We start from the raw sequence: 287,021 nt of genomic DNA, 5'->3' as shown, positions 1-287,021 counted from the left end.
CGGGGCCGCAGGGTTGCGGGGCTCCGGCCGCGGGAGTGGGGCCGCAGGGTTGCGGGGCTCCGGCCAGGGGAGCGGTGCTGCGGGACTTGCCGTGCTCCAGCCGGGGGAGTGGGGCCTCAGGACTTGCCATGCTCCTGGCCAGGGGAGTGGGGCCGCGGGGTTGCGGGGCTCCGGCCGGGGGAGCGGGGCTGTGGGACTTGCAGCGCTCCAGCCAGGGGAGCGGGGCCGCGGGACTTGCTGCGCTCCGGCCGGGGGAGAGGGGCCGCGGGACTTGCCGCGCTCGGGTCAGGGGAGCGGGGCTGCGGGACTTGCCGCGCTCCGGCCGGGTGAATGGGGCCGCGGGGTTGTAGGGCTCCCGCGGGGGAGCGGGGCCGCGGGACTTGTCGCACTCCGGATGGGGTAGCAGGGCCGCGGGACTTGCAGCCTTCATTTATTGAGTTAGGAAATAGTGTCCTGAGCAAATCTTTTTATTAAACCTTACATTATCCATGCCAGCAGTTCTGCAGAAAAAGACCTAGGGGTTGCGGTGGACGAAAAGCTGAATATGAGTCAACAGTGTGCCCTTGATGCCAAGAAGGCTAATGGCATTTTGGGTTGTATAAGCAGGGGCATTTCCAGCAGATCGAGGGATGTGATCATTCCCCTCTACTCAGCACTGGTGAGGCCTCATTTGGAGTACTGTGTCCAGTTTTGGGCCCCACACTACAAAAAGGATGTGGATAAATTGGAGAGAGTCCAGCGGAGGGCAACAAAAATGATTAGGGGGCTGGAGCACATGACTTATGAGGAGAGGCTGAGGGAACTGGGATTGTTTAGTCTGCAGAAGAGAAGAATGAGGGGGGATTTGATAGCTGCTTTCAACTACCTGAAAGGGGGTTCCAAAGAGGATGGATCTAGACTGTTCTCAGTGGTAGAAGATGACAGAACAAGGAGTAATGGTCTCAAGTTGCAGAGGGAGAGGTTTAGGTTGGACATTAGGAAAAACTTTTTCACTAGTAGGGTGGTGAAGAACTGGAATGGGTTACCTAGGGAGGTGGTGGAATCTCCTTCCTTAGAGGTTTTTAAGGTCAGGCTTGACAAAGCCCTGGCTGGGATGGTTTAGTTGGGTTTGGTCCTGCTTTGAGCAGGGGGTTGGACTAGATGACCTCCTGAGGTCCCTTCCAACCCTGAGATTCTATGATTCTGTAGACACGTTATCTATCCTGTCCTACTGCTATATATGGATTTAGGCACCTAAGTTTAGGCATCTCAGTTTGGCCCTTCACCTCCCTGTCCAGAATTCTCGGACTCAGTGATGTTGCATCTCTGCTTCCTCTGAAGTCAATGACAAAACTCCCAGTGAGCAGATGGCATAGGCAGTAGGGGCGGCTCTAGGTGTTTTGCCGCCCCAAGCATGGCAGGCAGGCTGCGTTCGGTGGCTTGCCGGCTGGAGGTCCTCCATCCCCCAGATTCGGTGGCACGCCTGTGGGAGGTCTGTCGCTGCAGGACCAGCAGACCCTCCCCAGGAATGCCACCGAAGGCAACCTGCCTGCCGCCCTCTCCGTGAGGCAGAGCGCCCCCTGTGGCTTGCCGCCCCAGGCACGCGCTTGGCTGCTGATGCCTGGAGCTGCCCCTGCCTGTCTGCTCAGGGCTGGTGCTGAGTGAGTCGGCCTGCAAGGAGGTTTCGCGCCCTAGGCAAAACTTACACCTTGCGCCCTCCCCCGTCCCTGAGCCCCTAGCCTGAGGCACCCCCCGTGGCATCTCCCCACCCTCCGCCCTGAGGCACCCCCGCCCCGGCTTACCCCTGCTCCGCCTCCACCCTGAGCACACTGTCACCGCTTCACTTCTCTTGCCTCCCAGGCTTGCGGCGCCAATCAGCTTAGGGCCGCAAGCCTGGGAGGCGGGAGAAGTGAAGCAGCCACAGCGTGCTCGGGGAGGAGGTGGGGCAGGGGTGAGCTGAGGCGAGGAGTTCCCCTGCGTGTCACCCCCTCCTTACTTGCCACAGGCGGCCCTCCCCTGCCCCAGCTCCCTCTGCCTAAATGCTGGCGGCAACTGGGGCGGCTGAAGATCCGGCCGCCACGGTTGCTGCTGAAGAAAATGCCGCCCCCCCAAATCCTAGCGCGGTTGCCTAAATGGTTGCGCCGGCCCTGGGGCTGTACGTGGTGAGCGCGGCCCGTCCCATCATACACTCTGTGTCCTGCTGCCCTGGGCTCAGCTGCAGCTGGAGCCACCATCAAACCCAACCCAAGGGCCATGATTGTACTTCATCTGGGACAGCTACCCAGAGCCTGCCCTGCAGAGATGCTGGGGAGCTGCTCAACCACAGGACCTCCTGCAGGCCATGGGACAGGAGCATGGGCTCCCAGCCTGGGAAAGACAGAGGCTAGGCAGGGTGGGCCCCACAGCCAGGGCCGGCTTTAGCAGGTGCAGGGCCCGATTCCTGAGAGGCCGGGCTTGTAGTCACCTGGCAGCGCTCCCAGTCTTCGCCAGCACTTCAGATTGCTGGCTGGGATAGCGGGGCCGCGGGGCTTTCTGCGCTCCGGGGCGGGAGATTGGGGCCGCGGGACTTGCCGCGCTCTGGCCGGGGGAGCGCGGCTGCGGGGCTGCTGCGCTCCGGCCAGGGCCGTGTGGCTGCCACGCTCAGGCCAGAGCTCTTGGCTCTGGGCAATGGCATTCAGCACTGGCCAGTGTAAGGATAAACCCACCAGGAAGAGGCTGTAGCATGGCTACACAGGGTCTTTCTATGCTGCAATTAGACACAAACAGTTGGCCCCTGCCAGCTGACCCGGGCTAGGAGGCTGTCTTGTTGCTGTGTATATGTTCAGGCTCGGGCTGGAGCCTGGGCTCTAGGAGGACCATGCAAGGTGGGAGGGTCCCAGAGCAGCTTGAGCCTGAACGTTTACACAGCAATTATACAGCCCCTTAGCCAGTGCCCTGGTGAGCCCCAGTCAGCTGGCAAGGGCCAGCCTGTAGTATAGACATAGGCCCTGTGAGCCAAGGCAGAGAAGCTGGGCAGGACTGTTGAGAGCATGGCCCCAGGATGGGAGGGAGGTGCTGAGGAGCTGCTGAAGGGCCATGAGGCAGGAGAGAGGGAATCAGGAACTGGGTGGGCATCAGCAATCCTTCCTTTCCAGGTAGTTTTGCCCCGCTCCAGCCCGTCCCCTGCCCCTCTGGGTTGGTCTGTCCTGCTCCAGCCCCTCCCAATAGCACTGGGCAGCTCTGAGCCAGTCAGGGATTCAGGTCTGCCACTGATGCAGAAATTCTGTCCTGTAAGAAATCCCACTATTTCACAATTTGTTTTCAATCCAAATCACAAACCCCCAAAATGCCAAAATTTCCTGGGCAACAAAACTTTTGGAAAATAAATCCTGTGGAGTGAAAAGCTCTGTCCTGATCAAATCCAAACGTTTTCCTCTGGTACAGGCTTTTCAAAATGGGATGTTCTCTTGCAATGCATAAAAGGGTGTCAAATAAATAAAGTTCAAAACCAGAAGCTGAAACGGTTTGTTCCAGTTTGTTTTCAAAATGACGCTATCGAGCTGCCAGCTGTACGGGAAGCTTTGAGTTCAGAGAAATGGCCTTCTGTGACAGAAAAATGTTCTGCTGGGAAATTTGTGCCAGCTCTGGTGGTGCCAGTCCATGGGAGATAAGGAGAGTGTGTCCCATTGCCTCAGATGGGTGTGGGCTGCTGCCTGGGGCTGCCCATCAGCCTAGGATGACCAGACAACAAATGTGAAAAATCAGGAGGGGGATGGGGGGATAATAGGAGCCTATATAAGAAAAAGACCCCAAAATCAGGACTGTCCCTATAAAATTGGGACATCTGGTCACCCTACGTCAGCTCCCCAGCACAGCTTTGTGGGGTGCTGTGTGTCAGTGCCCTGCGCGGCCCAGTTAGCACCTGGCAGCACAAGGCCCCAAGCCCTGGACCCAAGGGACCCCCCCCCTTCTATCAGTTGCACGAAGGGGCTCCAGGGAGGGGGAGGGAAGCCTCTGTACCCCTAGCAGAATGTGTAGTGCCATGGTGTATGGGAAGGGACAAGGCCCGTGTGCCAGTCCCACTGGCCCATGGGGCTCCAGCATGCAGATGGTGCCAGGGACCAGGGCCGGCTTTAGCCAGTGCGGGGCCCAATTCCTGGGCATGTACTCTCTGGCGGCACTTTGGATTTCCGCGCTTCGGCGGTGGTAGCGGGGCCCGGGGTTGAGGGGCTCCGGCCGCGGGAGGGGGGCAGCTGCATTTATCACTCTCGTGCTGGGGGACTGGGGCCGCAGGGTTGCAGGGCTCTGGCCGAAGGAGCGGGAACGTGGGGTTGCGGGGTTCTGGCCGGGGTAGTGGGGTGGTGGGGCTTGCCACGCTTGGCCGGGAGAGCGGGGTTGCGGAGCTCTGGCCTGGAGAGGGGGGCTGCGGGGTTGCGGGGCTCTGGCTGGGGTAGCGGGACCGCGGGATTGCGGGGCTCCCACCGGGAGAGCGAGGCTGCGGGGTTGCAGGGCTCCGGCCGAAGGAGCAGGGACGTGGGGTTTCGGGGCTCCCGCTGGGGTAGCAAGGCCGCGGGGTTGCGGGGTTCTGGCCGGGGTAGTGGGGTGGCGGGGCTTGCCGCGCTTGGCCAGGAGAGCGGGGTTGCGGAGCTCTGGCCGGGAGAGGGGGGGCTGCGGGGTTGCGGGGCTCTGGCTGGGGTAGCGGGACCGCGGGGTTGCGGGGCTCCCACCGGGAGAGCGAGGCTGTGGGGTTGCGGGGCTCCAGCCAGGAGAGCGGGGTCGCGAGGTTCCGGGGCTCCAGCCGTGGGAGCGGGACCGCGGGATTGCGGGTCTCTGGCCAAGGTAGCGGGACCGCGGGAGTTGCCGCGCTCGGCCGGGGGAGCGCAACCGCGGGTTTCCGGTGCTCCGGCTGGGAGAGGGGGGGCCCCGGGGCTGCGGAGCTCTAGCCGAGGGAGCGGGGCTGCGGGAGTAGCCGCGCGTGGCCGAGAGAGCGCAACCGCAGGGTTGTGCGGCTCCCGCCAGGAGAGCGGGGCTCTGGGGTTGCGGGGTTCTGGCCGGGAGAGCGGAGCTGCGGGGCTCCGGCCAGGGGAGTGTGACCGCAAGAGTTGCTGCGCTCGGCCGGGGGAGCGTGACCGCGGCGATGCGGGGCTCTGGCCGGGGTAGCGGGGCCACGCGGTTGCGGGGCTTCGGCCAGGAGAGCGGGGCTGCAGGGTTGCGGGGCACCAGCCAGGAGAGTGGGACCGCAGGGTTGCGGGGCTCCGGCCAGGAGAACGGGCCTGCGGGATTGCGGAGCTCTGGCCAGGAGAGCAGGGCTATGGATTTGCGGGGCTCCGGCTGAGAGAGCGGGGTTGCGGGGCTCCGGCCAGGGGAGCGCGACCGCGGGTTTGCGGAGCTGTGGCTGGGAGAGGGGGGCTCCGAGGCTGCGGAGCTCTAGCCGAGGTAGCGGGGCCGCGGGAGTAGCCGCACTCGGCCGAGAGAGCGTGACCACGGGGTTGCGTGGCTCCCGCCAGGAGAGTGGGGCTCCGGGGTTGCGGGGTTCCGGCCGGGAGAGCGGGGCTGCGGGGTTGCGGGGCTCTGGCCGCGGTAGCAGGGCCATGAGACTTGCCACGCTCGGCCGGGGGAGTGCGACCACGGGATTGCGGGGCTCCGGCTGAGAGAGCGGGGCTGCGGGATTGCAGGGCTCCCGCCGGGGGAGCAGGACCGCGGGGATGCGGGGCTTCGGCCGGGGGAGCGGGACCGCGGGGATGCGGGGCTCCAGCCGGGAGAGCGGGGCCGCGGAGTTGTGGAGCTCTGGCCGGGAGAGCAGGGCTACGGACTTGCGAGGCTCCGACCGAGAGAGCGGGGCTGCGGGGTTGCGGGGCTCCGGCCGGGGAAGCGTGGTTGCGGGGCTCCAGCCAGGAGAGCAGGGCTGCAGGGTTGCGGGGCTCCAGCCGGGAGAGCGGGCCCGCGGGGTTGCAGGGCTCCGGCCAGGAGAGCAGGCCTGCAGGATTGCGGAGCTCTGGCCAGGAGAGCAGGGCTACGGACTTGCGGGGCTCCGGCCGAGAGAGCGGGGCTGTGGGGTTGCGGGGCTCCAGCCGGGGAAGCGTGACCGCGGGGTTGCGGGGCTCCGGCTGGGAGAGCGGGGCTACGGACTTGCGGGGCTGCGGGGTTGCGGGGTTCCAGCCGGTATAGCGGGACCGCGGGATTGCGGGGCTCCGGCCGGGAGAGTGGAGCTGTGGGGTTGCAGGGCTCTGGCCGGTGTAGCGGGGCCGCTGGACTTGCTGCCCTCCAACCTGGGGAGCGAGACCGTGGGGTTGCAGGGCTCTGGTCCCGGGAGCGGGTCCATGGAGAAGCAAGGCCAAAGGGCAAAATATGACATTAACATTGTTTCAGTCTGTGTGTTACTTGACATGGTGTATTCATTGTCACCATAGAAGGAAAGGGCTCTGCATAGACGGAAATTTGCCTGGGCGTCAGTAGAAAATGTTAAGTAAAATTTGCTTTAAAAATTAAACCTGACGCTTTGTCATCTTGTGTCATCATTTTTATTTCTTAGCTTTCAGCTATTTAAGCGAACTCTAAAACTTTCATACTGACTGTTTACTATCTGACATTGTGTCTCTCTAATCCCCTTCATAACCATCATTGACTTTTTTCCATTTTAATACTATCCCATAGTATCAGAGACAGTGAGAAAAATAGCAAATAAAGGTACATGATTATCTTTCTATCTCTATAGAGAATGATAGATATACATGCATCTGTCTCACATAGAGAGATGTGATGTATTCCCTGTAGCCAGGGCCAGCTTTAGGCAGTGCGGGGCCCAATTCGAACAGTTTTGAGGGACCCGGCAGGGATGACTAAAAAAAAAAACAAAAAAAACCCACATGTATAAAACATGTCGGGCTTGTACTCACTGGACAGTGCTCTAAGTCTTCGGCAGCACTTCGGCGACGGGTCCTTCACTCGCTCCAGGTCTTTGGCGGCACTGAAGGACCCGCCGCTGAAGACCCAGACCGAGCGAAGGACCCGCCACCGAAGTGCCACCAAAGACCCGGAGCGCCTCCAGGTGAGTAAAAATTAAAAAGGCGCCTGTAGCCAGGGAAGGGATTCTCACTGGGCGCGGGGCCCTCTTAGGCGCGGGGCTCGATTCGGGGGAATTGGTGGAATAGGCCTAAAGCCGTCCCTGCCAGGGACACCATTATTTGCAGTGTCTAGCTTAACTAGCAAGCCCCATTCACCCCGTCTGTCTGACCTGCACAGCTGGGTGGGCACTTATGGCTAATCCATCTACTGAACATGTTACAGGCCATTAGCTTTAACTAGGGGGAGTTGGAGGGGGAATCATTAAAGGGAAAGTTCACAGCACAATTAATAAAGCACGTTGGTAGGTCTCCTTCTGATCCCAAGCATTCAGCTGCTGTTCCAGGCTCCAACACTGCCCGAAATGTCATGGCAAAGCTCTCGACAACCCTGGGCTCTAGTGGAGCCACTCTTAGGGCCCAGATTCAATGTACATGGGCTGCGTGACACAGAAGTATACACCTCATCTGCCTGCACAGTTATCACGGTGCAGGGGACCTGCACTCCCAGTGACTAGAACGAGCCCTCATGTGTCATTCCCTGCTCTGCACACGTAGCCCTGGGAATTGCATGAACCAATGATGCACAGTTCGACTGGCACTTTGCTCAGCATCCGTGCCACTAAGGGCCTGTCTACACTGCAACCCTGAACCTCTGTCTGGCAAGAGCCAGGGGCAGCTTAACCTTGCACAGTCAGCACAGCTCGGTTTGCACCCATGCAGCTGCACACTGCACTGTACACACCTGCCATGCTGCTCGCCTACGTCAGCATCTGCATTCTGGGGCAGTGCAGGTAGCTCTCCCAGCAGTGCCCTGGCAGAGGCAGAGTGCCCCTCAGAGTGGCACCATGGCACATGGGATGAATCCCTCTGGGACACAGTGCAGCCCAGAGTGCTGGGAGGAAGGGGGCAGTCTAGAGTGACCAGACAGCAAGTGTGAAAAATTGGGACGGGGGGGGGGGGAAATAGGAACCTATATAAGAAAAAGACCCAAAACTGGGGACTGTCTCTATAAAATCGGGACATCTGGTCACCCTAGGGCAGTCTCACCAAGCCGCAGAGCTGCCAAGTCAGACATCAGCTCCCAGGGCCAGGGGCTGCAGTGGTAAGTCACGGGAATTGGTCTGTGTCCTGGTCTTTCAGCAGGGGGGAGCCCCAGCTCCAGGTCGTGTTGGGCCATTTCTGATTGGAGATTCAACCTTCAGTGCACACACCAATGGGCAGGGCACCGAGTGCTGATCCCATCCCTTGGGGGATGGGGGAGCACTGCCATCCCATCGCTATCCTTACCCCCTCCTTTCACTGTCCCTCCTCCACCCCCAGCACCTGAGACTCCTGCCCTTTGGATTCTCTCTCCTCCAGCTCTAGTAAAGGGCTTTTCACAGAGACGTGCTGGGGCTGCAGGAAGCACTGTCATCTGAGACACAGTGAGATCCCAGGCATTTCTGCATTGTGTCTCCCTGAGGCTCTGCAGCTCCAGTCACACACCAGGATTCTCCTTCCTTCCCTGCCCTCAGCACTGTGCTGAGCCTTCCCCCAGAAATCTGCCTTCTGGGGAGAGGCATGATCCCTGCCGGTGGCTGGGCTGGGAGCACTAGGGAGAGGGGCTGTCCTCTCCGTCCCTCTTCCTGACAGCTCCTGGGGTTGGCCCTGCTGCTTCCCAGCCCCTGGGAATTGTTGGCTTCACTACACTCCGCTCGCCTTCGGATTCCCTGCTGCTCATGCACCTGGCTCTGCGAGCCCTCTGCCAACCAGGCAGCACGACAGCAAGGAGGCTGGCCCTGGTCTGGGCCCACACCTTCGCCTCCAGCAGCAGAGGGGCCTCCCACATCTCATGCAGAACTGTCGGGACCCCTGAGCTCTCAGCACCCTTTCCAGACCATCTCAATACCAATAGAGAAGGGAAGTCAGTGGTGTGTCCTTCCCGGCTTCGGAGTTGGCTGCCGTTGAAGCCATGGGAAGTCCCACTGGGGCCGACTGGGGCCCCAGGTAGGAAGCTGTGTATGGGGATCGAAGGCTGTGTCCCCTGCTGTCTCAGGCAGCCAGTGCTGGCCCAGCCTGTGTGCTGCTCCTGGGCAAATGGCTTCTGGATGATGAATGGAGAGGTAATGACTCAAGCAAGTTACAGACACTCCCTTAAACTGTCCAGGCCTACGCGCATGCAAGGCCCCTACTATTTATGGAGACAGCAGGGTAATAGCTCCATGTGTAAATTACAGGGCTGGTGAACCAGGCACCAGCCAGGGCTGACAGCCATGGTCAGAGCCAAGCCCAGCCTGGGCATGTGCGGGGGGCTTCCCAGTGCCTGGAGCAAAGATTGTCTGCATCAGATCAACCCACCTACAGAGGGTCAGAGCAGCGATTCCTCAGCAGCAGGCCCCGCTCCTCCCACAGCATCATGCCAGGCATCTGTCACAGAGTGTGGGGGAGTCCGGCTCTGCACCCCTCTTCCTGGGACTCACAGTGACTCTCAGCCAGCCAGTAAAACAGAAGGTTTATTGGACAACAGGAATGCAGGATACAGCAGAGCTTGGAAATACGGCCAGGACCCCTCAAACTGGTCCTTCTGGGGGTGCAGGGAGCTTAGTTCCTGGCTTGGGATTCCCTGCACTGCACCCCCCAGCCCCAAACCGAAACTGACCCAACCCTCTCCAGCCGGCTCTCTGCCTTTGTCTAGCTTCCTGGGCAAAGGTGTTGACCTCCCCTCCCCCCTGCCTAGCTCAGGTTACAGGCTCAGGTATTGTCCATCACCTAAAGTCCTCCCCGGCTCTCCCATCCCCCACACAGACAGTCCCTACTCCATCACATCATCACCAGGGTGACAGCCCATGCCCATTCTGAGGGGACCATGCCCCACTCACATCCCAGACACCAGTAGCTGGGGTGGCAGTGGAATCTGGCCCCTTGGGGGCTGTCCCACCTTTGATGCTGGGGCTTTTGCAAACCAAAGCATCATCCAGCTTTCCACCAGCAGGGACTGAGAAGGGTCTTCCGAGCCATGCACCCCCGGGTCCCGTTGTGCTGCTCTTGGGGGAGGGCTTAGGAAGCAAACTCCACATACGGGGTAGGCTGTAAATGCACAGGAGGAAGCTCACAGGCCCAGGCTGGGACATGGAGAGGCAGTGCTAGCCCATTGGGGGCCCTAAGCAGCAATATTTTTCCCCCTTTCCCACACACAACACATACTAAAAAGCGAATTGAGGACCCCCTGGAACTGCTCGGGGCCCGAAGCAATTGCTTAGTCTGCTTCTGTCTTGTGCTGGCTCTGGGGCCATGCATGCCAGGTCTCTGCGGAGCACGGCACCCTGTCTGGCACCCCACACTGCTGGCCAGATTGGGCACTGCCAGAGTGAGGATCGGGACCAGAGCGAGCAGGGAAAGCCCGATACTGAAAGCAAGACCCACTGACTCTTCCTGTGTGTGAGGAGCCCAAGCCAGAGAGCGACTGCAGTGCCCCTTCTGGGCCAGCATGGCTCGGAGGGGGCAGGGGAATGAGGAGAAAGGAGCATGGGGGACAGAAGAGCGAGGGGGCAGATGAGAAAGACAGGTGTCCCTTCTCCTTTTCTGTCCAGGCCCCTCCCCCACCCTGTTGCCCATGGGATGGGGCTGGCCCTCCTTTCTGCCTTTAAACCTCTCTGGCCAAGCCCAGGTGCCAAGAGAACCAAGGGGAGGAGGTGGCAGCAGATTTTACATCTAAATCCAATTCCTTCTCTGCCTAATCTCAGCTAGTACAAGTGGCTTAACGCTTCGGACCAGCTCCAGAGCCTCCTCTTCTCCTCCTAATCCCAAGTTCCCCCCTTGCTAAGCTCCGAGTCAGCTGGATCATGGAATTGCTCTGCTTGCTGCACAAAGCCAGACGCTTAGCTTCTGTGCGGGCCCAAATGGGGTGGATTCCAATGGTGAATCTTAAAGAGCCCCCAGTCCCCTGTCCTTCCAGCCTTCCCTCTGCCTCCCTCCCCCGCCCTCTGTCCCAGCCCCTCTACTTGGCTGGCTCATTCCTCACACCCAGCTGCAGCCCCCCAGTCTGTGCTATAGGGCTGAGAAGGCCTGCGTGCTTTAGCTTGGAGCACAGAGTGGAGAGGGGTGTCCTGTCTCTTAATAATCCGAGAGGGCAGGCTCTGCAGTGCCGCTAGTGCCAGGAGAGGTAGATCCCTGTGGAGGACCGGCCTCTTCCTCCCCGGCCTGCCCTGGAGGCCCTGCCCCTCACTGCTGCCCAAAGCTGTGTTGAACAGGGGGCAGCAAAAAGGAAGGACAGCAAACAGAGTGTGGGATCAGGCCCCATGGGCCAGGTGCAGAGACTCAGCCTATGGCACATGGAGCAAAGTGCAGCTTTGAGAGGTGGGCGACACTCTGCTTTCTGCCCCCTGTCCCTTTCAACAGCTGCTATTCTGAGCCAGGCTCATTGCACGTGGGTGCAGGCACCACACAGAGACAGTGGGAGGCAGTTACCCTGGCCAGGGCTGCTCTAACTTGCACCCCTACTTCAGTGGCTCTTCTGGGACTTTGCAGGGACACAGGATCACTGGCATGTGTCTGCCCTGACCTGACCATGCCAGCACTCATCTCTGATGTGCCCACCCTGCCTAGCCTCATTGGTCTCTATGCTGCTCTGCCGCTCCCCTGTTCTGGGCTGTGTGCTCAGGGAGGATGGGTTCCCTCTGCCAGCACGTGGGTGATGTGGCGAGTGACACTGGATGGTTGTTGGCCTGAAAACGTCATGCTTTTTCCCTCCAGTGTGAGAGCTGATGGTATGGACAGTATAAACAAGAGCCAAAATCCCATAGCTCTGACAGCATAGGAACCCCAACAGCTCCAGTTCTTTAGACCATCAGAGTGGTCACCATGTGCTGGGGGCAACATGTTGTGTCCACTGATGTGTGGCTGAGGCATGGTGCGTTGGTGGGATGGTGCCTGGCTGCTAGGACATTGCTGTTGGGGCGGTGCCTGGCTGCCAGGGCACGGCTGGCAGTCAGGCATATGGGGGCATTCAAATGAGGTCACAGTTTGCATGTAGAACACTTACTATGAAGTTCCAAATTTGCAAACACCTATTTATTTTTTTATTACAACCTAATTGAATTCCCAGGCTGTCAGGTATCTGTCACATTATAACCACAACAACCTCAGAGAATTCCTAATGTAATGGGTGTCTATTTACAGCCTTACATTCAGGGTGCTGTTTGGGCATTTCAGTACTTGATTTGCTGGCCTTGCCCACTCTAAGTCCTTCCCTCACTGGGACCATGGACAGGTGAATGCGAGTGTCTGGCATTTGTCCTGCAATGTCAAATGTGAGGAGAGAGACATGAATGAGCAATTCCCATTTTAATCTAACGTGCAGTTTTATAATCTTCTGTAGGAGTTTTGCTTAGTCTAGCTTCATACCTAGCTTTGTAGCTAACGAGATTTGTCTAATTAGAGGCACACACAATTATTTTGCTCAGTAGGAAAAGATGTGTGATTCGGCTGTGCTTATGTACTGTGCTGATGGGTGCTATGGAGATCCCTACCACAGATTGGATTTAGATGAGAGAGGGAGATTATAGTCAGGGGCTGCTGAGCTGTCAGCGTGTCTTTGATGCTGTGGATTGTGTCAGTAGCATGAAAGGCCAGACTTGTTCCAGCCTTCGTGTGACTAAGAGGAAGATATTTGAAGCACTGTTCTGGGGAAGCTGCACGATGGGTGGAGAACACTTGGTGAGATGTTGTCAGCACCATGTGATAGGCCTGTAGGCTGTTTGGGGATAGTCATTGCACATTATTCTGTCTAATGGACTATGTGTGAGTGGAGCACTAAGGTCGGTGTGAGGATGGGTTGTGTGACCTGGCAAGGGACATCCATCCTTGGAAGGTTAGGATCTGGTCAGGGGATGTCTCTCCCTGAATGGCAGGCAGGGATAGGTAGGCTATTTGTCCAGTTTTAGGACAGACAGAATTAATAATAATAGGAGATATACCAATCTTCTAGAACTGGAAGGGACCTTGAAAGGTCATTGAGTCCAGCCCCCTGCCTTCACTAGCAGGACCAAGTACTGATTTTGCCCCAGATCCCTAAGTGGCCCCCTCAAGGATTGAACTCACAACCCTGGGTTTAGCAGGCCAATGCTCAAACCACTGAGCTATCCCTCCCCCCCCAAATATTAGTCCATGTCCGGTACTGGACATGGCTTTGTCTGGTATCAGAGCATGCTGCTCGCCCCTGCTGGTATGACCTCACACACACTGTGCGTGTGACATCATGCCGGTGGAGATAGGGTCACGCAGGTGAGGGCGAGCCATACACATCAGAAGTTCCTGGCTGGCTGGTATTCTAGGGCTGCATCAGTGGCCACCCTATGTCGCGGTGTTAACTGCCAGTTAACAATGTCTCAACGTATTTCATTCCCTACATTTTAAACATGATTGGTAATGTTGTATTTGAATGCCTCCTTTGCATGTCCCTTGTCTACATAGGCCCTGATCCTGCACCTGCATGCACTGCACTTTCCACATGGGAGCAGCCGCATTGATTTCAATGGGAGCAGCATTAGGCAAGTGCTGGGTGCAGTTGAAAATCCTGCCTGTAAACCACAACCCTTTGGGAAGGGACTGTTTTGTTACAAATTTGTACAGCCTGCAGCAGGGCAGGGCAGGGCCCCGACCCCAAGGGGGGCTGCTGGATCTGACTGTAATTCTCATTAATTAATCATAAATAATGCTAATGAATAATAAAAGATTTTTAATGTACAAACACTTTCTGGCTCTGAATAATGCCAATATTTCAAACTGTTAGAAACCAATGAGATAATGAATACACCATTGTCCAGGGTGTGGGATAATGTATGTGATTGCAGGTGTGATAATGTACATGAGTGCAGGTTTTCAGCCTTCTGCTACAAACCTGAGTTCTGCTCCCAGTGACCAACAAATCAGTATGTCATTTTCACAGTGAGCCCTGGGGCTTTGGTTCTTGGCCATCTATCCAGTTCCAACCCTATGCCGCTGGAATGCTCACCACATTCCTTCCCATGCTTCTTAGCCCACGAGTGAGGCTGAGTTATAGGTTCCCTGTTGGGCCCAGCCCACAGAGGATGTGAGCCTGTTACCTGCCGGTGTCCTTAGTTCAAGCTGTAGCAGCTCCTGTTGTTAGCTCTGGATGGACTTAGTTCAGTTCCTGCTGTTGGCCAAGATGGCAACCGTCACTCTGACCTGAATCACCTTAGCTTCAGATTCCAAGGGCAGAAGGGACCTGTGATGGGGTGCACTCACCCGACACTGGAAATGTAGGGATTAAACCTGAACTCCTGGCAGCAGAAGCCGTGCCCCCTCACCTCCACTGGGCATGCTCCAACTGGAGTACTGGTATAAAGGGGAGCAGATTAGCTCAGTTGGGGCTGACTGTCAAGGAGGGAGGCCACACATTGCCGATTCCAGCCCGGGCACTGCTGAAGCCCCAAACCGTGGAAGCCAGAGGTGCTGAGATCCAAGTGGATAGCCAGGTCCCTGCAGACACCTCAGAAAGGATGGAGCCGCTGGGAGCAGCACAAGCCAAAGAACCTAGAGACCTCAGAGACATCCATACAATGGTAGAAAGTGGCCCAGGGGAACTAGACAGTGGACCGGTTATAGAACCGAACATTAAGTCAGAGTGTTTTAGTTGGATCCCTGCTGACTCAGTGACGAGCACACTCACCACTGCCAGTGTCCTGGGCTGGGACCCGATGGGGTAGGGAGGGTCCGGGTCCCCCTACCTCAGCCACCACTTCCCTAACTGGCCACTAGGCTGCACACTGGCTGTGTTCACGCCTGGCTCTGCTCGCTTTCCCCCAGGCAGCCACCTGCCAGCTCCTTGCCAATGAGGGTTTGGGAAAAAGCTTTTAGCTGCACCAAGCAGGGGCGATGAGTTATATGGGCCAGTGGTGCCCGGGCTCCAGCAATATTCAGGGCTCAGGGGCCCGGCACCACCAATGTTTGGGGCCGGGTCTCTCCCCCCGGCCCTGCCTGCCATCCCTGTGCGCCTCCCTCGAGTGTCCCCCGGCCCCCACTTTCTCCCCCATGTGCCTCCTCCGGGTCCTGGAGTGTCCCTGCCTCTCCCCTGCAGCTCTGCACCTCTGGCTCTGGGCATCAACTGCCGCCGCAGGGTCCTAATGCCCCCCATCCACTAATGCCAGGGTAGGCTGACCCCTTCCACCTCAGACCCTTCCCTTTTCCAGCGGGACCCACCACCAGCACAGGGGCTCCCCTAACAGTAATCACCACTCCTGCCCCATGCTGGGCAAGTGGCAGCCCCATCCCCCACCCACTGTGAGACTACAGTGAGGAACAGCAGTAGGGGAGGAGGCACACATGTGATGGCAGCCTCCCCCCAGCACCCACCGCAGGGGAGGCGAGGGGGCTTCCTGGACCTGAGAGGGGCCCTAGGAGCACATGCAGTGACAGTGGTGTGTGGTGAGTGCTGCCTGGGCGGAGAGGGAGGCCCCTCCCCCGGAGCTCGCTGCTGCCGGCGGGGAGAGGGCTGGGGGGAGTCCTCCTCTCTGGCTCCATCCCCGGGGCAGCCTGACTCACCCCAAACCCTTCACCCCAGTCCCACCCCACCCCAGAGCCTGCACCCCTGCCCCACAGCCCTCACCTCACACCCCAACCCTCTGTCCTAGCCCTGAGCCCCCTCCCACACCCCAAACCCCTCATCCCCAGCCCCACCCCAGAGCCCTCACCCCTACACCCCAACCTCTGCCTGAACCCCTCTCACACCCCAAACCCCTCATCCCCAGCCCCACCCCAGAGCCCTCACCCCTGCACCCCAACCTCTGCCAGTACCACTCTCACACCCCAAAACCCTCATCCCCAGCCCCACCCCAGAGCCCTCACCCCTGCACCCCAACCTCTGCCTGAACCCCTCTCACACCCCAAACCCCTCATCACCAGCCCCACCCCAGAGCCCTCACATTTTTACATTATTTTAAAAAATATATATCGGCTTACAAGGCAGGTGTATGGGTGGGGGGCAGGGGCATCACCAAAACGTATACAAACCTGCTGCCCCAAGAGTGCTGGAGGGTTCGTCTGGCCCACACTGGCTGGGGCGACTGAGTGATGAGACAGGGAGAGAGCAGGAGGGGCAAAAGCTGGTGCTTTGCAAACAGACAGTGCCAGGGGTCAGCCTGAGAAGCAGGGAAAGGGGCCGGGCAGGGCTGTTTGAGGCGCAGAACCCGTGGAGCAAGGTGCCTGCAGGGAGGCTAGAAGCTGAGGCAGCCCCCAGACCATCCCAGCACTGGAGCCACCTCTCCACATGGCACAAGGATGCGTACATGGCCCCGCAGCCACAGGGGCTGCCCAGTGGGATCAGCGGGATTTGTCCATTGAGCCTCAGACAGGCTCTGTGCAAGAGCGGCTTGGCTGGCCTGTACTAGCATTTGAGTCAGTCTCAACACTATTCTGTGGGAGCCGGGGCCCAAATCCACTTTCAGCAGTGGTTCCATTTCTTGGTGTACAGTCAGCTGGAGGGACTCGGCACCAGCAATTATCTCAGGCCTTGCTCCCTGCCCAGCCAGTTTCCGCTGGGACTGAGATGAGACAGGCACGCTCTGCTTGTGGACTTCCCACGGGGAGGAAAATAGGTCACGCCAGGCAAGGAGTGGTGCAGGCTGGCATCGAACAGACCCACTAGTTCTAGTGACCCTGGAACGTCCTGGGCATGGGTTTCTCTGCATCTTCTGCTAGTGTCTCTGCATCAGCACTTGATGCAGCTCTTCGAGTGGGGTGCAAAGGGCTCTCTTGCATCCTGTGTGAGTCCTGCACAGAGCCTCAACCTGCTGCAGTGGGCAGTCAACATGTGCCCTGAAACCAGGGGCAGCTCTAGCCATTTCATCGCCCCAAGAACGGCAGCACGCAGCGGGGGGGCGCTCTGCCAGTCGCCGGTCCCGCGGCTCCAGTGGACCTCCTGCAGACGTGCCTGCGGAGGGTCCGCGGGTCCCGCGGCTCTGGTGGACCTCCCGCAGGCTTGCCTGCGGATGCTCCACCGAAGCTGTGGGACCCGCGGACCCTCCGCAGGCACGTCTGCGGGAGGTCCACCGGAGCCACCTGCCACCCTCCCAGCAACCAGCAGAGCGCCCCCCCACGGCATGCTGCCCCAAGCATGAGCTTGGTGTGCTGGGGCCTGGAGCCTCCCCTGCCCTGAAACTCACCCTGCCAAAGTCCTGCAGCAGCTATTGCACAGCCTGCTGCCTGCCAGCTGGAAGGAGACGTTCCTAGGGTGTGACATCAGCAAGGGGATGGGAAGAGGAATGGATCAGTCCTGAACATGGTACAGTCATGACATTCTTTGGTGCTGAGGCTTACATTGTTGCATTAACCTTTCCTGGTGACTTGTGTGCCCATGTTGACCGATGCTCTGCCTGCAGTATGACAGTGATTTGTTTAAAAAGCCCACACTTGGCCTTGTTAGCGCTCGCTCCATGCTGTGACAGTCTTGTCAAAAGCTTCTGTGCATTTCCCACTTCTCTCCCTCATTTGCTGTTGTCAGCGCCAGGAAGCAGCCAGGTCACAATGGCACTGGTGAGATTGTCAGAAGATCTTGGGCCCTGGCTCAGTGCGAGAGCGCCAGGGCTGATGCCACCCACCCAACACCAGAAGTGAGCACTTGGTGTCTGAATCCTCCCAGCTCCACATGGCAGGTGGGAAGGGCCACCAGCAGTTCAGTGAGTGGTGCCTTCTGCCCTGTACGGTGCTCCGGGGGTGTGGCTACAGGTTGCCCTGGGGGTGTGGCTACAGGAGGTCAGAACACATGATTACAGGGGTCCTGTCTATCTTAGATAGGGTGACCAGATGTCCCTATTTTATAGGGACAGTCCTGATTTGGGGGTCTTTTTCTTATATAGGCTCCTATTATCCCCCACCCCCGTCCCAATTTTTCACATTTGCTGTTTGGTCACCCTAGTCTTAGAATCAGTGACCAGAGTGAACTGGCCTCCGGCCAGTATTATTATGGGCTGTCCAGCACAGTGCACCATCCACCCTGCATTCTTCCTACCCATGGCTATGGCCTCTCACATCCAACAGAGGCCTCTGGGTGCTGCAGTTCTCCCAGCTCAGGGCACATGGCACAAGGAGCAGCAGCCATGCAGCCCTGCCCAGCAGAGCATCACGTGGACAGGTGACACTGCCGCACTGTATGGCCATGCAGCATACACATTTCTATGGAGCCCTGTCCTCGATCACCCTCAGTCCCTTCCAGACAATGCGGGACCTTCTTTGCCCACAGAGCTGGGATATGCATGGCTGCCCCAACCTGCCCACTTGGTGACAATGTTCCCAGCAGTGCCAGGATGAGGTCAGGGGAGAGGTCAGGTAGTTGCCATAGAGGAACCCATCACCTCTGCAGGATCTGACCCTCCGCCCTGTGTTGTAATGAACTCTGGACACATGCAGTCGCTGCCAGTGTGTCTAATGCAGGAGACGTCCCTTTCTTGTTTCCCTGGCTCTCCCACGTCCTATGAAGAGGCCCCTGCTTCTTTAAAGCCAGGCTCACTCATACTATGGCTCAAACAAGCTGGAGCTGCCTTTCTTGTGCCTTCTGGCGAGCGTATGTGGTAAGCAGGTCCTTGGAGCGCCCAGCAAACTCTCCAGTGTCTGCACATTGAAGTGACCTTGGGCTGCAGCCCAATGCAGGCACAAAGAAATGAGGGTGCAGTGGATAGGCCAGGCACAGGGCCAGCGCAACCCATTAGGTGACCTAGGTAGCTAACATTTGGGGGTTGGCGACCGTGGCAATCTTCTGCCGCCTCGGTCATCGGCGGTATTTCGGGGGCGAGACCTTCCGCCGCCTTTGTCGGGGGCACCATTTCGGGGGCGGGACCTTCTGCCGCCTAGGGCACTAAAAAAGCTGGTGGCGCTCCTGGCCAGGCATGAGATGTCCCTGACACTCTGACTCTGGCTTGCTGTACATGCTGCCGTAACTCTCGTAGCTGCCTGTGTTGATGCTTCAAACCCAGCCACAGGCATTGAGGTTAGATGTGCTCCTGTTAAGCACAGCCGGGTGTGTCTCCTTGTGCATCTCACCTACTGGGGTGGGAGTGGTTTGCTGTCTCCATTAGTGATCAGTTGACTGTAATTCCTCTTGGTCAGGACCCCTGGCACCCACACTCTGCTCCAACGGCTAGCTGCTGGCCATCCCTCATGGGACCTTCCCCATATCATCTGCAGGGTTCATCTGCCAAGTAACAGCTGGTGCAGGTACCCCCTCCTGATTTCCCACAGTGTGCCAGTCATACCTTCCCAGTCCCCCACCGTGTGCCTGCACAGTCGCAGAGAAGCTGCAAACAAGCCATGAGGAGGAAAGCATCAAGCCAGCCCTATATTATTGCTGTAGTCCAAAGCCTGGGAACTCCAGCCAAAGCACTGCATCACTGTGTAGTGGGCAGCTCCCCTGAGGCCTCCCACAGTGCCCATCAAAGGTTACCCAGAATGCATTGTGCAGGCACGCTGCATTCCTTCCCTGAGCTGTAGCCAGTGCTCTTGTGGCATGGCAAACCAGAAGGGCCTTGAGCCCGTGCAGCATGATTGGTGTAAGGGGACTGTTATCCCCATACTAACATTCAGTGGCGGTGTTTTGGTTGCTAGCTCCCAGCACTAAGAGGGGAGGGATTGATGGCAAATCAGGACCCTGAGACTGACAGTCCCCAGGAACAATGGCGAGAGGCCAATGCTCCAGGTCAGCCTGATTGACAGGGCGGGCAGGCTAATGAAGGAGACAGAAAGCCAGGGTGGGTCCCATCCTCCGTGTGAGCTGCAATTTGCCTAGGTCAGACAGAGTGGGGCCGAGCTAAGGAGAAAGGAGGGGCCTAAGCTGAGCTGGAGAGCAGAGCCGGGCCAGATCCAAAGGGGCCAGAGCTGCACCCAGAGAGCCAGAGGCACAGCCCAGGGAGAGCAGATCCTGTGCTGGGAGCAGAACTGCAGCCACAGAGCCAGAGGCACAGCCCAGGGAGAGCAGATCCTGTGTTGGGAGCAGAACTGCAGTCAGAGAGCCAGAGGCACAGCCCAGGGGGAGCAGATCCTGTGCTGGGAGCAGAACTGCAGCCACAGAGCCAGAGGCACAGCCCAGGGAGAGCAGATCCTGTGTTGGGAGCAGAACTGCAGTCAGAGAGCCAGAGGCACAGCCCAGGGGGAGCAGATCCTGTGCTGGGAGCAGAGCTGCAATCATAGAGCCAGAGACATGGCCCAGGGGGAGCAGATCCTGTGCTAGAAGCAAAGCTGCAGCCAGAGAGCCAGGTGTGGTGAGCAACTGGGGCCAGCCAAGGTGGGGACCTTGGGCAAAGGGCCCAGCACAGAAAGATACCCCCAGCCAAGGGTCCATGCTGGCCAGGCTGGGAGGGGGATCTTAACCTGACGGGGGGCTGGCACTGGGAAGAAGGGTCCCACCACCCAAAGCCCGGAGGTGTGTGGTCACCACCATTGCAAGTGTCCCACCTGCAGCATCCCTGCAGCACAGCCAGGGCCTGAGAAGGAGGCCTGGGACCTATAAGGAATAGACTGTGAAGTGCCTTGATGTCAAGAGATACTGTTTGTAATATTACCTGCTACAGAGCAGGGTGATGTGTTTTCCTGTAACCTTTCCCATTTTTTCTTATTCTTTTATTTAAATTAATTGTTAAGTAAACAACTTGTATTTGCTTTAAATTATATGGAATAATCAGTGGGTCAGGGAGGTGCCCAGTGCATAGAAGGTATCCCGGAGTGGGGACACCCTAGCCCCTGTCCTAGGTGACCACAGCAGGGTTGGGGGTCGAGCCCCCCAGGAATCCTGGGCCCAGCCTTGTTGGGGTTACGAGGACTCTGCCAGACAGGAGAGTCCTCAAGGGCAGGGAGGCCTCTGGGTAAAGGAAGTGGGAGCGAGGACTCAGATCTTTTCGCTAGCCCACTTCACCAGGGTAGCACAGAAGCCAGGAAAGTTCCCCACAATAGTGGAGGATCAGTTGATCACTGTCCCCTCAACGGCTGCCCGAGTCATACTGGCAGCGCTCTGCTGCTCTCCTGCCTCCGCCGTGATCCCTTTGCTCCTGCTGTCAACTGTGGAGGTGCTGAGCTGCCTCATTACAATTGATTTCCCAGCACCTGGGAGATCTGGGCATGGGAATTATCATTGTGGTTAAGTGAAGCAATCAGGCTACACAGCACATTACAGGGTCTGGCCCATCACGCTCGCCAGAGCCACCACTTCCTATAATATCATTTGCTATAAAATCAGCTTGCACTCTCTCCAGAGGATGGAGCATACGTGCACAAAGCACTGCCAGTTGTGGGCCCACTGCACAGTTCCAGGGAGACCTTTCCCTGAGTTGCTGGGGTTGGGAGGGAGCTGTGCCCCCCTGGCATGCTGTACTGAGCTACCATGGCATGGCCAGTGCTCCACAGGGGTGAGCTGGCTTCCTGAGCAGCACAGAATGGAATTGCTCTGAAAACACCTGAGACTCCCACCCTAAGCCCATCGGCCAGGGGCTTGTGCCTGCTGGAGTTGGACAGGAAGCAGCAGCCTGGAAATTCATGTAGTTCAATGGCTTCATCTGGGTGGGTACAGTTCAGCCCTGCCTACTGGGCCATGCAGCTTATTCAGATCCTTGCATCCTTCATGGGGCTGACCAGCAAGGAAGCCACTGCTCAAAACCATGCTCCGGCCAAGGGGCCCCACCTGCCAAACTGCAGCAAATAAAAGGTAATAAACATTGGAGATATACTAATCTCCTAGAACTGGAAGGGACCTTGAATCCTGCCCCCTGCCTTCACTAGCAGGACCAATTTTTTTTGCCCCAGATCCCTAAGTGGTCTCCTCAAGGATTGAATTCACAACCCTGGGTTTAGCAGGCCAATGCTCAAACCACTGAGCTATCCCTCCCCCCAAATGGGAGAGGATGTGCAAGAACTTTGCATAAGGGAGGGCTGGGAACATATTCACCATTCCCTGAGTTCCAGGAACAGCCATGAATCACATTGCCAGGGCCTGAAAACGCTGGAGGAAAGCAAATCTGGTACTGAGCTTCAAAGGCCCGGCACAGAGGACCTGGCAACGGCCATCCCATATATCTACTAGTTGGGGGGCAGTAGCAAAGCAAACATCACTGGAGCTCCAGGGCCAAACCCTGCTATCTCACTGAGTTTTCCTCAGTCCTGGCAGCTGTGGGAGTTTGCTCGGCTGGGTTGAGCAGGAATTGAGCAAGGGCCGTGGGGTTTGTCCCTGATGGAGCCAGTGGAATCGCAGGTTTATACAAAAGAGCACTTGCCAGGCAGCCTGGACTGCTGCATGGAGAGAACTGCAGAACTGGTGGCTGAAGGACCGGAGGGAGGGGCTAGAGCCAGATTTGTGCCAAGTCTTTGCTACGGTGGCAAACAAAAGCTTGTTCACAATATTAATTCAAATCGGCTTGGCTCCAGCACTGTCATATCAACCTGAAACTGGCTGCAGGAATGAGAGCAAAGGGCAACACAGGGCAGTGGATGGAGCTGCTGGAGCCTCGCTCAGAACTGGCCAATTTCCATATTTATTTGGATGTATTCCTACTAGAAGTCCCCAGATCGGTGCGGCTAGGGCCTTGCCAGAACAGTGTGGCAGGGAGTGACTCCGGCACCACGCAGCTGCTGCCATGGCTTTCAACATAAGCCAGAGCCCGCAGGCCAGGCTGTGGCAAGTTAACCTCTGCCCACACTGGCAGGCCAAGCACTGGCAAGCTAGCCTCTGCCCACATCAGCAGACACTTGGGAAGAGATGAGCTCTGCATCATGCTGACAGCTCATCAGACTGGGGGTAGACCTGAGTCCAGCTCGGGGAAGGGGGAGCAAATTCCCGATTGGAGCCCTCCTCCTTTACCCTACTGGGCTGTTGCTGGAGCCCCTCTCCAGGTGACAGCTGTGGAAGTATGGCACAGGGGAGGAGCAGCATCTGAACTAGGCAGGGCCCAGGCTGATGTGGCTTGACAGGTCAAAATCAACACCCTTAGCTCCAGTCAGAAGCCTCCAGGCAGCCAGCACAGGCCCCTGGGGTCTGGTCTCATATGCTCACGGCAAGTTCCTCCACTGACCGCCGCATTGTGCCCCAACCTGCGGATAGTTTGTGCAGTGCATTGCAATAGTCTAGCCTCAGTGGTCAGGGCCACATCTAACAAGAACAGACGCAACCGCCTGGCTGGTGCTGATAGCTGATCTTCTAGCACAGCTGGGAGTCTTGCTGGATCCTGACCAGCCTGGCCTGCCAGGATCGCACACCCTCCATCAAAGGGGTGGGCAGGGCTTGTGTCATTTCCAGCAGAAGCTTTCCCCAGACAGCTAACATCCTCAGTGTGGTCTGGGCTCTCAGTCAGCCGGCTCTCAGCCACGCCCCATCTCCCCCACTCCCCACGCCCTGAGATGCCCGAGGGCTTTGGCTGGGTCGGACACAACAGGGACCTTTGGCCACATGTTACAAGCACACAGGTGACCCCGGAGGGCCTCCCCTAGCCTCCCTGCAGCCCCCTCCCTAGGTCAAACAGGGGCTATGGTGAAGCCCTGCATGGCCCCACGTCACAGGTTTCCCACTAGCGTGCTCAGAGTGGACAGAGGAATGGCACCTGAGCATGAGCGCCAAACAAGAGACACCGTGACCCCACCCCGGAGCCCCTGTGTGGGGAGGTTTTTGGCAGCCAAGGGCTCTCCTGTCCAGCAGACCCAGGCAGGCCAAGGGCAGAGGGCTGGGAGCTGAAATTGGACTGGAACCAAGACACAGCTTTACCGGTGAGGGCAACTGACCCTGGGATAATGGGCTGGCCAGGACAGTGCCTGGGAGCGCGAGGTTCATCACCTGGAGCCTGGGAAACGAGTAGGGTTGCCAGGTGTCCAGTTTTTGACTGGAACACCTGATCAAAAAGGGACCCTGGTGGCTTCAGTCAGCACCACTGACTGTCCTGTTAAAAGTCCAGTTGTCATGGGGCTGGCAGGCTCCCTACCTGGCTCCCCGCAGCTCCAGGAAGCAGCCGGCATGTCCCTCCAGCTCCTAGGCATAGGGGTCCCCCTGCCTGAGCGCTGGCTCCACACCTTCCATTGGCCAATGGGAGCCGTGGAGGCGGCACCTCGGGGCAGGGGCAGCGCGTGGAGTCCCCTGGATGCAACTCCACCTAGAAGCCAGAGGGACATGTTGCCATTTCTTGGGAGCTGCCTGAGCTTGGGAGCTTGATGAGCACCACATCCCAAACTCCCTCCCACACCCCAACCTCCTGCCCCAGCCCTGAACCCCCTCCCACACTCTGAACTCCTTGGCCCCTATCTGGAGCCCCATCCTGCATACTAACCCCGCCATCCCCAGCCCCACTCCAGAGCCTGCACACCCAGCTGGAGCCCTCACCCCCACTCCCGCTCTCTCACCCCCTGTCCCAGCCCTGTGAAAATGAGTGAGTGAGGGTCGGGGAGAGCGAGCAACAGAGGGAAGGGGGATGGAGTGAGTGGGTGGCAGGGCCTGGGAGAAGGGGTGGGGTAAGGGGTGTTCGGTTAACTGCGATTAGAAAGTTGGCAACCCTAGAGGTGAGCTGCGGCGTCTCTTTCGAAAAGCCCCGCTCCAGCTAGGCCCGAAGTTCAGGGCTAGACGCAGAGGCCATGGGGCAGTGCAGTGCAGAGGGCCAGAGGGGCATCAGAGTGGGCTCTCCTGGCCTCACAGTCTGGGGACCCCCCAGGAAATGGAGGTCTCTACAACTGCTATAAAACTGGGAAGAGCTGCTAAAATCAGTGTCCTCCCCCCTGCTGAGCCCCCCCATCTCCAGCATAGCCCTTCTCCCCCTTCCTCCACTGAGCACCCCCATCTCCAATGGGGCCCCTTGCCCCTTCTCCCCCTGCTGACCACCCCCTTCTCCAGTGGGCCCCTCCCCATTGAGCACACCCTTCTGCAGCGGGGCCCTTCCCACCCAGCCCCCATGGAAGGCCCCCTTCCAGAAGGGCTGTTATCCTTCCTCTGCCACTGGAAGCCCTCTGCAGCAGAGGGTCCCCTGTGCTGGAGCCCCCACATGTAGGAGCCATGCAGAACCTAAGCCCCATGGCTGGGGCAGAGGGGTTTGGAGTGTGGGAGGGGGCTCCAGGATGAGCCTAGAGCAGAGGGTTGGGGTGCAGGAGGGGGTGTGGGGTACAAGCTCTGGGAGGGAGTTTGGGTGAAGGAGGGGGCTCAGGGCTGGGAGAGGGAGTTTGGGTGCAGGAGGGGGCTCAGGGCTGGGGCAGGGTGTTGCAGTACTAGAAGGGGTCTGGGGGGTGGGCTCTGGAAGGCAGTTTGCGTATAGGAGGGGTTCCAGGCTGGGGTAGGGGGTTGGGGTGCAGGAGGGGTTTCGGGGTGCAGGCTCAGGCCAGGCGGAGCTTACCTCAGGCGGTTCCCAGTCGGCAGCGCAGCAGGGCTAAGACAGGCTTCCTGCCTGCCCTGGCCCCATGCCACTTCCAGAAGCAGCCGGCATGTCCGGACCCTGCAGGAGATCAGGGGTCTCTGCTCACTGCCAGTGCCCTGAGTGCCAACTCCACAGCTTCCATTGGCCAAGAACTGCAGTCAATGGGAGCTGCGGTGGTGGAGCCTGCCTTAGCCTTGCTGAGCTGCTGACTGTCAGGGGGCTCTGCGCGCTGCCCGCTCCGCACACCACTCCTGGAAGCAGCCAGCACGTCCTTGTGGACCCTGGAGGGGAGGCCCTGGGGGCTCCGTGCACTGCCCCTGCCTGCAGGCACTGCCTCCGCAGCTCCCATTGGCCGCAGTTTCTGGCCATTGGGAGCTGAGTAGTTGGTGCTCAGGGCGCGGGCAGCACGAGGAGACCCCCAACTCTCCCCAGGGGCCATATGGATGCTCCTGCCGCTTCCGGGAGCGGCACAGGGCCAAGACAGGCAGGGAGCTGCCTTAGCCCCGCTGTGCCGCCGGACTTCTAGTGGCCTAAAATGTCCTGGATTGGCTTTAGTAGCCTCCAGGAGATTGAGCCCAATTATGGGACACTCCCGGCAAAACCGAGAGGTCTGGCAACCCTTAGCCTGGACAAATCCACCCTAGCAGCCCCCAGCCTATGCAGCCCCTCCAACTCCTCCCTGTTCCTCCCAGCCTCTGCCCTCCAATCTGCCCATACCTCTGCCCCCAGATCCAGCCCCTCGTGTATATACAAGCCCCTAGGCTGCAGAGCTCCCCTGGAACACTCCCTGACACCCAGGCCTAGACAAGCCCCTCTCCACATAACCTCTTCTCTTCAGGCTGCTGTACCCCGACCTCCCATATACGCACCATCCTCCCGGTGCACTCCCCGCCCTGTCCTGTTGAGCTCGGCCTTCCCTCCTGGTTCTGCCTTTGCTTCTATGAACCCATCTCTGAGCCATTCCATACAGACACCCACCCCCCGCCCCAGGGCAGACCTCCCCAGCCCACCCCAAGATGCTCTGGAATGGCCCCAGGCTCCCTCGCACTGGGCCAGTAACTGCCCCCCACACCCATTGGCCCCAGCACAGTAGAGGGGCCTTCCCTTCTGAGCCACAGGGCAGCGCCAGGCCGAGCAGAACCCATTTCCCAGAGATAACAGCATGTTTTCTGAGTGAGCATATAGACAAATAAGGCCAAATGGTCCACTCCCTGAAGCCATCAAAGCGCCAATGACTCCGTAATATTTAATGGCTTGTTTTGCTCCCTAAATGATACAATGAAAAGGATTATTAATGTTAATAGCGTTCTTATCATATTTTAATGGCATCATGTATAACCGAAATGTCATCTCAGCACATATTTCTCTCGCTCTCACCCAGGGCGCGGCGAAATTGCGCTTCAGAGAGACGCAGCGAGGGGGAGAGGCAGGGGGGGCCGGAACAGATGCTGGGCTGAGCGCTGCCGGCTGGGGCAAGGGGGATGCGGCACTGTAAAGCAAACAACCCCTTCCACTGGAGACTGGGGGAGGGAGGGTGCAGGCAGAAAGCGGAAGGGGCCTCAGGGAGGATGGGCACAGAGAGGGGGCAATGAGGGAGAGTGCTGCAGAGAACCCTGGCAGCTTCTAGGGCAGGTGTGTCAGGGCACATGGGTCACGTATATTTGAGGATTGAAATGCCAAGTGTTGCTCCCTGAGGCACAGCAGAGGGGCCTAGGCCCCAGTGCAGATTGTGGGGTGCTGGCCCTGCTGCCGCACAGGGCCAGCCCCCAGTGATACTGGTACATCCGGCAGTCTGGGAGCAGCACGCTCTGGCCGGGAGAGCAGGCCGCGGCCTTGCTGCGCTCCAGTCCAGGGAGCGGGGCCACGTGCTTAGAGCTGTCTGCCTGCTCTCTGGCCAGGGGAAGGGGGCGGCGGGGCTTGCCACGCTCCAGACTGGGGAGCGGAGCCGTGGGACTTGCAGCGCTCTGGCTCGGCGTGGGGCCCTCTTAGGCACGGGGCCCGATTCGGGGGAATCGGCCTAAAGCCAGCCCTGTACGTGCACACAGTGACACCTCATGAACGCACAAATGTGCACACACAAACACCTCCCACCCTGTCTCCCTGTCCTGACACCATGTGCATACATGCACACACAAAGCATATTGCTGAGCCAAACAGCAGCAGATTTGGGGCTCGGCAGGTTAATTTCCCATTTGGAGCAGAAGCCACATGGAGTCAGGTGTTTTCTTGGAGTGTTTATATCCAAGCTGGACACAAGTCCTGGTTCCTGGTAATAAACCCAGGCAACTCCCTCTTGCAGAAATCTCAGGGCAGGCACCTCAGCCCTGCTCCAGGAGCAGCTGCCTTGGACCCCACCCCCTGACTCCAGGACCCCCACAAAACCCAAAGCAAACCCAACTGCTCACCCACTCTGCCCCTTTTCCTCTCAATCCACTTTCCACTTGGGATGACCCTAGTCCATGAATGGCATGATCTGGAAAATGTGGTCTGGCCATTCCCCCTCTGTGGCCCAAAGTGCTAGAGGTGCTTGAAATATTGGAGCTGAAACATTTTCCCTTTGCCAAAGGGATTTAATCAATAATGGGTTTTAATGGGAAAATGTCATTTAAATAGTTTGAGTTTTCAACAGGAAATTTCAAACTAAATGATCATTTTCATTTAGTTTTGTTTCAAACTGAAGTTTCCCTGTCATTTATTTTTTCAAAAGCCAAATTTTCTTTAAAATGATTGGATTTGTGTTCCCTGCCCCCTTGTCCCTCCGTTCCTTTTTCACCTCCAAACACAGTAGAATGACAGATGGCCCAGATAGGTTTGCACTTGGTCTTTTTGCCACTCTTTAACTTTAAGGGGGAAAGCCCTGAGACCAGTGAGAAAGGGGCAGGATGGGCAGGGGGAAGGGGAACCCCAAATTCCCATGCCAAAAATCAAACCCAGAGTGGTCAGTTTTCAAAAATCCACTTGAAATAAATGCACAGACCCTGCTGTTGGAACTGAAACAAAATTAAACTAGCGCTTCCTTGTGAATCTTCCCTGCTACCAGATTCAGAACATTTTGAACGAAAATGTTTTGTGTGAAGTTTTTCAAGGGACCTCTCTCCTCCCAGCTTCCCATTCCAACCCCCTCCGTGTACCAGCCCAGCCAAAGCCCAGTGCTGTGACCTTGCGATATACTTTGGGGAGCAGGTTCTGCATGGCAGCTTGAGCTCTTTATATGGGTGTGTCTTCACGGCCAAGTTAATGCAGTCTCTTTCCTAGGTGCTGCCCCAATCCCCACCCATCACACACAGACCCTCTCACCCAAATTCAGTGGTGCTTTACACCCAGATTACCTGGCTCAGCTTGGGGTATGGATTAGAGCCCAGGTTCTGCTTTCTCCTGGGCTGGTAACCTATCCACTTGTCAGTGAGGATGCAGGCTACATCACTCCAGTGCCTTCCCACAATTCTCCTGTGCACCCAGAAGAAAAGATGTGTTCTCCCACAACTTCAGTAGGCCAATCTCAAGAGAGCAAGAGACAGACCCCATGGGGAGTTTCACCCCGGGTGCTGATACATCAGTTCCACCCCCTCCAAACCTAGGCCTTGTCTACACTACAGAGTTTTGTTAAACCGACAATCAAAAACTGGTGTAATTACATCTCTTGTGCATGTTCACACATCACTCTTTCTGTCAGCAGAGCATGTCCACAGTTGGTGCTCTAGCATCGAAGTGGGTAGCTATCCCACTGTGCTACTCATCACATTCTGCAGCTAGGAGTTGTGGAAAGGTGGAGTGGATTGCAGTGCATCATGGGTGCAGGCTCAACATCCCATGATGCAGTTCTTTCCATCCCAGCATTCCATGGGATTCTGGTTACATTTTGCAGCATTTTTCAACAGCACCTGTTTACTGTGCATCTGCCATCTCTGTCTGAAAGGATGGATCCCACACTGTTCTCTACTGTTGTGGTCACTGTTATGAACACCTTGCGGATGGTCATGCAGTATATCATGAGCTCCCAATCTGAACAGGAATCAGAGGTGCCTGCCCTGCTGTGTGCCCTGGAAAGAAACAACACCAGATTACTTTTGGCATTCACAGAGCAGCTGAACACAGTGGACTGTCACTTTTGGGCTCAGGAAACTAGCACTGAGTGGTGGCATCACATCATTATGCAGGTCTGGGATGATGAGCAGTGGCTGCTGAATTTTTGGATGTGGAAAGTCACATTCCTGGAACTGTGTGCAGAGCTCCTCCCAGCCCTGCAGCACAAGGACACTAAAATGAGAGCTGCCCTCTCGGAGGGGGAAGCACATGGTGATCGCTGTGTGGAAGCTTGTGATTCCAGACTGCTACCTGTTGGTCGCAAATCAGTTTGGAGTTGGGAAGTTGACCGTTGGGGCTGTGGTAATGCAAGTGTGCATGGTCATTAATCACATCCTGCAACGAAGGACTCTGACTTTTGGCAATGTGTGTGAAATAGTGGATGGCTTTGCGGCAATGAGATTCCCTAACTGCAGCAGGGCAACTGATGGCACTCATTTTCCAATTTTGGCTCCAGACCATCTTGCAACAGAGTACATGAATAGAAAAGGGTACTTTTCTATGGTATTGCAGGTGCTTGTGGATCATCGTGGGCGTTTCACTGACATCAACACGGAGTGGTCCAGGAAGGTGCATGATGCACACATCTTCAGGAACACTGGCCTGTACAGAAAGTTCCAAGCAGGGGCTTTCTTTCCAGACCAGAAGATTCCAATGGGGAATGTTGAAATGCCCATAGTGATCCTGGGAGACCCAGCCTACCCCTTACTTCCATGGCTCATGAAGCCTTACATGGGACAGCAGCAAAGAGCACTTCAACAATAGGCTGAGCAGGTGCAGAATGACCGCTGAACGTGCATTTGGCATATTAAAAGCTTGCTGGTGCTGCCTTTATGGCAGGTTAGATCTAAATGAAGAAAATATTCCCATAATCATAGCAGCCAGCTGTGCACTGCATAATATTTGTGAGGCTAAGGGTGAAAAGTTTCCCCTGGGATGGAGTGCAGAGGCAGATTGCCTGGTTGCTGAATTTGAGCAGCCAGATTAGGGCTATTACAGGGGCACAACGGGGGTCTATTTGAATAAGAGTGGCTTTGAGGCAACATTTTGACAATGAGCACCAGTAATGTTTTTCTGAACAGCAATCTGCCATGCTTTGTTTTCATGCTTCCACCTGGCATGTAAATTGTGATAATTCCTGACCAGGATTTGTAGTCAGCAAACGATTAAACTGACACTATGTATTACTACCAGCAGCAAACACCATGTGTAGGAGACAAATAAAGCTGGCTTATGTTTCAGAGAGTTTGTTTTTATTAAATACCAATTAACAGCACACACAAAAGGCTTAGTGGGAAGGGAGATAAGAGTGCAGGACAGTGTAGGCTCTCATAGCTAAGGCCTGGTCTACACTACGCGTTTATACCGAATTTAGCAGCGTTAAACCGATTTAACCCTGCACCCATCCACACAACGAAGCCCTTTATATCGATATCAAGGGCTCTTAAAACCGATTTCTGTACTCCTCCCCGACGAGGGGAGTAGTGCTCAAATCAGTATTGCCATGTCGGATTAGGGTTAGTGTGGCCGCAATTCGACGGTATTGGCCTCCGGGCGGTATCCCACAGTGCACCATTGTGACCGCTCTGAAAAGCCATCTGAACTCGGATGCACTGGCCAGGTAGACAGGAAAAGCCCTACGAACTTTTGAATTTCATTTCCTGTTTGGCCGGCGTGGAGAACTCACCAGCACAGGTGACCACGCAGAGCTCATCAGCACAGGTAACAATGCAGTCTCTGGAGAATCTAAAAAGAGCTCCAGCATGGACTGCATGGGATGTACTGGATCTGATCGCTGTATGGGGAGAGGATTCCATGCTAACAGAACTCCGTTCCAAAAGACAAAATGAAAAAACATTTGAAAAAATCTCCAAGGCAATGATGCAGAGAGGCCACACCAGGGACTCAGTACAGTGCCATGTGAAAGTTAAGGAGCTCAGACAAGCCTACCAGAAAACCAAAGAAGCAAACGGAAGGTCCGGGACACGGCCAAAAACATGCCGCTTCTACGCTCAGCTGCATGCAATTCTAGGGGGGTCCGCCACCACTATCCCACCCCTGTCCGTGGATTCCGAGGTGGGGGTAATCTTAGCCATGCCTGAGGATTCTGCAGACGGGGAAGATGAGGAGGAGGAAGAGGAGGACGAGCTTGCAGAAAGCACATAGCACTCCGTTCTCCCCAACAGCCAGGAGCTTTTTCTCACCCTGACGGAATTACCCTCCCAGCCCTCCCAAGCCACTATCCCAAACAGTGAAGCCATGGAAGGGACCTCTGGTGAGTGTACCTTTGTAAATATAAAACATGGTTTAAAAGAAAGCATTTTTTAATGATTAATTTGGCCTGAGGACTTGGGATGCATTCGCGGCCAGTACAGTTACTGGAAAAGTCTGTTAACATGTCTGGGGATGGAGAGGAAATCCTCCAGGGACATCTCCATGAAGCTCTCCTGGAGGTACTCCAAAAGCCTTTGCAGAAGGTTTCTGGGCAGGGCAGCCTTATTCCGTCCTCCATGGTAGGACACTTGACCATGCTATGCATGTAGCAAGTAATCTGGTATCATTGCATGACAAAGCCTAGCTGCGTACGGTCCCGGTGTTTGCTGGCATTCAAGCAACATCCGTTCTTTATCTCGCTGTGTTATCCTCAAGAGAGTGATATCGTTCACGGTAACCTAGTTGAAATTCAGGAATTTAATTAAGGGGACAGAGATGGCCATTCCTACTGGGCTGTTTGCCTGTGGCTTAAAAGAAATCCTTCCCTGCAGGTAGCCAAGCGGGGCGGGGGGATTGGCGCTGAGCTTTTTCGCGTTTGGCTAGCAGGGAACTTCCCTGCTACCAGCCATGTGGTGGTGGTGGTGGGGGGGGGGAGGCGGTGTTTACCTGTGATCTTCCATGATACCAGCCATGCGGTGGGGGGAGGGGTAAAGCGATCATCCCAGAGAATTGGATGGGGGGTTGGTTTCTGCTGCTGCACATTAACAGGAAAGAAGCAGCACTCAACGGGCTTTGCTTGCTATTTGGGAAAGGAGGGCGCTGGATATATGAAGGCTGCAGAAGACGAAAGACAATGGCTTACCATGGCCGCATGCAAGCTAAATTCTGCTGCCCGGACCTGCATCTGTGAGATCTCTAACACCAGAGCCGCAGGCACTCAATATTAAGATGCAAAATGTGACCTTGTAGTGAAATCACATGTGCTATGTAAGGTGAATAGTGTTGTTCACCGTGAAAGAGTATAAGCATTGTTCTGTAAAATGTATCTTTTTAAATACTTCTCTCCCTTTTTTCCCTCCCTTATGTAGCTGCAAATTTTTCAAGCCTCCCTACTCCGTCCCGAAGGCTATCTCAGATAAGGCGGCGGAAAAAAAAGACGCGAGATGAAATGTTCTTGGAAATCATGGAAGTGACCCGCAATGAAAGAGCTCATCTGAATGAGTGGAAGGACGTGGTATCAAAGTACAGAAAAGATGCCAGTGACCGTGAGGACAGGAGGGACAAACGCGAGGAGAGGAGAGATGCTCGAGATGAGAGGAGAGATGCTCGAGATGAGAGGTGGCAGCAAGAAGATCAGCGGTGGCGGGATGCAATGCTGGGGCTGCTGTGTGATCAGACTGACGTGCTCCGGCGTATGGTGGAGCTTCAGGAACGGCAGCAGGATCTTAGAGTGCTGCTGCAGCCCCTGTATAACCACCCTCCCCCCTCACCATGTTCCTTAGCTTCCTCACCCACCAGACGAGTAAGAACGCGGGGGTGGGGGGGGAGGCTCTGTGCACCCTCCCACTCCACCCCAGTGGACGGCCCAACCAAAAAGCTGTCATTATTATGAAATTTTTTTAGTGGCCTTTTCCTTCCCTCCTATCCTCCTCCCAAACCTCACCCAGGCTACCTTGTCAGTTCTCTCCCTCTTTTTATAATTCATTAATAAAGAATACATGATTTTTAAATGAGAGTGACTTTATTTCCTTAGAAAGCAAGCTGTGTTCAAAGGGGGGGGGTGGCTTACAGGGAATAAGTCAATCAAGGGGTGGTGGGTTTCATCAAGGAGAAACAAACACAACAGTCACACTGCTCCCTGGCCAGTGATGAAACTGGTTTTCAAAGCTTCTCTAATGCGCTCTTCTAATCGCTCTGGTGTCTGGCTGCAAGTAATCAGCAGCCAGGTGTTTTGCCTCAGCCTCCCACCCCGACATAAAGGTCTCCCCCTTTCTCTCACAGAGATTGTGGAGCACACAGCAAGCAGCTATAACAATGGGAACATTGGTTTGGCTGAGGTCTGAGCGAGTCAGTAATGTGCACCAGCGCGCCTTTAAACGGCCAAATGCACATTCTACCACCATTCTGCACTTGCTCAGCCTGTAGTTGAACAGCTCCTGACTACTGTCCAGGCTGCCTGTGTATGGCTTCATGAGCCAGGGCATCAAGGGGTAGGCTGGGTCCCCCAGGATAACTACAGGCATTTCAACATCCCCAACTGTTATTTTCTGATCTGGGAAGTAATTCCCTTGCTGCAGCCATTTAAACAGAGTAGTGTTACTGAAGACGCGAGCGTCATGAACCCTTCCCGGCCATGAACCCTTCCTGGTGAAACGTCCCTTGTGATCCACCAGTGCTTGCAGCACCATTGAAAAGTACCCCTTGCGGTTTATGTAGTGGGTGCCCTGGTGCTCCGGAGCCAAGATAGGGATATGGGTTCCATCTATCGCCCCACCACAGTTAGGGAATCCCATTGCAGCAAAGCCATCCACTATGACCTGCACATTTCCCAGAGTCACAACCTTTCGTAGCAGCAGCTTAATGATTGCTTTGGCTACACAGCAGCCCCCACAGTAGATTTGCCCACTCCAAATTGATTCCTGACTGACCGGTAGCTGTCTGGTGTTGCAAGCTTCCACAGGGCTATTGCCACTTGCTTCTCAACTGTGAGGGCTGCTCTCATCTTTATATTCTGGCATTTCAGGGCAGGGGAAAGCAAGTCACAAAGTTCCATGAAAGTGCCCTTACGCATGCGAAAGTTTCACAGCCACTGGGAATCTTCCCACACCTGCAACACTATGCGGTCCCACCAGTCTGTGCTTGTTTCCCAGGCCCAAAATCGACGTTCCATGGCTAGAACCTGCCCCATTACCAGCAGGATCTCCAACGCGCCGGGGCCCGCAGTTTGACAGAATTCTGTGTCCATGTCCTCATCACTCTCGTCGCCGCTCTGCCGTAGCTGCCTCTTCCTTGCCTGGCTTTGCAGGTCCCGGTTCAGCATAGACTGCACGAGAATGCGCGAGGTCTTTAAAACGTCCATGATTGCTGTCTTGAGCTCAACAGGGTCCATGCTTGCCATGGCGTCTGCACAGTTCACCCAGGAAAAAAAGGCGTGAAACGGTTGTCTGCTGCTGCTTTCACGGAGGGAGGGGTGAGGCTGTACCAAGAAGCACCAGCAACAATGTTTTTTGCCCCATCAGGCACTGGGATCTCAACCCAGAATTCCAATGGGCAGGGGAGACTGCGGGAACTATGGGATAGCTATGGGATAGCTACCCACAGTGCAATGCTCCGGAAATCGACGCTAGCCTCGGTACATGGATGCACACCGCCGAATTACTGTGCTTAGTGTGGCCGCGTGCACTCAACTTTATACAATCTGTTTTAAAAAACTGGTTTATGTAAAATCGGAATAATCCCGTAGTGTAGACATACCCTAAGTCTAAGTCCACCTATCATTATGGAAGATGTTCGAAGGGATGGAGTGAATGGGGTACAGAGATGTTCCGGGAAATTGCAAGGAATGTGTGGGAGGAGTTTGGGGAGGGCATGGACAGCAGTTCTGTAATGGCTGCTGGGGCGGCGGGGGGGAGCATGCATGTGTTCTGCCTGGAGCATGATTAGGGACTTCTCTGTTTCCTCCTCCATGACTTATCATCCACTCCTGCCCCTTTACAATGAGCTCCTCACTCTTCTTTCTATCTGGCCTGTCTATTTTAAAATTTTTCGTCAAGTTCTCTCTCCACTCCCTGCATTCTTCTTTTTTGGTCTCTGAGGATTGGAGCACCTCTCAGAACAGAATCATAGAATATCAGGGTTGGAAGGGACCTCAGGAGGTCATCTAGTCCAACCCCCTGCTCAAAGCAGGACCAATTCCCAACTAAATCATCCCAGACAGGGCTTTGTCAAGCCTGATCTTAAAAACCTCTAAGGCAGGACATTCCACCACCTCCCTAGGTAACCCATTCCAGTGCTTTACCACCCTCTGAGTGAAAAAGTTTTTCCTAATATCCAACCTAAACCTCCCCCACTGCAACGTGAGACCATTACTCCTTGTTCTGTCATCTGGTACCACTGAGAATAGTCTAGATCCATCCTCTTTGGAACCCCCTTTCAGGTAGTTGAAAGCAACTATCAAATTCCGCCTCATTCTTCTGCAGACTAAACAATCCCAGTTCCCTCAGCCTCTCCTCATAAGTCATGTATTCCAGCCCCCTAACCATTTTTGTTGCTTCCGCTGGACTCTTTCCAATTTTTCCACATCCTTCTTGTAGTGTGGGGCCCAACACTGGACACAGTACTCCAGATAACACCTCACCAATGTCGAATAGAGGGGAATGATCACGTCCCTCTATCTGCTGGCAATGCCCCTACTTATACAGCCCAAAATGCCGTTGGCCTTCTTGCTCTGCCTTGGACAGTTCCTTATCTGGTGGAGATGCTCCACAGGTGTGTAGGGGGTTCCCCTGAAGGCCACATCTGCAGAAGCACAAGATACAATAAACAGAAGCATGATTGTTAGTTCACGCACAGCATTGAATCATTATAATAAAATACACCTCTTTTAATATACAAATCACTTTCTCTCTGTACCTTGGCAAACACACATCTTGGTGAACACCCTAAACATAGTGAGGTCAGCCCAGGTGGGGGTTGGCCATTCAAGATGGGGTAAAGGGTCTAGGTATTTTTTTAAGGCGATCACTGCAGGCGACTATGGACAATATGGTAAATTCTGCCACCATTTTCCACAGGTGAGAGTCACTGAAGCCAATATCTCACTCCCGAGGGTGCATCTGGATGCATGCGGCTTCGGACTTGGTCCCTATGCTGCTCACCTGTGTGCCGTTTTGGTCCCTGCACAAGTGATTACCGATTGGGACGGGAAAGTTTCCTACAACGGGGGAAGAAATGAAGCAGCTCTGCAAAGGAACCTTCAGCAGAGAATTGGCGAGTATCTTCAGGAAAGTTTCCTAGAGATCTCTCCAGAAGATTCCCGTGGAATCTCAGTGTGCATTAACACACTGTTCCATCACACTGCTCAGCTGCACAAGGGAATGTGGAGCATATGCGAACACAGCTAGTCTTATACATTTCTATCCCTTCACCCACTTCTACCAGCTCTATCTCATTTAACCGAGCAGCATCAACTCCAAAAGATCACTTACCAGGGCTCTCCTCTCCTGCATCATATGCGCTAGAGACGGGACTGCTGCGACTATCTAGACCCCTCAGGAGTAGAAAAGAAGTCCTGACTTGCTGTGTCACCAGATGACCCTTCCATATGCTCCACATCACCCTCCAACTCAACCTCCTTGTCCCCGACTTAATCCTCAGGGTTGAGTTCACTGTCCATCGCCTCCAGCCCTGCCGAAGTATCCACGGGCTCTTGACGGTGTAGGTGGGGTCGCTGCCAAGGATGTGTCCAGCTCCTTCTAGAAGTGGCAGGTTTTGGCACAGCACCAGAGCAATGATTTGCCTTCCTTACCTTCTGGTACGCCTGCCTCAACTCCTTTATCTTTGCATGGCACTGAAGTGTGTCCCATTCATATCCCTTAACCAACAAGCCATGAGAAATCTGACCATAAGTATCAAAGTTCCTATGGCTGGAGCAGAGCTGGAACTGCACAGCCTCCTCTCCCCACACTGCCAGCAGATCCAATAGCTCAGGTATGCTCCAAGCAGGATTGCTGCCATGATCAGCCGGGAAGATGTGATGTGATGTGAGCTGTCCTTGCTGAGCAAACAGGAAGTGGAATTTCAAAAATTCCTGGGCCTTTAAAGGGAGAGGGGTAGATGCCTGTGTACCTGGGTGCACTGCAGTGGGGTTTGAACTGCTGACCAGAGTGGTCAGGATGGGCATTGTGGGATACCTCCTGGAGACCATTTAAAGTGACATAAACAAGCACGGTGTCTACACTGACACTCTGTCAATATAACTTTGCTGCAAAAAGTTCTATGCCTCTCATCGAGGTTGTTTTATTTTGTCAGCAAAACAGGAGAGTTTTGTTGGTAGAAGGAGCGTTGCAGTGTGTTCACCTCCACTGTTTTGTCGACGAAACTGTGTAGTGTAGACAAGGCCCTACAGTACGCGGTGTGGTTTGGAGATCTGCATAAATAGCCACATAAACCCTCTACACAGAGCCACAAACTCATCCAGACACCACTCACTCACAAGCATGCATGCGCTCCCCCTCTCTGGCTGGCGGGCTTTTTCCCTCACACAGATCCACACGTGCACACACACACGGCTAGATCCCTTTCCATGGGAGGTGAGCTTGCCTTTTGTGTTATGAGATGAAAGGGGGCAGCACTTCTCTGACCTGCTCATATTTCATTCAAATGTTATTTTAACACTTAAAAGGGCAGCAAATACCACGGCAGGCTCCTAATTTCTCAGATCAATATGGGGATGGTACACACCTCACCTGCGCCAGGAGGATGCAGCTTCTCTCTAATGAGCTCCGGAGCTGGCAGACCCAGCTGCCTGGTGCTCAGTGCTGCAGAGAGAGGGAGGCGGAGGCCAGGCACAGTGGGAATAAGCAGAAGCAGTGAATGAAGCCCGGAGATGGGCTGATGTTCTGGCTCTTGGCCAGGGTTAAGCCATCTGTGACTATGATGTCTTCTGAGGCCATTGCAATTGCAGCGGTTCTGTGCCCCACCTTAGAACCAACAGGCCCTGCTTTCTTCATGCTTTGTGCCTCCACCTAGTGGCTGGGTGCATAAATTATTAGACAGCCCCCTCTTATCGCTAGGCTGTTACTGTTTATACAGACAGGAAATCAAGCACCCGTAGATTATAAAGATAAGCAATAGTTTATTCCCAGAGAGAATGGCATCTCTCCCCCTGCTGCAGAGAGCAGCTCCAGGGCTGCTGCCCTCTGGCTGCTGTAACCCAGCACCCTGACGTAAGCCCTCCCTGAGCACACAGCTCTGTGCATATGTTGGAGCAGTCTCAGCTCTGGCAGGGTCTCTGGGGCCTGCAGCTGGGTGCCCTGCCCATCCCACGGGTCCTGGTCTGGCCCCCACAGTCCATGCATGTCCCTTAGGGCTGGTCTACACTGGGGGGGGGGGGGGGAGGGATCGCTCTAAGATACACAACTTCAGCTACGTGAATAGCGTAGCTGAAGTCAAAGTATCTTAGATCGATTTACCTCTCGTCCTCACAGCGCGGGATCGACGTCCGCGGCTCCCCCGTCAACTCCGCTACCGCCGTTCGCGCTGGTGGAGTTCCGGAGTCAACGGGAGCGCGTTCAGGGATCGATATATCGCATCTAGATGAGACGTGATATATTGATCCCCGAGAAATCGATCGCTACCCGCCGATATGACGGGTAGTCTAGACGTACCCTTAGTGCTGGCTCGGCAGGCTCATTCGAAGCCTAGGCAGCTCTGGAGAGAGTTTGCGGGTGCAGCTACGCCAGCTAACCACCCCAGTGAAGATGCGGCTTCCCCCACCAGATGGGTCCTTGTGCTGGTGTAGTTTATACCCGTTTTCTGCATGAAATTACCTATCCCAGCAAAAGCCCTTTTTTACCATATATCTGCATCAACATGAGGGCTCGCTGGCTCTGTTGGTATAAAAATATATAAGAAATCTCCTCAACTGATGTTACTATGCCACCAAACAATTCCAGTGCAGGGATGGTCCCGGTCTCTGTCTCTGTTCTCTGCCTGCTGGAGCCACTCCCTGAAGATGGACACTAACAGCTCCTCCCTTCCCTTCCCTTCCCTCTCCCCCCCCCCCCCGTTGGCCCGTTTAACCACTGCTAGGAGCTCTCTGTGCATCCCAGCCAGGGGCTCAGTGAGGGCCATGGGTCACACTGTGCTTATGTTCCCTCCCCCAGCACTCTGCCTACCTGCTCTGCAAGGCCACGTGCCTGAGGCCACCTCCACCTGCACGAGGGAATGAGGCCTCAAGTCAGAGTGAGACACCAGAGATGGGAGGAGCCCATGATGGGAAACAACAAAACCTTTGGGTGAGCCATGGCAGCCTTCACTCCAGCTGCAGGGAATAGGGATTGCCAGGATCTCGCCTCTTCAAAGATCACTACCACATTAACTTCTTCCTGCATTAGGCTCTCCAGAGTAGGGGCTGGACCTGTTTCAGTGCTAGTCTGGGACACCAGGATTCTCCCCTCATTAACACGTGCCTGGCAAGGTTCCCTTTAAATGTTCCATTTCCTTCTGCTAGTCTGTGAGAGAACAAGGGGGTGGGGAGACGAGGATGCAGGGGTCTGGCCTGGGGCTCAGCTTTGTCTCTGCTCCACTCCACTGACACTGGGACAGGCTGCCTGAGTGTTGCTGATACTCCAAGTAACTTGGAGGCATTAAGAAAAACAATCTGTTTGTAGCCAAATCCTGAAGGCCCATTAAAGTCCAAGGGATTCGCCTGAGTAAGGAGCTCAGGACTCAGCCCATTGTCAGTGGCTGGGTGAGTTCATTTGCTGCTTCCTGCAGCACTCGGGATGAAGAGTCTCTGGCCCCAATATCAGAGCCAATATTAAGAGGCAGAATCTCACTAGAGCTTTCTAAGTGACTGGGATCCCGAGCAAGGGCAGAAACGGGGCTGTGGGTGAGTTACAAACTGGCCAGACACACCAAAGACTTTTCTTACCACAGCCAGGAGTGGGTGAAGGTAACAGAGCAGATCTACTGGGCCCTTCTGCTCTCAGCTGACAGTCTGAAACCGTGGGCTTCATCCCCACACACCAGCATACCTGATTCTCTCACTGCTCCACGCAGGGGAGTTTGTTGCAGTGATGGGGTAGCTCCAGTTAAATCAGGGGACTGGAGTAACAGAGCAGAGCCTTCCTTGAAAAGTTCCCTCCAGCTGGGCTTGCTACAAACAGTGTCCTATGGGAAGAAGTCTGTCTGAAGGGCTGCAAACAAAGGAGGGGGTAAAGAACAATGTCCAGGACATCTGGTTTAGCACCTTTGTTAATGATCTCGCTGGCCAAGCAGTGACAGGGAAGGGTTCACAAATTCTCTCTGTGGTACCTTATAGACTAACAGACGTTTGGGAGCATGAGCTTTCGTGGGTGAATACCCACTTTGTCGGATGCATGTAGTGGAAATTTCCAGGGGCAGGTATATATATGAGCAAGCAAGAAGCAGGCTAGAGATAATGAGGTTAGTTCAATCAGGGAGGATGAGGCCCTCTTCTAGCAGCTGAGGTATGAAAACCAAGAGAGGAGAAACTGGTTCTGTAGTTGGCAAGCCATTCACAGTCTTTGTTTAATCCTGAGCTGATGGTGTCAAATTTGCAGGTGAACTGAAGCTCAGCAGTTTCTCTTTGAAGTCTGGTCCTGAAGTTTTTTTGCTGCAGGATGGCCACCTTAAGTTCTGCTATTGTGTGGCCAGGGAGGTTGAAGTGTTCTCCTAAAGGTTTTTGTATATTGCCATTCCTAATATCTGATTTATGTCCATTTATCCTTTTCCGTAGTCTCCTTCCCATGGGTCCAGATGACATCTTCATCATCTGGACCCATGGGAAGGAGACTCTGGAAAAATTCCACCACGATTTCAACAGCTTCCACCCCACCATCAACCTCAGCCTGGACCAATCTACACGGGAGGTCCACTTCCTAGACACCACGGTGCAAATAAGTGATGGTCACATTAACACCACCTTATACCGAAAACCTACCGACCGCTATGCCTACCTTCATGCCTCCAGCTTCCATCCCGGGCACACCACAAGATCCATTGTCTACAGCCAAGCACTGAGGTACAACCGTATCTGCTCTAACCCCGCAGACAGAGACCAACACTTACAAAATCTCCATCAAGCATTCTCAAAACTACAATACCCGCACGAGGAAATAAGGAAACAGATCAACAGAGCCAGACGTGTACCCAGAAGCCTCCTACTGCAAGACAAACCCAAGAAAGAAACCAGCAGGACTCCACTGGCCATCACATACAGTCCCCAGCTAAAACCCCTCCAACGCATCATCAGGGATCTACATCCTGGACAATGATCCCACACTTTCACAGGCCTTGGGTGGCAGGCCAGTCCTCGCCCACAGACAACCTGCCAACCTGAAACATATTCTCACCAGTAACTGCACACTGCACCATAGTAACTCTAGCTCAGGAACCAATCCATGGAACAAACCTCGATGCCAACTCTGCCCACATATCTACACCAGTGACACCATCACAGGACCTAACCAGATCAGCCATACCATCACCGGTTCATTCACCTGCACGTCCACCAATGTAATATATGCCATCATATGCCAGAAATGCCCCTCTGCTATGTACATCTTGTCACGGAGTGTGGGGGAGTCCGGCCCTGCACCCCTCTTCCTGGGACTCACAGGGACTCTCAGCTAGCCAGCAAAACAGAAGGTTTATTGGACAACAGGAATACAGGCTACAGCACAACCAGGACCCCTCAATCGAGTCCTTCTGGGGTTCAGGGTGCTTGGATCCCAGCATAGGATTCCCTGAACTCTCACCCCCAAGCCCCAAACCGAAAACTGACTCAACCCCCTCCAGCCGGCTCCCTGCCTTTGTCTAGTTTCCCGGGCAAAGGTGTTGACCTCCCCTCCCCCCTGCCTAGCTCAGGTTACAGGCTCAGGTCCTGTCCCTCACCTAAAGTCCTCCCCGGCTCTCCCAACCCCCACACAGACAGCCCCTACTCCATCACACATCTGCCAAACTGGACAGTCTCTATGGAAAAGGATAAATGGACATAAATCAGATATTAGGAATGGCAATATACAATGACACTTCAACCTCCCTGGCCACACAATAGCAGATCTTAAGGTGGCCATCCTGCAGCAAAAAAACTTCAGGACCAGACTTCAAAGAGAAACTGCTGAGCTTCAGTTCATCTGCAAATTTGACACCATCAGCTCAGGATTAAACAAAGACTGTGAATGGCTTGCCAACTACAAAACCAGTTTCTCCTCTCTTGGTTTTCATACCTCAGCTGCTAGAAGAGGGCCTCATCCTCCCTGATTGAACTAACCTCGTTATCTCTAGCCTGCTTCTTGCTTGCTCATATATATACCTGCCCCTGGAAATTTCCACTACATGCATCCAACGAAGTGGGTATTCACCCATGAAAGCTCATGCTCCCAAACGTCTGTTAGTCTATAAGGTGCCACAAGACTCTTTGCTGCTTTTACAGATCCAGACTAACACGGCTACCCCTCTGATACTCTCTGTGGTAGGAGCAGTGGATTTTGCTTCGTTCATTGCATTATTCACCAGTCCTTGGATATTTTGGAAAGGGACTGGGAATCCCAGGTTTCACCAGTCTTAGCACAAATGATGATTTGTCCAAAAATCTGTACCGGAAAGCATGTTTGTTCTTCTCCTGTTTATGATGTGTCCAACATCCAGTCACAAAGCAGAAACAATGTCATGTGTGGGAGATGACCAATCACACAGCAGACATGAAGAACCGTCAATAGCAGAAGAAGAGAGTTCACACTGGAGTTTGTACATGTGGGTTAACTGGTAAATAATTAGAAACAACAAGGAACTCTGCAGAAAGCAGTAGAAAATGATTGCAAACAGAAACAAGAGCTATTATTCACAATGAATAAGACAAGCAGCTCCAGTAAACAGCATGGGCCTGAAATTCACAGATAAAACTAAATTGGAAAGAGATCAAAACCCAAGGAGGATGGAGAAATAACCGAGAGGGTCCTGCAGAGATCACAAGCAGCAAAATGAGATTCCACTTACTGTGACCGGGGTCCCAATGGGGAGCCAGCTGTGGTCACTCAATTAGGGTGAACTGCAAAGAATGGGGCAGACAATCCCCATAAAGCTGGTGGATATTCCAATACTTAGATTCACCAAGCCAGCATAAAACAGCTTCTTTATTACCTTACTGGTTACTCAGATGTCCAAACAACACAGTTCCCTTAAAGTGATTCACCTTCAGGCCTCCATCCAGGTACCCATGTCAAATACGATGAAAATTTCTGTAAATCTTATTTCATCACATAAAAGAACATGTTCTACCAATCCCAAATGATCGGACACATTACCTCCCAGGTTAATGAATGTTTCAGCTCTTACCCAAATACACACTGCAGCCAATTCTTATTAACTAAACTAAAATTTATTAAAAAACAAAAGAGAGAGAGTATGGTTAAAAGATCATTATACATACAGACATGAGTTCAATTCATTGAAGTTCAAATTCCTAGCAGAGATGGTGAGCTTTGTAGTTGCAAAGAGTTCCTTTAGAATTCAATTCATAGGTCATAGTCCAATGTCCAAATCTCATATTCAGGGCATACCAGCATAACTGGGACCTCAGTGTTTGCAACTCAAACTTCCCCTGACAAAGTCTAAGCAGATCTGAGATGACAGAATCAGGGCCCAAAGATCTTTAATACAATTTCATGTCCTCTTTGACAAGTTGGGATTTCCTCATGGAACAAAAGGTAATTAGGATGAGTTCAAAGGAGGTCCATGACCAGTACTTAGCTATACGAATTAACATAAGGCCATTTGCTTTTTCCTCCACCATTCACAGTACATTTCAAAGAGAGATGAATACCGAGATATCACATATTTACAATTCATTTAAATGACATCAGAATACAGCATAGACAGGGATTGTTGGTTTTATTGTCATACCCATACATATGTAAATACACAAAAACACAAACATTATCTCCCCACATGTCTTTTGAGGGTTATTTATTTTTCCGGCTGTTTAACCCTTTCTAACCATGCATCGCAGCTTGGGAAAAGGCAGCCCATCCATTTGGGGGAGATGACCTGAAACTCAGATAGGCTGTGTGAGGATGAGATCTGGGGCACAACGGTGCTGAGAGCAGGCTGCACATTAAAGAGGAGTTTGCAATGTGATAGAGAAATAAAAGGAGGCCTCTGGGCCTGGAGCAAGGAGGAGCCATTCCCCATGCAGACTAGGTGTGATGGCACCCAGGGCAGAGCTACAGTCAGTACTGTGTTTCTCCAGTGGCTGGGGCAAGGCTGCACAGTTCTATGGGGTGAGTGCCCAGTGGCTGGGGGAGGGGAGTAATGCCAAGGGGGGTGAGCTGTCCTGGGCAGGGCTGCATGTTGCCAGGGTGAGTTTGCAGGGGGTGGGGTGGGGACAGGATGATAAGGTAGGGTGCGTGGTCAGGGACACACCGCATATTGTTGGGGTGATCTAGGCATGCAGGGGTGGCTGAACAGGGGATGTAGTTGCAGGGTTGAGGGTTGCCTGAGGCATGGCGGTGGTGGGGTTGTGTTGCCAGGTGAGGCTACCCTGCACAGGGGACCATATGCCATGCTATTAAAGTACCTCAATACCTCAGTACCTCAGGGGTCTCACTCTTCCTCGACGGTCAGCCACGTGGCTTCACCATCTCCTCAGATTGGACCTCTGGGCCTGCAGTCCCCCTGCTGCACCCCATGAGCTCTGCTCAGTGAGTCCAACTGAGATACACACCCCAATGGAGACCTGTCCAAACTGCAGGGATCAATACACCTCACCCAGCATTCAGGTTGATTCATTAATTGGACACAGCACAGGGAGTCCTTTGGGTAGTACAGAGAACTGAAGGTTAAAACCTAGTCCATCCTGGTCAGCCCAGAGCCCAGCTAAACTGTAGTGAACCCCTTGGTTCAAGGTCTGTCTGTCCTTCCTTCATCAGATGCCAGGTGAGAGCTGCAACTCCTTCCAGCAGCCAGCTCTTATGGCCCACCTCACACCTCTCCAGTCCTTTGCTCTCCTGCTAGGGAAATGCTGCGTGGCTGCCTGCAGAGAGGTGGGCAATCCATGCTTGTTGGTTACTAGGTGTCAATGGTACAGTGATTGGATTTTCCATTATCCTCATGGATTCTCCATTGATAACGGATCTGGCTCAGCTAGTCCTTTTCCAATGACCCACTTAGTCCCACACAGCTAGGCACCATTTACACCGGTGTCTTAGCCTGCCCCCAGAACAAACAGTCCCTTTCCACCCACTAGGTATCAATGCAGCACTACGGGGGAAACTAAGGCACACATCAGCATCATCTATGAGGAGAGATTAATAACACTGGGACTTTTCAGCTTGGAAAAGAGATGACTAAGGGGAATATGATAGAGGTCTATAAAATCAAGACTGGTGTGGAGAAAGTAGATAAGGAAGTGTTATTTACTCCTTCTCATAACACAATAACTTGTGGTCACCAAATGAAATTAATAGGCAGCAGATTTAAAACAAACAATGGGAAGTATTTTTTCACACAACGCACAGTCAACCTGTGGAACTCTTTGCCAGAGGATGTTGTTAAGGCCAAGACCAGAACAGGGTTCAAAAAAGAACTAGATAAGTCCATGGAGGATAGGTCCATCAATGGCTATTAGCCAGGATGGGCAGGGGTGGTGTCTCTAGCCTCTGTTTGCTAGAAGCTGGGAATGGGCAACAGGGATGGATCACTTAATGATATCTGTTCTGTTCAATCCCTCTGGGGCACCTGGCATTGGTCACTGTCAGAAGACAGGATACTGAGCTAGGTGGACCTTTGGTCTGACCCAGTATGGCCATTCTTATGTAAAATATTTCCACTTCATCACAGTACCATGGCCAGTAGCTGGCACCATCAGGTAATGTAACTGATCTTCACTCTCAGGGTATGTCAACCCTTGGAGCCAGAGGTGTAATTCTCAACTCAAGAAGACATACCCACACTAGCCCTGATCAAGTTAGTGTGCTAAAAATAGCAGGTAGCTAATAGTGGGAGGGGCTAGCTGTCCCAAGTGCATGCCTAGCATCATCTTTTGTACTCCTTTTGAGCGTGACATGGATTTTATCATCCCAACAGGATTTTAATTTGTCTGATCACCCTCACTCTGAAAGCACTCTGTCACCTGGGGAGAGGGCTGCTCCATGCACTTTCTGATCAGTCATTCCTTCCACTACCAGCATGAGTTCACGAGCTTCTTTCAGCTGCTGTTTCCATATTTCAGCATAACTGTTATGGTTCCCAGTGCAGATAAAGAGTTTATCAGTAAACCAAACACGATGTCAATGGACAAATGTGGTGATCTTCCATAGTAAGTAGAAGGGTAAGACTCCTGTACTCTTCTAGGTATATGTTATGTTGTTAAGAGAGTCCTTCCAGTTTGACTTTTGCCCTTATGGCAAGGTTCTCAATATAGCCAGAAGAATTCAGTTCAGCCTTTCTACTTGCCCATTGCCCTATGGGTGGTATGGAGTTGTCCAGGATGTTTCATTTTGATAGTAGTGCGGTAAATACATTATTTTCAAACTCTGGCCCTTGGTCATGGTGGATCCTTTTGGGGAAACCAAATTTTAAAATAGAGTCCTTGAAGATCTTGTTTGCCACAGCCTTTCCTGACTTCTTAGTGGCAGGGTCATCTTGGACAAACCTACTTATCTACTAAGACTAAGATGTATTCATATCCTCCTTTGCACCTTTCTAGGTGCAAGAAGTCTATTGATACAAGCTCAAATGATTCTGTCATAACAAAGTTAGGGGATCTCTGGTAGGCGAGTGAGATTTATTTTGTTTGATGACATAATGGTCGTGTTCCTTCTTCATCTGTGAGCACAAAACTGATCTCTTGTGAAACTGATTACTTGCGCTGCTTCTAGATGTCCCATCTCTTCAGGTACTTCTCGATATATTTACTTTGTGTATTTTTCAGGTAATACCAGCTGATTTTGTAACTTGGTTTTCTGATAAAATCTTCCATCTCTATCCAAATACAGCCAATACCAGTTTCACATCAGGCTGGGGATTTTACTGTTTCCTTGTGTTCTCTTGGTTATTCAGCTTCTGCCACAAAGATTTACAATGAAGAATGTTAGCAATAGTTGGATTTTCCTTCTGAGCTAGCAAAATGTCTTCTCATGGAACAGGCTTTATGGTGGATTTAATGCCCATGAAGAGGTCAACTACTGCCCAAGGGTTGATAGCAATAGTGCTACCAGGATACCTCACCATCTGTGTACATGCAAATATTGTAAGATAGCATTAACAACATCTTTGCTCGTCACTTTTGTGCATTCTGTCATCTATTTTTCCATATCAAGGGCCATTTTGGATAAAGCATCTGCCTCCATATTTGATTTCCCGGTTAAAGCCAGCTAATTCTGCAACCCACCCGTGTGCTGTGGCATTCAGCCTGGCAGAGGTGAAGACATAGGTTAGTGGGTTCTTATCGCAGTAAACTGTGCACGGTAAAGGTAGTCATGATATCTGTCAGTGGCAGCCCCCTTTAAAGCTAGACATTCCAGCTCTCCCAAGTGAAAATGCTCATTCTTCTCTGTTGCAGTTAGTGTTCTTGACCCATAACCAATGGCTCTTGGTTTGCCTTCCTGACACTGGTACAAGACTGCATCTAGTCCATTATTTGAAGCATCTACATGAAGGATAAGGAAAACTCAGGATAGGCTGTTATTGGTAACTTTACCGGGAAGTCAGTCAGCTGGCTTAGAACACTTTGATGTTGCTCAGTCCTGGTAACTGGCTCTCCTCTGGCTTTCTTCTTTTTCATACTCTACTTGTGACAGGGTTGCATGTTTTATTCCAATGGAACACTCAACAAGTTATACAATGGCTTTGCTAGTCAAGAGAAGTCATGAATGCACCTTCAGTAGCAGGTGAGGAAGCCTAGTACCTTGCTAAGTTCCCCCGTGTGCTTGCAAAAGTCTGAACAGCCAAGGTGATAGCTGGATCCATCTTGTAACCTTCAGCAGAAGCCACCATTCCCACATAAGATCACATTTAGAAGCTTTCAGGTTAATTCTCTGTTTCTATAACTGTTGCAATTAGGACACTGTCCAGGTATGGAACATACAGCTCGTCCCTAAGCTTCGCAAGGCACTCTTCCATACACCACAGACGGGCAGCAAGTGTAGTTTTTAACCCAAATGGGATTCTGGCCCATTCATATAAACTCCAAGGAGTAATGAAGGCTTTGGGATGATGCTTTGTTCAGCTGTGAACCCCCAATCTAAGATGGAGAACCAAGATTTTCCTCCTTGTCTGTTCAGAACATCCTGAGTTTGAGGGGTGGGTCAGTTGTCTGGGGTGTTTTTCTGTTCAGTTTCTGATAGTCTGCAGAGTCAGAGGCAGCCATCCCATTTCCAAACACCAGTGGTGATGATTTGTTTGACTTTGGTTTTGCAATCTTGCAGATATTCTGTCACCGCTTTACATAGCTGGTGTGGCACTGAAGGCTTGTGTACACTTGGCAATGTATTCTCTTGTAGACTGAGCCAAATCAGATGAAAGGCATACTGAGAATTAGAGTGGGGACTTACACCCAAATAGCTATTTCAGTCCATTTCCAGGTGTAGCCAAGCCCTTACCTGTCAGTCTTCATGTAACTTGATCAGCATCTGCAGAGTAGGGATCTGTCCAATGTCTCCATCATCTCTGGAGAAAGCTTTGGGATCTTCTTTCAGCATCTGCTGGGCCATTTTCTTTTGCAAATCTGACAAATGGCTCAGGTTCAATGCTGATTCAAACTGATTTTGATCATTGCTGTCTCTGGTGAAGTTCACAAGAGCTTCGGCTCTTGCCAAGCCCACATGAGGAAATACACATTTCATATTGTCAATGAGGCCAGGGGCTGGTGCCTCATCACACGAATTGCAGCAGTGGTATTTGACTATCTCCTCAATAATGTGGTTGTAATTCTGCCTGCAGTGACCCAAGAACATGGGTACCAACATTCACAGCAGATGGTTAAGCAGCAGTACACAAGCCCCAGATTGGCTGTGAGTTCTAAACTTAGATTTCACCAACCAGTTATGAAGTGTGCACTCCTTAGGCACTATAACAGTCTTAACAGGGGTCACAGACAGTCCCCTTGGGGACTCTGACCTATCTTGCCACCCAGGTGAGCCTGCCTTTGTGATAGCTGGCCCCTTACACCAAGGATCACAGCAATGTTCAAGTTGCTCCCAGTCCCAAAGGACCAGTCACTTACCCCAGGTCAGTTGCACCTTAGATCATAGAATCATAGAATCTCAGGGTTGGAAGGGACCTCAGGAGGTCATCTAGTCCAACCCCCTGCTCAAAGCAGGACCAAACCCAACTCAATCATCCCAGCCAGGGCTTTGTCAAGCCTGACCTTAAAAACCTCTAAGGAAGGAGATTCCACTACCTCCCTAGGTAACCCATTCCAGTTCTTCACCACCCTACTAGTGAAAAAGTTTTTCCTAATATCCAACCTAAACCTCCCCCTCTGCAACTTGAGACCATTACTCCTTGTTCTGTCATCTTCTACCACTGAGAACAGTCTAGATCCATCCTCTTTGGAACCCCCTTTCAGGTAGTTGAAAGCAGCTATCAAATCCCCCCTCATCTCACACCAAAGACAACGCTTGTACCCAATCCTATAATAAACTATCTAAAGAGGTATTAATTAGGAGAAGGAAACCAGTGAGTTATTGACAAGGTTAAAGTACGTAAACACAGATATGCACAAATGAGTTACAATCTTAAGTTTCAGAAGGTAATAAACCAGTGATACTCAGACGGAGGCTCGCGAGTCACAAGTGGCTCTTTAACATGTCTCCTGCATCTCTTTGCAGCAGATGATATTAAAACACTGTTATGTTATTAACAATTGTAGTTGATAAAATAATAATACTTGGTCAGTCTTTGGCTGTGAGAATAATATAGATATATACACTAAATATTTCTCCTGCCCTCTTTTTAAATATCATAGAATCATAGAATATCAGGGTTGGAAGGGACCTCAGGAGGTCATCTAGTCCAACCCCCTGCTCAAAGCAGGACCAACCCCAACTAAATCATCCCAGCCAGGGCTTTGTCAATATATAGGACTATATAGTAAATGAATTCACACCACCGGGGCTCTTTTGAGTAATGCTGATGGTTAATTTGGCTCCTGACCCACAGAGGGCTGAGTAGCACTGTAAGAAAAGTTGCTATAATCAACAAGCTCAATATGTCCTTTAGGGATAACCCAGGCTAAGCACTGGGGATCTCTTGCTTCTGCCTAGAACCACTTTGCCCCCCAGACTCCAAGCAGCACAGAAATCCCTAGTTCTTTTTCTTTGGGGTTCTTATCCCCCTGCTGCCGGGTGCTCTGAGCTGCAAACTCAGCTGTTGCGAGGAGTCCACTTGCATGACACATCTTCAGAGGGAGAAGAGCAGAACAGCAAATGTGTTTTGTCCTCTTGTTGAGGGTAGGTAGGGAGATTCCAGTTGCAATGTCTCACAATAGTTGGTCAGGTAGAAATAGCCCTTTCCTCTAGGGCAGGACGTAACATCTATTGAAGCCCAGCCCTTCCCACTGATTGGTGTCTCTCTGCTGTCTGGTGATTTACACAATCACAGGGACTCACAATACAACCACTCAAATATTACCTTACACCATGGGATACAGATATTACCGGTGAGATTAACACAGGCAGCAACTCTAAAGACTAAACGCTAATCAGATTCTCATAGTCCTAACACCTGTTTTAACAGCGCTGCCACACAGGGAAGCCAGACTGACTCCAGCTGTGTATTTGTCAGCGTTCAGCTGAGACCTGGGGACCTTGGCATGAGCTAGTGCCTGGCCTGCCAGTGTCACATTGGAAGCCAGTGATCAAGTTCTTTAATTTGTGTGGCCCAGCCAGCAAAGGAACAATCAAGATGTCACCACCTTTGTTTAATTGGAAATAGACTTAACTCCCCTACAAAGCCAGCCATGAGAGGCTTGGGCACTTCAGGCAGTTCTTGGCACCACTGTGGCTCTGGAAGATGAGATGGAGTCTCCTCATTCAACCCCTTCTCCTCAGCCCAGTCCCCTCCACACCTGCAGAAGGGTGGTGGGCTTTGTCTCTTCCCTGTCCCCATCAGGGCAGTTTCACTCAGGGCCGCCCAGAGGATTCCGGGGGCCTGGGGTCTTCGGCAGCGGGGGGCCCTTCCGTTCCGGGACCCGCCGCCGAAGTGCCCCGAAGACCCGCGGTGAGGCCCCCCCGCAGCCGAATTACTGCCGAAGCGGGACCCGCTGCCGAAGTGCAGCCCGGTCTTCGGCGGTAATTCGGCGGAGGGGGGCCCCCGCTGCGGGTCTTCGGGGCACTTCGGCGGCGGGTCCCAGAAAGGAAGGGCCCCCCGCCGCCGAATTACCGCCGAAGACCGAGCTGAACTTCGGCGGCGGGTCCCGCTCCGTCTTCGGCGGTAATTCGCCAGCGGGGGGTCCTTCCGCCCCGGAGCGGAAGGACCCCCCGCCGCCGAAGACCGGGAGCAGAAGAAGCTCCTGTGCCCGGGCCCCGCAAGAGTTTTCCGGGCCTCCCGGAGCGAGTGAGGGACCCCGCTCCAGGGGCCCCGAAAAACTCTGGTGGGGGCCCCTGTGGGATTCGGGGCCTGGGGCAAATTGCCCCTCTTGCCCCCCCCACCCCCCGGGCGGCCCTGGTTACACTTTGACTGACCACCCTGAAGCCAAAGACTAAGAGGTTTCCCCTCCGTATGTCCCCAAAGCAGTCACTTCACAGCCATCCAGGGCTTCTCCCACCCTCTGGTGGGTACCAGGAGCTTGGCCGGACTCCTGACCATGCTCAGGTTCCCTGCTTCCAGCGCAGTTGTGACACACAGTGCCTCCAGGCAGCGTTCAGAGCAAGCCCAGCTCCTGCTTCCAGTAACTCGTCCAGCTCCCAAAGGTGTGTCCCTGGGAGATTGTCTCCCAGCTACTGGCTTCAGACCATGCCCACTTGTGCCCCACCATCCCACTAGGGTTGCCAGATGTCTGGTTTTTGACTAGAACGTCCAATCGAAAAGGGACCCTGGCGGCTCCGGTCAGTAGTCTTTAAAAGTCTGGTTGATGGTGCAGCAGGGCTCAGGCAGGCTCCCTGGCTGCCGTGGCTCCGTGCAGCGCCTGGAAGAGGCCAGCATGTCCCTGTGGACCCTAGGCACAGGTGCGATCAGGGAGACCCTGCACAGTGTCCCCGCCCCGAGTGCTGGGTCCACAGCTCCCATTGGCCAGGAACAGCAACCAATGGGAGCTGTAGGGGTGCCACCTGTGGGTGCGGGCAGTGTGCACCATGCAATGCTGCCTGACCACCCCTGTGCCTAAGATCCGGACATGCTGGCCACTTCCTGGAGCTGTGCGGAGCCAGGGCAGGCAGGGAGCCTGCCTTAACCTTGCTGTGTCACCGACTGGGGTAAGCACCGCCCGGCTGGAGCCTGAACCCCCAACCCACATCCCAACGCCCGGCCCCAGGTCAGAACCCCCTCCCACAACCTAACTCGATCCCAGAACCCGCACCCCAATCCCTTGCCCCACACCTGAGCCCCTTCCTGCATCCCAAACCCGTCATCCCTGGCCCCACCCCAGAGTTCACACCCCTAGGCAGAGCCCTCACCCCTCCCGCATTGCAACTCTCTGCCCAGCCCAGAGCCCCCTCCCTCTCCCTGAACCCCTCATTTCTGGTCCCACCCCCAGAGCCCGCTCCCCCAGCCAGAGCCTTCACCCTTCCTGCATCCTCTGCCCCAGCCCAGTGAAAGGGAGTGAGGGTGGGGGAGAGTGAGGGATGGAGGGAGGGAGAATGGAGTGAGTGGGGGCAGGTCATCAGAGAAGGGGAGGGGCAGGGGCGGGGCAGGGCAAGGGTGTTCAGTTTTGTGCCTGAAGTGTCTCTCTTGGATCTAGTTCTGCTCTTGAGAGCTGCAGGGCTGTTGCAGCTTCTTCTTGGTAGCAGCTTGTTCCTCCATTCCGGCAGGCTCAGAGCAGCTTTCCCCTCCAAGCAGCCCCTGAGGCTCAGTGTGGGGTAAAGTGCCCTGATCACAGCTTCCATGTACCCTTTCAAATCCCCATTTCAGCTTGGTGAGCCACAATGCTCAGGCTCATCCTGGCCTTTTGCAGGGCCTTGCCAATCGGCCCGGTTATTGTAAAGGCTTTTTAAAAACTCGGCTCTCTTTTCTTGGGTGCGGATGACAAATTTTCCATTGGGGGGGGGCCTTTAATTTCCATCCTGATTTCCTGAAACCGTATTTCAAGCAACTTTATTTTTTCAGCACTGTCTCTGGATGATCTCTCCTTAGTTGGTTCCCTTGGCGCCTCTTGCTCTAGCTCTGAGGTGTAAAATCTGATCTTTCAGCCCCAGCGATGTAGGCAATCTCTGACCCTTCCAGATCTTTCTTCTACACACCATTTAACTGCATCTCACCACTGAAGATGCCATCACTAGGCTAGACAACTATGCACACACTAAATAAATTAAAGCAAAATGGCGTTTTGCTGAAATCTTACTGCAGTTTGTCCCTGAAATGCCCAGAGACTCACATACGTCTCCTAAAAGCCCTTCCTATAGCTGGTATAAGAGTCCCTCAGCCTCCATGTGAAGGTTCTGTAACTTCCAGCCACAGTGCTTGCAACAATCCAATCTTTGCTGACTAATTGCTGCTGTGGCAGGTTATTTCACATTTGCTAGGACAGTAGCACCCAAAGACCCTGGCCAGGAAGCAATGTGTGACAGGAGTAGTAGGTACAGCAGAATGCACAGTCCCAGCGCCAAACATTTATAAAGAGCAGAAACAGCACATCCCTGCATGGATCAAAGCACTGTCCGTTCGGTTACACAACGAATAGACTAGCAAGTTGTGCCACAGAGCTGCTTTGACAAGGTTATTAAACTGAGTTAGGGGGCATTGCAGCTGTAACTATCTAGCAGATTTCTCACGGTATTAGAGGTAGAATTTTTAGCAAATGCTCTGAAGAGTAGGAGGTATCTCTGCTTAAGGGGAGACTGAGAAGGCAGAGGATCAGCTGGCAGACACCCCAGCATCTCACCCCCAGAAGTGAACTAATCACTTCCTATGACAGTTATTTGCATGAGGGCCAGGAGTTTACCAGTAGCAGGGGAAGGGGGCCAACGTGTTACAGGAATTACGGGGGTCACGAACCCTCTCACCCCAAGGCAGGGAGCAGTTCACCCAGCTCTGTTCCAGCCAGTGATTTCCCTACACCCCCCCTCAATTTCCCCAACACCCCCCCCCCCCCAGTTTTGTGAACTAGTTACATGCCAATTTAGTGACTGTTTGGAAATTTGAATTGAAATTGAAACATTAATACACACTTTAAAAGCATATACAGTGTATGATAAAATACGTGTATCTGAAAAAGGATAATAGATTTGAAAAGTATGAACATAGACTAGTTTCCTTATACAGCTGTTGTTTTTTTATGACTATGTCAGTGCATTCATTTCGGTGATGTTGGCCAACCTAATCATTTCAAATGATAATTTGTAAGCAAAGTCTAAATGAGCTCTCCCTGACAGCTAGTGATGAGCTGGGGCTTGGGGGATAAGCAGGTGGTAGCAGAAGGTGACTGCGCAGGGACATTGGCAATAGAGTGGTGGAGTGAACAGTGGCACAACAAACAGCAGTGGCCAAAGCGAACAGTGAGCAGCTGGTGGAACGAGCAAGGTGCCTTCTTGCCCCCCACCTGGGAGATGAACTCACATGAAAGCACCTCTGAACTCTGAGTCTTCACTGACCAAGGACAACTCCGGTGAGTGGAGTGCGGTGGAGGGAAAAGTGAGGGGCATGTTAAATAAACATTTGCTTGTTGGACTATATTTTAGTGACTTTGCTCCAGAATGCTAGATTTGTGACTGGGAATGGAAACTTATATAAATATGTTTCTGAGTAGGCCAAGATTTTTAAAATGCATTATTTGCCAAGGTTGTTATCTCACATCGTTGCTATCGTGACAGGTCATTATGCCGGGGATTTTCTGTACTAAACATTTTTATTATTATAATTAATTTTTACATAAGAATGGTCATACTGGGTCAGACCAATGGTCTATATATCCCAGTATCCTGTCTTCCGACAGTGGCCAATGGCAAGTGCTTCAGAGGGAATGAACAGAACAGGTAATCAAGTGATCCATCCCGTTGCCCATTCCCAGCTTCTGGCAAACAGGCTAGGGACACTCAGAGCATGGTGTTGCATCCCCCCCATCCTGGCTAATAGCCACTGATGGACCTATTCTCCAGGAATTTATCTAGTTCTTTTTTTTACTCTGTTATAGTTTTGGTCTTCACAGCATCCCCTGGCAAAGAGTTCCACGGGTTGACTTTATGTTGTGTGAAGAAGTATTTCCTTTTGTTTTTTTAAAACCTGCTGCCTATTAATTTCATTGGGTGACTGCTAGTTCTTGTGTTATGTGAAGGATTAAATAACATTTCCTTATTCACTTTCTTCACACCAGTCAAGATTTTATAGACCTCTATCATATCATAAGTAGTCGTCTCTTTTCTAAGCTGAAAATTCCCAGTCATTTTAATTTCTCCTCCTGTTTCATACCCCTAATCATTTTAGTTGCCCATCTCTGTACCTTTTCCAATTCCAATATATCTTTTTTGGGATGGGGTGACCAGATCTGCACACAGTATTCAAGGTGTGCACGTACCATGGATTTATATAGAGGCAAGATGATAATTTCTGTCTTATTATCTATCCCTTTCTTAATGATTCCCAACATTCTGTTTGCTTTTTTGACTGCCGCTGCACATTGAGTGGATGTTTTCAGAGAACTATCCACAATGACTCCAAGATCTCTTTCTTGAGTGTTAACAGCTAATTCAGACTCCATCATTTTGCATGTATAGTTGAGATTGTTTTCCAATATGCATTACTTTGCATTTATCAACATTGAATTTCATCTGCCATTTTGTTGCCCAGTCACCCAGTTTTGTGATATCCCTTTGTAACTCTTCACAGTCTGCCTGGGACTTAACTATCTTGAATAGTTTTGTATCATCTGCAAATTTTGCCACCTCACTGTTTACCCATTTTTCCAGATGAATATGTTGAATAGGACTGGTCCCAGTACCGACCCCTCAAGGATACCACTATTTATCTCTCTCCATTCTGAAAACTGATAATTTATTCCTACCCTTTGTTTCCCATCTTTTAACCAGTTACTGATTTATGAGGACTTCCCTCTTATCCCATGATGGCTTACTTTTCAAAAGTCAATTTAAATTAAATATTTTTTAAATGTATATTTTTTTAGAAATCTAGACCTGTTATGTGTTTTGCTGTAACTTGCATTATCCTTATGTTAAATTTGCATTATCCTAACAAAACATTTACTTTATTCATATCTCTTTTATATATCTCATCAGCCCTGACACACATACCCGTAAATTCAAAACATCCCACCCCTGCAATTTCAGTTCCTGGGGAAACCACTGGTTCCAGCACCATGCTGAGCCTCTGCAGGATGTGACCCAGAGGAGGCTCTTGGGGAAGCCTGCACTGACAGACGGGTGGCTGACCAGCAGAGGAGTGCAGAGCACTGGTTTAAACTGTGGCACTCCCTGCCTTTAGGCCTCTGCACCACGTTGAGGGCTAAGAGCTTATGGCCTGGTGGGGGAAGTAGCACCAAGAGCAATAAGTGCCCCACCCACTGGCCCTCTCTCCCAGATGGGGCTGTGTGTAGGGTTGCCAACTTTCTTATTGCACAGAACTAAACACCCTTGCCCCACCCCTTCCCCAAGGCCCTGCCCCTTCGCTGAGGCCCTGCCACCCTGTCATTCCATCCCCCTCTCTCTGTCGCTCACTCTCCCCCACCCTCACTCACTCGCTCGTTTTTACTGGGCTGGGGCAGAGGGTTGGGCTGCAGGAGGGGGTGAAGGTTCTGGCTGGGGGTGAGGGCTCTGGGGTGGGGCTGGGGATGAGGCGTTTGGGGTGCAGGAGGGGGCTCCAGACTGGGGGATGAGGCCAAGGTGTTCAGATTGTGGGAGGGGGCTCTGGGTTGGGGGTGCGGGCTCCAGGTTGGGGCCAGAAATTAGGAGTTCAGGGTGTGGTAGGGGGCTCTGGTCTGGGGCAGGGATTGTGGTATGTGGAGGGGTGAAGGCAGGACTGAGGGGTTTGTAGTGTGGGAGGGGATGTGGGCTTCCATCGGCACTGACCTTAGGCGGCTCCTGGGAAGCGGAGTCATGTCCCTCCAGCTCCTAGGCAGTGGTGTGGCCAGGCAGCCCTGTGTGCTGCCCCTGCCCGCAGGCACCTCCCCCACAGTTATCATGGGTCACGATTCCTGGCCAATGGGAGCCACGGAGCCGGTGCTCGGGGCAACGTGCAGAGCCCCCCTGGCTGTCCCTATGTCTAGGAGCTGGAGGGCCATGTCATCGCTTGCGGGGAGCCACGTGGAGCCTGGTAGAGAGCCCTGCTGACCAGAGCCACCAGAGTCACTTTTTTGACCAGCTGTTCTGGTCGAAAACCAGACACCTGGAAACCTTACCTGTGGGAGGAGATGGATTTTCTGAGCAGGGGCTATGCCCCGGGTTGAGGGGCCCCTGGAAGAAAGAGAAAGCAGAGCACAGATGAGCCAGCCGGCCAGAGAGGACAGCAGGGATTCCCACCGAGCCAGGAGGACTTCCCAGCCATGGCCACTGCCCATGAGCACACAGCTGGGTACAGCAGGCATAGCCCTTGCCCTTCCCTGCCAGCCAGGTCACTCTCAGTGGAAGGAGATGTGTGCTCAGAGCCTTGGAGAGAAGCCACCATGACAGAGCACTGAGGTCTCCTACTCAAACCCTGAGCCCCACAACTGGCGGGACATGAGGACTGGCCCTGCCTGGCTCTGAGCTCTTGCAGACTTGGCAATGGGAGGCAGGGGACCCAGTCTCATCACACAATGCCACAGCTGCAGTGGGCCTGCCCTGAGTCTGCAGGGACCCAACAGCAGTCATCTTCCTGGCTCCTCTGATGGGGCCATTTCACTAACAAGCCCAACTCTCGGCCTTCCCCTCCTCCTCCCTGGTGACTGGGAAGAGAGACCCCATCATCCCCACTGAGCCACTGACTCAGGAACCCACTCCACCTGCCGCCCCACAGCACAGCCTGCCCCCTGCTGGCTGTCAACAGACTTTCACCTCCCCTATGGAGGAGTGTCTCCCTGGTAATGCCTTGGGCGGGGCAGCCACCCCAGGCAGCCATGGCCTGCTTTTCCAGTGCAGAGCTGCTGGAGCCTACAGGAGGAAGCATGAGCAAAGAAGGGGATGGTTTGCTCCTTGCACGTGCAGAGAAATGCTGAGGCAGTTGCAGGCGGGAGAGGTGGTGTGGTGTCCATCATGCTTCATTCTCCCTGTCAGTGGGCCAAAGAGAGTGAAAGGTGTGACTGACTCGCTAGCTGGTGGCTAGGGCACTCAGCTGGGATATGGGCCCTCAAGCTCTGCTCCACTGGCTACGTATACACAGTGAGCAGCTTCAATGGGGAGTTCAGCGTTTTCCTCTTCCCTTCTGCTGTAAGTCAGTGTACCATTTCCTCTGCAGGCGGGAGTGTTTACCATCACTCCCTTTCATCAGCAGGGCTAACGGCAGTGGGTAAGTCCATTAGCTGATGTTTCTGCTAATGTTCATAATATTTAAATAGCTGACTACATTTGCAATTAGATTTCCATCATTAAGTTTCAGAATGAACACTTCCTGCAGAGGTCAATGGAGCAGGCCATGTCTCTCAGAGTTCTGCGTTAGGCTTTCTGCACACTCAGGCAGACATCGCCACATCAGTGACCTGTGGGTTGAGTTTGCCTTCTAGCTAATAAGAATCTGGCTTAGGCAGCCACACTATATTTTGCAGTGCCTGTGACCAAAGACACAGCTCAAAGCGATGCCCTAAACAGCCTGACACTGGTCCAAGTTTGCCAGGTCTCAGGGCAGCTGATCAGACCACGTGCTGGGCCTGTGTTGTCCCAGCAGCAAAGTTGCGAGTGAAAGTCAACACTAGAGCCAGAAACTGCATTTTCTGTGTTACTGTTCTCGTCTCTCCCCTTCGGTGTGTTCGGCTTGATTTGTTTGCAGGATCAGACTTTAACAACAGTGACGACAGCCCCAGCCCCAGCCCCGCTCCAGCTCCAGCTCCAGCTCCAGCTCCAGCCCCAGCCCCTCCCAGTTCCAGCTCAGCTCCAGCCCAGCTAACTTCTCTTTTCCCCAAAAGGCCAGTTATTACCGTCTCTGATACCACCTAAGAGACTCCAGCAAGGGGCTTTTCCTTCTAAAGACTCTCCAGTTAAGGCAAAGGGACCCAGGGATGTGGTTACACTGACAGCCTGACTTAATACTTCACATTTCAAACACTTGAACTGTTTTTCCTCCTTTGCTGACTCTCCAATAACAGGCTGTTTAAAGGGGTGTTGCCAGGATATGAAGCAGGCTGGGGTCTCTGGGTAGCAAACCCCGACCCCTGTGTAACCCTGGTTAGTGCTGCACAGTGACTGGGTCACGTTAACAGCTCTGACTCTTTGGGCTCTAACAGCCTGAACAGGAACCATGAGAGGGAGAGAAGGAGGGGGATAGGGACAGGAGTTTGGAGGAGAGCTGGGGGTGGGGGGAGGGACAGGAGCCGTGCATGTGTATATTATCTGTAACTCTATATCTCTGTCTGTGCATCAGCTGCGCCAAGGACTCCTCCTGCCCACGTGTCTCCCAGGGGCCCCACCTGCCACTCAGCCTGTGGCAGAATGGCTCACTTGCAGGTCATGGTACGTGGCTTGCGCTCTTGTCTTGGAGAGCCAGGCCTCGGTGGGCAGACTGCACGCTGGAACGTCGGGTAATCTGGCAGTGTCTCAGAGTGATTGCTGCAAGCGACGTGGGAATGTGGGCGACGGGGTGTCTTGGCTGTGAAGCTGTTGCTCTGCCTCAAGGTCAGCACAGGCAGGTTGGCCCAGGGCAGCTGGCGTGAGATGAGGCCGTGCCAGACATGCGGAACCTGGGTTTGTGCTTCTGCTTCTTGCTGGTTATTTGCACCACTGAGCCTTTTGGCTGGGAGCACGGAATGAAGTGTTTGTGAAATTAATTAAGACAACAGAGGCCTGAAGAAAGCTAAAGTTAATTAGTCACGGCAATCAGTTAGATTTGATCCAAAGGAACAAACAAAGAGTTAGAAGCGTGTCACTGGCGGGCTGCTTCTCTGGCAAAGGGATTACGCGGAGATTTCCACCAAAGGGAAATGGCTCCTTATGTAATTGGGGATTTAGATGCGGCACAAAGAGTCATTACCACAACATTTCTTTGTAAGAGAAAAAAGTTGACAGTTATGAAGCACAGGAGGGAGCAGCAAAACAAGACAAATCAATAGGCATGCACGTCGGAAATGGGCCTTTTTGTACAGAGCATGCTGGCGTGGAGATCGGGGGCTGGGAAAGCAGTGGGAGAGAGAGGCTGTTGGGAGGGACCCCGCCAGCACTCAAACACGCCACACACAAAGGGAAGGCATGATGCTCTCGGCATGGAAGGACAGCCAAGGGGCCAGGAGGGACACCAGGTAAAACCAAACACACAGAGCAAAGTACTCACAGAGGGACCCTGCTTGCCTGCCTTTCACTGCATCTAAGTGGCACTGGAGAGCTGCTGCAGGTGGCACATGGTGCCAGCCCCATGGGTAGCACAGCCCCATGGCAGGGAGTCTGCTGAGCACAAGGACAGAGAGGTGTGAGTCTTCCCAAAGTGCTTCCTCAGTGCTTGATAAGCACCAAAACTGAAGGGAAACTGCTTGCTAGGTGTGCAAACAGGGTGTGTGTGTGTGCTCACTAACAGTGAGAACCATAGGGGTGTGAATGCACACTGGTGGGGAGCAGAGGGGTGTGAATGCATGCTGGTGTGGGAAGCAGTGGGAAAACGAATGATGTTGGACAGTGAAAATGAGACCTACGTAAGCATGGCTGCGAGGAGAATGGTGTCTGCCATGTGAAGCCCCAGAGGGCTGAGATTGTAGCAATGGAAGCAGCTTGCCACTGGCAGGCAATAGTAACACACAAGTCTTTGGGGCTACTGAAGCCAAATTAACATGACAATGTCTCCTGCAAGCTCAGAGAAGAGAACCCGTCTGAGGGGACTGGGTGTTCTCTGAATGCAGACACTGCAATGAAGCAGCCTTGTCCATGTGGTAAAGAAGCAGAACCCAGCTGGTGCTATGGCACTGGGTCACACCAGCCCTCTCCCTAGGGTGACCAGATGTCCCGATTTTATAGGGACACTCCTGATTTTGGGGTCTTTTTCTTGTATAGGCTCCTATGCCCCCCCCCGGTCCTGATTTTTCACACTTGCTGTCTGGTCACCCTACCTATCCCTGTTCTGCAGAAATCACAGAGCTTGCACAGCCAGGGCTCCCTCCTGGCCACGCTGGGTAAGCCACGGCCATGGAGCTGAGCTAGGAATGCTGCAGGCAGCTAATCCCGAGTTTTCTGCTTGAGCTCTCTCTGTTATCTCTGCCTTTTCTCCGCAGTTAGCAACTTCAATTATTTACTGTTATTCCGGCAGCTCCATTTCCTCTGAACAGGCGCAGTGCTCCTAGCCCCCGCCTGAATCCACGACAGCCAGTCAGTAAGAGCTCCAGAGCCCAGGGATCTGGATACCAGGAGAGGAACACCAGGAGTCACACTTGTCCAGGGAGGTGTTGGGCAGGTTCAGTGCACCTCATGCCTCCCACACAAAAAGTCCTGATAGCATACCCACACCCAGCCACCCTCCCATACATAGCCACGCTCCCATGCTCAGTAACAGTCCCGCACCCGGCCACGCTCCCGCACCCGGCCACGCTCCTGCACCCAGCCACAGTCCCACATCAAGTCACGCTCCCTCACCCAGCCACGATTCCACACCCAGCCACCCCACACACACAGACACAGTCACACACCCAGCCACCCTCCCACACCCAACCATAGTCTCACATCCAGCCACACTACTATACCGAGCCACCAACCCACACCCAGCCACCCTTCCAAAACAAGCCATGCTCCCACATCCAGCCATGCTCCCACATCCAGCCACCCTCCCACACCAAGCCACATTCCCACACAAAGCCATGCTCTCACAATCAGCCACAGTCCCACACCCAGCCAGCCTCTTGCACCCAGCCATAGAATCATAGAATCTCAGGGTTGGAAGGGACCTCAGGAGGTCATCTAGTCCAACCCCCTGCTCAAAGCAGGACCAAACCCAACTAAATCATCCCACACCCAGCCACGGTACCACACTCATCCATGCTCCTGCACCCAGCCACAGTCCCACACCCAGCCACGCTTCTGCACCGAGTCACATCCCAAACCCAGCCAGTCCCACATCAAGTCACACTCCCTCACCCAGCCACGATTCCACACCCAGCCACCCCACACACACAGACACAGTCACACACCCAGCCACCCTCCCACACCCAACCATAGTCCCACATCCAGCCACACTACTATACCGAGCCACCAACCCACACCCAGCCACCCTTCCAAAACAAGCCATGCTCCCACATCCAGCCATGCTCCCACATCCAGCCACCCTCCCACACCAAGCCACATTCCCACACAAAGCCATGCTCTCACAATCAGCCACAGTCCCACACCCAGCCAGCCTCTTGCACCCAGCCATAGAATCATAGAATCTCAGGGTTGGAAGGGACCTCAGGAGGTCATGTAGTCCAACCCCCTGCTCAAAGCAGGACCAAACCCAACTAAATCATCCCACACCCAGCCACGGTACCACACTCATCCATGCTCCTGCACCCAGCCACAGTCCCACACCCAGCCACGCTTCTGCACCGAGTCACATCCCAAACCCAGCCAGTCCCACATCAAGTCACACTCCCTCACCCAGCCACGCTTCCACATCCAGCCACCACACACACACAGAGACACAGTCACACACTCAGCCACCCAACCATAGTCCCACATCCAGCCATGATACCACACCGAGCCATTCTCCCACACCCAGCCACCCTTCCACAACAAGTCATGCTCCCAGAGGCAGCCACCCTCCCACAAACAGCCACAGTTCCACACCAACCACATTCTCACAAAAACCCACACTCCCAGAAACAGTGACAGTCCAACACCCAGCCATGCTCCCACACACAGCCACTCTCCTGCACCCACTCACATTCCCACACCCAGCCAAGCTGCTGCACCCGGCCACCCTCCCACATCCACTGGGGGAGGGATAGCTCAGTGGTTTGAGCATTGGCCTGCTAAACCCAGGGTTGTGAGTTCAATCCTTGAGGAGGCCACTTAGGGATCTGGGGCAAAAATTGGTCCTGCTAGTGAAGGCAGGGGGCTGGACTCAATGACCTTTCAAGGTCCCTTCCAGTTCTAGGAGATTGGTATATCTCCAATTATTACCTTTACCTATCCAGCCACCCTCCCACATCCAGATGCAGTCCCACACCCAGCCACACTCACTCACCCAGCTACACTCATGCACCCAATCTGCTCCTGCGCCCAGCCATGCTCCCACATCCAGACTCAGTCCCACACCCAGCCACGGTACCACACTCACCCATGCTCCCACAACCAGCCATGCTGCTGCACCCAGCCACGCTCCTTCACTCAGCCAGATCCCACACTCAGCCACGCTCCGGCATCCAGCCCCAGTCCAACACCCAGCTACTCTCCTGCAACCAGCCATGCTGCCGGACTAAGCCACAGTCCCACATCCAGCCACAGTCCCACACCCAGCCATGCTCTCGCACCAAGCCACAGTCCAACACCCAACCACTCTCTCGCACCAAGCCACACTGCTACACCCAGTCATGCTCCTGCAACCATCCACGCTCCCCCCACCCAGGCACAGTCCCACCTCCAGCCATGCTCCCACACCCAGATATGCTCCCTCACTCAGCCACAGTCCCGCACCAAGCCACGCTACTGCACGCAGCCACACTCCCATGCCTAGCTATGCTCCCACGACCAGCCATGCTCCCACACGGAGCCATGCTCCTACACCCAGCCTCTCTCTTGCTCCCAGCTACTCTCCGTACCAGCACAGTCCCACACCCAGACACAGTACCGCACTCATCCACAGTCCCACACCAAACCTCAGTCCAACACCCAGCCACGCTCCCACACCCAGCCACAGTCCCGCACCAAGCAATGCTCCCGCACCCAGCCACACTTATGCAGCTAGCCACGCTCCCACACCCAGGAACGCTGTCACATCCAGCCACATCCCACACTCAACCACTCTCCCACACCCAGCCATGCTCCCACACCAAGCCCTAGTTCCACACCCAGCATCTCTCCTGCAACCAGCCACGCTCCCGCACCCAGCCACACTGCCACACTCAACCATGCTCGCACACCCAACCACAGACCCACATCCAGGCAGGCTCCTGCACCCAGCACAGTCCCACACCCAGACACAGTCCCACACTACCGCAACCAGCCACGCTCCCACACAGAGCCATGCTCCCACACCCAGCCTCTCTCCTGCTCCCAGCCACAGTCCTGCACCCAGCCACAGTCATAGAATCATTGAAGATTAGGGTTGGAAGAGACCTCAGGAGGTCATCTAGTCCAACCCCCTGCTCAGAGCAGGACCAACCCCAACTAAATCATCCCAGACTGGGTTTTGTCAAGCCGCATCTTAAAAACCTCTAAGGATGGAGATTCCACCACCTCTCTAGGTAACCCATTCCAGTGCTTCACCACCCTCCTAGTGAAACAGGTTTTCCCACACCCAATCACAGTCCCACACCCAGCCATGCTCCTGCAGCCAGCCACATTCTCATACCCAGCCATGCTCCAGAACCCAGCCATGCTCCCACACCCCACCACAGTCCCAGACCCAGCACAATCCCACACCCAGCCCTGCTCGCACGACAAGCCACAGTCCCACACCCAGCCATGTTCCTGCACCCAGCCACTCTCCTGAACCCAGCCACACTCCAGCACCAGCCATGCTCCCACACCCAAGCACAGTCCCACACCCAGCCACATTCCCAGTCTCTAAACATGTCTGCTTCCCCTGCAGAGTGTAGGGTCGAGTTCAGAGTCCCAGGCAACCCAGGATGTGAGTGGGGGCAGACTGGGCTGCACACACCACAGGCTGGCTCGCTAGAAACACTCAACAAGGAGAGTGAGATTGCACTTGGCTCTAGAGCCACCAGCGAAGAGCCAGAGAATGAGAGCCTAGGTGCCAGAGTGATGGGCACTGCAGCAAAGAAGGGGAGCACGAGTGCTAGAGTGGGGAGTTCTGCGAGGCCTGGCTCTGAGGGTAACCCCATTCCCTTGTTTCCTCACTTGCCTCTCTGCCATTAAGGACTGCATGCCATGTTCCCATGATGTACGAGGGGAAGAGATCCTGGGGCTGGCCCGGTGCTGGCGATGGATGAGGCGTCGCTGACGGGAGCTGGCAGGGCTCTCCCCACCAGGCTCTCAGGATTAAAATATTAGTCCATAGCTTGTTCACAATAAAGCAATGAAATGATGCCGTGTGAGGGGGCCATGGCAGGTGCTATCCAGGTCTCTGTGGGGCACAGAGCCCTCACCCTCCAAGGCTGGCTGCTGTCATTTGTAATGTGATCAGTAATAAAATATCTTACTTCTCTCCTGAGCCTTCCTCACTGGTGGCTTCCAAAGCAGGGCTGCACCCTGGAGGCCCCAGTGTCTCCATTGTTAGGCTCATGTTGAGCCTTGCACCTAAAGCAGAAGTTGTGCCTCTCCTCTGTAGGAATAACACAGCATCCCTGCCCCAAACTCCCAGCACTGTGCTTTAAACCCAGAGTGCATTTCCTGAAGGCACTAGAAAATCTGTCATGCCTTTAGGAGTCAGGAGCTTTTCAAAAACCTTATTTCAGATCCCGCTAGCAAATTCTTGATTCTTGAGGTTTGAAAACACTCACGTCTAGACAGCAGCAAATCAAAGGCATGAAAGTCTATGAACGTGTTAACTGTGTCTTTATTAACACTATTTGTTATAGCTGTTCTATCTACCACAGGATGTGTGTCTACAAATATTGTCATCCTGGAATGTGTTTGCTGGTGAATTAATGTTCCAGCACCTCAGATCCTCACATGGTGTAAATACGTGAAGCTCCGGTGACTTCCCTGTTATGCCCTCACCTCACTGGGATTTCCAGGAACTCCAGCAGAGGACCTGGCCCTATGTATGCAGCCCTCGTGAGTGTGAAGGCAACTGTAATATAAACCAGTGGAGTGTTGGCATCTTGAGTCTGCAGCCATAGCTATAACTGGAGGACAGGCATGTGCAGATATGGGATTTACAACACTCAGCACGGGAGTTGGAAAGTTTGACCCTTCTACTAACAGAAGAAGACCAATAAAAGAAATTCCCTCACCTACCTTGTCTCTCTAACACACTGAGACCAATACCAACAACACTGCAACATACAATTTTGGTCAGTTAATTTGTCATCAAATGTATTTTACAATGACTATCCGGGCATAACAGTGATTTTGATTCAATGGCTGTCAGGGGAGGATGGGTTGTACCATGAACTGCTGGTTCAATGGCTGTCAGTGGAAGATGGGCGGTACCACGTACTGTTGGTTCAATGGCTGACAGGGGACGATGGGTTGTGCCATGTACTGTTGGTTCAATGGCTGTCAATGGAGAATGGGTAACATTATGTATTGTAGCAGGATAAGTTACCCCTGAGAAGTCAACAGAGAAACCACTTGTCACCTCCACAGCTCTGCCATTTGGTGCTTCACTGGGTAAGCTATACGTAACAATAGCTTAGGATGCACATTTTTAACAATGACAGTGTGACAAAGTGGGAATTTATTTTTTATAATATTTTTATGAGTTTTATGTGTGTCTCTGGTTCCCCCTATATTTTGCACGGCTACCCAGTGGTGGGGGGTGGGGAGAGGGAGGATTAAGTTTGCTCTCAGGGAGACTGAGACATGGGTGCGTCACCTCCCTGTCTGGGTGGAATGAAGAGTCATTGAAAGTAACCCAGCTGAGCAAGGAGTTCAGAGAGATAATGCAGGTGCCAATGACTGCTGGATTTCCCTGCCTCTCAGCAGGGAAGCTGAGCAAAGACTCCAGCTGGAGAACACAGGATGGAGAGTTGTGAGGTGGGGGATAAGCATAAGCCCTGGAAGAAGCTTGGGAACTGACTAAGGCCAGGTCTACACTAGGAAGTTAGTCAACCAGATATGTTGCTCAGTGGTGAAAAATCCACATACCTGAGCTACTGAGTGTAGCCTTTCCTTTCCCCCAGCATCACTACACCCATATCTTCCTCCCTCCTCCCTCTCTCTTGCTGGACCCTGAGCACTGCTCAGGCACAGCATTTTTTTGCTCCTGATTTTGTTCTCTGCTAATAGCACCTGAGGTTCAGCGCCCCAGTCCCCTTCTGACCCCGTCCCAGCAGCAGCCCTGTCTGCTCATAGTGCAACCCTCTGAGGGGCTGTTTCAGTACCAAGGGGGTGGCTGTTGCCTTTGTGGAGGCCTCATGATTTCCCATGGGCAAAAGGAATGGGCATGTGCGGGTGCATGAGCTTGTGCACATGTGTGAATGAGTTTGATGGGGCGTGGGCGTGTGCCTGGGGCTAGGTGTGAGTGATGGCCATTTAGGATTGCCAAATTTCTAATCATACAAAACCAAACACCTTAGCCCTGCCCCACCCCTTTCCCGAGGCCCCGCCCTGTCTCCAAGGCCCCGCTGCCCAATCCCTCCATTCCCCCTCCCTCTGTCATTCGCTCTCCCACACCCTCATTTACTCACTCATTTTTGCCAAACTGGGGCAGGGGGTTGGAGTGTGGGAGGAGGCTCCAGGTGGGAGTGTTGGAGGGGGTACAGACTCTGGGTGGGGGGTGGGGGCTCTGGGGTGGGGCCGGACTGGAGCCTCCTCCTGCACCCCAAACCCCTCATCCCCAGCCCCAGCCCAGAGCCCCCTTCTGCACCCCAAGCCCCTCATTCCTCACTCACCCCCCCCCTCGCACCACAGCCCCCTGCCCCAGCCCGGACCCCACTCCCGCATCCTGAACCCCTCATTTATGGCCCCACCCGGGAGCCCACACCCCCAGCCCAGAGTCCATACCCTCTCCCACACCCCAACCACCTGCCCCAGCCCGGTGAAAATGAGTGAGTGAGTGAGGGTGGGGGAAAGAGAGTGTCAGAGCGAGGGGGATGGACTGAGTGGGCGATGGGGCCTCAGAGAAGGGGCGGGGCAGGGGGCAGGGCAAGGGTATTCAGTTTTATGTGATTAGAAAGTTGGCAACCCTAACACAACAACACCAGGGTTTGATTTTATTGCTATGCCACAAGGTGTGGGGAGAGGGGAGCTGGCCCCAGGGCTCAGTTTGCATTTAGAGTGATTGCGGGGAGGTTCATGGCTGCCCCTCTCTCTAGTGCAGGGCATGCCAGCAGCTCCCTTGGCTCCCCACACCTGGGCTGTGGCGCTGTGAGGGCCAGAGGGGGATTTGGGGACAGGGATTCAGTGAAGTGGCAGGCAGGGGGAGATTTGGTGAGTATGGAGGGCTGTGGGGACTCAGTGACAGTGGGGAAGAGGAGTATGGAGGATGGGATGGAGTTGGTGATGGTGGGGGACGCGGGGACTCAGTGACAGCGGGGTGAGGGTGGATTTGCTGCTGTGGGGCAGGGGAAGGAAGCAAGGAAGTTCTAAGTGCCTGCTCCCAGGGTCCTGCACAGCAGGGCAATATCTCAGCTGCAAGGTGCACGTCCTCACTGAGGGCGCTGCCGGCAGGTCTGAGTCCAGGTCTCCCTGAGGCTGGAGCTGTCCTCTCTGTGTGGCCTGCTGGCCCTATGTTTACTCCTCTCTGACTGGACGTTTGGACCATACTGGCCACCCTGGATCTCAGCAACAGCTGTGCCCCCCACCCAGAGTTCTCCCGTGACAGGCCCATGGCAGCTTTTCCAGCACGCACCAGGCCTGCGGCGTGAGGCAGCTCCACCAGCTACAGAGACGCTGGGGAGTGTCACTAGGTCATGTTCAATTAAGACTTTTCAGCTCTGTCTCAAAATGAGGATTTGTGCTCAGTGCCGAAGCCTCCCCCCGCCATCTGCCATGAAGCTGGGCCCAGGCAGCCCCCCACCACACTCATTGCCTGATAGGAAAGCTGCTCACATGCTTATTTAACACCATGTTTATGCCAACGTTATTTGAGAGATAATTGCAGTCTTTTAATTAATTAGGGTAAAAAATTAAATATTACAGGCACGCATAAAATCCAGAGACTTTAAAACAATAATTATTGGGTTAGTAATTGAATCACAATTTCGTTCGTGACAAAGAGCAGTGGGAAGGAGGGCATCGGCCCTGCTCCCTGTGCACAGAGACGTAGCAGCACTTTTGACTGATGGGATTAGACCAACCATGTTCCGTTTATTTGGGATTTTAATCAAATGGAACATCTTAAAGAGCACTTCCCCCTCTTGATTTTATAATGAGGACACTTAGCACTTTATAAATGGGAGCTAATTAATCCCCACAGCCCCCTGTAGACAGAGGCAGGGCTCTGCCCCATTTTACAGATGGGGAAACTGAGGCACAGACACCTTGCCTGAGACATTCCACCTCTCAATGCTGCACGCCCTCCTCTAGCCCCAGCTGGCCTGCCCCCCAGCTGTACACGTAGTCACAAAGGCCTGACCCATGTGGGCTCCTAGCAGGCTGCAGATGCTGGATGGTACAGGCCTGTGCAGTGGAGCTGGCTCTGGCTGCAGGAGCAGTGGTGGGGTCCCCGTGGGGAGAGTGTGAGGCGAGACCTGCGCAGGGAGCCAAGTCCTTTTAAAGCCAGTGGTGTGAAAGTACCTCATGTGCCCCGGCTGCTGGGTGGCTAAGGAGAGATAAGCCAAGCATGTCTTTGTCTGTTTACAAGCGTGTAGGTATCAGTGACCCTGCTGCATCCCCCAGAGAGCGAGAAGCAGCTCTGCTCCCCAGGCTGCGGGTGTTAAAAGCTGGTGCCAGGCGCAGGGAGTGAGGAGATCCTGTCACTGGATCACACGAACATGACGGCCTGTCAAATCGGCTCCTCTCTCGCTTGCTTAGTGACCGTAACCGGCAGCAGCAAGCACGGCCCGGGAACCCGCCTGCTCGCAAAAAGCTTGTTTTGTTTGGAGAAATCAGGCTCATGAAAAATGCAGCCACTCTTTGAGTTTTACATGGATTTGGTTTTAGCCCTGACTTTGTACGGTACGTGTCATGCCGGGGAACAGGACGGAGCCAGTCACAGCAGGCTCCGCAAGCTGCCCCACCCTGCCTCCGTACTCCCCCAGCACCTCCCAGCCTTCTCCTGGGTCACACCCATAGGCGGCAGGTTTGTATAATTTTTGGTGGGGCCCAAAATGGTGGTGCCCCCCCCCTCCCGCCCTGGAAACCGATATAAAAATGAGCTACAAAACGCAGTGCCAAGATTACACAAGGTTGGAGAAGGGGGGGGGGGGGGGGGGCCAGCCAAGGGAGCAAGGAGGGGGGGGGGGGGGGGGAGTGAGAGAGAGGGGGGGAGGGGGGGACAGGGCAGGGCAGGGAGGGCATGGGAGGGGAGGGGGGACAGGGGGGCGGTGGGGGGGGGGGTGGGGGGTGGGGGGGGGGGGGTGGGGGAGGGGGGGGGTTGGGGGGAGGCTTAGAGGAGGCTGGGGGCTTAGGGGCGGGGGCAGGGGGGGGGTAGGGGGGGTTGGAGTGGGGTGGAGGTAGGGGGGAAGGGACCAGGGGTGGGGGGGGGGGGGGGGGGGGAGGGGGGAGGCAGCAGCAGGGGGGGCATGGGGGAGGGGCTGGCCTGCTGGCTGCGCTGCGAGCCCTGGAGCCGCCGCCCCGCGCCAGGGCGCTCGCGGCTCTGGGGCCTCTGGGCTCCCTCTCGCCCAGCTCCCCCCAGAGGCCGCCTTCCAGCGAGCGGCTGCTGCCTGGCTGCAGGCCTGGCCCCTGCAGGCAGCCCAGAGCCCCCTGGGATTTAAACCGGCCTGGGGCTTTAAAGGCTATGGCTGGCCCTCTCGGCCAGGCAGCCGCGGTTGCCCCCCCGGCTGCGGCTGGGGAGCGCTGGGTGCAGAGCTCCTCCCATCTCCAGAGGCTCTCCCCTTCCCAGCGCTGCGGCTATTTAAAGAGTCTAAATTAGCAGAGCCTGAAGCTAATATAGCTCTGATTTTTGGCTATTTAGCCTGATTTTAGCCCACGAGGGCATAAGCCTTGTCTCTGCTCCCTTCTCCAGATCCTGCTCTTCTCACTAGCCTTGTACTGCTCCTCTCACTCTCCCAGGGATTCATAGCAATGGTGGATGGGAAAAAGCCCATTGGGTTAACCTAGCCTCCCCACCCCCACTCTCCTCCTGCCGGGGGTGAGGAAGGGGGAAGGAGAGCATTGCCAGTCAGAGAGAGAGAGAGAGAGAGAGAGAGAGAATGGTTAATAATTAATAATGCCCACCCCACTACCCTGCCCAGCTCTGCCTCTAACGACCGCCACAGGCCCTGCGCCCCTCACCTACCCCCACCACATCCGGTTTTTGATTGAAACACACAGTCTAAAAGGGACTCTGGTCAGCACGGCCAACCAGGCCATTAAAAGTCCGATTGGGGGCACAGCAGGGGCTCAGGTCTAAGGCAGTCTCCCTATGTAGCTCTGTGCGGCTTCCCGGAAGTGGCCACCAGGTCCCTGCAGCCCCTAGATCCATGGGCAGCCAGGGAGGCTCCACTCGCTGACCCTGCCCCAGTGCCAGCTCCGCAGCTGCCATTGGCTTGGAACCGTGACTAATGGGAGCTGCGGGGGTGGTGCCTGCGGGTGCGAGGGCAGGGCATGGAGCCTCCCTGGCTTCCCATCTGCTTAGGGGCTGCAGGGACCTGGCGGCCACTTCCAGGCAGCTGTGGTAAGCGCCGCCAGAACCCCACACCCCGAACATCCTCCTGCACCCCAACCCCCTGCCCCAGCCCAGAGTCCCCTCCCCACTCAAACTCCCTCCCGGAGCCTGCACCCCTCTGCCCCAGCCTGATGAAAGTGAGTGAGGGTGGGGCAGAGCGAGCAACTGAGGGAGGGGGGATGGAGCTAGTGGGGGTGGGGCCTTAGATAAGGGGCGGGGTAGGGGTGGGGCCTCAGGGCAGGGGCAGGGAAGAGGTGTTCGGTTTTGTGTGATTAGAAAGTTGGTAGCTCTAGTGGGGTTGCAGGAATTTATGCATGACTCTCTGGGGATGTGAGCATGTGGCACTCAGGTGTGTTTGTATGTGTGTGTGGTTGTCTTTGGGGGTAAGTGTCTCGACGGGTGTCTCTCATGACTTTGCTACTGTCTCACTGTGTGATCTGGGGCAAGTCTCTTTCGCTGCCCTGTGCCTCAGTTTCCCCCTCTTTACCGGGGACTACAGTGCCCTCTCTACCCCACTGAGCTGCTATAAGACTGAGCTTTCCGGAGAAGGGGCCTTGTTTTGTTAGTGCCTGTGCACACCCTGCACATCTGAGGCTCAGTGCCAGGCACAGCACTCAGACTCAGCGCAGGAGTGAGCTGAAGCCAGTGGGGATGATTCATGGCACCCATTCACTCTCCTCCCTGGAGGGCTGCAGTCACAGCTGTCTGTGACGCACTCTGAGATCCTCAGTGGGATGGGGCTATGCACAGAGCCCTGGACTGGGACCTGGAACCTGGTTTATAGCCCTGGCTCTGCCACCGCCCTGCGGGGCGACAGGGGCAGGTCTCTCCTTCGCTGGGCCTCGGGGTGTCTCCATCTGCCAAATGAGCGTAGTGACATGCTCCCCTACTCAGTCACTGGGAACAACACCACCTTCCTGCCTGCCACCCAGGCCCATAACCTGGGTGCTGTCTTCAGCTCAGCCCTCAACCTGGGCCCTGCCGTGAGAGCTGGGGCCGATCCCCCGGGTGAGCCCAACTATGGGAAGTAGCTACAGGTTTATGAAATGTCACAACAACCTACAACAACAAATGTCGATGGGAAAAGGTGCAAAAGCAAGACAGACAGACTGACTGAAAACAAAACGGTCTCCTGATATCACGCAAGGGCTGTGCGAGGCCCAGGGCTGGTGAACAAGCGAAGAATGGGACTGGAAATCAATGGACCAAAACTGGTATGTTGGCAATTAGGTCTAATTGGTGAGCAACATACTGAGGGCCCGGGCTATTCCTCCCACCCCTCTTCTTGAGGGGCCTCGACAAGAGACTTTGGGAGGCAAAGGGGACCACGGGCTGACTGGAAAACAGACCAGGAAGGAGTGAGGTTCACCACGATGCTCCACAATCTCCTGGTGCCCCGGAATCCACCGTGACACTGTTGGGCCTTCAGAGTTTGGTCCTGAGATGCCCAGACCAGGCCGGGCCAGAGAAAGGGGCCCAGGTGACATGGCCACTGCCACCCACTCCAGTGAAACCCCAACCCTCCAGGATGTGAGCCCTTGTCGTTGTGCCCCACCGCCATGTGTCCTTTTCCTTCCCACCCTTACTTCTCTCTCCGCTCGCTCTGCTTTTTCTTTCTGGCACATGCCAGTCTGGCTTAGCTGTGACACTGTCACCAGAAAGCAGCAGCCCTCACATAGTGGTTCCCAGCCTGCTTGGACTCAGGACCCATCTATCTTGATAGCCTGTTGCCAACCAGGGATCCCCTAAGATGCTCCAGACCTGATACCCCCACCACCAAAGGGGCCCACCTGGGGCAGGAGCACGTCGGAGCTAAGATTCCAGAGGATCCAGCCAGATGTAAACATTTGGGGAACCACCCCCACCAGCTATTCAAGGGAGGGGCAGCAAGTCAAAATACCCCCCAGAAAGTACACAGCTCCCCCCCCATGGGGGTAAGGGCAGGATTTGGGGATCTGGAGGTGAAGTGAGGCGATTGAAGGAGCCCGGGGGTGTAGTGAGGAAGGAGATGGGGGTTCTGGGGTAGGCTGGGGAAGGAATTTGGGGGCAGAGGTGTGGGGGTGTGCAGTGCGAGGCTGGGGGAAGGATATGGGGTTTGATGAGCCAGAGGGAGGGACAGTGAGCCAATAGCTCCCCAAAAAACACACAGGGCTCTCCACAGCCTCTGGGGGGTAGAGAGTAAAAGGGTGGGGGGATTTGAGCTTCTGGGAGTACAGTGGGGAGGCTGGGGGAATGAGTTGAGGGGAAAGGGGCTGGGGATGCAGTGAAGAAGACTGGGGGGGGTTGGGGACCAGGATGTGTGGTATGACAGAGGGCAAGTCATCTGACTGTAGGGGATGGGTACATTGAGGGCCCAGGCTTGGGGGCAGGGCAGGGTCTGGAAGACAGAGCTTTGTCTGGCTGTGGGTTGTGGGGTACATTTGGGGGCTGGTATTTGCTGGAGAACATGACACCAACCGCTCCCTTGTGTCTCCCATTCCACTGGGCTGCATGGGCTCCGTTCCCTGCTCCAGGCATTGCTACTTCAGTTTTGTTCTGGCCTCCTAAGGGGGTGCTGTCCATACTAAACTCGTGTTAGTGGCACTGAACCTGGCACATGAGCTCATTCAAATTTGGCCTCTCCAGCTCCCCCATCATCATGAGAGATGGGCAGCTGGGCCAGATGTGAGCAGCGCTGTAACCCCGTGCAACAGGTCGCAATGTGGGGAGCTGGGCCCAGCCAGCTCCACCACCTTTGACATGATCCCTGGGTTGAGAAACCCTATCTTAGACAGCCCAACATTAGTACAGGTTTGCCAGGCCTCGGAGTGGCCAGCCATGAGGTTGGGAGTGAAAGTCAACACCAGAGCCAGAAGCTGCATTTTCTGCCCTCGCTGTTCTCATCTCTCCCCTTCGGTGTGTGTTTGGCTTGTTTTGTTGTCTAGAAAACAGGATCAGGCTTTCACATTAGCAACAACGACAACTCCAGCCCAGCCCAGCTCCAGCAAGGGGCTCTTCCTTCTAAAGACTCTCCAGCTAAGGGGAAGGGACCCAGGGATGTGGTTACACTGACATAAGAACATAAGAAAGGCCGTACCGGGTCAGACCAAAGGTCCATCTAGCCCAGTATCTGTCTACCGACAGTGGCCAATGCCAGGTGCCCCAGAGGGAGTGAACCTAACAGGCAATGATCAAGTGATCTCTCTCCTGCCATCCATCTCCATCCTCTGACGAACAGAGGCTAGGGACACCATTCTTACCCATCCTGGCTAATAGCCTTTTATGGACTTAGCCACCATGAATTTATCCAGTCCCCTTTTAAACATTGTTATAGTCCTAGCCTTCACAACCTCCTCAGGTAAGGAGTTCCACAAGTTGACTGTGCGCTGCATGAAGAAGAACTTCCTTTTATTTGTTTTAAATCTGCTGCCTATTAATTTCATTTGTTGACCCCTAGTTCTTGTATTATGGGAATAAGTAAATAACTTTTCCTTATCCACTTTCTCAACATCACTCATGATTTTATATACCTCTATCATGTCCCCCCTTAGTCTTCTCTTTTCCAAGCTGAAGAGTCCTAGCCTCTTTAATCTTTCCTCATATGGGACCCTCTCTAAACCCCTAATCATTTTAGTTGCTCTTTTCTGAACCTTTTCTAGTGCTAGAATATCTTTTTTGAGGTGAGGAGACCACATCTGTACACAGTATTCGAGATGTGGGCATACCATGGATTTATATAAGGGCAATAATCTATTCTCAGTCTTATTCTCTATTCCCTTTTTAATGATTCCTAACATCCTGTTTGCTTTTTTGACTGCCTCTGCACACTGCGTGGACATCTTCAGAGAACTATCCACGATAACTCCAAGATCTTTTTCCTGACTTGTTGTAGCTAAATTAGCCCCCATCATGTTGTATGTATAGTTGGGGTTATTTTTTCCAATGTGCATTACTTTACATTTATCCACATTAAATTTCATTTGCCATTTTGTTGCCCAATCACTTAGTTTTGTGAGATCTTTTTGAAGTTCTTCACAATCTGCTTTGGTCTTAACTATCTTGAGTAGTTTAGTATCATCTGCAAACTTTGCCACCTCACTGTTTACCCCTTTCTCCAGATCATTTATGAATAAATTGAATAGGATTGGTCCTAGGACTGACCCTTGGGGAACACCACTAGTTACCCCTCTCCATTCTGAGAATTTACCATTAATTCCTACCCTTTGTTTCCTGTCCTTTAACCAGTTCTCAATCCATGAAAGGACCTTTCCTTTTATCCCATGACAGCTTAATTTACGTAAGAGCCTTTGGTGAGGGACCTTGTCAAAGGCTTTCTGGAAATCTAAGTACACTATGTCCACCGGATCCCCCTTGTCCACATGTTTGTTGACCCCTTCAAAGAACTCTAATAGATTAGTAAGACACGATTTCCCTTTACAGAAACCATGTTGACTATTGCTCAAGAGTTTATGTTTTTCTATGTGTCTGACAATTTTATTCTTTACTATTGTTTCAACTAATTTGCCCGGTACCGACGTTAGACTTACCGGTCTGTAATTGCCGGGATCACCCCTAGAGCCCTTACACATTCTAAACGCTTGAACTGTTTTTCCTCCTTTGCTATATCTTCAATAACAGGATGTTTAATGGGGTGTTGCCATGGTACGAAGCAGGCTGGGGTCTTTGGGTAGCCAACCCTGACCCTTGTTTAACCCTGTTTAGTGCTGGACAGTGACTGGGTCACGTTAACAGCTCTGACTCTTTGGGCCCAAATATTCCATCGAAATTAATACAGCAGTTCTCACATTGGGCTATGCCTAAGTCTTGCAGATTCTATCTGCATCACACCTTTAAAATACAGCCTTTCCTGGCCATCCACACATCTTAAACTGCCATCCAGGTCTCATCGTCTCATGTCTCAATTAATGCAACAGCATCCTCTCTGGCCTTGACAAACGCAATCCTGCACAGATTTGCAAATGCAGTCCTTCCCCCGGCCTTGTGCCGCCCCACCTCTGCCCTCAAACTCCTTCCCCAGCCTCCCCCACCCCCAAACTCCCAACTCCTTCCTCACTACACCCCCCCAGCAATCCTGACTCAGAGCTGTGCCAAACGCTGCTGCCTGCCAAGGTCCTTTCCCTAGCCTGTTGCTTTGACCATGTCACCCCTCTCTGTAGAACCCTTCCCTGCCTCCTCCTGCTCTACTGCATCAAACACAAACTGCTTGTGTTCCCCTCACAGTCAATCCCCACCCTCCATCTCCCATTCACTAGTGAACTGTTGGTGCCCCACTCTGATCAGCCCATCATGCCAGCCTGCATCACCCACTTGTTACAATTATAGAGAAGCCTCTTTGGGCTTCCTCCCCTGCTGTCCCTCAGCCTGGGAGAGGCCCACTGCGAACAGCCACAAAACTACCTCCACATCCCTCTCAGAACTCTCCTTGGCTGTGATGCTACATTTGGCTGCTGGTGTGCTGGGCACATGAGCTCATTCAACCTACCTGTCATGCTGACCAGAACTGTCTTGTTCTCTCCTTGTGCTCCTGTCATGATTGGGGCTAAGCCCCCAACTTTGGCACAAACACTTGGAGGAACCCCTTCGATGTGCCAGACCCCCAAGGGGCCTCCCTCTCCCACCAGGGTCAGCCACATGACCTCACTGCCTCCTGAGACTGAACCTCCGGGGCTCCAGCCCCCCTGCTTCACTCCCTCTGTTCAGTGAGACCAATAGAAACACACCCTTGGATCAATGCACCTCACCAAGTATTTGCAGTGACACTTGGGCAATGTTTTCAGAACAGTCCGGTTTAGTAGTCAGCTGGTATACAGCCCAGGGAGTCCTTAGGGTAGCGCAGTTAAAGCCTCATCCATTCCAGTCAGCCCAGAGCCCAGCCAAGCTGTAGGGAACCTCATTTTCAGGCTCTCTCTGACTTCGCTCCTTGGTTCCCAGGTGAGAGAGCCTCAAGTTTCTTCCTGAAATGGCCTATTTATCCCCCACCTCACACCAGGTTGGGGTCTCTGCTCAGCTTCCCTGCTGGGAGTGTCAGTCCAGGAGTCATTGGAGTGTGCATTGTCCCTCTGGACCCGAATCTGGGTCAGTTTCAGCCAGTTACATAACCACTCTATTCATTCCACCCAGACAGGGTGTTGATGCACACCCCTATTACTCTTAGCCTGCCCTGAGAGCAAATATCCTTTTCTGCCCACTGGGTAGCCATGCAAAATATAGGGGGAAACTGAGGCACGCATAATCATCATGAAAATATTATAGCACATTCCCACTTTGTCACAGACCTCCCCAACTCATCTGTCTGGCCGCATCCTCTTGTCTGATACTTAGATTGTCAGCTCTCTGGGGCAAGGACCATTTTTGTTCTGTGTTTGTATAGCACCTGGTGCAGTGGGGTCCTGGGCTATGACTGGGGAACTGAGGTGCTACGTTAATGCTACTCATAAGAATAATGATAATTAGTAAAGCACTTTCAGATCTGCTGGAATGTGCCATGTAGCAGCTCTAAAAGGCTGGCACAGGTGTCAGGGTCCTCCTCCCAAGGGCCTGGGACAGATCCCTGGCAGGCTGCTATCCAGCCCCTCTCTCGCTGGGCACCTCCCTGCTGTGCAGTGCAATGCTCGGGGGTGTGGGGAACTGCCTGCTGGACTACAGCGGGCTGATGGATCTGACCTCTCCAGGGGCCCTTCGTCTTGGAGGAACCCCTGCTGTCTTTGTGGGGTGCCTGGTCCTGAGGCATGTTCTTGCCTGGCTGGACATTGTGTTGCTGGGCTTTGATCAGATCCAGAGTGGGGGGAGGGGCTCTCCCCATTGAGAGGGCGACTCATTCCAGGCGGTATGGTCTAGCTTTGCCGGCTCTGTATTTTCACTTGCCTGTCTCCCTTGGCCTAAGCCACTTTGATCACACAGCTTGGCCTGGCATTGCACACTGGTCCCGGGGCTGTTTCATTGCAGCTGGCCCCATGGTGTACCTGGAACTGAGTCAGCTGTTGATGCAGTCACCAGGCTGTGGATATTGCTGCTGGGTAACGTGCTCAAGGGCATCATCTTGTGCGAGCCTGGGCCAGGCAGGGCCATTCTCAGGATCCCTTGGTATTCATGGGGTTCTGCCCAGCTTGCTCCACTGCCTTGGCCTTCCTCAGGGAGTGGTGGCATGACCTTCTACAGCGGCTCCTTGCCCTTCACTCTCACACTTCTCTATCAGCCCCTTAGGGTGCTCCCCATAGGTGAAGCTGCCTGTGCTCAGGGTTGTTCTGCCTCTGCCTGGTTTCTGGAGATCCCATGGCAGCCAGCTGTGTCTGCCCTGGGCTGGGACCCACAGTTATTTCATCCTCCCCATGGATGGCTCTGCTGCCCTGCTGCTTGGAGGCCCATGGGGAGGCACATGTCTCTGAGCAATCGGCAGTGCCACCAACCAGCCAGGCACCCACAGATCCTTGGACTCAGCTCAGCAATGCCAGTGACTGTCCATCGCCTCCTGGGCTGTGTAAACCCCAATCTGTGTCTCCTGGCTCTCAGTGTCTAGGGTCCCAGCTCCCATCACATACCTCTCTCTATTCTCCTGGACTTACTCATCATAGCAGCATCTCCCCCTCCCTCTGCCTCCATCTCCTCCTCCCTGTGTCCCCAGTGCATGCCATTGCTGAGGTCCCCTGCTCTCCGGCTGTGATTAGGGTTGATTTGGATTGCAGGCACACCCACAGCCCTCCTGGTTCTTGCTAGCCTGATGCTGTTGTGTTTCCCATGGCCTGGGTTGGTGGCACTCAGGAGGGGACTTGCACTGGTTCAGCAAGGGGCTGTTCTTGGAACCCCCTCTCCACAGCCTCCCATTGTGACTCCTGACCAGCTGCTGGCTGACCAGGCCTTTCCGTTGTCACAGCAAACCTGGGATGCTGCTGATTTCCCTGGGGCGCTTGTATTCCCCAGGCAGCCAGCCGCCTGCAAGAGCAGGGTGACAGAACCACAGCTCCTCCCCAGGGCCCCCCACATCTCCCAGCCAAGCACCATGCATAGCCTGCCAAGGGAGGCGAGGAGGGCTGGCAGGGCATAAGGGGGGGGGGTCTTTCAAGGCTGAGGTGGGGTTGGGGGGCTGTATCAGGGGCTGGAATCAGAGATGCTGACCAGCTTAAAACCACTCTGCAGGGTCTGACTGAACTGACTTCAAATCCACCCAGCCTTGTCTGCATTTTTCCCTGTAACAAAGCACCCCAGTCCTCTGTGCCCTCTCCGGTGACACGCTTCTCTGTCCATTCCCTGTTTGGTTCGCATGGCCAGGGCAGCATGATTTTGTCCCTGTACATAGTGCTAATAAGTGCTCCAAGGTATCATTAGAATTCTCTTTGACTGGATTATATTTCAGGGTCTGTTCTCTCAGAACATCTCTGGAAGACAAGAGAGTGCAGCCCTCCTGGACAGAGCTGTGTTGACTTCATTAGCGGGAGGGCTGGAGGAGGGGGTGGGAGAGGGGGAGAAGGGCTGTGTGTGTGTGACTTAGAGCTCTGAAGCCAGGAACACCATATCTCATTCCGAGCGCAGCCAGGAAGCTGGGGTCACGGTGGTGTGGCCTTGGGTGTCTATTAAAGATGCAGGCTCTGAATGGACACAGAGAGGGGGCTGCAAAGGCAGGTGGTGACACAAGAGAGCAGATCCTCCAGGAATGAAATTCTGTGATTTCCCCTTGTTTCCCAGGGAGCCAGCTGCAGTCCCAATTCTGCATGCAGGTGGCAGATAGGAAAATGGGCTGGGAGTTCCAGGGACCTGTTTGGGCTGCCTGCAACTTACAGGAGGAAATAAAGAATTGATGAGCTACTCTAATTTGTAAACACTTGTGGCAGATGAAGAATGGCTGAACATTTGGCACTGGGAACATTTAAACTGATACACTGACAAATGCACAGAGCAGCACACACCCAGTCCCTGACAGTGCACAACATATTGGTAAACAGACACACCACACCGACCGGCACACAGGGAACATCCTTGCTGCCAAGCGACAAACATACCAGCAACCCCCCCCCCCCCACACACACACACAAATGCACAGCAGACTGGTAAATACACACCCTCCCCCAACAAATGTACAACCTATTGGTCGACACACGCCGACAAATGCACAGTATACTAGTAAACCCCCTCCTGCTCGACAAATGCACGGCACACACACACCAGTAAATATGCCCTCAGACACTCACCCATACACTGAAAAATGCACAGCATAGCCAGGGTGCACAAAGCAGTGCAGTACACACACACACACACACACACCCAGCAGCAGCACTGGAAGGGGAATGTGTATCCCAGAGACCTGGTCCCTTGTGTGTTTTTGCTGTTTTTCTCATTCCTGTTCATAAAGGTCTGAGCTTAAGTAATGAGTTTTTTTCTGCGGGTAGATACACAAGTGTGCCAATGTAAATTGCTCCATTTGGAGGGCTAATTGCACTAAAAGGCAGCCTGATCTGTGGTTTTTCTCTATTTTACATTAGCAGCTGAGCTGTCAGATCTGAAATGGAAACTCATTTTTAAGGCTTTGCATTTACAGTGGCTTCAACAATGAAAAATGTTCCCTGACAGTAATAGAAGGCAAACCTCATTAGAGAAACTTAAACCAAAGCGGCACAGTGCTAAAGCCCTCAGGCTGCTTCCAAGCATCTTAAGAGGGAATGAGAGCATTTTTCACATGACTCTCTCCGCCCGCGGAGTGCACTGGCTCTGCTAGACTATTGCTGCACCCTCAGGAGCTGTACATCTGACATGCACAGGGTTTCAATGGAAATGGCAAATGGCTTTCTCTCAGGGACACAGGCTGCTGAGACGTTTAAGGGGCTGGGAGCCCATCTCACTCCCAATTTGCAGCTTCCCCCCCCCATCCCCTGGCAGCATCTCTGGCTTGTTGAAATTGCCTGGATATTAACTGAGGGGGAGGGCGCCCCTCGGGCTGTGACAGGGGCAAATACAGCCCAGCACAGTTAGTTACTCAGCTGCCCAGCTCTGATGCATTCTGGCCCAAGGATATGGAGAGAGACCTGACCCACAGCCTGCACATCGGTTACTCAAGCCCCACAACATCGCTTGGTCGCTAAACCAGCTTCTGGTACCAACCAAGAAGGGGGTGGGGGGGCATCCTAGGCAGCAGCAAGTCATGTCTCCAATAGCGAGGACAGGGCAGAGCTCCAAACCCACAGGGCTCCCCTCCTGCACAGCCACTGCTGCTGCAAGGGAAGGGGCAGGTACAGGCTCCCCACTGTCACAGTGCCCCCTGCTGGGGTGGGGTGCAGGGCTCAGCAGCTACAGAACCCCCCCTCCCCCACCAAACACACACACACTCTCAAAGCACCCCCTGCTGCAGGCAGGACTGGGCAGCTACAGAAACCCCCCCCCCACCACCACCACCAAACACACACTCACAGTGCCCAGCTGCAGGCTCCTGTCTTTCCAGAGCTGTTTGTAAGCTGTGCCTGGTGGGGGCTGTGCTGTGAGCTGTTGGTAGGGGGCAGGGCTACAGCTCTCTGGCCACGCTCACTCACTGAGCCCCGCAAGGGCTGTCACCTCTGGAGGAGGCCTTGTTAGAGACATAGCTATCACCTCATCACCTTCTCCAAATGGCCCAGCCAGGGCTGTGATGTTCCCAGCGCTGGAGTGGCAGTCAGGGCTCGGAGGGCTGCTAATTGGAACGGCTGGAAGGTCAGCACCATCAGTGCAGGTCACAGATTCTGGGAGCCCCCCCTACCTCCCTTTCAACGCTCCTGGACAGGAGCAAGTATCAGAGCAGGCATGGGGAGGAGGCCTGACAGACACTGGCCAGGGAGGGGTTGGGGAGCAGGGAGGTGCATTGCAGCAGGTGTGTGCAGGGGGGCTGGTTGTGAGCCAGAGACTGTGTGTGTGTGAATCACAGCAGGGAGATTGTGCGAGAGCATGCAGGAAAGTGATGGACACAGGAAGCCTGTGCGTGTGATTCACCGCGTGTGTTACAGACAGTGGCCTTTTTGGTGGTAAATAATGAGCCACTGGGGGTTGGCAGTGGAACAGCTGAGCTGGTGCTGAACACCCATTAGCAGCAAGTGCAGACAGTGACAAACCGGGTTCAGCGCCGGTTCAGCAAGCAAGGTTAAACCTGTACAGTTCTAGGTAAAGCACGGACCCTCTTCTCTCTTCACATAACACAAAATCAAGTGGAGGCTCAATGAAACTGAAAAGCAGCCCAACGGACCCTGACAGCAGGGAATGCTGTGCTATGCAGCAGATAATGAACCTGTGGAACTCCCTGCCACAGTACATCACTGAGGCCAAAAATTTAGCAGGATTCAAAAAGGAATGACGATCTCTAGTTAAGGCTGCCTGACAGTTCCCATTATGAGACCTTGTTCTCTGTTACTTATAACCCTGTCCAGCTTATACCATTCGGGTGAACTTTTCCACATCAGTTTGCCTCAGGCTGAATCTTTTTGGAAAATTTCAGACATTTGTCAAAATGAAATTTCGCCCATGTTGAAAAGAATCTTACATTGTAATGCCTCCTTGCATTGGAGCAGGGCCTTGTAACTTGGCGGCAGCAGAGTGGGGATAGGGTTGCCCTGGTGTCAGGGAGGAGCCTTTTGCCATTCCCAGGAAAATTTATCCAAATTGGGCTGAGTTAAGAGCCTCTGAAAATCTGTCTGTACATGCTCAGTAGACTTGTTAGAATGCAGCAGCCAATTCCCTCTGCACTGAGCATGCTCCAGCCCCTCACAGCTCAGACTGCCAGTGCCACTGTGTGTCCCCACAGAGAGACGTGTATGCTCCAACCCAGGCTGCAGGGACTGAGCAGGACTTTCCCTGCTATCGTCCTCCAAAGGCGCTATGGTCTGGGGCACTGGAATTGAGAACAGGCGGACTGTCTGTCGTGGGCCCTCAGTGCCCCACTGTGCCCAGGCAGTGAGGCTGGGCAGAGAAGGAGGAAGCAGCTTGACCAGAGAGTGCAGCTGAGCAGGGGTGGGTGTGAGGGGAGGCAGATTGGTATGAGGTGAGACTGGGACAAAGGGCCAGGGAGAGTGGGGGGATGGGGACGTGGAGACAAATGTGAGACTGGGCCTGGGATGTGGATCTGAGGAGGGATGGGAGAGGGGGAAACTAGGACTCAGACTGGGACAAGGACAGTCTGGAGGGACCTGGGACAGGACGTGTCAGACTTGGGCAGGGAAGCAGGAGCAGAGAGTTCATCACCTCTAGAGCATGTTGCTCTCAGAATGTGGAATAGAGCCCAGGTTTCCTGTCTCTCCCGGTTCCTCTGTGCCAGCAAATAGCTCTGAAACCCAAAGTGTGGCAAAGTGTGTCCCATCCCCCTCTAGAGCTGGCCCACACAGAAGATAACAGACTTCTACTGCCATCAGTCACTCCATTAGCCTGTGAGCAGAGGTCTGTGTGATGCATCTAAAGGTTCCAACCCTGCTGATGTCCCACGTGGGGATCAATACAGTGCCACATGATGGGATTTCTGTTTTGTCAATTTTGATTTTTTAAAACCTAACAAATATACATAAACCCACCTATGTTGTCAGAATGGTAAGATTGCAAAATCAAGCACTCAAAAGTTAGGAAATACCAGACTGGAGGTTGCCTGTGGAACCTTAACTTGGCCTTGTGTGTGTCTACATTATGACACAGTCTTTAATTGCAAGATCAAATACTATTTTTCCACAGGAGCCCTGCCTCCTTCACTGCACAGGATGGCCCTGCTCCAAGAGTGAATCAGGGTTGTGCAGCTCTCTGTAGACCCCCGGCCTCATCTGTTGCAGTAGGAGGAAAGGGTGTAGAGAATGAGGCAGGAGACTGCAGGAAAAGCAAAGGCGATCTCATGGTCAAGGCAGTTGAATACCAAGACGAAACAAAGCCACTGTAAAAATGTTTGCAGCCAGTAAGTAATAAGCTAGGTCCACAAACCTGGCTCCCATCTCTGGTTTCAGCACAAAGAGCCCTGCAAGCCCCTGTAATTCCCCCTCCAGCTCTCTTCCCCAGTTTGGGTACCATGATCATCACTCAAGTATCTGGGGTGGGCCGGGGCTGTCATTCCCCAACAGGCAGCATCACATTGCTGGGCAGCAAATCAGGTGAAGCATCTGCTGTAGGCCAATGGGGGAAACAAGATGGCAATATCCAAGCCTGGACCAGCAGTCAGCTCTTCTCCAGCAAACCCTCCACTCCTAGGCCTGGCTCCTTATCAACCACCTTTCCTGTTGGCCTAATCTTGACCTCTCCTCCTCCTCCTCCTTTTCAGCACCGGCTCTGGCTTTTTTGCTGCCCTAAGCAAAAGAAAACCAACTGCGGGGCAGACAGAGACAGGGTGCAGCGGGACTCCCTGCGCTGCAGACGTGCCCCGGGCAGTGAAGTGCATGCCCTGGCTAGAAGGGGGAAGGGGAGGGAGTGGGGGTGGGGGAGAGAACAGGGGGCAGCGAGGGATTCCTTCAGCCAGGGCACTGGCCACGCAGCCCCTCCCGCCGCACCACCTGCAGACGGAATGCATAGCCCGCTCCCAGCCTGGTGCTCCCCTCCTCTGTGCCACTGCCCCCTACAGGGCGGCCGGAGCAGCAAAACAAACGAACAAAAAAATTGTGTGGGGCGGCCGGAGCCAGAATGCAGGGGGACTCCCTGTGCTGCAGACGTGCCCCGGGCAGCGAGGTGGCCCCGGCTAGCAGGGGGAAGGGGAGGGAGCAGGGCGGGGAGAGAGAGAAGAGGGGGCGGCCAGGGCTTCCTTCAGCTGGGGTGCTCCCCTCCTCCGCGCTGCCGCCCCCTACAGGGTGGCCGAAGCGGTAAAGCAAAAAAAATATATATATATATATCGTATATATATATATATGGATTGGAGAGAAGCCGCCCCTTAGAATTTGCTGCCCCAAGCACGAGCTTGCTCGGCTGGTGCCTGGAGCCAACCCTGCTCCTTTTCCATCCATCTAACACTTCCCTGCATGCTTTGTGCCCAGTGGACGATTTGGTGTGTGGAGAGTTCCAGGGTAATTGGAAAAGGCGTTTCTGAGTTAGGAGCCTTTCGGGGAAGTGGTGGTTTTTCACTTTTTGTTCTAACGTTTTGTCCCTCGTAATTCAAGCACAACTTGATGGAAAAACTTGGCCTGTGTTTTATTGTAGCTTTCTCTATACAGCCTGCATTCTGTTCCCATTTCAGACTTTATCAAACAAATACCATTAGGCTGAAATTTCCCCTGCTTGGTTGCAGCCCAAAGTTGACATTTTATGGAAAAGATGAGCAAAATCATTTGAGCCACTTTCCAGTTAAGCAAGGGTAAAACCAAAAAACATCTTTCTCTTTATATTGGGCCTGCACTCGCATGGGTCACAAGCAGCAGTGACTGAAAATGTTGAAGCAGGCTTGTTTTGTCCTCGGGAAGAGAAATAAGGCTGGTTGTGCAGTGTTACTGGGATGATTTTTCCCTGCATTTATACTGACATTAGAAACTGTTTCTGGTTTTTTGTGGAAAACTCTACGGATGTCTGGAGACCTGGTAGGTTTCCAACATCACAGGGACCGAGGAAGTGGAGCTTGAGCATTCAGGATGGATGGGGAGTTTTAGTCAGTCTGTTTAAAACCCTCTTTACTTCGTTCAGTTTTATGAATACTTATTTTACTCAAATGCCTTAGAAACAGTAGAGAGAAAAGATCTATTTGTTAAAGATTCACCCCCAACCTGTCAGTTAATGGCTAAGAGAGCCCCCAATCCAAGAACTCACACAAATACAGCCTTGACATGCCTGATTAGTCCTAGGCTAAACACAAACCACCCACCCTTCCTTCCTTTCTTTCTTTCTTTCTTTCTTTATGAACCATAAAGGTGCTAATGTAATGCCGACCAGGGTCTGGTCATAGTTGGGAGGTATCGAACCTGGGATCTCAGTGCATGAGCCTCTACCCATGAGCTAAAAGCCAGATGCCTGTTAGCTAAGGCTTTAGAGCAGACTCCTTTTCTCTTTCTCTCTGAGTGGTCTTGGTGCCACTGGATGGGACAGAACACCACACCCGGAAGGTGTGTGGGTTATACTAACAATGGGGTGTAGCCGGGCAGTGGGCCTGGGACGTCACAGACAGCGTCACCCTGAGGTGTAGCCGGGCAGTGGGCCTGGGATGTCACAGACAGCATCACCCTTCTGAGCTAGGGTTAGGGTTCCATCAGCCCTCTCCCTGCCCCACGCTCAGCGTCTCAGCAGAGGCGACATAGCCAGCTGACCATGCTACTTCATAGGCACCAAGCCCTACTCCTCTGTCCCAGGCCTCGCTGCTGCTCCCTCGACAACAGCTCTGATGGTGCATGAGACCAGAGACCCTGAGAGCAGCCCTGACTTCTGCCCTTGAGCCTTTCCTCACCACCTGGCGTCCATTCATCCCAGTTGCTTCAGCCATGGCATAGGTCCTTTGAACCTCTGGGCCCTAGTCCCACACCCTCTCCCTCACCCACAAGACCATGCTGATGGAAGTAGTCAGTCCCAGGAAAGGTGGGAGCCGGAGAGGGGATGGTGCCAGCCTCTGTCAGGGCAGAAGATGTTACAGGCACGGATCCGGTCAGGCTGACTGACAGCCACCCACCCATCCAACTGCTGGGAAGGGAATCTAAGCCTCCGTGTCCTTGGATGCGCAGGTGTTTTAAGCCTCTGAGGCTTGAATAGAGTCCAGTCACTGCCCTGTCTTGGGGTCCCTAGGTGCTTTCTCAGGGCGCAGATCCTCTTTCTAGCACCCGTTCTAGAGAGCTGGAACCTGCTGTCCAGCTGCCCAGCCCCTGGGCTCAGTACTGACCCTTCAGACTCTGTTAGACCCACTCTCTCCCAGAACCTCACCTGCACTGTGAACCTGCCGGGTTACAGGTGAGCTCTCTCTGGGGACACGCAGCAATTATCAGGTAGATAAGTTGCCCAGAGTCTAACACATTGTTGCTCTTTTACTTAACAGACAAAGCACAGAGAATACAAACAACAGAACACAATGAACATCCTACCCGCAATGTCATCCCTAGCTCACCCTTCCTAGGGAGACCTTGGGGCACCATGTGGGCTAGGCAGGGTCCCCAGCCTCATGAGACTGCTACACGCTGGGTTGTTTCTCCCTCCTCTTGAGCTAGAGAAAAAAGGTCAAAAGCCCCAAATAGCTCAGCAGCTCCTCCCTCTTATAATCTTCCAGTCTCCTCTGTCAGCCTTGCCAACTTCAACAGCTGACCAGAGATCCCTGCTGGGTGTTTTCATGAGTCCTGTGGCACCTTATAGACTAACAGACGTATTGGAGCATGAGCTTTCGTGGGTGAATACCCACTTAACATTAAGGACATCTTTTGTTATCCCTTTACCACCAGCCTTTGGAATCACAGCCCAACATGGAGGAGAACAGAAATCAGAGAAGGCAAAAGGCTGCACCTTCAAAATGGAGTTTGCAGCTTGATAAAGAGAGCATTCATAATCTCACAGGGAGTACACACCTTCCCCAGTTGGTCACAGCCGTGCCCCTTCCCAGCCTCTACACACTGGGGAAGAGCCACCAGCTTTCCCAAGGGGACCCTTAACTTGTCAGGATTAGGGCAACTAGGGTTCCCAACATTCTAATTGCCCAAAACCAAACACCCTTGCCCTGCCCTCTGCCCCCGCCCCTTCTCCGAGGCCCTGGCTCCATTCACTCCATCCCCTCTCCCTTCGTTGCTCGCTCTCCCCCACCCTCACTCAATCGCTCATTTTCACTGGGCTGGGATGGGGGTTGGGATGCCAGAGGGAGTGCGGGGTGCAGGCTCTGGGAGTGAGTTTTGGTGTGGGAGAGGACTCTGGGCTGGGGATGAGGGTTTCAGAGTGTGGGAGAGTGTGTGGAGTGTGGGCTCCAGGAGGGAGTTTGGGTGAAGGAGGGTCTCAGGGCTGGGGCAGAGGTTTGGATGAAGGATGGCATCCGGGGTGCGGGCTCTGGATGGTGATGACCTCAGGCAGCTCCAGGAAGCAGCTGGCATGTAGCCGGCATGCAGCCGTAGGAGCCAGGGGGCTATGTGTGCTGCCCGCAGGTATTGCCCCCATAGCTCCCATTGGACATGGTTCCCGGCCAATGGGAGCTGCAGAGCCAGTACTCAGGGCAGGGGCAGCACGTGGAGCCGGACATGCTGGCCACAGCAGGCAGGGAGCCTGCCTTAGCCCTGCCGTGCCACTGGCTGCACTTTTAACGGCTCAGTCAGCAGTGCTGAACAGAGGAGCTAGGGTCCCTTTTCAACCGGGCATTCCAGTCAAAAACCAGGCACCTGGCAACCCTAGATGGGCCATGCACTTGCACACATTGATACTGAATGGACAGGCAGCATCCCAGTGCCAGCCTAGGCAGCGATCATTTCCAGCACTGCGTGTGTTCCCTTGTCGTGGTTCACACACACGGGTGACCTTCGAACACCCTCACCTAGTGAGCTGGTTCACAGGAGCACAGCCTCCTCAGGGTTAATTCGGTCTGTCTAGGCATTCCTCTCACTCTCCTCGCTGTGCTGGCTCGTGTGATACACTTGTGCTGTTGGTATAGCGTGTTCCCTTTTACCGACACTGTGACTGAGTGAGCATGGCGAAGTCTGGCTTCCCACCCACTCCATTGGTAACATTTATAGGAGCCAATCTGGACTCCAGATGGGCCTTAGCTTGTTTGCCTCAAGAGAGGCTCTCACACCTTCAGAAGGCAGTGTAATTATTGGGGTTACTCTGTACCCAAGCCCCTAGGGTGCCCGTAGCATGTTGAGTGCGCTGTGTCTCAAAGCCAAGCACTTAGGTGCTCCAGCTGCTCAGCCTTGCAGCCTGCCCTGGTGGGTCTCACTAACCACTCAGGCCCAGGGCTCAGGGAAAGGTTTTTAGTAAGGCAGGATGCAGACACCCAAGGTGCAGAGGCTTAACAGTGACATTTCCAAGTGAGCAGCAGGTAGCAGTGGTTCCTGGTTGGGTCCCTGGGGCTTTCCAGTCCAGAGTCAAGGCCCTTCAGTGCTAATGCCTGGGGTGTCCCTCCAGTCCAGGCTCTATTCAAGCAAATAAGCATTTGCAGGTTTCCATGCCAGGTTCAGTGTCTTTCATTGGGGCCCTCTGCCCTGGCTCCCTGCCCAGCCCCAGCTGTTCCTCATAAGCCCCACAGAGACCTGCCCCAGTCACAGCCTGTTCCGCACACAGCTCCGTCCACAGGTCCTGGTGCATCTTCCCATTCCCGGCTGCCATGCGGGCAGCTCCTGCTCCCAAACGCAGCCTGGCCCCTTCCTGGTTCAGGACCTTCTTCCCCTTAGTTGGCCATGGCCACAGCCCAAAAGAAGGGGAAGAGGAAGTGTAATGGGGAGGGGGCTTATGAGAAAGCTAGTCCCTGCTTAGCCAGGAGGGAGGAGATGTACAGTGGGGAGGGGGCTGATGGGAGTTGTGGTTCCCAGCTGGCTTTGCAGCTCTATCACAGCAGCTTCAGCAGGAATGTTTGCAGTCAGAAGTCAGGTCTTCTCTTCCTTTGGCTGCCAAGGTGAGGGCCTGGCATACCCATGGGAACCTGTCTGCAAGGCTGGGTTAGCTTCCATGGCACAGTCTCAGCTTGTCCCTCTGATGCCAGGGCAGCGGGATGCAGAGTCTCACAGATAGAATGGGCAGCAGCACTGTTGCCTCGACACCCCTGTGTGCTGAGAAGGAACATGTGGAACCTGTGCAGGGAGAATGTCCACTGTTGGCACAGCTGGCTGGTGTGAAGAACCTGCCTCCCTCCCTCTGCTGCTGTTCTGAGCAGTCAGGACCAAGTGCTGTGCTAACGGGCTCTGAGGTTCAGGGGGATGTGGGGGGAGTTCCTTCTGCCTTGGTCACAGGGAGTTTGCAGAGATTGCAGGTGGTTTGCAGACATTGTACCCTCAGCTGGGACACAACACTGAGGTGTTTTGCTCAAAGGCAACAGGTGTGGGCTCTTCTGAAGCAGGGACAAACCTAAGTGACACCTTTTCCCCTTTCATTTTCCTTATGGGGGATTTGTCAGGACAAGACCTTGATACCTGGCCATGTCCAGCCAGTTGGGTGCCCAGATCTTCATTGCCCTTTCCAGAAACACTCCATCCATCCTGCCTCTGGGGCCAGACCTTGTGTCTCAGGAGAAGAGTCAAATGCTGCAGCCTCATCCCATAACAGCTGGGCTACTGGGTGTTAACTGGAGCAATTTTCCATTTGCAGAAGATATTAGTAAAAAAAGATTGTTGGGATTCAGAAAATTTCCCACCAGCTGCTGTGACAAAAGCCTTTGGAGACAGGCAGATACCAGAGAGACTGCACCAAGATCTTGCCTGATTCCTTATTACTGAGAGACTCTTTCATCCCTGTGGAAGACTGATCTCTGTCTGTCTGTCTGTGACAGTGGTACATTAGCAGCCATTGCAATTTATCTTGCGCCTGTGAAAGGCTCTTTGATTATTTCTCACCCTTACAGGGGTCAGTGTGGCCATCCAGAGAACACCTGTCATATCAGTAACCTGTCTTTCCCTTTCATGAAACTGGAGGTCTCATTGTCATGGAGTGTGGGGGAGTCAGGACCTTGCACCCCTCTTCCTGGGACTCACAGTGACACTCAGCCAGCCAGTAAAACAGAAGGTTTATTGGACAACAGGAATGCAGGCTACAGCAGAGCTTGGAGGCACAACCAGGACCCCTCAGTCGAGTCCTTCTGGGGGTTCAGGGTGCTTGGATCCCAGCATAGGATTCCCTGAATTCCAACCACCCAACCCAAAACCGAAACTGAACTGCCCTTCCTCCAGCCGGCCGATTCTTTTTTCCAGCTTCCCGGGCAAAGGTGCTGAACCCCTCCCCCCTACCTGGCTCAGGTTACCGGCTTAAAAATCCTGTCTCTCACCTAAAGTCCTCCCCGGCTCTCCCATACCCCACATAGACAGTCCCTACTGCATCACATCTCTCCCCCCTTTGAGACTGAACTGAGCGGGGTCACTCTGCCCAGTGATCTGGGGAAGTTCAGGGCCCCCTCTCCGGGACAACGCGTCCGCTATCAGGTTGGCACTTCCCTTCACATGGAAGGGCACTTCAGGAGCTTGGCGTTGGCTCCTTTCATCTGGTGCAGCCAGGTCAGGGGAGAGTGGTCGGTGTACACGGTGAAGTGTCGCCCAAAGAGATATGGCTCTAGTTTCTTAAGGGCCCACACCATGGCCAGGCATTCCTTCTCGATGGCCACGTAGTTCTGCTCCCGGGGTAGCAACTTCTTGCTCAGGTACACGATGGGGTGTCTCTCCCCCTTTTCATCCTCCTGCATTAACACCGCCCCCAGTCCTGTGTCAGAGGCATCAGTGAACACCATAAAGGGCTTGTCAAAATCTGGGTTTGCCAGAACTGGGCCACTAACCAGAGCCTCCTTCAGCACCTGGAGAGCCTGCTGGCACTGCTCGGTCCAGACCACCTTGTCTGGCTTCCTCTTCTTGCACAGATCAGTGATGGGGGCGGCTATGGCGCTAAAGTGGGGGCACGAACCTTCGATAGTACCCCGCCATCCCAATAAAGGCCTGGACCTGCTTTTTGGTTTGGGATGGAGGTCTCTGATCACCTCCACCTTGGCTGGTTCCGGCTTTAGGCAGCCGCTCCCCACCCAATGGCCCAGGTAAGATACTTCAGCCATCCCCACCTTGCACTTCTCAGCCTTTACGGTTAACCCAGCCTCTTGGAGTCAGTCCAGCACTTGTTTAACCTGGGACACGTGGTCCTCCCAGGTCTGGCTAAAGACACAGATGTCGTCAATATATGCCACAGCAAAACTCTCCATCCCCCGCAGTAGCTGATCCACCCGGCGCTGGAAGGTGGCCGGCGCTCCCTTGAGGCTGAAGGGCAGTCAGAAATTCGTAGAGCCCCAGAGGGGTGATAAAGGCCGATTTCAGCCTGGCATCTGCGTCCAGCGGCACTTGCCAGTAGCCCTTTGTAAGATCCATGGTGGTGAGGTACCGAGCGCCTCCCAGCTTGTCTAGGAGCTCGTCAGGCCTGGACATGGGGTAGGCATCAGATACGGTGATGGCATTGAGCTTTCGATAGTCCACACAGAACCGGATCGACCCATCCCGTTTGGGGACCAGCACCACTGGTGAGGCCCAAGGGCTAGAAGACAGCTGGATCACCCCCAAAGCCACCATGTCCCTGACCTCTCTTTCTAGGTCCTGGGCAGTTTTCCCGGTGACCCGAAAAGGGGAGCATCTTACAGGGGTGTGTGACCCGGTCTCCACCTGGTGGACAGTCAAATTAGTGCGTCCAGGCTGGTTGGAAAACAACTGTCGGTGTAGCTGCAGCACCCCTCTGATCTCAGCATGCTGGGCCGGGGTCAGCTGATCAGAGAGGGGAATCGCCTCCAGGGGGGAACCAGCTTTTGTCCCAGGGAATAGATCCACTAAAGGGTCATCTCCCTGCTCCTCCCAGTGTCCACACACGGCCAACACCACATTCCTCCTGTCATCATATGGCTTAATCATATTCACATGGTACACCCGGCGGTGATGAGCCCAGTTAGACAGCTCCACCACATACTTTACCTCATTTAGTTGCTTGACAACCTTGAAGGGCCCTTCCCAGGCAGCCTGGAGTTTGTTCTTTCTCATGGGGATGAGAACCATCACCTGATCCCCGTTGGCGAAGGCACGGGCCCGCGCCGTGCGGTCATACCAGACCTTCTGCTTCCTCTGGGCTCGGGCCAGATTCTCCCTGGCCAGGCCCATGAGCTTGGCAAGTCTTTCCCAGAAGGTCAGGACATACTCCACCACCGACTCTCCATTGGGAGCGGCCTTCCCCTCCCATTCGTTTCTCATCAGGTCCAGGGGCCCCCTTACCCGCCTTCCATATAACAATTCGAAAGGCGAAAACCCAGTAGATTCCTGGGGTACCTCCCTGTACACGAACAGCAGGTGAGGTAAGTACTTGTCCCAGTTCTGTGTGTGCTGGTTCATAAATGTTTTTAGCATCATCTTTAGCGTCCCGTTGAATCTTTCCACCAGCCCGTTGGACTGGGGGTGATACGCTGAGGCCCAGTTGTGCCAGACCCCACATTTCTCCCACAAGCACCGGAGCAGAGCCGACATGAAGTTTGACCCCAGTCCGTTAAGACTTCCTTGGGGAACCCCACCCGGCTGAAAATGGTCAGCAGTGCATCTGCCATGGTGTCTGCTTCGATAGCGGACAAGGCCACTGCCTCGGGGTAGCGAGTGGCGAAATCTACCACCACCGGGATGTATTTCTTCCCCGACCGGGTCGCCTTGCTGAGAGGTCCCACTATGTCCATGGCCACCTTCTGGAAAGGTTCTTCTATGATGGGCAAAGGCCTCAAAGCCGCTTTCCCCTTGTCCCGGGCCTTCCCCACCCGCTGGCAGGGGTCACAGGATTGGCAGTACTGTCGGACATTGGTAAAGACCCCAGGCCAGTAAAAGTTCTGTAGCAGCCTCTGCCTGGTGCGCCGGATTCCCTGGTGCCCTGCGAGAGGGATGTCATGGGCCAGGTACAGTAGCTTGTGGCGAAACTTCTGGGGAACCACCAGCTGCCTCCTGATCCCCCATGACTCTACTTCCCCGGGGGGAGCCCATTCTTGGTACAGGAACCCCTTCTCCCACAGGAACCTCTCCTTGCAACTGTCACGAAGTGTAGGGGAGTCAGGCCCTGCACCCCCAGGCTCCCTGCCGATTCACCAGGACTCTCAGCCAGCCAGTAAAGCAGAAGGTTTATTTAGACGACAGGAACACAGTCCAACACAGGTCTTGCAGGCACAGATAACAGGATCCACCCCTGTTAGGTCCATCTTGGGGCCCCATAACCCCCATCGGGGATCAGAGCCCTCTCTCCCTGCTTCCCCTCTGTTCCCCAGCCAACTCCCGTCTGCCCAGCCCCCTCCGGCCCCTCCTCTCTCCTCAGCTCCTTTCCCGGGCCAGGAGGTCACCTGACCCCTTTGTCTCCAACACCTTTAGATGCACCTTTGCAGGGAAGGTGCTCGGGCCATCAGTTGCTAGGCGACAGAGTGTCAGGCATTTGCTGCATGGACTTTTGCTGCTAGATACTTAGGATCTGTACCCAGCCCCCAGTGCGAACAGTCCCACTTCATCACAGCAACCTCTCCTCATGGACTGTACTGCACTGAGGTTAGCCAGATCCCTTGGCCTCCGCAAGGAGGGATCTTTCTGCAACTCGGCCTGGAACTTAGCAGCTGGGACAGAGATGGGGACCTGCTCTCTCTCATCGGCTGGGTCTGAGGCCGCAGCCTCTCTGAGCCGTGTCCCTGGGCGTTCCCTCCCTACCAGGTTAGGGTCCTGCGCCTCAGGCAGAGTACCTTCCCCGTTGTCAGGGTGCAGTGCCCTGCGCCGACTCTGACTACGGGTCACGACCAGGGCACCCCGGCCGTTGCTTGGCCAGACCTCTAGGTCCTCCCCCATTAACACCTCCGTGGGCAAATGTGGGTGTACCCCCATGTCCTTGGGGCCCTCCTTGGCCCCCCACTTCAGGTGTACCCTCGCCACAGGCACCTTGAATGGGGTCCCGCTCACACCCCTCAGGGTCAGGTAGGTGTTGGGCACCATCCGATCTGGGGCCACCACCTCGGGCCGGGCCAGTGTCACTTCTGCGCCCGTGTCCCAGTACCCAGTGACCTTCCTCCCATCTACCTCCAGGGGAACAAGGCACTCTCTCCAGAGGGGCAGCCCCGCGCCCACCCTGTAAACCAAAAACTCGGAGCCTGGAGCATCCAGCCCCCCAGAGGAGCTGACCTGGGGCCCTCCTCCCTTCTTCACAGGCAGTACGCGGCCAGCACCCCTTTCCTGCGAACGCTGCCCCTCATCCGGCTGGGTCTCTACCAAGTTAACCCGGTGTGGGGTCGGTCTGCTCAGTCTGTCCTTGAGCCTGGGGCACTGGGACCGTATGTGGCCCCTCTGGCCACATAGATAGCAGCTCATGTCCCATTGGTCCCCTCGTAACGGTCGGTTGTCCCTGACGCTGGGCGTTCCTCTTGGGAGGGGGTTCTCTCTATTCCCCCTTTGGGAGGTCCCAGGATGACTTTCTCTCTGCATCGCCGCGGGCCTGTTCCTTTGGGACTCCTCCCTGCCACCCCCCGACCGGCTCTTCACAAACTCATCAGCCAGTCCCCCTGCATGTTGCGGGTTCTCTGGCTTTTGGTCCCTCAACCACAGCCTCAGGTCGGATGGGCACCGCTCATACAGCTTCTCCAGTACCAGCAGTTTAACCACGTCCCTCTTCATCTGGGCTCCATCTGCCCTCCATGCGGATGGCTAGTTGCAGATATGAGACCTCAGGGGTTTTATACCGACTCCGGAACCTTTCCCAGTACATCTCAGGAGTCAGCCCAAACTCGCGCAGCAAGGCCTGCTTGAATAGTTCGTAGTTCCCTTTCTCCTCCTCTCCCAGCTGGTGGTACAATGCCACGGCCTTGGGGTCCAGTAAGGGGGTGAGAACCCGGAGCCTGTCCGCAGGATCAACCTGGTGCAGCTCGCAGGCCGTCTCAAAGGCATCCAGGAAGTCATCCATGTCCTCCCCCTCCTTACGCTGGGCCAGGATGCACTTATCAAAGCTCTGCGCAGTCCTGCCCCCCCCCCACTCACCGCAGCCGGGGGCCCGCTGCCCCTCAGCCTCGCCAGTTCCAGTTCATGATGACGCTGTCTCTCTTTCTCCTCCAGTTCCCGCTGTCTTTGTCTCTCCTCATGTTCCCTCTGTCTCGCTTCATGTTCCCTCTGTCTCTCACGATCCTCCAGCTCCCTCAGTTTTATCTCTCTCTCCCATTCCAGCCACTTGCACTCCACGGATGTGGAGCATCGCCGGGAGGATCCCCTGCTGGCCGGGGGGGTCACGGTGCCCTCGGTAGCTGCTGGGCTCCTCCCTGCCCTTCCCCTAGGCATAGGAATGGGGGGTCTCGGGAAGCCCTCCGCAGTCGGCTGACCACTCCCAGCAGGGACAGACACTGGTGCCTGTGCTGCATTTGCAGGCTGCTTCCCTCAGAGACAGGGATCAGTTCATTCAAGCGGTCTCCCTCCTCCAGCTGGGCAATCAGCTGGTCTTTGGTGAGCCTCCCTCTGCACAGCCCCCTCTGCTTGCACAGTTCCACCAGGTCGCACTTAAGCTGCTTGGCATACATCTTTCTGCTGGCCACTCACAGGCCGGGGTGCTCACTGCTCCCACGGTTTCCAGGGATACCCCTAGTGCACTAGCCCTTCTTGAGGTCACCACCTCTCTGCCAGGGTCAAGCTGCAGACTCCTCTGATCCTGGGACCGCTCGCTGTGATCCCCCGGGGGACCCTGTTACTGAAAAATCCTTCTCACTGGGCACACACTCCCAGGGGTTAATCACCCCTAAAATCGTCCCTTTGTTTTACTGCTCCCCAGTCACTTACTGTAGGAAGCGCCGTCCACGGGGTGCAGTATCTCCTGCCGCTGCCACCAGTTGTCACGGAGTGTGGGGGAGTCCGGCCGTGCACCCCTCTTCCTGGGACTCACAGTGACTCTCAGCCAGCCAGTAAAACAGAAGGTTTATTGGACAACAGGAACGCAGGCTACAGCAGAGCTTGGAGGCACAACCAGGACCCCTCAGTCGAGTCCTTCTGGGGGTTCAGGGTGCTTGGATCCCAGCATAGGATTCCCTGAATTCCAACCACCCAACCCAAAACCGAAACTGAACTGCCCTTCCTCCAGCCGGCCGATTCCTTTTTCCAGCTTCTCGGGCAAAGGTGCTGACCCCCTCCCCCCCACCTGGCTCAGGTTACGGGCTTAAAAATCCTGTCTCTCACCTAAAGTCCTCCCCGGCTATCCCATCCCCCACACAGACAGTCCCTACTGCATCACACTCATCAGGATGTGAGGAAATGAAGAAGCTTTGGGGATGGTGAGGAGTCACCCACATGTTCCTCTCCAAGCTGTTGTGTGAGCCTCCTCAGTGCTTCTGCTGCTCTCAAGGGTTCCAAGGTGTATGCTCATCCCTGATCCATGCTTGTGACTCCCCGGACAACTACCCTGCCTTGCATTGGAACATAGCCTGTGCACTGAGAACTGGATGGCAGACTACAGTGAAAGCCAGTTCCCATGAGGACAGAGAGATAATACAGGGGACCTGGCATGGATAGTGCCATTCATCCTGGGGACACAGCTAACCAACCTGAGGGTAACAAAGAATGGGGCTCTTCTAGTTAGTTAGTATTGTCTCAGTGACCGGAGTGTGCCACCCTCTCTACAGACTCACAAAATACACACGATCCTGCCCTGAAGAGCACATGACTTGGCTGCAGACACAGCACATGGAGCTAGGGGATGGACCATGTTGAGGTCATGCCCTTATCCGGCTGTGTTCTCAGCGTGTCAAGTCCCACTAGAGACACACACACAGAGACAGAGACACACACACACTCACAGCGACACACAGAGACACACTAAATACACACACACACCAAACAGACACACATGCACATACAGACACACACACACACACACACTCACAGAGACACACAGACACTAACCCCCCTCTCCCCCAAGAAGAAGAGCTGTAGACCTGAAGCAGAGCTCTGTGTGGCTCAAAGCTTGTCTCTCTCCCCACCAGCAGCTGGTCCAAAATCAGCTATTCCCTCCCCCAACTTGTCTCTCTCACATCCTGGGACCATCACCATTGCGCTCCAACAGCACCGCAGACATACAGAGTCATTTTGTGCTTGGCTTCTCCTGCTTTCCCTCACAAGCTCTCTCTTGCCCACTCATCTGTTGTTTTAAACCTGTTCTTCTTGTTCATGTTAAGTCCCCTAAACTACCCCTGCCCCTGGTCCTCCAGAGCACAGACTCTTCCTGGGGCTAGCTGGGGCGGGTGCTTCTACCCCATGGGATAGAGAATCCAGAACACATGTGCCCAGTGGGAAGCAGGTGCCAAGAGAGGTTCTGGTGTGGCAGTGAACATCAGTGTCTGCAGGGAGATAGGGAAGCAAAAAAGGACAATTTAAAGTAGGCTGCACACCAAGAGGTAGATCATTACAACCATCGATCCCAAAGTGATGCTGACCCAGTTTCATAGACGTAATCTAATAGATTCATAGTTTCCAGGCCAGTCTGATCTGCTGCAGAGTCCAGGCCAGAGACTACTTCCTGCCAGGCAGTGGTGAGCTGGAGCCGGTTCGCATAGGTTAGCAAGAACTGGTTGTTAAATTTAGAAGCCAGTGTAGAACCGGTTGCTAAAGGGGTGGCCCCGCTTCCCCAGGGGGCAATTTAAAGGATCTGGGGCTCCCAGCAGGGGCTGGAGCCCCAGGCCCTTTAAATTGCCATCAGAGCCCCACTGCTGGAGCCCTGGGGTAGGGCTGCGAGGCTCTGGGGGCTATTTAAAAAGTCCGGGGCTCCCGCTGCTTCTACCACCCCGGCCCTTTAAATAGTCGCCAGAGCCTTACTACTACTCCAGGGGTCCGGCAGCTATTTAAAGGGCCGGGGCGGTAGATGCAGGGGAGCCCCAGCCTTTAAATAGCCCCTGGAGCTCCGGGCTGCTGCTGCTACCCTGGTGGGAGCAGGGGCAGCTCTAGACATTTTGCCGCCCCAAGCAGGGCGGCACACCGCGGGAGGCGCTCTGCTGGTCGCTGGTCCAGCGGCTCCGGTGGACCTCGGGACCAGCGGACCCTCCGCAGGCACACCTGCAGGAGGTCCAGTGGAGCCGCCTGCCGCCCTCCCGGTGATCGGCAGAGCGCCCCCTGCGGCATGCCGCCCCACGCACGCACTTGGCGTGCTGGGGTCTGGAGCCGCCCCTGGGTGGGAGGAGAAGGAGAAACTTGCGGGTTCTGAGGGGGGCAGTCGGGGGCAGGACGTGGGTTGGGGTTGGATGGGTGGGGATACAGGCACGTGGGGCTTGTACTGTACTCACCGCGTGGTTCCCTACCAGGTCTTCGGTGGCACTTCGGCAGCGGGAGGGGAGGGGTGTCTTCATTCGCTCCGGGTGAAGGACCTGCTGCTGAAATGCTGCCGAAAACCCGGAGCGAGTGAAGACACCCCCCCGCCCCACCACCACCACCACCACCAAAGTGCCGCCAAGGACCCAGTAGGGACCCAGTTCTTAGGATTTTGGGAGCTCATCACTGCTCCCAGGGGTGCTATCCTTTCCTCTGTGGAGGTTCTGGGTGGGGCTTTTGTGTAATCATCAGCCCTGAGGACACGTCCTGTATGGGCTCCCTCAGGGCCCCTTTATCACTGTTGTGTTCAGTGCATGTGGGTCTCCAGGGGACTGATCTAGTAATGTGATCTAAGGTGTCCTCTGCACAGCTGAGCTTCGTAAAGACAGTTCAAGGCTCAGTGAAATGAAAAATACAAATTAGCTTCACTTCTCCATAAAGGAGACTTTGCAAAGAAGGAATCCTGAAGAAGGCAATGTTACTACAAGGGTGGGCCTGGATTTCTGACACACAGCAATCAATGACCCTTCAGAGGGGGATCCGTCTCCAAAGGAACAGAGAAATGTGAATATGTATGTAACCTTTCTGCCAGGTGGAGCCAGCAGCAGCCAGGGCTGGGTTCAATATCTAAGGGTTCCTATTCAACAATACAACACAGAACTGTCTCGGGCCCCCACCCAGTAACCTGGGAAAATTACACACCACCCCTGGGCGCCTCTGAGAGGCAATACTTCCCCACTCACAAGCTCAGAGTCTGAGCATAGAAAAAAAACTTTTAATGAAAATGAGGGGAGTCACCTGACATTAATTAGGGAAAATGTCACAAGCAGGATTCATAATCATAAAGCTGTGAGCAGGACACCACCCCAGAATCAATGGGGCAGTGTCTTCTGCCTCATGTTCTTGAGTTCTACAATCAAAAGTTCCTTTACTGTGCCCCTCTCTGCTCCCTCACCATACCCCACTCACAGTGCTTGTCCTTGGTCAGTGAGGACCCAGTGTTCAGAGGTGCATCTGTGTGAGTTCACCTCCAACCTGGGGAAGAAGGCACCTGGCTTGCTCTGCCATCTGAGTTCTTGCTCAGGCTGGCCACCCTGCCAGCTGCTGTTCCTCACTATCCAGCTGGCCTGCTGACTGCTCACAACTTTTGCTGGCCACTCCCACCAGCTTGCCACTTTTGCCTGCCTCCCATCAGTCACCTTCTGCTGCCACCTGCCTCTCTGTTGTGACCTCTGTAGATAAGTCTCTTAGCAATTTTTCTCAGTAGGCTTGGCAGAAATACTGCCCCATCTCAAGTGATTTCAGCTCTTATTGAGTACTTAAAATAACAAAAGAGTCCTAATAAAGCCTATTTAGCTCTATCTTTGAACAATGGGAGGACTAGGTTAAATCAGACTGGGGCCATCTCCTGACTAGAACACCTGTTACCACCCCCTTACTCTCACAGGGGTCTGGCATTTGAGCCTCTGGCTTAGTGAGTTCCTTTCAGCTGAGGGTGACCCCTCAATCAAGACAGGCTCAGCACAGTTCAGTTCCTCTTTAGTCATAAATGAAGATAACAACATTGATAACTACATTTCACTACCTCTGCATTCATACTAAACTGATTTGTAACCCAACACCAACCAAGGTTGATCATTTGGAGCTACACAGCTCCTGTCTGCTAGATATCTAGGCAGAGTAGGTGTGTTCATGTAAGTACAGCTTGCTCCTAAAGTCTCTCACCCTCCCCAACTAGCTGTCAGGGGAGAGTTCATTCAGACCCTGATTACACGTACATGACCACTGACCCAGTTACTGAAATACAGACCATGGAGGAAGAGAGCCCATGGGCTAGGCCCTAACCCAGCAAGGTCCTGAAGCAAGGGCCAAAACTTCAGCATGTGAGTAGCCCCTTTGAAGTCGATGTGCTCAAAGGCAGGCATGTGCTGAGTTCAGCACCGTGCTGAACTGGGACCATATGAAATCTAAGGTGCTTCCACCCCTGCTGGTCCACAAGTCAAGGCAGGACCTTCTTCCTCAAGGGCCCATGTCTGGAATATGCCCCCTCCCCACAGCAGGGCTGGAATGGGGATATCAGTGGCTGTGGTCTCCTGCCAGCTGAGGGGAAAGACTCTTCCCCTTTCTCTATTGCTGGTGTTCATTAACTATATGAGAAGGGCAGGGCTGCTGGCATGGGGTGCCTTGTCTAGGGATCTCACTCATCCCCAAGCTCCACTCAGCCCCTCTCCCTGGGTCTAAGGGCTTTCCTGGCACTATCTCTTTAACTTGGTCTGTAAGCTCCTTGGGGCAGGATCTTTGGTACGCCTCCCATCCGGAGCTTTCCAGAAATCATTAGTGCTCCTGTCAGCATAGGGGTATTTGTGAAAACAGTCAGCATGCTAGGGATGAAGCAATGCCCCACGCCCACACTCAGATGCCACCAGGAATTTCCCATGCTCAATCTCAAGTAGGAGCAGATAGGTTATTTTACCTCTATATTTGGCACTGGTGTGACCGCTGCTGGAATCCTGTGTCCAGTTCTGGTGCCCACTCTTAAGAAAGGTGTTGATAAATTGGAGAGGGGTCAGAGAAGAGCCACGAGAATGATTAAAGGATTAGAAAACCTGCCTTGTAGTGACAGACTCAAAGAGCTCAATCTGTTTAATTTAACAAAGCGAAGGTTAAGGGGGGACTTGATCACAATCTGTAAATACCTACAGAGGGAACAAATATTGAATAATGGGCTCTTCAGTCCAGCAGAGAAAGGTCTAACACAGTCCGATGGCTGGACTTTGAAGCTAGACCAATTCAGACCGGAAATAAGGCATAATTTTTTAACAATGAGGGTAATTACCCATTGGAACAATTTACCACAGTCATGGTGGATTCTCCATCACTGACAATTTTTCAGTGCAGATTGGCTGTCTTTCTAAGAGATCTGCCATAGGAATTATTTGGTGGAAGTTCTCTGGCCTGTGTTATACAGGAGGTCAGACTAGATGGTCACAATGGGCCCTTCTGGCCTTGGAATATGAACCTATGAAAATGTCACAGGCCCACACTGGGGTCCCATGGTGTGATGTCCTAGGCCCACACTGGGGTCCCATGGTGTGATGTCCTAGGCCCACACTGGGGTGCCATGCTGCATGCCCTGCATCCACATTGCAAAATGCATTGCAATGTCCTATTCCTGCACTGGGGTTATATTATGCAATTTCTCCACCTCCTTCAGGGTGACAAGTTGCAACATGACCTTGCCATACCAGTTTGCACTGTGCTGTTTTCAGTCCCTTCCCCAGGAAAGACGTGTAGTGCAACATATCCCAGAGCAGGCTGCGGTGAGATACTATGCATTTGGCTGGTCCCCTCTGCAGGCCAAATGCAATGACATGATGCTTCTGGGCAATTCCTTTCTAAGGCGCTGCTGAGGTCCTGTAGGAGAAAGGAGAGCAGCCCTGTCCAGAGGTGAACCCCAGCCCTAGAGCTAGGCCTGGCTGCCGGTGAGAAGTGCTGCTGATGGTGAGTATGGGAGGGGTCTGGCTCAGCAAGGCTTCCTCTGCAGCTCTCCCCAGATGGCACATGGGTGGTAATCTCGGCAGTTTGGCAGTTCACCTTGATGAATGGGCTGTAGAATTTGGTGAGATAATTAAAGAGCCTGACTCTCACAATGCACCTGATAATAAATGAGGTGTCTCTTTTCCCTTTCTGTTTTGCACAGTGAATTGTATTTCTAAAGATTAATGGATTTACCATTCCTATCTCAACACTGCCCTTCTCACTGGCCATGGTGCCTCCTTCCGCATCTGTCCCCATGGTTACCTGCCAAGGCTACGGCCCAGCCTCCCAGAGACAAGGAGAAAGCACATAGCCTGCATGCAGCCCTGGTGCTTCTTGAACTGAACCGACTTTCAGCTCTTGTCACCAGTGTGCAGCGGGATCATGGAACCCTACAAACCAGGACAGAAATGTCCTGCCAGGCAGCATGTCCTGCAGGGATCTGCCCAGTCCATCTGTGAACATCCCACATGATGGGGCTTCCACTATGTCCCTCAGTGCCTCATACCAGCAGGAAGCTGAGGCCATGGGAATGGCAGGAGAGAGCCCCAGCCTCTGCCCATCCCAGCCAGCCCTTTGGAATGGGCCCTCTGCCCTGATTACTTTCCCTGGGGAAATCAGTGCTGAGAAATCCTTCAGAGCCTCCAAACCCCAACCCTGCCCTTAGGGTGTCTTGTGCTTCCCCTACACATCACACTGAGATGAGTTCCTGGGGTTCCTGTGGCCCAGCCCTTCTACAATTTGAAGTGACTTGAATACCTGCAGGGAAGCAGCTTAGTGAGCTCATCTCCCTGCACTGGGCTCCCTCCATGGGACAGGGGAGAGTGCATAGAAAACTTCTCCAGGAGACTGTCCTGGGGCCCAAGTGCTGTGTCTTTTCCTGGGCTCTACAGAGCTGGGAGAGAGATGACCCAGGAAACCTTCCCCACTGGTGGCCCCAGTTACTGGGCCTGTGCTGGGAGTTGGGGACAGGGCTGGACCCGGCGTTGAGAGCTGGGACCCCACCCCAAAGGATGTTCAGGTCATGCTTGTTTCACATCTGGGCAGGCTCTGTGCTGAGATCACACCAAGGGGAGCCATTGCCGCAGTGCTAGAGGCAGTGAGCTAAGGGGGGTGAGCGGTGGTGGGGCTAGTGCTCCATTCTCCTGCACTCGCTGCCTGTCACCGTGCTTATGAGAAGCAGCCAGCCCCATGCTGCCTGCAGGTGTCTCGTAGCCAGCCCACAGGGACAGAGTGATTGTAACAGCTGGACCAGGCCCAGGGATGTGAGCAGCAGGAATGGCCACATTGGAGTCCTCACAATATCTGCCGGAAGCACCTGGTATGCTCTGGAAAGCACGTCTCACTGGGCTAGGTGCTGTGCTGCCGGGTTCCCTCTTGGGAGCTGCTGCTGGGTCTGCGCTCAGCTGTGCCAGGTGCCTGCTGGTCAGCTCCCTCCAAAAAGGCCCTGCTCTGCTCCTTCTCCGAGCCCCCGCACCCTGCTCACTCTATCCCTCCTCCTTCTGTTGCTCACTCGCCCCCACCCTCGCTCACTTGCTCTTTTTCACCAGGATGGGGTAGGGGGTTGGGGTGGGGGGGAGGGCTCCGGCTGGGGGTGCAGGCTCTGGGGTGGGGCCGGGGATGAAGTGTTTGGGATGCAGGAGCGGGCTCCGGACTGGGGCAGTGGGTTGTGGTTTGGGAGGGGGTTCGGGATGCAGGCTCCGGACGGCACTTACCTCAGGTGGCTCCCAGACGCGGTGACATGTCCTGCTGGCTCCTAGGTGCGGGGACTCCATGGGGGGTCTCCACGCACTGCCTCCATGCCAGGCGCCACCCTGCAGTTCTCACTGGCCGTGGGAGCTGGTCAATGGGAGCTGCGGAGCTGGTGCTCAGAACAGTGCCTGCACTGCACTCAGGGGCAGTGTGCAGAGCCCCCATGGCTGCCCTTACACCTAGGAGCCAGAGGGACATGGCAGCCACTTCCGGGAGCCACGCGGAGCCAGCCACTGTGACTGACCGGACCTTTAATGGTCTGGTCAGCGGTGCTAAGCAGAGCCGTCAGGGTCACTTTTTGACAGGGTGTTCTGGTGTTCAGGGTGTTCAGGGTGTTCTGGTCGAAAACCGGCCACCTGGCAACCCTAACCAGTGGCAGTGTGAGCCCTGCATGGAGACTAGTCTGCCAGGACCAGCCAGTCTCTGCAAGGCAGGGCTGAGCCCAGGGTTCATAGACTCATAGAATCATAGAATATCAGGGTTGGAAGGGACCTCAGGAGGTCAGCTAGTCCAACCCCCTGCTCAAAGCAGGACCAAACCCAACTAAATCATCCCAGCCAGGGCTTTGTCAAGCCTGACCTTAAAAACCTCTAAGGAAGGAGATTCCCATTCCAGTGCTTCACCACTCTCTGAGTGAAAAAGTTTTTCCTAATATCCAACCTAAATTTATTTGTGAGGGGAGGTTGTCTAACATGCCCTTCCCATCTCTAACTAGGTCTCCTTGCACCCAGGGGGGCAGGGCTCCTCCAGGGCAGTGTCCTGAATGACAGCCCTGCCTGCACTGGGAAGACTTGGGGGCAGTGCACGAGGAGGCAGAGGTGAGTGGCCAGTCTGACTCCAGCCCAGCTAGCAGTTGCTCCGGTGTGCACTGTGCAGCTGGCCCAGCAGTCAGCACTGTGCCCTGCCCTGGCTGCTCCTTCCCCTTGCTCAGGTCCTCGCTGGCTGAGAAGTGCTGGCAAGGGGCTTCCTTGGTAAGGGCACTGCTCCTGCCAGTGAGCTGGCCTCCAGGGCAGGGCCAGCCTGGATGGCAGCACCTGCTCCCTCGTAGACATCCCCACATCCAGCAGGAGGCAGCCCCCGTACTCAGCCAGCCCTGCTAGCTTTGCAGAGTGCCTGGGCTGAGAATTCTGAACTGCTCAATCACCCAGCACAGCTCCAGGCCCATAGGACCAAGCCAAGCAGGCAAAGCAACTCCGAAATCTGCTTGTATATTATATAGACATTGAAATTAGGTACCGGTGCAAATCAGCAGGTCATTAATCACCCACTCGTTTAATTGGTTTTCCTGCCAAATTGGTTACAGATAAATAATTAAAGCTAAAAAGTAGGTTTGGATGCATTTCGCTGGAAAGCAGGGTCAGCAGCTGTAAAATAAATTCTGAACTCGTCATCTGTCCCAGCCAGTCCCACAGAGCAGGAGGGAGTGGGACGGGGTCCAGCGCAGGAGAGGGGCTCGGACAGCCAGGAGGGAAGGGCCAAGAAGGGATGGGGGGGCACCAGGAAGAAAGAGGAGGAGCTGGAGGCAGTTGGGGTTGGGACCTGGAGAAGGGGTTAGCTGGCAGCTGGGGTGGAGGCAGTGCTGGGGGCTCCCTGCCAGCAGCAGGAGAGCCCAGTGCTGTGCTTTCATGCACCCTGGGAGGTGCAGCCGGGACAGGTGCTGGTGCCAGGGCACAGCGCAGGCATCACCTCATGAGCCATTCCTCAGGACCAAGCAAGGGCTGGGGCTCCCGCTCGCTGCTTGCGTGGGTTTTTCAGTGTGCTTGGCTGCTAATCATGCATAATAATCGCATTTGCAGAACACAAATGTCACTTGGCTGACTGCTTTTATTTACTGCCCTGTAAACACCCCCTGGGGAGTGCTGGGCCTATAAAACATTGACAAGGGCCTCTCTTCTGAGGCCCTCCTCTCCCCACCACCATTCAATATATAATGACCCAACGCCACAGTGCCCTGCTGGCCACGCGCTCAAAGCAAGGCAGGGCCTGCCTAGCCCAGGACACCTGGCATGGAGGGCCCAGTTGCAGGGCTGGAGCCCCCAACACCTCACTCACTACCAGAAGAGTGAGCTTTGGGGCCAGCAGTGTGGGAGGTTGGTTCAGAAGGGCCTTGTGCCCATGTCTAAGGCAGGCTGATCTCTGTGCCAGTCTGAGGCCAGACACACTCTGCTGCACCCAGGGTGTCACAGCTATGCTGAGTATGACAGATCATTTTCTTGTGTCTCTGTCACAGGCTCATTTGTGGCCCCTGCCCTAGCTTGTGCTGCAGGCCCCCAATGGGCCAGGCTCTCTCACAGGCCTCTCGGTTCCAACCTGCCAGCACATGACACGCAATGAGTGCCCATAAGCCTTGTAGGGACCTCTGGCTTGGCTGTATGTTACAGCAGCACCAGAAGGTTCTACAGGTTTCTAACTCTCCAGGCTCCTAGATACAGCTGTTTATTGACAAGGAACAATCCACCCAGTGCCACCACCATGGCCCACAGAGGAGCTGCTGGCTTTCCAAGCCCAGAGCCCAGCTGCACCTCTGGTGCTCCCAGAGCAGCTGCTGGTGTTGCTCTGGTTCACACACTAGAGGGGACCTGGATGCATACACATACCTCACCAGGCAGTTACAAGCTGTTTGCTAGATAGCAGCAGAATGATGCAGAGCAGGACTCCAGCCTTCTGCTGCTGGCTCTGGGAGTGGTCCAATGGTTAGAGCACTCCTCTGTGCAGAGGAGTCTCATGACCAGATACTAACAGGGCTCAGCCGGGCACAAGCGCCCCAACTAACCCCAAAAGACTGGAGAAGAGAAGCCAAGGGAAGGACAAACTATCCCAATGTGCAGAAAGAATAGCAAATATGGCAGGCGGCCAGCTTGGCTTAACAGAAATCTTTAGTGAGCTTAAACATAAAAAGGAAGCTTACAAGAAGTGGAAACTTGGACAGATGACTAGGCAGGAGTATAAAATTATTGCTCGAGCAAGCAGGGGTATAATCAGGAAGGCCAAAGCACAATTGGAGTTGCAGCTAGCAAGGGATGTGAAGGGTAACAAGAAGGGTTCCTACAGTATGTTAGCAACAAGAAGAGGGCCAGGGAAAGTGTGGGACCCTTACTGAATGGGGGAGGCTAGTGACAGAGGATGTGGAAAAAGCTGAAGTATTCAATGCTTTTTTTGCCTCGGTCTTCACAGATAAGGTCTCATAGACTCATAGACTTTAAGGTCAGAAGGGACCATTATGATCATCTAGTCTGACCTCCTGCATAATGCAGGCCACAGAATCTCACCCATCCACTTCTATAACAAACCTCTAACCTATCTCTGAGTTATTGAAGTCCTCAAATTGTGGTTTGAAGACCTCAAGCTGCAAAGAATCCTCCAGCAAGTGACCCGTGCCCCATACTGCAGAGGAAGGCGAAAAACCTCCAGGGCCTCTGCCAGTCTTCCCTGGAGGAAAATTCCTTCCGGACCCCAAATATGGCAATCAGTTAAACCCTGAGCATGTGGGCAAGACTCACCAGCCAGCACCTGGGAAAGAATTCTCTATAGTAACTCAGATCCCAACCCATCTAACATCACATCACAGACCACTGGGCATACTTACCTGCAGATAATCAATGATTAATTGCTAAATTAATTGCCAAAATTAGGCTATCCCATCATACCATCCCCTCCTAAACTTACCAAGATTAGTCTTAAAGCCAGATATGTCTTTTGCCCCCACTACTCCCCTTGGAAGGCTGTTCCAGAACTTCACTCCTCTAATGGTTAGAAACTTTCGTTTAATTTCAAGTCTAAACTTCTTAGTGTCCAGTTTATATCCATTTGTTCTTGTGTCCACATTGGTACTAAGCTTAAATAATTACTCTCCCTCCCTGATATTAATCCCTCTGATATATTTATAAAGAGCAATCATATCTCCCCTCAACCTTCTTTTGGTTAGGCTAAACAAGCCAAGCTCTTTGAGTCTCCTTTCATAAGACAGGGTTTCCATTCCTCAGATCATCCTAGTAGCTCATCTCTGAACCTGTTCCAGTTTGAATTCATCCATCTTAAACGTGGAAGACCAGAACTGCACACAGTATTCCAGATGAGGTCTCACCAGTGCCTTGTACAATGGTACTAACACCTCCTTATCTTTGCTGGAAATACCTCGCCTGATGCATCCTAAAACCGCATTAGCTTTTTTAACGGCCATATCACATTGGCGGCTCATAGTCATCCTGTGATCAACCAATACTCCGAGGTCCTTCTCCTCCTCTGTTACTTTCAACTGATGTGTCTCCAATTTATAACTAAAATTCTTGTTATTAATCCCTAAATGCATGACCTTGCACTTTTCACTATTAAATTTCATCCTATTACTATTACTCCAGTTTACAAGGTCATCCAGATCTTCCTGTATGATATCCCAGTCCTTCTCTGTGTTAGCAATACCTCCCAGCTTTGTGTCATCCACAAACTTTATTAGCACATTCCCGCTTTTTGTGCCAAGGTCAGTTATAAAAAGGTTAAATAAGATTGGTCCCAAAACTGATCCCTGAGGAACTCCACTAGTAACCTCCTTCCAGCCTGACAATTCACCTTTCAGTACGACCCGTTGTAGTCTCCCCTTTAACCAGTTCCTTATCCACCTTTCAATTTTCATATTGATCCCCATCTTTTCCAATTTAACTAATAATTCCCCATGTGGAACCATGTCAAATGCCTTACTGAAATCGAGGTAAATTAGATCCACTGTGTTTCCTTTGTCTAAAAAATCTGTTACCTTCTCAAAGAAGGAGATCAGGTTGGTTTGGCATGATCTACCTTTTGTAAAACCATGTTGTATTTTGTCCCAATTACCATTGACCTCAATGTCCTTAACTACTTTCTCATTCAAAATTTTTTCAAAGACCTTACATACTACAGATGTCAAACTAACAGGCCTATAGATACTCGGATCACTTTTTTCCCCTTTCTTAAAAATAGGTACAACCCCTGAGTTTACTGATTCATTAAAACTTCTTGCTAATGGGCTTGCAATTTCATGTGTCAGTTCCTTTAATATTCTTGGATGAAGATTATCTGGGCCCCACGATTTCGTCCCATTAAGCTGTTCGAGTTTGGCTTTTACCTCGGATATGGTAATATCTACCTCCATATCCTCATTCCCATTTGTCATCCTTCCATTATCCCTAAGCTCCTCATTAGCCTCATTGAAGACTGAGGCAAAGTATTTATTTAGATATTGGGCAATGCCTAGATTATCCTTAACCTCCCACTCCATCCTCAGTGTTTAGCGGTCCCACTTCTTCTTTCTTTGTTTTCTTCTTATTTATATGGCTATAGAACCTTTTACTATTGGTTTTAATTCCCTTTGCAAGGTCCAACTCTACATGGCTTTTGGCCTTTCTCACTTCATCCCTACATGTTCTGACCTCAATAAGGTAACTTTCCTTGCTAATCCCTCCCATCTTCCACTCCTTGTAGGCTTTCTGCTTTTTCTTACCGTATTTTCCGGCGTATAAGGCGACTGGGCGTATAAGACGACCCCCTAATTTTACAGTTAAAACATAGGTTTGGGCCTATACTCGCCGTATAAGACAACCCCCCCTTCCGAGGGGGGGAGCCCAGAGCCTTTTAAATCCCAGCCGCGGCCGGGAATCAGAGGGCTCTGGGCTGCCCGCTGCGGCTGGGAGCCCAGAGCCTTTTAAATCCCAGCCGCGGCTAGGACTCAGAGGGCTCTCGGCTGCCCGCTGCGGCGGGGAGCTCAGAGCCTTTTAAATCCCAGCCACGGCGGGGAGTCAGAGGGCTCTGGGCTGCCCGCTGCAGCGGGGAGCCCAGAGCCTTTTAAATCCCAGCCGCGGCCAGGAATCAGAGGGCTCTGGGCTGCCCGCTGCAGCGGGGAGCCCAGAGCCTTTTAAATCCCAGCCGCTGGGAATCAGAGGGCTCTGGGCTGTTCACAGAGCCGCTGGGAATCAGAGGGCTCTGGGCTGCTCACAGTGCGGGAGCCCAGAGCCTTTTAAATCCCAGCCGCGGCTGGGAATCAGAGGGCTCTGGGCTGCCCGCTGTTTATACCCGGCGTATAAGACGACCCCCGATTTTTGGGGGTTGTTTTTTAGTATAGAAAGTCATCTTATACGCCGGAAAATACGGTAATCACCTCTCTAAGATGCTTGCTCATCCAGCTTGGTCTACAACTCCTGCCTATGATTTTTTTCCCCTTTCTTGGGATGCAGGCTTCTGATAGTTTCTGCAACTTTGACTTGAAGTAATTCCAGGCCTCCTCCGCCTTTAGATCCACAAGTTCTTCAGTCCAATCCACTTCCCTAATTAATTTCCTTAATTCTTTAAAGTTAGCCCTTTTGAAATAAAAAACCCTAGTCCCAGATATATTTTAGCTTATCTTTCCATCTAGTTTGAACTGAATTAGCTCATGATCACTCAAACCAAGGTTGTCCCCTACAACCATTTCTTCTATGAGGTCCTCACTACTCACCAAAACCAAATCTAAAATGGCATCCCCTCTTGTTGGTTCTTCAACTACTTGGTGAAGAAATCCATCAGCTATCACATCCAGAAAAATCTGAGCCCTATTCAAGTTACTAGCACTTGTCCTCTAGTCTATATCTGGGAAGTTAAAGTCTCCCATGATCACACAATTCCCATTAGTGTTTACTTCATTAAAAACATTAAAGAGGTCTCTATCCATATCCAAATCAGATCCCGGCGGTCTGTAGCACACCCCAAGCACTATCTCAGGGGAGGCTCTAGTAGCTTTCTTTCCCAATATGATTTTTGCCCAGACAGACCAGGGCCGCCCAGAGGATTCCGGGGGGGGTGGTCCGCGGGGGGGGGCCCTCCCGGGGGGGACCGCCGCCGTGCGCCGACCGCGGCGGAGCCCCCCCGCCCCGCGCGCACTTGGCGGGCGCACCGGGGTCCCGGGGCCCCATGGGCCCCGCCTGGCTCAGCTGCTGCCGCCCGGCGCGGCCGCGGTCCCCCGCCCGCCCCCCCCCCCCCCCCCCCCCCCGCCCGCCGCCCCGCGCGGCCCCGCCCCCCCCCCCCCCCCCCCCCGCCCCCCCCCCCCCCCCCCCCCTCCCCGGCCCCCGCCCGGCTTTGCCCGCCCCCCGCCCCCCCGCGCCGCGGCGCCCCGCCCCCCCGGCCTCCCGCCCCCCGCCCCGGCGCGCCGCCCGCCTCCGCCGCCCCCCCCCGCTCCCTGAGCGTGGCGCCACCGGAGCTCCCTCCCGCTCCCCCCGCGGGCGGAGCCGCCGGGGCCGCCGGGCAGGGCGGGCCGCGCAGCTCCGCCCGCTGCCGCCCCCCTCCCCGCCGGCCTCCCGCCCCCCCAGCCCCCGGATCCGGCCCGGCTCCCCAGCCCCTTCCCGGGGGGGGCCGGGGGGCTCGCGGGCGGCTCGGGCGGCTCGCGGCTCAGGGAGGGGCTCGCAGAGGGGCCAGCCAGGAGCTCCTGGGGCCCCTCTGGGGGGGGCTGGGCCCCGGCCCCCTTGGCCCCCCTCCCCCCTGCCTGGAGACAGACTCTGTCTTATCCATTCCATCCCTTCTTATTTCTTTACAGTCTACTTCATCATTAATATACAATGCTGCTCCGCCACCTTTGCCTTTATTTCTGTCTTTCCTAAACAGCACATACCCTTCAATACTTATACTCCAGTCATGACTACTATTCCACCATGTTTCTGTTATCCCTATAATATCTGGTTTCACTTCCTGCACCAGTAGCTCTAGTTCCTCCATTTTGTTACCTAGGCTTCTCGCATTAGTGTACAGACATCTTAATTTTTGCCATTTGGCTTCACTGACATTCTTTACCCAGTTAGGCACAGACATTCTACCATCAGTATCACCTATTAGACTGGTATCTATACTACCCTTCCTCCTTATGTCCATTCTTCTGCCCATGGCTGTATCCTCTCTTACTTTGTTTTCTTCCCTCTCAATGTTAAATTCCGGTGTGGAGATTACCTGGACATCTCCCAACCATCTCCCCCAAATTCCTAGTTTAAAGCTCTCTTAATCAGTTGGGCAAGCCTCCATCCTAGAAGTCTATTTCCCTCCTTACTCAGGTGAAGTCCATCCTGAGAGAACAGTCCTCTGTCCATGAGTGCTTCCCAGTGACCATACATCCCAAAGCCCTCCTTATAGCACCACTGTCTGAGCCATCTGTTGATCGCCATAATCTTATCACACCTTTGTTGCCCTTCTCTAGGAACAGGCAGAATCCCACTGAAAATCACCTGAGCCTCGATTTCCTTAAGTGTCTTCCCCAGTCTGGCATAGTCTCCCTTGATACGTTCCAGCGAGAATCTAGCCGTATCATTCATTCCCACATGAAGGACAATCAACGGATTCTTTCCCGCTCCCGTTAGGATCCTTTTCAGCCTCAGGTCCACATCCCGTATCTTAGCACCCGGCAGACAGCACACCCTTCTGTTCTCCAGATCAGCTCTAGTTACAGGCCTGTCTATTCTTCTCAGTAAGGAGTCCCCAATCACGTAGACCTGCCTTTTCCTGGTGACAGTGTGATTCTCCGGTCTATCCCCTGCTCCCACTGGCTGCAAGTCCTCTTGATTCCCATTCACCCTTGCAATCCTCCGCAACCCAGGGCAGCACAATAGGGGGAGGAGGTGAGCAGCCCTCAGTGATGAAATAACAAGTTAATGACTATTTAGAAAAGCTAGACAAGTCCATGGGGCTGGATGCAATGCATCCGAGGGTGTTGAGAGAGTTGACTGATATGATTGCAGAGCGATTGGCCATTACCTTTGAAAACTTGTGGCAATCGGGGGAGGTCCCGGACTACTGGAAAAAGGCAAATATCGTGCTCATCTTTAAAAAAGAGAAGAAGTATAATCCAGGGAACTACAGACTGGTCAGCCTCACCTCAGTCCCTGGAAAAATCATGGGGCAGGTCCTCAAGGAAACCATTTTGAAGCACTTGGAGGAGAGGAAAGTGATCAGGAACAATCAATATGGATTCACCAAGGGCAAGTCATGCCTAACCAACCTGATTGCCATCTATGATGAGATAACTGGCTCTGTGGATATGGTGAAAGTGGTGGATGTGATATACCTTGACTTTAGCACAGCTTTTGATATGGTCTCCCACAGTATTCTTACCAGCAAGTTAAAAAAGTATGGATTAGATGAATGGACTATAAGGTGGATAGAAAGCTGGCTAGATCGTCAGGCTCAACGGGTAGTGATCAACAGCTCCATGTCTAGTTGGCAGCCGGTATCAAGCAGAAGCCCCTGGGACCTGTTATGTTCAACATCTTTATTAATGATCTGGATCATTGGATGAATTGCACCCTCAGTAAATTCACGGAGGACACTAAGCTGAGGGGAGAGGTAGATATCTAGAGTGACCTAGACAAATTGGAGGATTGGGCCAAAAGAAATCTGATGAGGTTCAACAAGGACAAGTGCAGAGTCCTGCACTTAGGATGGAAGAATCCCATGCACCGCTATAGGCTGGGGACCGACTAGCTAAGTGGCAGTTCTGCAGAAAAGGACCTGGGGATTACAGTGGATGAGAAGCTGGATATGAGTCAGCAGTGTGCCCTTGTTACCAAGAAGGCTAATGGCATATTGGGCTGCATTAGTAGGAGCATTGCCAGCAGATCGAGGGAAGTGATTATTTCCCTCTATTTAGCACTGGTGAGGCTACACCTGGAATATTGTGTCCAGTTTTGAGTCCCCCACTCAGGATGTGGATAAATTGGAGAGAGTCCAGCGGAGGACAACAAAATGATTAGGGGTTAGGGCACAGGACTTATGAGAGACTGAGGGAACTGGGCTTATTTAGTCTACAGAAAAGAAGAGTGAGGAGGAATTTGATAGCAGCCTTCAACTACCTGAAGAGGGGTTCCAAAGAAGATGGATCTAGACTGTTCTCAGTGGTGGTAGATGACAGAACAAGAAGCAATGGTCTCAAGTTGCAGTGGGGGAGGACTAGATTGGATATTAGGAAAAACTATTTCACTAGGATGGTGATGAAGCACTGGAATAGGTTACCTTGGGAGGTAGTGGAATCTCCGTCCTTAGAGGTTTTTAATGCCCAGCATGACAAAGCCCTGGCTGGGATGATTTAGTTGGGTTTGGTCCTGCTTTGAGCAGGGGGTTGGACTAGATGACTTCCTGAGGTTTCTTCCAACCTTCCAATCTTCTATGATTCTAAGGATAGAAGCTTCTTTGGAGCTGGAGCTTCCTTGGCTGAAGGGTTGCATGGAAGGAGGTGGAAGTGGTTCAGATATGGGTGCAAGCTGGGAGCGCCTGCACGCAGGGACAGCCCCCTAATGCAGGGGGAGGGAGAGCCCACCTGTCCCTAGACACCTGCCTGACAGACCCAGTCTCCTTCGCCCCCTGCCAGCCACCTGCCTTCAGTGCCTCTCCCACAGGGATGGCCTGGTGCTTCTACATCCAGCCCAGGAAGCCATTCAGCACCGATGCACCCCCTTCCCCTCTGCATGATCTAAGCACTGAGGGCCCACAGCACCCCCTCCCAGCACGCCATACCCCCCCTCCAGCTCTGCCCTCCACTCTGCCCCACACAGCTCAGTGCCATGCTCAGGGGACATTTCTGGGGGAGCTAGGAACACCCACAGGGACACCGCTGCCTGACGAAGGGCAGACCCCTTCTGGTGGCCATAGTTCAGGAAGGATGTTGATTGGAGAAGGGTCAGAGAAGAGCCATGAGAATGATTAAAGGATTAGAAAACCTGCCTTGGAGTGATAGACTCAAAGAACTCAATCTATTTAGCTTAACGAAGAGAAGGTTCAGGGGTGACTTGATCACACTCTTTAAGTACCTGCATAGGGAACAGATATTGCATAATGGGCTCTTCAGTCTAGCAGAGAAAGATCCAGCACATCCTATGGCTGGAAGCTGAAGCTAAACTAATTCAGGCTGAAATAAGGTGTGCATTTCTAACAGTGACAGTAATTAACCACTGGACCAATTTATCAAGGGTCGGGGAGGATTCTCCATCACTGACAATTTTTCAATCAACACTGGAAGTTTTTCTCAAAGCTCTGCTCTAGGAATGATTCTGGGGTAGTTCCCTGGCCTGTGGTACACTGGGGGTCAGACGAGATGATCCTAGTGGTCCCTTCTGGCCTTGGGATCTAGGAATCACCAGCCCAGCTAGACACAGCGAGTGCTGTTCACCTTCCCTTGTAACTCTCTAGCCCTGCAAAGCTTTGTTCCTCTTCTTGGAGCCCACTCCAGGGGGGGCTGGGCAGGGCAGAGCCGATGGCTCTGAATTGGACACTTCCACTTTATATAAAGTGCTGCCCATGACACTGCAATGCCAACTCTTCATTGTGCTAGGTGCTGTACAGACACAGAACAGAAAGACAGTCCCTTCCCAAAGAGCTCACAGTCCACAGACAGACAGACCCAGACAGAACTGCTCTAGTTTTCTTTGCATTGGGTCTGTGTGTGAAACACCTTCTGGCTTTGGACAACGAGTTTAGTCATTTTATCAGAAACCCCCTCCAAGCATGGACATTTACTGGCCCCAATCAGCTTCTGCTCTGGCATCTTGATCCTGCTTCTTCCTCGGCCTATTATCCTCATTCTCCTACTGTTTGTTCTTTTTTTACTAGTGCTGGATGAGAGCTGCCTGAGCGCTGGAGCTCCCTGCTTGCCTGTGTGCAAACTAGTACCTGGCTCTCTGGCACCTGCCCAGAACGTCCCCTGTGCTTCCTGAGGGTCTGGCATCCAGGCCATCCAGACCCACTGATTGGTCATGGCCACTTGGCCCAAGTATTTCCCTAATTTTGTTTTCCTTAGAACTATGTCAAAGGCCCTTCATTGCTCCCTAGTTGTTTAAGCCTCTTTCCCTTGTTTTTCTTGGTAAAGACAGATTTAAATAGATAGTTCAGTAACTCAGCCATTTGAGGATCATCATTAATTTAATATTCCTCCTCATTTATTAATGGGCCTACTTTGTCGTGACTCTCTAGTATTTTCCCTTGATATATTTGTAGAAGCTGTTCATATTCCCCTTAGCCCCATGGCTAGCACTAACCTCTGCTTTTTTGCTGCCTTTATCTTTTCCCTCAAACCGTAAATGACTTGGGCTTTCCCTGGGGACTCGCTTTCGTTCCCCACCACTCACTGATCTTTGCACGGTTCCTGGTCCATGTGCACTGGCCACTTCTTGTTTCAGGAGGGCTGCAGGGGAGAAACCTGCTTCAGCTCCCCTCCTGGGTATACAACAGTGCAGCTCCTGTCCCTTGGGTCATTAGCAGGCCTGCAGCTCTGGGCTCTTCTCCTGTGCCCCTTAGGAGGTACGCAGGGGCAAGCCCTGCTAAAGCAAAAGTCCTCAGGCCTTCAGGAAGGGATCTCTGCCCACCGCACCTCCTAAGAGGCAGGTCAAGGTCCATGGGGGATGTTACCTACACTACCCTCTGGAAGCCTGGCACCAGAGGGCTTTGTGCACTCGGTTTCTGTGCAAACTCCTCAGCCCTGGAGATGCAGAAAATACCCTGATCCTAGCACACCACATTCTCCTTTGCACCAGCTGGTTTTCCATTTTCAAGGCTCCTTCAGAAAGCTGTGTCAAGTCCTGCAGCGGCTGCTCCAGTGCATGGTGCAGGCCTTGTAACATAAACAACCAGACGCTCACCTGTAAAGGACAGCAGTGGTGCTAAACATTGGAGATCTGGAAGTGGAAGTGTTTCCATCAATCTGCCATTGCTAATCCATTCATTAGGGTAACGACAACATGGACATGGGGAAGCTTTTGCTAGATTTCCATACACCTGGAGTTCTGCATCCAGCGAACCCCCAAACCCCCGTTAAAGCTGCTCTCTGGGACTGGGACTGCGTTTGCTTCCTCTGGGTTTGGAAAGCACCTGGCACTTTTCAGGTGCCACTGCGTTCTGCACTGACTACAGTCACAGCCAGCTTTAACGGGGGCTTGGGGGTTCGCTGGGGCTGCCTCCACTGTGTCCAGGCCAGACACATGGCAGGTGGCCAGTGGGAATGACTCCATCCCCCATGCCTCTGTCTCTTGCTGTCACCTCCAGCCTTCCCTGATGCCACATTCTTCCATCTTCCCTCCTTCTGTTCCACATCTCCCAAGCAAGGTCCCAGCCGTGTCTCTCCTGACGCTACTTCTCATGGGCATTGCCCACTTTGAGCACTGTCAGCTGCCGGCCCAGTCCCTTTGCTTCTCCTACACTTGCCCTGCAGCCTTCTCTCTATTGGTCTTTCTCCCAACATTTCCCACTGTTGACACCAGGGCAGCTCACAGGTGCTGGCAAGGGCAGGGTCTGGGTGTAGACAGAGCCCCAGTGTTTTAACTCCCCACTAGCTAGACCTGCTCCAAGCTGGGCTAAAACAGGCTCCTCGCCATGCTAGCAGTGGTGGGAAATGCTAGAGGGGAAATGCTAATGTTGACACCACCGTGGGCTTGGGGCATCAGCTGGAAGGTGGAACATGATCCTCGTTGTGCAGCCTCGAAGCCTTCGGTAGCCGTTCTGTATCCAGTCGGTAAGGGGAAATTTGAAATGTTGCTCTTGCAGGGATAGCAGCTCAGTGGAAGAGCAAGCTGTGGCTAAGGCATTGCTGGCATCCAGCAAGTTTGCGTTAAATGCTTGACTCTGCCACAGACTTTGTGTGTGTGATTGGAGTGCCTCACCCTGTCTTGCCAGACATCAGTTCCCCCTCCGAGAATGTTCCCTTGCCTTGTCTGTTTCAACTGTAAGCTCTTTGCTGCAGGCAGTGTCTCTTCCAAGGTGTGCACAGCACTTAGCAGAGAGGCACCCTGATCTCAGGCGCTGTAATAACAATCAGATATAACAAAAATGGTGAGAACTCACCCCTTATTACTGATCAGTCACTTACGAGCATTTTTAACATCAGATTAAGTCTCGGGATCCCCAGTTCTTATTAGCAAAGGAGACAATGTGGGTCACAAACCGCAGCGCACACTGGTGCTATCCCTAAAGCGGTGGGGCATAATCACAGGTCATGGGAGATCTCCTATGACAGCATCCTTCTCACTCTCACCTATGCACTGGTTTTGTCAAATAAAACCTTAAGCTTCAAAAGTAGCCCTACATTTCCAAATGGTGGCCACAGAGGAGTAGGTAGGGCTGAATGAAACCCACCAGTTTGGGTGAACTGAAAACAAAGGATTTAGTTCACCTGGGTTGTAATTTTTACTTCCTTAGAATTCCAGATTCATACAAACATTGAGAACTTTCAGCAACATATGGTGAAGTCACTGCAACAATTGCCAGTCTTGTATATATGCCCAAATTTTGCGTACTCCAAAACCAAGTATAAAGAGTGCACAGCCATGATACAGAAGAAAAGGTCTGCAAGAGTCCCTGTGAATATTTTGTACAGTGTGAGGATCAAATTCTAATCTCCATGATACCTGCATAAAGCAAGAGTAATTTCAGTGAAGTCAAACATGTACTACTAAGTAACTGAGATCAGAATCTGACCCCTCATTAGTAGTATCTATGTGATTTCCTATTGTAGAAAGGCATCATACCCTCTCCAGACTGGGTTTTCTAGTAATTTCTTTAATGGATATAACATGATGCTGATGTAGGTCCATTACTTAACAGGGAAGGAGAGCAAATAGCAGATGACAAAGAGAAGACTGAAGAATGTAATGTCTTTTTTGCTTCATCCTTCACTAAAAAAGTGAATGGTGATCTGGTGCTTAAACCAACACTCTCTCTCTTTTCTTTTTAATAAAGTTTAGTTTAGTTAACAAGAATTGACTATAAGCGTGAATTTTGGGTAAGATCTAAGTTATAATTGGACCTGGGTGTGTGGCTGGTACTTTGGGATCAGAAGAGCCTTTTCTTTTATATGATGAAATAAGATTTTAGTAATCATCATCATATTTCACATGTGTGTCTGGACGGAGGCCTGAGGCTGGGTACTTTAAGGGAACTGCATTGTTTGGATTTCTGAGCAACCAGTGAGGTACTGTAGAAGCTGTTTTGTGCTGGATTGGTAAATCTAAGTATTGGAATAACCACCAGCTTCTGGGGTTTGTCTGCCCCGCTCTGTTTGAAGTTCAACCTAATTGAGTGACCTCAGCTGGCTCTCACGGGCAGCATCGTCACAGAGGGTGCTTGTAGCAAGGTGGTGGGATACCCCACAGCCCCGCTGAGGGACGAGCCTCCCCTAGCACCATCGTGGGCGGAGCCAGTGGGTCCTGCGCCTGCCCCCCAGAGGTCACGGCACAGGACAGGAAGTAGAAAAGCCCTGCTGCAAAGCTCAGTTGAAAGCCAGCCGCCGGAGAGGCCAGATGCCTGTGGCCTAGCTCCAGGTTGGGGAACGCCGGCAGGCTGTGGCCGACCCGAGGACAACCGGGCCAGGCACACCTACCCCTCGCCAGCTACCCCGAGGAGGAGCTGCGCCTACCCCTCGCCAGCTATCCTGAGGAGCAGCTGAGCCTACCCTTCGCTAGTTACCCTGAGGAACCGATGGTGCTGGAAACTGGCAAGGACGCCAGCCAAACCCAGGTACCTTACAAGGGGGAGTCCGGAAGTAGCCCGGGGCCAGAATCAATGTCCGTGTGTTGCGGTCAGGATACCCACTGACACAGCAGCAAGTCTTCTGCCGCTGCTAGGGCCCCGGGCTGGGATGCAGTGGAGCGGGTGGGCCTGCGTCCCCCTGCCATCCCACTCATGGGTCGCAGTCTCCCCCTTGCACCAGACGCTCAGAAGCCTGAGCACCTGACTGTGTGTTTGCTGCCCTGCCTTGACCTAGGACCAGGGCTCATATTGAACTATTGGCTCAGTCCCTGCTTAAGGGCCCAAGCTCCTGACTGTTCGTTTACTGGCCCGCCCTGACCCAGGGCTTGGGCCCAGAGCGAACTAGTGCGAGGCGGTGGGATACCCCACAGCCCCACAGAGGGATGAGCCTCGGCTGAGCACTTCTACACTGCTCCAGGGCTACGGCGGGGAGAGAGGACTCCCCCCAGCTCTCTCTTCTCGCAGCAGCACCTGGGCTGAGGGGGGAGAGGCTCCTCTCCCCGCTGCGGCAGCTCCAGGGCTGGGGTTGCAGTATAGGCACCCCTTCCCCAGCCCCAGCAGGTCTGGGCTGGGGGAGGGGCGCCCTGGCCGGGTGCGGCCGGGCTACCCCAGCCTCGTCTGGGTCCGTGCTGCTCCACCTGCGCAGGGCTGTCCTTACTCATAAGCAAGGTGTGCAGCTGCATAGGGCACCAGGAACCCTGCGCAGCTGCATGCTGCTCCAGCCCCTGCCCCGCCTCTTCCCCATGGCCCCCACCCCTGCTCCACCCCAGCCCCTCCTTTTCCTGCCCCCACCCTGCCTGCGGCAGGTCCAGGCCACTCCCTCCGCAGCAGGTCCCCAGGCAGGTTCCCTGAGTGCCTGCATGGCGCTAAATAGGCTGCTGCGCAGCTGCACAGCCGCACATCTTACAGGGAACTTAGGTGGTAGCACTGCTGAAAAGGACGTAGGGGTTCTAATGGATCACAGATTGAATATGAGTCAGCGGTGTGATGCTATTGGGGAAAGGGCAGATGTCATTTTGGGGTGTATTAACAGGAGGGTCGTACGTAAGACACAGGAGCTCACTGTCAGCATTGGTGAGGCCTCAGCGGGAGCACTGTGTCCAGTTTTGGGCACCACACTTTAAGAAAGATGTGGACAAATTTGAGAGAGTCCAGGAGATAAGAGGTTTTGAGAACATCCCTATGAGGTTAGATTGAAAGAACTAGGCAGGTATAATCTAGAGAAGAGAAGGCTGAAGGGGGAAATGAAATATGTAAAAATATTGTAAGATTGTCCTAAAGAGGACAGTGATCAATTGATCTCCATGCCCACTGAGGATAGGACAAGGAGTAATTGGCTTAATTTGCAGCAAGGTTTAAGTTAGACATTAGGAAAAACTAACTCTCAGGATAGGTAAGCACAGGAACAGGAGCCCTGGGAGGCTGTGGAGTCCCTGTCACTAGAGGTTTTCAAGAACAGGTTGAACAAATCCCTTTGAGGGATGGTCTGGGTTTACTTGGTCCTGGCTCAGTGCTGGGGGCTGGACCTGAGGTCCCTGCCCAGCCCTACATTTCTATAACTTCAAAGCTGTCTTGTCCTTTGCTTGGACCTGCTAGCGTCCAGGCCTCAAGAACCCCCTTACCTGCTGCTAAGGTAACTGCTTGAATGTCATGTTGCTGTAGCTGTGTCTGTCCCAGGATGTTAGAGAGACCAGGTGGGGGAGGGAGTAGCTTTTATTGGACCAGTTGCAGCTGGTGAGAGAGACAGGCTTTCACGCTGACACATACTGCAGTTGGTTCAATAAAAGATATTCCCTCTTGCACCTTGTTGCTTGAATGTCCTCACTTGTTTAACTGACCCCTGGTCCCGTGCATTCATGAATGGACAGCGTTGCATACTCTGTTGCTCACTCTTTTAATCTAGGTCTATTGATGACTTTCCCCATCTCCGGGTACATGGTGGAGGTGGTAAAGACAGGCCAGATTATCTGACCACCCCCTTCCTCAACTGAGACTCGCCCTGAGCAGTGCAGGGCTGCATGACCTATGAGCACCCAGTCCCTGCTGGAGACCAGACCCCAACCCCAAGCATGGCAGACACTCTGGGAAGCCACCTGGGAGAGGCCCCGCTGAGACAGAGCAGCCAGGGAGATTCTCTCTGGTGCCAGGAGAGAGCTGCTGCCAGCTGCAGGGTTCCCCGAGATGGGAATGGGCACTTGCTGTTGGGAGAACAGGGAAGTCATGTGGCTCCTCCTCCACATTTTAGCCGACTCCTTGACAATGTGAGCAGCTGCTGTGGTGACACCAGGGATGTTCTGGGATTGGGATGGGGGGTCCAGCCAATGGTGAATGAGGGGGAGGGCCCAGGGGTAATTTCTCTCCACTGGCTCTGCGCCAAACAGAAGCTGCTTGTTTTCACCTCCAAGGCCCATCATAGCCTCACCCCACACCAGTGCCATTCACTATCGACATGTTGCCTCCGCCTCTGATTGGCCTGTGCTGCCACCTCCATCGCCCCTTGTTACATTCTAAAACAAGCCCTTTGGTGCTTTCTCTGATGGCTCCACAGCACTTGTGAGGAGCTACCCATACACAGCCACAAAGCCACCTCGTTAGCTGCCTTTACAGCTCTCTTCACTTTCCTGAGCCGGGATGCCTGCACTTAACATGCCAGCAGTTGAGCTGATGAGACCAGTCACATTCACCAACATGGTCTCATTGTTTCCTTGGACGGCCCCATCTGGCTGGCTGTGTCTGGCAGGTGTCTCTTGTCTCAGCCCTGGTCTACACTTGAAAAATTAGATTGACCTAACTCCATCACTCAGAGGGTGAAGAATGTACACCCCTGCGTTCCAGAGCTACCCTGACCAGACCTCCAGTATGGCCACAGCTAGGTTGGCAGAAGGATTCTTCCATCACTCTTGCTACTACCTCTCAGAGGGTGAGTCACTACAGTGATGTGGAACAACTTCTCTGTTGCTGTCAGACATGCCTATAGTGTGGACAAGCCCTTAGCCCTGGTCTACACTATGAGTTTAGGTCGAATTTAGCAGCGTTAGATAGATTTAACCCTGCACCCGTCCACACGACGAAGCCATTTTTGTCAACTTAAAGGGCTCTTAAAATCAATGTCTGTACTCCTCCCCGACGAGGAGATTAGCACTGAAATCAACCCTACTGGGTCGAATTTGGGGTAATGTAGACGCAATTTGATGGTATTGGCCTCCGGGAGCTATCCCAGAGTGCTCCATTGTGATCACTCTGGACAGCACTCTCAACTCAGATGCACTGGCCAGGTAGACAGGAAAAGGCTCGCAAACTTTTGAATTTCATTTCCTGTTTGGCCAGTGTGGCAAGCTGATCAGCACAGGTGACCATGCAGAGCTCATTAGCACGGGTGACCATGGAGTCCCAGAATCGCAAAGAACTCCAGCCTGGATTGAACGGGAGGTACTGGATCTGATTGCTTAATGGGGAGACGAATCCATGCTATCCGAACTCCGTTCCAAAAGATGAAATGACAAAACATTTGAAAAAATCTCCAAGGGCATGAAGGACAGAGCAGGGGCGGCTCTAGGTATTTTGCCGCCCCAAGCACAGCAGGCAGGCTGCCTTCGGCGGCTTGCCTGCTGGAGGTCCTCCGTCCCGTGGATTTGGCGGCACGCCTGTGGGAGGTCCGTCGAAACCGTGGGACCAGCGGACCCTCCCCAGGCATGCCGCTGAAGGCAACCTACCTGCCGCCTTCGCGGCGACCAGCAGAGCGCCCCCAGAGGCTTGCCGCCCCAGGCACCCGCTTGGTGTGCTGATGCCTGGAGCTGCCCCTGGCCACTGTATAAGTGTCCAGAGCAGGCGAGGGAACATAGGCATTGCCAGGCCTGCATCAAGGTCCATCAGTGGCCAGCACCAGTTGTTTCAGAGGCAGGGGTAGCTGCAGCTGGTGTAGGTGGGGCAATTCGCCCCTCACATAGGTCCCTTCCTGATTTCCAGCATCTGCCAAAACACAGCCTAAGCCTCTGCTTCATCTTGCCAGCCACCCTGCAGCAATCCCATGAGACTCTGCTCTGATTCCCAATACACTCCCTAACTGCTATACACCTGCTCCAGAATTACCACCAGCTCTCAGCCACGTGGGGACCCGTTGTCCCATCCTGCACAAACTTTCAAACACACCTAATCCAGTCTGTTGGAATGGGAGCATGTGTGTATCCCCGCGGAGACCCTGCCTAGCTAACTGGGGGGATTTGGGGTGTCTCTGGAGAGATACCTTGGCTCTTGGGATGGGGCACTGTGGTGTGCCTACAGCGGCAGACAGAGGAGGTTGAACGTAGCAAAGAACTAGTATTCCCAGGTGGTAACAAGGTTTGAATGTTCTGATTCTACCGATCCCCTCATCACAATGAACCGTGTGCCAAGTGCAATGGGAGACATTTGATGGGTGGCGCTCGGAGTCTTCGGAGGCACTTCGGATTGCCGCACTCCGGCCAGGGTAGCGGGGCTGCGGGGCTCCGGCGGGGGAGCGGGGCCGCGGGACTTGCTGCGCTCTGGCCAGGGGAGCGAGGCAGCGGAGATACGGGCTCCGGCCGGGGCAGCGGGGCCGCGGGGTTGCGGGGCTCCGGCGGGGTAGCGGGGTTGCGGCACTTGCCGCGCTCCGGCGGGGGAGCGAGGCCGCGGGACTAGCCACGCTCAGGCTGTGGGAGCGGGGCCGCGGGGTTGCCGCGCTCAGGCTGGGGGAGCGGGGCTGCAGGACTTGCCGCAATCCAGCCGGGGGAGCGGGGCCGTGGGGGAGCGGGGCTCCGGCGGGGTAGCGAGGCTGCGGGACTTGCCACGCTGTGGGGGGGGATTGGAGCTGTGGGACTTGCCGCACTCTTGCTGCGGGACTTGCCACGCTCTGGCCGTGGGAGCGGGGCCGCGGGACTTGCTGCACTCTGGCTGGAGAAGCTGGGTTGCGGGGTTCCGGCCAGGGGAGCGAGGCTGCGGGACTTGCTTCGCTCCGGCCAGGGGAGCGGGGCTGCGGGACTTACCGCGCTCCAGCCGGGGGAGCAGGGCTGCGGTGTTGCGGGGCTCCGGCCGGGGGAGGCCGGGGGAGCGGGGACGCGGTGTTGCGGGGCTCCGGTCGGGGGAGCGGGGCTGCGAGACTTGCCGCACTCCGGATGGGGTAGCGGGGCCGCGGGACTTGCAGCCTTCATTTACTGAGTCTGGAAATAGCGTCTTGAGCAAATCTTTTTATTAAACTTTACATTATCCATGCCAGTAGACACTTTATCTATCTATCCTGTCGTACTGCCACATATGGATTTAGGCACCTAAGTTTAGGCATCTCAGTTTGGCCCTTCACCTCCCTGTCCATTATTCTCGGACTCAGTGATGTTGCATCTCTGCTTCCTCTGAAGTCAATGACAAAACTCCCAGTGAGCAGATAGCAAAGGCAGTAGGAGTGGCTCTAGGTGTTTTGCCGCCCCAAGCACGGCAGGCAGGCCACCTTCGGCGGCTTGCCTGCTGGAGGTCCTCCGTCCCCCGGATTCGGGGGCCCGCCTGCGAGAGGTCCGTTGAAGCCGTGGGACCAGTGGACCCTCCTCAGGCATGCCACGGAAGGCAACCTGCCTGCCGCCCTCCCAGCGACCGGCAGAGCACCCCCCGTGGCTTGCCGCCCAGGCACTGGCTTGGCTGCTGATGCCTGGAGCCGCCCCTGGGACAGAGGCTATAACAGGAACCCGCAGCAGTGCCGCGAAACTTAAGGAGCTCAGGCAAGCCTACCAAAGAGCCAGAGAGGCAAACAGCTGCTCCAGATCAGAGCCCCAGACATGCTGCTTCTATGAAGAGCTGCATGCAATTCTAGGGGGTGCCCCTACAACTACCCCAGCCCTGTGCATGGACTCCATCAATGGATTCACAACAGGGATGTGGATTTTGGGGATGAGGAAGATGATGAGGAGGAGGAGGTTGAAGATAGCGCACAGCAAGCAAGCGGAAAAACTGTTTTCCCCAACAGCCAGGAACTGTTTTTCACCCTGTATCTAGTACCCTCCCAACCCACAGAAGGCGGCTCCTGGACCTAGAGGGCAGAGAAGGTATCTTTGTAAATATAATCCATGGTTTAAAAGCAAGCTTGTTTAATTATTAATTTGCCCTGAAGACTTGGGATGCATTCACGGCCAGTACAGCTACTGGAAAAGTTTGCTAACATGTATGGGGATGGAGCGGAACTCCTCCAGGGACATCTCAATGAAGCGCTCCTGGATGTACTCCCAAAGCCTGTTAGCCACGTGGTGGGGTCAAGCAATCATCCCAGAGGATTGGGTGTGTGTGTGTGGGGGGGGGGGGTGTTAGCTGGGTTTGTGCTGCACATTAACCCGAAAACTGCAGCCCCTCCTTTTTAAATAGCCAACCCAATGGGTGCTTGGTATGTAATGTTAACAGCTTGGCTCACCGTGAAAGAGTCTACCCATTGTTCTCTAAAATGTGTCTTTTTAAATACTACTCTCCCTTTTTTTCCCTCTCACAGCTGCAAATGTTTTAACGCTCCCCGTATCATCTCTGTCCCAGAGGCTAGCAAAGATTAGAAGGCAAAAAAAACGCACTCGCGATGAAATGTTCTCTGAGCTCATGCAGTCCTCCCTCACTGAAAGAGCCCAGCAGAATGCATGGAGGCAGACACTGTCAGAGTGCAGGAAAGCACTAAATGAACGCGAGGACATGTGGCGGGATCAAGATGATAGGTGGCATCAGCATGATGAGAGGAGGCAGGATGCAATGCTGAGGCTACTAGAAGATCAAACTGATATTCTCCAGCGTATTGTTGAGGTGCAGGAAAGGCAGCAGGAGCACAGACCACCGCTACAGCCCCTGTGTAACCAACCACCCTCCTCCCCAAGTTCCATAGCCTTCTCACCCAGAAACCCAAGAATGCGGTGAGAGGGGGCCTCCAGGCACCCAACCACTCCACCCCAGAGGCATGCCCAAGAAACAGAAAGCTGGCATTCAATAAATACGTTTTGAAGTGCAGTGTGGCCTTGTCCTTCCCTCCTCCCCCACCCCTCCCAGGCTACCTTTACAGTTATCACCCCATTTGTGTGACAAATTAATAAAGAATGCATGAATTTGAAACAATGACTTTATTGCCTCTGCAAGCAGTGATCAAAGGGAGGAGGGGCGGGCAGTTGGCTTACAGGGAAGTAGAGAGAACCAAGGAGGCGGATTTTCATCAAGGAGAAACAAAGAGAACTGCCACACCGTAGCCTGGCCAGTCATGAAACTGGTTTTCAAAGCTTCTCTGATGTGCAGCGCTCCCTGCTGTGCTCTTCTAACCGCCCTGGTGTCTGGCTGTGCATAATCAGCGGCCAGGCTATTTGCCTCAACCTCCTACCCCGCCATAAATGTTTCCCCCTTACTCTCACAGATATTGTGGAGCACACAGCAAGCAGTAATAACGATGGAAATATTGGTTTTGCTGAGGTCTAACCAAGTCAGTAAACTGCATCAGCGCACTTTTAAATGTCCAAATGCACATTCTGCCACCATTCTGCACTTGCTCAGCCTATAGTTGAACAGCTCCTGACTACTGTCCAGAGTGCCTGTGTATGGCTTCATGACCCATGGCATTAAGGTGTAGGCTGGGTCCCCAAGGATAACTACAGACATTTCAACATCCCCAACGGTTATTTTCTGGTCTGGAATGTAAGTCTCTTTCTCCAGCTGTTCAAACAGACCAGAGTTCCTAAAGGGGGAAGGGATAGCTCAGCGGTTTGAGCATTAGCCTGCTAAACCCAGGGATGTGCGTTCAATCCTTGAGGGACTGTTTAGGGAGCTGGGGCAAAAATCTGTCTGGGGATTGGCCCTGCTTTGAGCAGGGGGTTGGACTAGATGACCTCCTGAGGTCCCTTCCAACCCTGATATTCTAAGATGCAAGCATCATGTACCTTTCCCAGCCATCTGAAGTTGGTGAAATGTCCCTTGTGATCCACCAGTTCTTGCAGCACCATTGAAAAGTACCCCTTTTGGTTTGATGTATTGGCTGCCTTGGTGGTCCAGTCCCAAGATAGGGATATGCATTCTGTCTATTGTCCCACCACAGTTAGGGAATCTCATTGCAGCAAAGCCATCCACTGTGACCTGCACATTTCCCAGACTGCACATTTCACTACACTTGATAGCAGCAGCTCAGTGATCGCATTGGCTGCTTGATCACAGCAGCCCCCACAGTAGATTTGCCCACTCCAAATTGATTCTCGACTGACCAGTAGCTGTCTGGCGTTGCAAGCTTCCAGAGGGCTATCACCACTTGCTTGTGAACTGTGAGGGCTGCTCTCATCTTGGTATTCTTGCGCTTGAGGACAGGGGAAAGCAAGTCACAAAGTTCCATAAAAGTGCCCTTATGCATGTGAAAGTTTCTCAGCCACTGGGAAAGATCCCAGACCTACAACACTATGCGGTCCCACCAGTTTGTGCTTGTTTCCCAGGCCCAGAATCGGCGTTCCCCCGCTAGAACCTGCCCCATTAACAGCATGATGTCCAAATTGCCAGGGCCCGTGCTTTGAGGTAAGTCTGTGTCCATGTCCTCATCACTCTTGTCACCACGCTGCCGTTGCCTCCTCGCCTGCTTTTGCAGATTCTGGTGCTGCATATACTCCAGGATAATGCACGTGGTGTTTACAGTGCTCATAACTGCCACAGTCATCTGAGCGGGCTCCATGCTTGCCGTGGTATGTCATCTGCATGGGTAACCCAGGAAAACAGGTGAGAAATGATTTTTTGCCGTTGCTTTCATGGAGGGAGGGGGCCTGACAACATGTACTCAGAACCATCCGCGACAATGTTTTAGCCCCGTCAGGCACTGGGAGCTCAACCCAGAACAGGGCTGCCCAGAGGATTCAGGGGGCCTGGGGCAAAGCAATTTCGTGTCAAAGAATAAATCATGTCAAACCAGTCTGATAGCTTTCTTTGATAGGATAACAAGTCTTGTGGATAAGGGAGAAGCAGTGGATGTGGTATACCTAGACTTTCTAGACTTGAGTAAGGCATTTGATACGGTCTCACATGATATTCTTATCGATAAACTAGGCAAATACAATTTAGATGGGGCTACTATAAGGTGGGTGCATAACTGGCTGGATAACCATACTCAGAGAGTAGTTATTAATGGTTCCCAATCCTGCTGGAAAGGTATAACAAGTGGGGTTCCGCAGGGGTCTGTTTTGGGACCGGCTCTGTTCAATATCTTCATCAATGACTTAGATATTGGCATAGAAAGTATGCTTATTAAGTTTGCAGATGATACCAAACTGGGAGGGATTGCAACTGATTTGGGCAGGGTCATAATTCAAAATGATCTGGACAAATTGGAGAAATGGTCTGAGGTAAACAGGATGAAGTTTAACAAAGACAAATGCAAAGTGCTCCACTTAGGAAGGAACAATCAGTTTCACACATACAAAATGGGAAGAGACTGTCTAGGAAGGAGTACGGCAGAAAGGGATCTAGGGGTTATAGTGGACCACAAGCTAAATATGAGTCAACAGTGTGATACTGTTGCAAAAAAAGCAAACATGATTCTGGGATGCATTAACAGGTGCAAGACATGAGAAGTCATTCTTCCGCTCTACTCTGCGCTGGTTAGGCCTCAACTGGAGTATTGTGTCCAGTTCTGGGCTGCATTCAAGACAGATGTGAGTGGAGAAAGAGGGAGAGGAGAGAAGAGAGAGCAGAAAATGAGACTGAATCTCTTGAGAACATGACCTACAAGAAAAAAAAAAAGAATTGTTTTTTTTTTAAAAGAGAAAGAGAAGAGGGGAGAGGACATGATAGCAGGCAGTTTTCTATCTAAAAAAGGAGGAGGGAGGAGGGAGGGAAACTTCCTGCCTTCACCTCTAATGATAATGATAGAAGCAATGAATGGGCTTAAAAACTTAGGTTGGGGAGGTTTAGGTTGGAAACTAGGAAAAAGTTCCTAACTGTCAGGGTGGTTAAACACTGGAAGTGGAGGCCTAGAGAGTCTGGAGGAATCTCCATCTCTTGAGTAAAATAGAATCAGGGATGGTCTAGACTATCAGGGATGGTCTAGTGGGCAGCAGTGGATTGAGGGGAGGAGGGGATTTGAATCTTCCAGTTCTAGAATCCAATCTCTAAATCTAGAAATCTTATGAATCTCCATAAAAAAGGCATAAAAAAAAGTGCATATACTATATTTGGCTATTCCTGGGGTGTGGGGGGGGGGGGGGGTGGGGCCCCCTCCCCCCCCTCCCCCCCTGACCTGGACAATGGGCAGCTGAGATTCTGGAACTGTGAACTGTGGGATAGCTACCACAGTGCAATGCTCCTAAAGTCGCTCTAAAGTCAGCAGGCCTCAGCAGGGGATGCCTCGCACAGCAGGCAAAACTTCCAACAACCCCCCCCCCCCCCCCCCCCTGAGGCCCCCCTCAGCCCCCCCCCCCCCCCCCACTCCTCCTCCCCCCCTCCCCCTCTGCCACCTCTCTTGCAGCAGCCCCCACTCCCGACCTCCCCCCCTGACCCCCTCTGGGGGCAGCACCAGGAATCTAGGGCGCGGCGGCATGCCGCAGCGGCAGGCGACGCGGGGACTGCCGGCCCGGGCGGGGCCGCGAGAGTTGCCAGGTGCGGTGCGCAGGGAGGCGCGGCGGGGGCGGTCGCAGTCATGCGGACCCGGTGTCCAGCAGCCACACCGACCTCCCACGCAGCGCACGGGACCGCGTCCGGGGGTCCGCTGCCCCTGCCCGGATGACGCGGGAGTCTGCGGCCCTGCTGCCAGGCTCCGGGCTCGCTGCACGCCCGCGCCGCGCCCCGCCCCCCGCGCCCGCTGCCTGGGATCTGGCGCGGCGCCAGCTCACCAGCTCCAGCCGCCCCTGGGCCCCCCCCGTTGCTCACCCCCCGCCCTGCACTCTGCCCAGGCTTGCCTCTGCTTGCGCGCGCCTGGCCTCCTCAAGGGAGCCTGCCAAGGGCTCACAGGCGCCCTCCCCCCCTCCTGCTGCGCGCCCTGCCCTGGCTGCTTCCCGAGCTGCCCTTCTCCGCCACTCCCAGGCAGGGGAGCAGGCAGCGGGCAGGGGCGGGAGCAGGCTGGGGCATGGGCGCCCTGGAGTGGGGAGGCCGGCCTCTCCCGCCCCGCTGCCCCCTCCCCGCCCCTGCCCCATGCCCCTCGCCCCCCAGCTCCCAGCGACGTCCGCCGGCGGAAGTGCGCCGAAGATGGGCGCCGCGCCCATGCCCGAAACCTGCCGCCGCAAATGGCCGCCGCGCCCATGGCGGTTCCTATCGCAGCGCACTGCACGCACTGGCCTACTCGCTAAGTGGGGACACCACCATGAACTTCATGACTCGATTTCTAACACACATTTCTAAATCTTCGACTAAATTTGAAGCAAGGGACTCTCTGTTTGCCCTGTGTTTGTACAGTGCCTGGCACAATGGGGTCCTAGTCCTTGGCTGGGGTGCCTAGGCCCTGTGGCAACACAAATTATTAGGACCCTCAGCAGGCAACAAGGCCTCTGGGACAGAGGATGCAAGGAAATGACCAATGTAGTGTCCCAAGGGGAGAGAGTATGGACCTGGGGGAGGAATACTCTAGGCCAGCTAAGATAAGATAAGATAAGATGATAAGATAAGGGAGAAGCAAGCATATGCCCAAAGTCCATATGGTTGCCAACCCTGCAGGGTTGTCCTGAAGTCTCCAGAAATTAAAAATTAATCTTTAATACATCCAACCAAAATTGGCAACCCTAGGTGGAGAGGGGCAGCAGGACCATTGATCCCTGACTGTCTGCATACTCAACAGCTATCCTAACACTGCCTGCTACACACAAACCAGGCAAAGACACATGCAGGCTGCTGGGATGTCCTGATTTTCTGGGGAAAGAGAAAGCCTGGGTCAGGGGATCCTTTGAAAACATCAGACAAACTAGCCAGCCAGAGCAACACGTCCCAGGGTGCTCGGGTGATGAGAACCACACCCACATTATTGCCATGATTTGATTATTAGTAATGGCGCTTGTGACAAATTGGGGGTTCTGTCCAGGGGCGGCTCTAGACATTTCGCCACCCCAAGCACGGCGGCATGCCGCAGGGGGCGCTTTGCCGGTTGCCGGTCCCGCGGCTCCAGTGGACCTCCTGCAGGCATGCCGCCAAAGGCTGCCTGCCTGCCAGCCTCCCAGCGACCGGCAGAGCGCCCCCCGCAGCATGCCGCCCCAAGCACGCGCTTGGCATGCTGGGGCCTGGAGCTGCCCCTGGTTCTGTCTGTATCTCCTCTGAACTGTGGCTAAGGTTATGAGATTGTAACAGGAAATCACTGTGTCATACAAAGCTATATGGCTGTGGCTCCACAGTTAGCAGGACAGACCAGAGACAATGGGGAGTGATCAGCACTCAATGATCATCTATTCAAAGTAAAACACTTTAGGACAATGGGTTGCTCAAGCTAGGAGAAGACACTTCCTCCCCTTGTCTGGGAGGGAGGAGGGTTGAGACCAGTGGAAAAATACTGAAAGGCAGAACAAAGAAGCAGGTGACCAGCAGGAGTCTGTAGAGGGGGGACACATGGTGAAGGTGGCAGAGACATCTTGCACCAGATTAAGATGAGGGAGGCTGCGGCAAAAGCAAGGTATTGCAGGGGGTGGAGGACCCAACCTGCCTGCTGCAGTACGGGTGATCTTCAAGGGAAGGGTGAGCTAGTAAGGGATGCTCTGTGGAGGATGCTTTATTCTGTATGATCTGTACTCTGTGCTTTTCATGATGAAAAATACTAGCATGAAGATAGTATTGGCCAACGTGCATGTGTGTGTGCAGGAGGGACTGCTTCACAACTACCACGTGCTCAAGCCAGGTAAACTGGAAATGAGCAGCTTCACATCTCTGGGAAAGGGGGGTGTTTGAGTGCTGGGGGTCAAGGTCAGCACTGCACCCAGTGGGCCTTGGAATCATAGAATATCAGGGTTGGAAGAGACCTCAGGAGGTCATCTAGTCCAACCTCCTGCTCAAAGCAGGACCAATCTCCAACGAAATCATCCCATACAGGGCTTTGTCAAGCCTGACCTTAAAAAGCTCTAAGGAAGGACATTCCACCACCTCCCTAGATAACCCATTCCAGTGCTTCACCACCCTCCGAGTGAAAAATTTTTTCCTAATATCCAACCTAAACCTCCCTCACTGCAACTTGAGACCATTACTCCCTGTTCTGTCATCTTCTACCACTGAGAACAGTCTAGATCCATCCTCTTTGGAACCTCCTTTCAGGTAGTTGAAAGCAGCTATCAAATCCCCCCTCATTCTTCTCTTCTGTAGACTAAACAATCCCAGTTCCCTCAGCCTCTCCTCATAAGTCATGTGCTCCAGCCCCCTAATCATTTTTGTTGCCCTCCACTGGACTCTTTCCAATTTTTCCACATCTAGTGGCCAGTTTTGGGCCAGTTGTAGTGAGTGTGTGGCCCAAAACTGGACACAATACTCCAGATGAGGCCTCACCAATGTCGAATAGAGGGGAATGATCTCGTCCCTCATTCTGCTGGCAATGCCCCTACTTATACAGCCCAAAATGCCATTAGCCTTCTTGGCAACAAGGGCACACTGTTGACTCATATCCAGCTTCTCATCCACTGTAACCCCTAGGTCCTTTTCTGCAGAACTTCTTCCTAGCCATTCGATCCCCAGTCTGTAGCAGTGTATGGGATTCTTCCGTCCTAAGTGCAGGACTCTCCACTTGTCCTTGTTGAACCTCATCAGATTTATTTTGGCCCAATCCTCTAATTTGTCTAGGTCCCTCTGTATCCTATCCGTACCCTCCAGCCTATCTACCACTCCTCCCAGTTTAGTGTCATCTGGAAAGTTGCTGAGGATGCAGTCCACGCCATCTTCTAGATCATTAATGAAGATACTGAACAAAATTGGCCTGAGGACCAACCCTTCATACCGGCTGCCAACTAGACATGGAGCCATTGATCACTACCCATTGAGCCTGACAATCTAGCCAGTTTTCTGTCCACCTTATAGTCCATTCATCCAGCCCATACTTCTTTAACTTACTGGCAAGAATACTGTGAGAGACTTTGCTAAAGTCAAGGAATAACATGTCCACTGCTTTCCCCTCATCCACAGAGCCAGTTATCTCCTCATAGAAGGCAATTAGATTAGTCAGGCATGACTTGCCCTTGATGAATCCATGCTGACTGTTCCTGATCACTTTCCTCTCCTCTAAGTGCTTCAGAATTGATTCCTTGAGGCCCTATTCCAAGACTTTTCCAGGGACTGAGGGAGGCTGACTGGCCTGTAGTTCCCCGGATCCTCCTTCTTCGCTTTTTTTAAGATGGACACTGTGTTCGCCTTCAGTCATCTGGGACCTCCTCCAATTGCCATGAATTTTCAGGGATAATGGCCAATGGCTCTGCAATCACATCTGCCAACTTCTTTAGCACTCTCGGTTGCAGCGCAACTGGCCCCATGGACTTGTGCTCGTCCAGCTTTTCTAAATAATCCTGAACCACTCCTTTCTCCACAGAGGGCTGGTCACCTCCTCTCCAAGTTGTGCTGCCCAGTGCAGCAGTCTGGGAGCTGACCTTGTTCATGACAGCGGGTTTCAACACTTGGAGCTGGTAGCCGGAGAGATGCTCTGCGCAATACCGGATTTACAATGGTGCCACTGGTGCCATGGCACCGGGCCCATGGTCGAAAGGGGCCCCGGAGCGCTCTTCTCCACCCCCCGCTCTCTCCTGTGGGGTCAAAGAAGATTGACTCTGCCACTGCTGGGGCTCCGTGGCAGCATCTGCAGTCAGGCTGGCTCCTGCCCTGCCCCTTTGCCCAGCATGCTACGTCCCCCCCCACTCCCCCGCCTGCCTGCCTGCCTGCCACCGATCAGCTGGATCAACCTTGCCGGAAGGAGGGGGGAGGGGTAGGGGGAGCCGCAGCACGCCGCTCCAGGGAGGAGGAGGAAAAGAGGCTGGATGAGGCCTCTCCCTCGCCTCTTTCCCCAGCGTGCTACATTCCCTCCCCCTCCCCCCTGCCGCCGATCAGCTGGATCAGCCTTGCCGGCAGAAGCAGGAAGGAGGAACCTCAGCACACCGTTCCGGAGAGGAGGAGGAAAAGAGGCGGGGTGAGGCCTTGGGGAAGGGGCTGGAATTGGGGCATACCCCCTCCAGCCCCCTGTGTGAGCACCCCCATGACTCCTACCCACCCCCAGCCCCTACCCACCCTAACCCCGGCACACCCCACTTCCCCAGCCCCTACACCCTCACATACCCCCAGCCCCCTGCCCTGATGGGGTTCCGTTCACCCAGGCTGCCAGGAGGCTGAGTGGATCCGGCGGCTGGGACCCTGGCTGGCAGCTGGGAGGTATTGCTAACACAGAGAAGGACCAGGATATCATACAGGAAGATCTGGATGACCTTGTAAACTGGAGTAATAGTAATAGGATGAAATTTAATAGTGAAAAGTGCAAGGTCATGCATTTAGGGATTAATAACAAGAATTTTAGTTATAAATTGGGGACACATCAGTTGAAAGTAACAGAGGAGGAGAAGGACCTCGGAGTATTGGTCGATCACAGGATGACTATGAGCCGCCAATGTGATATGGCCGTTAAAAAAGCTAATGCGGTTTTAGGATGCATCAGGTGAGGTATTTCCACCAAAGATAAGGAGGTGTTAGTACCGTTATATAAGGCACTGGTGAGACCTCATCTGGAATACTGTGTGTAGTTCTGGTCTCCCATGTTTAAGAAGGATGAATTCAAACTGGAACAGGTTCAGAGATGAGCTACTAGGATGATCCAAGGAATGGAAAACCTGTCTTATGAAAGGACACTCAAAGAGCTTGGCTTGTTTAGCCTAACCAAAAGAAGGTTGAGGGGAGATATGATTGCTCTTTATAAATATATCAGAGGGATTAATATTAGGGAGGGAGAGGAATTATTTAAGCTCAGTACCAATGTGGACACAAGAACAAATGGATATAAACTGCACACTAAGAAGTTTAGACTTGAAATTAAATGAAAGTTTCTAACCATTAGAGGAGTGAAGTTCTGGAACAGCCTTGGAGCAGTGGGGGCAAAAGACATATCTGGCTTCAAGACTAAGCTTGATAAGTTTATGGAGGGGATGGTATGATGGGATAGCCTAATTTTGGCAATTGATCTTTGATTATCAGCAGGTAAATATGCCCAGTGGTCTGTGATGTGATTTTAGATGAGGTGGGATCTGAGCTACTACAGAGAATTCTTTCCTGGGTGCTGGCTGGTGAGTCTTGCCCACTGATCGCCATATTTGGGGTCCGGAAGGAATTTTCCTCCAGGGCAGATTGTCAGAGGCCCTGGAGGTTTTTCACTTTCCTCTGCAGCATGGGGCATGGGTCACTTGCTGGAGGATTCTCTGCAGCTTGAGGTCTTCAAACCACAATTTGAGGACTTCAATAACTCAGACATAGGTTAGGGGGTTGTTACAGGAGTGGATGGGTGAGATTCTGTGGCCTGCATTGTGCAGGAAGTCAGACTAGATGATCATAATGGTCCCTTCTGACCTTAAAGTCTATGAGTCTATGAGTCTATGAGCAGGCTGAGCGGGGCTGGCGGCTGGGACCCCGGCTGGCAGGAGTCATTGGACGGAACCCCAGACCGGCAGTGGGCTGAGCAGCTGAGCCTGCTGCCAGTCTGGGGTCCCGGCCGCCGGTTCTGCTCAGCCTGCTGGCAATCTGGGGTTCTGGCTACCGGCCCCTTGCCAGCCAGGGTCTCGACCACCGGCCCTGCTCAACTTCCTGCCAGCCTGGGTGAACGGCAGGAGGCTGAGTGGAGTCGCCGGCTGGGACCCCGGCTGGCAGCTGAGCGAATGGAACCCCAGGCCGGCAGCAGGTTCAGTGAGGGCCCGGACCCGCAGCCTGCCATTAAAAACAAAGATCAGCTTGCGTGCCACCTTTGGCACATGTGCCACAGGTTGAGGACCCCTGTTCTAGTGTAGACAGTGTATACTGTGTACTGTAGTTTATGGTAATTTTCACTATACACGATTTTCCTCTGACACGCTGACCTTAGAACCTAACCCCTGCGTAAGATGTGACTCCACTGCATTCATTTTTGAAAATTTATAATAAGTGGTGCTCCGGAGTGGAGAGGCGGGGCGCAAGGTGGAAGTTTTGCCTAGGGTGCAAAATATCCTTGCACCGGCCCTGGATACTGTGTCAGCTGATCCCCACAGTCTCCAACCTACCTGGGCAGTACAGCAGACATGGCCCTGCCCACTAGCTCCTCTCCACTCCCTAGCCCACCCACCACTTGCCCCTCCCCTTAAGGCTTAGCCCTCTTACTTTTAAAAATGATTGCTTGTCCCTCTCCCCCCTCAGGCTTCTCTGGCAGCCCTGTTGCCAGGTATCCAGTTTTAGACTGGAAACTCCAGTAGAAAATGGGACCTGAGTGTTCGGTTAGCAGTGCTGACTGGAAACTAAATGTCTATAGGAGTAACCACATTAGCCTCCATTCCTCCCACTCCCAACACCCACCCCAGAGGGCTGGAAGAGAACCTGTCCTGCTGCTGTGGGAGGAGGGGCAGCTCAGTGCAGAGTCAGGGCTTGGCTACACTTACCAAGTTGCAGCGCTGCAGCAGGGTGTGAAAACACACCCTCTCCAGCGCTGCAAATTGCGGCGCTGCAAAGCGCCAGTGTGGTCAAAGCCCCAGCGCTGGGAGCGCGGCTCCCAGCGCTGTCCGTTATTCCCCATAGGGAGGTGGAGTACGGACAGCGCTGGGAGAGCTCTCTCCCAGCGCTGGCGCTTTGACTACACTTAGCGCTTCAAAGCGCTGCCACGGCAGCGCTACCGTGGCAGCGCTTTGAAGTGCTAAGTGTAGCCACAGCCAGAGACAAAGAGAATGGGCTAGAACCAGGTAGGTACCCGCTCTGTGTGGGCAGGGGCAGGGGGGATCCTGGTTACCCCCTCCCCAGCCCTGCTGCGCTTGCAGTTTACCTCTGACCCCTCCCTTGCTCCAGAGACCAACCCTAGCTCCTGCCCCACTGTGCTTTTACCCCCGGCCCCTTTTACAATTATCCCCCAGGGGGGTCCACAAATATGTTTGGTGCCGGGCCCACAAAAAGTTAATCCGGCCCTGGCTCTGAGCTCTGGGAGTGTGCCTAGGGATCCCAAGAGTGGGGCACTGGCTGGACTCCATTCAGGCGCCAGAAGCTTGAAACCCCCCTGGGAATCCAGAGCACAGAGCTCCCTCACCACAGTCATAGTGGCTGGCCAGGAAGGAACCACCCAACAGATCTGTGACAACATTATCTGCTTGAAAGGTGGTCATCAATCTGAGCCCAGCACAGCAAGAGGAGTTCTCAAGAGAGGTTTTCTGCCCGAGAAACAATGTCTCTGCCATGCAGAAATGGTGTCTTTATGAAGGTGGGATGGCTCCTTTCCAATGAGTGGAAATGTGACCAGCGGGAAGCTCTAAGATTGTGAAATATGACAGGACACAGGAGTCAAGAGAGGAAGGCACCGGCTCAGCCAAGCCCTTTGGGCAGGAAACAATTCACTGACAAGAGGCAACGGCAGAAAAGTTTTGGCATAACTATAGAAAGGTGATGGGAGCTTGAATCAGATCCCCTGGAGTGGCAGGGATCAGCTGTTGCTAGGAGACTGTAAGTACAAGGTATCCTGATTGTGTCTATGTATTTTACATATGCAATGTTGATTAATGAACATGCATAAGATATAATGAACAGAGGTATCGGAGGCATCTGGGTAACCTCAAAGACCAGGTAAAACACTTAATTTATATGTTGACAAGCCAATTTGATGTGAGGTTCCTCAAGGTAAACCCAACCCAAGTGTGTCACTAGGAGATGGATGGATGGCCATGGAGGCCTGCTTCTGCTTGATTAGAAGTACATGGACTAAGCGATTCCCACACATAAGTTAGCTAAGGATAAATAAGGATGACAAACAGGTACCACTAGAGAGATTAGAGATTTACACAGCTGTCCCATTCTTCTGGCATTGAACTAAATGAAGTCTGCTGGACAACAGAGGTTTCAAGTGGCCTCACCACTGTCTGATGGACTTTGCAAAGAAGAGGAGCAGCAGTGTTAGATGGAACAAAGACTTGTGCAGTTTGCTAAGGAGGTCACTCTACTGAAACAGGCCACATGCCAAACTGGGGGTTTCAGGAGACTAGCAGAACCATAATGTCCCGAGACACGAGCATGTGCAGCTACAGCCACAAAAGTGATACCCCGTTTTCTCATTAGACTATTAAAAGGTGACACATGAAGCTCAGCTGGTGTTCTGGTTGGTTGCCTTCATCTCTTCGTAAAGAGTGAGGATTGCACCCTGATTGGTCCACATCACCGTTCTGAAAAAGGAGCCAGTCAATGGATGGTCCATCACCACTAAGTCAAAGAAGGCTGGTGCCTCCAGCAGTCACTTCTCACAGCTGCAAACACCTGGGCAGGACAGGCGAGTGGGAGCGGCTAACAACAAAGCCTTGGCACAGATAAGCACCTCACTGACTCTTTCCCTTTGAGGTCCCTCAGGGATGCCTGACACTGTGATCCTGCCTAGACCTGAAAGGAAGTTCTGCCTGTCTGGCCATTGGCCATGGGGAGCCGTCAGGCACTTCAGCAATTCCTGTGCTCATAGATCACAGGAACAGCTCCAATCCTACAACTCTGGGCATGCACTATACCCCAAAGGGGGCAGGGTGAGAGCGGGAGGAGGGGCAATGGGTATATGGCCAGGGAAGCCCATCAGAACCCTGGTTGTCATGCATGTTGTGTGATGTCTGCAGGCAGTGGAGTAAGGCTGGCCTGGCTGGAACAGTGGCTGTTTCCCCACTACTCACAGCCCCAGACAACGTGATGGGGAAAAGCCCAGCTGGCAAATGGATATAGGCCTGTCTGAAGGATCCCATGTCCCTTGGGAGCACCCATCCCCTCGCTGGGTGGCAGCTTGTTACGGGGGACCTGACTTTGATTTGTTTGGATTTGATCTATTACTTCGTGAAAAGTGTTACCATCCCCTGTTAAACCATTAATTTATACTATGCAAACTCTGCCATAACCCATCTTTACTCAGCTCTCTGTAATTTCCCGTTTAGCTTTCAAACTGATGTGGATTAATAAAATGTATGCATGTATACAGAGTCGCGTGTCTAATTTAGTTTAAGCAACCTGAAATCCAGCAGATTCTGAGAAACTTGCTATGGTTAATTGGATCATTCATATTCCATAGCCAGCATGTGTTTTACTCTGAATCCACTCGCATGTCCTCTCTATGGGGCAGACTCTCTGAGCCTTGCCTGTGGTGAGCAGCATGCTGCTCTGAAAGTATTCCTGGGGCAGCGGGACATGGCCCAACACCTAGCCAGGCACCTCTCTCAGCCACTAGTGGACATGAGAGGAGGATAGAGAAAGAAGTGAGAAAAGCCACTGTAAACCCCCCCACACACACACACCTCTCCAAAGGAAGTTTGAGGGTACAAACTCAGGAGGGTGTTAATCATAACTCTCGACACTGTTCAGACTTAACAGTTACATTATTTCCGCTGGGTTCATATCACACACAATTAAAGCACAGCTCCTTAAAGCAGTCATTAAGCAGTGTACCACTCGGTGAGGATAATCACTAGATTCATCGTATGAGTCGTACGTAAGGTTTTTACAGGTCTTATCTCCCTCTTTGACCATGTCTGTGCAAAGGAGCTAGCTTCTAAGTTCGTGCCCTTAGGCTCTGCGCCCTGCACAGGATCCAACTTCATTTCGTTTGTCTTCAGACACAGCTTCAGACGCAGCACTGTATGCTTTCTTAGAGGCTTCTCAGTGGCCTCTTCTTTTAGTTGCTGTAGCTTGGGGGAATGTGGCACCGGACAATGTGACATAGGGCTCTCCTTGTCTGCAGTAGGAGGAGGTGCAAAAGTGCCAGATGGAGTGTCAAATAACTGTGTGGGATAAATGCTCTCTGACTTGGAATCAGGACTGGTCTCTTCAGCAGGAGCTAGTATAGTAGTTGTGTCTGGTACAGGGGCAGGCCCACTTTGCCGGATACGAGTTACCAGACTCACTGACTCCTTAGAGAATCTGACCATCCATCCATGGCTCATAGATTTCTGTGTAAAACCCGTACACCCCAATGACCATTTTCAGACTTCACGCAGTGAACTAGAATTCCTGGTAACTTCCGCTCCACTGCACATGGGTCTCGTTTCCACTTGTCAAGCAACTTGTGTTCCCCAGATACTCCTAAATTTCTCAGGAGCATCCTAGCACCAGCTAACATCTCACAGTCTCATACCCACAGGCCAGAATGGATCTTGTTTGGCTGTTTGTCTTCACAGCTGGTGGCCAATTTCCATACTGCATTGAGTTGATCCTTTAATTGAGTTACGTGCTGTAAACAGGTCTTGTGACTTGCCCCATGTGACCAAAACAAAGGTCCACTGGCAATCTAGCCTCTTTCCCAAAGATGAGAGGGTAAGGGGACAGCCAGGTGGCTTCACTGTGGGTGTATGCATGGACCAGATGTGCTCTGTGATGATTCCACTGTCACTTTTGCTGAGTCTCCAGACTGCTCAGCATGTTCAGTAGAGTTCTGTTAAACCTCTCTGTCTGTGGCTTTCTTGAGGATGAAATGGGTCAGCACAGGACTTCTCTATATCAGTCACTAAAAGAAGAGCTCTTAATTAATCTGCTCTCGAAGCTCTGGTTCTGATCAGAATGAATGCAGGTCCTGAGAAGTCCATAGTGACAGAAATACGCTTTCATCAGACTTCGGCTACTGTTGCTGCTTTTTGGTTATTGGTTGGACATGGGCATATCCATGTGGTGATTGGGAACAACGAAGACGTTAGTCGTGTCACTTCTATCAGGTTCTGTTGTCAAGAAATTGATGCAGACTAGATCCATTGCTCCTCTACGGGCCACACTTGCTGATTCCTTAGGTAATGCCTTTGCGCTGTGTATCAAGCACAATTTGTACAACATTGCTCACATCACGAGCTAGATAGGGTTGCCAACTTTTGATTACAGAAAACCAAACACCCTTCACCCGCTCCTTCCTCACCCTTCTCTGAAGCTCTGCTCCTGCCCCACCCCTTCTCTGAGACTCTGCCTCCACTCACTCCATCTCCCCTCCCTCCATCGCTCGCTCTCCCCCACCCTCGCTCACTCACTCATTTTCACTGGGATTGGGCAGGGGGTTGAGCTGTGGGAGGGGATGAGGGCTCCAGCCGGGGGTGCGGGCTCTGGTCTGGGGCCAGGGATGAGGGGTTCGGGGTGCAGGTGGGGGCTCCAGGCTGGGGCAGGGGTGGGGCATGGGGAGGGAAAGGGGAGGGATCTGAATGGGGGTCTGGGCTCTGGGGTGGGGCCAGGATGAGGAGTTTGGAATGCAGAAGGGGCCTCCGGGTTGAGGCCAAGGGGTTTGGAGTGTGGGAGGAGGGTTCCCGGCCAATGCTGCTGGGGGGCCGGCTGGGGAGGAGCAGCCAGCAGCCCCCCGTGGCCCAATGCCCTAGGGGCAGGAAGAACACGCCACCCCACTTGCAAGCCTGCCTGCCCCCACCCACACACCACACTAACTTTTTTTTAATGGCCCCATCAGAGGTGCTGACTGGAGCTGCCAGGGTCCCCTTTTGACCAGGCATTCCAGTTGAAAACCAGACACCTGGCAACCCTAGAGTTAGGTGAGGCCAATAGAATTGGTGTCTGACTAGGTCAATATGTTTATCAATTCCCATGTCTCCTCTGCCATTGTGTAGGAACTTAAGCACAATTTAGCAATATTCCTTCGGCAATACGAACTGTCTCAAAGCATGATCCAGTGGTTACAGATACAATACAACAAGTCTCCTTGTACTAGCAACTTGTCCATTTCTCGAAGCATAAGTCAAACATCAGGGTGAGTAGATTTAGCCAGGGCCGGTGCAAGGAAGTTTCGCACCCTAGGTGAAACTTCACCTTTCCCCTCCCCCCCCTGCTCCCAGCTCCCCCCCCTCCTCCTCCTCCCCCCCCCCCCCGTGGCAGCCCCACCTCCCAGCCCCTGGGGGCCGTGCGCACCTCCTCCCCACCCCAGCTCACCTCTTCTCCCGCCCCTCCTGAGCACGCTCCCTCCTGCCCTTTTCAGGCAGCTTGCAGCCAGCAGCTGATTGCTGCTGCAAGCCTGGGAAGCAAGAGAAGAGCAGCAGCAGCTGCAGGGGAGAGGGAGGAAAAAAAAAAAAAAAAACCGGGCTTGGCCCAAATCTTTCACCCCAGGCACCAGCCCTGGATTTAGCCCAGGCAGGTGGTTTTCTTTGTATTTTAGCTACAACAGTGTCTTTGAGAGTAGGATCTGCCAATTGTGCATTCTTGAGGTCTTCACAACTAAGCTGAGGCAGGGAGGTGAGGTTCAGGTTAGCAACACAACATGGATACTGCAGGAGCAGTCTTCAGGGGGAGCTCCCAGCATCTTTACCATGGGTGACAGATATAATAGGCCAGGGGAGGCTAAGCCTCCCCAGACAGGATGCGGTGGCTATCCTGCCGCTTGTGGAGAGCCACTGAAAAGGCAGCCAGGCTGTGGCCCTGCCCACAGTCCCCCTTCCCAGCTCTGACACCACTCCTGCATCCTGCTCTTCCCCTGTAGCCCCACTCCTCTTCCTGTCCCCACTCTGCCCCCTCCCCTAGGACAATTGCTGACCATGCTTCTCCACTGCGGCCCCTGGGGGGCAGAGAGGTGCAGGCAGTGGGCCCCTTGGGGGAGGGGTGAAGAGGCACAAGCAGGGGAGGGGGCCGAGTGGGAGAAGGGCCTGGGGTGGAGTAGAGGTGGAGCGTGGGTGGGGCTTCAGGGGGAGGAGGCTGAGTGGGGGCGGGCCTTGGGGAAGAGCAAGGGGTAGAGCCATGGCTCAGGCCCAGCTTCACCAAATGTGGGAGTCACGCGCCACCCATGATCTCTATTACTCTGTCTACACTGGGTGTTTTAAATCTAGTTTGGGTAGACAGCAATTTGCACAATGCCCTCTCCTGGTGCTGATATTTCCAACTACACGTTGCTAGGCCAGTCGGCCATGTGGAGAAAAAGCCAGAACATCAGCAGCAATATTGCTTTTCCCAGGCTGATGCTGAATGTGAAATCACACACAGCTAGCGCAGCTAATCAGCGATGTCCAGCTGCATCCAATTTGGCTGATTTCATAACGTACATGAGCGAGTTGTTATCAGTTCTGATGGGACACTGCTCCGGATAGGTAATCGTGAGACGTTTCTACCACCACTGATTTCAATGCCAAGAACTGCAGCTCATGTACTGGGCAGTTCCTCTCTGAAGATGTTAGACTGCGGCTGTTTCACTATTTCACTAGGAGGGTGGTGAAGCACAGAAATAGGTTACCTCCATCCTTAGAGATTTTTAAAGCCCAGCTTGACAAAGCCCTGGCTGGGATAATTTAGTTGGGGTTGGTCCTGCTTTGAGCAGGGGGTTGGACTAGATGACCTCCTGAGGTCTCTTCCAGTCCTAACCTTCTATGATTCTATGATACAGGATGATAGCTTCCAGGATGTTCCTGATGCAGCACAGTACCCAGGCCAACCAGACAGGCATACACATGCCACAAAGATGGTTCATCTGAGCAGGCAAATGCTAGAACAGGAGCTTCCGTAAGACTCTTGATCAAAACACTATGCAGAAAGCATGTGCACACCTAGTGTCCCTCGCTCACCAGATGGCTCTCTACCTTTGGGATTGGGCCTCTTGGTTCTCTCAAATGTACGTCTTCTTTGGGTGTCTGGTGTCAGCTCATTCAAGGGACAAACGATAGTAGAATATCCCTTAATGAAGCGCCAGTAATACCAGCAGAACCCAAGGAAGCTGTGGTGGGGGAGGAGCCAGTGGCTGTGGTGGCGGAGGACCAGTGGCCATGGTTTGGGAGGAGCAAGTGGCTGTGGGAGAGGTGGGAGACCCAGAAGAGACCCAGTCCCCCACAGTCCCTTCCCCCTCTAGCTGGCCAGTTTCCAGGCCTAGATTCAAAGCAAAAGGCAGTTTCCTCCCACCCCAGGATTAGGGTGACCAGGTGTCTGGTGAAAGTGAGCAAGTGAGCGAGGGTGGGGAAGAGGGAGCGATAGGGATGATGGAGCAGCAGGTGGGCCTTTGGAGGGGGGGGGGGGGGGGGGGGGGGGGGGGGGGGGGGCAATCATAGAATCATATTATCATAGAATATCAGGGATGGAAGGGACCTTAGGAGGTCATCTAGTCCAACCCCCTGCTCAAAGCAGGACCAATCCACAACTAAATCATCCCAGCCAGGGCTTTGTCAAGCCTGACCTTAAAAACCTCTAAGGAAGGAGGTAACCCATTCCAAGGCTTTACCACCCTCCTAGTGAAAAAGTTTTTCCTAATATCCAACCTAAACCTCCCTCACTGCAACTTGAGACCATTACTCCTTGTTCTTTCATCTGGTACCACTGAGAACTGTCTAGATCCATCCTCTTTGGAATCCCCTTTCAGGTAGTTGAAAGCAGCTATCAAATCCCCCCTCACTAGGGTGACCAGACAGCAAATGTGAAAAATTGGGACAGGGGCTGGAGGGTAATAGGAGCCTATATAAGAAAAAGACCCCAAAATCGGGACTGTCCCTATAAAATCGGGACATCTGGTCACCCTACCCCTCACTCTTCTCTTCTGCAGACTAAATAATCCCAGTTCCCTCAGCCTCTCCTCATAAATCATGTGCTCCAGACCCCTAATCATTTTTGTTGCCCTCCGCTGGACTCTTTCCAATTTTTCCACATCCTTCTTGTAGTGTGGGGCCCAAAACTGGACACGGTACTCCAGATGAGGCCTCATCAATGCCAAATAGAGGGAAATGATCATGTCCCTCGATCTGCTGGCAATGCCCCTACTTGTACAGCCCAAAATGCCATTAGCCTTTTTGGCAACAAGGGCACACTGTTGACTCATATCCAGCTTCTCGTCCATTGTAACCCCTAGGTCCTTTTCTGCAGAACTTCTGCCTAGCCATTCGGTCCTAGTCTGTAGCAGTGCATGGGATTCTTCCGTCCTAAGTGCAGGACTCTGCTCTTGTCCTTGTTGAACCTCATCAGATTATGCAGTGGGTGGGGCAAAAGATGTTCGGTTTTCTGCGATTAGAGAGTCCAGGACGCTGTGTGGAAAGCTGAGCCAGGCTCCAGCTCCTCCTGCAGACACGCCCTTTAGTGGAGACACCAGATGCTCCTTGTAGACACCAAACACAAGTCCCGCGCTGGGTTGGGGAGCAGCCAGCTACTGCCTGCTGGGAAAATATCCTGCACCAGACCCTGGGGGAATCAGACAACTGCAGGGCAATGCAGCAGAGTCCACCTGGCTGCGAGCTCCCTGTGCCCACGGTGTGGGAAGATGGAACTGGGACAAGCAGGCTGGAGTCGGGGGAGTGAGTGAGAGGTCTGCAGAGGAGCCACCAGGCTGGATGGGGAGCCAGTGGGCTGGGGGGAAAGCATACAGGCTGGGGGATTTGACAGTGGGCTGAAAGGAGCAGGCAGCCGGAGGGAGCTCCCTATGAATTGGAGCAGAGTAAATGTTCTAACTTTGAACATGTCTGGAAATAATGACTTTAAAAATGTATCATTCTGAAAACTAATTAAGCAGGGAGGCTGCGGCCAGCAGGGGAAGTGGCTTGTGAGTAACACGGCACTGGAAGTGCTCTTGAGCTTTACAAAATGTGCAGGGAGTGCACTTGAATGTTTAACCCTACACATTCCCTGTGGGCTCTGGGCCTTACAGGGCTTCACTGGACCCACAGCCGGGCACCCCAGAGACTCCAGCTTCTCACGCCCTGACACTTTTTGCCCCACAGCTGCTGCTGGGGCTCGTCCCCTTCCACGCAAGGGTAGCATGTACTGTGGGCTAATCTCCACCCTGGCTCTCAATCTTACTGCCCCCATGAGGGGCCCATGGCACGCCCTGCCCTACAGGCCTCCCAGGCACTAGGAGCATGGTATGCCCTGCCCCTTGGGCCTCCTGGGAACTAGGAGCACAGCATGACATCTGCTGGGAGAGCAATACAGCAGTGCATAGACAATCCAGGAAGTTTTTAGAGTGTGTTGGAGGCAACTTCCTGGTACAAGTGCTGGAGGAACCGACTAGGGGCAACAAAAATGATCAGGAGGCTGCGGCACCTGACTCATGAGGAGAGTCTGAGGGAACTGCGCTTGTTTAGTCTGCAGAAGAGAAGAGTGAGGGGCGATTTGATATCAGCCTTCAACTATCTGAAGGGGGGGGGGGAGGGGATGGAGGAGCTGCTGTTCAGTGGGTGGTGGTGGCAGACAGAAGAACAAATGGTCTCAAGTTGCAGTGGGGTGGGGTAGGTTGATAGGGAGGATATAATATTCTACTAGAGGTGGGTGAAGAACTGGGTGGATGGGAGGGGGTGGTGGGGAGTGGGGTCTTTGACCTTTTAGGGAGGCCTTGGCGATTTTGGCTGGGATGGCTGGGCTGAGTTTTTTTAGTTTGTGTTGGTCCTTTGGGATTGGATTCCTCAACCCTCCTCCCTCCTGAGGTCTCTTCCAACACTGTCCCTGTCCTCCACACCCTGTCCACAGGGCTCCCACCACACTAGCCATGGGCCCTGGGCACTAGTAACATGGCACACCCTCCCCAGGGACCTGCCGTGCAGTAGGATCGTTCCCCATGGCTGGGCCTTTGGGCATGCATGCTCCCTGCCCAGAGTGCACCCACACATTGCTCCAGACACCAGGGCACTGCAGGTCCAAACCTGCATCAATCAGTGCTGAGTGTGGCAGGAGGGCAGCGGAGCTCATATCCCCTCACCTCACTTTGAGCCGTGGTCCTCGAGGGGAATCCAGCCCCAGAGTGCTGGACTGTGGCTGCTCCCACTGAGGGAAAGGCCTGGCCAGCTCAGGGCCACCCAGCTACCCCACCGGACCTCACTGTGGGGAAAGTTCCAGGATCAGGTAGTGGGCTGGGGCCCTGCCCAGGAAGTCCGGGTTCATGGTTAGTCCTGGCTGAAGGCTCAGGGGAGGGGCTGGTGCTTGTTCTGACCCCGTTCGCCCCGTCCTGTTCAGGTGCCATGTCCATCACCCTGGAGAGCGAATCTGGCAACAGGCAGAGGAACCCCTGGCCCAGCACAAGGGCCCAGCACTGTGACCTACTGGGGGCACGCCGGGGCTCAGAGCCTTGTCACTGCACCACTGGCCGTGCCAGCCCAGGGCACTGCTCCTAGCCCCACTGATCCCCTGGGCAGCCCCTACCCAGCGGGCTGGCAGGAGAGGGCACAAGGTGGCTGGATCAGTCAGGCATGGCCTCACCCCAGAGGAGGCCTGGAGCTGATGCTGCCAGGGGCTGTGCAGGGCCCACTGGGAAGCTGCTCAGGACCTGGATCACAGCCAGGCCAACCCAAACCAGGACCCATGTCCCTATAAGCTCCTAACACGATCAGAGACTGCTCCTGAGCTGCCCTGGGCATGGCATTCACTGCGCCCTCGCCAGGCTGCAGGACAGTGCTGGGCTGGGCAACACCCTCCCTGGTCCCCTTCTGGGATGCTAAGCAGGAGGCTCTGCCCTCGTTCCTTGACCCGCAACTCCCACCCTCCCTGTATGAGCTTCCCCCGACCCCAGCTAGCGCTTCTGCCCCGCTCCCCACAGCACCCCTTGCTGGGATAGGCTGGGGCTGGAGTTGCTCGGCGCTCCCCCCCACCCCAGCCAGTGCTCTGCCCTGCTCCCCACAGCGCCCTCTAGTGGGAGAAGCTGGGAATGCAGGAGCTGGGCCTGGGGAGGAGGTTCCCACTTTGCAGATGTTAGCATTCTCTCCCTGGCTAGAAGGGTGGTGCGGCGCATGTGTACAGCAGCACCCAGCACTGTGGTGTTTGTTTGCAGGTTTAATCAGCCCCCTGGAACAGGCCTGGAGTGTCTGTCTCCACACAAAGAGCGGGAATGGGGAGATGAAGGCCTGTGAAGGGGCTGTAATTACCTTCAAGCTCCTAGTTCATAAATATGTAAAAATAAAAGCCGTCACTCTGCGTAGCCCACCAGCACCACGAGTGACCTTTCCCAAACAATGTGCGCTGGAGGCACAGCCGCACGCCAGGCAGGCGTTGTCATGGCAAAGAAGGAGAGCAGAAAACACACCGCAATTAAAGAGGAAAAAACCCAGCAGCCCCCATTGGGCTGCGCAGCCCTGCATGCTGTTTGCCGCGGGAGCCGCTCGCTCAGCTTTATTAAAGTGCCCTTTTGCACAGTGTAAATGTCACTGGGATCTCACCTGCCTCGTGCCGCCCACTGAGTTACTGTATCCCCTGGGGTGGAGCGCAGGCTGGGCTGGGAGAAAGGGAACCAGCACTGGAGCCCCACACTTTCCTGTGCACACACATGTGCCCACACATGCATCATCATGGGCAGGCACACACACATGCACACACATGCACACACACAGGCAGAAGAGCCAGCTCCTCTGGGAACCGCTGGTGCCAGGGTCCAATCAGGGCTTTACTGAGCACCTGGGGCAGTAAGTCTGTCCATCACAAGCCCACGAAGGCATCCAGTGACCTGCATATGAGTTCTCCCAGCCACTCCACACAGCCACGTTGGCTAGTCACGGCAACGTCCCCCCTAGCCCTGCTCCTGCATCCATCCCACCCCAGCACTGAGCAATGTTCCCCCAGTCCTGCTCCTGCACCTCCGTCCATCCCACCCCAGCTTGTCCCCTCCAGCAGGGACACACACACACACACACACACAGAGAGCAGGGGACTTGTCCCCTCCAGCAGGGACAGGGATACACACACACACACACACACACGTCTCCGAGTCATGCTCTACCATGGGACAGAATTCCCTCACACACTTTGAGGGACTGAGAAGAGCCATTTGCCAGGGGCTGGGCAGACATTTTGGAGGAGCAGAACTTTACAAACTGCTGAGTGTGCCGGTGGCTCCCATGTCTGCCTTCGCTCACCGCGCCCACAGACACGAGACTTCCTGCCTCTCCTCTCACTGCCCAGCTGGCTGAAGAGAGAATCCCCATTATCAGCCATGCGCTGAACTCCCCCTATCTCACGCAGACCAATGCCATAGGCATTAGCTGGGCTATTCAGCAGCAGGCCGCATGGCCCTGCTCTGTCCCCAGAGCAGCTAGCGGGCTCTGGGAAATCTCACCCATTCTTTCTCCAGGCACAACATCTGTCTTTGAAAATTGTGCCATTTGCCATCCTGGGTCTGCACAAGAATAATAATTACCAGGGATATTGAAAATCCATGGAACAGGCACAGATCTGTCTCCTGCTCGGTCGCTCTAAGTGGCCCTCAGCTTATCAGCAGGCCAGGCTTATTTTTTTATAATTTCAACAGATAATATTGATGGTTATTTTTAAGGATTTTTTTCTATCAATTAAAATTTTCACATTTGGGAGAAATGAGGGGGGTGTCAGTCAATGGGGTGGGGGGTCAGCCAATAATGATTTAATGACCATAGACACTGAGATTCAAAAAGTTAAAGCTTTATAACTGTTAAAAAACAAATGATCAACATCACGGGCAAATTGTACAAAATAAATAGCCTGAAAGCAAACTCTCAGAAGTTCTCATGTAGCGGTTTACTTCCTTTGTCTAGCTGCACATTTCCATGATGCTCAGTGGTAATATTGGTTTGTTGTTTTGTGGTGTCCAGTGAAATCGCTGTGCGCCGACTTTTACCAATAAAAGGCCTGGCTCTGAGGCGAACAAGCCTATTCCTGCCTCATGCCTGGCCTGAGACTCTGAGTAACATTTGCCAGTCCTAGCAGTGCTCAGAGCTCGGGAGCACTTTGTGGCCGGCCAGGGCGCAGCCTTAGCAGCATTAGGCCCACTCCACGCACCCCTCTAATGTCCTCCTGCTCTCAGCTGGCAGGGCACTCGCTGGCAAGGGTTGCTCTCCACAGAGCCCCATGGCGCAGGCTGAGCAGCAGCAGCCCCATCTCAAGGACTCCAGGCTTGGGCTGGGCTCAGGGCAGCAGGATGCAGTTCAGGTCTCGTTGCCCAGGAGACCCTCACTGTGCCATTGCAGTTCATGTCCTGCCAGTTAACATCCAGCCCAGGGACCCCCTTGTTACCTTGTAGCACCCTCTGCCAGCCAGCCCTCCACAGGTTCCCCATCCTCCAGCATGGCTCTAGAGTTCCCTGCCTGCCCTATTACACCCCTCTCCCACGCCTCACCATGAGCACCCTGAGGCCAGGAGCATTTCTGAATGGTGAGGAGCCCAGCACGGAGGGGAGGGGATTTGGGAGGATGCCGGTCCAGGAGCACATTCAGCAGCTCCAGGCACTGGTGTCCCTGTCCCAGGCTGGCCCTTTTTACATATGTGTTACCCGGAGAACAGGTGTCACTTGTGAGAGCCCAAGCCTGCACCCCCTCCCAGGAATGCCAGGTGGGGGGTTCCTCCAGAGCTGGGAGACCACATGTTCATGGCTTCACAGCCACCCCCAACAAACTGGAGAAACGTGGGATGGTCCCTGAAACACGCATGTTGGGTTCTGTTTCCCAGTGACTCCCAGCCTGCACCACCAGTGATCATGGCAGTTTGCCTCCCACCGCCAGTGGCATCTGGCCTGCCCCACATCTGTGGATTGATGCCCCGCATTTGCATGGCTCTGTGCACATGCTGTTTCTTCCCCTTTGGGGTATTTGTAAACATCACTGTCTTTGCCTCCCTCGCAGGCACAGTGTCTGCTGCTCAAGTCCAACCTTGAGCCACTGTCTCCTCAGGGCCTGGGCCCTCTCTCACATGACTAGAGTGCCCAGGCCTGTCTCCCCCCCTCCCCCCACCCCCATCCCAGATGCCCCAGCAATATTACCCACAGTGCATGGAGTGCAGGGGGTATGCAGGGCACTGGGCGTGTCTAACTGCAGTAACTGTGCGGCACCCATCGGCCTCAGCTCACCACGTGCTTGTGTAACCCACACATCTGGTTGTGGTGTTCTGTCCCATCTAGTGGCACTGAGACCACGTAGAGAGAGAGATGAATGAGTCTGCCTTACAGCCTCAGCCATAAGGCTTTTAGCTCATGCAGAGATTCATGCACTGAGCTTTAGAGGCCCCAGGTTCGCTCTCGCCTGCTGACAACCAGGGTCTGTTGGTGTTACACCCTGCTGTGCCAAGTGTGACTCGGGATCTCCACATTACAGATAGGGAAAGGGACCCAGAAGTGACAGGCCCCAGCAGGCCTGGAGCAAGGCTAGGAATAGGCCCCATGCCTCAGTACACCCATTCAGTGCCAATTACTGGGCCACTCTGCCTGCCGAGTCGAGGCATCTGGGCCCACTCTGACCTGAGTTACAGTCCATAATCTCCTAGGGTGTAAAACAGGGAGAATTTGGCCCTGAAGATCAGCTAGAAGCCCAGAGTCCCTGGGGGCACTGGGTCTGGTTAGCATTCGCACGGGGGAGGCCCTCCCCTTAGGAAGTCGCTGTCAGCGTGGGAAGCCTCCATGTCCAGCATCACCCCACACAGCAGGCCAGTCCCAGAGCTAGGAATGGAGGGGGATCCTTGCTATGGGGCTGGGGCTGGGGACGCCCAGATGCACAGACCACAGGCATGGCAGGCTGTTGGGGGACCACAGGGAACCTGGATGCCTGCAGCCCAGGACCAAGGGGAACTGCCTCCTTGAACAGATTTCCTGCTGGTTCTGCCCAGTCCTGGGAAATCCAAGAAACTCAAGGCAAGGGTCAGATACCAGGGCAAGGAAGGCAGTGTAAGCATCTCGAGAGAGCCCTTGTTCAGTCCCCATAGGCAGCCTGGCCATGGCTGTTCCTCCATGCAGGGGGGCCTGGCTGGCACTCAGCGTGATCTCTCTGGGGGTTTGCTGTCAGTGCAGAGCCTCCCACACAGCAAGGATGGCGGGGGCGGGGCAGGTGCTCTGCACTCACCTGGTACCATGCTGCTGTCACATCTGCCCCAGCGCATGGCCAGAGCGGAGCCATTGCAGGGGAGTGGGCACGGTGCAGGGACATGCAGGCACAGGGCAGAGGAGATGTGTCCCCCCACTTGTGGGGGGGATTAGTACACTCAGCATGAGGAGCTGCTGCTGCGAGGGACTCACTGATCACTCCCCAGCAGTACAAAGCCTTGGCTCTGTTTCATTCGAAGCCCCTGCGCCTGCATTTCTCAGCTGGAGTATTTGTTTGTGTGCGTGCCACAGTTACAATAATGAACCGGGGGCCTTTGATCAGGACTTCAATGGAGCTCTGACGCCTTTTCATCATTGTGAAGCTACCTGGGCTTCCTGTGTTCAAACATATCGCCATTCTGGTTTGCCCTGCCAGGCTCCAGCAGCCTGTGCAGACAGCCCCTCGCTGTGGCACCAGACCCACACTCAGCTAGCGCCGCCTCGCATGCATTGGTGTGGGACTGACCATGCGGGGACAGTGACCTGCTGCCCTTCCCAGGAGAAAGGAGCTCAGGTTAGGTCTCACTTGGCAACTCCAGCCCACCCCCACGGGAGGGGAACCAGCTGTGAGTTGAGGTGGACAGGGCATGATGGGGGAAAGGAGAGAGTGGGGGAATGGCTGGGGTGCTGAGAGAGCCTTGGGTAGGCTGATGTTTGGGTGTATCACTGACCCACAGGGTTGGTGCAACCGCCCCAGCTCTGAAACAGTGTCTAGGACAGGGGTGGGCAAACTCTGGCCCATGGGCCACATCCAGCCCACAGGACCGTCCTGCCTGGCCCCCGAGCTCTTGGCCTGGGAGGCTAGCTCCCGGACCCTCCCCCGCTGTTCCCCCTGGCTCACAGCCTCAGCTCTGGGCAGCGGGGCTGTGAGCTCCTGGGGCAGCACAGCTGCAGAGTCCAGCCTGACACGGGTCTCTGTGCTGTGTGGTGGTGGCAGCGGCGGCGGCGGCGGTGTGGCCCGGCTCCCCCTGGGCGGTGCAGCTGTAGCACCACCAGCCACCGGTGCTCCAGGGAGTGTGGTAAGGAGGCAGGGAGTGGTGGTCAGGGGGTTGGGGTGTGGATGGTGGTTGGGGGGAAACAGGGGTGAATGGGGGCAGGGGTCCTGAGGGCAGTCAGGAAGGGGGGCGCGGTTGGATGGGACGGCAGGTGGCAGTCAGGGGCAGGGGTTCTGGGGGCAGACAGGGATAAGGGGTGGTTGGATGGGGCAGGGGTCTGGGGGGGCCATCAGGAATGAGAGGAGGGGTTGCATGGGGCGGCAGAGGTCTGGGGGTGGTCAGGGACCAGGGAGCAGGGGGTGTGGATGGGGGCAGAGGTCCCGGGGGGGCATCAGGGAACGGGGGGGTTGGATGGGGCAGGAGTCCCGGGGGTGTGGGCAGATAGGAGGTGGGGGCCAGACTCCCTCCCCTAACCAGCCCTCCATACAATTTACGAAACCTGATGCAGCCCTCAGGCCAAAAAGTTTGCCCGCTTCTGGTCTAGGAGGAACCCCTTAAAAGTTTGCCTGCTCCTGGTCTAGGAGGAACCCCTTGTGACGGTGCAGTTCTGGCGGGACCCAACTGAGAGTGCCAAATCAGGACCAATTGCTCAAACAGGGCAGTCACAGCCCTAGGCTGGGGTTTTTCCACCTCTAAGGCAAACCAAACCAGCCAGACAAAAAGGACATCAGTCTCACCCCACTGGCTAACCAAGCAAGTCACACAAGCAATTTCCTTAGACACTCCAGTCTCTCAGTATCACCACCAGTGCACCCGTCTTGGGGATGAATGGTTATGAAAACCAACACCCTAATAAAAGAAAAAGGTTCTCTTGATCCCAAAGGACCAAGCCCCAGACCCAGGTCAATATACACATCAGATCTTACCCACAAATCACGCTGTTGCCAATCCTTTAGAATCTAAAATCTAAAGGTTTATTTACAAAGGGAAAAAGGTAGAGATGAGAGGTAGAATTGGTTAAATGGAATCAATTACATACAGTAATGGCAAAGTTCTTAGTTCAGGCTTGCAGCAATGATGGAGCAAACTGCAGGTTCAAATCAAGTCTCTGGAACATCCCCCGCTGGGATGGGTCCTCAGTCCCTTGTGTAGAGCTTCAGTTTGTAGCAAAGTCCCTCCAGAGGTAAGAAGCAGGATTGAAGACAAGATGGAGATGATGCATCAGCCTTATATAGGCTTTTCCAGGTGTAAGAATCTCTTTGTTCTTACTGTGGAAAATCCCAGCAAAATGGAGTCTGCAGTCACATGGACAAGTCTCTGCATACCTTGCTGAGTCACGAGGCATGTCTGCCTTCTCTCCATGGGTCAATTGTGTAGCTGATGGTCCTTAATGGGCCATCAAGCAGGCTAAGCAGAGCTAACACCAGCTTGTCTGGGATGCTTCCCCCAGAAGCACAGCACCAACTTGAAATACAGACAGCATAGAGCCAACATTCATAACTTCAACTAAAAATGATACAGACATACAGACAGCATAATTATAACCAGCAACCCATAACCTGGTCTTAGACACCTTATATGACCCCCTTTACCTAAGTTTTGGTGCCACTACAGGACTCCACAGGGCAGGCACCATCCTGCTGGGGTGGTTGAGTTATGAGTGCCCGGCTCTCTCCGTGTGATGAAGTCATTGGTGCTGGGGGAGGTGCAGGAGCGACATCACTGGGCAATAGCAGCACAGGTGGAACACCCAGCTGGGTTTGTTAATGCCCAGAGTGCAACCCATGTTCTATATGGTCCCAATTTATATCAATAACGTCACACCCCTCAAGGGTCACTCTTCCTTCAGGGTCAGCCCCACAGCTTCACCGCCTCCTCAGACTGGACCCTTGGGCCTGCAGTCCCCCTGCTGCACCCCGTGAGCTCTGCTCAGCTTTTCCAAATGAGACACATCCCGATGGAGACTTGTCTACTCTGCAGGGATCAATGCACCTCACCCAGCATTGGCAGGGACACTCACCCAGCACTGTTGACCCAGTCGCATTTATTAGTCAGCTGGGCACAGCACAGGAAAGCCTTAGGGTAGCACCAAGGAAGGAAGGGTAAAGCATAGTCCATCCTGGCCAGCCCAGAGCCCAGCCGTGCTGTGGTGAATCCCCTTGCTCAAGCTCTGTCTCTCTCCAACTGATCTCCTTGGTCAGTTCCCAGGTGAGAGTCCCAATTCCTTCCTGCAGCAACTCTGATCTGCCCCATGCCCCTTCCCAGCCCTTTGTTCTCGAGCTGGGGTCTGTGCTCAGCTCCCCTGCTGAGAGCTGGGAAATCCATCTCCCCCTGGGCCATTGGTTGCTAGGTGTCCATGACCTGGTGACTGGCTTTGCTGTTGTCTTCTCAGATTCTCCACTGATATGGGGTCGGCCGCGGCCCGTCCTTTTCCAATGACTCAGACAGATGGGCCACATTTCATACCCACGTTGTAGCCTGCCCTGAGAGCAAACAGTCCTATGCCCCCAGCACTGGGTACCACTACTACATTATGGGGGAAACTGAGGCACACCTCAGCTTCATAAAAATATTACAGACAATTCCCACTTCATCACAGGGTGCAATGGGCAGGTAGGAGGAATGGCATTCAGGTACAGTGGGGTGATATTGGGATGTCATGGGAGTAAGAGTGGATGATAATGAGGGGCACTGAGGTTGGGATGATAGTGGGTTGCAGTAGGGAGCTGGGGGTGCTGTTTGGACATAACCGGGAGCTGGGGGCAGCCCCCCACCCCCATGAGCTGCAGCAGGAACTCACTGGGTCCAGCCATGGGCATGGTGGTGGCATGGGTGTTCAGGGTGGCTGGGCCTGGCAGAAGGTGGTCTGAGTGCCCAGTTTTCTGGGGTAGGAGTGGGGTAGGCTGAGCACCTGTCCCTGCCCAGCCTGGAGGGGCCACATGATGGTCTCCCAGCCAAGCATCAAGCAGGCCCACCTTTGCACCACTACAGGTTTTGATGTTCTCACAAGCCCATAGATCTCAGCCCCTGTTCCCACATGTGTACGCTTCCCCCACCCCCACCCCCCACCCCCCGGTCAGGCCGGGTTCAGGGCACTCATGGGGAATTGCCCTAATGGTGAGAAGGGAACAGTGCCACATGTTGGGAGGAGGGGATGAGAGGTTTTGTCAGAAGTGTCCCCTCCACAGGTGAGGATAGGGCAGTGCCAGCCTGGGGCTGGGGCCAGGGAAAGGACCAGTTTGCAGGGGCGGGTCCCGGAAACTTTCATGGATCCAAGGGAGAGTGGCACTGGTGCCTCTGAGACAGCACATTCCGGCAGCAGCATTACACCCACTCTGAGCCCAGCAGCTGCTCCTCAGCTCCCACCTGGCAGTGCCTGGCATACCCAGAGTAGCACCTGACTGTTGCTGATCTCCCCATGCTGCCATTAGGGCAGCTGAGCCGAGCCTAGAGCTTGCCATGCCAGCACCCTCCCAAACCTGGCTTCATGCAGGGGGCAGTGAGAGCTTTGTCGGTGCAGCCCCCTCCCAGCACATCGCCGCCCGCGCTGCACTGGAGATTGGCAGAGAAGGGAGCCACATTGCACAATTCTCTGACCCAGTTAACAGCAAATCTGCAATTTACACCTCATGGGCTGCAATTGGGGAGGCGAGGTGCCTGCACCCCCAGCACCCAGAGCACTGCAGGAAGGGCAGCCCCAGAACACAGGGAAGCCCCATGCTCACCACAGAGCTGGGGGGACACAGCTGCTGGAGCCTGTCACAGCAGGGCCCCAAATCCACCCACTGTGAGAGGGTCCTGCTGGCCCCTTGCCTCTGCCCCACCCTCTACTGCCCTGCCAGTGATGTCCTTCAACCCACTGCTGTGGTGCTTGGCCGTGGGCAGCAGGAAGGCAGAGGTGATGCCAGGTGGATACGGATTCACCTCCCCCACAACCTCTGGCAGGAGCTCATCTCCCTAAGTGCAGCATGCAGAGGAGTGGCCCCCGGCCAGTTAACAGCCACTCCGCTCCCCTCCGCACAGACGGAAGAACCAGTGATCACCCTCCCCAGCAAGGCTGCAGCTCCCCAGGGCACTCTCAGGAGAGGCACAGGGGCTTGCTGCGGCTGGGCCTGGCCCCTTGGTGAACCAGTTTGGCAAGCGTCTGCTCACGGGCCCTGCCTACGGAGCCTGCTCGGCTGCGATGTTGCATGTCTCCTGCCCTGGGCTCAGCACCCCTCTCTGTCCAGGGGCTTCCAGCTCCCAGCAGCAGGGTGCGGGGGCCCACAGGGCAGGCACCATCCTGCTGGGGTGGTTGAGTTATGAGTGCCCGGCTCTCTCCGTGTGATGAAGTCATTGGTGCTGGGGGAGGTGCAGGAGCGACATCACTGGGCAATAGCAGCACAGGTGGAACACCCAGCTGGGTTTGTTAATGCCCAGAGTGCTCCACAGCCTGCGAGCACCAAGGGTCAAGGATGGCACCATTATGGCTCCTGCACCTAGGGTGACCAGATGTCTCGATTTTATAGGGACAGTCCCGATTTTTGGGTCTTTTTCTTATATATGCTCCTATTACCTGCCACACCAGGGTGCTCCCAGCACAGCGTTTGCTTTCCCCCAGTCCTGCCCCATTGAGCCTTGATGGGGTTCAACGAGGAGGAGCAGGCCATCTGAGCACAGGGAAAGGACTCTCCAGACACCTGGCAACCCCACCTCCAGGGTAGGGAGAGGCAGGTGCAGGGCTGGCGCCACAGGGGAGCTGAGTGAGGACTGTGCTGGAGGGGCTTGTCTAGGGTTGGTGACAGGATGCTGGGGTGGGGGTGGAGAGGAGCTCCATGGGGCTGGGAGAAGCAGGAGCTGCTGGCAGGAGTCCCCCCTGCCCTGCCCTGTCCCCCCGGCTGCAGCATGCACACACTTGGCAGCCAGGCAAAAATACATCTGCTCTGAGTCCCCAGCGCCCCCTGCTGGGAGAGTCCGGACTGACTCTACTTAGCAGCAGTGGCTGGAGGAACACTCAGCTTCTCCGGGGTGTCTGTAGCTGTTCTAGGTGCAGAGGCAGCCTTGACAGGGGAGCCTGGCATCTCATCCGGGGTGTGTGGCAGAGAGCGTCACCCGGTGTCTCTACGGCTTTGTGCAGCCTGTGCTTTCTATGCCACACACTGCTGCCTGGCATGGGCCGTGCTCCTCTGCCCTGGACTCAGCACCTCCCTGGCACCCTGCCCTGCCCCAGCCCGTGTCACTGAGCCCTGGCAGCCTGTCTGTGGAGCCAGCCTCACACTCTAACCCGCTGCTTCAGGCAGATCTCTCTGCCCTGTCAGTCACCCCACAGAGCCACTCCCACCCCATCTGCCTCCCCCTCAATCCCCAGTCTGGGGCTCCCAACCCAGAACACCACCCACTCTTCATCCCGGGGTCTCTGTCCCCCTGCGCTGTCAGTGCCCCCAGCTCCTGGGAGAGCACCCCTTATTGGGACCCCCCACTCACACTGACCCCTAGATCCTATCCCATCCTGCTGCACAGTCTGTGCCCCCCGCCTAGCAGGACTACAGAGATATCTGCACCCTCCCCCGCCCTCACAGCCCTGGGGTCCCTGTCCCCCCTGTGCTGCCCCCTGCTGGGATCACACACACTTGCCCCAGGATCCCCTCTGCCCCGCTGCGCTGTCAGTGCCCCCTACCTCTGGGAGAGCATGCAGCAGGTTCCCCTGTCTGCAGTATGGCTGGCCCAGGCTGGCACTGCTGGCCAGGTGCACATGTTGAGTGTAATTTCTATGACACCAGGAGCAGCAGGGGAGCTGTCCTGCCCGAGGCAAGATGCTGCATGCTCATGCAGGGACTGTGAGCTGAGCAGCTGCCAAGGAACTATCCCAGCTACTCTATGACTGAAGGCTATGCTGATGCTTCCTGCCCCCCCCCCCCCACACACACACACCCAAGGCAGCCACGCTTGGCCCAGCAGCCTCCTTCTCCGGGGAGAGGCAGGGCTCTGGGGGGCTGCAGGTGCAGCAGGGTTTGAGAAATAGCCCTGAGACCCCAGACTAACCAAGGCAAGTGGAGAAGCCCATAGTTCCCAGCCCTGCTGAGGGCAGCATGATCCAAGGGTATCACATGGTCAGGACAGAGGGCAAGTATCCACTGCAAGCCCAGAAGCCCCTGGCTAGCCAGGCTGGGCTATGGCACCCTGCAGGCTCACCCGGTGGTTCAGAAGGTTGGGCCCTCCAGGCTCCAAGAACCATGAACCAGTCTGGCAGGACTGGGCCAGACTCAGGCCGTGAGCAGCAGCCCAGCTGGGTGCAAGGCCAGTGTGCTGGGTGGGTATAGGCCCGAGTGGTGAGCCGCTGAGCCACTGCCAATGCTGAGCGCTTGTGCCCATGTGGGAGTCCTGAGCACCACGCCCATCTGAGGTGCTCAGGGCTCCCACATGGGCACAAGCGCTGGCTCAAGGAGCTATGGGTGGGGTGCTCGGATAGTCTGCAGCCACTCCCCAGCCATCGAGATGCTGCCTCATCCCGGCCAGCAGCCCAGCCCCTCAGTGCCTTTCTGTGAGTTCTGTGCAGGGCACGGGCAGGGAGCATGTCACTGCAGAGCCAGGGCTGAGGGCAGTGTTAGTAACTGGCACCTTCCAGCACTGTGGTGCCATGCACTGCCATGGCACTTGCCTCCATGGGCCCAATCTTACATTCCCCAGGGCCAAGGGAGAAGGACAAAGCGAGTGCAGAGAAGAGCCTGGCCACAGCAAGGGATCCCTGGGGACTGAGGTAGCCAGCCACCCACACACTCCCCCCAGGGAACCTTGCCAATCGGAATGGAATGTGGAGCAAGGAGGGGAGGGGGGCTAGCTATGGTAACTGCAGAGAGATGAAAGTCCTGCCAGCTGCACCATCTGCTGGTGCCACCAGTCCTCTGGGCTTGTGCCCTGACTTGGAGTGGGAGGAAGAGGCTGATAAGAGAATCATGTCTGAGATGTGCCTCAGCTGGGAGGAAGAATTTAATCAGAAAAATTTGAATGATGATTGGGGATAGTTTATGAACACCATGCACCATGCTAGATGCCCAAACAGCCACAGTCCCACAATCGAGGAAGAAAACTGTGCTGATTAAAACAACAACCTGGTTTAGAGGGGAAGTGAAGGAAGTTATACAAAACAATATATAACAAATGGAAGATCGGGAAAGTTGATAGTGATTGATATAAATTAGAAGCTAGGAACTGTAGAAAATTGATAAGGAAAGCAAAGGGGCACAAGCAGAACTCTATGGCCAGCAGAGTTAAAGACAATAAGGAGGAGTTTTATAGATATATTAGAGACAAAAGGAATTGTAACAATAGTATTGGTCAATTACTAGATGGAAATGGTAAAATTACCAATAATATATATTTTTTTTTAAAGGCAGAAGGGTTCAATTAATATTTCTGTTCTGTATTTGGTAGAAAATAACAGATTCTGTAGTCATATCATATAACACTCTTTCTATTGCACTAGTAGCTGAGGAGGATATTAAATAGCAATTATTAAAGTTAGACATTTTAACTCAGCAGGTCTGGATAACTTGCCTCCAAGAGTTTTATAAGTGCTGGCTGAGGGGCTTGCTGGACCAGTAATGTTGATTTTCAATAAGTCTTGGAACATCAGAGGAGTTCCAGAATACTGGAAGAAACCTAATGTTGCACCAATGTTTTAAAAGGGTAAGTGGGATGACCTGGGTAATTATAGGCCTGTCAGCTTGGCATTGATCCAGGCCAAGATAATGATATGATGAAGCAGGAATTTTCTGTAATATTTTTATGAATCCGATATGTGCCTCAGTTTCTGCTCTATGTGGCATTGCTACCCAGTGGGGTTGAAAATCACTGTTTATTCTCAGGACAGGCTGACACACATAAGTGTGGGTGTTGCTTCACTGTCTGTGCCTTAGTCTCCATATCAGACAACAGCAAAGCCAGTCACCAGGTCAAGGACACCTAGCAACCAATGACCCAGGGGGAGATGGATTTCCCAGCTCTCAGCAGGGGAGCTGAGCACAGACCCCAGCTCGAGAACAAAGGGCTGGGAAGGGGCATGGGGGGATCAGAGCTGATGCAGGAAGGAATCGGGGCTCTCATCTGGGAACTGACCAAGAAGGTCAGTTGGAGAGAGACAGAGCTTGAGCAAGGGGATTCACCACAGCACGGCTGGGCTCTGGGCTGGCCAGGATGGACTATGCTTTACCCTTCCTTCCTTGGTGCTACCCTAAGGCTTTCCTGTGCTGTGCCCAGCTGACTAATAAACGCGACTGGGTCAACAGTGCTGGGGGAGTGTCCCTGACAATGCTGGGTGAGGTGCATTGATCCCTGCAGAGTGGACAAGTCTCCATTGGGGTGTGTCTCAGCTGGATACACTGAGCAGAGCTCACGGGGTGCAGTGGGGGGCTGGAGCCCCAGAGTCCAAGTCTGAGAATGTGGTGAAGCCGCATGGCTGACCCTGGGGGAAAAGCGAATCCCCATAGGGGTCTGGCACAGTGAAAGGTTCCCCCAGAGGATCTGTGACAATGGAACGGCTGATACAGGTCCCAATTAATAAAAAATTAAGGGAGGGTAATGTAATTCATGCCAGTCAATGGGGATGGGGCATGGAAAATAAATCCTGTCAAGCTAATTTGATATCTTTTTTTGATGATATTACAAGTTTAGCTGATAAAGGTAATAGTATTGACAAAATATACTAGCGTTCTGTCAAGTGTTTGACTTGATACCACATGATAGTTTGATTAAAGAACTAGAACAATATAAATTAACCTGGCACATATTAAATAGGTTAACAGTTGGCTAATCAATAGGCCTCAAAATGTAACTGTAAATGTGGAATAGTTACCAAGTGGGTGTGTTTCTAGTGGGGTTCTGCAGAGATTGGTTCTTGGCCCCATGCTATTTAACATTTTTATCAATGGCCTGGAAGAAAAGATAAAGTGATCACTGATAAAGGTTGCAGGTGACAACAAAATTGAAGGAGCGGTAAATAATGAAGAGCACAGGTCATTGATTCAGGCCAGTGATGATCTGAATTGCTTGGTAAACTGGGAGCAAGCAAACAATATGTGTTTTAATATGGCTAAATGTAATGTATACATCTACGAACAAAGAATATCGGCCATACTTACTAAATGGGGGACTCTCTCTTGGGAAGCAGTGATTCTGAAAACGATTCAGGAGTCATGGTGGATAATCAGTGGAACATGAGCTCTCACTGCTACACAGTGGCCAAAATAACTAATCCCTGGGTTGCATAATGGAATCTCAAGTAGGAGTAGAGAGGTTATTTTACCACTGTATTTGGCAGTGGTGTGACTACTGCTGGAATCCTGTGTCTGGTTCTGGTTCCCACAATTCAAAAACGATGTTGACAGATTGTAGAAGATTCAGAGAAGAGCCACAAGAATGATTCAAGGATTAGAAAACATGTCTTACAGTGATAGACTCAGGGAGCTCAGTCTATGTAATTTAACAAAGAAAAGGTTAAGGGGGGACTTGATCATAGGTGCTGACTTCTGGGGTGCTCCGGGGCAGCTCCCTGCCCTGCCCAAGCTCATCTCTGCCTCCGCTCCACCTCCTCTCCTGAGCACTCTGCTTCTCTCCCTAGCTCCCAGTGCTGCGCCACGAAACAGCTGTTTTGCGCAGCAAGTGCTGGGAGGGAAGGGGGAGGAGGAGGAATGCGGTGCACTCGGGGAAGAGGCGGGGCCGGGCAGGGATTTGGGGAGGGGTCCAATAGGGGCTGGGAGGGGGTGGAGTCAGGGTGGGGGCAGGGGCGGAAGGGCACAAACACCCACCAGTGCCAAGGAAAGTTGGCACCTGTGGACTTGATCACAGTCTGTAAGTATGTACATGAGGAACAAATATTTCATAATGGACTCTTTAGTCTAGCAGAGAAGGGTCTAACACAGTCCAATGGCTGGAAGTTGCAGCTAGACAAATTAATTACTGGGCCAATTTACCAATGGTGGTAGTGGATTCTCCACTGATAATTTTAAATCCAGATTGGATGTTTTTCTGAAAGCTGAGCTGTAGGAATTATTTGAGGCCACTTCTCTGGCCTGTGCTGTAGAGGAAGTCAGACTAGATCAGGAGTGGACAAACTACGGTCCTCAGGCTGGATCTGGCCTGTCAGAGCTTTGGATCCAGCCCACGGGATTGCCACCCCTGTGGCCCTGCACTGCTCCCAGAAGAGGCCGGCACCATGTCCCTGTGGCCCCTGGGGGAGTGGTGGGGCAGGGGGCTCCGTGCACTGCCCTCGCCTGCAGGCACCAGCTCCCGTTGGCCGGGAACGGGGAACTGCAGCCAATGGGAGCTTTGTGGGAGGTACTCGCAGATGAGGGCAGCGCACAGAACCATCTGCCCCCGCCCCCCCAGGGCTGCAGGGATGTGGTGCCAGCTGCTTCCAGGAGCGGCACAGCGCAGGGCCAGGGCAGGCAGGGAGCCTGTCTTCGCCCTGCTGTGCACCGCTGCCACCCTGGAGCTGCTCCAGGTAAGCAGCGCCGGGCTGGAGCCCGCACCCCGAACACCTTCTGGAACACTCCGTGGCAGGAGTCCTGAACCCCCACCTACCCCAGACCTGAGCAGCCCCAGCCATGCTGGTTGATCTGAGCAGCCCCAGCCCAGCGTCCCATGGCAGCAGCTCCAGCCAGGGAAGGCAGAGACTCCCCTGGCCTATTATACTCATCACCCATGTCTGTAACTCTGTGACTGCAGAGGTGCCTCTTTCAGAGTGAAGTGAGGCCTCACTGTGCCCAGCAGCGTGGTGGGGCTAGCCCAGAGCCAGGCATCCTGGGATCACACAGCCCCAGAAACCGGCAGTGCAGTAAGCCTGTACTCTGGTGACATATTCCAGTCTGCCTGATTAGTAGCAGCCAGTTGCTTTCAAAGGCACAGCCCCTCATCAGCACCGCTCAGCCTGCGGGCCAAGCAGCTCTGCTCTTGAATTAAAGAGCCCCTGCAAGACCCCGCATGGAGCGAGCATTAAACCGCACAAATGCATTTACATCTGAAAGCAGAGCAATCGCTTTCATCACTTCACTGCCAAGACCTGAGGTGAGGGCAGCCCTGTTCCCCTCTCTAGCAGCAACACATCCCCAGTGCCTGAACCAGCATTTATCACTAGCTGGCAGATGGGAACATGGAATGCTGACCTCAGGTCTTGGCAGATAAGTGAAGGAGAAGCTGCTTTTAAGTCACCCTGTAGCACCTGCATCATTTACTGATCCAGGATCTTACACAAGGCTTTTACCAAAGCTTTGCCATTCATCTTTCCGAAGACAGAGACAAAGGTGTGCTTGGGCCCATGCTAAGGAAGCGATAGAAGGAACCACTCCCCTTCTTCTGGCCTCTGCCCTGCGTTGCACGCACACAGCTCAACATCAGCGCGGGAGGCTGTACAAAGCCACACTACACAAGGAGATTAAAGAGACACCCCTGGGTCAGTTACGACCAGCCTGTGAGTTCCAGGGAAGGGAGAGCCAAACCCCTAAATCAGCAGAAGTGGATCCATGGAGTTTTATTTTTAGTTCCAATAAAAACAGGTTTTGCTGTGGCCTGACCCTGGCCCTGCCACACATACAAACATGGCAGCTGGGAGAGCGGGAAGCAGAACTTGCTCGGTTCTTCTCCTGGCCTTTGCAGAAAATCGCAGAGAGGCACAGGGGCAACCCGACTTTGAAAGGCTCCTGGCCTTGCCAGAGCTGGTGTTACCTAGTACTTGTCTGGTGACAGCCACCAGCTTGATGGACAGCCAGCTCTGGTGACATCACAGGCAGAGCTTCCCAGCTTGCACTGCCCCATGGGAGGAATTTCATGGAAATTAAGCTAATTTGTATAAAACCATGAACTCCAGCTTCTGTTCAAACAGCACCTGCCCTGAGCCCTGGTGGGCACTGGATACAGAGCTGGACAAAGCATCTTGGGCTTGGAGTACCAGATGGTGGGGCATGAGGGGGCTGCTGGAAGGGGTGCTCAGTGGGGGATGTCTAGGGGCTGGGTTGGCTTGCAATCCCCAGTTCTGCTCCCTCCCTCTGGCCCTGGCATGTCTGTGTCAATGGGAAAAGGGTTGTCTCACCGTGTCTGTGCAGCCCCCAGCACACCAAGGACCTGATCTTTGACAAGGCCTCTGTTGTAGCCGCCATCCATCTCGGAAGGTGATGGTGGAAACACCAAAGAAGTTCAGTTACTGCATAGACTCATAGACTTTAAGGTCAGAAGGGACCGTTATGATCATCTAGTCTGACCTCCTGCACAATGCAGGCCACAGAATCTCACCCATCCACTTCTATAACAAACCCCTAACCTATGTCTCAGGCTACGTCTTCACTACCCGCCTTATCGGCGGGTAGCAATCGATTTCTAGGGGATCGATATATTGCGTCTCATCTAGATGCGATATATCGATCCCCGAATGAGCTCCTGTTGACTCCGGAACTCCACCAACCCGAACGGCGGTAGCGGAGTCGACATGGGGAGCCGCGGACATCGATCCCGCGCCGTGAGGACGGTAAGTAGTTCGATCTAAGATACTTCGACTTCAGCTACGTTATTCATGTAGCTGAAGTTGCGTATCTTAGATCGATTTCCCCCCATAGTGTAGACCAGCCCTAAGTTATTGAAGTCCTCAAATTGTGGTTTGAAGACCTTAAGCTGCAGAGAATCCTCCAGCAAGTGACCCGTGCCCCATACTGCAGAGGAAGGCGAAAAACCTCCAGGGCCTCTGCCAATCTGCCCTGGAGGAAAATTCCTTCCCAATCCCAAATATGGCGATCAGTTAAACCCTGGGCATGTGGGTAAGACTCACCAGCCAGCACCCAGGAAAGAATTCTCTGTAGTAACTCATCCCATCACAGACCACTGGGCATACTTACCTGCTGATAATCAAAGATCAATTGCCAAATTAATTGCCAAAATTAGGCTATCCCATCATACCATCCCCTCCATAAACGTATCAAGATTAGTCTTGAAGCCAGATATGTCTTTTGCCCCCACTGCTCCCCTTGGAAGGCTGTTCCAGAACTTCACTCCTCTAATGGTTAGAAACCTTCATCTAATTTCAACTCTAAACTTCCTAGTGTCCAGTTTATATCCATTTGTTCTTGTGTCCACATTGGTACTGAGCTTAAATAATTCCTCTCCCTCCTTAATATTAATCCCTCTGATATATTTATAAAGAGCAATCATATCCCCCCTCAACCTTCTTTTGGTTAGGCTAAACATGCCAAGCTCTTTGAGTCTCCTTTCATAAGACAGGTTTTCCATGCCCTTGGGGTTTTTGGTTTGAGGCTCCTAGGTGGCCAGGGAGGTTCCGTGCACTGCTCCCACCTGAGTGCCGGCTCCGCAGCTCCCATTGGCTGGGAACTGCGACCAGTGGGAGCTGCGGGGGCAGCACCTGTGGGCGTGAGGGCAGTGTGCAGAGCCACCTGGCCATGCCTCCACCTAGGGGCCACAGGGACCTGGTGCCCACTTCCTAGGAGCCACGATAAGTGCCATTGGGTCCCCATACCCCAAACTCCCTCATGTACCCCAACCCCCTGTCCCAGGCTGGAGCCTCCTCCTGCACCCCAAAACCCTCATACCCAGCCCAGTCCCAGAGCCTGCACCCCCAGCTGGAGCACTCACCCGCTCCCACACCCCAACCCCCTGCCTCAGCCTGAAGTCCCCTCCCACACTTTGAACCTCTCGGCCCCAGCCTGGAGCCTCCTCCTGCACTCCAAACCCCTCACCCCTGACCCCACTACAGAGCCCGCACCCCCCCCAGCCCAGATCCCACACCCCCTCCCACACCCCAACGCTCTGCCTCAGCCTGGAGCCCCCTCCCACACCCCAACGCTCTGCCTCAGCCTGAAACCCCCTCCCACACGCCACACCCCTTGGCCATACACCCCAGCCTGGAACCCCCTCCTGTACCCCAAACCCCTCATCTCCAGCCCCACCCCAGAGCCCGCACCCCGAGCTGAAGCCCTCACCCCCTCCTGCATCCCAACCCCCTGACCGAGCCTGGTGTAAATGAGTGAGTTAGCGAGGGTGGTGAAGAGCAAGTGACAGAGGGAGGGGAGGATGGAGTGAGCAGGGGCGGGGCCTCGGAGAAGGGGCAGGGCAGGGGTGGGGCCTCAGGGCAGGAGCGAGGCAGGAGGTGGGTCAAGGGTGTTCAGTTTTGTGCAATTAGAAAGTTGGCAACCCTACGTGTTGTGCTACAGCATCACAAGTGGCTAAACGGCCAAGTCTTGCATGACAGTCCTGCACAGGGGTAAGGTGCAGGTCCAGGCGAAGCCAGTAACCACTTGTGGCTGAGGCCTGCTGCACTTTCCTCTCCGCCTCATTGGCTCCCTGGGGCAGCACAGCCCTCCAGCATAGCCTGGGACTTGGCCCATCTTCCCAGATTGCTCTGTTGGTGTTGAACATTTTCAAGCCTCTCACAAATACTCCTGAACACGAGCTTAGCTCAGCCCAGTATCCCTGAAGCATCTGCAGGTTCTTCTCCATGCAGGGGCCCTTTGGAACACATTGCTGTAACGAACTAAGTGTGAGCTGCGCATGCAGAGGGCGGGCGTGGCTGGGCCCCCCTCGCTATCTGTCTTGTCCCCACTGCTTTGGCTAAGAGCAACGTGACTGCGCTATACCCCTCTGCTAGCTCCACTCCTCGGCCTGCCAAGTGCCAAGGGGGAGAGAGACTGTCCCCCCTAGGCCCCAAGAGGAGGGGTGGAGTACAAGCCCTCCCACCCCCACTATAATCATGCCTAGGCCAGCTCTATGTACTCCAGGCAGCCAAGGTGGGAAGTTTTGGCCACTGCTGTAGCCCTGAGTCGCAAGCCGCCCCATGACTCCAGGGAATGTCTGGGTAAGTCCAGGCTGCCAGAGGGAACTTTCCTCTCTAGGTTCTGGGATGGCCCCATCAATGTGGTATCAAAGGGTCAGGTACCTGTGAGTTCTTCTCCTTCCGTTCCAGCCAGGGGGGATGGGCTGTTGTCCCCATTTCACCCATCAGCAGCTGAGGCACAGAGAGACCTATGGAGTGACCTGAGGTTCCCCAGCAAGTCCCTGGCAGAGCAGGGCTCTTCCAATCTGCCCCCACCCCAAGGGACATCCCCCACCCTAGATTGGGTAGATGGGCCACACTCTCCCACCTGCACTGCTCATGGGCTCGGGGGTCATACTGGGATGGAGGGGACTGACTCCGTTCACTCACGATGGCAAGAGGAGTTGTCTCTGCAGATCTCCCCTGCAGTCACCAGACACACAGCGAGAACTGGAGTTAATGGAGCAGTCAGTTACAGTATTAACCCCTCCCCAGGTGCTGTGCCATTGTTGCAGGGTTGCTGGATTCTGCTTCCAGCTTTGTCTTCCCTAAGCTAGGGAGCACCCCAGAGCTCTGCTTTGAAGCGCTCCATTTCTTGGAATGAAGGATGGCTCTCCAAGACGAGGGTGACCAGATGTCCTGATTTTATAGGGACAGTCCCGATATTTGGGGATTTTTCTTATATAGGTGCCTATTACTCCCCACACTCTGTCCCGATTTTTCATACTTGGTGTCTGGTCACCCTACTCCAAGACAGACACTGCTCTGGGAGCAGGAAGTGCTTGGGCAGGAACTTCCTGCCACGCTTGCAGCAAGATGCAGACTTTGCGTGCCAGCCAGGCCCCCCTGCATAAAGGCGTAGGTTCGTCTGTGGGCTTGTTGTGAAGTATAACTCTCAAGCCAAGAAGCAGTGGGATACTGTAAGCTGGGACAACCGGGCACCAGGCTCTGATGCAGCGAGGAACGTCTCAGCACAGATGAAACACGAATGAGATGAAACCTGAAAAGGAGTTGCTGTTAAATACTAAAGCAAGGGCAAGAGTAATGAGGTCTGATCTTGGAGCAGTGTCTTAGCCCAGTGCTCAGGACCTGCACTGCGATGCCCAAACAGCAGCTCCATTGCTGGAGGGGCCGGGCTGGCAATGCTGGAGCCATTGGTGCCACTTTCCTGCCTACCCTCACACCAATTTTAACACAAACTGAGGAGCTTTTCTTAGCTGTGCACAGCAGAGACGTGGGAGTTGTAGTTCTCCCCACCCAGCCCGTTTGGAGGAAAATCCTGGGCTCTCAGCCAGGGAATCTTCCACCACAAAACAGTTGCAGGCTTCCAGGCAGGGATAACTAGCCCAGGCCCCGCAGAGCCCATGGGGGTAGCATGTCATCCCCATCCCCAGCTAGGGTCCCTGCTACATAACCCTCCTCACCCACCAAGCTTGGGGAGAACTGGAGGCCACGGTTGACTCCCATCTCCCCACCCTCTAGCAGAGCTGATTCGTCCAACTTCCTCTCTGCTCCACACAGACATGAGGCGGCTGCTTCAACTCCTGGTCCTGGTGTGGCCGGGGCCTGTTTCGCGGGGTTCATTCACCTGTGGGGGTGGGGGATGCCTGAGGAGCACAGCAGATAGGTTTGCTGCCACACTGGGGCTGCCCTTCTCCCTCCAGCTCCCTTGTTTGTGAGGGCAGGGGGGGAGATTGGGGCTGAAGGTGGCTGAGATTCAAGACTACCGCCCAGCAAGCAGGCTCCTGGAGCATGCCCAGGGAGGAAGGAGGCTGGGTTGGGTCAGGAGAACTGTGGGGCAGAAGAGGAAGGTGGCCAGCAGCCAGACCTGAGCTGGAGAGTACTGGGGCAAAGCCCAGGCTTACAATGGAAACTCGCTGCCCAGAGCGGTCTAGGGAGAGGAGGTAGCAGGAGCAGAGTGCTGTACCCATCCACTGGCCAGCTACACAAGCTACAGGAGGAACCCATGGTGGGCCAAAACTCCACTGGCACCATTACACTTCGGCTACTGGGCTCAGGCTCTGGCTGCCCTGCTCAGCAGACAAGAGGGCAGAGCAGCTCCCTCAGGTCACACGGTATGTTCCCTAGCCTAGAGATGGCCTCATACTCTGGGGCAGTGCATGGCTCTCCCTGGCTTGGCCCAGCGCTCCAGCTGGGACTTCTGTGAGCTTTCTGCCCCCACCCTACCCCTGCCGCAGCATGAATGGCCTTGCTGGGCCAGCTGAGGAGGCGCTCTAGGCTGTATCTAGTGCCAGGGCTGCACTGGGGGGTTCTGTAGGTAGAGCTTTGTGCTGGCAGGGTGTTGACTGAGTGCTGGAGAAAGGTGTCAGCCAATGAGCTCAGCCCCGCTCTACAGGCAACCCTCGCATACTCCACCCTGCCTCACCCGGTCTGGGGGCTGCCTCTAAGGGCCATGGAGCAGTTCAGTCCCCCTGGCCCAGGCTGTTCCTGGCTGCTCTGCTGGGTCGCCAATCAGTGCAAAGCACAGAGCAAGTTTGTGATGTGGGAGCTGGCACACCCCAAACTCATCCCATACAGGGGTTCCCTGAACTTCCCCATGGATGGGAAGTGCCAAGCTGGGCTGGATCCCCAGCAGGGAGATGGGGAAAGGCTCTGCAGCTCACTGGTGATGCCCTCAGGCAGCCGGTCTCCAGGGAGCTCTGATGTTACACATGGAGAACCAAGTCATTTCCATTTCCACGGAGAGACCCATCCAGTCCTGGCCTGTATGGAGCTGTCCCGGGCAGGGTCTGCTCTCTGTGCCCAGACACCCCCTCCCCACCCCCGCCTGCGCTGCCTTCTATCCTTAAAGGGACAGCCACCATCACCAAGTGACAAATCTCAAGAAAGCACCTCCCTCCTAAACACAAGATTTTGCAAAATAAAATCATTTCTCACAACAGTTTCTGGAACCTGGAAACATCATCTAATCTGTCCTCTACTTTCAGGTTTAGGATTGGAAAGTCTTTATAAACCGCACCGTGTGTGACCTGTTCCAGTCGCACTCAGGATTGCTCTGATCTGTAGAGATAGAAAGACAGGTTTTCAGTATGCTGTTGATAGCAGGATCAAAATTGGAAACAGAGCTCTTCTCCTGTCTCAAGACGTCCAAAGGCATCCACTATGGCTGAGGTGTAATTCTCATACAGCAGCCCCAGCTTGCTGGCTTTTAATGCACAGAGTATATTTCCTGCAGATCCTTGCAGGCTCTCTGCTGCACGTTCCTCTTTGCAACAGCACTACATTGCCATTCTGGCATCATCTGATTGAGCTGATGCCTCCAAGTGTCACAGTCATCATCGCCTGCAGGCATTGGTTTGGTACCTGAGAAGAATATCAGACTGGGCCCAACTCATGAGCCGTTTTTATTGACTCCTCTATGGCTCATCCCATAGAAAAATTGATTGACCTGTAGATCTGAGGGAAGGCACAGGACTACTTCCCATACAAGTTCTTAATTCAGCCATGGTCTTCCCTTCCTGCCTAAGGAAGTCTCCCAGTTTGGACTGTAAATCTGCTGTTTCAGATGGTGGGGACAATAGGGAGGGAAAACGTGATTGTGCTTGGATGGTCACATTCCTTCCTTCCCTCTCTCTGGACTTAAGAACCTGAGGGCAAAAGGACACTGTCCAACTTACTTGGGGGTGTGTCTTTTGCTCATGGGTTATGTTTATGAACCATAGTTGCAGTGTTTTCCCAAATTAATGCTGAGTTACTTCCCTCCTTTTATTAAAAGCTTTTGCTACACTCAGACTCTGTGCTTGCGAGAGGGAAGTATTGCCTCTTAGAGGTGCCTAGGATGTGGTGTGTAATTGTCCGAGGTCACGGGGTAGGGGCTCGAGTCGGTTTTGTGTTGTATTGGTGAAAAGGAACCCCTAGATACTGAACCCGGCCCTGGGTACTGCTGGCTCCACCTAGCAGAAGGGTTATACATTATTGCTTTTGATGGTGTCATCCTCACGCACACTGAGAATGACCTTTAGTCCACACTGGATTTTCTTGCACAAGCTTACTGAAGCCTAGGACTCTCACTCAATATTGAGAAGACTAAAGTGCTCCAAACCTGCATCAGGCCTTGCACATGACCCACCACAAATCACCATTGAGGGGCAGACTTTGGAGACAGATGAGCAATTTTGCTACCTCAGTAGCCAACTTTCTCAAAACACAAAAATTGACAGTGAGATCTGTGATGAAGTGGGGGGATTTTCTTGTTTTTTTCTTGTTTTTTTCAGTGGTTTGTATGCAGGGTGGGTAGGATTCAGTTTCCCTGGGTGTTACTGGTTTAACGAGGTGATGGGAGAGGGAGTTTATTGTTACAAAGGACTAGCGACAGAACTTGGTACCCCAGCCAATGGCCTGGAGAATGGATACCCCAGCGACTGGTGACCTGGTGACCGGGAGGTCCAGCTCGGGAGTCACAGCTGGTTCTGGCCAGTGGGAGGACAATGGGCTGCAGAGAAAGGACCCTGGTGACCTGACCAGCCAGTTCCAGCCAGTGGGGAACAAAGGAAGGCTGAGACAAGAGGAGGCCCAGGCAACCCTGTTTACCTAAAGAGAAGATAAAGGACAGAGGCGGGACTTGGGGGCAGGTGATATCAGATGCCCAGCTGGAAAGCACGGGGTCTCGGGACTGGAGAGCAAGAACAGGCAGAGGCCACCTGGATGCGGGAGAGACTTAGATGTACAGTGCTGAGGGAGGCCAGGCCTGAGGGCCCTGAGAGTTTCTTATGCTGTGGTTAGACACTCAATAAATCCTCCCGTTTTATGCTGGCTGAGCGTCGCTCTGGTCTAGAGAACAGGGTTGCATTATTCCCTCTGGGGTGGAGGCCCCAGGGGTCCAGAGCGAGTGGACTCCCTGAGGGGGCCCATGGTGAGACACAGGCATGCTAAGGCTCAGAGAAGTGCGGTTCCAGGAGGCGGAGGGGCTTAACCCCTGAGAGAGAGTGGACCCCCGAGAAGGGTTGTCACATTGAAGGGGTTTCCCCCCCAGAGACTGTACAGGGCCAAGAGTGGGCACGACCTGGGAGTCCATGACAAGATCCAGCAAAGGATCCAGTGTGCAAGTGCTTCCTTTGGGAAATTGCTCCAACACATTTGCACGGACCGTGACCTACGGCAGGACACCAAGATCCATGTCTATAAGACAATTATCAGAGGGGTAGCCGTGTTAGTCTGGATCTGTAAAAGCAGCAAAGAGTCCTGTGGCACATTATAGACTAACAGACGTATTGGAGGATAAATACCCACTTCATCGGATGCATGTAGTGGAAATTTCCAGGGGCAGGTATATATATATGCAAGCAAGAAGCAGGCTAGAGATAACGAGGTTAGTTCAATCAGGGAGGATGAGGCCCTTTTGAAGACAATTATTATTCCTACATTCCTTTATGGATGCAAAACCTAGGTGACCTATCAACAGCACCTCAATAGTCTGGAGAGGTACCACCAACGATGCATCTGGAAGATCCTTCACATCAAATGGCAAGATCACCGCACTAACACCAGCATCCTTGCTGAAGCGAATGTCACCAGCATGGAAGCAATGATCCTCCTGCACCAACTTCGCTTGGCTGGACATTGTGTATGCATGCCAGACTCTCACCTCCCAGAACAAGCCTTCTACTCTCAGCTCACCCATGGTCAGAGATCCTGTGGTGGACAGAGGAAACGCTACAAATATGCACTGAAAGCGTATCTTAAGAAAACTGATGTGGACATCACAATCTGGGAAGAGCAAGCCACCAACTGACCCCAATGATGCCATATCCTCCATCAGGCAGTGGCCTGCTTCTAAGAGAAGATCCTTGCCCTCAAAGCAGAAAAGGAGAGAGAAGAGGAAGGAAAAGGAAATAACTATCTCCCAGCAGGCCGCTGACGTGCCACGAAAAGTCTGTGCCTATTGCGGGCGGATCTGTGGTTCCAGGATCGGACTCCTGAGTCATCTCAGGTCCCATATATAAATCTGTGGTTGAGATCATCCTCGAAATTGAGGGATTGCCAGTCAATTCACTTTCTCCATGCCATTCATGATTTTATAAACCTCTATCATATCCCCCTTTAGTCATCTCTTTTCCAGGCTGAACAGTCCCAGTCTTTTTACTTTCTCTTCATATAGAAGATATTTTATCCCTCTAAATTTTGTTGCACTTATCTGTACCTTTTCCATTTCTAATATATCTTTTTTGAGATGGTGCAAGGAGATATGCAGTATGTAAGATGTGGGTGTACCATGGATTTATATAGTATCATTATGATATTTACTGGCTGATTATCTATCCCTTTCCTAATTATTCCCAACATTCTGTTAGCTTTTTTGACTGCTCCTGCACACTGAGTGGATGTATTCAGAGAACTATCCACAGTGACTGCAATATCTCTTTCTTGAGGGGTAACAGCTAATTTAGACCTCATAATTTTGTATGTATAGTTGGGACTATTTTTCCCAATGTGCATTACTTTGCATTTATCAACATTGAATTTCATCTGCCATTTTGTTGCCCAGTCACACAGTTGTGGGGAGAGTGACCAAACATCCCAATATAATCAGGACTGTCCCAATATTTAGGCATTTGTCCCATGTCCTGACCGAAGTTTGTCCCAATATTTCACACTCCATTTTGTTTGTTTGTTTGTTTGTTTGTTTGTTAGTTTGTTTGTTTTGCTCCGTAGATATTTTCTTCCTCTCATCTGGTCACCCTAGTTGTGGGAGGTCCCTTTGTAGCTCTTCCCTGCCTGCTTTGGACATAACTATCTGGACTAATTTTGTATCATCTGCAAACTGCCACCTTCCTGTTCACCCCCTTTCCACTGGACTCCTCAGCCTCTGCAGAGGGGCTGACAATTGCAGTTACAGTGCTCTCATCATACCAGAATCCAGCTTTTTCTGTTCCCACGATGAGCCCCCACCAATAAGGGAGGCAGGGCTTAGGTGCAGATCACAATAACTATCCTAAGAACCCTACCCCGGATCCCTTGCCCCAGCGCTCAGATACACTTGCCACAGGCAGGCAGCATGGGACGGCCAGCCAGAGAAGCACTCACCCGGGGTGACTGGTCTAGCTAGGCGCTGAAGGGTTAACTCAGCCTGACTGGGTAGCGAGTGTCCCAGCACAAGCCCGTTAACTTGGAGTTTCCTTGAAGAGGGAAGGACTAAGCGTAGGGCTACTGCTACCAGGTACGCCTAGGCCAGTTCTCAGGGCACACTGCATGCAAGTCTGGGGCTCACCAGCTCACCCACAGCCAGCCCTGTCCTTTCCCTGGCTGGCTCCAGACACCTCCCAAAATGGCTTCTCCCCTCCAGGACTGGCATCTCACTGGCCAGGCTAACTCTACTTTCCGGATTTTCCCTGTCAATCCTTTGGCCCTAGCCCCCTCCTTTCCCTCAGACACTGCCCCTCCAGTAGCTGATGCACTGGTGGCCAACCAGGCACCTCCTATCTTCCCCCAAGGCCAACATCACACAAAAGAGTGTCTCTCCTCTCTCCCTCTGGGTTACCCAGCAGACTGCATCTGCCCTCAGCCCCTGCCCCCTAGGACAGCATGCCCTCCCCGAGCTACCAGCAAAGGGGAGCACCACTCATGAAAATTCACTGGCACCTGGGAGTCACACTCCTCAACCTCCGGCCCAAACCCCAGCTGGGGCACCTGAAGTCAGGCTCCCAAATCCATAGTGAGCACCTGAAGACGTGGTCTGAGTTTCAAGCAAGCTGAGCACCCAGAAACTCCCACTGAATCCATGGGGGCTTGGAACAGCAGAGAGGCAAACAGAAGGAGTTTGCCTGGGAGTCCGCCTGGAGAGAGCCTACTTAGGCCCCCCTCTCACAGGTTTCCCTGAGTAGCTTCTGCCACAAGTAAGGAAGCTCTTAGAAAGAAGAGACTATGGATGCTGAGCGATCCGCTGTTGTGACCTGCACAGGATGTGCAATGTTCGTCTTCCTTCCACAGGATAGAAGCGACTTTGTCTGTACAAAGTGCAAGCTGATCTCCATATTGGAAGAGAAGATTCAAGGTCTGGAGAAACGAATATCAACCCTGCGTTCCATAAAAAAAAATGAGGATTTCCTGGATAGACGTCAGGATCAGCTTCAGTGGGCACAATGTTCTGAAGATTCAGAGCAGGCTACGCAGCGGGGACAGAAGGCCAGCGAGGATAATTAGCGGCATGTGACTTCCAGAAGAGGAAAGAGTACCAGAAACGTCCATGTACCAGAAACAGAGATGCAGGTGAGCAACCGTTTTCATGTTCTCTCCGCAGGTACTAGTGCAGAGAGTGGAGTGGATGATACATCTGAGGGAACAGAGCAGAAGGAGACTCCACTGATTGGAAGGCATGAGATGCACCGTCCTAGGGATGGGGGTTCCAAGACCACCACTCCCAAGAGGAGGAGGAGGAGGGTGGTGGTGGTCGGGGACTCTCTCCTCAGGGGGACTGAGTCATCTATCTGCCGCCCTGACTGGGAAAACCAAGAGGTGTGCTGCTTGCCAGGGGCTAGCATTCATGATGTCACGGAGAGACTGCCGAGACTCATCAAGCCCTCGGATCGCTACCCCTTCCTGCTTCTCCACATGGGCACCAATGATACTGCCAAGAATGATCTTGAGCGTATCACTGCAGGCTATGTGGCTCTGGGAAGAAGGATAAAGGAGTTTGAGGCGCAAGTGGTGTTCTCGTCTATCCTCCCTGTGGCAGGAAAAGGCCAGGGTAGAGACCGTCGAATCATGGAAATCAACGAATGGCTACGCAGATGGTGTCGGAGAGAAGGGTTTGGATTCTTTGACCGTGGGATGGTCTTCCAAGAAGAAGGATTGCTAGGCAGAGACAGGCTCCACCTCACGAAGAGAGGGAAGAGCATCTTTGCAAGCAGGCTGGCTAACCTAGTGAGGAGAGCTTTAAACTAGGTTCACCGGGGGAAGGAGACCAAAGCCCTGAGGTAAGTGGGGAAGTGGGATATCGGGAGAAAGCACAAGTAGGTGAGTGCAAGACGGGAGGGCTCCAGCCCCATACTGGGACACCAGGACGATCAGTAAATTATCTTACATGCCTATACACAAATGCAAAAAGCCTGGGGAACAAGGAGGGAGAACTAGAAGTCCTGGCACAGTCAAGGAATTATGATGTAATTGGAATAACAGAGACTTGGTGGGATGACTCACATGATTGGAGTACTGTCATGGATGGATATAAGCTGTTCAGGAAGGATAGGCAGGGCAGAAAAGGTGGGGGAGTTGCGTTGTATGTAAGAGAGCAGTATGACTGCTCAGAGCTCCAGTATGAAACTGCAGAAAAACCTGAGAGTCTCTGGATTAAATTTAGAAGTATGAACAACAAGGGTAATGTCATGGTGGGAGTCTGCTACAGACCACCAGACCAGTGGGATGAGGTGGACGAGGCTTTCTTCCAGCAACTAACAGAAGTTGCTAGATCACAGGCCCTGGTTCTCATAGGTGACTTTAATCACCCCGATATCTGCTGGGAGAGCAATACAGCGGTGCACAGACAATCCAGGAAGTTTCTGGAAAGTGTAGGGGACAATTTCTTGGTGCAAGTGCTGGAGGAACCAACTAGGGGAAAAGCTCTTCTTGACCTGCTGCTCACAAACCGGGAAGAAATAGTAGAGGAAGCAATAGTGGATGGGAACCTGGGAGGCAGTGACCATGAGATGGTCGAGTTCAGGATCCTGACACAAGGAAGAAAGGAGAGCAGTAGAACAGAGACCCTGGACTTCAGAAAAGCAGACTTCGACTCCCTCAGGGAACTGATGGGCAAGGTCCCCTGGGAGAATAACATGATGGGGAAAGGAGTCGAGGAAAACTGGCTGTATTTTAAAGAATCCTTATTGAGGTTGCAGGAACAAACCATCCCGATGTGTAGGAAGAAAAGTAAATATTGCAGGCGACCAGCTTGGCTTAACAGTGAAATCCTTGCTCGTCTTAAACACAATAAAACAGCTTACAAGAAGTGGAAGATTGGACAAATAACCAGGGAGGAGTATAAAAGTATTGCTCAGGCATGCAGGAGTGAAATTAGGAAGGCCAAATTACACTTGGAGTTGCAGGTAGCCGGAGATGTTAGGAGTAACAAGAAAGGTTTCTTCAGGTATGTTAGCAACAAGAAGAAAGTCAAGGAAAGTGTGGGCCCCTTGCTCAATGAGGGAGGGAACCTAGTGACAGAGGATGTGGAGAAAGCTAGTGTACTCAATGCTTTTTTTGCCTCTGTCTTCACAGACAAGGTCAGCTCCCAGACAGCTGCACTCTGCAGCATGGTATGGGGAGGAGGTGACCAGCTCTCTGTGGAGAAAGAAGTAGTTCGGGACTATTTAGAAAAGCTGGACGAGCACAAGTCCATGGGGCCAGATGCGCTGCATCCGAGGGTGCTAAAGGAGTTGGCTGATGAGATTGCAGAGCCATTGGCCATTATCTTTGAAAAATCATGGCGATCGGGGGAGGTCCCGGATGACTGGAAAAAAGCTAATGTAGTGCCCATCTTTAAAAAAGGGAAGAAGGAAGATCCAGGGAACTACAGGCCAGTCAGACTCACCTCAGTCCCTGGAAAAATCATGGAACAGGTCCTCAAGGAATCAATTCTGAACCACTTAAAGGAGGGGAAAGTGATCAGGAACAGTCAGCATGGATTCACCGAGGGCAAGTCATGCCTGACTAACCTAATTGCCTTCTATGATGAGATAACCGGCTCTGTGGATGAGGGGAAAGCAGTGGATGTGCTATTTCTGGACTTGGCAAAGCTTTTGATAGAGTCTCCCACAGTATTCTTGCCAGCAAGTTAAAGAAGTCTGGGCTGGATGAATGGACGGTAAGGTGGATAGAAAACTGGCTAGATGGTCGGGCTCAACGGGTAGTGATCAATGGTTCCATGTCTAGCTGGCAGCCGGTATCAAGTGGAGTGCCCCAAGGGTCGGTGCTGGGGCCGGTTTTGTTCAATATCTTCATTAACCATCTGGAGGATGGTGTGGACTGCACCCTTAGCAAGTTTGCAGATGACACTAAACTGGGAGGAGTGGTTGATACGCTGGAGGGTAGGGATAGGATACAGAGGGACCTAGACAAATTAGAGGATTGGGCCAAAAGAAATATGATGAGGTTCAACAAGGACAAGTGCAGAGTCCTGCACTTAGGAAGGAAGAATCCCATGCACTGCTACAGACTAGGGACCGAATGGCTGGGCAGCAGTTCTGCAGAAAAGGACCTAGGGGTTATGGTGGACGAAAAGCTGAATATGAGTCAACAGTGTGCCCTTGTTGCCAAGAAGGCTAATGGCATTTTGGGTTGTATAAGTAGGGGCATTTCCAGCAGATCGAGGGATGTGATCATTCACCTCTATTCAGCACTGGTGAGGCCTCATTTGGAGTACTGTGTCCAGTTTTGGGCCCCACACTACAAGAAGGATGTGGATAAATTGGAGAGAGTCCAGCGGAGGGCAACAAAAATGATTAGGGAGCTGGAGCACATGACTTATGAGGAGAGGCTGAGGGAACTGGGATTGTTTAGCCTGCAGAAGAGAAGAATGAGGGGGGATTTGATAGCTGCTTTCAACTACCTGAAAGGGGGTTCCAAAGAGGATGGATCTAGACTGTTCTCAGTGGTAGAAGATGCAGAACAAGGAGTAATGGTCTCAAGTTGCAGAGGGGGAGGTTTAGGTTGGACATTAGGAAAAACTTTTTCACTAGTAGGGTGGTGAAGAACTGGAATGGGTTACCTAGGGAGGTGGTGGAATCTCCTTCCTTAGAGGTTTTTAAGGTCAGGCTTGACAAAGCCCTGGCTGGGATGATTTAGTTGGGTTTGGTCCTGCTTTGAGCAGGGGGTTGGACTAGATGACCTCCTGAGGTCCCTTCCAACCCTGAGATTCTATGATTCTATGAGATCCAGCCACTGGCAGCAAGAAGTGTCGGATGTGTCTGAATGTGCACACGGGAGCCTGAATTTAAACCCCAGCTCTGAAAATCTTGGCTGCAGAGTTGAAGCAAATCCTTTTGCCTGGTTCCAATGACCTGTGTGACAGTGAGACTTGAACTGATGCACTGAGTGCTAGGCACCTGCCCTGGTTCTTCGCTCACACAGCGTCTCTCTGAGCTTCAGCAGTGAAAGATAACAGAGCTGCCCCGGTGTCCTGACACCTCACAGTGCTCTGGCTCTGACACTGCAGAGCAGCTTTAGAACAGCCATTCCCCCAGCTTTGTTTGTGTCAGTTCCAGCCCCTGGCTGTGAGTCTCCCGCACTGTAGTGACAGACACCCACACCCACAGACAGATATGCACAGAAATGGACTAAAATCTAACATTGTCTCCTTCTGACCTATAAATGGACTGGAGAGAGCTGGGTGCTGTGGCAGCTGCTGCCCTCAGAGGGGATTTGGTTTTTGTCCCAGGGACAATTTATGTTCATGGCATGCACAGAGAGGAGTTAGATAAACATCCAGTACTCTTGCTGAAAGGTTGCAGAGTAACCCTCCTCTAATTCTTAGAATTCTGGACAGTTACACACACAAAACAGAGAGAGATAAAGCAGGCTGCTCCCTGAAACAGCCTTTGCCCCAGCTTTGCAGGGTGCTTCCCTGGGTACTGGGGGCAGGTGGGCAGCAGACTGGCACAGGCACACGCTAGGCACCGCAAGGAGATGGGTGCTGGGGGTGGGGGCAGCACACGGTGCTTCCCTAATCTTTAGGGGCCACAGGGACATGCCAGCTGCTTCCGGGGAGCCGTGTGGAGCCAGGCAGGGAGCCTGCCTTAGCCTCGCAGTGCCACTGACTGGATTTTAATGGCCAGCAGTGGTGACCAGAGCCGCCAAGGTCCCTTTTCAACTAGGCATTCCGCTCCAAAACCAGATGCCTGGCAACCCTAGCAGGACCCAGTCTTGTGGACTTGAGGTTTTGAAGTCCATGCATCAGCATCCACTCTGCATCCATACTGCCCTGCACAGCCCTTCTGGCTCGGGTCTGCAGCTTGACCTGCATCCACACTGCAAGTGACAGGGCTTGGCCTGAGTCACAGCAGGAATTGGGATCTCAGCCACCCCCAGCAGGGTCTGAGGAGCCAGGTTCTGTGCTGACCTGGTGAGACTGATTTGTGTGTGCTTGGGAGCTGGGCTCAGTCCTGAGGCAGAGCACAGGCTTAGGGTAGTCTACACTGCACAATAACTCCGCAGCGGCCAGCTCAGTCAACTCGACTCACGGGGCTTGTGCTCAGGCACTAAAAAGAGCAGTGTGAGTGTTCCCACTTGTCCTGGCACCTGGGCTCTGAGACCCAGCGAGAAGAGCGGGGCTCAGACCCTGGGCTCCAGTCTGCACTGTGAACCAGCTGACTGGGGCCCTGAGACTCACTGTCAAGGGTTTGCTGCAGTGTCAGCACTGCCAACCCCAAATGTTCAAAACCATCAGTCAGGCTCACCAAAAATAAGGAGATTGGCTTTAAAATCATGTGATTCTGTAATAATACTAGATGTGGGTTCTTTTGATTTGCCTTCTGCTTTTGGAGCCTTTAGGCTGTGCTGGGGCCACATTTTGAAGCTTTCTCCATGGCCACAAGGGCTACAACCTTACTTTTTCTTTATGAATGAAGGCTGAAATCATCACGTCTCCACCTGACTCCAAGGGCTGGGGCTTTAAGGAAACAAGAATTCGCATGAGATTCATGAGAGTTGGCAACACTGCAGTGCAGATGTACCCTCCATGTGAGGTGCAGTCATACCCTCCATGTGCAGTATGGATGTACCCTCTGTGTGCAGTGTGGAGGTACCCTTCATGTGCAGATACATATCCTGTATGCGGTGCAGACGTACCCTCCTTCTGTAGTGCAGATATACCCTCTGTGTGCAGTGAGGACGTACCCTTCATGTGCAGTGCAGATGTACCCTCCGTTTGCGGTGTGGACCTAACCTTCATGTGCAGTGCAGACATACCCTTCGTGTGTAGTGTGGACATACCCAGAGAGTTTCAGGCCAGAAGGGACTTTTAGAGCAATTAGTCTGACCCCCCTGTATAGCACAGGCCATCTCATTCCACACAGACACCTGTGTAGGGAGCCCAATGACTTGTTTGGCTAAAGTTTCTTCCAGGCCTCTGTCACGGCTCCCCAGGGACGATTCTATGGCCCAGCTTTCAAACAGGTTGCCCTTCAGTAACGCAGTCCCCAAAGGGTCAGTCACTCAGCCTCACTGCCTCCAAGACTGAATCTCTGGACTCCAGCCCTCCTGGTTCACACCATTGTCCTGCCTGGCAAGGCCAACTGAGAGAGATGCCTGGAAGAGACGTGTCCACTCTACAGGGACCACTGCATTCACCCAGGTTTGGAGTGATGCTGGGCAGCCTTTTCAGAACAGCAGGTAAGTCAGCAGGACATACAGCCCAAGGAGGCCAAAACACAATTGGAGTTGCAGCTAGCAAGTGATGTGAAGGGTAACAAGAAGGGTTTCTAGAGGTGTGTTAGCAACAAGAAGGTGGTCAGGGAAAGTGTGGGACCCTTACTGAATGTAGGAGGCAACCTAGTGACAGATGATGTGGAAAAAGCTGAAGAACTCAATGATGTTTTTGTCTCGGTCTTCACAGACAAGGTCAGCCCCCAGGCTGCTGCACTGGGCAGCACAGTATGGGGAAGAGATGAGCAGCCCTCCGTGGTGAAAGAACAGGTTAAGGACTGTTTAGAAAAGTTGGACATGCACAAGTCCATAGGGCCAGATGCACTGCCTCCGAGGGTGCTGAGGGAATTGGCTGATGTGATTGGAGAGCCATTGGCCATTATCTTTGAAAACTCATGGAGACTGGAGGAAGTCCCGGACGATTGGAAAAAGGCCCATCTTTTAAAAAGGGAAGAAGTATAATCCAGAGAACTACAGACCAGTCAGCTTCACTGCAATCCCCGGAAAAATTGTGGAGCAGGTCCTCAACGAAACCATTTTGAAGCACTTGGAGGAGAGGAAGGTGAACAGGAACAGCCAACATGGATTCACCAAGGGCAAGTCATGCCTGATCAACCTGATTGCCTTCTATGATGAGATAACTGGCTCTGTGAATGTGGGGAAAGTGGTGGATATGATATACCTTGACTTTAGCAAAGCTTTTGATACAGTCTCCTACAGTATTCTTGCCAGCAAGTTAAAGAAATATGGATGGGATGAATGACTATAAGGTGGATAGAAATCTGGCTAGATCATCAGGCTCAACGGTAGTGATCAACGGCTGGATGTCTAGTTGGCAGCCGGTATCAAGCGGAGTGCCCCAAGGATTGGTCCTGAGGCCAGTTTTATGCAACATCTTCATTTATTATCTGCATGATGGGATGGATTGCACCCTCAGAAAGTTCACGGAGGACACTAAGCTGAGGGGAGAGGTAGATACGCTAGAGGGTAGGGATAGGGTCCAGAGTGACCTAGACAAATTGGAGGATTGGGCCAAAAGAAATCCGATGAGGTTCAACAAGGACAAGTGCAGAGTCCTGCACTTAGGATGGAAGAATCCCATGCACTGTTACAGGCTGGGGACCGACTGGCTAAGCGGCAGTTCTGCAGAAAAGGACCTGGGGATTACAGTGGATGAGAAACTGGATATGAGCCAATAGTGTGCCCTTGTTGCCAAGAAGGCCAACGGCATATTGGTCTGCATTAGTAGGAGCATTGCCAGCAGATCGAGGGAAGTGATTATTCCCCTCTATTCGGCACTGGTGAAGCCACATCTGGAGTATTGCGTCCAGTTTTGAGCCCTCCACTACAGAAAGGATGTGGACAAATTGGAAAGAGTCCAGCGGAAGGCAACTAAAATTATTAGGCGTCTGGGGCACATGACTTATGAGGAGAGGCTGAGGGAACTGGACTTATTTAGTCTGCAGAAGAGAAGAGTGAGGGGGGATTTGATAGCAGTCTTCAACTACCTGAAGGGGGGTGCGATGTTATTGACATGAACTGGGACCGTATAGATCATTGTTGCAACCAAGAACCTGTAGTGGCACCAAATCTTGTATGAAGCGGGTCAAATAAGGTGTCTAAGGCAAGGTTGTGGTTTGCTGGTTATGATTATGCTATCTGTATGCATGTATCATTTTGTATCTAAAGTTATAAATATTGGCTCTATACTGTCTGTATTTTAAACTTGTGCTATGCTTCTGGTTGACACCCCAGACAATTTGGGGTCAGCGCTATTTAGTCTGCTTGATGGCCCATTAAGGACCATCAGCTATACAACTGACCCATTGAGAGAATGCAGATACACCTTGTGACCCATTGAAAGAAGGCATGCAGGGACATGCCTATGGACAAAACTCTAAGGTTTTTCCATGCCATGTGCTGGATAGCTTGTCATTGGGACAAAGAAAGCAGAGGCCACATGGCAAGACACTATAAAAGGCTGCTGCATCTCCTCCATCTGGTCTTCAATCCTGCTTCTGACCTCTAGAGGAACCTTGCTACAAACTGAAGCTCTGAAAAAAGGAATGACCAATCCCAGCTGTGGATGTACTCCAGAGACTTGATTTGAGCCTGCAGTTTATTCCATCACTGCTACAAGCTTGAACCAAGAACTTTGCCATTACTGTATGTAATTGATTCCATTTAATCAATTCTAACTCTCATCTATATCCTTTTCCTTTTATAAATAAACCTTTAGATTTTAGATTCTAAAGGATTGGCAACAGCGTGATTTGTGGGTAAGATCTGATTTGTATATTGACTGATTTGTATCCGAGGCTTGGTCCTTTGGGATGGGGATAGGGTGACCAGATAGGAAGTGTGAAAAATCGACACAGGGGGTGGGGGGTAATAGGAACTTATATAAGAAAAAGACCCAAAAATCAGGACTGTCCCTATAAAATCGGGACGTCTGGTCACCCTAGATGGGGAGAACCTTTTTTCTTTTACTGGGGTATTGGTTTTCATAACCATTCATCCCCACAAGGAGTGGCACTGGTGGTGACACTGGGAAACTGGAGTGTCTAAGGGAATTGCTTGTATGACTTATGGGTAGCCAGTGGGGTAAAACCAAAGTCCTCTCTGTCTGGATGGTTTGGTTTGCCTTAGAAGTGGAGAAACCCCAGCCTTGGGTTGTAACTGCCCTGTTCTAAGCAATTTGTCCTGAACTGATACTCTCAGAACTGTCCCACCAAAGGCAGGATTGTTACAGGGGGTTCCAAAGAGGGTGGAGCTAGGCTGTTCTCAGTGGTGGCAGATGACAGAACAAGGAGCAATGGTCTCAAGTGGGGGAGGTCTAGGTTGGATATTAGGAAGCACTATTTTACTAGGAGGGTGGTGAAGCACTGGAATGGGTTACCTCAGGAGGTGGTGGAATCTCCATCCTTATTGGTTTTTAAGGCCCAGCTTGACAAAGCCTTGGCTGGGATGATTTAGCTGGGGTTGGACCAGCTTTGAGCAGGGGGTTGGACTAGATGACCTCCTGAGATCTCTCTCAACCCTAATCTTCTATGATTCTATGAGTCCTCAGGGCAGTACAGAGAACTGAGGGTTTAAGCCTCGTCTGGTCTGTCCAGCCCAGAGCCCAGCTGCACTGCAGGGGGTTCTATTTCAGGCTCCTGCTCTCTTACCCCTTTGACAGGCCCAGATGAGAGCAGCCAACCTCTTCCAGAAGCCCACTCTGTATCCCCTACCTGACACCTCTCAGTCCTGGTCTCTGCTCAGCTTCTCTGCTGAGAGGAGGGGGTTGTTCAGTCCTGGGGTTTCCATTGTGTCTCTGGACCCTCCATTGATCTATGTTGGTTTTAATCAGTTCCTTAACAACCTATACATTGTGGCCCAGTGAGCAAGGCAACTGTTCTGCACTGCCCCCAGAGCATGTTGAACCTTTTCCCCTCCACCGGGTAGTGATGCAAAGAGGGAAACTGAGGCACACAGAGGCTTCATAAAAATATTATAGAAAATTCCCACTTTGTCATAGCATCCATGTCTGGACTAGAAGACATGAAGAGACCGAGCACCACCCAGTTCCCCAGCAGTTTGTTCCAAAGGTTACTCACCTGCATGGCTAACCATTTGTGCCTTAAATCCGAATCTGCCTGGCTTCAGCTTCCAGCCATAGGTTCTTGTTCTGCCTTTCTCCGCTAGAGTAAGGAGCCCTTCTTACTGGACGTGCTCTCCCCAGGAAGGTAGTTACACACTGTCATCAAGCCACCTCTCAACCTTCTCTTTGACAAACTCCACAGACTGAACTCTTTAAGAGACTCCCTGGCAGGCATTTTCTCCAGCCTTGGAATCACGGGCATGGCTCTTTTCTGCACCCTCTGCAATTTTCCAACATCCTTTTAAAAATGTGCACATCAGCTTTGGATGCCGTATTCCAGTATCAGCCTTACCAATGCCACAGACAGACATGAAATTACCTCCCTGCTCCTACACCATCCCCTGTTTGTATAGCCAAGGATCACATTACCCCTTTTTGCCCCACATCACACTGGGAGCTTATGTCAAGTTGCTTGTCCAGTCTGACCCCTAAATCCTTTTCAGAGCCACTGCCCGCTCCCCCCCACCACTGACCCCTCTATACAGCCCCCACTGCCTCCCACTGGCCCCTCCACACAGCCCCCACACTGAGCTCCCCACTGACCCCTCTTCTGAACAGATTCTCTTCTGCCAAGGTGGGGTCTTGTAGGCTGGGACAAGGTGTGGCAATGGAACTCAGCCCCAGGGGCAGCTCTGCCTTCGGCGGCTTGCCCGCGGGAGGTCCCCCATCCCACGGATTCGGCAGCACGCCTGCGGGAGGTCCGCTGAAGCCGCAGGACCAGCGGACCCTCCGCAGGCATGCTGCCGAAGGCAACCTGCCTGTCGCCCTCGCGGCAACCGGCAGAGCGCCCCCCCTTCGGTTTGCCGCTCCAAGCACGCGCTTGGCGTTCTGGTGCCTGGAGCCGCCCCTGCAAAGCCTCTCCTCACTCGGGCTGCCGATGTCCCTATCCTCCACACACGCTGAGACATGCACACACACAGCTCCAGCACACACATACACACACTGCCACAGAATACACATCCTTCGTTGACAGACCCCTGGAGTGGGGGTCACACACACAAGGAGGGATGTACCCTGCAGTGGCAGGGGATAAAAGCCAGTGGAGGGGGCTGCATGCTGCATTCCAGGGGTCCTATGGGGGGGTGTGCCCGATCAGATTCCAAAGGCTCCTCACAGTGACTCAGTTACAGTCACTCCTGCTGCTGTTAGTGCCCGAGCGGAGCAGCAGCACTGGGGAGCGGCCATAGCTGATGGTAGGGATGGTAATTGCCTCTGATCCAATTCCTGCCTGCTGCCCGGCCATGCCACACTTTGTCCCCAACACTGTGTCCACACCCACCCCCTTCGTTGCACACCCATCCCACTTCGCTACACGACCATTCCCCTTTGCTGCACGCCCATCTCCCTTAGATACACACCCAGTCTTCCTCACTACACACCCATCCCCCTTCGTTACACACCCAGTCTCCTTCGCTACACACCCATTCCACTTTGCTGCACACCCATCCCCTTTGGCTTCACACCCAGTCGCCTTCACTGCACACCCATCCCACTGCTACGCACATCCATCCCCCTTCACAACAGAGCCAGTCTCCTTCACTGCATGCCCATGCCCCTTCACGGCATGCCCATCCCCCTTCGCTACACACCCATCCCCATTCGCTACATACCCAGTCTCCTTCACTGGAGGCCCATCCCCCTTCACTACACACCCAGTCTCCTTCACCACACACTCAATCTCCTACGCTGCACGCCCATCCCACTTCCCTACACGCCCATCCCCCTTCGCTACACACCCATCCGCCTTCGCGCCATACTGTCTCCTTCATTGCACGCCCATCCCCCTCGCTGCACACCCATCCCCCTTCACTGCACACCCAGTCTCCTTCACTGCACGCCCATCCGCGTGCCCTACACGCCCATTCCTCTTCGCTACACACCCATTCGCCTTCGCGCCATGCCATCTCCTTCACTGCACACCCATCCCCCTTCGCTGCACACCCAGTCTCCTTCATTGCATGTCCTTCCCCCTTTGCAAGACACCCTCCCCCTTGTGCCACACATCAAACCCCCTCCCCCCACACCCAGTCTCCTTCACTACACGCCCATCCACCTTCACTACACACCCATCCCCCTTCCCCACACACCCACTCTCCTTTGCTGCACACCCATCCCCCATCACTACACACACAGTCTCCTTAACTGCACTCCCATCCTCCTTTGCTACACACTCATCCCCCTTCACTGCATACCCACCCCCTTCAACGCACGCTCATCCCTGTTCTCTGCATGCCCATCCCCCTTTCGCTACACAACCATTCCCCTTCGCTACACATCCAGTCTCCTTCACTGCACGCCCATCCCCCCCTCGCTACACATCCAGTCTCCTTCACTGCACACCCATCCTCCTTCACCGCTCGCCCATCCCCCTGCGCCACATGCCCACCCCCCTTCACCAGGGGCGTTCTAGAAAATAGGCTGCCCCAGGCAGCGGTGTGCTGCCGCCACTTCTTCGGTCCCGCCGCGCGGGGTCCTCTTCTTCCGGCTCCTCTGCCCCTCCCCCGGAGGCGCCGGACACGGGACCGGGACGCGCAGCAGGCATGACCGCGGAGCCGCCGCGGAGCGGAGCAGCGGCGAGCCTCCGCGCACGGGGCCGGCGACGGCGGCGGGCGGGCCGCCGTCGGCGGCCGCCGCCGCGGCCAGCGGAGCCGGAGGCCAGCGGCCTCGCCAGTCATGAGCGCATGGTCCTGCGCTCGCGCCCGTCCGCCGTCCCCCGCCCTTCACCACACACCCATCCCACTTTGCTACACACCCAATCTCCTTCACTGCATGTCCATCCCCCTCTCGCTACACGCCCATTCCCCTTCACTGCACACCCATCCCCTTTTGCTTCACACCCTGTCTCCTTCACAGCACGCCTTTCCCCCTTCGCTGCCTGACCAGTCCTAGGATTGCCAACTTTCTAATCACACAAAACCAAACACCCTTGCCCTGCCCCTTCCCTGAGGCCACACCCCCGCTCACTCTATCTCCCTCCCTCTGTCACTCACTCTCTCCCCACCCTCACTCATTTCCTCATTTTCACCGGGCTGGGGCAGCAGGTTGGAATGTGGGAGGGCTGAGGGTTTCGGCTGGGGATGCGGGCTCTGGGGTGGGGTCAGGGATGAGGGGTTTGGGGTTTGGGAGGGTGCTCAGGGCTGGGGGTTGTGGTGTGGGAGGGGTGAGGGCTCTGGCTGGGTTGGGGTGTAGGCTCTGTCATGGGTCTGGGTGTGACGAAGTGGGACTGTTCTTAATGTTTCCTCTGAATACTGGCTGGGTGCCTCAGTTTCCCCTATGCATTTCTTAAGACTCCAGCGTGCACAAATGCCTGACACTCTGTCTCCTGGCAACAAATGGCTGGGACCCTTCCCCCCTGCAAGGGGATAGCTAAAGGTGAACAAAGAGATCAGGTGACCTCCTGGCCCGGGAAAGAGACAAAGGCCAGAAAGGAGGGACTGGAGGGGGTTTCAGTTTAGAACTGGCTAGGGATGGGAAGTGAGTGCAGCCTGGGTTGTCTGGCTCTCTGGGCCCCAGAATGGACCCGGCTGAGGCGTCCTGTTAGCTGTACTTACAAGCTCTCTTTTAGACCGTGTTCCTGTCATCTAATAAACCTCTGTTTTACTGGCTGGCTGAGAGTCATGTCTGACTGTGAAGTGGAGATGCAGGACCCTCTGGCTTCCCCAGGACCCCGCCTGGGTGGACTCACTGTGGGAAGCACATGGAGGGGCATATGCTGAATGCTCCAAGGTCAGACCCAGGAAGGTGAAGCCGTGTGAGCTTCTTGCTCTGAAGACAGTCTGCTCCAAGGGAGAGGAGGCTCCTCAAAGTCCTGCCTGGCTTTGTGGGGAGCAGTTCCAGAGCATCGCCCGGGGACTCCGTGACAGGCACTAACCTGGCACTTAGGAGATCCTGGCTCAATTCCCTGCTCTGACATCAACTTCCTGGGCAAGTCCCTTAGTCTCTCTGGCCCAGATCATCAAGGGTGTTTAGGCACCTCACTCTCAGTGGGGCTTTGTCCCCCGTATGTAAATGGGGCTAGCAGCCTGGGAGCTAGGGAGCCTGCCTGTGTCGCCAACCGGACTTTTAACGGCCCAGTTAGCAGTGATGATGGGAGCTGCCAGGGTCCCTTTTCAACTGGGCATTCTGGTCGAAAACCAGACACCTGGCAACCCTATCAGTCCTTTTGTTTCATGCATCCCCCTTTGCTGCACACCCATCCCCCTTCATTACCAACCCATCCCCTTTCGCTGCACACCTATCCCACTTCAATGTTCACCCACTCCTCTTCGCTACAGGCCTCTCCCGCTTCGCTGCACACCCAGACCCCTTCCCTGCACACCCAGACCCCTTCCCTGCACACCCAGTCTCCTTCACAGCATGCCCATCCCACTTTGCTGTTCACCCCATCCCCTTTGCTGCACACCCATCCCCCTTTGCTGCACGCCCATTTCCCTTTGCTGCATGCCCTTCCCCCTTCGCTGCAAACCTATTCCTTCCCATCACTCCAAGCCCACTGTCCATCACTGCATGCACACACCTCTCCACTGTACACCCATCCTCCATCACTACACATCCATCCCACACTGCACATGTGTCCTTCCCATCACTGCATGGCCATGCCCCAACACTACATACTCATCCTCCCTCCATGCACAATCATTCCCCAACACTGCATGTCCATCCCCATATCAGTGCTGGTCCATCCCTCATTAGCATTGTACATCCATCCCTCTCCATTGCTCCATCTCTCCCCATTATAGCTCCTGACACATGTGTCCTGCCCTGTGCCAGCTATTCCTTTGCACTTTGCACAGGAAATGGCTGGGTTAGCTCAGCCCCAGGGATGTGCAAACTCTTGGCAAATGTTCACTTTTTAATAGCATCTCCTGCAGTGAAATGCACGTCTCTCTGGTCCCTCGGTGCAGCTCTGGCACTGATATCCTGGCAGAATGCTGCCTCTCCCCTGACTGGGGCTGAGGGGGTGGGAGTCGATGTGGTAGTTCTGATTCCCTCCGCCCTCACTGTAACGGCACCGCGAGGCGATGTGCAGCAGGGATGTGTCACTGAGATCTGTCTGAGCTGTGCAAGCGCTGCAGAGGCTCCCGGTTTGATGCTGCCACAAAAGGACACCAGGCGTATGGCAAAGTGACAGCACCAGAGATCCTGAGGGTTATAAATGAAGCCGCTTCTGACAGGAATGCACCTAATACTGAGCTGCCCTGTAGCATTTCATTTCTCCAGACATCGCTCGCCTGAGTCCCAAAGGCCACAATTACACTCAGCGAAAGCAAGCCCCTCTCGCACTGGGGAGGCAGGGAGTTGTGGGCTGTCAGCACAGCGAGGGTGTCTGAGGCAGGGTCAAGGCACACAGCATAGAGTAGAGTGGCTGCAGGGTTACAGCTCACACAGCAGCAGGGCAGCTGGGGGGACAGAGCCAGCAGGACAGTGGAGTGTGCATGCCCCCTGTGGGAGGCAGACAGGGAGGGCAGAGGGAACATTGCAGCATGTGTGGCAGGGCTGAGGAGCACAGAACCAGGGCTGCCCAGAGGATTGAGGGGGCCTGGGGCAAAGCAATTTCAGGGGTCCCTTCCATAAAAAAAAAGTTGCAATTCTATAGAATACTATATTCTTGTGAGGGCCCCTGTGGGACCCGGGGCCTGGGGCAAATTGCCCCACTTGCCCCACCCCCTCTGGGCAGCTCTGCACAGAACCAGTGGGTTGGAGGGAGGGGGCACAGCTAGGAGGTCCACCCCTCCCTCCCCGGGGGATGGGGACAGCACTGCTGTGTGCCTGGCAGCGCTGTAGCATGTGCACTCCCTGTGGGATGGTGTGACGAAGTGGGACTGTTCTTGATGTGTTATGTGAATGCTGAGTGGGGAGTATTGACCTGGGAAGGTTGCAGGGGAGTTTGGGACGGCCTGCATAGGGGAAGGGAGCATACCTCAGCGTGTAACCTGAGAACCCAGGAGGGGGGTTGGAGGCCAGGGAACACCTCTGCCCAGGAACTGGACAAAGGCTGGGGGAGGAGCCGAGGGGAGGCTGAGTGAGACGCTGGAGGAAGTTTCATTTTTGGAGCTGGCAGGGAAATGGAGAGGGGTGCCCCAACAGGGCTTGGGCTTCCCAACGGGGCTGTGGCCTCCCTGGGGGCCCCAGATGGACCTAACTAAAGGGGGTCCTGTTGTCTGTACCGGCAAGACCTGTTTTGGACTGTGTTCCTGTCATCTAAATAAACCTCTGTTTTACTGGCTGGCTAAGAGTCATGTCTGACTGTGAAGTGCGGGGTGCAGGACCCTTTGGCTTCCCCAGGACCCCGCCTGGCCGGACTTGCTGTGGGAAGCACACCGAGGGGCATATGCTGAATGCTCCAAGGAGAGACCCAGGAGGTGAAGACGTGTGAGCTTCTTGCCCTGAAGACAGTCTGCTCCAAGGGAGAGGAGGCTCCCCAAAGTCCTGTCTGGTTTTGTGGGGAGCAGTTCCAGAGCATCGCCCGGGGACTCCGTGACAGATGGGGACAGCACTGCTGTGTTCATGGCAGCGCTTTAGCATGTGCGCTCCCTGTGGGATGGGGACAGCACTGCTGTGTGCCTGGCAGCGCTGTAGCATGTGCGCTCCCTGTGGGATGGGGACAGCACTGCTGTGTGCCTGGCAGTGCTGTAGCATGTGCGCTCCCTGTGGGATGGGGACAGCACTGCTGTGTGCCTGGCAGCGCTGTAGCATGTGCACTCCCTGTGGGATCGGGACAGCACTGCAAAGTGCCTGGCAGCGTTGTAGCATGTGCGCTCCCTGTGGGACGGAGGGAGCACTGCTGTGTAGCATGTGCGCTCCCTATGGGATGGAGGGAGCACTGCTTTGTGCATGGCAGCGCTGTAGCGTGCGTATCCCCTGTGGGACTGAGACTGCATTGCAGCCAGGGGCGGCTCTAGGTATTTTGCCGCCCCAAGCACGGCAGGCAGGCTGCCTTCGGTGGCTTGCCTGTGGGAAGTCTCCGGTGCCACGGATTCGGCGGCACACCTGCAGGAGGTCCATCGAAGCCGTGGGACCAGCGGACCCTCCATAGGCATATCGCTGAAGGCAACCTGCCTGCCGCCCTCGCAGCAACCGGCAGAGCGCCCCCCGTGGCTTGCCGCCCCAGGCACGCGCTTGGCGTGCTGGTGCCTGGAGCCACCCCTGGGCCTGCATAAAACCTGGGCCTGCATAAAGGCGGCTGAGTGAGGCTTGTGTCTCAGAGTTTGAGCTGCTGACAGACTGCTTTCTTTGGGATTAGATCACATTGCCTGAGTTTCTGGCAGCTGCCTCTATTTGTTCCTTCCTACAGTCCCTGCTGTTTGTCCCTGCCTACAGCCCCTCCCAGGGGATGGCAGCTCTACTGGTATTAGGTGTTCAAGAGATTCTGCCTTGTCCTGACTCTGCTCAGTCAGAAACTCATGGCAGGGCTGACACGGCCATTGCTGTGCCTCTCACACCTGCTGCAGCATAAGCCTGTAAAGGGCACAGCACTCCAATGGGATAAGGGAGCGAGGAGCTGCAGGGTTCAGTCCTTTCTGGAATAAAGCTGTCTGCTCCAAGAAGGCCACCAGTGCAATGAGATTGGTGACCTCAGCCTTGTCCTGATTATTTGTCTGCATTACGTAACTACCCCAGAATGCAGCATAGTTCAGCACAACTGGCAACATCTGCATGTAAAAGATCCAGGAAGAGCAGAGGGCTGTGGGCAGAGGCTACACAAGCCATTCTGCCGCCTAGGCATCACTGCAGTGTACCACCCCTATGCCACTCAAACTTGGCCCATCCACATCTCCGTCATGACAGGATGTGACCTTGGTCCCACCCTGAGACCTGGCTGTAGGTCAGGAGTGAAGGGCACTAGCAGAGCTGTAGGAGAGGGGAACCCCAAGGCTGAGATAGCAAGGGGTACAAGGCAGGGCATTAGTACAGCTAAAGGTGGTGGGGAGGGGGCTAGGACTGCTATAGCTGGGGGTGTGAATTAGGTGCATTGGCAGAGCTGGGGAAAGGAGCCCAGGGCTGAAATAACAAGGGCACACAGCAGGACTGAGGGGTATCAGCACAGCTAATGTGAGGGAAGCTGAAATAGCAGGGGGCTGCAGGTCAGGATTGAGGGGCATCAACAGAGCTGTTGTGGGGCAGAGCTGGGAAGAGAAGTGGACTGGGATTGAGGGGCACTAGAAGAGATGGGGGGAGATGCATGACTGTTAGAGCCCTGCCTGTGCTCCACCAGGCTCTGGTCTGTGGGATGCTCCCCTCCATGTGCTTTGGGGATGGTTTGTTTTAATGCAAGCATCAAAGAGAAGAAAATGACCTGAAATAAAAGACAGGGGATTTGGTCCCAGTGAGCAGCTTCCTCCCAGAGGACAGCAGTTGTGAACAGCCTAATGAAAGGCAGGGGATCTGCTTGGGGATTTGACAGGTTACTTAGTTAAGGTCAGCCAATGAGTAGTGTCTATTTGCTTCACCAGCACTAAGAAGCTGTTGGCTCCAGGTAACGCCAACAACCTTTGCTGCCTGACAGAATTGCTTTGCGGGCAGCCACACAAAGTTAGCACTTCACATTTGTAAAGCAAACTTCTAATGGTTCAGATTTTCCTGCTCCCCTAAGAGTAAGACGACATTTCTGCAGACCTCTCAAAATGTCACCGCATGTCTCCAGCAGGGGCGGCTGCCTTCATGGTGAGAGAGCCCCTCGCAGCCCCGCTCCATGCCAGGAGAGGAAGCCGGCCCAGGCTTGGAAAGGGCAGCCAGGGACTCAGTGGTGCTGGGGTTAGTGGGATGAACTAGGTCTTCGCCCCCCCCCCACCTACCCCCACTAGGATTCTGGGAGCTTGTCTGGACTCCAGCCAGCTGAGCACAGCCATCTCACTCACTGAGCCCAGTCCTCAGAGCCAGGGGCTGGGAGTCAGGACTCCTGGGCTCAGCTGTGGACTCACTGTATGGCCCTGGGGCAGTGTCTTCCCCTCAGTGCTTTGTCTCCCGGGTGGGCACTAGGGGCATGCTGACCTGCTTGCCTGAGGCCAAGTTCACCAAGGTGTGTGAACCCACAGGGGGCAGGGGGCTAGCCGTGGGTAATGGGCTCTGGGTATCAATGATCTGGAAACACAGGGAAGGATGGGGGTAAGGTTACATGTCAGCATGGGAGGGCTGGGGGCACAATGCCAGCATGGTGCCCCCTAATGGGGGTGGTCATGGGTCTCTTGTGCACTGGGCTGGAGGTGTGCACCACAGCTGGGCTCCTGCAGCTGGAGGAGGGCCTTGGCTGGGACAGGGAGCGGTGGCGGGGCCCCAGCAGGAGACGCAGCTCAGTGCTAGCCATTCCTTCACTTCCTGGCCAAGACACCTCCTTTCCTGCCAGCACCAGCTCTGCCCCTTGAGCCGAACCTTTGCCCTGGCTCAGAGCTGGCTGTGCTGGGAGGGTGCTTGGGCACAGTCTGGGCTGGCAGCCAGAGGCTTTGGTGAGGGGTAGGGACAGTGCAGCAGCCCCCAGCATTCACAAATCACCAGCCAGACCCCAACTCAGGAGAGTTTATAGAGAGGATCCCATGGTTTTTCTCTGGTTTCTGACTGCTCTGGGTTCTGACAAAACCCCCTCCTCCCCCAACAGCATCACCAGCTCTCCTAGGTTTTTTGAGGGAGGCAGGTCTGGCCCCGTAACCAGGGTCCTCACGCTGCTGGAAAGAGCTGAGCATCCAGACTCTCCCCAGTCCCCTGTCTAATTCATTTGCCCCTGCAGCCTCAGCTCTGCTCATCCTGCATGTCCAAGGGCCCTTCCCCCCAGCTTCCCAGAGTGGGTGTTGCAGGTTGTGGGGAAGGGAGCAGATTGGCACTAAAATCATCATTGATAAAGTTTGTAGATGACACAAAGATTGCGGGGTGGTAAATAACGAAGAGGACAGGTCACTGACTCAGAGCAATCCTGATCCCTTGGTAAGGTGGGCGCAAGCAAACAATAAGCATTTTAATATGGCTAAATGTAACTGTATGCATCTAGGAACAAAGAATGTGGGTCACACTTATGGGACAGGGGACTCTCTCCTGGGAAGCAGTGACTCTGAAAACATATTGTGGAGGGGGAGGTGGATAATCAGCTGGACAGCAGCTCCCAGTGTGATGCTGTGGCCAAAAGAGCTAATGTGATCCTGGGAAGAAGAAGAAAGTCAAGGAAAGTGTGGGCCCCTTACTGAATGAGGGAGGCAATCTAGTGACAGAGGATGTGGAAAAAGCTAATGTACTCAATGCTTTTTTTTGCCTCTGTCTTCACGAACAAGGTCAGCTCCCAGACTGCTGCACTGGGCAGCACAGTATGGGGAGGAGGTGACCAGCCCTCTGTGGAGAAAGAAGTGGTTCGGGACTATTTAGAAAAACTGGACAAGCACAAGTCCATGGGGCTGGATGCACTGCATCTGAGGGTGCTAAAGGAGTTGGCGGATGTGATTGCAGAGCCATTGACCATTATCTTTGAAAACTCATGGCGATCGGGGGAAGTCCGGATGACTGGAAAAAGACTAATGTAGTGCCCATCTTTAAAAAGGGGAAGAAGGAGGCCAGTCAGCCTCACCTCAGTCTCTGGAAAAATCATGGAGCAGGTCCTCAAGGAATCAATTCTGAAGCACTTAGAGGAGAGGAAAGTGATCAGGAACAGTCAGCATGGATTCACCAAGGGCAAGTCATGCCTGACTAACCTAATTGCCTTCTATGAAAAGATAACTGGGTCTGTGGATGAGGGGAAAGCAGGGGATGTGTTATTCCTTGACTTCAGCAAAGCTTTTGATAATGTCTCCCACAGTATTCTTGCTGGCAAGTTAAAGAAGTATGGGCTGCATGAATAGGCTATAAGGTGGATAGAAAGCTGGCTAGATTGTTGGGCTCAACGGGTAGTGATCAATGGCTCCATGTCTAGTTGGCAGCCAGTTTCAAGCAGAGTGCCCCAAGGGTCAGTCCTGGGGCTGGTTTTGTTCAATATCTTCATTAATGATCTGGAGGATGGCGTGGACTGTACCCTCAGCAAGTTTGCAGATGACACTAAACTGAGAGGAGTGGTTGATACGCTGGAGGGTAGGGATAGGATACAGAGGGATCTAGACAAATTAGAGGATTGGGCCAAAAGAAATCTGATGAGGTTCAACAAGGACAAGTGCAGAGTCCTGCACTCAGGATGGAAGAATCCTATGTACTGCTACAGACTAGGGACTGAATGGCTAGGAAGCAGTTCTGCAGAAAAGGACCTAGGGGTTACGGTGGACGAAAAGCTGAATATGAGTCAACAGTGTGCCCTTGTTGCCAAGAAGGCTAACGGCATTTTGGGCTGTATAAGTAGGGGCATTGCCAGCAGATCGAGGGACGTGATCATTCCCCTCTATTCGACATTGGTGAGGCCTCATCTGGAGTACTGTGTCCAGTTTTGGGCCCCACACTACAAGAAAGATGTGGAAAAATTGGAAAGAGTCCAGCAGAGGGCAACAAAAATGATTAGGGGGCTGGAGCACATGACTTATAAGGAGAGGCTGAGGGAACTGTGCTTGTTTAGTCTGCAGAAGAGAAGAATGAGGGGGAATTTGATAGCTGCTTTCAACTACCTGAAAGGGGGTTCCAAAGAGGATGGATCTAGACTGTTCTCAGTGGTACCAGATGACAGAACAAGGAGCAATGGTCTCACGTTGCAGTGAGGGAGGTTTAAGTTGGATATTAGGAAAATCTTTTTCACTCGGAGGGTGGTGAAGCACTGGAATGGGTTACCTAGGGAGGTGGTGGAATCTCCTTCCTTAGAGGTTTTTAAGGTCAGGCTTGACAAAGCCCTGGCTGGTATGATTTAGTTGGGAATTGGTCCTGCTTTGAGCAGGGGGTTGGACTAGAAGACCTCCTGAGGTCCCTTCCAACCCTGATATTCTATGATTCTATGATGCATAAATAGGAATCTCCAATGGGTGTAGAGAGGTTATTTTTCCTCTATATTTGGCACTACTGTGACCGTGGCTGGAATCCTGTGTCCAGTTCTGGTGGTGGCCACAGTTCAAGCAGGATGTTTATAGATTGGAGAGGGGTCAGAGAAGAGCCATGAGAATAATTAAAGGATTGGAAAACATGATGCTGGCAGACCATGTGCCAGCTCATGCCAAGGTCTCCAGTCTCAGGTAAACACTGTCAGATACAGAGCTGGCTCACCTGTTAAAACAGGTGTTAGGACTATAAGAAAGTGTTTAGACTTTATTGAATGCTTGTGAGTTGCTGCCTGCATTAATCTCACTTATAGCATTTGTATAGCTAAGGTAATATTTGAGTGAACATAAGAACTGCGAAAGGTCCATCTAGCCCAGTATCCTGTCTTCCAACAGTGGCCAATGCCAGGTGCCCCAAAAGGAATGAACAGAACAGGTAATCATCAAGTGATCCATTCCCAGCTTCTGGCAAACAGAGGCTAGGGACACCACCCCTGCCCATCCTGGTTAAGAGCCATTGATGGACTAGCCTCCATGAACTTATCTAGTGCTTTTTTGGACCCTGCTATAGTCTTGGCCTGGCTGTGGTTGTATATTGAGTCTCTGTGGCTGTGTAGATCATCAGACAAGAAAGAGACATTTATTAGTGTCAAGTATCAACAGAAATTGTAATGTCCTGCCCAACAAGGAAGCTTCATCAACACCAGATGGTCTATTGTAGGCCATTAAAGAGGACAAAAGACTTTGTTCTTCTGCTCTCCCCCATGCAGATGAGTCATTCAGGTGGACTCCTCCCATCAGTGGAGTTTGCAGCTCAGAGCACATGACAGGAAGGGAATAAAACCCCCTAGCAAGAAGGAACTGGTTATCTCTGTGCAGTTTGGACTTTGGAGGGCAAGGTTTTTCCAGGCATAAGCAAGAGATCCCCAGTGTTTAGCTTAAAGGACATATAGAGGTTGTGGATTATAGAAGCTTTTGAAATTTAAGATTGTATCTATGTTTAGCTGCTTTAACCTGGTAAATAACTCTCTAATTTATTTTCCTGTTTAATAAATCTTTATATAGTTTATTATAGGATTGGCTAAAGCAGGCCTGCACAACATACGGCCCGCGGGCCGTATGCGGCCCACAGAGGTTCACTGTGCAGCCCATGGGAGGATTCTAAATCCCTCGCACGCGGCGCTCTGCGGGCAGCCCAGAGCCCTTTGAATCTCAGCCGCGGCCGGGAGTCAAATGGCTCTGGACTGCCCGCAGCAGTGGGGAGCCCAGAGCCCTTTAAATCCCAGCCGTGGCCGGGAGTCAAAGGGCTCTGGGCTGCCTGCAGCTGCAGGCAGCCCCTAGAGCCCTGAGCCCTTTAAATCCCAGCCCCAGCCCATCCGCTGGAGCCGCAGCCAGGAATCAAAGGGCTCTGGGCTGCCCGCAGAGATTCCTGGCTGCGGCTGAGATTTAAAGGGCTCAGGGCTCCCCGCCGCTGCTGGCAGCCCAGAGCCCTTTGAATCCCGGCCGCAGCTCCAGCGGATGGGCTGGGGCTGGGATTTAAAGGGCTCAGGCTCCCCTCAGTGGCAGGAGCTCTGGGCCCTTTAAATATCTGCCCCAGCCCCGGAAAGCTCCGGGTTCCCCCAGCCACCGGAGCCCTGGGCCCTTTAATTTGCCCCTGAGGGCTCCCAACCACCTCTTCAGCTGGGAGCCCCTGGTTGATTTAAAATCAAGTATCACCTCCCCACCTCCAACCTTCCTTTTTGGCCCACAGCTGTTTTGGTGGGGCGGCGCTGGGGAAGGAGGGTTTGTTTCTGCAGGGCTGGGCGGTGCTGGGGCAGGGTGTTTTCGCGGGGGTTTCGGCCTTCAGCTGTTTTCTTTGGAGTAATGTGGCCCTCGCCGCTTTACGAGTTGTGCAGGCCTGGGCTGGAGGCATTGTCTTTGGTGTGAGATCTAAAGTGCAATTAACCCGGGGTAAGTGACTGGTTCTTTGGGACTGGGAGTAACCTGAATATTGTTGTGATCCTTGGTGTAAGGGACCAGCTATCACAAAGGCAGGCTCACTTGGGTGGCAAGATAGGTCAGAGTCCCCAAGGGAACTGTCTGTGACCCCATGTTAAGGCTGTTATAGTGCCTGAGGAGTACATGCTTGGTAACCAGTTGGTGAAATCTTAAGTACAGAACTCACAGCCAATTTAGGGGTTGTGCCCTGCTGCTTAACTGTCTACTGTGAAAGTTGGTACCCACACTCTTGGGTCTCTGCAGACAGCGCTACAAACATGCCATATAGTGATAAATTCAAGGAGCTCAATCTATTCAGCTTCACAAAGAGAAGGTTATGGGGTGACTTGATCACAGTCTGTAAGTACCTGCATGGGGAACAGGTATTTGATAATGGGCTCTTCAGTCAAGCAGAGAAAGGTCTAACCTCATCCAGTGGCATGAATTTGAAGCCGGATGAATTCAGACTGAAAATAAGGAGTGCATTTTTAACAGTGAGGGTAATTAACCACTGGAATAACTTACCCAGGGTCGGGGGGATTTGTCATCACTGACAATTGTTCAATCAGGACTGGATGTTTTTCCAAGAGATCTACTCTGGGAATGGTTCTGGGGCAGGTCTCCGGGCCGTGCTACACAGGGGGTGGGGGCCAGACTGGGGGGACTGATGGCCCCATCTGGCCTTGGGATCTAGAAATCTACATAAGAGATAGGGAGGAAGGGCAGATTGAATCGCTGCTCACAGGAGGGGAGGAGGAGGAGGGAAAGATTGAACCATTGCTCACAGGAGGTGGGGGGAGCAGCATTGCCCTGAGCTCTTTCTTCTCCCCACTCCTCTCCAGTGAGAATGGTGTTGGCTGCTCCCTCTCTCTGCTCCCCTAGTCAGAAATTCCTCTCCCTTGTTGGGGGATGCAAGGGGAGGTGGGAGCACTGCCTGATCCCTGCATCAGAAGTGATTGGCTGCTGTTCCCCAGGAGGCGGTGCAAGGGGGCAGACAGACAGTCAAGGTTCCCCCCAGGCAGGGCTGGAGTTCCTGGGCTGGTGGCCCAGGAGTGGGTGGGGCTGGCAGGGGGCAGGGACAAAGCTGTTCCAGGGGCAGCCAGGCTGAGCCCCCAGTGTTCCCGGCACTGACCTAGGTCTGGGCCTTCCACTGGGGCTGGCCCGGGACAGAGTGTCTGTGGGGCAGACAGGAGCCAGGTCTGCCAGGGCTTCAGGCCCCCTAGCCTGGTCTCGATCAAGCCCTGGTGCCAGGTGAGGGGCTGGCTAGTGGGGCTAGGGTTGCTAACTTTCTAATCACAGAAAACCAAACATCCTTGCCTCACCCCCTGCCCCACTGCTTCTCCAAGGCCCCGCCCCTTCTCACTCCACCCCACCCCCCTGATCGCTTGCTCTCCCCCGCCCTTGCTCACGCACTCATTTTCACCGGGCTGGGGCAGAGGTTTGGGGTGTGGAAGGAAGGAAGTATGGGCTCTGGGCTGGGGGTGCAGGCCCAGAAATTAAGGGTTCAGAGTGTGGGAGGGGGTTCTGAGGTGGGGCAGGAGTCTGGAGAGCAGGAGGGTGTGAGGGGAGCGGGTTTCAGGCAGCGCTGACCTCAGGCGGCTCCCAGGAAGTGGTGACATTTACCTCTGGCTCCCAGGTGGTGGGGTGCCCAGGGGGCTCCGCACACTGCCCCTGCCCACAGGCACCACCCACGCAGCTCCCATTGGTCAATGGGAGCTATGGAGCTGATGCTTGGGGCGGGACTTGCAGGTGGGGGCAGCACGCAGGAGCCCCCTGACCGCCCCTCCACCTAGGAGCCAGAGAGACATGTCACTGCTTCCTGGGAGCCACGCAGAGCCAAGTACGGTGCCTGCCTGCCCCGTTGTGCCGCTCAGGGCCGGCTCCAGGTTTTCTGCTGCCCCAAGCGGAAAAACAAAACAACAACAAAAAAAAGCTGCGACAGTGCGATCGCGCCACTCCACTCTTCGGCAACAATTCGGTGGCAGGTCCTTCATTCCAATTGGGACTGAGGGATGCGCCGCCGAATTGCTGCTGAAGACTCGGATGTGCCACCCCTTGATATTGGCCGCCCCAAGCCCCTGCTTCCTTAGCTGGTGCCTGGAGCCGGCCCTGGTGCCGCTACTGGATTTTAACATCCTGGTCAGACACCAGGGTCCCTTTTTGACTGGGTGTTCTGGTTGAAAACCAGACATCTGGCAACCTGATGCATGGGACCAACCAGGGCAGCACACGAAGCAGGGCTGGACCCATGGAACCAGGCTTCTCCCAGCTCCAGGGAAGCAGCTGTGGGCTGGCGTGGCCTGGAGTGATACCTGCAGGGGTATAGCACCCTGCTCACTGCCACAGCCAAGCTGAGCACTGCCCTTCCCCCACTCCGAGCTGAGACCAGGCCCATCTCCTTGCACCCACTGTGGGGCAGGATACAACCCCTGATTCCTGGGCCCCAAGAGTCCCTGAGCCCTGGCACCTGCTGTATCTGTGGCCTGGGCAGCGCTCAGCAAACACAGGCTAACAATGCACCCAGCCCCATTCCTGCTACCCAGTGGGCTGTGATGGTGGACAAAGTATGGCTCCCAGAACTGTGCTGGGCAGGGACTGCAGGGATGCTCAGCCATGCCAGCCCATCCTGCTCAGCTCTGGCCCTGGCTCCACGTAAGCTGAGCCAGGCTGGACTGGGCAAGGCAGGGAACTGCCACTGGTGTGTCAAAGGTGGCTGTAGCTGCATCTGCACCGTGGCACTGCCTGTGGGCTGCAGGGAGCATCTCTCGTGGAGTGGGGCAGTGAAGACTCTGTTTCCAGCTCAGCTATTTTCCACTTTGTTACCCTTGCTGCTTGAGCAGGAGCCGTGCTGACAGTGCCGGGCAAGGCTCCCCAGCCAGCCAGGATCTGAGCCATGCTGCTCTGTACACAGGAGCCTTATCGGCTCTGACACATGGCACATTTCCTAGTTGCCGGTGGGGCTGCCTGGTGCCACTCGCAGCTGCTGAGGGGAAGTGACAGCAGCAGACGTGCAGCAAGCGGGAGGAGAGATTCCCGGAGATGCTGCATGGCTGCTCCCCATCAGTGACCCCCTCTGCCCTGCAGTGCACAAGCACCCCATGGCCATGTCCTGGCTCCCCGTCATCTGGCTCAGCTGGATCTCCTTCCCAGTGCCCAGCCACGCTCAGGCTGAAATTGCTCCTTGCTGTCTGTGGCTGGTGGCTGGTGGGTTCAGTGTGGTGGGGAGGTTTGTGGTGTGGGGTGAGGCTGGGGGGCAATATGGGGCAGTGGGGTGGGGCTGGTGGGCAAATGGGGCAGGATGGGTGGGAGGTGTGGGGCAGCGGGCACTGCAGAGGCAGCTGAAGGGGTGGTGATATGGCCTGTGGGGTTGACAGGGACAGCAAGGGGCAAGCAGTACTTGTGAGGGTAGTGGGTTAGCCGGGACCCCTCCCTCTCCTTCGCAGTGCCCAAGTTGGCAGTGGTTGGCAGTGGTTAGGGCTGCGGGGACAGTTGGCTGTTTCACCTCTGGGCAGAGGTGGCTGTTGGGCTGGAGCCAGCTGAGGAGCCTGTAGCCCTGAGCAGTGAGGGACAGATCCACACACCCTGCCCCCAGCCAGGCAGCTATACGGGGACCTGCCCGGCACTGCTGCGTTTGGCCAAGCCCAAAGGTGCCGAGAGCAAGCAGTACACAGTGGTCCGGGGAAAGTGGGGCCAGCAGGGGAGCGGGCAGTGGGAGGGCAGGAAGGAGAAAGGCAGGTGAGAGCGGTTGGCTCCTGCTGTCAGGGGAGGTCTGGTGCCCAGGTAGGGTGGAGAGCCTAGCACCAGGAGGAGAGGGGAGGGCCTGGCACCAAGAGGGGGCAGTTCCATTTTGTTAGTGCTCTTTATTCACCAAACCCATGGTCACTGAGCCCCCGTCTGACCCTGCACCCATGTGCCCCCCCAGACAGGTTGTGCCAGGGTCCATGCTGGACTCAGTGCCACACGGTAACTCCCTGCTGCCCTCCCCTGTGGGCAGTGCCATGCCCTGCACTTTGGAGAGCTCCAAGCACACCTGTTTGTGTGCTGGGGCTTGGAGAGGCCAGTGCCAGCAGGGGTCCAGTACAGACACAGTGGGGAAAGTGGGGGGTGTCCAGGGGGATGAGGGGATCAGCACAGACTATTTCTCCCTCCTTTCCCTTCCCTAGCATCTGGGCCTGTCTCCCCATTGGTAGCCCCCTGATCAGGCTGCTCCAAAGTGACTCCTCTCTCTCCCCTGCCGTCCAGACCTCCATGCTCAGTAACTTGGCCTTCAACTTTGACTCAACTTCCCTCTTCCCACATCCCTGCCTCTGCAGCAATGCCCCTGGGCACTATGTCCTTCCACCCACCGTGGCTAATATCCACAGGCAGGCCACTGTTTCCAATTCTGCTGACCTCCCCAGGTACAGGTGTCCAGGCTCCAGCACGGGAGAGTGAGGCTAGGGTACCGGGTAGCAAGTGTGAAAAATCAGCTTTTGTTGTGGGGAGGCAGAGTATAGTTGTGTATATCAGACAAAGCCCATTAATACTGAGACGTCTGGTCACCCTAAGTCAGGGGTGAGCAAACTTTTTGGCCTGAGGGCCACATCGGGGTTGCGCAACTGTATGGAGGGCCAGGTAGGGAAGGCTGTGTCTCCCCAAACAGCCTGGCCCCCACCCCCTATCTGCCCCCTCCCATTTCCGGCCCCCTGACTGCCCCCCTCAGAACCTCCAACCCATCCAACCCCTGCTCCTTGTCCCCTGACTGCCTCTCGCAGGACCCCATCCCCAGCCCCATCCAACCCCTCTGCTCCCTGTCCCCTGACTGCCCCGACCTCTATCCACAACCCCACCCCCTGGCAGCCCCCCCCCCCCGAACTCTCATCCCCTATCCAACCACCCTCTGCTCCTCATCCCCTGACCACCCTCCCAGGGCCCCCACCCCTAACTGCCCCCAGGATCCCACCCTTATCCAGCCCCCCTTGCTCCCTGTCCCCTGACTGCCCTCCCCACCCCAATCCACAACCCCACCCCCTGAGAGGCCCCCCGGGACTCCCACACCCAACCCTCCCTGTTCCCTATCCTCTGACTGCCTGTAGCAGGGTGGACCCTGCTCCGGGGTTTTAAGGGGTTAAAAGTGGCCTGACAGAGCTGAGTTGATTGGGGAAGTGGCTGCAGCTGGGGGCCATGCCCCAAACTGTGGAGCAGGGCCTTATAAAAGGCAGGGAAGCTAGGAGCCCAGACAATCTCTCTTCTGCCTTCAGAGAGAGATGGGCCTAGCTGCTGGGAAAGAGAGACCAGGTACCTGAGTGCAGCCGGGCTGGGGAAGGCTGAGGAGCTGGGGAGCTCCAGCCTAGAAAGCCCCAGGCTGCGGCCTAGGAGTGGGCCGATAGGTACTGTGGGTCGCAGAGGGCGGCCCAGGGGTAGGACAAAGCGGCGGGTCCAAACCCTCCTTGCCAGGGATGAGCTGGCTGAGACTGCAGTCTGCCCAGAGTGGGGGGCTAGACAGTGACTGGCAGTAGCCATACACTGAGGCAAGGTAGGGATAGAGGGTGAGGGTTACCTAAGGAGGGGAGACCCAGAGAGATGGGGGTTATTGTCAGGGGGCAGCACCCCAGAGAAAGGGGCACCGGGTCCAGGGAGGGACATGGGGGCCAGACGAACAGGTGGATCAGCCTGCAGAGGGTGCTCCGGTGCTGGATGGAGCAAATTCCATGAGTCACCAGCAGGAGGCGCCGCAGGGGTGAGTCCGACCTGTTTACATGTGGCAAGCCAGGCAGGAGCACGAACCGCCCCTGATATAAGGGGCCAGGGCAGGGAACCCAGGGAAGGATGGATCCCTGCTATGCGGGGGTCTTCTATGCGGAGGCCCCGGATGCAGTCTCTGGATGGGCCCTGGCATCGGTGCCCCAGAGGAAGGGGACCGACCACTTGCAGGGGATCCGGGAGGCCCACCAGGACATGTGGGAGGTGCAATGGGCCCTCCAAGGACAGATGCTCCAGCTGGTGGAGGAACAGCGGGCCTTGCGGAAACTCCTGCGACGGGTGTTCAGGCGGGACCGCCGAGGACCAAGGGAGGAGCCCGGCCCTAGGGCCAGGAGGCCTAGGGCAGAAGAAAGGACTTGTTTTGTATGTGCCAGGAGTGGGCACATAAAATGAGACTGTCCCTATGGGGCAGGGTGCCTCACCCCAGATTGGGACAAAACCCAGTCCCTCAGACGGCACGCTGGGTGAGGGAACCCAGGCGGCTGCGGGTGTGTTGGGCCTGTGAGAGGCGGGGCCACTTTTGGCGGGACTGCCTGGCCCGGAGGAACATGACCCAGGGCAACCCAGGAAGGGTTGGCCCAGAGAGGGACAGTGGGAAGAAGCAGGGGCCCCGGGCAATACCGAGGCGGGGAGCCTGTTGGCATTGCCGGGAGCGGGGCCACCTGAAGAAAGACTGCCCCCTAGTGGGGAGGGCAACACAGCTGGAGGCAGCCGAGAGAGTGGCTGACCGGCCAGTGGGCCACCCAGGGGAGGTGGTGAAGACCGCAGCTGGGATGGTGGGGACCCTGCGAGAGGGTCAGACCCAGACCATCGCCAGGGAGGTCATTAACGAGGAGACCCAAACAGAGTGGGCCCAGCAAGAGGCTGGGGCCCAGGAGAGACTGGTCCAAGAAACCAAATGGATCCAGGTGGTGCTGGGACAGACAACCACGGGAACCCAGACCCTGAGGGAAGAGGGCCTGGGGGACTCAGCCACGGAGCAGGCGTGGAAGACAGCCGTAACGGAGCTCCGAAAAGTCCGCCAGGAGAAGGAAGCCCTGGCCGGCAAATTAAAAGACAGTGAGGAGAAGCAGGCACGGCTGGCAGGACACCTCCGGGCCGCACAGGCCAGAAGGCCCCATGATCCCCAGGGGTGGGGGTTTTAAGGGGGGAGGTGTGTAGCAGGGTGGACCCTGCTCCGGGGTTTTAAGGGGTTAAAAGTGGCCTGACAGAGCTGAGCTGATTGGGGAAGTGGCTGCAGCTGGGGGCCACGCCCCAAACTGAGGAGCAGGGCCTTATAAAAGGCAGGGAAGCTAGGAGCCCAGACAATCTCTCTTCTGCCTTCAGAGAGAGATGGGCCTAGCTGCTGGGAAAGAGAGACCAGGTACCTGAGTGCAGCCGGGCTGGGGAAGGCTGAGGAGCCGGGGAGCTCCAGCCTAGAAAGCCCCAGGCTGCGGCCTAGGAGTGGGCCGATAGGTACTGTGGGTCGCAGAGGGCGGCCCAGGGGTAGGACAAAGCAGCGGGTCCAAACCCTCCTTGCCAGGGATGAGTTGGCTGAGACTGCAGTCTGCCCAGAGTGGGGGGCTAGACAATGACTGGCAGTAGCCATACACTGAGGCAAGGTAGGGATAGAGGGTGAGGGTTACCTAAGGAGGGGAGACCCAGAGAGATGGGGGTTATTGTCAGGGGGCAGCACCCCAGAGAAAGGGACACGGGGGGCCAGACGAACAGGTGGATCACTGGCCTGCAGAGGGCGCTCCGCCGCTGGACAGAGCAAATTCCATGAGTCACCAGCAGGAGGTGCCGCAGGGGTGAGTCCGACCCGTTTACACTGCCCCCCGCAGAAACTCTGCCCCATCCAACTGCCCCTCCTCCCTGACTGCCCCCTAGGACCTCCACTCCCTTACCCAAGCCCCCCATTCCCCACCCCCTTACCAGCAGGAGCTCACAGCTGCGACACCCGGCCAGAGCCAGCAGCGCTCCCCACGCTGCCCAGTGGGAGTGGCGGGCCAGAGTGCGGCGGCATGGCTGCAGGGAAAGGGGAACAGCAGGGAAGGGGCCGGGGACTAGGCTCCCTATCCAGGAGCTCAGGGGCTGGGCTGTAGTTTGCCCACATCTGCCCTAAGTGATGCTGCCAGCTAGAAGGGGCAGCGTGGGGGCTTGGAGCCGGGGATGGAGCCCCAGGAGCTAGGGCTGGTGATCACGTCAGACTTCAAAGGAGAGATGTGTAAATATTTCACTAGCTGCCTTGTACAGCAGGGAAGAGGCACTGGCAGTTAGAGCCCAGCACATCCATTCAAATCTGGCAGAGAAGGGGGAAGATCAAAGGGGTTGGGTTGGGGTGCAGCCAGAGCCAGCCTCTCCTGGGACACAGGGATCCAGTCGCCTCCTCCCCAAGGGTGGGGGCTGTTGCCCCAAACACAGGGATCCTGTTCAGATCCTAGTCTAGGCCATTTCACAGGCTGGGGAGGCCTGGGCAGCGTCCCAAAGCTGCTCCTGCAGGGTGCTGGCACCTTCCCACAAGCAGCTGGCTCCAGTCAGGATCCCAGAGTAAGTGGGACCCAGCCAGGAGCTTGCATGGGGCTGTCCCTTGAACTTCCTGCTGCAAAACCTGGGGGTCAGCAGTGAGTTGGACTCTCCCGTCAGGTCAGGCGCAGTGAGGTCATGCACAGAGTGAGGGAGTTGGCTCATGGAGAGCAAGGGTCAGAAACGGGGGGAGGCTTTTGTTGCCCAGAGCTGTGTCCAAGGCTGTACATTGAGGCCGGGCTTTGACAATCAGCATTCACATGTCCCACTGGCACCAGAGGCTCTGGGCTTGCAGCCCCTGCTCTGTTTCCTGCCAGCTCCACCCCACAGATGGCCCATGTGGCAATTTACATCTGCTTCCCCCATCTCGTTGGAAGCTCCCGACACCATTGTTTCGGAGGATATTTCCCCCAACCCTTCAGCATTTGCTCCCCTCTCCTCAGCACTCAGCTGCGGCGGTGCCACATTGGCCATCATGTCACATCCCGAGAAAGCCACTGCTACAGGGGCACCCAGGTGCTGCCCCACAGTGCAATCACAAGACCAGCAGCCATCCTCTCAAAGCTGTGCCTGCGCCATCCGGTGGTGTCCCTGTGGGCAAGGCCAGAAGTGCCCCAGCAAGCACCAGTAGCTCTGAGAGCTCCCCAGTGCTGAGGGCCTTAAGTGGGTGCAAAGTCCTGCCCCATGATAATGTTGGGAGCAAGGGTCCCAGCCAGATACCCTGCTCGCTGGGGGATTGGCCCTGTGTCTCATACAGGCTGGGTGGGTGCATGTGGGATTGGAGCTGCCAGACAAACAATGGAAGCACTCGGAAGCCAGGAAATGTCACACTTGGGACTGTCTGTCTGCCTTGAGCTCTGCCCCCTTGTACGTCTGCACAACAATACAGCCGCTCGCATGCATTTCCACAGCCTCCTGCCGGCCCAGGATGGCGGCCACGCTGGGACAGGGGTGTTGGAACAATTTGTACAATGCAGGAGCTGAGACCCAGTGAACCAAACTGTGAACGCTGTATATAATGAAAACCACTTCAAGTCAGGGAGCTCTGCAGCACCCCTAGTTCCAATACCTATACACAGGGACTGAGGCAGACGGTCAGCAGTTATTTCCAAGCAGAGCCTCTCCCCCGCAGCTGCTCACAGAACACAGTCTGGGAATGTGTCAGTGAGAACGGTGGAGATGCAGCTTCCCTGGGGGGCAGAGGTAAGGGACTGTGCAGGCCGCTACAGATGGGCATTTCCCGGCTCCGGAGTCCTCCCCTCTGCCCCCTAATATTGCTGTGGGGCTGCCTAGGCTGTTATGAAAACAGACTGAGCTGGCCAGCCCAGAACGCTCTGTCCTGCACGTGCAGGCTCTTCTTCACTGACCCAGCACGTGTGTGCATTGAGTGAGGCCAGCCTAGCACTAAAGGGCCACACAAAGCAGGAACCTCTGCAGTGCAGAGGGTGGTTCTGGGTGCCTCAGCCACTGTTCAATGGGCCCAGCATGCCCCTGCTGCCAGCTTCATCAGAGCCCTGGCCTCAGCCCCTGGGCACCCTACACAATGCACAGGAGCCCCTGGGCCCCCCTAATGACAGACAAGCTGCCCAGGCCCTGAGACACCCTGCAGTTCACTGCCCAGTCTGCAGTTTGGTTGGCCCTTCCCGTGCATGCAGCAGCTATCCCATTCCCTGTCACTGGGAACGCTTTCCTTTGCACACGGGAGACCCTGCGAGGACTTGTCGTCTTTGCAGTGCTGTCAAACGGAGAGACGCCCCATCCCTCAGCTGTTTGGGGCTCAATGTGCAGGGTGTCAGAAGACATGTACATATGCATACCCACATACACTTGTGTGTAGCACATGCAAATGCACACTCATGTGTGTACACACACACACACACACACACACACAGAGCAATCTCTGCTTTCCTAGAAGAATGACTTTTTTTCTTTTCAGTTGCTCTGGCCACCCTGCCTGCCAGCACCTGTGATGCATGTGTCCAGAAAGGCATGACATACCGAGGGCCTCTGTGTGCTTCCTCCTCTCCGGTTCTCCCCTCTCTGCTATGGAGCAGCTCTCCGTTTGCTCATTGTTCTCTGGATTTTATGTGCTTTAACCTCTCAGAGCAATATTCCCTACAGTGTTTATCTTGCATTTTCTCACTCCATCCCCTGGCTTCAGGCCTTGCAGAATTGTGCCAGCCCCAATTTACAAAAAGATGCAAAATGTTCCCCTGCTCACCAGAGCCTTTTGCTGGAGTCTACACCCTTCTGTGCAGCTTTGCACCTTGACTGCAGACTCACTTTGGTTTTCCAGGCCTTCTCGGGGAGGATCTTGTTGCTGTTCTGTCTTCACTCCCATTGCTGTTGCTAACTGCACTGTCCTTTGCCAGGCACAGTCACACTCCCACAGCAATCATCTTTAAATCTAGTCACTACTGATTCCATAAACTAATCTGTCCGGTACATTTAGTTTTGTAGGTAACCATTGAGATGCCGTTGTACTGTACCTTTAAGGGTGACCGTTTAAGTGAGCTGTCAGTCAGGAGTTTAATTTCCTGTTGACTAGAAAACTCCCTAGATGATCTCTAATCAATGTGCAGAGCTGACATCCTCTCTGCACTGTACCAACAAGTATTAAATAAAGGCTTTTTTGTTACCAAAGGGTGAATTCCCTCCTGCTTCCCAAAATATGCCCGGGGCCAACTGCACCAGTCAGATGCTATGGGACATTTCCATAGGAGCAAGGCTCTGTCAGTCTCTCTGGCCTGGCTTTTTTCCCCCTGCCGACTCAGCCAGCTGTAAAACTTGAAGTGCTCCACAATAATGCATGGCTTTGGTATGTAGTAATCTGTTAAGTTCCTTTTTCCAGTCTTTTAAACGTTTCTGCTTGGTCTCCGAGGGTGTGTCTAGAAAGACTGTGATAAAACACCAAGGCTGGCCCATGTCAGCTGGGTCGGCTTGTGGGCCTTGGACTGTGGGGCTATAAAATTGCAGTGGAGATGTCCAGGCTCAGGCTGGGGTCCCACAGCCCAGGTGCCAGCCTGAGCCCAGATATCTCCACTGCAACTTTATAGGTCCAGATGTTTCGTTGCAGTGTAGACACACCCCAAGGCTGCAGTAATCTCCTTTGGAGGCAGCAGGTTTCATTTGGCACAGAGACCAACGGGGGTTGATTTCTGGTTGTCCTGGTCCCTTGGCTCCTTTGCACTGCGATGGTGACTCAGCCTCTTGCTCTATTGCTGCCTGCCTCAGTTTGCCCCCAAATGTCCACATTTTGTTTGGCTTATTATTGATTCCGCTAAGGAGGCTCCAAGGGTAACGAAAACTCGTGCTCTGCAAATGGCTTAATTCAGCCAGGGGCGGGGGCTGGCTGGCTGCATCCCCCACCACAATCAGCACCAAAAACTGTCCTGCCCCACACGTGCAAAGCATTCTGGGATAGAGAGATGGGCTCTCCTCTACAATCCAGGTGTCAGAATTGTCTAAGCGCTTTGCTCCAGCTCCCTGTGCAGGCCAATAATGTCAGGATGCCTGGGCACACCCGCTACACTGCCATACGGCTTTATACAATACTGTCCCCTCCTGCTGCACACGCAGTGCCATGCAGACAGCCCGGGGTGATGCCTCAGCACTTGTCGGTGAAGCAGGGCTGTGCAGCTTCCCAAAGGAAGGCTGGGAAAGGGCTCCTGAGCTGTGGCCTCTCGACAGTCCTGCCCAGTTCTGCAAAATGAACCAAGTGCAGCTCCATGGCAACTGCCATTACAGGGTCCTGGGCCTAGTAGTGCATGGCTTGCAAAGGGCATCTCACAGGACGCTTCAATCTGATCGCTCAGTATCGAGGGCTCCTTGTTCCAGCAAACGTGCCCAGGCAGCTCCCCATTCAGAAAACCTAGCGACACCGCAGGCTCTTTGAATCCTCCTGGGGCAGGAGGCAAAAGCCCTCACCCAATGTAAAGGCTGTGTGCAGTGGGCCCTTCGCCCCCACAGTCTCTCCTGGCACCTCTGGCTTTGTTTGTGCTTTGTATGCTCCTGGGTTTCAGCTGGCTGCATTCTCTCAGTGATGGACAGGGCGTGCCTGGCCATGTTTACAGTGTCCGCCAGCTGGTGGGAGCCTCCAGTGTGCTACTGCAGCAGAGTGTAACCCGCTCATCCAGTAGTGCTGAGTGCTCCTTGGTGTGTGTCTGGAGCTACAGCCCACCAGGCAGTGAGTAGGGGTTGTGAGAGGTGTGAGGTGGAGTGGCTGTGGTTTGTATGAGGGCAGGGATTGAATGGGAAAGTGTCGGGGGGCTGGGTCTGCAGGGGTTGTGCTGCAGTACACATGTGTGTGGTTGTGGCTGTTGGGGCTTGGGTGCATGTTTGTGTGGGGTGGCTGTGTGCATGTGAGTTGGCTGATGGTGAAATCTGTGGATGGCACAAAGCTTGGGGGAGTGGTGAATAATGATGGGACAGGCAGACATATAGAGCCATCTGGATCAGTTGGGAAGCAGAGCCCATTCAAACAAGATGCATTTTACCACAGCCAAAGGCACAGTTCTCTGTCTAGGAAGGAGTGCAGGCCAGACCTAAGCCTTGGGGGGGAGGGGGAGTGTACCCTGTAAAGCAGGGACTATGAAAAGGATAAAGGGACCCTAGTGCACAAGCAACTCAACATGAGCTCCCATGCACCACTGTGGCCCAAAGGGCTAATGCCGTCTGTAGATGCACATGCAGGGGAATCTCGAGTAGGAGCAGAGAGGTTATTTAATCTCTGGATTTGGCACTGGTGTGACCACTGCTGGAATCCCGTGTCCAGTTCTGGGGCCCACAACTCAAGAAGGGTGTTGATAGACTGGAGAGGGGTCAGAGAAGAGCCACGACAATGAATAAAGAATTAGAAAACCTGTCTTGGAGTGATAGATTCAAAGAGCTCAATCTGTTTAGTATAACAAAGAGAGCGTTAAGGGGTAACTTGGTGACAATCTGTAAGAACCTACATGAGGAACAAATATTTGATCATGGGCTCCTCAGTCTAGCAGAGAAAGTGTAACACGATCCAATGGCTGGAAGTTGAAGTTAGACAAATTCAGACTGGAAATAAGGGGTACATTTTTAACAATGAGGGTAATAATTTTCCCAGGGTGTGGTGGATTCTCCATCACTGACCAATTTAAAGTGCAGATTGGCTGTTTTTCTAAGAGATCTGCCCTAGGAATGATTTGGGGGCAGGTCTCTGGCCTGTGTTATACAAGGGGACAGACTGGATGATCACAACAGTCCCTTCTGGCCTTGGAATCTGTGACTGTATGAGTGTGATGCAGTTGCATCTGTTTAGCTTCTCAAAGAGATGACTGGTGACTTGATGACAGTGTATACATACCTTCACAGGGAGAAAATACCAGATACAAAGGGCACCTTACTCTAGCAGAGAGAGGCAGAACAAGAACCTATGGCTGGAAGCTGAAGCCAGGCAGATTCAGATTAGACATAAGGCCCAACAGTTTAGCCATGAGGGTGAGTAACAGTTGGAACAAACTGCCTGGGAACTGAGGGATTCTCCATCTCTTGATGTCTTCAGAACAGATTGGAGGCCTCTCTGAAAGATGATTCAGTCAAACAGAAGCCCTGGGGCTATCCAGGGTGACTGGGGGAGATGTAAAGGCTGGGTTATACAGGAAGTCAGATGAGATGATCTAATGGTCCCTTTGGCCTTCATCTCTCGGGCTCTAGGAAGGAAGGAAGGGGGTTGTTGGTACATGCATCTGGGAATGTGGTTGGAGCATCAGTGTGCACTGAAGTGGGGGTCCAGATAGGTGGGGAGGAAGTTGGGGGGGGGGTGTCTATGAGAGGTTGGAGCATGTGGCGGGGAGGGGTTGGAACAGAAAGGATGAGAGTTGGTGGAAGGGCATTAGGAAGGTGTGGTGAGATGGGGTTTGTGTGTGTGTGGTTGTGGGAGTCCTGGTATATATCTATTAGGGGTTGGGATGCCATGGGAGGTTGCATGTGTGTATTGTGGGAGCAGTGGTGTGTGTGTCAGGGAGGGTGATGGTGTGTGTGTATCTTTTGGGGGGGGGTATGTATGTGATGGGGAGGATTTGGGGACTGCATGTATTGTGGAGGGGAAGGATGGATTGTGAGGGTGCGTGTTGTGGACGAGTGTGCTGTGAGGAAGGTCATCGTGTGTGTGGTGGGGTGGGTTGTGGAGTGTGTGTGAAGGGTGAGGTGGGGAGGATGGGGGGTGGGGAAGTTGTGTGGGGATGGTGTGACGAAGTGGGAATGTTCTTGCTGTGTTATGTGAATGCTGAGTGGGGAGTATTGACCTGGGAAGGTTGCAGGGGAGTTGGGCTGGGACTACCTTGGGAAAGGGAGCATACCTGAGCATGTAACCTGAGAACCCAGGAGGGGGGTTGAAGGCCAGGGGACACCTCTGCCCGGGACACTGAACAAAGGACACAAAGGCTGGGGGAGGAGCCGGGGGGAGGCTGAATAGAGAGGCTAGAGGGAGTTTTGAGTTTGAAGCTGTCTGGGAAATGGAGAGGGGTGCCCCGATAGAGCTTGGGCTTCCCAATGGGGCTGAGACCTCCCTGGGGGCCCCAGATGGACCTAACTAAAGGGGGTCCTGTTTTCTGTACCGGTAAGACCTGTTTTGGACTGTGTTCCTGTCATCTAAATAAACCTCTGTTTTACTGGCTGGCTAAGAGTCACCTCTGACTGTGAAGTGGGGGTGCAGGGCTCTCTGGCTTCCCCAGGACCCCGCCGGGGTGGGCTCTCTGTGGGAAGCGCACAGAGGGGCATATGCTGAATGCTCCAAGGGAAAGGAGGCTCCCCAAAGTCCTGACTGGCTTTGTGGGGAGCAGTTCCAGAGCATCGCCCGGGGACTCTGTGACAGATGGGTTGTGAGGGTGTGTAACCGGGTCCTTTCCTGGCCTGCCTTCCCGCTGCTCTGGGCTCCTTTAATAAAGCACCTTCAGGCTTCTCTTTTGCAGCACCCATGTTTTTTATTTATATCTAGTACCCACCACCAGCAACACTGTTTACAAGGCTTTGGTCTCCTCTTTACAGGGGTTCTCCCTTCTCTCTGGAGACTACCCCTTCCCTGGCCAATCCCCCCCTTTGCACTGGCTGCCAGCCAGCCTTTATAGCTCTCCTCTGAGCAGGCCCACAGGTGCAGCCAGTTCCTGAGGCCAGGCACCAGCCTTCTCCCCAGCCCCAATCTATTTCCCCTGATTGAGGCTGGCTGAGCAGGGGCTAATTAGGTGCTTGTGCACCAGCACTCTGCTACATACCTCCCCCCTTAAGCTGGTGCCAGGCCCAGCCTCCCTCGGCCTCGTCTTCCACGGCCCGGGATCTTATTCGGTTGTTGCGCCCCCTTCCCAGCTGAGGGGTCCCCTGTAACAACCCCTTGGGGTGTTTGCACTCCCCAGCCGCAAAAGGCACATTCGGTCAGGGGTGAGGCACCCCACCGGTCTACGCTTACCCAGAGGTCCTCACACCATTCACAGGGATGGGCTGGCCGCGCCAGAGGCTGCCCTTCCCTTTCCAGCGGGGGTGATAGCTCCGAGCCCACTGCCCCGAGTTGGTCCCCTTCCTGTGGTCCAGGTTCTCTATCCCTTTGTTGCTGGGCCTCCCCCTGCAGAACGCCTTCTACATCCCCGAGGTGGTCCTGCCCGGGGAGCTCCCTGGGCTCCTCAGACATACCCTCTTGCTTATTCTCCTGGCTTTGTTGTCTAGGCTGTCCTACGCTTCCCCCCGGAGGTTGTGGGGCCTTCCTTTGCTCCTGATTCACCTCCGCCGGGGCCTTGCTCTCCCTTTCTAGGGTTCTTTTTCTCCTCCTCCTGGGTTGCTTCCCCCCGGCCGCCTTTCCCTTCAGGGGAAAGCGCCAGTCCTGCCCTAGGACCACGGGGTACGCTAACCCTTCAATTACCCCCACCCGTTTCCAGGTAAACCGCCCATCTACTTCTAGGGGTACCTGGGCCACGGGACAATATTTTCTATCCCCATGGATGCAGTCAACCCACATCCGTCCCCCAGGGATAAGCCAGTGCGGCTTTACTACTCGCCGCTGTACAAAGGAGCGGGCGGAGGCCGTGTCCACCAGACCCCTCTGGGCCCTTCTCCCTACCCGCACCGGGATGGTGGCCAACCCACGCCTCCTTTCCCCTGCCCCAGTCCTAGTCCATCCACAAAAGTCCGCCGCTCCGCACTCCATCACCGGGCAGTCCCGACTTTTGTGTCCCGGCTGACCACATCGCCAGCACACGAACTGCCCCGGGCGGCTAGGGGTCCCCTTGGGCTCCTCCCGTCGCCGGTCCGGCGGTTTCCCCCCGCTGTGCTCCCGGGGTTTCCTGCTCCCTTCTGGGCCTCGCAGGACTCGGTGCTCCCCCACTGGGAAGTCCGCCTCTGCGTACTCTTCGGTCCTTTGCACGGCCGCTTTCAGCATGGCCAGCTGATGTCGCCGCACCCACACCCTGTCAGGGAGGCTCTGCAGGAACTGTTCCAGGACCACTTGGTCCACTATCTGGCCCACAGTGTGGGCATCGGGCCTCACCCACTGGGTTGCCCAGTCCATTAGTCTTTGTGCAAAGGCTCGGGTTCGTACACGCCCTGTCTATCAGGCTGCCCAAAGCTTCTGCCGGTACTTCTCGGCCGACAACCCGAGGCGATCTAAGATGGCCGCTTTTACCGCCTCATAATCCCTGGCTTGGGTCTCTGTCAGGGCCATGTACGCGGCCTGTGCCTCCCCGGTGAGATAAGGGCCGAGCCGTAGGGCCCAGGTGGTCCGATCCCATCCGGCTCCCAGGGCCACCCGCTCAAAGGTACCCAAAAAGGCATCGGGGTCATCGGCGGGGGCCATCTTACACAGGCTAAGGCCTGGAGTCCAGGCACCATCCCCCACCACAGCAGGATTCACCAAACGCTGGAGGAGCTGCTGCTGTACCACCAGCTGCTCCTTGATGAAATCCTGGAGGGCTTTCTGTTGCTCAGTTTGCCAGGCGAGGAGGGCCTGCCGCTCCACCTGGTAGGACTCCTTGAAAGACTGTAGTGTCTTCCCTAGTTCAGTCTGCTGCTCTGCGAGCCATTGCAGGGTGCCTTCCATGCTCAGGCTGCCACTCTGTGTCTATGGCATGGAGAAAGGATCCCAGACAAGCCCCCACGTGTAACCGGGTCCTTTCCTGGACTGCCTTCCCGCTGCTCTGGGCTCCTTTAATAAAGCACCTTCAGGCTTCTCTTTTGCAGCACCCATGGTTTTTATTTATATCTAGTACCCACCACCAGCAACACTATATACAAAGTTTGCAAGGCTTTGGTCTCCTCTTTACAGGGGTTCTCCCTTCTCTCTGGTGACTACCCCTTCCCTGGCCAATCCCCGCCTTTATAGCTCTCCTCTGAGCAGGCCCACAGGTGCAGCCAGTTCCTGAGGCCAGGCACCAGCCTTCTCCCCAGCCCCAATCTATTTCCCCTGATTGAGGCTGGCTGAGCAGGGGCTAATTAGGTGCTTGTGCACCAGCACCCTGCTACAGGGTGCATGTTACAGTAGGGTGTGTCATGGTTGTCAGATGTGTGTGGTGGGATGGGTTTTGGGGTGTGGAGTGAAGTGGGGAGGTTTGTGGGAGTACGTGTGTGGTGGAGGTGTAGGGGGTTGGTTGTGAGAGTGCATGTTACGGTAGGGTGTGCTGTGGAGAAGGTTGTCAGGTGTGTGTGGTGGGGTAGGTTGTGGGGTGTGTGTGTGGTGGAGGTGTTGGGGGGAGGTGTTGTGAGCAGGGGCGGCTCTAGGTATTTTGCCGCCCCAAGCACGGCAGGCAGGCTGCCTTCGGCGGCTTGCCTGCGGGAGGTCCCCGGTCCCGCAGATTCGGCAGCAGCCTGCGGGAGGTCCGCCAAAGCCGCGGGACCAGCGGACCCTCCGCAGGCATGCCGCCGAAGGCAGCCTGCCTGCCGCCCTCACGGTGACCGGCAGAGCGCCCTCCGTGGCTTGCCGCCCCAAGCACGCGCTTGGCGTGCTGGTGCCTGGAGCTGCCCCTGGTTGTGAGGGTGCATGTTATGGTAGGGTGTGCCGTGAGGAAGGTTCTCACGTGTGTGTGATGGGGTAGGTTGTGGACTGTGGAGTGAGTGGGGGAGGTTTGTACGTGTGTGTGTGTGATGGAGGTCCGGGGGATGGGTTGTGAGGGTGCATGTTACAGTAGGGTGTGCAGTGAGAAAGGTTGTGGGGTGTCCGCTGTGGGGTAGGTTGTGGGGTGTGGGAGGTTAGGTGGGTAGGTCTGTGGATGTGTGTGTGTGGTGGAGGTGGGGGGGGGGGTTGTGCGGGTGCATGTTATGGTAGGGTGTGCCATGAGGAAGTTTGTTGAGTGTGTACGGTGGGTAGGATTGTGGGGGGTGCTCAACCCCCCCCTCCCCCCAGGTGAGCGCTACATGGCATTGGCTCGGGGGTCACCCCCCAAGTACCAGGGGCTGGGGGGGAGCACAGACTCACCGAGCCATATTGTTTAAGGCCAAAAGGGACCCCCTTCCAGTCTGACCTCCTGCATAACACAGGGCACCCCCACACCCCCATCACCTCCCACAAAACCCAACACCTGAATCAAGCCAAATTACAGCCCCTGGCGGGGGCTGAGCAGGCTCAGGGCTGAGGATGGCCAGCGCAGGGCTCATCACAGCTGCACACAGGCTCCAGGACAGTGCACAGCCGGCTGGAGCGTGCGAGGAGTGGGGGTGCCCCATGTTTCATCTTCCCTGGACCCAGAGAGGACATGATGGGGGATCAATAATCCCTCTGCGTGTTCTCCAGGCTCCTGGCAGCATCACTGCTAGCTGGAGTGGCGGGCGCAGGCTGTGTGCGACATGGTCCCTGTCTTGGCTCCACCGAGACTTTGAGCGTTCTGGCGCATTCAGCACAATGTGATAGGCCAGGTGAGCAGAATTCTCACACTGCCAGTCAGCAGCTCTGCTCCCACCATCCTCCAAATGCCTGGAGCTGGGCCTCAGGCTGGTACCACATTGTCCTCTGCAGAGTTCCAAGCCCAGCTGCACCCGGAACTGCCCCCCGCCCCACAGGGGAACCTCCTGCTGAGCCCCAGGTCTGGGAAGGTTTATATGCAGTTCTAAACACAGTAGGTTTTTATTCTGCCAGGCCTAAAGGGGACCATAAAGTCCTGGCCTCTCCAGCAGTGGGTGCTGTGGGGGGAGCCCCGGGCTACTCCAGTCCTGGGCGCTGCAAGCAGGAGGCACTGTAGGGCGGGGCACTGGCTGCGGGTGGGGCTGATGACTACTCTGGTCTTGGGCAGGGGTGGGGCAGTCTGGGAGGGGATGATGGGTCAGGGTGTGGAGGGGTTCTTTGTTCCCACCCCCCGCGGCTGCGCTGGAAGGAGGAGCCCCCCAGTAGTACAGGTCAGGGCTGCTCTGCCTGGGGTTCATTGTGCAAAGTGTGTCCCAGGCCTGGCAAGTGCCGCCTGTGCCCTGGCAGGTCTCTTGGCTTCAGGGTGGGGGGTTAACAGTGGCACAATAATTTTCTCATCAGGAAGCTATTCCTGCCTCCCACTACTGGCAAAGGGAGCTGTGGGGGGTGGGGAGCTGGGAGCAGGGGTGTCAGATGTCAAACACTAATGAGCACTAGTCAGGAAGATGATCATAGCTGGGGACGGCCTTCCTGGAATGCATTAGCCGCCCTGCGTCCAGAGTGGGGATCCCAGCCCGGCCTAGTAATGGGGATGGGGTGCTGGCTGACCAGCTTTTCCTCCCTCATCCCCTGCAGCAGGCTGGCTGCACTGGGGTGCACTGCAGAGAGCTGGGCTGGCAGCATTCACACGTGTACAAGCCCACCAACTTCCCTGGGATCCGTCCTGCCTCAGCCCAGTGGCGGTGGGTGGGGGATGGGGCCTGGGGTCTCTGCAGAGGGCAGGCATACTAGGGGTGACCTGTGCTAACAGTGGCTGGCCGGGCAGTGCAGCCCCAGGCAGTGCTCTCCAAGGAGCAGTTTCCTTGGCAATCAGAGCAGGGGCAGGGAGAGCTGCAGGAGAGGCTCCTTGCATTTGCCCAGGGGCAGTCCGGCCACCAGTTTGTGTTCCTGGTGTCCCACCAAAGTAGGGCACGCCACCTTCTCCAGGCCCACTCATCCCACTCCAGGGCCCTCACCAGGTGCAACATTTGAACATCTATTTTCAGATAACCTATGTTCCCGTCCTTCTGGCTCCAAAGAAGCCTTCTGGAGGTGAGCAGAGGCTGGGCCATCTGCTGAGGCAAGCCCTGGGAACCTGCAGGTACAGGCCCATTTGTTGGAGTTAAACAAACAGTCCCTGGGGAAAGCCAGGCAAAGCAGAACTTTCAAACAAGGGCCCGTAGTGATGCCAGCCCCTCCCCTTCCCTGTGCAGAGTCCGCCAAACCGGCTCCATGGGACGCTGCTTTCCTAGCTGTTTTGCAAGGCTACATCTCTGATACCAAGGGAGCTGCGTTGTCACCTCCAGATGCTTCGAGCTCTGTGTCCAATGATGCTTGGGACATTGGCACCACATAGAATCACGGGACTCAATCCACAAAGATGCCAGGCTCCTCTTATGGGAACTGAGCACCTGCAGCGCCAGGCAGGATTGGTTCTTCACACTCGGTGGCTCCCTGGTTACTGCGGGAGGGAGGGCCTTTCCTGGGAGTTCACGCTGCACAAACTCTCTCTTGCCAAAATATCTCTCCAGCACCCTGGGGGGCCCCGTGGGGAGCCTGCTGGGGTTGCGATGGCACCAGTGCAGTGATAGGGCTCTGCTTAGTGCTGGGCTAAGCAAGGTGCCCAGCGTGCTGGGAGTTACTGCTCCTGTTCGCCGCTGTTTACTATCTAGGATGCGGGGAAGCTAACACTTCCTGAGCCTTGGGGAATCCCTGGTCCCAGCTAGTCATAATTCAGGCACCCCATCAATGCCACTGTACCATGTGTAGGAGGAGTCTGCCAATGATGAGTCCCCCAGAACCTTTGCTGTGGATTTGAGAGAGGGATGGGTGTGACAGGTTGGATCACAGAAACCCCCTGTGAGCTGCCACCTGATGTGCCAAGACTACCTCTGCTCCTGTTTCCCTGCCAGCTCAGGACTCCAGCACCCTGTCTTGCTGAGCCAGACACTCCCGTCTACTCCAACACAGACCCAGGGTCTGAATTACTTGCCCCAAAGCTGCAGGTTTACCTGAAAACAGCTCACAGAAGTGTGCTTGTCTTTAACACTCAGATGCCCAATTCCCAATGGGGTCTAAACCCAAATAAATCCGTTTTACCCGGTATAAAGCTTATGCAGGGTAAACTCATAAATTGTTCGCCCTCTATAACACTGACAGAGAGATGCACAGCTGTTTGCTCCCCCAGGTATTACTACATACTCTGAGTTAATTAATAAGTAAAAAGTGATTTTATTAAATACAGAAAGTAGGATTTAAGTGGTTCCAAGTACTAACAGACAGAACAAAGTAAGTCACCAAGCAAAATAAAATAAAATGCGCAAATCTATGTCTAATCAAACTGAATACAGATAAGATCCTCACCAGTTCCAGAATGCTCCCTTTTACAGACTAATCTCCTTTTAGCCTGGGTCCAGCAATCACTCACACCCCCTGTAGTTACTGTCCTTTGTTCCAGTTTCCTTCAAGTATCCTGGGGGGGGAGGGGTGTGGAGAGGCTCCTTCTTTAGCCATTCAAGCCAGCTGAAGACAAAATGGAGGGGTCTCTCTTGGGTTTAAATAGACTTTCTCTTCTGGGTGGAGATCCCCCTCTTCACTCCTATGCAAATCCAGCTCTGAGATGGAGTTCTGGAGTCCCCTGGGCAAGTCACATGTCCATGTATGACTCACAGACTTTACAGGCAGAAGCCATTGTCCACATGGTACCTTGTAGGTCTCCAGGAAGACTTCTTATGTGAATTGGAGAGTTCCAAGATGCATTGTTCCCCAAGTGCTTCTTGATCAGGTATTTAACCTTGCGAATTCCTTCCTAAAGAAGCTGACCAAATGTCTCACAAAGCTTACTTAGAAATCAAGCCAGTATACAGCCAATATTCTTAACCTCAAGTACAAAATGATATATGTGTACAAATAGGATGAATAGCTATAGTAGACCATAACCTTTACAGAGATACGTTACATGGCACAGGCAGCACCAAACATATTCCAGTTATGTCATACTCCCATAAAGCCTTATGGGAGGTGCCGTCACAATGGGAACTCAGCTGCATCCCTAAACAGTGAGCAATGGCTGACTCCCAGGACAGCCCTCTGGATAGCTCTAATGTGACGCCTGCTGTTTGAGTGGGGGATGATGGGGATGGAGATGGGTCACGTGGGCAGAGGTTGAGTACCACCCTGCCTGTTTGCCCCCTCTCAGAGCCTGGCTGAAGAAGGTGCTGGGTTTGTTTATCAGGAGGAAGCTTTGTGCATCCCCAGCCCTGAGACCAGCTTTCCCTGTGGAGGGGATTCTCCCAGTTGCAGAACGGGGGATGTGAACTAGCAGGAAGTCCAGCGCTGGGTTTTGTAGGATGGGGTCTGCCAGGCCCAGGGGGCGTTTGGAGCTGCTGAGTGTGCAGATATGCTGCAGTGGCCATTAATCTCCAGATATGGAGCGAAGAGCTGAGTGGCTGAGGCTTGGCAGCAGGGAGGCTGCAGGAAAAGCCATGGGAGATGCTGCCCAGGTGGTGCATGGGAACGGGGCTCGTTGAGGGCTCTTTGCACTTGGGCTTTGGGGCGGCCTGTTTCCCTGGCCTGAGCATGTCCCAGGGCATCTCTGGGGGATGTGCTCATTGCTCTTTGGGAAGCGTGACCTGGCTTCCTGGCTTTTGCAGGGCATCACTTCGGAGAAGGGCTTGAGTTTGTTGAGCCTGTGTTAATCCTATTCCCAAAGGCTCTGGGGATGCTTCAAAGTGGGGCCTGGTCTCCTGAGTGGATGTGGATTATAGGGCCCAAACTCTGTCACCCAGTCTTCTCGAACATTCCCAGCCCAGCGCTATGCTGGGCATGGGGTAATGACTGGCCCATCTCGCTTCCACAGACAGGGGGTGGAAGAAGAGGTTTCCTTGGGGGCATGGAGTGGCCAGTAACTCACAATGACCTGTTTGTGCATCAGGAGCCCCTGGGCTCTTTGGTGTGAGTGAGGGCTCTACTTGGGTGGGGGTGCCGTGCCAACAACAGTCCAGGCAGGAGTGAGGGAGTTGAGGGCATCTCCCTTCCAGAGTAGCATTGACATGAGGAGAGGTGGGGCTAGTGACCCAGTCTATAGGGTCTATCCGCAGCCCAAGGGTCAATGTGCTGGACACCCATGTTTTGGGTTGGAAGGGAGGGGCTACAGGTCAGGCTCCCCCAGGGTGGGCATGATTTTCTCAGTGACAGGGAGGGTTGGCTGCATCCAGAGGATTGTTGTTCCACATGGCATGTTCCTGCCCCTGCCTGGCAGACCAGGCCTCTCACTCTCAGGTATGTGGTGCAAATACTTGTGAGGGCAAGCATGAACTTTGTGTTCTGGAGCCTGTCTCCACCCTGCTCTTGGGTGCTGGGATTTGGGCAGGAGGATCGAGGGGAGGTGAAGCCCCAGGAAAAGATGCTCTTTGCCATTCACACCCAGTTCCCTACACAGCACACACATCTGCAGGGGAGTTTGTGCTCTCAGAAACAGGCCCAGAGCAGGATTTATTTTTCCTTATCCAGGAGCCAAGTGATTGCCTGTGTCAAGCTTTATGGACCTTGTGTTGTTTTCTCTCCCACTGAACTGTTTTTCGTTAGCCAGCACAGCTGCTGCGGCCAGATGTTGCGGGGTAGAGAAGGAGGCTGGCTGCTTAGTCCACAGATGCTCCGAGCTTCTCTTTCCTTTGGATTGGAAATGCTCTGACTGTTCAGTTCTTTGGAGCTGATCCCCCCACGCCCCACTAGCCCCAATGCTGGATAGATCTTTCCACAGTGTAAGGGTTGGGTGGGGTCTATGAGGAGACCCCTTCCATTGGATCCAGAACTGGTGAAAAGGGAGGGAAAACTAACTGAGGGAGGCTGTGATGTTACTGACGTGCACTGTAATTGTGTAGATCATTGCTGCAACCAAGGTCCTGTAGTGGCACCAAATCTTGTACAAAGGAGGTCAAGTAAGGTGTCTATAAAGAGGTTATGATTATGCTATCTGTATGCATGTATCATTTTTGTATTAAAGTTATAAGTATTGGCTCTATACTGTCTGTATTTTAAACTTGGGCTATGGTTCTGGGTGACACAACAGAAAGTTTGGCATCAGCACTGCCTACCCTGCTTGATGGCCCATTAAGGACCATCAGCTATACAACTGACCCATTGAGAGAAGGCACGCAGGGACATGCCTATAGAGGGAACTCTAAGGCTTTCAAGCCATGTGCTGGGCAGCTTGTGTTTGGAACAAAGGAAGCACAGGCCGCATGGCAAGAGACTATTGGCTTGGCTACACTGGCGCTTTACAGCGCTGCAACTTTCTCGCTCAGGGGTGTGAAAAAACACCCTCCTGAGCGCAGCAAGTTACAGCGCTGTAAAGCGCCAGTGTAAACACTGCCCCAGCGCTGGGAGTGCGGCTCCCAGCGCTGGGAGCTAATCCCCACGGGGAGGTGGAGTATGTGCAGCGCTGGGAGAGCTCTCTCCCAGCGCTAGCGCTGCGACCACACTCACACTTCAAAGCGCTCCCGCGGCAGCGCTGTGCAGCTCTAAGTGTAGCCATACCCTATAAAAGGCATCTGCATCTTCTCCATTTTGTCTTCAGTCCTGCTTCTTACCTCTGGAGGAACTTTGCTACAAATGTAAGCACTGAACAATGGACTGAATGACCCATCCCAGCGGGGGATGTACTCCAGAGACTTGATTTGAGTCTGCAGTTTATTCCATCACTGCTACAAGCCTGAACCAAGAACTTTGCCATTACTGTATGTAATTCATTCCATTTAACCAATTCTAGCTCTCATCTATATTTCTTTCTTTTTATGAACAAACCTTCAGATTTTAGATTCTAAAGGATTAGCAACAGCGTGATTTATGGGTAAAATCTGACTTGTATATTGACCTGGGTCTGGGGCTTGGTCCTTTGGGATCAGGAGAACCATTTTTCTTTTACTGGAGTATTGGTTTACATAACCATTCATCCCTATAAGGAGTGGTGCTGGTGGTAATACTGGGAAACTGGAGTGTCTAAGGGAATTGCTTGTATAACTTCCAGTTAGCCAGTGGGAAAAAACTGAAGTCCTCTCTTTTTGGCTGGTTTGGTGTGCAAAGGACCCCCAGCCTTGGGCTGTGACTGCCCTGCTCTAAGGAATTTGTCCTGAATTGATACTCTCAGTAGTGTCCTGCCAAAGGCTGCTTCGTTACAGAGTCATTATGGGGAATAGGGCCAAGGGTCCTGCCATTGGAGATATATTCATGCTCCACTTATCCTTGTGCAGTGAGTCTAGGTTTGGAATAGCAAGGGGGCGAGGTACTGGGAACAAGGGGCATTTGCAGAGCTCCCTGTGGAGAGCCCAGGACTGGGATAATGTGGAAGGGGAGGCTGAGGGTCAGGACTGTGGAGCCTCAGGACAGCAGGGTGTAGGGGGCAGCCCAAGGCAATGATAGCCCGGAGTGCTGGGTCAAGACTGAGGGCCACTGGCAGAGCAGGGTATGGGTGGGAAGCCAGGGATGGGATAATGGGAGGCTGGGGATGAGACTCAGGACTCCCGGCAGAGCAGGATGTAGGCGAGAGCCCAGGGCTGGATAGAGGGAGGCTGGGGGATGGGACTGAGGGAGCTCAACAGAGAAGGGTGTAGAGAGGAGCCCAGATCTGGGATAGCAGGAGGATGGGGTTGGGACTGAGGGATTTGGCAGAGCAGTGACAAGGAGCCCAGCACTGGGATAGTAGGAGGGGGCTGCAGATTGGGATTGAGGGGGTTCATCAGAACGGGTGTAGGGGGGAGCTCAGGGCTGGAATAGTGGGAGGCTGGGGGAGGGACTGAGGGGCTCAGCAGAGCAGTGATGGAGAGCCGAGGTCTGGGATAGCGGGAGGCTGGGGGTGGGACTGAGGGGCTCAGCAGAGCAGTGATGGAGAGCCGAGGTCTGGGATAGCGGGAGGCTGGGGTGGGACTGAAGGGCTCAGCAGAGCAGTGATGGAGAGCCGAGGTCTGTGGGAGCAGAGCAGTGATGGAGAGCCGAGGTCTGGGATAGCGGGAGGCTGGGGGTGGGACTGAGGGGCTCAGCAGAGCAGTGATGGAGAGCCGAGGTCTGGGATAGCGGGAGGCTGGGGGGTGGGACTGAGGGGGCTCAGCAGAGCAGTGATGGAGAGCCGAGGTCTGGGATAGCGGGAGGCTGGGGGGTGGGACTGAGGGGGCTCAGCAGAGCAGAGATGGAGAGCCAAGGTCTGGGATAGCGGGAGGTTGGGGGTGGGACTGATGGGGCTCAGCAGAGCAGTGACCGGGAGCCCAGCACTGGGATAGTGGGAGGTTGGGATTGGGACTGAGTGGGATCGGCAGAGCAGGTGTAGGGGAGAGGCCAGGGCTGGACAGCGGGAGGCTGGGGGTGGGACTGAGGGGGCTCGGCAGAGCAGTGATGGAGATCCGAGGTCTGGGATAGCGGGAGGCTGAGGGGTGGGACTGAGGGGGCTCAGCAGAGCAGTGACCGGGAGCCCAGCACTGGGATAGTGGGAGGGGGCTGCACATTGGGACTGAGTGGGTTCGGCAGAGCTCTGTGGAAGATGGTTGCAGAGCCACTAGCTGCCTTAGTGCTCTTTGTCTCCAGCTTTTTTGGCTCTTCTCTTTCATCCCCTCTGTTCTGCACCTAGCCCCGTGAAGCCCAAAGGGCAGCTGCGAGTGGGAAGCAGCATGGGACGGGGTGGGGGTGGGCGGGGCGAGTAGCTTGCTGCATCCCTGGGGCGGGGGGGGGGAGGGGGAAGGAGCCTGCGGTGCAGCAGGGTAGGGGAAGGACAAGTGCCACCCCAGCGTCTCCTCCCTGCCTGATTGGGACCATTAATCCTGCACTCTCAGCAAGGCTGCCAGAGTGTGTAAGTGTCAGGGTGTGAGTGATCCGCACGCTCGGCACCATCCATCAGGCCCCTGGCAAACACCGGCTGACACCCCCCTCCCTGATTTATCTGAGGCCAGTAGAGTTGTGAAAACCAGCTGGTAAATCCTTCCCCATCATCCTGCCGATTATTAATGCAGCCAAGTGTGGAGGCAGCGAGCGCTTCAGAGAGACAGGACTGGGCAGCATGAGCCAGACGAAGCATATGGCACCATGCTCTGCTCCCATCAGCGGCCGCCGGCTGCAGCTCTTTCCTGGGCCATGAGGCTTGCTGGAGTGGATGGCACGTGGCTACTCAGGGATCTGGCTGTGCCCTCAGCCCGGGGCTCTGTGAAGAGAGTGGGAGTCGTCCCTCATGCCAGGAGTGGGATTTTAGGGCCCCAAGCTGCTGCCCCTTTCCTCCCTCTCCTGGGATAGATTCAATCCCCCCATCACACTCCATTTCCCAATCCCCTGCCCACCCCCTCTGCAGTGGGCCCATGGGCCACCGGCTCACACAGGTCCTCGCAGGCCGGGGTCCCTCTCGGGGCTTTCCACCCACCTCCCCCTGTAGTCTTTGGGAGCTTGCTCCCCCACTGTGGCTCTTCAGGGCACAGCTGTCTGGCTCATTGCACATGAATTGCCAGGCTGGATCAGACCTGACGTCCCTCTAGTCCAGTGTCCAGCCTGCAACAGGGGCAGCACCAGCTTCATCAGAGCCGTAGGCTTACATGTGGTAACCTGCCCCCAAGGTAGAGGCTGGTTTAAGCCCTGAAGCACAAGGTTTTATTTCCTTTCCAAAACTAGTGTCATTAATTAAGGTCACTCAGGATAGTCTTGTGATGCAGATAAATATCCAGTCCTTCTGTGAAACTTGCTAAATTCTTGGCCTCAATGACATCATGTGGCAGTGAGTTCCACAGACTAATCACACATTGTGTGGAAAGGTATTTCCTTTTCTCAGCAGACAATTTGCCTTATTTCAGTTACACTGAGGGCCCTCTAGCTGTGGTGTTGGGACCCAGAGAGCACAGAATGCACGCCATGTCTCCCCACCCCCAACCTGCAGGGAACAACACCCCTCCCACTGCATGGACCCCAGAATGCTCTGGAGCCAGGATCCCAGGGTGTCACAGCTCCAGCAGGAGGGGACTGCCAGGGGTATGCATGGCCCTGACTGCAAAACCCATGGAGATGGTCGGGAGTGGCCAGTTGCCTGCCCCACAAAGGTGGTAGCAAGATGGGGGATGACGCTAGGACAGTGCTAGGGAAAGGAGGAGGAGGCAAGGGCAGGAGGGGGAAATTAAGCCCAAAAAGTGGAACAGATTGTGTCCCAGACTGTCTGTGGGGGTCGGGGGGAGATGGGTCAAGCCCCGCCCGTGACACGACAGGCTCCCCTCACAGTGTCTGACTTGGTGGGCTTAGTCTGCATGAAATCAGCCCTGCCCTGGCCCCAGCCAAGTTGTAGAATGTGTCAGCTCCCAGGTTCTAACCACACACCTCTGATCCTAGTGTAGACAGCATCTGGCACCCCCTGCTCTCACTGGCTCTGTCTCACTTGGAACAGGAGATGTCAGTTCCAGCTCGAGGAGATATACCCGTGCTAGCCCTGACTGGGCCACGGGACATACCTATTGTTTTAGATCTGAAGTGCGGGTGGCTAGTCCCATCCATTGCTCACACCACCATGGCAATCCTCTGCGTGTAATGCACTGGCTCGACCATGGCTAGTGCAGGTATGTCCCCTTGAGCTGGACATGACACCCCCAGCCTGGAGTGCAGACTCACCCACTGACTGCCAGGTGCAGGTACACACAGGGTTGCACACACATCCCCTCATATCCCTGCCAGGTGCAGATAGACACCCAGACACACACGCTACCCTTACTGACTGACGTGGAGACATGGGACCAGAAATACACTCATGCTCCCCTCTGCTGGCATGTCCCCTTGCACACTCATAACCCAGGCTCTGTCTCACATAGGGTGACCAGACAGCAGGTGTGAAAAATCAGGACAGGGGATGCAGGGTAATAGATGCCTATATAAGAAAAAGCCCCAAATATCTGGACTGTCCCTATAAAATCAAGACATCTGGTCACCCTAGTCTCACACGCTCCCTGACATCAAGCCTAAGCCATGCACCAGGTTCTTTCTCACTGAGGTACTGCTGTGCCCTACGCATTGATGTCACTGCTCATGAAACAGAACTGGTGGGAGTGGGCTGCAGTGCAGCCCTGAGCGACACTTCTGGAGCTGTGTGCTGAGCAGGTGCAGCTGACAATTAGCTGCCACTTCCCGGGCTCTTCATTTAGTTCCTCAAGGTTATTTTGAAAATTAAGTGGCCAATTAATGAAACAATCACCTTGTGGGGCTCTCTGTGTGCTCCCTCTAGGGGCAGGAGCCTGCTTTGCTGCTGGAGGGATCCCTAGAAAATGCTCTCTCCCCTTTGTACCTTCCTGAGGCAGTGGGATGGATGGGGTCAAGCTCTGCTCCTGGTAGAGGAGCCTGTCCCAGGCAGGAACTTCTCTTTCCCCTCCTCACTGCAGGTTCCTGTTCCTCAACCCCCTTCTGCGCCACATTTTAAGAGACACAAACTCACCAAGACCCAGGATTATACAGGAAAGATAAATAGGCATAAATCACTGTAGCAGAAAGTAGGTAAAGTTGAGTCATGTTAAACTCTGTGTCATAGAACAAGTTGTTCTTCTGCCTGAGAAGCTGCTGTTAAAAATACAATCTATAAAAGCCCTGAGTCTGGTCCCACTCAGCCTGCCTCTGCCTTCTGCCTGCCTTCTGGAGGTGTCATTGCCCATCCCCACAGCTCCCTGAGACTCGGCTCTCTCTTAAACATCCCCCTATATTGTGGGCCCCCCTCCCTTAGCTGCAGCTGCCGCTTCCACCGTTTCTTGGGTTTTTTATTTTTGTCACTTAAAATATCCTGACACAATAAGAGAAAATCAGTTGGAAAAGCTCATGTTGTTTTGCTAATTCCTGTTCCCCCTCACATTCCCGGAGTCCAAATCTTTTGCTATTCTGCAGCAAGCCTCCTGCTTTGAACCAGCAAATGTTCTCAAGGGCAAATCCATGCTATTGTCGAAAGGAAAGGGTACAATGTGTGTTTGCTGTGCAGCACTCTTTAGAATGTGTTCAGAACTCAAAAGCAGCTCATCACATCCGCAAGACAATTCTCCTTAGCTCCCACTGTGAGGCTGCCCAGGACATGCCTCCCGTTGAACTGGGGCAAAAATGCACAGAATTGTGTCACACAAACTTAGGTTAAATTCAAGTTTGCTCAATAACCAGGAAATGCAAACATTGCAGGGGAATGTTGTTATGTTTCCTGGCCTACACACCCAGATATGTTAGATACAAATAGTCTTGCTGGAGGGTTACAATGTAACCCTGCATTATTTCTTAGAATTCAGAATGATAACCCACCAGAACCAAAAGCAAAGAGAGACAAAGCAGGCTGCTCCCTAAAGCAGAGGCAGACCTTACCCTCAGCAGACTGACTGTTGCTAGGCCAAAATTGCATGTTTCCTTACAGCCCTGCTCCCGCAGCGTGCATGCAGGACCAGGAAACCCCTTGAAAGCTTACAATTTTAACTGTCTTATCTACCCTGATCCTGTCCCATGGGCGGCTGTACATATGACCACCCAGGCTTCACTTGCTCACATACTGTTGCAACAAGTAATCTGTAATCTGTCTAAAAGCTGTAAAACTCAGGCTGCAGACAACGGGAAACAAGAACAAGAAGTTGTTTGATCTGCTTTAGTTTTTGCATTTTGTGAGTGTTGAGCATTTAAGTTCAGAAGTATGATATGGGGCAGGTCCTGAGCTGGTATAAAGTGTCATTTGAAGTCAGGGATAGATGACTGGTTACATCCGCTGAGGATCTGCCCCGTAGCTTTTATTTTTCTTGATTCTTGTTCTCCAGAACAACAACAACAAATAGAACAAAAAGAGGAAACCCCCAGAAAGAACAGGCTAAGGGAGCACAGTAGACTCCCTGAGGTAAGGAGCAGAGACTTCAGCGCAAGGATCTGGTTGGGCATGGAAAGTTGTGTACAGAGAGTTTTCTGTGCTGACACTTTCTTCTTAGAAGCAACAAAGAATCCTGTGGCACCTTATAGACTAACAGACGTTCTGCAAGAAGCAAGCTAGAGATAACGAGGTTAGTTCAATCAAGGAGGATGAGGCCCTGTTCTAGCAGTTGAGGTGAAAACCAGGGAGGGAGGACTGGTTGGTTAATTGGCAAGCCATTATGAACTGGAGCTCAGCAGTTTCTCTTGAGTCTGGTCCTGAAGTTTTTTTTTGCTGCAGGACCTTAAGATCTTGGTTGAAGTGTTCTCCTACAGGTTTTGTATATTGCCATTCCTAATTATCCTTTTCCTTAGAGACTGTCAGTTTTGCCGATGGTACATAGCAGAGGGCATTGCATATATATATGTATATATATTACATTGGGGGGGGTGTGGTGTGAATGAACCGTGTGTGTGTGGCTGATCTGGGTCCTCTGTGATGGGTGTTGGTAGTTATAGTATATATATGGGCAGCAGATCGAGGTTTGTTGTGGTTGGTTGGTTCCTGAGCTAGTTACGGCCTGCCACCCAAGGCCTGTGAAAGTGTGGGATCATTCTCCATGGGTTGTAGATCCCGAGTTTGTCTTGCAGTAGGAGGCTTCTGGGTACACGTCTGGCTCTTGATCTGTCTCTTATTCCTCTCGTGTGTACTGTAGTTTTTTGAAATGCTTGGTGGAGATTTGTAGGTGTTGTCTCTCTCTCTGTGGGGGTTAGAGCAGATGACACCAGTGCTTGGCTGTAGACAATGGCTGTTGTGGGTGGTGGTGTGTGGATTTGATGGTGGGGTGGAAGCTGTTGAAATCGTGGGTGGAATTTTCAGAGTCTCTTTCCATGGGTCAATGTAGCGTAGGTAGAGAAGGCGTGAGTGACGGGAGCTGAGGAAGGTTGTTTCCAGGTCATTGTATCTGACGATAAAAGGCACAGCTCAGCAACCCAGTTGTGCTGTGGCATCATCAGGATACTGTTCCTGACACGCGTGGGATGTTGGTGTAGAAGAGCCCTCACATCCCATGGTGGGGAGGATGGTGTTTTCTGGAAGGTCACAATTGTGAAATCAGTGGTGTCACGGAGATAGCTGGGAGTGCTGGTGGCATAGTCTCAGTAGAGAGTCCATATATCCAGACAGTCTCCTTCAGAGTTCAATGCCCAGAGATGGGGCGTGGGGCCCCCCAGGATTGGATGTTTTTTTTAGATGGTATGTTGATTTGTTCCGTGTTAGTGTAGGGGTGTCCTGAGTAGATGTTCAGTTTCCTTAGTGTATTCCTCAGTGGGATCTGAGGGCAGGCCTGTAGAATTTGGTGTTGAGAGAGTTGTGTCTGCCTCCTTTTTTGGTAGTCAGACCTGTTGATGATGACAACAGCCTCCTTTATCCTCTCCTTTTGATTATAAGACTTAGGTTATGAGGCAAGCGATGTTGTTTTTCCACATTTCTGCCTGTGCACGGTCGCGGAAGCATTCAATGTGTATCAGACTGTCATTTTCGACTCCAGGAGGAGAGGAGTCCATGTTCTTCTTTGTGCTAGACAACTCTCCAACACCAAATTTACAGGCCACTGCCCTCAGATCCCACTGAGGGATACACTAAGGAGAACCAACTAACACCGAACAAATCAACATACCCTTAGAGCCCCACCAGGGCTATTCTACTATCTACCCCAAAATCCACCTAACTCTCACTGAAGGACTGTCTGGATATGTGGACTCTACTGAGACCCTATGCCACCACACTCCTTCCAGAAAACACCATCCTGGCCACCATTGATGGAATACAAGCTGTCAGGAACAGTATCCCTGATGATGCCACAGCACAACTGTTTGCTGGCTCTGTGCCTTATCCCCTCAGACACACTTTTTCAAATTTGACAAATATATCCAGGCTCTAACCCCACAGACAGAGACCAACACCACAAAAAAATCACACAAGCATTCTCAAAACTACAAACCCCTCCAGTGCATCATCAGGGGATACAACCATCATCTGGAGAATGATCCCACACTTTCACAGGCTTGGGTGGCCAGTAAGCATATTCTCACCAGTAACTGCACACCAGTAACACCATCACAGGGACCTAACCAGATCAGCCACACCATCACGGTTCATTCATAAGGATAAATGGACACAAATCAGATATTAGGAATGGCAATATACAAAAACTGTAGGAGAACACTTCAAAAAACTTCAGGATCAGACTTCAAAGAGAACTGCTGAGCTCCCAGTTCATCTGCAAATTTGACACCATCAGCTCAGGATTAAACAAAGAAGTGATGGGAATGCCATTACAGAACAAGTTTCAGTTTCCTCCCCTTGGTTTCAACACCAAACAACTGCTAGAACAGGGCCTTGATTGAACTAAACTTTCTTCTTAGAGTCTATCTTGCAATCAGATCCACATTAGCAACCTACTGCAACCTTGCTGATCCGACTGAGGATCAGGAGCTGGCACACTACTCTGCTATAATATTAAATCTTTCTGTTTGCAAGCAATGAAAGAATCCAGCCCTGGGTGAGGACCAAGTGCCCTTAGCTCTCCAGACTGGAAAACTCAACCTTTTTTTTTGCAGTTATGCATGTGTAAAAAAGTGCTCCAAGATACATGAGAAATAAGGATGGGGCATTTTTTTTACTTTTCCATAATTCAGAGATCAATGAAGGGATTTTGCTCAAACTTATTTTTACAAACCTCACCTGTGGGCTCAAGCAAAGCGTAAGAAAGTTCAGTCCCAAAGTGAGGAGGGGATCCTAGCCATTTATCAATACCAGAGCTTTAAGCCTCCCAGTCATTTGGTAGGACGGTCGCAACCATAGTCCCCATTGTATGCAGGGGGAAACTGAGGCACTAAGGGGACTTGTCCAAGATCTCAGTGGCAGAGCTAGGAAGTAGAATTCAGAAGTCCTGACTCCTGGCCCCTGGATGTAACCACTAGACCCTCCGGCTCCCAGTTGGAGTGATGGGTTTTGTTGTACACAGCTCTGCTAAGGTGTTTAATGGGCTCTCCAGCAGGCTGTAGGCTTTCTCTGTGGCCTCCTCCTGTTTCTCCCAGCACTTACCCCGCTGCTAGTTCCACTGAGCACTCTGCCTTCAGCCCTGCACTGGGCACCTTGGCAAGGAGTCTAGCATTCCCCAGCAGGAAATGTCTCACGTTGGCTCTCTGCCATCGCCACCTGAAAGCCATTAATGAGACACAGCAGATTGCCGAGGTGGGCAGAGGTGCATGTGACCTGCTGCAAGAGCAGCACGGGGAAATCTTGCTGCAATGATGATATATGAGTGATGAAGTGCGAACTGCTGGCTCAGACCTTTGCTTCCTCAGCGCTTTGCTGGGGAGAAGTGATGACAAGGGAAACGAAAGAGATTTATACCCAAAAAAGTGTGTACCTGCTCGTACCACCTGAACATCATCTGCTCATGCCCACTGCCAGCCCAGAACTGCTGCGTGGACACCTCCGCAAGGACAGCAGGCCTTCTCCAGCACAGGTAAGCTGGCAAGAAGCTCCAATGGTGCCCTTGATTTCAAACTCCAAGTGTGCGAGTGAATTCCGCCAACAGGGCTTATCTATTTGTTGCCATCTGGTAAGTACCATTCTGTCACCCTGTGCCTTGATCCCTTCCAATCTAATAAACCAAGCAGAGTGGTGTGATGGAGTAGGGAGTAGGGCGTATTAACCTGATAATGTTGCACGGGAGTTTTACTAGTTTACTGTCTTCTGCTAACATGGGGTGTGCCTCCATTTCCCTGGGGTACTGCACCAATATTAGATGGTGATGGGAAATAAGGGTGTGACTTCACTGAGGAATGACACTTGACGACCAGCACGTAAATGATGGCAGCTGCCCTCCGTAACCTGAACCCAGGAGGGGGTTGGGGCCAGGTGACACCGTCTGCCTGGGAAACTGGACAAAGGCTGAAGGAGGGGCTGGCGGTGTGGCTGCAGGAAGGAGTTTCAGTTTGCAGCTAGCTGGGGAGACAGGGGGAGGCCCAGAATCTGGGTCTGGGCTCCCCACCCTCCAAGAGGGACCTGACTGAGGGGTCCTGTTTTCTGTAGCTACAAACTCTGTTTTAGACTGTGTTCCTGTTGTCTAATAAACCTTCTGTTTTACTGGCTGGCTGAGAGTCATGGTGAATTGCAGAAAGTGGGGGGTGCGGGGCCCTGACTCCCCCACACTCCATGACAGTTGGCAGCATGGATGAGAAACCTGCAGGCAACAAGGTGCCACCAGGAAGGGTGTTGGGGCTTCAGTATGTGGTGCTGTCCCCTCTGAGTTGATGACAGTGATGGTAAGGGGCCTTCTGGGTACAGTGGCTCTGGTAAATGCTGGCTTGAATCCATGGCTCTTCTCAGAGTACCCATCTTTGCTTCCTGCAAGCGTCTGTGTGCTGGAGCTTTACAGGCATGAATACTCCCTGAAAGGCAAAGGGTTTGCTTGAATCCATCCCCCCCGCATCAATGGCCAAGTGACTGGTGTAACGATGCTGCTTCTGGTGGGACACAACTGAGAGTATCAATTCAGGAGAAATTGCTTAGAGCAGGGCAGTTACAGCCCAAGGCTGGGGTCCTTTACCTCTAAGGCAAACCAAACCAGCCAAACAGAGAGGACCCCTGGCTAAACATAAGTCATACAAGCAATTCCCTCAGACACTCCAGTTTCCCAGTATCACCACTGGTGCCACTCGTTATGGGGGTGAATGGTTATGAAAACCAATACCCCAGTAAAAGAAAAAAGGTTCTCCCAATCCCAAAGGTCAATATACAATTGACCAGACCCAGGTCAATATACAAGTCAGAACTTACCCACAAATCACACTGTTCCAATCCTTTAGAACAGGGGTGGGCAAATTTTTTGGCTTGAGGGCCACATTGGGGTTGCAAAACTGTATGGAGGGCTGGGAAGGGAAGGCTGTGCCTCCCGAAACAGCCTGGCCCCTGCCCCCTATCCAACCCCTCCCACTTCCCGCCCCATGACTGCCCCCTCAGAACCCCTGATCCATCCAACACCCCCTGCTCCTTGTCCCCTAACTGCCCCCTCCTGAGACCCCTCCCAACCACCCCCTCCCGGGACCCCACCGCCTATCCAACCCCCCTGCTCCCAGTCCCCTGACTGCTCTGACCCCTATCCACATTCCCATCCCTTGGCAGGCCCCCCGGGACCCCACATCTATCCAACCCCCCCTGTTCCCCATCCCCTGACCCCTATCCACACCCCCTGCCCCATGACAGGCCCCCTAGGACTCCCACGCTTTTCCAACCCCTGCCCCCATCCCCTGTCCACCCTCCAGAACCTCATCCCCATCCAACCGCCCCCTGCTCCCGGCCCCCCGGGATCCCCAGGATCCCCCGCCCCATCCAACCCCCTGGCCCTAGCCCCCGTACCATGCCGCTCAGAGCAGCATGTCTGGCAGCCGCACCACTTGGCTGGAGTCAGACATGCTGCCTCTCTGCTTGGCGGGATCACGCAGCCACGCCGCCCAGAGTGCTGCCCACGCAACAGTGTGGCTGTGGGGAAGGGAGGACAGTGGGGGATGGGACAGGGGCTAGCCTCCCCAGCCGGGAGCTCAAGAGCCAGGCAGAACGGTCCCAGGGGGTGGATTTGGCCCGCAGGCCATAGTTTACCCACCTCTGCTTTAGAATCTAAAATCTAAAGGTTTAGTCATAAAAATAAAAACATATAGATGAGAGCTAGAATTGGTTAAAGGAATCAATTACATACAGTAATGGCAAAGTTCTTGGTTCAGGCTTGTAGCAGTGATGGAATAAACTGCAGGCTCAAATCAAGTCTCTGGAGTACATCCACAGCTAGGATGGGTCATTCAGTCCTTTGTTCAGAGCTTCAGTTTGTAGCAAAGTTCCTCCAGAGGTCAGAAACAGGATTGAAGACAAAATGGAGGGGTTTCCAGGGCCTTTTATATTCTTTCTCTTGTGGGCGGAAACCCCTTTGTTCTTCTATGCAAAAACACAGCAACAAGATGGAGTTTCTAGCCACTTGGGCAAGTCACATGTTCATGCATGACTCAGTCTGCAGGGGGCAGCCATTGCTCACATGCTACCTCAAACATCCCAAGAAGACTTTTCATATGTGGATTGAAGTCTCTCAAGGTCCATTGTTAATTAAGTGTTTCTTGATTGGACACTTAATCTGCAAATTCCTTTCTCAAGAAGCTGACCAAATGCTTCACTAATGCTACTCAGAGCTTGTCTACACTTACATTTTATGGCACTCTAACTTGCTTGCTCAGGGGGGTGAAAAATCACCCCCCTGAGCGCAGCAAGTCTGAGCGCTTTAAAGTGCCAGTGTAGACAGGCTCCCAGCGCTCGGAGCTAATCCCCTCGTGGAGGTAGATTGCCAGAAGTGCTGGGAGAGCTCTCTCCCAGCGCTCGCACGCGACCACACTCGTATTTCAAAGTGCTGCCATGGGAGCCTTTCCGTGACAGCACTTTGAAGTTTCCAGTGTAGCCATGCTCTTAGAATCAAACACATTGAGATACAAGTGCATAGGCAATATTCATAATTTCAACTACCAAAATGATACACGCGTACAGACAGCGTAATCATAACCAGCTACCAAAATGATACACACATACAGATAGCATAATCATAACCAGCAAATAATAACCTTTTTATAGACACCTCACATGACAACCTTCGTACAATATTTTCTGCAACTATAGGACCTTGGTTGCAACAATGATCTATACGGTCACAGTTCATGTCAACAACGTCACAACTGGTAAGAAGCTGCTGACCAAGAACTACTTGCTGAAGAAATTGGCCGGTCCTTTGGGATAGCTGAAAATTTACCACATTGTGCACAGTCCTTTGACTAAATGACTGGCCCTGCCTGATGACCCCTGGAGCCCAAGGGGCTCCTCACAGTGGTGAATAGATCTATCAAATTGATAGAAATCGTGTCTTACTAATCTATTAGAGTTCTTTGAAGGGGTCAACAAACATGTGGACAAGGGGGATCCGGTGGACATAGTGTTCTTAGATTTCCAGAAAGCTTTTGACAAGGTCCCTCACCAAAGGCTCTTACGTAAATTAAGCTGTCATGGGATAAAAGGAAAGGTCCTTTCATGGATTGAGAACTGGTTAAAGGACAGGGAACAAAGGGTAGGAATTAATGGTAAATTCTCAGAATGGAGAGGGGTAACTAGTGGTGTTCCCCAAGGGTCAGTCCTAGGACCAATCCTATTCAATTTATTCATAAATGATCTGGAGAAAGGGGTAAACAGTGAGGTGGCAAAGTTTGCAGATGATACTAAACTACTCAAGATAGTTAAGACCAAAGCAGATTGTGAAGAACTTCAAAAAGATCTCACAAAACTAAGTGATTGGGCAACAAAATGGCAAATGAAATTTAATGTGGATAAATGTAAAGTAATGCACGTTGGAAAAAATAACCCCAACTATACATACATGATGGGGGCTAATTTAGCTACAACGAGTCAGGAAAAAGATCTTGGAGTTATCGTGGATAGTTCTCTGAAGATGTCCATGCAGTGTGCAGAGGCGGTCAAAAAAGCAAACAGGATGTTAGGAATCATTAAAAAGGGAATAGAGAATAAGACTGAGAATATATTATTGCCCTTATATAAATCCATGGTACGCCCACATCTCGAATACTGTGTACAGATGTGGTCTCCTCACCTCAAAAAAGATATTCTAGCACTAGAAAAGGTTCAGAAAAGAGCAACTAAAATGATTAGGGGTTTAGAGAGGGTCTCATATGAGGAAAGATTAAAGAGGCTAGGACTCTTCAGTTTGGAAAAGAGAAGACTAAGGGGGGACATGATAGAGGTATATAAAATCATGAGTGATGTTGAGAAAGTGGATAAGGAAAAGTTATTTACTTATTCCCATAATACAAGAACTAGGGGTCACCAAATGAAATTAATAGGCAGCAGGTTTAAAACAAATAAAAGGAAGTTCTTCTTCACGCAGCGCACAGTCAACTTGTGGAACTCCTTACCTGAGGAGGTTGTGAAGGCTAGGACTATAACAATGTTTAAAAGGGGACTGGATAAATTCATGGTGGCTAAGTCCATAAATGGCTATTAGCCAGGATGGGTAAGAATAGTGTCCCTAGCCTCTGTTCGTCAGAGGATGGAGATGGATGGCAGGAGAGAGATCACTTGATCATTGCCTGTTAGGTTCACTCCCTCAGGGGCACCTGGCATTGGCCACTGTCGGTAGACAGATACTGGGCTAGATGGACCTTTGGTCTGACCCGGTACGGCCTTTCTTATGTTCTTATGTTCTTAAATAGAATAATCTTCCCCTTTCCCTTCCCTTTTCCTCCTCTCCCCATTGGAGATCATGATCTGACAGCACTAACCAGCAAGGTTTCTGCAAAAGAAAATCATATCTCACTAATCTACTAGAATCCTTTGTGTCAATGACATGGTGGATAAAGGAGAAATAGCTGACATAATTTAATTAGACTTTCAAAGGCCTTTGCCAACATCCCTCATAAAAAGCTACTAAAGAAACTAAGTTGCCATGTGCTGATAGGCAAAGTATTGTCCTGGATCAAACATTGGCTAAGAGATAGGAAACAAAGAGTAGGATTAAATGGTCAGATTTCATCACAGCAAAAGGAGGCCTCGAGCATCAGAGGCCTCAAGGTTTTGTGCTATGTCTGGAACAAGGGTGGGCAGTCAGGCAGCAAAATCTGCAGATGACACAAAATTATTGAGATCAGTCAAGTCCAGGGAAGACTGTGAGGGGCTTCTGAAGGACCTACCCATGCTTGGGGAATAGGCAACATGAGGGCAGATGAAATTAAATGTTGACAAATGCAAAGTAATGCACATTGGAGGGAACAACTCACCCTAAACTGACTGTATCCACTCATGAAAGGGACCTGTGTGTAACTCCACTTCCAAAGAGCAAATAGGATGTTGGAAGGTAGAAGGAAGAGCATGGAGATTAAACCAAAAAATAAAGCCTCTAAATAACTCAATGGTGCAGCGTCATCTGGACACCATATTGCAGCCCTGGCACCCCATGTCCACAAAGGTATTGCAGCAGTAGAGTCCAGAGAAGGGTGATGAGAATGATCGAGGATCTGGAAAATTTCCCCTTTGATGAGAGAGTGAAGAGAGTGGGATTGTTACCTTAGAAAGGAGACAAATGAGAGGGGATGTGATCCATGTCTATAAAATAATGAATGGTCTCAAGAAGGGAGAGTGGGGACTTCTGTTCTTTCTGTCTCGTAATACAAGAACAATGGATTATTCCATTAAATTAAAAGAAGGAATTTCAAAACTGATCAAAGGAAATATTTTTACACACAACATGTATTTAGACTGTGGAACTTCCTGCCACAGGTAGTCATTGAGGCAAAGAACATAGCAAGAATATCCAGAGTTATCATAGTTAGTGATAACAAACATTTTGGAAAGGAGATAAAACTTTCTTTTTCAGGGCTTGAATGAATCTCTAACTTTAGGTAATAGCATCAAACTATCCTGGGGACATTTTCCCACACCTGCTACTATGAGGTTTCATGCACTTTTCTCTCAAGCATCTGGTGCTGGCCACTGTCAGACAGGATTTTGTGCTAGATGGATGCATCCTGGCAATTTCTTTGTTCCATGATACTGTCCCCATAGCTGGAATGTTTGGCCAGGTGTCACATATCAGCTTTGACAAGTCGAATCTGACTGAGTCCCCTCTGCAGCTTCACATGGATATGGGATTCCCAGCAAGCAGCTGCCTTGTTTCACCCCAGAGGTGGCTGCCTTCGCTCCTGTATCACAGGTGTTATGAGGATGTCTTGGGTCCCTGTGTTGAGTCTGCAGCTGGAGCTGCTCCATAAATGTAAAACAATGTATTACAGAATAAATGCTTTGCCTATCCCAGTTAACCCTCTCCTCTCCTGAGAGTTCTTTGTTAAGCACCTGGGAAGCGCTCTGGGCACTAGAATGCCTGAGAGAGGCCTGACAGGATAAAGCTGTGTGATATAATCAGATCTTGCTGGGGAAGCAGTGACCTTCCCTCACGCGCACTGGCCGGGCTCTGCGCAGATCAGGCACCTCGGAGGTGCTCTGGATCCCTATGCACACTCCAGGCAGGAGCAGGGGGGCTAGATGCAAGGCCTTGGGCTCTTCATTCACACAGGTTAGCGTGCCCTCCCCCTTGGGGCTGCTAAGTCAAGCAGGGAAGAGCTGTAAAATACACAGAGCAAAGACACAGGCACCAGCACTTCCATTAGCTGCTATCTGCAGTGAAGCTATGGGCAGCTTGTCACAGGCAATTACTGAGCACAGGAACCATCCCAGGGCAGCCCCCCTGCCCCAAGCTTGGGGAGCAGTACTGAGGGGGTTGGCAGCAGGGTGGGCTGGGTCAACACAGCACAGGAGGATGCTCTAAATATTTGCTCCCTTACTACCCCCGCTGTGGTGAGGGATCCCCTTGAATCCTGCAGGGGCTACAGGGATAGCCCCAGCGCTGCCCGGTCACTGGTGTGGACCATGTGCAGAATCCTGCATGCTGCGAGGAATGCTCCTGAGGGTAGTGCCACAGAGCCGGCCCATTCAAGGGCATCCCCTGGTGCTTTGTAAATCCTGCCTTCCCCATCCTGTGTTCACACACCCATCCTGCGTTGTCGGAGCGCCTCAGGAGGGGACAATATTGGGTCCTGTTCCACGGTGGCCCCTTTGTGCTGCTCCCAGCTGGTCTGTAAGAGATTGTCTTTTTAGGGAAAACTCTGGGCAGGGCCGGCTCCAGGATTTTTGGTGCCCCAAGCGAAAAAAAACAGAGTGCCGCTGCTGAAGCAAAAAAAAAAAAAAAAAAAAAGCTGGAGTGCTGCCCCTTGAAAAGTGCTGCCCCAAAGAGCCAGAATGCCGCCCCTTTAGAAGTGCCACACCAAGCACATGCTTGCAACGCTGGTGCCTAAAGCCGGCCCTGTCTCTGGGTAGCACAGAGCTGGTGCAGTGGCATTATGCCATGCCCTCACAACCCCACCACAAGGCCTCAGAGGCGAGGGGAGGGGGGGCTGTGTGATCCAGTTATTTCTAGCTTCTGTGACAACCCATGGGGCCACAGACAGCCAAGCATACACCAGAGAAACCGGAGCCCCTGGCTAGTCTGGAACTGGGAAGCAATGACAACGGCAGAAGCCACCTTTGCCCCTTTCACAAGTCCTGGACTGAGTGCAGCTCAGCCAGGCCTCAGGATCAGATCCACTAGAGGGATGCTGGCTTCACAGAGCAGACAGTGCTAGGGCTACTACCATAGACACTAGGGGTGTGTCTACACTGCATTGCAAACCGGGGTCTGTGAGACCTGGGCTGTGAACTCAGTGTTTCCAAGCCTGCACTGGAACATCCATACTGAATAGTAAAACCTGGGTTTACAATTGCTGGCCCCAAGTCTCACAGCTGTGCTAACGCATCCATACTGCACCGCTCAGACCTTCTGACTCCGGGCTGTGGTTTGGCTGCATCCACACTGCAAAATGACAGCGGGACTCGGGCTCTGACCCACCACCCTAGCAGGCCCTAGGACCTGGGCCCTGAGCTGACCTGAGTCACTCAGATTTGTGTGTGGACGGAAGCAGGGCTTGGCCACAACCCTGAGTCAAAGCCCAGGCTTAACATGCAGTGTGGACGTACCCTATGGGGCCAGGCATCAGTGAGATGAGGAAGGATGATCCAGTGATTTGGGCACTGTGACAAAGTGGGACTGTTCTTAATGTTTCCTCTGAATACTGGCTGTGTGCCTCAGTTTCCTCTTTGCATTTCTTAAGTCTCCAGTGTGCATAAATGGCCGACAATCTGTCTCCTAGCAACAAATGGCCAGGGCCCTTCCCCCCTTGCAAGGGGATAGCTAAAGGTGAACAAAGAGATCAGGTTACCTCCGGGCCTGGGAAAGAGACAAAGGCCAGAAAGGAGGGACTGGAGGGGGTTTCAGTTTGGAGCTGGCTGGGGACGGGAAGTGAGGGCAGACGTGGATGTCTGGCTCGCTGGGCCCCAGAATGGACCTGCTGAGGGATCCCGTTCTCTGTACCTACAAGCTCTGTTTTAGACAGTGTTCCTGTCATCTAATAAACCTCTGTTTTACTGGCTGGCTGAGAGTCACGTCTGACTGCAAAGTTGTGGGTGCGTGTAGGATCCTCTGGCTTCCCCAGGACCCCGCCTGGGTGGACTTGCTGTGGGAAGCACACGGAGGGGCATATGCAGAATGCTCCAAGGTCAGACCCAGGAGGTGAAGCTATGTGAGCTTCTTGCCCTGAAGACAGTCTGCTCCAAGGGAGAAGAGGCTCCCCAAAGTCCTGTCTGGCTTTGTGGGGAGCAGTTCCAGAGCATCGCCCGGGGACTCCGTGACAGGCACTAACCTGGGGCTTAGGAGATCCTGGCTCAATTCCCTGCTCTGACACCAACTTCCTGGGCAAGTCCCTTAGTCTCTCTGGCCCAGATCATCAAGGGTGTTTAGGCACCTCACTCTCAGTGGGGCTTCGTCCCCGGTATGTAAATGGGGCTAGCAGCCCTGCCTCCCTCCCAGAGACATCAGAATGGGCAGTGCCCAGATATTGCAGAGTGGGGGCTGCAAAGCACCTGGGGGAGTGAGGGGAGCAATCTGGGCTGACAATGAGCAAGAGAGAGACAGAGGAAGGGGAGAGGCCCAGCTGCCGTGTTTGCTGTATAGTGCCTGTCTCCCAGAGCAGTAGGAGCTCGCAAGCGCCAGCCTCACCCAGGCCCAGGAGGGGCGCAAGAGCAGCACTGGCTCGCTCAGGGAAGATTCCTGAAGGCAGCGTGTAGCTACGCAGCATCCTCAGCTGAGCTGAGATTAACATTCACCAGCAAAAAAAAAATACATCCAAGCTGCATCTGTTCTGTGGACCCCATGCGCGGCACGAATCGAAGCACAGCCTCCCCTGGGACCCCGGGGATGTGTGTGCAGCAGCTCGCTGCAACCACGTCAGCTGTTTGCAAGGGCTGCTAATATCTTGTCTAACAAGCTCCCAGCTGAATGTGTCCTATGCACACCTGAGGACAGAGACTGCCTGCCTTCACCTGTCTCCCACTGCTACCCTTCTCCTTCCCCCAGCCTCTGTCCCTCCACAAACCTCCTGCTGGCAGAATCCCGCTTGCTCACATAGGGTGCTGGAGGCAAGAGCCTGCTGCACTAACAGCCAATGGGCAGGGCCCATGTAGTGTTAATGGAGGTCTGTGCAGGAGAGTGGGGGGCTGTCTGATTGTTACAGGGGCTCTGGGCTGGGGGGTTATTAACTGGATTTAAAGAACCTTCTGTGTATAAACTATCAAATGTTCCCCTGCTGTTAATGTCCTGGTGATTTCTGTTCTGCAGGCTTTGAAAGGCAGTGGTGTGCGGTAGGTGTGATGCGCAGCTGTGGATATTTGCCTGTCTCTGTGTGTGTCTGTTTTGCTGTAGATCGGTACGTACGGTTGTTGTGCGTATGTGTATCCCCCTCGGCAGTATGTGCACATGTGTGGACTCCGGTACCCTCTGTGTGGGAGTGGATGTTGTCCCTGTATGTAAAAGTACCCCATATCTCTGGGGGGGGTGCTGGAACCCCATGAGGGGTGCATGCTGCTCTGGAGCTGGCCTGGCTGCCTTTGGCTCATTGACATTTTGTGTGGCCTCCTTGTCTCCCTCACCCTTTGGGCCCCGGGCCCCGGCACTGCTGGGAACTAGCTGTCCCGCAGCCATAGGGAGCCTGGGGGTAGAGGCTGAGCCGGGCTGCAGAGCAACTTTCCGGCAGTTTAATAATGAGCTGTAGGGACGAGCGGGATAAAAGTATGTGGGAGTGGCGCCTGGTGCCCAGCAGCCCTCCCATGCTGAGGAGGCTGCGCTGGGCTGCCCAAGCCCCACAAGTATTTTTAGCACTGACACCTCCATGCTTCCCTTGTTGGCCACTTTATAAATGGCCCGTCTCTCTGCCAGGCCCTGCTGCCAGCCCCACACTATGCTGGGATGAACTGATTCACCTGCCGAGCTGCTCTCCAGGAGCATCCTGCTCATCTAGGGCACAGCCCACAGCCAGCCTTCTCCTCTGGGTGTACTGGGGCAATGGAGACCCCATGCACATGCCTCACTCGTCCCACCTCGACCAGGCTCAACCCTAACTCTCATCCACATTCCGCCCACCCCTGGGCTCCAGCCCCAACTCTCACCCACATATCCCACCCCCACGTTCCAACCCCAACACTCACCTACATCCCCCCACCGAGGCTCCAGCCCCAACTCTCACTCACTGAGCTCCAGCCCCAGCTCTCACCCACATACCTCCCCACGCCGACTCCAACCTCAACTCTCACCCACATCCTCCCCCACACAGGCTCCAGCCCCAACTCTCACTCACTGAGCTCCAGCCCCAGCTCTCACCCACATACCTCCCCACGCCGACTCCAACCTCAACTCTCCCCCACATCCTCCCCCACACAGGCTCCAGCCCCAACTCTCACCCACATCTCCCACCTCCGCGCTCCAACCCCAACACTCACCAACATCCGCCCACCAAGGCTCCAGCCCCAGCTCTCACCAACATTCCCTCCCCACCCCCCCCCAGCACCCCAACACGCACCCAACTCCCCCCAGGCAGGCTCCAGTCCCAACTCTCACTGACATTCCCCCCTACCCCTGCGCTGCAGCCCCAGCACTCACTCACATCCCCCCACGCAAGCTCCAGCCCCAACTCTCACCCACATCCACACACCCTCCCCCAAGATCCAGCCCCAACTCTCGCCCACATCCTGCCTCCGCCCCTGGGCGGCAGCCCCAACTCTTACCCACATCCTCCCACCCTCAGAATCCAGCCCCAACTCTCACACACATTCCCTCCCACCCCCAGGCTGTTACTCGCACAAAATTCTGTTACTCAGACACTCAAGGGCACCCATCTTTACCCAGTTCCTAGGGCTCAAGGCGTAACCCTCTTAATTTGCATCCGACGAAGTGGGTATTCACCCACGAAAGCTCATGCTCCAATACATCTGTTAGTCTATAAGGTACCACAGGACTCTTTGTTGCTTTTACAGATCCAGACTAACACGGCTACCCCTCTGATACTTGACACCTCTTAATTTAGGCACCCCCACCCTTTCCCAGTTCGTAGGGCTCCAGGCAAAAAGCACCTAAAAGCTCTACTCCTCCATGGGCTCTGGGCAAACACCCTTTCCCTGTGGATTCAGAGCTTAATCTTTTGCAGGTTTACAGGGTCTTTTACCAATGAAAGCCTTACACAGTAATATATTACATAACCTCTATTTATTAACAATCACCAAAACCAGACTGCACACGCTACACATACAGTGCTCACCACTCCCAATAAGACAGATGAACTTTTCTTAATGGCCAGTCAGGATCAAGTCCATCTGGGAGACTCCAGTTTCTGCACGGTATCATTGGCAGAGCATTACAGTCTGGCAGCTCTGATCTTTGGGGCTGTGTCCTGGAGTTGGTTCCCAAAGAACTTCCTTTTGGACCCCAGTTTATATAGTGAAATTTGAGTCCTTTTTAGCTGTACCTTAGCCAATCATTATACTAAAATTGTACTAACCAATCCTAACATAGTGTAACTAAATTCACTAACCAATCCTTATCCCACCACCTTAATTAATTTACACCTAGCAAAATTAATTATGTAACAGACAGAAAAAATTAAAGAACCAGACAGAGACCATACAGATAAACAGTATGGAAGTGGGGACTATAATGACAAAACAATAAAGAAATGAGGATTTCACAACCACAACTATTGAGAAGTGATCTCTTGCCAGACAGGATGCATCAAACTAAGTTTTCTTTAACCATTTTAAGCTCTGTGCCATTAGGACTGGGTCTCCTTCTTAACAGCCTGATATTACCTTGTTTTAATGTAATTTAGATGGAATGTGAGGATGTGACTTCCTGCTTCTCAGCTAATGGCTGCTGCTTGGCTGCTCCTTTAATCTGGCTGATGACGAAGGCCTTAGGTTTAAGGCCTTACAATGTGGCTGCAGACAAAGGCCTTATCCTTACAGCTCCAGCCCCAACTCCCACACACATCCCCGCCCACCCTCGGGATCCAGCCCCAATTCTCACCCTCACCCCCAGGCTCCGGCCCCAACTCTCACACACATCCCCTCCCACCCTCGGAATCCAGCTCCAGTTCTCACCCATATCCTCGCCCCACGCTCACCCAAATCCCCATCCCACCCCCCAGACTCCAGCCCCAACTCTCACCCACATCCCCCTGCAGAAGATACAGCTCTAACTCTCACCTACATCCCCCTATGCCCACGCTCCAGCTCCAACTGTCACCCACATCCGCCCCCCAGATTCCAGCCCCAACTTTAACTCACATCCCATCCCCCACAGTCTCCAGCCCCAAACTCTCACCCAAATCCTCCCCCCGCCTCCACCTCAGATTCCAGCCCCAACTCTCACCCACATCCCGCTACACCCCTGGGCTCAACCCCAACTCTCACCCATATCCTACCCTCGGGCTCCAGCCCCAACTCTCACCCACATCCACACACCCGCCCCCAAGATCCAGCCCCAACTCTTGCCCACATCCCGCCTCCACCCTTAGGCTGCAGCCCCAACTTTCACCCACATCCCCCCGCCCCAGGCTCCAGCCCCAATTGTCACCCATATCCCTCCCTCCCCCAGACTCCAGCCCCAACTCTCACCCATATCTTCCCACCCCCACACTCCATCCCCAACTTTCACCCAAATCCCCCCCCAGACTCCAACCCCAACTCTCACCCGAATTCTGCCCCCAATAATCCAGCACCAATTCTTACCCACACCTCCCCTGAGATACAGCTCTAACTCTCACCAACATTCCCCCAACCCCGTGCTGCAGCCCCAAATCTCACCCACATCTCACCCCCCAGACTCCAACCCCAACTGTCACCCACATTTCCCCGACCCCTGGGCTCCAATCTCAACTCTCACTCACATCCCCCGACCATGGGCTCCAGCCCCAACTCTCATCCACATCCACACACCCGCCCCCAGGATCCAGCCCCAACTCTCACCCACATCCCCCGAACTAGGCTCCAGCCCCAATTGTCACCCATATCCCCTCCAACCCCGTGCTCCAGCCCCAACTCTCACCCAAATCGCCCCCCAGACTCCAGCCCCAACTCTCCCCCACATCCCCCCTGACAAGATACACCTCTAACTCTCACCGACATTCCGCCCCACCCTGTGCTGCAGCCCCAAATCTCACCCACATCCCACCCCCCAGACTCCAGCACCAGCTGTCGTCCTCATTTCCCCCCCACAAGAGTCCAGCCCCAACTGTCGCACACATACCCCCCTACCCCTGGGCTCCAATCCCAACTCTCACCTACATCCCCCCACAACCACGCGCTAGCCCCAAATCTCATCCACATCCCCTCCATGGGTTCCAGCCCCCACTGTCACCCAGATCCCGTCCCCCAGGCTCCAGCCCCAACTATCAGCCACATCTCCCCCAACAAGATACAGCTCTAACACTCACTGACACTCCTCCCACCCCTGCTCTGCAGCCCCAAATCTCACTCATATCTGTCCCCCAGACTCCAGCACCAGTCGCACACATCCCCCCTAACCCCCCAGGGTCCAGCCCCAACTGTCACCCACATTCCCCCCCCCCAAGAGTCCAGCCCCAACTGTCATACACTTACCCCACTACCCCAGGCTCAAATCCCAACTCTCCCACATATCCCACCCCTGGTCTCCAGCCCCAACTCTCACCCACATCCCACCCCTCAGGCTTCAGCTCCAACGCTCACCCACATCCACACACCCGCCCCCAGGATCCAGCCCCAGCTCTTACCCACATCCCGCCTCCACCCTTGGGCTGCAGCCCCAACTTTCACCCACATTCCCCGCCCCAGAGTCCAGCCCCAACTGTCACGCACATACCCCAATTACCCCTGGGCTCCAATCCTAACTCTCACATCCCCCCACCATGGGCTCCAGCCCCGACACTCACCCAAATCCCCTACCACCCTCAGGATCCAGCCCAAATTCTCACCCACATTCCCCGCCCCCCGCCAGGACTTCAGCCCCAACTCTCACCCAAATCCCACACCCCAGAATCCAGCCCCAACCCTCACCCACATCCCGCCACCCACCCTGGGCTGTAGCACCAAGTGTCCCCCATATCCTCCCCACCCCCATGCTCTAGCCCCAACTCTTACCCACATCCCCCCACCCCAGAGTCCAGCCCCAACTGTCACACACATACCCCCCTACCCCTGGGCTCCAATCCTAACTCTCACATCCCCCCACCATGGGCTCCAGCCCCAACTCTCACCCACATCCCACCACTCACCTCGGGCTGCAGCACCAATTGTCCCTCACATCCCTCCCACCCCCATGCTCTAGCCCCAACTCTCACCCAAATCCCGCCCAGACTGCAGCCCCAAGTCTCACCCACATCCCCCCAGTACAGCTCTAACTCTCACCGACATTGCCCCCCACCCATGCGCTGCAGCCCCAACTCTCACCCACATCCGCCCTCCAGACTCCAGCCCCAACTGTCACACATCTAGCCACCCAGCCCTGGGCGCCAATCCCAACTCTCACCCACATCTCCCCCTCCCCCAGGCTCCAGCCCCAACTCTCCCCCATATCCCACCCTCGGGCTCCAGCCCCAACTGTCACCCACATCCCGCCCCCCAGACTCCAGCCCAACTCTCACCCTCATCTCCCCAACCACTGGCTCCAGCCCCAACACTCACCCACATCCCTCTCACCGCCAGGGCTCCAGCCCCAACACTCACCCACATCCCGCCCACCTGCAACTCTCATCCACAACCCTCCCACCCCCAGGGCTCCAGCCCCATCTCTCAACCCCCCCCCCACTCACTTGTCCTTTGGTTTCTGCCCTGACTCTCAGCTGCCCCCCTACCCCCCAGAGCATGGTCATCCATTCACTGACCGTCCAGGCAGTCTCTGAATCCAGCACCCTAGTCCTGAAATCCACCCCACCTGAGCCAGCCCTGGGGGAACACCGTAAAGGCTTCTCCTTCCTAGATTCAGCCCTTGAGCCCCCAGCCTTGAGATCACCCCTCCTTCACTAGACTCTGACCTCCTGCCCCACAGCAGCCCCATTTGCCTCTTCTCCTAAGCCCCTGCCTGGCCTGAACCTTGCCTCTGCACCGTTTGGGCTTCCCATGCTGTGATTCTGCCTTGAATCCCCAGCTCTCACCCAGTGCCTCACACTGGAGCTCAGCAGGCAGCAGCTGTTCCCATCCCCCTTGTGCTGCAGCTCCCTGATGCTTGCTGATTCCCCTGGCAATACCTGTGCCTCCCCTGGCCCCCTGCAGCTCCTGAAGAGCAGTGGCACAATTGGTAGTGCAGGGATGTCTCTGGCCCTGTGAATCCACTGCCCCCAAGCAGCAAGCACCTTGATCTGTCAGCATTTTATTGTGCCCATCCCCATGAGCCTCATGGGTATGTCTATGCTGCAATGCAAGCCCAGAGTTAGTAAAACTCAAGTGAGCAGCCCCTAGGTTTGTTAACTAGCACTTGAGTGTTTACATTCCTTTGTAACCCCAGGTTAGAAATTGTTGAACCCTGGTGTGACACTGCACCCCATATTCTTCACAGCGATATTATTTTGATAAGATTATGACATAGTTATGATTTATTTTATGCAAGATAAATCATGTGAGATGTCATTGGAAAGATTATATTTGCTGAATATGATTATCCTATTTGTATGCATGTATCATTTTTATATCTGAAGTTAGGAATATTGACTATGTAGCTGAATTTCAAATGTGTTTACATTTGGGTAACGCCCACTAGACAAGATGCTTTCTTCTGAAAAGCTGGGTGGGGAAGGGCCATTAGAGAAAACAGAGACCTTTGAAGACACTTATCTCCCACCTGCAGAGCCTTTCTGAGAATGCTACAAACAGCCTCTGAGTAATGGCTGCTGTGATACGACAGGGACATGTGACCAGGTCACCTGGTGCTGGACTCCATCTTGGGATATCAGTATTTTTCCACTGACTGGCATGGGAACCAAGCTTTGAAACAAAGGGTTCCCGCCATATGCAAAGGCTATTTACGGCAGGGGAGTGATATCTGTGACAAAGTGTGTGTGTGGGGGGGGGTTCTTGGGGTTTTCTGTGTTTTCCAGTGGTTTGCATGCACAGGGGATGGGACTCAGTGTCCCCGGATGTTACTGGTTTAACAAGGGGAAGGGAGAGGGAGTTTGTTGGTACAGAGGACCAGAGAGGGACTCGGGACCCCAGCCGATGGCCTGGAGGATGGAGACCCCAGCGACTGGTGACCCGGAGACCCAGCTCAGGAGACACAGCCGGTTCTGGCCAGTGGGAGGACAATGGGCTGCAGAGAGAGGATCCCGGTGACCTGACCAGCCAGAGGGACCAGAGGAGAGCTGAGAGGAGAGGAGACCCAGGCTTTCCTGTTTACGACCCTGTTTACCTGGAGAGAAGACAATTGACAGAGGCGGGGCTTGGGGCCGGGGATATCGGAGGCCCAGCTGGGAAGCAGGGGGATCGGGGCTGGTGAAGGGAAGCAGGCAGAGCCCACCTGGATGCAGGGGAGACTGGGATGTGCTGGGCTGAGGGAAGCCAGGCCTGAGGCCCTAAGAGTTTCCTGTGCTGTGTTCAACTCTCAATAAACCCTCCTGTTTTATGCTGGCTGAGAGTCACTCCGGTCTAGAGAACAGGGTTGCATCAACCCCTTCGGGGGTGAGGAGGCCCAGGGGGTCCATAGCGCGTGGACTCCCTGAGGGGGCCCACGGCAGAGACAGACGTGCTAAGGCTCAGAGAGGTGCGGCTCCAGGAGGTGGAGGGGCCTGACCCCGAGAGAGAGTGGACCCCCGAGGAGGGCTGTCGCACTGAAAGGGGCACCCCCCGCCCCGGACCGCACAGGGCCAAGAGTGGGCACGATCTGTGAGTCCGTGACAATATCATCATGCTTTCTTCACTGACTCTCCACCCAAAGAGACTCTTGGAAACACCTGAGGAACAAAGACTGAACTGGGGGAAGTGCTGGACCCAGGCTAAAGGGATTTCTAGCCTGTGAATGGAACACCTGGGGATTCCAAGCTGTAAAGCAAGTGCAGCTTGCCCCTTAAGAATCTGCAACCTGCTTAGGGTGAGAATCTGCTAATTCATATCTGATCTATGTAGTAGATTAATCTTAGTTTGCTAGGGAATCTGCTTTGATTTGTTTGCTCTCCCATATAATCACTTAAAATCTATCTTTTGTAGTTAATAAACTTCTTATTGCTTTGTCTAAAACCAGTGTGTGTGGGAGTTATAACTTGGGGCAGAAAGCTGTTGTGTATTCCTCTCCACATTCCTGACCACACTGCCAGTCCTGTAGGGGTGGGATACTGGCTGGAGAAGCAGCTCTGCTGGTGCTGCTCAAAATAAGCCCACCCACAGGGCCCAGGGGAGGTAAGCCCAGCAAGGCCCATACTGACTGGAGTGATGGGACTTCCAGCTCCAATCCTGCTACTCACGGGGGGCTTCCCAATTTCTCCAAACTCTTTTCCCATTCTTCCAGCCCATTCCTCCTAGTCACACCCCAGCAGCTGGTTCTTCTCTCACTCCATTGCTGCAGTGGGGTTCCTCTGGATTTAATCCCTAAGCCCCAAGGAGCAACCGGGGCAAGGAGAAGGAGGCAGCAGCTCTTAGGGCTGGAAGAAGGATGGGGAGCAGCTCTCAGCTCCCCTCCCTTCTGCATCAGCCCCAGCTGTGGCTGCAGGATTCCGAATCCTGTCAGCTGGGGATTTGGTGCATGGGTGACAGCTACCCTCCTGGATGATACACTGGGGCTTGTGCCGGGGACCTGCAGAGCTAAAGCATGAGCTGTCCCAGCTTGAGCTAAGGAACTTGGCACTGTAACACCCTGTATCAGAAAGGATGTGGACAAATTGGAGAGTCCAGCGGAGGGCAACAAAAATGATCAGGGGGCACATGACTTATGAGGAAAGGCTGAGAGAACTGGGCTTCTTTAGTCTTCAGAAGAGAAGGGTGGATAGCAGCCTTCAACTATCTGAAGAGGTTTGAGCTAGGTTGTTCTCAGTGGTGGCAGATCATAGAATATCAGGGTTGGAAGGGACCTCAGGAGGTCATCTAGTCTAACCCCCTGCTCAAAGCAGGACCAGTCATCAGACAGAGTATGCAGCCTTGGGTCAATGTTCTTGGGGTTCAGCATGCAAGATATTGCAATGATCCTCTGTGCACCAGATCCTCCAGCAATTGGTGCCAGCCACCATCCTGCTCCCACCACACTGTAGAGGGCCCCAGCTGGGACCTCGTGCTACCAGGACCCAAAGGTACTTATGGGAGACACACACCAACGGCTTGGCCTCAGGATCAAAGAGCTGCCCTCCCCAGTACCATGAGTCAACTGGTTCTTTCCCCACAGTATATTACAGGAGCCTGGCAGCATGGTGCGGGGAGAGGCAGCAGCGCTGCCCAGCTGCCCTGGAAGTCAGTGGCACTACAGGAAAACAGAGGGTGAGAGCTGCATGGGGCAGTCCCAGAGGCAGTGGGGATCTGCAGAACATCCCAGGGGAGCAAATGAGACTGCAGCCTGCTAGCTATATTGGGCCAAATAGCTTGGCAGGAACAACCCTGGTGGGTTCCTGGCTCCCTGCTGAGCATGGTTAGGACACCTCACATGCTCGCTCAGCAGCACTAGTGCAGCGACCCATGGGCAGGGCAAAAACTTCAGTGCCAATGTCCAACAAGCTCCCTGTGCCAAAGGCAGCCCCAAAGTAGTTTGCAAAGAGCTACGCTCCGGGAACGGGACTAGAAGGAGCACTATGAGGTGGCTGCCAGAGAGTTACCCCTGCTAACAGCTACACCCTCTGCATGGAGATCCTGCGTTACAAATACCCTGAGGGCCTGCCCTACAGGAGACAGCCAGAAGTGACCAGCCCCAGCTCCCAGAGCCGCTGACAGTGAGACACGCTGGGAGCAGCGAACACAGGCTTCAGGGGCAGACCAGCGCAGCTGCTGAACAGGCTGTGGCAGCAGGACCTGCTCCCAGAACAAGTGGGGGGCACGTGATCAGAGCCACAGAGGGCAGGGATGGTCATTCCTGCCAGAGGCCCCAGTGATGGGCACCATACAGAGCCCAGACAGAACAGTCAGACGTCCAAGGAGAGGCCAAACGGCCCTCCCCTCTGCCAGGGTGCAGGCTGTTGCCCTGAGCACTGCGGGGTTTGGTTGGTCCTGGTCAGACCGTCTGGGTCAGGGCTGGCAGTGTTGCTCACTCCAAGAGCTAGTGTCACATCTGCCCATTTAAAATACATCAAAAGCAAATAAAGCCTCCTAGCCTGTCCAGAGACACTGGCCGTGCTCTGCCTCAGCACAGTGCCCCTTCTCTGTGCTTTCCTTGCTGCGGGACCCCAGCACCTCAGGCACCCCATTGGGACTCCTACCCCAATGCCACCTTGTGTGGAGCAGCTGCCATTGCTGAGACAGGAGGGGGGCAACTGCTGTAGATACCAAAGGGCATCACCTATTCAGGAAGGCAGGGTCTGGCAGCAGGGGGCAGAGCAGACTGTGGCTGGCTGAGCTGACCACCAGCTGTAATACAAGGAATGCAAGTGCCCAGTGCCGTGCTGAGGAACTGCCCAGGAGACCAGGAATGGACAGATCTAAGGCCTCACCCTGCTAGCAAGGTCTGCAAGCAGCACCAGGATGAAGGTTTGGGAAGGTGTGGCAGGGGCTGGAAGCCGCCCCAGCAGACAGAATGCTGTCCAGGGCTGTGGCAGATGCAGACATGAGCAGTACCAGGTCAATGGCCCCATCCAGGACTGCTGGGGCAGGGCACTAGGGACGCTGGTAGATGCCATGAGCCAACAGCAGCATCCCCGCTTGACATGCACAGGAGAGCCACACTCCAGGCCTCACCCCATTTGCTGGCCTCCTAGGGCTGAGTAGCCAATCAGGGATGCTGCAGGCAGCGCTCCCTCTCCCTCTCAGCCTCCCAACCCTGTTGTCACGTCGGGGGAGCTAGAGCGACACCAGCTCAGTAGGGTTGCAAACTTTCTGACCTCACAAAACTGAACACCATTGTCCCGCCCCTTCTGCGAGGCCCTGCCTCGCTCACTCCATCCCCCATCTCTCCATTGCTCGCTCTCCCCCACCCTCACTCACTTGCTCATTTTCACCGGGCTGGGGAGAGTTGAGGAGGGTCCCTTTTCCACTGGGTGTTCAGTTGAAACCTGGACACCTGACAAGCTCCTCCCCCTTCCCTTCCAGCAACTGGCCAGGACGGTGTCTCTGCCGCTTCCCTCCTCCCTCCACAGCACCTAGCCTACACAGGGGCAGAGGAGAATGTCACAGATTCACAGGTCGTGCCCACTCTTGACCCTGTATGGTCCCTGGGGGGAACCTCCTTCAGTGTGACAGCTCTTCTCGAGGGTCCATCCTCTATCCCTCGGGGGTTAAGCCCCTCCGCCTCCTGGAACCGCACCTCTCTGAGCCTTAGCAGACCTGTCTCTCACCGAGGGCCCCCTCAGGGAGTCCACTCACTCTGGAGCCCCGGGGCCTCCACTCCCAGAGGGAATAATGCAACCAGGGTTAACTGAGCGTCTGCACACAGCATAGGAAATTCTCAGGGCCCTCAGGCCTGGCCTCCCTCAGCACCGTACATGTAAGTCTCCCCTCCATCCAGGTGGGCTTTGCCTGCTCTCTCTCTCCATTCCAGAGACCCTGCACTTTCCAGCTGGGCATCTGATATCACCACTCCCAACAGCTCCTCCCCTGTCCTTTGTCTTCCGTACCAGGTAAACAGGTTGCTGGGGGACTCTCTCTACAGCTGGAACAGGTTGGTCAGGTCACCGGGGTCCTCTCTCCTCAGTCCTGTCCTCCCACTGGCCAGAACCGGCTGAATGCCAAGCTAGGGTGGGTCTCTTAGTCACCAGTTGTTGGGGTTCCCCATCTTCAGGCCGTTGTCCAGGGGTCCTGGCTGCTAGGCGAGGTCACACCTGATCCTCTGCAACAACAAACCCTCTCCCTCCACCTTGTTAAACATGCAGCCCACAGGGAAACTGAGGAGCGCAGACACTCTTCATGTAAACCACTACAAAAATCCCCAACTTCGTAACAGGGGGTGAGGAGCCCCTGGAGCCTCCCCCCAAGCCTTGAAGTTGGATAGAGACCCTGATGCAGCCACCCCAGGCCTGGCAGATGGGGATGAAGAGCCTTAGGAGGAACAGAGGGGAGGCTGGGGGGCTGAACCGATAGGGTGGGGATAGGGAATGTGTGGGGAGATGGGCAGAACTGATGGGGGCTGGAGGGACAGGAATGATTGGAGGTTGGGGGCAGAATTAATTTCTGGGCATGGGACAGGCAGATGTGGGGAGACCGTGCCTGCAGCAGGGGCCAGAATCCCCTGACCCAATAAATTCAAGAGCACTGGTGACACTGGCTGTCACGCACAGACGGGGGATGGGTAGAGGAGTGCACCAATCAAAAGATGGACAAAAGAACCCTGAGAATATAATATTTTGGGGCATGACTCATGATTTGTAATCTGTGGGATTGGCTGTGCTTTGATGGGTTCCTGGTAGAGATTGAAAGTTATTTGTGACCCTAGAAAAACAAAACCTGCAAAAGATTCCTCTGCTAGCCGAGAGTGGAAAAGGTACCGGGACGCACTGGGGAGTGTCGCAGACTGGAAGCCCCAGAACTAGTCTTGTAGGTTTGGCCTGCTAGGAGATTCCCTGATTGGAGCCAGGTTGCTGGGAGGCTGTGATGGGAAGGCAGGTGAGTGCTGGCTGAGATATTCTGAGCTGACTGTAGAAACAGCCAGACAACTCTGCACAAAGATGGCACAGGCAAACTTGTGGGTGCTGCTGGCTCTGAGTAGAGTGTGTCAGGAAACAGTCGCTAAGGTTAAACTGGAGCAGAAGGTAGAGGATGGTGTGAAAGGAAAACATGAGGAAACCAGGCACTGCAAGAAGGGTGCCAGAAACTTGCAACAGACATCACAGGCGGCTGTGGGCGGTATGGGAGATTGTCCAGCTTTGGGCAAGAGGGCAGAGGCTGCCTCCATTAAAACTGTTTTGCCAGACAGTGCAGGGAAAAGCCAACTGTAAATACAGTGTGGGAATCCAGTGCTAGCCCCAGTGATGAGTCCCTGGGCATTGAGTCCACAGAGCAGCTGTCACGGGCCCAGGCAGCAGAGCAGAGGTCACAGTACTGCTAGCTAAGCAGAACATGGATAACAGCTGCCCAGAGTCCTGTGAACTGACTGCCACTGAATCCACAACAACGGCAACTGGACTCCTGAATATCAGCCTGATGGAAACACCCCCAGGCTTGGCATGGAGCCCACTAGAGAAGCGCTTTACTCCTCCTCACCATGGGAGACCGATCATAGCAGAGAGACGAGGCCCAACATCCTGAGTGCAATCCCGCTGCTCCTGGAGGGACGAGGGGCCACGCCTGGACAGTGGGGACTAGATTCCAGCCTGGTTCCAGGAGGAGCCCTGGTGAGCATCAGAGCATCCCCCAGAGCAGTATCAGCTAGGACCAGATGCGCAGCCCCATTCTGGCCTTGTGGTGTTCACTCCCCTTGAGGAGTAGACATGGTCCTACTGTGAAGGACAGAGCTGTGTGGTGCCCACCCCCAGAGCTGTCACAGACATGGGACCCCTGTCACCAGCACTAGGTGTCCCGAAATCAGGAAACAGCCCCGAAATTCATGAGATTTTAAAAACCTAACTGATGAGCTCTATCTGTTTGCCTCTGGTTTCAGAGCCTTCTGGGGCACAGGGGAGAGGTGTCATTTTCAAGTTTGTCTCTACAACCAGGAGAGCAAGAAACTTACTTTAAAAAATGAAAGTCAAGATTCTCACACAGTCCCCTGATTCCAGGAGCTGGGGCCTCAAAGACACCAAATCCCATGAGACTTGCAATAAACCCACGCATGTGTTCAATGCAAGCGCCCTGTGCCATGGTAAGAACGCACAGCACACTTGGCACACCTCTCCTGAGTCTGGATCTCTGGGTCTGTGTGGCACCCCGCCTCCCTTGGCGCTCACCCTGCTGTGTGGGCCCCCAGCTGATGGCAAGGTCCAAGGTGTCTCTCAGCACCTGGGCCAAACCCCAGCAGAGCCCATGAGATGTGTCTCCCCTCTCGGCAGCCCTGAGATCCCAGAAATGTGGAATGGCTCAGGACTTAGCCCTTGGGCTTCTGCACCTCTTTGCCAAGGAAGGTGAGGGCATGGGCTGCTGGTCAGTGCCTGGGCAGCCTCCCTGTGGCTGCCCTTGAAGCGCCCATCAGTGACAGTGTGGAGGCTGGCAAGGGAGTGAGAGGTGGCCCGCTAACCACGGCTCCAAACCAGTACACACCCTGATGCCCAGCTGTGGCAGATGGCTATGCCCGTGGCTCTCAGGCAGCAGGGCATCCCTTGGCTTCTCCCTGCTCAGGGAGTGCTTTCAAGAGCATCATTGAATCAGCCCTGAGCCTGGGTGCTCAGCCTCAGGCAGCCAGGGTTCAGCCAGTCCCCAGCGTAGCTCTCACAGATCACCCCGTGGCAGGGATCTAGGCTCCCAGTGGGAGCAGCCACTACAGTTTGCTTGATGGTACTACCTGGCTGGGAGTATCCCTGCCCTGCCCCTTCCTCCTCTGGATCCCCTTGCCCCCTGGATTCCCCTGCCCCTGCCCCCTAGATCCCCCTGGATCCCCCTGCCCCCCTGGATCCCCCTGTCCCTTCCCCCTTGGATCCCCCCTGTTCCCCCGATCCCCCTGCCTTCCTGGATCTCCCCATATCCTCCCTGCCCCTTCCCCCCCTAGATCCCCTTGCCCCCTGGATTCCCCTGTCCCCCTGGATCCCCCTGCTCCCCTGGATCCCCTGCCCCTTCCCCTGGATCCCCTGCTCCCGGATCCCCTGCCTCCCTGGATCTCCCCATATCCTGCCCCTGCTACCCCTGGACCCCTTGTATGCCCCTGCCCCCAGATTCCCCTGCCGCTGCTAGCCCTGTATCCCCCTTCCCCTGCATCCCCTGCCCCTGGATCCCCTTTACCCCTGCCCCCTGGACCTCCCTGCCAGGTGCATCCGCCTGCCCCAGCCCCTGGATTCCCCTGACCCCTGGATCCCCTTGACCATGCCCCCCCTGGATTCCCCCACCTACCCCATCCCCACCCTGGATTCCTGCTCTGACTCCTGGCTCCAGTTCCTGGCCCAAACACTGGGCCTGACCATCTGCTTCTCAACTTCCGACAGGCACCCTCTACACTCTGTCGGCTCTTGGAAATATGCCTGCAATGACTGTTCCCACCCCCTGGGGTGCGGTGGGAAAGGGCAGAAGCCTGTGGGGAATGAGTGGAGGGGCCTGGGTGAACAGCTGGGTGGGGGTAATGGGAAACCAGGACAGAATGGGGAAGGCTGCTCCTGCCCCCTGGCTACCTCTGAATGCCCGTGTCCCTGCTCTCTGGCTACCACAAAATGCCCCTGTCCCTGCCCCCTAGATCTCCCTGTCCCTGCCTCCAGGCTACTCCTGGTTCCCCCTGTCACTGTTCCCAGATCCCCATGTCCCTTCAGGCTACCACCAGCACCCCTTGCATTCCCTCCCCCCCCCCACCCCGGTACCCTAGTCTCTCCCGTCTGTCCTGGACAAATGCAGCCCAACTCTTTCCAATACCTTGGTCCCCCCTCGCTTCTCCAGACTCCCCAGTGTCTCCAGCATGCCCCACTTCTGAGGGGTGGGAGGGATTGCGTCCTGCCCCTCCACACCTGCCTCACACTCCAGGGCACCCTGCGGGGTTGAGTAGAGGCCAACGATCAGAGCAGCATTCCCACATGACAGCCCGGGGTGAGAGGGGAGCAAGGAGGGCAGGCCCCAGCAAAGATTCCCATAGGGATTGGGGCTGTATGTGCAGAGGCCTCCATCCCGCAGTAGGGCTTTGTGCCCAGGAGTGTTCGGTGCCAGCTGGGGGGCTGGTATGACATGCAGCCAAACCCCGTGGAGCCAGCCGGTCCCAGTCCTCTGCCCCTCCATGTCACACTCCTTCCCCACCATGCCCAGGAGTGCTGAGCCTTTGTGTGAGGGCTACGCATTACACTGTGGGCTAGCTGGGCTGCAGGGTTTGTAGCTCACTAGGTTTGTGGCTCCTCTGGCAGGGAGCAGACAAGAGCTGGCTGGCGCTATGCCCTTATGAAGCCGCTGCCTTGTTTCCCAGTGACAGGAGCAGATCCTGCCGAGCGAGCAAAGTGCGTTCTAAAAGCTAATTCCGAGCCAGGGCAAGGGAGGAGGCCTGTGTGCACAGGTGTTAGCCAGCAGGGCGCTGGCAAAGTCACATTGGCTAATTAGACACCCTGCCAGCCTTTAATGAGAACAAACGAGGGGCAAGACAGTGCAGAGAAGAGCCATGGCACGCGGCTGCTGTCCCGAGCGCCTGCCTGGTAATTAGACTTTAAGCGTCTCTTAGCACAGTCACTGATCTCACCTGGAGCAGGTGAGTGACGGCAGCAGGGGCGGCACTTGCAGAGCAGGGATGGAGCATGTCACGGAGGCCAGGGGGTGTAAATGGCGAGTGCCGTGCTGCCAGTGGCTGCGCTGGTGTTAGGGTGACCAGATGTCCTGATTTTATAGGGACAGTCCCGATTTTTGGGTCTTTTTCTTATATAGGTTCCTATTACCCCCCACCCCCGTCCCGATTCTTCACACTTGTTGTCTGGTCACCCTAGCTGGTGTTATGGGATGCCCTTTACTATCCCTTACCAGCCATGTAGCCACTGCTGGCTCAGCATGTCCAGATCCAGCCTGGTGCACTCCTCATCCAGCAGCAGGCCTTTGTCCCTCTGATAATGCAGCCACTGGTCACCTCCTTCTTGTGCTGGACGTGAGGGGATGCTTGGTCCACTTGGCACATGCCAACGAGACTCCCCTGAAGATGTGGGGACAGTGCTGCCAGCCCTGTGTCCAGTGCACAAGAGGCCTGAGGTCTCCACATCTGCTGCCCACCTGAGTCCCCCCACAGGCTGATTGCTCCATGGGGCCTGGCTGCCTCCCCAGCAGGATGCTGCTTACCCCAGTCGAGGCCCTGAAATTCCCCTCCAGAAACCAGCCATCTTTCCCCCAGGGGGCGCCAATCAGGGGCAGGGCTTTTAGCCCTGTCCCTGGGCATTCCCTGGGGGGTATGGGGTTGACTCCTTCCCAAGGATCCTGGCCCCCCACACCTCAGCAGAGGGCTCCTCCTGGCAGGTGTAGGTAGCTGAATTCCCACTGAATGAGCCTAAGCTCATTGTGTGGCTGGTGGGCTGCACTGAACAGCTCTCAGCTTGTGCTGTGTGCCCCCTGCCCAAGGGCAATCCTTAATAAACAGGTTTGTAATCCAGCCATCCCCAGTGTCTGGGACATGGTGCCCCTGTTGGATGCCAGCTCCTTGGGGCCCAGAGCCATGTATGTGTAACCCCTCTGCCAGGCTGAATTGATAGCAGCAAGGGCCGGGTTCAATACACAGGGGTCCCTTCCCCACAACGTAATGCAAACCAGCTCGAGCCCCCACCCAGTGACCTGGGAAAATCTTACACACACACCCCTGGGCGCCTCAAGGAGGCAATACTTCCCCTCTCGCAAGCACAGACTCTTGGTGTAACAGAAAAGGTTTAATTACATGAGATAAACAACAAGCATTAAATTGGGAAAATACCTCAACTAGAGTTCACAGGTCAAACTGTGAGCAAAGACCCACCCCAGCAAATTGGGCTGTGTCCTTCTCTCTGGGCCCTTGAGTCCAGCAACCCCCAAATCACCCACAGTCCCAAAAGTCCCACAATCCAAAAGTCTCTGTCCCGGGTCAGTGCAGCCCCAGAGTTCAAGAGTCTCTCTGCAGAAGTCCCCCTCCCCAGCCTGGGTAGAAAGGGGCACCTTATGTGGTTCAGGGCCAACTGCCCTGCCTCTTCGTGGGGTTCTGCTTCCACTAGTCGTCCCCGCAAACAGCTCAGCTCCGCTGGCTCTGTGGGCTGCTCCGCTCTGCCAGCTGCTCTGGTCCACCAGCTGTCCTGTGATCTGCTCCGGCTGTCCTTGCGAGCTGCTCGGCTCCACTCACCCAGTGGCTGCACAAACTGCTCCACTCCACTCTGCCAGCTGCTCTGCTCCACGGTATTGCTTCAGGCTCCCCCACTCATTAGCACAGTACTCAGTGCTCTCAGCTCAGCAAGTCCAGCTCTTCAGTGATTTCAGCTCTTAGTGATTCCAGCTCATAGTAGGGGAGCCCCAGTGCCAGTGAATTCAGCTCAGTAACCTGTATCTAGATTCTTAAGGGAATCAAAAATTAACTCTGACATTCCACAGTGGAGAGAGACATAGGTGGAACTGGTGCTTCTGGCTCACGCAAGGTGCTTATAGCACCAAGTACAGATATCTGTCCCCAGCCTCTCTCCTTTCAATGGGTTTTGGAACCCATGTCCCTTGTCTAGCAAGTGCTATTTAGTTGATAATGAAACCCTCTATCATAAGACAGTTTTGTAGTTCCTCATTTACTTAATCAGGGTGACAACATTTTACTCCTCCTGCCCCAATAACAACGAAATTGGGGATCCCACAGCTGTGAAAATAACCATCCCAGGCTGCTGTGCTGTATGCTAAGTGGGGTGGGAGTGCCAATGCAAATAACTGAAATGCCAATGCAAACACTTGAAACTTCTTTCCGCACTCCCCATAATTTACCACCAGATGTCAGGGTGGGGCTCATCCTGACTCTGCTTACATATGCAATGGGCACCAGTGGCAGAACAGAGCCATCTGCGAGGGCCCATAGCAGCCCAGCCAGACCTCTCCTCCCCCGTTTCTGTTTGCCCAGCTTCCTGCATCTCCCCATGGGGCCTCCTGACCAGGGGGTCTCCCGGAAGAGGGGATGGAGGAGGGGCTGTGGCAGAGGACGGAGAGAAGCAGTGTTGGGGCAGGAGGCTGAGGTTGGCTTAGTGCTGTGGAGCCAGAGAATCCCCCCTGTGTTATATCCTTGGGGGCAGCCGGTTTAGGAAGAAATCACTTGAGGCCAGAGAACAGACAGCTAACAAAACTACCATTTTATTTACAGACACAGAGCTCACCCAACCGGACGAAGCTGGCTGGGCTATCCCCTAATAATCTAACTCAGTTGCCATAGGAACAAAAACCATGACAACCAAATACACAACACCCTGCCTCTGCCCCGCTTGAGGGGGTGCCTGAGAGTGCAGCTGCTACTCTGGCTGCCCTGGGACCGGGGTGACACTCGGGCCCCTCAGTTGTGTCCAGCCTGGGCCTGGACTCCCATTGAAGCCCTTGTAAGGTACTCAAATGGCTTGGCTGGCTTCCAGCTGGGCAAGCTGGTGGTTTGGGTCATGCTGGGCTCCCAGCAGGTCTTGTTACCAGGAGTTGTGGGGTGCTGCTTTGCCAGTGTGCCTGGACCTGCCCCCAGCCCCAGCTGGCCCCATTGCCCTAGGAAACCAGGCTCACTCAGGGAGGATGGTGTGTTAGGCCCGAAGGCTGAGGCCACCCATGCTGGGCAGTGCAGATACAAGGCCAGTTCTAAACAGTGCCCAGGGCTGCAGCATGTCCTTGATCAATACGGCCAGCGAGAGAGCCCTCACTCTGGTCAGCAGAAGTCTTGCTGCCAAGAAGAGGGTGCTGAGATGGGGAGGAGGCTGGCTGCTTCCTCTCCCTCTGAGTCCCTCACAGGCTCAGCATCACTTTCAGCCCCATGCCGCAGGTGCAGGAGGAAGGTGCTTTCCCAGCTGTGCTGTGTGTGTAGACTGAGGCTTCATTTATCCAGTCATGAGGCTCAATTGCAGCACTCACGGTAGGGTGTCTCTATCGCTTGGAGCTTGTTCAGGAGGCAGCAGCTCATTTTCTCGCTCATCTGATCCATCGTGAGCATGTCATGCTTGCCCTGGGCCCCTACCCTGACTGCCTCGGATGCCCCATCAGCTGACATTGCCACAGGTGAGAGACCTTCATTTTATCTCTTAAAGAATGTATTTGTTAATAGGGTCCCAGAGCCAGCGAGATATCAGTTCCCAGCCCAGGGCTATTCCATGTCTTTATCAATGAACTGAAAGAAAATCTCTAATCTCTGCTGGCAAAGTTTGCAGATGACACGAAGATTGGTGAAAGGTTAATAATGATAAGGCCAGGCCATGTGCACAGAGTGATCTGTACTGCTTGGTAAGCTGGGCACGACCGAACAACATGTTTGAAGACAGCCAAATGCAAGGTCATAGATCTAGGAACAAAGAGTGTTGGTCTCCCAGGATGGGGGACAGTATTTTGGAAAGTGGTGGCACTGAATGGGACTTAGGGGTCATAGTAAATAACTAGCTGAAGATGAGTTCCCAATGCAACGTGGCTAAGAGAGCAAGTGTGGTCCTTGGCTGTGTCAACAGGGCTCATCTAGGAGTGGGGAGAAGACAATGGCTCAGTGTTTGGACGTGGAATCCATGTGTGGTATCTACACTACCAGGTGGATGCTGGAATGTTGGAGAGGGTTCAAGGAAGAGCTACAAGAATGATTTGAGGTCTGGAAAGCCTGCCTGATAGTACATAAGAATGGCCATACCGGGTCAGACCAATGGTCCATCCAGCCCATTCTCCTATCTACGCACTGACAGTGGCCAGTGCCAGGTGCCCCAGTGGGAATGAACAGAACTGGCAATCATCAAGTGATCCATGGCCTGTCGTCCAGTCCCAGCTTCTGGCAAAGAGAGGCTAAGGACACCCAGAGCATGGGGCTGTGTCCCTCACCATCTTGGCTACTATCCATTTGGACCTCCATGAATTTACCTAAATCTTTTTTGAACCCAGTTATACTTTTGGCCTTCACAACATCCCCTGGCAATGAGTTCTACAGGTTGACTGCACATTGTGTGAAGAAGTGCTGCCTTCTGTTTGTTTTAAACCTTCTGTCTGTTAATGTTCATAGTGCAAGGCTGGGGTAGCTCACACTACTTAGCTGATCAAAAAGAAGGCTGCGAGGTGACTTGGTGACAGTCCCTAAGAACCTGCTTGGGGAGAAGGTGCTGCTGTCTAAGGCAGCAAAGGCAGCACGAGCAAGCTGGAAATAAGGTTGTGATGAAGTGGGAATATTCTTGATATGTTATTTGAATACTGAGTGGGGAGTATTGACCTGGGAAGGTTGCAGGGGAGTTTTGCTGGGACTGCCTTTCACTGAGGAAGGGAGGATACCTGAGCATGTAACATGAGAACCCAGGAGGGGGGTTGGAGGCCAGGGAACACCTCTGCCCGGGAAACTGGACAAGGGACACAAAGGCTAGGGGAGGATCCGGGGGGGGCGGCTGAGTGAGAAAGCTGGAGGGAGTTTCAGTTTGGAGCTGGCTGGGAAATGGAGAGGGGCGCCCCGACAGGGCTTGGGCTCCCCAATGGGGCTGTGGCCTCCCTGGGGCCCCCAGATGGACCTAACTAAAGGGGGTCCTGTTGTCTGTACCAGCAAGATGTTTTGGACTGTGTTCCTGTCATCTAAATAAACCTTCGGCTTTACTGGCTGGCTGAGAGTCATGGTGAATCGCAGGAAGCCGGGGGTGCAGGGTCTTGTCTCCCCCACACTCCTTGACAAAGGTGCACATCTTTAGCAGCAAATTAATCACTGGAAGCCCGCACCTAGGAAGGTGATGGATTCTCCATCACTTGGAGCCTTTAAATTAAGACTGGGTGATTCATCCCAAAAGCTCTGCTCCAGCACAGCCCCACATCCTGTGCCAGATACCGGCGTCCCTGGGAGACAGTCTCTGGTACGCAAGAGGTCAGACTAGATGCTGCAATGGTCCCTTCTGACCTTTCCCTCTGTCAGTCTCTGACTGTAATGGTACAGGACTGGTTGCACTGGAGCCCTCCACCCCAAGCTCTGTCCCCTCAGTTCTATGCAGTCAAAGCTCATCTGTCTTTCATGGAGCTCAACACCACATCTTATTGACCTTTGCTGGGGTGAGGCCAGGGGGTGGAACTCTCTCACTTTTCCAACCACGGGGCAGGGCCCCCGGGACTCCTGCCCCTGAATTCTTGGCAGGCACAGATCAGAGAGAGATTGTGCAGGTTAATCCAGACAAGGTGGACTGGAGGTGATGGGGGTAGGATGGGGGAAAAAGTCTGGAATCCTGGGCAGTATTCATAGCCTCTTTTGGTCAGTGCCTGCTGTCAAGGACTCACAGGTCATGCCCAGTCTTGGCCTCGTACAGTCCCTGGGGGGAAACCCTTTAGTGTGACAGCCCTTCTTGGGGGTCCACTCTCTCTCTCGGGGTTAAGCCCCTCCATCTCCTGGAACCGCACCTCTCTGAGCCTTAGCATGCCTGTCTCTCGCGGTGGGCCGCCTCGGGGAGTCCACTTGCTCTGGACCCCCAGGGCCTTCATTCCCAGAGGGAATACACCTGCATCTTAAATACTATGTGCAGATGTGGTTGCCCCATCTCAAAAAAGATATATTGGAATTGGAAAAGGTTCAGAAAAGGGCAACAAAAATTATTAGGGGTGTGGAACGGCTTCCGTATGAAAAGAGATTAATAATACTGGGACTTTTCAGCTCGGAAAAGAGACGGCTAAGGGGAGATATGATTGAGGTCTATAAAATCATGACTGGTGTAGAGAAAGTAGATAAGGAAGTGTTGTTGTTTACTACTTCTCATATCACAAGAACGAGGGGGTCACCAAATGAAATTAATAGGCAGCAGGTTTAAAACAAATAAAAGGAAGTATTTCTTCAGATAAACCACAGTCAACCTGTGGAACTCCTTGCCAGAGGATGTTGTGAAGGCCAAGACAATAACAAGATTTAAAAAAGAACTCGATAAATTCATGGAGGATAGATCCATCTATGGCTATTAGCCAGGATGTGCAGGAATGGTGTCCCTAGCCTCTGTTTGACAGAAGCTGGAAATGAGCAATAAGGGATGGATGACTTGATCATTACCTGTTCTGTTCATTCCCTCTGGGGCACCTGGCACTGGCCAATGTCAGAAGACAGGATTCTGGGCTAGATGGACCTTTGGTCTGACCCAGTAGGGCCATTCTTATGTTATGTAATAATGCAACCCTATTCTCTAGACCGGAGTGACTCTCAGCCACCATAAAACAAGAGGGTTAATTGAGCGTCTGAACACAGCACAGGAAACTCTCAGGGCTCTCAGGGCTGGCCTCTCTCAGCACCATACATCTAAGTCTCCCCTGCATCCAGGTAGGCTCTGCCTGCTCTCTCTCTCCAGTCCAGAGACCCTGCACGTTCCAGCTGGGCATCTGACCGCTCCCAACAGCTCCTCCCCTGTCCTTTGCCTTCTGTCCCCTCAATCCACCACTGATTCCCCATTCGTTTGTTAATCAAGTCCAGGGGTCCCCTCCTTCTCCTTCCATACACCAACTCAGAAGGGTGGACCCCTGTGAATTTCCAGGGCAGTAAATGTTCTGCATCAGCTCTCGCTGGGTGCGCTGAACCCCCTGATGTTTGGAAGAAGGGACATCCCCCCAGTGGTACTTCTGGGAGACCATCATACACCCTCTGACCCCCAAGTTCAGTTTTCCCTCAGGAAGCCCTTTCTTCATACAGCATCACTTCTCTCACCTGGATCCTCTCCCAGGATCTTGCAACACTGGGGCCAACAAGGCCCCTGCTTCTTCCAGGAGGGATCCTTCTGTAGCTAGGTCTAGAATTCAGCTGCTGGGTTCAGGGCCCAGCCCTCATTGCTGTGCCTTAGTTTTCCCACCTCAGGACAAGTCCTTGGTCTCAGCCCTATTAAGCCCTGTCCCTGGCAACTCACTTCCCCCCATTGGTTCCACACCCCTCTGCTGGGTGGATTGCTAGGTGCCAGGCCAAGTGGCCCTTGCTGACCTAAGCCACAGGGAAGGACCAGGGCACCATCTGGCCAGTTCTTCAGTCCATTCCCCATCAGCACCTCTGCAGGTAGCTGATCATGCACCCCAACCTCTTTGGGGCCCCCATTCAGAGATATTACCCCACCAGGCTGGCAACCTCCTTGTAGGTGACACTTGAGGTCTTGTGTACACCCCAGAATCATTTCCTGTATGCCTCGGGGGTCAGTTCAAACTTCAGCAGAAAAGTCTGTTTCAACAGGTCATAGTCCCCTGTCTCAATACCATCCAGTTGGCTGAATGCCTCTATGGCCTTCAGACCCAGCAGGGGGGTTAGACAGCGGAGCCTGTCTGCAGGGTCAATCTGGTTCAGATCTCCTTCTCAAAAGCTGTGAGGTAGGAATCAATATCCCCCCCGCCCTTAAACTGGGGAAGCCGTTTGGTGTCTAGAGTCCCCGCAGAACTGGCATCTTGGGACCCTTCCCTACTTACCCCCTGGCAGGCCCTCTTGGCCCACCTCTCCTCCAGCTCCAGCTCGTGTTGTCACTGCTTCGAGTAGACAGCTAGCCTACGCTCCTCCAGCTCTTTCACTCTCAGCTCCAGTTTCCATCTCTTCACATCCACTGGGGAGAACCCAGGTGGGAAGCCCCCTCCCTTGCATAGATGTGCCACATCCCTCTTACGGAGCTGGTTATAGGCCATTTATGCGCTGGTTCCTTCAATTCCCTCGTTTTATTGCTGGAAGCCACTCAATGCAAAGCGCTTGTGCACGCAGCCAACCATCTACAGGGTTCATCCACAAACCATCTTCTGCTACCACATTGTCACGGACTCACAGGTAGTTCCCACTCTAGGCCCCATACAGTCCCTGGGGGGAACCCTCTTCCGTGTGACAGTTAAGCCCCTCCGCCTCCTGGAACTGGACCTCTCTGAGCCTTAGCACACCTGTCTCTCGCCATGAGACCCCTCAGGGAGTCCACTCGCTCTGGACCCCCAGGGCCTCCACTGCCAGAGGGAATAATGCAACCCTGTTCTCTAGACCAGAGTGACGCTCAGCCAGCGTAAAACAGGAGGGTTAACTGAGTGTCTGAACCTAGCACAGGAAATTCTCAGGGCCCTCAGGCCTGGCCTCCCTCAGCACCGTACATCTAAGTCTCCCCTGCATCCAGGTGGGCTCTGCCTGCTCTCTCTCTCCATTCCAGAGACCCTGCACTTTCCAGCTGGGCATCTGATATCATCACCCCCAACAGCTCCTCCCCTGTCCTTTGTCTTCCGTCCCAGGTAAACAGGTTGCTGGGGGACTCTCTCCTCAGTCCTTTGTTCCCCTCCGGCTGGAACTGGTTGGTCAGGTCACCTCTCTCCTCAGTCCTGTCCTCCCACTGGCCAGAACTGGCTAAATGCCAAGCTGGGGTGGGTCTCTTAGTCACCAGGTAACCAGTTTTTGGGGTTCCCCATCTTCAGGCCGTTGTCCAGGGGTCCCGGCTGCTAGGCGAGGTCACACCTGATCCTCTGCAACAACAAACCCTCTCCCCCCACCTTGTTAAACATGCAGCACACAGGGAAACTGAGGAGCGCAGACACTCTTCATGTAAACCACTACAAAAATCCCCAACTTTATCACACCTGCTTAGACACTGGCCCCGTTGGCCTTGGCTCCAGGCCTGGACCCAGAGCCCTTCCCCCATGAGTGTTGGGCTGGCTTGCTGCCCCGTGCTGCACGCCATGCAGGGCTGGCAAGGCCTGAAAGTGCTGGAGCTCATGCAGGATGTGGTTGCCCCTCTGCTCACTGAGCTCATCATACCTGTTCTCCTGCAGTGCACTGTTGGCTCCTGAGGGAGCACTAGCTGTTGGGGTGATCTACGCTTCCCTATGAGGTTTGGAATCTGGCTCTGGGAGACGCCTCTCAGCCAGTGTGCTGATCCACCACTGGGGTGCAGTCCCTGGTTACATGCCGAGTGCTGGGGGCCGTGAGCCTGAAGGGAGCCCCCTGGTTCTGCATCTCACTTTCCCCACTGCTCTGATGGGGCCTGAGTTTGCAGCCCTCAAGGCTGTGGTGCAAGGCCTCTCCCCAGGCCCCTGCCAGTCAGTGCTCCCTGCAGTGCCGTTCTTGTCAGCCAGGCTGGGCTGTGTCAGCTCACGTGCCTGTGCCCAGAGCACATTCTAGAAGGAGCATCAGTAAATACAAACACCGCGGGTGCGTTGAGGGGCCCACGCAGGCACAGAAATGTGCAGGCAGCAGGGCAGCCCTATAAATAAACACACCCACACTCCCCTGTGCACGTGACAGCACTCCAGGGGAAGGCAATTGTCTGCTGCTCCCCAGGGGAACTAGGAGTAATGGGAGGAAATTGAGCAAAGGGAAATGCAGAGTGAATATTAGGAAACATTCCCTGACAGTGAAATCTAGGAGCATGAGGAGACTCCCCAGAGAACCAGAGCCACCATGTGAGCTGCCTTCACTGGGGCTGGACAGAGTCTCGCAGAGAGCACTGCTAGGAACACACATGCAACTACACATGGGGCGGGCAGGGAGCTTTAGGCACATGCAGTACAGCTCCAGGTAGCCAGGGACATCAACAGACAAGGGTGCGTTCTTGAGCGTGTGTGCACGCGCACACACACACACACAGAGTTACATTCGCATACCTGCTCACACACATGCACTCATCTTTACCAATCCGCATGCCCATCTGCACACATCCATGGGCACACACCCTTGTGTGCAATGGACACACACACACACGCTTGCACAGCTGTTATAGCTAAGATCATATGGTTTGCTCCAGCTGTGCATCTGAAGTCATGTCCACGGGCACCTGAACGCAAGCTCCTCTTCTGCCCACATGCTCCTCCCCACCACCCCCAGCCCCTTCCTCCCTGGAGCACGCTCCCTCCTCCCCCACTCATACTGGAGGCACAGGCGGCATGAGCCAGGGCGGGGATGCAGCACCCTCCTTCCCCAGCCTACCAGGCCCTGCCACACTCGCTGTCTCCATCGCTGCCACACTCTCCTCCGCTGCTCTACCTGTCTAATCCTCCCCAGACACTCCCCGCACACTGGGAATTAGGCTTAAGGGGCGCTTAAGAAGCAAGGGCTTGTGCTGGGTCACAGAGATGGGTCCCCATCCCACAGGACCAGGCAGGAGGGCACCAGGGATTGGCTGGAGTGCTGGATAATTTCCCTGCTGACTTGAGCTCCTCTCCAATTTTCTCAGGTGTGGCTCTGAGTGCTTGATAGGCAGTTTGCATTGTGCACAGTGAACCCTCAATGGGAGATCAGCGCTCCGTGTCTCCGGGCCTGCCCGCCGCACTGTGGTGTGTTCAGAGATGGGCTGAGGGGCTTTGTGGAGGCTTTACAGGCTTTCTGGAGATTGCACAGAGCTTCCCAGCAGACCTGTGAGTCTGGTCCTGTCATAGGGGCTGGAGCTGGCGCCCTTGGCAGCAGGGCTTCCCGGGAACCTTCCCACCCTGAGATTGCCCGTTTTACAGCTTTGAGGTCCTGCCTGCTCCCCTGTCATGACTGGCAGGGAGGAAGCAGGCAGCCTCCACAGCAGCCGCAAGGGGCCATGCCCACCAGCTTGGCCAGGGGCCATTGTGGGGTGGGGCTCACCCCAACTATCCTCCTGCCCCAAAGTAGTCCCATCCATGGGTCCATGGAGCCCCAGCACTGTCTGGGCTGATGAAGACACATGTGGGAGGCTCTCCCACCCCGCCCACCTCAAGCCCAGCCTGTCACTCCTCCCCCACCACTCCAGTTGGCTTCTTCAGCCACAGGTATTGGGGCTTGTGGGGGGAATCTGCCACTGACCACCAGCTGCAGGGGGTAAGCTGGGGGTTGAGGAGAGGGTCCCCTAGGGCAGAGGGCATAGATGGCATGAGAACAAGCTGCCAAAGCCAGTGACAGATCCAGAGTGCAACCCACCCCACTGTGCCCCCAAGACCGCTCCTCACTCAGGGTGAGCAGCATACCTGTGGCCTGGAGGAGAGTGGGGGCAGAGGGCAAGTCAGCCACCTGGCAGGAATCCTGCAGTGTCTGCAGGAGACAGAGAGAAGGTGGGAGCAGCCCCTCTCCCCCACTCAGCCTGGGGTTGCTGCACCCCCCTCCCCGTGCAGGCTGTGAGTTTGGCCTGCAGGGATCACAAAGCAGATGCTGCACTTGGTCTGAGGCAAAAGGCAGAAAAGAGTTGCTATGGAGACAAGCTATATATTTTTAAGGAGGCACTGAGGTATTCACACCCATCTGTCTAGTATTAACCTGCCAGTGAAAGGCAAGTGCAGCGCTAAGAAGATGGGATCCCCTTAAATCCCAAACGGGTCAGCTGGGGAGTCTGGTAACTGCTGGATTTGGATTCTCATGATAATACAGAGTAGCCGATGCAGGGGTAGAATCACAGTGAGTGGGAATAGTTACAGAGCCAGATACTACAGACAGAATCAGAATGGGGAATAGGTATTCAGGGACGCAAATGCAGGCCCAGCTGGAATGTCTGGGTCAGAACTGCAGCCCTAGAAACCCAGGATTAATAGGCAACAGATGAGCACCCACAAGTGACAGGCTTGGAAAAAAACACTTGCCCACTCACTGATGAGTCATGAGAAGCTCCTGCTGGAGTGTGTGTGTTAGAAGGGGGTAGGTGTAGCCAGGGTGTGTGAGGCACGTAACACCTTGTGTTCTGTGTAATTTACAGTGTTTCTAGCCCCTATGGGTGGCTAAAATCCTTTGGCAATATGAGCGAGTGTAGACAATGCTGCTCCGACCTTCTGAGTCCACAGGCAGAGCAGCGCCTCTGCTGGGACTCACAGCTCTGTCACACAACACAGTGAAACTAACAAGACTCTGTTCAGTTTTATTCAGACACCCCTGGTGTCTTTGAGCATTGGAATAGGACCTGGGTTACTCCCTGTGGAAAAGCCCCCAAAATATGCAATGTGGAAGAGGGGAGAGACAAGCCCACCCCCCTCCATGCCCCTGTCCCGTGCAGTGGCTAGGAGGCTCTGCGGGAGGGAGACAGAGCATCCCCCCCTTGCAGTAGCTCTGGAGGGAGTGGAGGATGCAACTCTGAATGCATCAAACCTACTAGCCTAGAAGCTTCCTCAGAAGAGGGAACATCAGGTGAGGTACATGCACAGAGCTGCAACTGGGACTGCACAGTGGTCAGACCTCTCACCATGGTGTTGTCCCTGCACTTCCCAGCCTTTCACAGCCCCGTCCAGCTAGTCAGTGTTTGGTAAATTACCCAAGCCCTGACAAGTGCAGTCCCACAGGCAGAGATGATGCATGCGGGAGGGGTATGCAGGGTCACTTGCTCACCCAGATTTCTCAGGATGCCTCTGGCGGGGATGCCCAGCAGCGAGGAGGCAGCACTCCCCGTGGCAGCGGTGCTCTCTCTGTGTCCCTGCTGCCACCTCCTCCCCCACCACATGGGGCTGCTTCACCTGCCCTGCTGCCGGAGTCCCAGCCCTGCTGCCTGCTTTGCAGACCATCCGAGCTGAGGGTGGAGGCAGAGGCAATATTGGACTCTAGCAGAGGGAAGACAAAGCAACCCTATGTGGTGGGGGAGGAGCTCAGCCAGCAGCCAGCGCCTAGCCCAATGGGTCCTGGTCCATGACCGAGCCGCCCAAGTGCTATGATAACACAGCCAGCCCCCTGCTGCTTCCTCCCTCCTCACACTGTAGACAAACTGAGAGCACCACTGCCAGGGGGTGCGCTGCTTCCTCTCTACTGTACATCCACGCCAGAGGTGTCCCAAAAAATCTGGGTGTGACCCCCCAGAACCTTTCATTTGTGCACCCACTAGCCACAGCTATGTGGTGCCTCTGGCCACAGACATGGAGGCACTCCGGGTACCCGGCACTGGGGAATGATCACTGGCTGCAGAGGCTCTTGGTACATGATCCCTCACAGAGACAGCCTCATTTTCAGATCTTTGGGAGGTGCTGAAATGAGTGTCCAGCTGAATACAGGATTACCCAGACATCTTGCTGGTCATGCATGTTGACTCATGAGAATCTGGTTCCTTTGTGCCCCTGCTTTGAACCTGCATACTCCCATGGAGAGGTCGGAGTACACAACTGTCCATCCCGTAAAGGAGCATGCCACCCCGCAGGATCTGTGCAGACTGGCCTGCCAGGAACCCACTTTCTGCTGCCACGACTCACATGCTGCTCATCGGTGTCTGTTTATCTCCTTGAACTCCTGTCTGTGCTTTTATTTTCTCAACAGCCATCTTAAAAGGGAGCCAAACAATGCATGAGTTTCCCCGGGGCCCTTTGCAGGGTGCCAGTTAGCATCAGCAGCCCTCATGGTGAGAGCATCGTTTGTGCAGCTGAATGCAGCTCCTCCTGCTCCTACTCTATTAGCACCATTATTAGTCATTAGCTGCCTCCCAGTGCTGTCATTGTTTGGAGGGATGCGAATAAAACTTGCTAACAAATGTCTCTCCATCCCTCCCTCCCTTTCCCTGGCTTTCCTCCTGGCCGCTGTTTAGACATGATCAGGTAGGTGAGTGCTTGGAATGCACTGACATTGAAGGGGACCTGGCACTGCTGTTTGCTGGGATCTGGAGGCAGGAGCACACACCTGAGCTGTTCCATGAGATTCTGGCCCAAGGTGGTGGAAGTCCTGTGGAACGGCCAGATGAATTGGCGAGATTTCCACAGCCATGGGGCAAAATCTCCCAATGTCCATCTTGGTCCAAGAGCTCCTAGGAGTGGTGTTATCTTGATATTGCAGCTGAGCCTGAACTGAACTCGGAAAGAGCCTGTCCAGTTACGGGTCAGATCCCAGTTGACAAGCACAGGAACCAGCTCAGGGTGGGGATCTGAGCCGTTCACACTCTGAAATTCAAAGGAGCTGGGTTCAAGGGGCTGGTTGTGGCCTGACTCTGACTAGTGGGGACTTGCAGCGTGGCATCTTTGCTGCAGGGCTGCAGAACCAAGGCCCTAGCTGCAATGCCCCTCCTGAGAGCATAAGTCACCCACCCACTCCGGAGAACAGGAGACTGTGAGGGGTGGTCTCCTTGCAGTGTCCAGCGCTGGGGCTCCACAGCATGCACAGAAATGAGGGTAGTATGAATGTCACTGAAGCAGCAACAACACTGGAGTTAAATACATGGGGCATTTTTGCCCTATCAGTGTCTGGAATTCTGCTCCCCAGAGAGCCTGGTGGGTCCATGAATAGTCTCAGGGAGCAACAGGATCAGATACTTGCTAGTGTACCCTGCTCACATCATGGATTTCGGGCTCCAGCAGGGACTCTGCGGGGGTCTTGTTCCCGAGGAGCATTAGCTGTTAGGCTCAGGCCAGTTACTGCTGCATCTGCATGGATCCCCCTTTGTTCCCTTTCTCTCCCTGAGTGTCTGTTCATTCCTTGTGTGCTACTCCCACCCCATTGCACAGTGAAGACAGTGTAATAATGCATTAACCTCTGACACAGGCCCCATGCGAATGTGCCATGGGCATCCTGCCCCCCCAACAGCCCATGCTACCCTGGCTCCAGAGACGGAGGCGAGGTGCGGAGCTGGTGATTTCACAGGCTGGGCTGCCATGCAGGCTGGTGACATCTGAAAGTGTGTAGGCGAAACTGACATATAAAAGGTGCCACTTGGAGCCAATTTACAGCAGCGGGGGAAGATCATAGCGTGTCTGATTGGAAACAGGGAAGGCCCAGCCCCACAGAGCTGTGGCTGCTCTGAGATGGCTCTGTCTCGAAGAGGTACAGACACCAGCACAGGCCATTTAAACCAGACCAAGTTCAGTGAGGAAGAGCCAGCCAGACGGGTTCCAGGGCTTGGCCAGAGGAAATGTCCAGATGGTGAAAGTTTTGCCTGCAAAGTCCTTGAAATATCCAGGCAAAGCGCCCTGCAGTCAGGGCCTATGTGAAGTCCCCTCAGCGTGGGGATGTGTCAGGTTGTGTGTGGCTGAGGGGAGGGCAGTGTGCAGGGATGGGGGTGGTGAGAACCCAGCACCCTCCTCGAGGGAGGAAGCACTCACCTGCTGGAGGTGGCAGCCACAGTGGATTCTCTGCACACTCCCCCCGGCCAGTGGGGAGGCACTTTGCCGGACTCCAGCAGAACTGCAAGCACCTCAGAGGCTGCTTCTCGCTAACTCTTGGGCAGCCACCTTCCCTGCGGACTGCAGGTGCCTGAGTGAAAAGTGCACAGGCTGAGTCACTCTGGGAGCCAGCCCTGCCACCCACAAAGTCGTGCGTGCATGTATGCAACCCTGTGTGTGCACATGTGCGTGTGCATGCATGTGAGTGTGTATGTATGCATGTGTGTGTGCATGCATGAATGTGTGTGTGCATGTGCATGCTCACACACAGGTGCCATTGCCAAGCCTCTGTGTGTAACCAGGGCAGGAGCGACTGTGCTAGAGCTCCCTGTTCATTCGATGCTGCAACATGAGAAAAGGGGCCAGAATTCACGTTTTCACATTTAGTTTTCTTTGTACTCAGTTAATTAACACCTGAGCCTGGTGATGTCATTAAGCAGCACTAAAGCTTTATTGGGGTAATTTAATTTTCCCTTTCATATCAGGATGATTTGCTTTGTTAGGGCTGGTACGGGGGCGGACGGGGGGACAACACCCAGGCAGCGCCAAGTGACAATCCTGTATTGTCAGTATAAATAATTCCAAAGGGGAGAGGCAGGGATCTGGTATAGGAACTGCAGAGCTCTCAATCACTCCAAGAGCCAGCCATCTGGTCCTGAGCATTGCTACAGGGTTACTGGCTCTGGGGAGTGGCAGTACAGCTGGGGACAGGGCAAGAGGCCACACCCACTACCTCACTCAGCTGACAGCGGAGCTAGCGGGCCACAGGTCCAGCGCTGGCTGGGGACCAGCACGCTCTTTTTTTAAGCCGAGAATTGTGTTAGCCCAGAAGTTGCGCTGGTGCTGCAGGTACAGGCAAGGTTTCTGCCCCGCTGGGCATGGCAGAAGCACAGCCAGGGAAAGGAGGCAGCAGCTTGATCACACAGCTAAAGGCAGACGCTTTGGGTGCATCACAGACTGACCTGATAATAACTAGCTCAAGGAAAATGCTGCTGAGGGAAAATATGTCTCTGAGCACGGCTGGGTTTGTGCGGCTTGCACTGCGTCTGCCTCAGACAGACAGACAGAGAGGGGCTGATACCTCGAGGGGCTGGGGATTAGAGCAGCGGCTGGTTAATAATGGTGGGGGATCCTGGTGGTCAGTAAATGTAGGCACCAGTGCAGGGGTCACTCCCCTTTAGCAGCACTGGGCAAATGTCCTTTTCAGCAAGGGGCCGACTCCTACTTTGCTTGGTGCTGCCCCAAGATTCAGGCCAATGGACACATGCAGGGAAGGGGTGATGCAGAGCCAGGCCTGCAATCTCCATCCTGCCCCCTTCCGCTCACCCCACATCTGGCTGTGCAGTGGGAGGTGTCTGACCAGACCCAGGCGGACTGAGGGATCTGTATGAGGTGGGTGGGGACCTGGAGCAATGAATCATAGAATCATAGAAGATTAGGGTTGGAAGAGACCTCAGTAGGTCATCTAGTCCAACCCCCTGCTCAAAGCAGGACCAACAGCAACTAAATCATCCCAGCCAGTGCTTTGTCAAGCCAGGCCTTAAAAACCTCTAAGGATGGAGATTCCACCACCTCTCTAGGTAACCCATTCCAGTGCTTCACCACCCTCCTAGTGAAATAGTGTTTCCTAATATCCAACCTAGACCTCCCCAACTGCAACTTGAGACCATTGCTCCTTGTTCAGTCATCTGCCACCACTGAGAACAGCCAAGCTCCATCCTCTTTGGAACTCCCTTTCAGGTAGTTGAAGGCTGCTATCAAATACCGCCCTCACTCTTCTCTTCTGCAGACTAAACAAGCCCAGTTCCCTCAGCCTCTCCTCATAAGTCATGTGCCCCAGACCCCTGATCATTTTCATTGCCCTCTATTGGACTCTCTCCAATTTGTCCACTTCCTTTCTGTAGTGGGGGGCCCAAAACTGGACACAGTACTCCAGATGTGGCCTCACCAGTGCCAAATAGAGGGGAATGATCATGGCCCTCGATCCGCTGGCAATGCTCCTACTAATATAGCCCAATATGCTGTTAGTCTTCTTGCCAACAAGGGCTCACTGCTGACTCATATCCAGCTTCTCATCCACTGTAATCCCCAGGTCCTTTTCTGCTGAACTGCTTTTTAGCCAGTTGGTCCCCAGCCCGTAGCAGTGCATGGGATTCTTCCATCCGAAGTGCACAACTCTGCACTTGTCCTTGTTGACCTCATCATATTTCTTTTGGCCCAATCCTCCAATTTGTCTAGGTCATTCTGAACCCTATCTCTACCCTCCAGCGTATCTACCTCTCCCCCCAGTTTAGTGTCATCTGCGAACTTGCTGAGGGTGAAATTAATCCCATCATCTGGCTCATTAATAAAGATGTTGAACAAAACCAGCCCCAGGACCAACCCCTGGGGACTGCCACTTGATACCATCTGCCAACTAGCCATCGAGCCATTGATCATTACCCATTGAGCCCGACCATCTAGCCAGCTATCTATCCACCTTATAGTCCATTCATCCAATCCATACTTTTTTAACTTGCTGGCAAGAATACTGTGGGAGACCTTTGGGGGCTCAGAGATGTCCCGGAAGACGTCCCGGGGCTAGCAAGGGGAGCAGGTGATGACAGGGGTGGCAACCAAGCAGAGGGGGCTTCTGGTGCAAGGCTGGGTGGGGTCATGCAGGCACCTACAGATGAGCCTGGGGAGTCTGAGTAGAATGTGGTGAGGAACGGGGAGTGAATGGAGGGGACCAGCATGGTTCAATCAACAGTGTAGGGCGATGCCAGCTGCTGTGTCTGGGCGGAACCGGCACTAGGGGCTGGGGCCCAGCCGGAGGCTGCGGCTGGGAGCTGGCCAGGAAGGGGTGGGGGATCAGCCACTGGGACTGGCAGGGAGGAAGCAGCGAGTGTGCAACAGCTTAGCCATGTGGGGAGCCAAAGGAGACCCCAGGGGTGGGACTGGGCAGGGCAAGAGGGGCACGTGCAGCACTGGGCCAGAGGGTTAGGTCCCCCGCCAGTAGCCAGCCAGACAGGGCCGGATCAGAGGAGCAGCACAGCAGGGCAGGGCACGTGTGAATAAGTGGATCTGTGAGTCATCAGCCTGCAGAGAGGTGAAGCCATTCAAATTGAAAGGGTCAGGCAGGGGCACTGTGATATTGGTAACTCTGTGTTTGCCGCCCACACACTGCCATTCATTCTCAGCCTGCCACGCGGCAGGAGCTCCGCAGCAGGGAACCATCCAGGGACTCACAGCCTGGTGCCCAACTGGAGCCCTGCACCCCCTACCCTGAGACCTGCCTTTTCTCGTCCCAGGGGCAGCTCAGCTGGGCCTGGCCTGGCCTCAGTCCTCTTACTTTACTTCTCCTTCTCCCCCCTCTCAGTGCTGAGCTGCAGGATCTTCCTTCTGACCATGGATCGCTGGTTATATACACTATCGCACCCCCCGCCCCAGCAGAAGAGATGCTTCCGTCTCCCCCTCTGGCATCCGCCACTTGACCGAGATGGACGGGCTGGAGCGGATGGAGGGAGACCCAGACTGGGGGCATCTGCTGGGCAGAGCAGGAACCCAGGGAGTGTGGCACCCCCTGTGCTGTGGGACGGTGATGAGCAGGAAAGGCTGGGCACTGTGAGCTGCCCACCACGGCCTGGGAAGGGTGGCTGGGGGCACAGGCCAGCAGGGAGTGGGCAGAGCATCCACTGATCCCAATGGCCCTGGCAGCGCATGCAGCAGGTTCGGGTTGCTATTTATTCCCTAGGATGAAGCACCTGGCAGAGATACTTAAACCAGTTCAGCTAAAACCCATCACCTGCCCCGGCACAGCAGGCTTGTGCCCCTCCCACTTGGGCTACTGCTGGCCTCTCTCTAGCGCTGGCCCCAGTGACTGTCCAGGAGCCGGACCCCAGCATGGCTGCAGGGAACAGCAGCAATGGGAGGGGGTGCCCGTGAAAAAGGAGAAGGGGCGACGGGCCCGCCTCCTGGCCCACCATAGCCGCACCCTGCTCTGTCATGAACAGCCGCAGCACAAGGCATTGGAGCAACCCAGTGGGACAAACGGCACCTCCTCCTGCTCGCATGGCAGTGCTGGGGGTGCCAGCGAACACTGGCAGTCCAGGATTAAAGCATGCACTTGCCCCCTGGTGCCCTCTCTCCCCTTCCCCGCCCAGCACGGCTGTTGTAATCCAAAAAGCCGTTTCCGAACTGCGGTGCCATGGATGGCAAGTCCCAAGTAGAGGTGAAGAGGCACATTCAGCACATAGGTGTTAAAGCTTTTCTGTCCCCTGGGACTGCAGGCAATAAAAGCCGTGTACAGCCAAGCAGGAAGGCAAGAAGCTGGAGTTGAACATATGCTGTCTGGCTCCAGGCGATGTTCCCTGTGAGTTATTGCAGGTGTTAGTGCTTGAATCTCAGCCCATCTCATCAGAGTCCAATTTCTGTCACTGCTTCCCTCTGTAATGAAGCCCTGACTGTATTGTTAGGGCATGTGGAGATGACTGTGCGGTCATAATATTTTGCCCTCGCACCTCAAAGGGAATACCAACAAAATTAGCCCTGGGATGGTCACTGCTGGCTGCCATAGCAGTTTGGATCAGTCCCAATCCCAGTCACACAGGCCCAGGGGCAGAGTTAAGGTTGGACACAGGCCACTGAGAAGACTTCTGGGTGTAAGAACTGGGCCTGGAGGTTGGGGTTTGCATGGCCTTAGCTTGTGATCTCTATATGACCATATGTCTAGGGGTGTCCATGGGATGTGAGAGAGAATTGCAATTAGTAACCCTAGCTGCATTTGATAGGAGAGGAAAGTGGTACAGAGGTGAGGTGGCTTGTCTAGGCAGAGAGGGGGACAGAGCCCAGCCTGGTGCTCTAGCCACTAGGTCACATCACCTTCCCAAAGTCACAAGTTGTGGCTTATGATTTGAGGGTGGGATGAAGTGGGCAGAGGAAACGGGCTGCAAGGGGGAACTTAACGGCTCCAACACAACAGCCAGTACTGGCAATTAGCAAACATTTCAAGAGAAATTAGGAGAAGCCAGTGACAGGCGAGTGCATTTCTATTAAAAGCTGCCACGTGTGATCCCTTCCCGAGCCTGCTGGCCCCTCCTTACCTGGCGCGTGCAAAAGCAGATGCAAACCTGACATTAATGCAATATTCAGGGTGAGCTTTTAATTGCAGATATGTCAGAATCTTCAGAGTCGAGACAGCTGCACCAGCTGCGAGGCCCGTCAGTGTGGAGGGGAATCAGACGGGCTGGGTGTGTGGGTGGGGGGCTGTCTGCATGTGCATCAGAAGTTCTCTCCTTGCTGGGCAGCCAGCTTCTGCCCCCACTCCTGGCTCTGTTACCACACTGAGTTCAGCTCCTTCCTCACTCCCCTCCCCTCCCGGTATGCCTCCACCATCCCTCCTTAATGACCTTCTCACCAAGGGCTAGAAGTCACCATGCATAGCACTCTGGGGCCATCAGCATCTGCTCGAGCTCTACGGGATCATTTCTATTGAGCAGAAGAGAAAGCGCGAGCCAGTCCTATGTGCCCTTGTGCCCGTTCCACCTCCACCAGTGACCCTTTGCACTAGTGGCAGCAAGAAACCCACTGTCAAAAGCTCCATGCTTAGGGCTTATCTAAGAGCATAGAAACGGCCCGTACTGGGTCAGACCAATGGGCTGTACAGATACAGAGGCATAACCACACTCAGAGAGCAACGCTGGAACAGTTCCCCGCTAGACCAGCCCTTACAGGTAACTAGAGACCGCTGGACAGAGGGTCTCCACAGACCCCCCTGCTGGAGTCCCAGCCATGAGGTGTGGGCCCAGAACAGTTCAGACCATCCCCAGCAGCACCAACCTGCACCCGTAGTAGAAGCTGCCCTGGGCCTGGGCAAAGAAGACTGGCAAAGAAGCAGGGACTGAGGGAGGGTGAGAGTGGCTCTCCCCAGGCAATGTATTCTGAGAATGACAGCTATGGGGAGAACAACTAGCTGGAGCTTTCTGAAATTAGCTCCCCAGATTCCCACTCCTGCAGCCTAGTGTGAGCAATGCCAGTCTGGCTGACTTGGCAGGACGGCTGATGAGATCAGCCTGAGACAGACACCCCCAAACTGCCCGACCCAACAGGCACCTGAATAGTGGAGCTGCTCTGTTGCAAAACAATTGCTCTTTAACTCTGAGCTGGTACCCTCTGCGCTGGTTCCTCCATGACTCATCAACGGCCGGCTGGCTCATCAACGAAAAAGGCTGTGAACCTGCAGCTTTCACCCACTGGAATAGGAATGTTTACCCACCTGTACATTTTCCCTGAATGGTGCATTACCCTCTAGTTACTTGCATCTCTCACTAGTGTCCCCCAGCATCTGGAGTCAATGGTAAAGAACAGAAAGCTCATGAAAAAAATTAACTCGAGCCATTGGCCAAAGACATCTGACTACTGGCTATCTCGGCATGTGATCAGGGCCAGTCTGACTCAGGAGAAGGGCTAAGCTGAACCACAGCACTGAGGAGCTGCATGTTCTGATCTCTGAGCACTGAAGCTGCTTCATGCATTCAGTATCGGAGATGGGAACCTTGCCAAGTCCAAGCTGTGCCTTGGAACTGCTGCGGCTCTGTCTCAAGACCTTCGGGGACTGACACAGGCTCCTCCGTGGAGCATGTCAATACAACCTCCTATCTGTTCAGGTCCGGGGAACCCCAGGCTTGTGGCACCCTGTTTGCATATATTTTGTATCAATTTGCATATCATTAGCGATGTATCAGCTAAGCTTTGCTTCTGCTCACAGCTTTGTTTCATGAGAGGTAAAATGCAGTTTGTATAGAGCTGCTCAGGAACTCTGTAGCGGTGCTCTCTAAACAGAGCACAGACACACTGCTAGGTTGGAGGTGCTGAGCCCGCAGGCAGGTGCCGGCAAGGGCTGCAGCTTGGGCAGTGTTGCTGCTGACCCCAAGTTCCTCAGTTAGCTGGGAACTAGTGAGGCCTGCAAGCCGATGGGCTCGGGAACCAGGCAGCACTATGGCAGCTGAAATGTGACTCGAATGAGTGAGAGATAATGCACAGTGACAAACTCACATTGTGTCCTCGGTGACTCGCCATGGACCATGCTGGTCTTCTCCGAGGAGAATGTCTCGTGGGTCAGCATGGGTGACACAATGCAGCCATTGGAGCAGCATGCAGCCACATTTCACAAAGCCAATGGGATGCTTGAGTGCATTAATAATACAGCTGCCTTCCCCCAGTGCCTGTCCAGTGAAGATCCCAACATGCTTTGAGAGAGATGCCACCGAACTGGCCTTGTGTGGCTCACCATGCCCAGCTCTGGTGGCTACAAGGGTTTATCAGAGGCCTCACAGTTATTTCCGTGTGAGGGGAGATGCCCAGCCTGGAGGGGATGGGGACATAGCCCACAAGGAGGAAGGGTAGAGTGATGGCTGATCAGAGAGTCCTTTACCCTGTCTCCTGAGGGGTCACACTGTGAAATCAGTGGCTGGTAAATTCAGAGTCAATAGAAGATTCTTCTCTGCCCAGCACCTGTGGAGCCCACTGCCCGGCCATGGGGCTGGACATTGAAGGGCTGCAGGTGGGGGAGTTGTGAGGAGGGATAGATCAGTGGTTTGAACATTGGCCTGCTGAACTCAGAGCTGTGAGTTCAATCCCTGAGGGGGCCACTTAGGGATCTGGGGCAAAAAAAATTAGTCCTGCTGGTAAAGGCAGGGGGCTGGACTCAATGACCTTTCAAGGTCCATTCTAGGAGATTGGTAATCTCCTTTTTTTTTTAGTTGCATGGCCAATAGGATCCACCAACATTCCACCCACCCAGGGTAGCCCCAAGCAATGGGGCCTTGGGGCTCCTCCCATGGTACCTTGTGCCAGGTTCAATGCTCTCAGCCCCACTCTGCAGGCCCATCCATATCCTGCCTTTAGGCTCTTCAGCAGATGTGACGGGTTCGGTCACAGAGGCCCCCTTGGGACTGTCACCTGATGTGCTGAAATTACCTCTGAGTCCATTTTCCCTGACAGCTTGGGACTTTCAGAACCTTGTCTTGGTGAGCCAGACATGCTAGCCTGCTGCAACACAGACCCAGGTCTGGTCCACACCCCCAAAGCTGCAGACTAACTGAAAACAGCTCAGCAGGTCACCTGTCTCCAGCACCCAGACACCCAGCTCCAAATGGGATCCAAACCCCAAATAAATCCGTTTTACTCTGTATAAAGCTTGTACGGGGTAAACTCATAAATTGTCCGCCCTCTATAACATGGATAGAGAGATATGCACAGCTGTTTGCCCCCCCCCTCCCGGTATTAATCATTTACTCTGGGTTTATTAATAAACAAAAGTGATTTTATTAAGTATAAAAAGTAGGATTTAAGTGGTTTCAAGTAATAACAGACAGCTCAAAGTAAGTCACCAAGCAAAATAAAGCAAAAACACACAAGTCTAAGCATAATACATTAAGAAACTGATTATAGGTAATATCTCATCCTCAGAGATGTTCCAATAAGCTTTTTTCACAGACTAGACTGGTTCCTAGTCTGGGCCCAATCCTTTCCCCGGTACAGTCTTTGTTAGATCCAGCAGACATCTCTGGTGGTAACCAGGGGTTTTCTCATGACTAACAGCTCCTTTTGTCCTGCTCCACCCCCTTTAATAGATTTGGCACAAGGTGGGAATCTTTTGTCTGTGTTTGTCCCCACCTCTGCCACATCAGTGGAAAAGCCCAAGGATTAAGATGGATCCAGTATCATGTGACAAGACCCCTACTCTCCATTCTTCCTGGGCTGGCCCAAAAGTCCACAGGAAGGAAGGTGTGCAGGTAAATAAACCATTTACAATCAATTGTCCTAGTCAATGGGAGCCATCAAGCTTCTAAACCACCATTAATGGCCCACACTTTGCATAATTACAATAGGACCTGTGACCCTGGTGGAACGCGCCACTGCCTGCTGTGCCTGGGCCCTCAGCTTTCCTCAGCCTCAAGCCATGGCAGACCCAGCTGGGAGCAGAGGGCAGGCCTGGGCACAGGGCACCAGTGGAACTCAGTGCTGGCCACTGGCTGCCTGCACTGGGCAAGTGCGATTCTCAGTGCTAGCGGATGGGCTGGGATTAGCACCTGGCTTTAGCAGACAGGACGGGTGACTTTGCAACCTCTGTATGGGAAGGATGCCTCCTCCACATCCCCCCAGCTCTGGGGTAATGGGGTAAAACCTGCCCCACCCAAGGAGCACTCGGATACCACTGTGCTGGATCCTCAATGGGCTCGATGGAGCTGGATGTGCTCAGGACAAGCTGGCAAAGCTGTTCCCAGTATGGGGAGAATAGGGGTGCTGGGCTCTAGTGAGCAGCTGCCAGTGCCATGGGATCAGAGGCTGTCTGGGGGTTGCCTGGCAGGCTCTGTGAGCTTAGCCTGCCCCAGAGACCTGGCGGCTGCCTCAGCTCCTTCCATTGGAATGAGGTGTCAGGGCGGTTGGGTCCCTTGGACAGCAGGTCCAACCCTTATGCTGAGCCACCCTGAGGTGAGCAGCCAGAACTCCCCAGGGGAGGACGGCTTCCACTAGCACTAGCCAGCACCAGGGCAGGGCCATGGGACATGTCAAACTCTAGACCTTCCTTGGTAACTCCCGTTGATAGGGCTCCAATGGAGAAGTGTATT

Source organism: Mauremys reevesii, linkage group 8 (genome assembly GCF_016161935.1).
Source record: "Mauremys reevesii isolate NIE-2019 linkage group 8, ASM1616193v1, whole genome shotgun sequence".
In the NCBI taxonomy this organism is placed as follows: domain Eukaryota; kingdom Metazoa; phylum Chordata; order Testudines; family Geoemydidae; genus Mauremys; species Mauremys reevesii.
This window is presented reverse-complemented; position numbering follows the sequence as displayed.